Raw genomic sequence first — 288,358 nt, forward strand, 5'->3', positions numbered from 1 at the left:
TCTGGATCTGGGAAGGAGTTCATTCAGTAGCACATTAATTTGAAAAGCAAATTGAGGGAATGGCTGAACTCTGGATTTGGCTCCGTTTGCTGCAACCCATACGAGGCAAAGATGACATCCAAAAACCAATGTCAGGGAATTTTTTTTCCAGATTGCTCCTGTAGGCTGGAAGCAGCCAGAGTCAAATCCTCCTTTTAGGCTTCCTTCTTCTCTTAGTGCGTGCTACTGATGAGGATATGGAATACCAAGGAGGTTGTAGCTGTGTTTGGCAAGTCCAAGGTGAAATTGCAAGTGCTGAATTCTGCCGGGGGCAGGGTGTGCTACACCTGGGAAAGCAAAATCTGATCTTTACAGGGAGTTCAGATTTACCAAAACATTACTGAATGTTCTGGACCACTGAGAACTGGAAAAAAAGGAATGACCAGGGCACATGGAAAATCCTGCCAGGGACACTCTCTCTGTAGTGGTGACATCTGCTTGTGGATGTGACTGTTGACCTGTTCAGAATAAACTCAGTATTTCCACCAGACTGTTTGAAACACCTTCATCAGCCAGCACGGAGATGATGCCACCACAGCCACAATCACCTCTGGAAAACAGTTTTCCACTTTAGAGCAGCAGGATGGATAATTCTGTGGCTGCCAGTTTGATCCATGTACGACTGGAGTTTTAAATGAAGAGACAAATCATGTTCACTGAATTACCCACCACATCCTTCCACAAGGAAAAAAAAATCCCTCAGCCAAATAGGATACTGAGAGCAGTTCTGTAGATTAAAGATAAATTACTGTAAACTTTAAAAACAGAAGAAAAATGTGAGCCATGCATAGGAATTTATGAAAGCAGATAAATCCCAAGAAGCAGAAAATAATGAGTAATGCTTGGGCAGCAGTGGGAACAGTGCAGGGTCATGGTTGGAATACCAAGTAATGGGAATTATTAAACCAGATGTAAAGTGCACAAAGTCCCTCTGGGGAGCAGTGTGAGAGCTCCCCCAGCATCCATCAGCAAATGTCTCAGGAACATGAGCAGTGAAAGGTTGGCAGGTTTGTTGTACCATTCTATAAAGCAATCTGATGATGAAGTGTCACCTGATGCAGAAATCCAAAGAGAAACATCTTACACCTAATAAGGGTATTAAGGGAAAAAAAAAAATATAAGCAACCCTAAACTAGGATAACCATTTGCTTTTTTTAAGAGGAAAAAAATCCAAAACTGAAGCCCTGAAGCAGCTGAACTCAGAGTGAGGCAGCACAAGGAATAAAACAAAGGAAACAGTGAGGGGAGCAAGTTAGGAGGGACAGAACAAGAACATCAAGCTAGGAGGGAAATGTAGATGTGAATATTTGCCTAAGGTGTGCTGGCAGCAAAGAGAGTTTCCTGTTTGAAACATTTGATTGGCTTCCAGCTCCAGGAAAGCACTTGTGGTGTTTGGAGCTGTGTTATTTATTTCCAGAGCCCCTTTCATACTCACAGTGTTTGCCCTGAAATGTGGCCACACAAATAAGGAGGCCCTGCCTGCACTCTAAAACACAGGACAGAGTTCCAGTACAGACAAAATATCTTTGTGGTCTCAGAGAAATCCCTTCATTTGTGCCATTTTAAGGGGCATTTTGGGCATCCCATGGGTTGCAACGTCCCTGCTCTTCCCACAGGAACTTGAAAAGGGTTCAGGTCTCTTCTGTGCCTTGGCCCAGCCCAGCTGGTGTCCCCACCAAACCCTTCTCTTGCTCCCTGGAAGTCACCCTGTGTTTTTGTAGGGTTATTTCACAGAAGAGCTCAGTTCCACCATCTCTGGGTCTGCCTCTGCTTTGCCAGCACTCCAACCTCCTGGCAGAGTGGCACCAGATTTTAGGAGGTCTAAAAGGAAAACAGGAGTTTGCTGGGCACCCTGCCTTGCCCAGGGGCCGTGCCCATGACATGCCAGGGCAGCTAAACCAGGATCTGCTGCCAGTGTGAACCAAGAAATCCATTTCTTGCAGAGGAACCCTTCAGTGCAGCCTGGGAACTCCCAGCCACACGCCCAGCAGCCTGGTGGAGCCTTTTAAAATAGTCCTGTCTGAGAGCCCAGAGCCTTCCCCAGCTTCCCTGTGAAACCAGCAGTGAGCCAGAGCCCTGGAACACCCAGTCACAGAGGGCACATCCAGAGGAGAAAGCCACAGGATCCTCCCCCTCGGGCTGCAGCAGAGGCCACCAAGAAGTCTGAGCCTGCACAGATTGTCTGGGTGGTGGATTTGCCTCACTCCCATTCCTGAGGTTTCCTTTTCAGCATCAAACAGGGCAGCTGAGCACAGAGCCAGATGGAAGCTGAGCTCACTCACTGTCTCACTTACTGTCCCTCAGCCAAGGTCAGACTTTCCCCAGATTGCTAAAAAATCAGGAGACACAAAATCCTCCCCCATCCCCAGAGAAATACTGGTTAATCCATATAATTAGGAAGGAAAGCTGAACACTGTAGCCCTCAGTGGTTTTCACATCTTTTCAAACACTGTCTTAACTGCAGAGCTAAAAGAGGGATTTAAGAAAAAAATCAGTGAGAGAGGAGGAAAGCCAAAACTAGTCCCAAAGCACACGGAAGAACTTTGTTATAGTTAGTGATCCATGACAGCATTAATTTCTCTTTAGGAAGACTGAGTGTAGCAAAGCATTTTGAACTCAAGGAAAATGTGCTCATTAAACCAGCACAAAGAGCTAGTTCTGAAAAGCCCAGACCACATTCCAAACATTACCTGTTACATGGCCTGTGCTGAAATGTAAAGATCATTTCCTGGAACGGGGCCATTTGGATTTTAGAATGAATCACCAAATCATAAAAGCACAGAATGGTTTGGTTGGAAGAGATTTTGAAGATCATCTCATTCCACCCCCCTGCCATGGCAGGGACATCTTCCACTGTCCCAGTTTGCTTCAAGCCCTGTCCATCCTGGTCTTGGACACTGCCAGGAATCGGGCAGCACAAATATAGAGCATCCTCCACAATTATAGAACAGTAAGAAAGAGTAAAACTATTAGAGAGTAAAGTAAATTGTCTCTATTAATAAAACTAATAGAGACAATTATTAATATTTTTAGAACAGAATCTTTGAGTAGCCACTCTATGACTTTCAACTTGCAGTGATGAATTGCACTTAAAAATACAAATGGTTTTATATATTCTTGGTGTGTTTTCATACTTTTACACACATTACTCATGATTTTTTAAAATCATGCACACCCTTCTCCCATAAAGAATTCCATGTGAAAATATAGGAGTGGAAGGAACACCAACAAGAATGAGGCAAAAAGCTGATACCTAAGAGAGGTTTGAAACCCCACACAGTGGTGGCTTGGTGACCACCATGGAGGGTGGGTTTTTGGATGTCCTGCAGAATTATGGAATGATGGAATATCCTGAGTGGGAATAAACCCCCAGGGATCCCCCAGTGCCACCCCTGCCCTGCCCAGAGCCCACCAAGCCCAGCCTGGGCATCCCTGGCAGCGCTGGCCAAAGGCTCCTGGAGCTCTGGCAGCCTCGGGGCCGTGCCCATTGCCTGGGCAGCCTGGGCAGTGCCAGCACCTCTGGGGAAGAGCCTTGCCCTGAAATCCAACCTAAACCCCTCCTGGCCCAGCCCCAGCTGCTCCCTGGGTGCTGTCCCTGTCCCAGAGGAGAAATCAGAGCTGCAGACAGCTTTAAGTGTTCATTTTGTTGCCTTCTGAACACACAGGCACCTCATCCTAAAATGGAAGAGTTGACACTTCCAGAAAGACCTGTCAGTTTTGTACAAGCCTGATTTTCTTTGGGAGATAAACTGGAATTGAAGGAAAGTTTAAATATGTTGGGATGTGCAATGGGTAGGAGAGGAGGCAGCCCAGAGAGGTGGGCCATGTGCTCCAGACTGTGGGAGACCTCACTGAGTCTTCCAGTACCACGAGGAAATGGATGAAAATGAAGGAGAGGGACTTTTGATATGGGCAAAATTCACAGAATTCCCAGAATCCCAGAATCCCTGGATTGGAAGAGACCTGCAAGGCCATCGAGTCCAGCCCAGCCCCACCAGCTCAGCTGAGCCCTGGCCCCCAGTGCCACATCCAGGCTTTGTTAAACACACCCAGGGATGGGCACTCCACCACCTCCCCGGGCAGCCATTCCAGAACTTTCTCACCCTTGCTGGAAAACCTTTTCCCTGCTCTCCAGCCTGTATTTCCCTTGGTGCAGCTCAGGCTGTGTGCTCTGGTTGTGTCAGTGACAGAAAAAAGTGACAGGACGAGGGGAATGGTTTTAAAATGACAGAGGGCAAGTTTAGATTCCGTTTCTTAATTATATTTATACAAAGGAATTTCTGCCATTGCCCACTTTTATTGAACACAATTTGAGCAGCAAGCTCAGTTCGTGATTCCCTAATTTACAATAAATAACTGGAGAGGAGAATAAGAAGATGGAGTTTCCAGAGGAATGATCCAAGGCCACACAAGAGAAGAACCAGCTTCAAAGGCTGGGCATTATCTTCTAGTGAATCCTGAGATAAAGGCCTGGCACTGAACCAGACATATTTGTGGTTGGATTAAATATTTAGAGATGCTGCACGACTCCTGTTACAGCACAGCCTCCTGCCAAAATATCCTTGTTCACAGAGGATCCAGAATAGCTCAGGGAGGATTACATGCCTGGCGAATTTATCAGATATCTGATTCCCCTCTCTGTCCTTGTCTTTGTTTGGGTGCTTCACAATCAAAGAGTTTTTTAATTTTACCCTTTAAAATCAACCTTCATGATTACAGAGGAAAAAAACCACCACGGAATAAAATACAATGCAAAATACCTGATAATCTGTCAAGGTATGAGAGAAGTGCTTCCAAATAATCTGGGAAAAAATCTCAAAATCACAGAATCCTCAGGGTTAGAAGAGACCTTCAGGACCAAGCAGTCCTCACCCCAAACCCTGTCCCCAAGGGCCACATCCAGACTCTTCCTGAACGCTCCCAGAGACTCCAACACCAATCTGGGCAGCTCATCCCAGTGCCTGACCATTCTTCCATGGAAATTTTCTTTTCCAATCTCCAACCTGAACCTCCCCTGGTGCAATTTGAGACCATTTTCTCTCTTTCTTTCAGAAGAATTTTGTTCATTTCAAAATACTTTTGCTGCCTTGAACTTTTCTTTTGCAGTTAGAAATTTTAAAGCAGTGTTTGTGAAGAATGCCACCGTAGGTGACCCAGAGAAGGAAGACAAAACTTAGGACTCTTCAAATTTTATATAAATAATAATGTGATGTTATGAATCTATAGAAAAGGGCAGGATAGGTGATTTTGTAGGGGGTTATTTAAAGTTAATTGGGAGGAAGAGGAAGGAGGGTGTTAGAACATAGGTTGGATATAGGAAGAGGAAGGAGGGTGTAAGGGAATAGGTTGGACAAACTTAGGACTCTTCACATTTTATATAAATAATAACGTGGTGTTATGAATCTATAGAAAGGGGCAGGATAGGTAATTTTGTAGAGGGTTATTTAAAGTTAATTGGGGGGAAGAGGAAGGAGGGTGTTAGGACACAGGTTTCAGAAATCTGAAAGGTTTTTTCCAACATCATTTATTCTGTGATTCCCTGAGGGAGAAAATCACCTGCCTTGCAAATAAACCTCTCCAGGAAGCGGTCATAACTCCAAAAAACATTAATTTTAAAATATTTCCTTTTTCTTGTGTTCACAGTGCTGGTGAAAGGCCAAGTGACCACCAAGTACTACCGGCTGCTGTCCAAGCAGGGCGGCTGGGTGTGGGTGCAGAGCTACGCCACCATCGTGCACAACAGCCGTTCGTCACGGCCTCACTGCATAGTGAGTGTCAATTATGTCCTTACGTAAGTCCAAATACTTTGTACCATTACCTGTTCTCACTAATTGACTCATTAATGATGAAATCTGCCAGGGTTTCTTGGCTTGTGTCCTCTGGTCCTGTTCTGTGCTCGTGTGTTGCAGCTTTCTCTGTTTGTACGATCGCATCTCTTTAGCTGAGAGAAAACGTTGTTGTGTTAATTATTATCATTATTATCTAGATCTTCATCTTGGCCAAAAAAGGGCAGTGGAGATGGTGAAGGGGCTGGGAAGTGTCTCATGAAGGAGCTGGGAGGGCTCAGCCTGGAGAAAAGGGGGCTCAGGGGGGACCTCATTGCTCTGCACAACTCCCTGACAGGAGGGGCAGTGAGGGGAGGGTCGGGCTCTGCTGCTGTGTCCCAAGGGAAAGGAGGAGAGGAAATGGCCTTAATTTTGTCAGGACAGGTTCAGATTGGAGATTAGAAGGGTTTTTTCCTTTGAAAGAGTGGTCAGGCCTTGGGATTAGCTGCCCAGGGAGGTTTGGAGTCGCTCTCTCTGGAATTATTCAGAAGGAGTTTGGATGGGGCCCTTGGGGTGATGCTGGTGCTGCTGGGTGATGGTGGGATTGAATGAGCTTGAAGATCTCTTCCAAAGCTGAGTATTCTGTGATTTTTTGATCAAAACCAACCTTGCAGCTTGTGTGGTTTAGCTACAAGCACACACTGCTGACAGGGGAGGAATGTTGCTCCTTTTCCTATTCTCAGGGCTGATTGTGAGAAGCAGGGCAGAGACCAATTCCTGGCTGAGCAGGAGAGAGATTAATTGATCTCTGCCTTTCCATGATTCCAAACCACAGGGAGCCAGGGATGGCTGAGGGAAGATGACACAGCTCAGGCTCAGAGAGAGGGAACCCTTCATCCAAAGGTGTTAATGTGGCTCCCAGTGGAATTTTTTAATAGACTTGCATGGGAATGAGGGCACCCCATAAGATTCTCTGCCTCCTGACATCCCCAGACTCTGTGAAAATCTTGAAAGAGTGAAAATTCAAGCCTTGTGAATGCTAACATGTATTTTTACAGGAGTTAGTTCGGATTTTGCTGTGTTTTTAATTTACTGGGCTGTTCTTTTGCAGAGATATTGAGTACAAGGAACTTCAGTTGTCACTGGACCAGGTTACCATTTCCAAGTCACAGTTTTCATGCAGAAACTCAGTACCTACCTCGCAGGAAACAAGGAAAATAGTAAAACCCAAAAGTAATAAAATGAAGGCAAAACTCAGAACAACACCTTACCCACCACAGGTAAATTTTCCAGCAATATTTAATTACCAGTTGTTCTCACAGAGTGCTCGGGATAGTGTAGAGATAATCCAGGACTGAATTTACTATAAAAGAGACTATAGGATTGTCCACCCCAGGAAATTCCTCATAAAGCAGGATAAAATTAGATCCTTTTTCCTTGGGTTGGAAAGTACAGGTAGCACAAAGCAGCCCTGGCAAGTGATGTAAAATCTTTGGGATATGGAGTGTGTGAAGCACTTCAACCACAACGTCCTTTCTTGGCAAAAAGAAGAAAATCCTCTCTTAGAATTGTGCTGTGACAATCTGTGCTGGTGTAGAATCTGTCATTTACAGTTGGTATGTGGAGTTCTTGATGTCAGGAGGAATTTCCACATGGAAAGGGGGCTCAGGCCTTGGCAGGAGCTGCCCAGGGAGGTTTGGAGTTCCTAGGTATCCCTGCAGGTGTGCCCTGGAGGTGGCACTGAGTGCTCTGGGCTGGGGACAAGGTGGCCATGGGGCACAGCTGGCACTCCATGGGCTGGGAGGGCTTTTCCAACCTTAGTCCTGTGATTCTGGAAAACTGAACTGCCAAAATGATCAAATCAAAGGAGGCTTTTTGCTCCCATGTGAAGGTGAAGTCGCAAAGAGAGGAACTTCAAACGCACCCCTCAGTCCGTCCCTTGAGCCGGCGAGGCCCAGCTCTGGGTGCCAGTCTGACATGTCCTGTACATTCCTACAAAAGTTCCTCCTTTAACTCTCTTCCCCTGCTCTTTTCCCCCAGCAATACAGCTCGTTCCAAGCAGACAAACTGGAATGCAGCCAGGTGGGGAGCTGGCGCTCCAGCCCCGCCGCCAGCGCCGCCGCCCTCCAGGAACAGAACTTCCATTCAGAGAGCAGCGAACTCCTGTACGCCCCTCCCTACAGCCTGCCCTTCTCCTACCACTATGGACACTTCCCTGTGGATTCCCACGTCTTCAGTGGCAAGAAGCAAATGCTGCCTGCAAAATTCGGGCAGGCCCAAGGGGCGCCCTGCGAGGTGGCGCGGTTCTTCTTGGGCGCGCTGCAGACCAACGGCGAGTGCCAGTGGCACTACGCCAACTCCCTGGTTCCCAGCAGCCAGTCACCCTCCAAAAGCCTCCCTGAGCAGCCAGTGAACATCATCAGGCACAACCTTGCACAGAGTTATGAAGGTGGGTGTTGCTCTGAGCCAGGAGGAAAAGCTGGGCCACGAGGTGGACGGGGAGGATTTGTGTTCGCGGTTTGAAAAATGGTTTTGGTGCCTTGGATGCCTCCCTCGGTTTGGGAAGGACTTTGAGGTGTTTGGATGCATCCAGAGGAGGCTGGAGAGGGGCTGGGAACACAAACCCTGAGAGGAGCCCTGAGGGAGCTGGGGGTGCTCAGCCTGGAGAAAAGGAGACTCAGGGCTGCCCTCATGGCCCTGCACAGCTCCTGAAAGGTGCCTGTGCTCAGCTGGGCTGGGCTCTGTCTGCAGCAGCACTGACACAGCCAGAGCACACAGCCTGAGCTGCACCAAGGCAAATACAGGCTGCAGAGCAGGGAAAAGGTTTTGCAGCAAGGGTGAGAAAGTTCTGGAATGGCTGCCCGGGGAGGGGGTGGAGTGCCCATCCCTGGGTGTGTTTAACAAAGCCTGGATGTGGCACTGGGGGCCAGGGCTCAGCTGAGCTGCTGGGGCTGGGCTGGACTCGATGGCCTTGGAGGTCTCTTCCAACCCAGGGATTCTGAGAATTCTGGGATTCTCTGAGTGGCTCCCTAGCACAGAGGCTAGACAAGATTAAGAGAATAAGAGCAGGTATTTATTAAAGGCCTCCACAGATGCACCTTGGGCACTCAGAAGCCTCCCAGAGGCCTCAGCCAAGCTGGACAATGGTCACCAGTGTTGCACACAATTGTCACTTTGGTCATTCACAGATCAGGGGTTCATTCTCCACTTACAGCTTCAGGTAATGAAGTCATGAGCCCCAGTTTGCCCCCTCCCAGTTCACTTTTGTTTATATTTTCAGGGCCTGAGGCTGTAGGGTGTCCTTGGATCTCAGGCCCAGAGGGATTGTTTTGTCTGACCAAAATGTGGAGACAATAATTAAAACTTTATAAGGAATTTAGAGTTATGCACTAATGCAGTATAGGATTGGAAAAATAGGAAAGCTGAAATCTAAAGCATCAGTTTAGGAAACACAGAAAATCAGAGGCAGTGAAGTGTAACAATCATTTATGGTATTCCCATGTTCCTTCTCCCCATTTCCATCAGCACTGGATTTGGGAATATTATCAAAGTTTCAGCTGACAAAATGTCCTCACAAAAATCACTTTCAGAGCAGCACAGTGATACCTCCTCCTTCAGTACTGGCACAGTTTAATCTCATGTTTTGCACTCTCAGAGTTATTTAAGTGGAATTTCTCAGGTAAGTCATAGCTGAAGTCAGATTGAAACTTGACCTCCAAGTAATTTTGATCATTTTAACACAGAAATTAAAATAAACACCGTCTATTCCCATAGAAGTTGAAGCTTTTCCTTTCTCAGCACAAAGCCACTCTGAATGTCTTTACCTTACAGAGTGATAATAATTCTGAATTGGAAAATGTCTCCCATCACCTGCATCATTTCACTGTGCAGATGGTCAGGGATAGAAATTCTTTGAGGAAAGGCATTGACTTCTCTGTAAGAAATAACTGTAAGAAATAACTTTGTAAGACTTCTCTGTAAGAAATAACCTTGAAAAATTATAACACAACCAAATGTAAAGATGCTGAAAATGCCCTCTAATCACAGAATCAGAGAATAATTAGGGTTGGAAGGGACTTCTTGGCATCATCTTGTCCAGCTTGTTTATTTCCACTGTGTTCAACCAGAACAGGGTTTCTTGCAGTGGTTTTGGCAGAGATTTCTCTCTCATTTCAAACACTCCTGATATCACAGCTGCCCCAACTCCAAAATGAAACTGAATCCAGTTGTGACGGGCAAGGAACAATGTTAATCAGCTAAAGCAACAAAAATATTTGGACAAACCAGACTCTGGCAATTCAGGCTATTTTGGGATGGTGTCAAGTATCTTTAACTCAATTAATAGCATTAATTGCTCCCCTGACCCAGCTTCCCCTTCAAGCCAAAGATGACTCTGAATTTAACTGTTTTCATGAATGAGCCTTGGAAGTTCTGCTGAGATTTCAGGTTGCTGCTGATTTTAGCAAGAGCAGCCTCGGTTGCCCTGGATTTCCTCCCTGTTCCCTGCTTTACTTTCAGTAACTGTGAGAATTAGACAAAAAGCTGTCACAAAAATATTGACAAAAAAAAATAAAAACAAAACAAAACAAAACAAAACAAAAAAAAATCTACATCTGAGTTTATTCAGACTTAGTAAATACAGGAATTCTTTTAATTCTTTTGTGATTTAAGGTGCATCTGAAAGTGTCAGAGAACATCAACAAGTGCAGGATTCAGCTCAGCAGCTGCAGAACTCCCAGGAAATCCTTCATTAAACTCCTTTAAGCAGAATTCCACTTTATCACTTTTCAATCCAGAACCAATCCTTGGATCCCATCCACATCTCTTGGCATATTCATAATTTTCATTAATTAAAAATCACTGATGAGGACTGAGGTACTGCTGTGCAGTCAGATGGAAACCCTCCTTTCTTGGAATGGAGGAAGCAGTAGTGGAAATTTAAAATAAACAAATAAAAAAAATATTTTAAATAAATAAATAAATAATTAAATACATTTAAAATAAAAAAAAAATTAGGTAGTCTCCAGGGTACCATTTTAGGTAGGCTCTTGGGTACCAGAATCAAGAATTTATTCATTTATGGATGTAGATATCCAAGATCCAAAGGGAATATTAAAATATAAATATACTAAAATACAAAGATATTCAAAACTGAGCTTGCTGCATTAGACAGAAGATGGAATCAGACCTCAAATGTGCTTCCCACAGAAGAACAAATAATTTCTGCCTTCACAGGGTGGTTTGACCTCACCCATGATGGACCTCACCTCACTGCCAGCAGCATTTTATTTCACTTTTCTGTGGTTAGGCTGAAAATGAGCAAAAGGGAAGCTCTTCTCACAGCCTAGAGCAGGTTAAATCCTTTTCCTTAATTTGTGCTCCTCTAATTTGCTGCTTCCTTTGGTTGCTCCTGTGGACTGTGTGGGGAAAAGGAGGAGTTCTAGACCAAAAATAGGAAATGGTTTTGTCCTTTCTGAAGATGCTGTGGGGAAAAAAAGGAAAAAGAAAAAAATTAAAACCAAAATAAACACAAAAACCCCACCTCCAAAAAACCCCCCAAAAAACCCCCAAAAAACCCCCAAAAGGACAAAAAACTCCCAAACAAACAAACAAAAAAACCCCAAAACACCCCAGAAACACCCCCAAAAAACCTACATATTTTGAGGATAAGGATAAAGACTTAAGTAAATCCTGCCTATCCCCAGTAAATCTGCAGGAATATTATAAAAAATCCCAAATCCCAATAAAAAAGGGATTTTTTACTGCAAGGAACTGCTGCTGTTTTCCAGTCTCATCCCACATCACCATTTCCCCACCAGGAGGAAAATGGAGCTGCAATCCCAGCAGTTCTGATTTCTGGTCCTGCTTCCACTGAAGGTTTTGCTGCTGGAGTTGGGAGATTTGGGATCTTTTTTAGTTGGGAGATGTGGGTTCTTTTTTGAGCATTTTGATGCATTTTGATGGACATTTATTACGGATATTTATTGGGGATTGGATGAAAGTTGGCCTGCTACAATTAATTCTCTGCAAAAGCACTTTGAGTTGTATAAAAAATATACTTTTTTTTTTTGGAAAGGAAGTACATACATATTTCCTTTGTGCTGAGGAAAAAAATATGGTCAAACTCAGGGCAAAAGGGGAAAAGAAAACAGAGCTTCCCCTATAGACAGGATTTCCACCCAATTTTTCCGGCCTTGTTTCAAAGGCGCTGTTGCACTTTTGCTGAATTCTGAACCTTTGGAAGAAGCCACTTTTTTATTTTTGGGGTTTTTTTTTGCATCTGATCTCCCTTAGGTTGTCAAGTGCTGCTTTTTTCCAGTGGCTCACTGGAGAACTGACAGCCAGGGAGCTTCAAAGCAGGGAGGATCTGCTTAGCATCATCATCTTCGATCCAAAGGCAAGGCCAAATCTGACATCTGGCAGCCGGCTTGGATGCGAGGGCCATTCCACATCACATCCAGGGCAGCAGCTGCCAAAAACCCTGTGGGCCAAAGGCATTTTTCTCCATGGAAAATAGCTCCTTTTGGAGAGATCAGAGATTGGAGGATGATGGTGCCAAGCCATCAAAGCTCTGAAGAAGCACGTAGCAGATACGACTGCCTGCAAATCAGATGTTTCTGCTTCAGGATCTGGTTTTGAAGCTTCTTCCACTTTTTCCCAGCTGGCCCAGTCATCATGAAAAAATCATTTCAGTGAAGGCAACTGTGACTTTGGTCAGAAGTTTCCTTTTTCCCCTTGAAATGGTTGGTGTGGGCACCACAGGAGCTGCTGGTCACTCAGTGGTGCTGTTGGGCCTCCTGAGCCGCCTGTGTGAAGGCACCAGCCATGCCAAAACTCAGGAAAGGAGGGAAAAAAGACAGAAAATCTGTGACAAAACTCCCCAGGTTTAGCCAGTGCCTACTGGAAGGAAGAAATGACATTTTGCAAAGGGAATTCCTCGTGAGACAAAGAGACATTTCGTCTCACCTTTGTTTTTGGGGGGAGAATAATGGAGAACAATCAGTCCATGCCTTGGGTGATTTGAGATTAGGGTTCAGATCAGCACAAGCACAGACTGAGATAATCTAAAAAAATATCTTTTCATGGCCAAGGGTTGTATTAAGACCTTTTCTATCTCTGCCTTGTTTGATAAAAAGGAGGGAGAGGGACTTTTTATGGGAGCAGAAAGTGACAGGACAAGGGGAAATGGTTTTAAACTGCCCCAGGGCAGGGTCAGATAAGAGATTGGGAAATGTTTTGCTCAGAGGGTGGGGAGGCCCTGGCACAGGTGAAGCTGGGGCTGCCCCTGATCCCTGGCAGTGCCCAAGGCCAGGCTGGACACTGGGACAATTGGAGCTGTCCCTGCCATGGCACTGGGTGGGCTTTGAGGGCCTTCCCAAGCCAAACCATCCTGAGATTCTGGGATTTACAACCTGATGGTTCATCCTCAACCCAGCAGGACTGGAGGTTACAAAATTAAAGGTGACAAGGCAGAGGCCAGCTGGTGGCTGTGATGCCTCAGCTTCTTCCAAGTTTTCTTGGGCTCTAGAAATGGAGGAGGACAATATTTTGTTCAGAGATTAGAGAAGAGCCATAGAGTGAAAATATTCCAAACTGCTGGAGGATAAATCCATCCCTCTTGTGGACACCTTAAACCTAGAACACCTGATCATTAAACCATATTATTGACATGTCAGTAGCTCTCAGCATCTATATTTATTTCACAAGAAAACCACCAAATGTGGAGTTAAAATCAGAGCACTGCACGTGGCTGAGCCCTGGTTGGATTTGTGATCTGAAAGGGCCATTTTTCACCAGCTGGTGAGAACTCAGCTTCCTTCAGCTTCTCCCTCTTGTGACAAAATGTATACATAGAAAAGGGAAAGAAGAACTTGAAAGGTTATTGTTTCTAGGAGGGTGAAGAAGAAATTGGAACCAGATTCCTGTTTAAATTCTGGTGTTAATTACGTAGTGCAACTCCCTCTGAAATTAATGGAGCTCTGCATATTAAAAAAAAAAAAAAAAAAGGTACAATTGAGCTATTTCTGCTTCCTCTGTTATCCATGAAGGCTTTGCCAGTCTATTACAGCACAGGGAATATTTAATTATTAATGGGAAGGTTACATCAGCAACCAAGAGAGGGGAATTCCAAAAGTTTTAAGATGTTGAATAAAATTGTTAGCAAAACAGAAAATCCATTTTTAAAAAGGCACTTAAGTTTCCAGGGCTTCCAGTGAACCTCACACAAAACAAGAGTTTGGGTCTAACATGAGAAATTTGCTCAATGTGTCATTTTTCCTTTAACATAAAACTTTCAAATGTGCCTTGGAGGAGCTGTTTAACTCACAAACTGTTCATAGGAGAGTGCAAAAAATATTATTACTCATATGGTACAGGAGAAAACCAGGGGCCTTTTCTCTCACTGCTTGTAGATAAGGGTGGACAGAAAGGAAAAGCTTCATAAGGCAAGCAGAAAATGGTAAAAATAACTCAAATTGCTTCAAGAGTTCAGTTGCCATGCAGAAACTGAGGAGAAAAAAACCCTGCTCAATATATTTTAGAGGAAAAGCTGGAATAGACATCCTGGGCTCATACTGTTGAAAAATGAAGTATCTGGCTTCTAATTCTCTAAAAATACCCAATTTTTTCTCCCCCATTCAATGTTGCAACCTGCATTTTCATCATTCTCTACCTTTATTACATGGGAATATCTTAAAAGCAGAGATCCAGCATTGCTGAAGAGGTGTTGGTGTTGCTTTTCAAGAGATGTTTTTAATATCTGATGTCAGCTTTCCAGAGAGGAAAAGCAAAGCCTTTAACATGACCCACTCTGGGTATCACAAAGAGATTTTATTAATTAGATAATGACATGTCACCTTCTAATATCACCTATCTAATATCTTCTAATTCAAACTTTAAAATACTTTAGTTGTAACAAAATGCCAAAGCTATAGCACTGGAAAGGAGAACAATCCCTTCTTTGGTTTTTTTTTTAAAAATTCATTTTATTAATCAGAAACATTTTCAAACCATTTTAAAATAAAATTCTGCATTAAAAAAATAATCCTTGAACTTTGGTGCAGCACTCCAACTAAAGAACTTGGAGTCTTTGCCAACATTTATGAACTCAGGCTGGCAACCATTATGTGGAACATATAATTGCTCTCATTTATGAATGGATAAATTGAGTACACTCAAACTAACTTAGGTATTACAGTCCTTCTCCCTCCCTCAGCTTCCACTGTGCATTTAAAAAACTAATTATTCATTGTGCCAGAATTCGCATGAAAATTATTTATTTTCATATAAATTAATACCAAATTTTCATATAAATTAATACCATGAATTAATAGAATCAACCAGAATCAACAGAATAACCAGAATCAACAGAATTCTGCAGGATGAAAAGACCTTTGAGATCACTGAGCCCACCCTCTGAGCCGGATGTTCTCCTTGCAAGGACGAGCGTCCAACGCACTCCCACAACGACAGGAAGAATAAATTCAGTTTATTTCTGCTTATTATTCCATGTTTAAAACAATTCCACTGTTTTAATGATGGAATCATTGATAGGTACCAACATCATCCAGCTTTTGGATAAATCTCTGAGACGAGCTTTTTTGGTTTCAGGTTGTAGCTCCTAACATTTCTTTGGTTGAACTGAATTCAGATCTAACATTTCTTTGGTTGAACTGAATTCAGATCTAACATTTCTTTGGTTGAGCTGAATTCAGATAAGTTCACACCAGTGAGTTCTAATCACTGCAAAGGCTCGTTGTGGGTAATTAAGACGTTTTTCTTCCCCTGCCAGTGCCGCTGTCCAACAGGAGGTACAACCAGGACGCTCTGCCCGAGGCCTTCCCCAGCTGCACGGCGCCCGTGCCGGGCCGCTACAAGGAGGAGCTCTACGACTCTCCCCTGCTCAAACCCAACAAGGCAGAGCCCAGGATGCCGCCCCACGCCCACCTCATCAAAGAGGAGAGCAAGCTGGCTTTTACCAGAGACCTGCCGGAAAAAATGGCCATCACCGAGGGCTCCTTCCCCAACCCCCTGCTGCCCAAATCCGAGTGCTGCCAGGCCAAGGCCGTGGGACAGCTGAGCCACCTGCTGCCCGTGCCCTCGGTCTACGAGCAGAGCAGGAGGATTTGCGTCAAAGAGCCCAAATTCGGGCACGTCGGCCACCACCCGGGCGGCCCGGAGGAGCTGGACGAGAGGATGGGCGCCAAGCTGGAGCACGAGGCCGAGGGCGAGCGGCTGATGGAGGTGAGGCCCTCGGGCCAGGTGCCCTTCGTGCTCCTCAACTACCACCACGTGCTGGCCAAGCACGGAGCCTTCCAGACCTCCCCCTGCACGGCCACGGGACACGCGGGGGAAAATTATTCCTACAGCTCGGAGGAGGTCAACGCCTTTCTGTACAAAAACCAAAGCCCCTCCTCGGCCTCTTCTCCCGAGAGCCACAAGGAATCTGCACTACCCCACTACATTGGGACTTCTGTCATCATTGCCAACGGCAGGTGACGGCAGCGCGGCGGGTTCTGTGTCCGGTGAAGAAGCCAAACTGTAATGATTTGCTTACAGAAAAAAAGGAAAAGAAAAAAAAAAAGCATGAGGAAAGATGGTGACATTTACTGAGCAAAGCTGGAGGGCAGTGAGGGACACAGCGGGGAGTTCCAGGAGTGGCAGTGGCCGGGAAAATCCCCTCCATCCCCTGTCCCAGACACCGCTCTGGTGCCAGGGAGAAGCCAAGTTCCAGATCTTATTTTTGTTATTTTATAGTGTGCAGCGGAAGGAAATGAGAGGTGTTATATGCAGAGGTTTATATGAAGAACATTTTTTTTTTTTTCCTTGACCCCTCCTTAAAATAAACACAAGATTTTTTTTTTTTTAAATCATTATCATAAAATATGCATTCTAGTTTAGGGTTTTTTTGACAAATTGTGTGAAACCTCGCATCAACTCTCCACCCAACCCCCTGACACATGGACTTTGTTGAGAGAGTGGTGATTTTGAACAACCACAACACAGCTGTCCTACCCAAACAGGGAAAAAAAAGCTTATTTATTAATTACCAAAAAGTTTTAAAACTAAATAAATCAACCCTACATTTGATTTATTTAACACAGATTTCAGTGTTCTGAGATTGTTGCCACCACCATTTATCTTGACAAGGGACAATATGACAAATTAATAGGTACAAAGATAGGTATTACAGGGTTACAGGTCTTGTCATGGCAAATTGGGACAAATTATGGGGCAGGAACTAATTCCCCACAAATAAGAAAAGGAAACTCCTAAATCCTGTGTTTCCCTGAGTATTCTGGGGGAAGCCTGCGCAGATTTTCAACCCAGCCAGTCACAAATACATCTTAATAACAGCACCAGAAATGTTTTCTTTATAGTCAAGAGAATAATGAACATTTCTGCCTTATTTTGAACTTACCAGTAGAATTGTGAGCTTTGAAAATTCCAGCTCTTAACACGCTGAACTTCCTCCAGCATAAATCCTGTTGTCAGCACAAAGGTAGGGCTGGAATTCCCTGCTTGGAGCACTTCACAAATCCCCAGCAGCACATTTGAAACACTCACATTTGGCCCAGCCAGCCAGGAAGAGATTTTCACCCCTTTATTTTTAATTCTTTGCAGAGGATGGATCTGTGTGAATTTAACTGACAACAGTCAGGCCACGGTGGTTTTCAGCCGTTTCCCCAAACATTGGGAGTGGATAAAACATCAAAAGGCTCCCTAAACAATAAATGTGGCTCAAGATCTCACTCAGCTCCATTTCTTACCCCAATTCAAGCTTAATTCAGATTTCTTTCAAACTTTCTCTCATCAGACTCTAAAGAGAACTTCACTGAAAGACCTTGAGCACGCTGGGATGGTGGAAGGTTTCCTGGATGAGCTTTAAACTTCCTTCCAACCCAAACCATTCCATAATTCTTTGAAGAAAATTCTTCCCTGGTTTGTGTAATATGCAAAAAACACTTGCTCATGGATTGCACCTTGTCAGAAAAATCATAATGCAATACTCAGCCTAAAAATTCCAGTTCTCCATGTTTTCTGTGCAGCAATAATTCATCCCAGAATGGTCTGGGTTGGGAGGGACCTTAAAGCTCATCCAGCAGTTCCAAGCCCCTGAAATGGGTGTGGAATTTTCCATTAGAATACAGAAATAAAGTTATTTCCTTCTGTGTATGAATATTTATTGCTACGAGTACATAAAAATACTTTAAAAGCAAGGGCTTGACAACAATTTTCAGTATTAAAGGTTCACAGAGAAACCTTTATTATCAAATTAATATTCACTTGAAAATGAACTTGAACTGAACACTCTCAGTTGTTGTTTTCAATGACATGAAAAATACATTTTGAGCTAAACAGAACAAAAAAAGCCAAATCAGTGATTACAAAAAAAAACCCCAAACCAGAACCAAACCAGCACAACCACTCCCAGTGCAACCTCAGTTTGTTCAGTGCTGGAGAGGCTGGCAGGTCTCCAGAAAAGCTGTAAATGTGGATTGTGATCATGCTGACCCCGTAAATCCAAGGCAGGAGACACCAGTTGCTTTCCCAGTGGGTTCAGAGCCCTCCCAGCTCCCCACAAACGACCCCAACTCCTGAAAAGATAATTATGGCTTCATTTTGTTCAATTAAATTAAACCCACGCCCCACAGAGGAGCCCCTGGCACGGCTGGCATCATTAAAAAGAAACCTGATGCCCAACCTCTCCTGCTGCACTTTCTCCCTCATTAGTGGCACTGCTGAATTTGGGTGTTCCTGCAAGCCCTGCTCGCTATAAAAACACAAAAATTGGGCTTTTGCTTGAGAAAAAAACACCATTGATATTTCTCAGCTCGATATTTTTCCACCTTGTTATTCCCACTTCCAGGCTTTATTCCAGCAGCCTGAGCAGAGGAGGTGTTCCATCATCCTCCCCCAGGTGTTTTAGGGGAGGTGATGCCCAGGCACAGGAAATTTCCCTTTGAGGCAATAACGAACCAATTAAGAACTCACAGCTGATGATGCAGGGGAAGGTGCAGAAAAGATGGCAAAAGCAAATGTGGGAAGGATTTTTATTTATTTTTTTTTGTCTGCCACTCTCCAAGATTTAAACAGCAATTCCATGTTCCCATCTGGGAGTAAATTACATTGGGAGAAAAATGGGATTTTTTTGGTCAGTTAAATTACAGATGTTCTCAGCTAAATCACAGTGCAGAACGGGGCACTGCCATCCCAGTGGCAATGTTTGAATAATGAAAAGTGTTTTTAATAATGAAAAATGTTTTTAATAATGAAAAAAAATAATGATGGCACTGAAGGGAATGTGAATTTAAATTTGCTATGAAAAATAACCTCATTTCTCTGTAGTATTTGAGCCACACCTTTGTTGTGAGACTTCACAAGATTTTAACTCTTGGGAGAGTTCAGACCTGGCAAGAAAATCATGGAAAATGGGAGAAAGAGAGTGAAAGAGGGAATATTTTACCAAAATCATAGAAAATTTGAGTTGGGAGGGACTTTAAAGATCTCATTCCAGCCCCCTGCCAATCAGGGAATCTTCCCCCAGACCCAGGTAAAGCTGGAAAAGGGAATCCCACAGTGAGGTCTCCAAGTTTTGGAAGCAGTGCAATGGAAATAAAACAAGGGGATAAAGGCCCAGATCTGTCCCCAGCTCTCTGTGCCCCGGGATTTGAAAAAGGCAATTTAAGGAAATTCAGCACAAGAGGTGCAAAATTGGGGAATTCATCACTGAAAGTGCCTGAATGGGAAATCTGCCAGGATTTCTCCAGAAATCTCAAGACAGGACATAAATTCTTTTTTTTTTTTTTTTCCAGCATTTCAGTCACACTTCAAAAATGCCACAGAGGAAATGTTGTTATTCCAGTTCTTTCCTGAGGTTAGATTTTGCTTTTTTTTTTAAATATGATGCAGATAAAAGCTATTTGGCAAGTGTAGGTGAAGAAGCACGCAACCCAACCAACCTATTCAAGCTCAGAATTATATATGTATTCCCTAAAAATGTAAAGCATTTTTGCTTATTTATTATGTAAAACAAAACTGTTAAAATGTTAATAAAATCCTGTAGCCAAAGGAAAACTGAGTTGAATTTCTCTCTTTTTTTTGTTTTTTAAATACAAAACAAAGTATTTCACAAAGGACAACGGTGCATATTTGAAAATTTATTTCAACTGTGACACTTTCTATAATTGACAATTAATGTACTATAAAACACACAGAGAGGTTTTAAAATTTATTCTATTTTTGCCACGTTGCATTTTAAATGAAGACACTTGGAAAATGCAAATAACACAGAATCACTAATGAGAAACTCAACACTTGACAATTCTTCCCTGCAGTTCTTTTTTCTCCATCATTTTTTGACCTCTGCCCTTTGCTGGGCCCAGCTTTAATTTCTTTGGTGTCTGATCAAGGCAGTGCATCCCCACCACCACTTAGCCATGCAAATGTTTTTATCAAACCAGTTACCCCCAGGAACCAGCACAAATCTTTACAAATCTTTCCCATGACAGACATTTTGATTGTAGTTGCAAAAAGTAAATTTTTTTTTCAGGCTGCTGATGCAGCTGAATCAGAGAAAGCAAAGAAACGAATTTTTGCACGGTGAAGCAGCAGCATAAAGAATTAAATGCTTTAATATTATTTCCAGGTAATAGCCCTTGATTTGTTGGATATATTAAAATATAAAAAAAAAAAAAAAGCTCTGAAGTCTTATAAAAGCTTTACTAGAAGCAGGATGTGCTGCCTGGACTCTGAAATGTGAAGTACATTATTACTTTTTCAAACCTTTGGAAGCAGCTTTGTTGCTGACTGGGCACGACCAACCCTGGACTCACACACGTGCCAACACACCCAGAAGTTTTCCTATCAATAAACAACCCCCACAAATGTTTTCACCATGAGAAATGTTCTACCAGAGCCCAGCAGGAAAAAAAAAAAAAAATTAAAAAAAAAAATAGAAATAGGGACATGGTAATAAATGGATTTTTTGAAAGCACTTCATCAAGAAAATAGTTTAAGATATGACCTCAGCCTCACAATGGAAGAGGTGTTTTACTAATCCAGACAGCTGAATGAAAGGAAACATTTTCAGAGCATTATTCCTGGGCCTGGAGCTGGCTGGATCTCCCCAGCCCCACACCCAGGGACACCCCACACCACATTTGTCTGTCACACACAGAGAACAAGGAAAACAAAGGTTTTCCTGCAGAAATATTGTGGCTTTCTGGGCCTTGGGCAGAGGAAGAGTCAGACTCTACTTGACAGAGAGTCAGGGACTTCTCCAGGGACTCATCCACAAGGATTTCATCCAGCTGCTCTCTGCCCCGTGGGAATTGTCCTTGTCCTCGGTTGTTCCCAAGGGAAAGCAACAAATCCTTCCCCCAAATCCAGGAGACACCAGAAGAGGCCACTGAAAAGGCAAAGTGGTTCCCACAGCACCCCCTGTGCCCTGGCACATCCAGGGCTGGGCAGGGAAGTTCCACTCCAAGTTTCTTCCCAGTGCAAAAATTTTGGGAATAACCTGACAAGTCCCAGTGAGAGCAGAACCAGCTCACCACTAAAGCAGCTACAAAGGACCAACAGCAACCAGGAAATGTTGCAGCATTTAAAAAATGCTGGAAAATCCCTCTGCTGCTGCTCAGCCACTGAAACTTTACAAACTCATTCTGCCCTTCCAAAATTCCGTGTTTTATCCTTTTCCCCATCTTGTTTTGTCCCCGGTGAAGGGAGAAGGAAGTTTTTTAAGGAAGCCACTCAAGCTCCAGCCTGAGGCATGACCTGGTTGTTCAACCCCTCCAGGCACTTCCCAGTCGGTGTGGGACGTGCACAAAACCCGAAAGGCAAATCCTAAAGGCAATCCCTACAGGCAAATCCTAAAGCTGAGACAGTCTGAGCTACAAATTCTGGCTTAAGGTGAAGTTTTGTAAAACTCTGTGGCTTGAAAAGCAGCACCAGAGCTCTGCTTTGCTGCAGTTTGCTCGTGAAGGAGAAGGCAGAAAATAAATGAGGATGCAGCAGGAAGATGTGAGTGTGCGTGTGGACACCCATTTTTTATAATCTATATATAAATATATGGTTTCTTCTTTTTATTGAAGCTTTATGAAGCCAGACTTGAGTCTCAGGTGATTACAACATGCATCAATATTGAATTCTGATATCAAGAGCAGCTGCCAAACCTTCTCAGCCCAAAGCAGTTTTGAAAGCATCTGGTGGGGAAAAGCTGAACTTGGTGCATTATTTTAATGATGGCAATTAACAGCTGTGTGTGTGCAGTTCTAGGAGATGCTGGTGTGCAGCCTCATGGGATTTGGGGAAAAAAAAAAACAAAACCCAGCAGGGTTTGGACAATCAGGACAAATCTTCTGTGAGATGGAGCATAAAATCCTAAATTTAACAGGGACAATTTAATTTCTACTCTTGCTGCCAAACCACCTAAACCCTAATAAGTGAGGATTGGTCAAAATCACCATTAGAGACATCACCATTAGTTTCCTTCTTTTAAGACTTCTTGGCTTTGGAGCTGAAAGGCTCTGAAATGTTTGGATTGTTTAGGAGGTGAACTTGAACCTAAAAACCCCAGTTCTGGCTAGAAGACAGGAGTTTCCTTTCTGGAAACCAATCTGGCTGATCCACCATGAAAAAAAAAATAAAATTAAGGTGGCCACATCACCCCTGGGACAAGCTTGGCTGGCACAGAACTGGCTGGGGAGCTGTGGTGGCCAAGTCTCCTTGGGAGAAAACCCCACCAGGCTCCCACGTGGCTGCTCCAGGAGAATTCCCAGGCTGCTCCCCCCACCTGGAAATGTGCAGGCAGCCCCAAAAATGAGCTGCTTCCAGGGCAGCAGGTGCTAAAGCTCTTGGTTTCAGTGCTTAGCAGCAAAACCAGGCACTGGCTTGGGGAAAGGGGTGACCAAAGGGCTGTGGAAGAGAATTTGGGCATGGGGGAACGCTGTGATTTCTCCTTCTCACTGGAATAGTTGTTTGCAGCAGGGAATCTGGTTCATTCCCTTTATTTATTCACTTAACTTCATTGAGATAATGATATAATTACCATTAAATTCTAAATGAATTACAGGTTCCATCCCCTGAGATGGGATTCTACAAAAACCTGGGTGTGACGCTGCTCCAGTGGGTTTTCCTTCCCGAAACCCCTTGGAAAACCATGATTTAAAGCACAGGTGAGATGATTTACTCAGATCCAAGGGACTGAGGAGAGCAGAGTGCAAATCACTCAGATAACCAAGCCCAGCTCCTAAGTGCTGATGGATACTCTCCCAAAAACTCAAGGCAGCCATTAAGAGTTGCAGACCTGAGATCAAAGCACAGGTTGGTAAATTATTGTAAAGGTCTACACAGAGAAGAACCCAATCAGGATCTTCACTCAGACCTGGAATTAAGCACAGTGGTGATCCCAGCAATTCAGGAATATGGGATGTGTTCCAGCTGGTTTTGGTGCAGACAACATAGAAAAACAGAATTTAGTTAAAAAAAAAGAATGAAGTAAAAAAGTAAATATCGTTCTGCACTGTGCTAAATCACACAGAAACAATAAAAAAAAAGGAAATGTTGAGCACTTCAGTCTCTCCAGCACGGGGTGTAAATGAGGAGAAAGTTCTGCTCACCACAAACACTCCTTGCAAAGAACAGATCCTTACAAAGAACGCCGACAGAGGTGTGTTTAAAACTTAATGCAAAGAACAAAGGCCTTCAGCTGTGAGATCACCCCCTCCTTCCAGCTGCTGACGTTACCCACGGCAAACACAAAGCAGAAAACCAGAAGGAAAAATCAAACTTTCCGCCACCCTTGGCGGGCTGAGGCGACAGCGCCGGTCCCCGGAGCTCCGGTCAGTGCTTGGGCACGATGAGGTTGCGCAGCATGTCGAAGGAGTTGCCGTCAGGGTGCACAGACTCCACGCCCTGGCCCTCCTGGTGCACCTGCAGGTACCCATAGTCATCGATGCCAACGATCCAGGCCACGGGGCCCTCCTGGCTGCCGAGCCGCACCTGCTGCCCGCTGCAACACAGACTCGGTCAGCGCCTGGAACGGGGCTGGGAACGGGGCTGGGGGGCTCTGCTGGGGAATCTGGCACTGACACATCTTAGGGAAAATCCTTCCTTTAGGAGTTTATCTCCTGAGGAGCTGAGAGGCCTCAGAAATGAAATGTAAACAATGATTGTCTGCTGCTGCGGGATGCAACAGGTGGGTCTGGGATTGGTCTCATGTGGTTGTTTTTAATTAATGGCCAATCACAGCCCAGCTGTCTCAGACTCTGGTCAGTCACAATATTTTATTATCATTCCATTCTTTTCTATTCCTTTAAAGCCTTCTGATGAAATCTTGTCTTCAATTCTTTAAGTATATTTCTAGTATATGATTTTCTTTTAATATAACATATATCATGAAATAATAAATCAGCCTTCTGAAACACGGAGTCAAGGCTCTCATCTCTTCCCTCGTCCTGGGACTCCTGTGAACACCACCACAGGAATCCATAAAATCAGAGAGCTTTGGGAAAGCTGCAAAAGGCAGGCTCAGGGACAGCAGAACTGTGGTTAGAGCTTAAGATTTCAGCTTTTCTATTTTTCCCATCCTGTACTGCATTAGTGCATAACTCTAAACTCCTGATAAAGTGTTAATTACTGTCTTCACATTTTGTTCAGACAAAACAATCCCTCTGGGCCTGAGATCCAAGGACACCCTACAGCCTCAGGCCCTGAAAATATAAACAAAAGTGAACTGGGAGAGAGCAAACTGGGGCTCATGACTTCATTACCTGAAGCTGTAAGTGGAGAATGAACCCCTGATCTGTGAATGACCAAAGTGACAATTGTGTGCAACACTGGTGACCATTGTCCAGCTTGGCTGAGGCCTCTGGGAGGCTTCTGAGTGCCCAAGGTGCATCTGTGGAGGCCTTTAATAAATACCTGCTCTTATTCTCTTAATCTTGTCTAGCCTCTGTCCTAGGGAGACACTCCAAGGCATCAAAATCACCTCAGAGGACTCATCAGAATCATGAAAAGGTTCATGGAATGGGTTGGGTTGGAAAGGACTTTGAAGATCATCCCACCCCACCCCTGACACCTCCCCCTGCCCCAGGTGCTCCCAGCCCTGTCCAACCTTGGCATTCCAGGGATCCAGGGGCAGCCAGGGCTCCTCTGTGCCAGGGCTCCACCACCTTCACAGGAAAGGCTTCACCTTCTGACAGAATATTTCATTTCCCACCTCACTGGTGCTTTACACAGAATGACTTTCAGCAGCATTTTCTACCTGCTTTAATTTCCTTTTGTGGAGTGGACAGAGTTGGAGTTAATCCAAACAATCTGTTGGTCTTTTCCTCCTAAAAGTGCAGCAGCTTCATCCATCTCAAACCAAATCGCTCCAAATTGCCTTTGTTTGGAGATGATACATGAAAAATACCTGGAAGCATTCTCCAACTCAAGCTAGTCACTGATTTATGATGTGCAACTTTGATTCTCCCTTAAATATGTGCATCCTGCTTGGGAGTGTATTTTAAATTATCCACTCATACTGAAGGGGATTTTGTGTAAAAAGACAAAACACTCATGCTTTCTTCCACCAATTTTATGAGAAGAAACTTTGAGAACTCTTACCTGTGTACCCAATACTTGTAGTACTGGGGCAGAACTCCGTGGGGCCCCTTCTCCTGGAAGAGCTCGACGAGCCTCTCCAGCACGGTCACCGTCCTGGCGATGAGGCAGTCTGCGCTCAGAGGCTTCAGCTCCGTCCCCTCTTCCCTGTTAAACTTTGCAATGAGGTCATTGATGCAGATGGTGGGGTTGCTGTTATTCACATTAAACCCAAAGCCTGCAGAAGACAAAGAGGGGGATGCAGTCAAAGAGGCAAACTCTTTGTTAGCACCACAGCCACGTTTAATTCAGCTGCTCCCTGCAGTTGTCCCTCCCAGAGCTGGGTTCACTCAGCCTCTTACACCTTTGGATCTTCTTCCTCCTGAAATTACAATTCTCAGCTCAGATTTGGCTCCTGGCACCCAAAAATGCCTCCTCAGAGTTGGAGAGGCAAATCCAGCACAGCCTTTCAACTACACCCCATCCCACCAGTGAGGGCTGGGAGAGGATAAACTGCACCTTGGTTCCAAAACCATCCACGTGAGACATTCCTGTACTCCCTGGAAGGTGCTCAGCCCACTCAGAGAACAACTGATCCCAGCCTAAGATGGAGTTTTATCTAAAACTCAGCTCAGGGACCTTTCTGCTTCCTGCAGTGAGCTGAGTGCCCTTTCCAAAAACCCAGACTGTTCACTCAGCTGATAAGCCTCGTTTGGCTTGCTCAGGAAAGCCCAGAAGATTTGATTTTAACTTTGTAAGACTCCAGTTTGCCTAATCCATCTCACCACAGCATATCCTTTAGAAGCCTCAAGCCTCTCGCTGAGATTTCTCCAGCTGGAATTCCCAAATTCTGAGTTGGCAGAATGCCTCCCTTGTTTAAATATGGCTCTTGGGGCCTTTTCTGCAGCCTGCTGAAACAGGCTTCCAGGGATGTAAAGAACTATATTGAATTACCTGTTTATTTTTTTCTCCTAATAATTTGGGTTGTTTTGTTTTTTTTTTCTTTCCTCAGACATTTGGGATAAAACTCCCTGTCTGTCAATCAGGTTTGGGCCCGATGCAGCTCCATCTGCAAGGAGGTGCAGATGTCTTGATTTGTAAATTTGTTGTAAGTAATTCATCATTTGTGTTAACTTTGAGAAGGATCCCTCCAGTGAAAAGGAGTTTTTGATTTCTAACAAGTCAGGGAATGAACACAAACAGGGCACAGTGATCCCAACACACCAGTCCTGTGGAAACGAGCTGAAATGGGTTACTGGAAAGAGATAAAGGAAAATGAACTGGAAAATGTAATGAGCTGTGCCAGCAAATCCCAGCTCAGCCATCTGCACTGCAGTGTGAGGGAGCAGGGACACCCCTGAGGGGGTGACAGGCTTTGGGCTCCATCAGGATCACTGCTCAGAAATCCAAAGGTGGGACACAGCAGCCACCCTGGGACCAGGAGCTCAGCTGAAACCCCAGCACCCAGGAATGACCACGGCAAAGGGGAAACTGAGAAGCCACGAGGTGCTGGGGGCCCTGGGGGCACCTGTGCAGTGTCCAGGAGAGAAGGGAGCATGCAGCAGCGCCCCTGCAGCGCTGATGTGGCTGATGGATGTTCCAGTGGTGGATCCATGAGGAGCTGGACGTGCCTGAGCAGAGCAGAGGAGCGTTTGCTGGTCACGCTCGCTGGCTGCCCCCGGCATTCCACTGCAGCTTGGCTCCTCTGCCTGCTCCCAGTCTGGCCCTCACATTAATGGCCAGTATCCTTCTCAGAGCTCCTCCTCCAGAAGTCCCAGCACCGTTAGAGTTCTTCCATTTTAAATTTCAGATTGGAAAAATAAGGGGTTTTTTTTCCCCCCAAAAAAACTTTGTGTTTAAAAGTCTCAGCGTGAAGCGGTGGAAATGCAGATTTGTCTTTGGTCTCGTTCTCCTGAGCTCCTCCTCGGAGCAGTGAAGCCCCAGAGATGATCCCTGATGTCCATCATTGTCCTCATTAATGGGAGATTCTTAGGAATGCCATGGCCAGAGTGAGTTCAGTGCCTGGAGGTGGCACTGAGTGCTCTGGGCTGGGGACAAGGTGGGCACAGCTGGCACTCCACGGGCTGGGAGAGCTTTGCCAGCCTCAGGGATCCTGGGATTCTGTCTAGGAAAGGATCCTTTGGAAAGGGGGTGATGGATCTGGCACACCCTTCCTGCTGGGGCAGCTGAATCCCATCACTCCTACCAATCCAAAAGCTTCAATGCCACGAGGCCCCTCCCGTGAAACACAGCCTGGAATGATGGAAAAGATCCTTGGATTCATATCCAGCAAGGAAGTTTCAATTTGCAAAGCTCCCAGGTGAAAACAGACCAATGAAAATTGGCATTTATCTCTGCCTCAGACCTTCCAGATGGGTACCAGAGAGAATGGATACAGAAAGTCTACATTTGTTTTGGAATATTTTGATGTTTAGGGTAAGAATGGAAAGGTCCAAACCAAATATGTGAAAAGCTTAAGAGATACTTGATATAATGAACTATTTTTGGATGGATTCCTGCTTTCCTTGTGTAAACCAGGCTGTAGGAAAACATGGAAGTTGTAAATGGTTGATGGGGCACAGAGAGATTTCTTAAGTTCCTGTGCAATTTCCATCCTGTTCGAGTCGATTATTTACAAAATGAAGGTATAAAATCGAACAGAAAACGTCATGTCTGGGCATGTTTCACAGAAGGAGGTGACTTCTTCAACTCTTTTCTACCTTGCACCTCTAAAATCACAGAATTTTGACAGAAACAACACCATGACCACCCCACCTTTGCAGGATACTTTACTTGTGCTATATTCAAATAGCAAATATAATTTTTCCCCTTACCATTTTAGACTAGCTAAGGAACTTTCAGTTTCTTAGCCACAGCAGAGACAATTACTTTTGGAACCAGAATCTGGCAGGTTTCTGAGCAGATCTGGGATGCTTAGGGGAAAAACTTCCTTATCACAAAGCAGGATGATTATCAGACTAGAGATGATAAAAACATCTCAATAATAAAAAAAAGGAAAAAACATTACTTTGTGTATGTAGCTCTTCTTCAGATTTAAAAGGCACGTTCTTCATTTAACTATTTGTCATGTTCCAAAAAAATCCATAAATTGGGGAAAAAGGATGGAGTTTTCAGTGTATTCCACTGGTTTTACAATAAATCACAGAGGACAATTTCCCTCTCCCATGTAATGCTCTTCCTTTGAACTCTCCTACGCCAATCCAGATGCTTGCATTTCTGTTTTACTTGTCAAGCATATGGAATTATTAAGAGGAATGAAAACATTTACTTTTTGTGCTTCCTCTGGATTTAACGTTGTGCTTTGTTTTCCTTTTGCCTGCTGTCATGATTTGTTCTCGTCGTTGCCATTTTTACTGATACAGACACTGATAACAAAATCCCCCAGAAAAGAAAAAAAAACAGCAAGAAAAGCTTCAAAATAGACATTTACCAATGAGAATATGAAATGTTGTTTCAATGAGTGTTGAGTTTACCAGAACACCACCAATCTTCATCAGATCACTGTAGTAAATATCATTTGGCCACTTCACTCGCAGCTCGATGTCCTGAAGAAACAAAAGCAGACATTTAGAGACATTTATGGCTCACTCAGCACTCCACAGTCTGTGGAAAATCATGGAATGGTTTGGGTTGGAAGGGACCTCAAAGCCCATCCAGTGCCACCCCTGCCATGGCAGGGACACCTCCCACTGTGCCAGGCTGTCCAGGGCAGATCTGCTGAACCTGAGGGGACATCAGCCCTTGGCAGGGGGGCAAAACAGAGTTAAAGGTTTAGAATCAATTCTGACACAGCAAGAAAATTGTAAAAATGATCAAAAACTCAGTGCTTGAATTTCCCCTTTGGACTCAAGTGCTGCAAGGCTTTTCCATATGTCCATGTCACACCAACTGCAGCAGCCATGAACAATGGGATGATCCAGAGAGTGATGGAATCATGGAATGGGCTGGGTTGGAAGGGATCTGAAAGATCATCCCAGCCCTGCCATGGCAGGGACACCTCCCACTGTCCCAGGCTGCTCCAGCCCCAGTGTCCAACCTGGCCTTGGGCACTGCCAGGGATCCAGGGATGGAATTCCATCCCAGCCCTGCCCACCCTGCCAGGGAAGGATCTTTCCCCAACATCCCACCTAAACCTGTAATTTTTCAGTGTGAAGCCATTCCCTGTGTGCTGTCCCTGCATCCCCTGGAAATTGTCTCTCTCCAGGTTTCCTGGGGCTCCTGCAGGCCCTGCAAGGCCACCCTGAGCTCAGCCCAAAGCTTCTCCTGTGCAGGTGAGCAATGCCAGCTGTGCCAGCCTTTCCTGCCAGCAGAGCTGCTCCAGCCCTCTGCTCATCCTGGAGCCTCCTCTGGGCTCTGCAGCAGCTCCAGCTCCTCCAGGGCTGGGGCAGCTCTGCAGGTGGGCTCTCACCTGAGCAGGGCAGAGGAGGAGAATTTTCTCTGCCTCTCTGCCACACCCAAAGTGCTGCTGTCAACTGCTCCTCTTAATGAGAATCTACTGAAGGGCTGCACAAATGCTGCAGAAAATGGAACCCTGCCTGAGGAACCTTAGAGGAACTGATGCTTCAGGTTTGACCTTTTCTATTTTTCAGGTTCTGTGCTGCTTTAGTGAGTGGGTCTGGGTTCATATTATGGGATGGTGAGCTCTGTGCACAGAGCAGGGAGACAAAACAATTCCTGCTCCAGCTGGGCACCAAGGACAAATGAGCCAAATCTCAGGCCAGGAGCACAAACCCCGTGGGCTGGAGAGAGAAAAACAAGCAGGGTGGGACTGCAGGGGCTAAAGCTGGGATGGGACAATGAACTGCAAGGTGCAAATGGAGCAGAGCTGATCCCAGGGAGAGACCCCGTGCCCGGCCGGGCATTTTGGGGCCATTTTGGGTCATCTTGGGTGCAGCCCTGGCTGGGCTCTGGTGCTGCCCCAGGTGGGTCCATGCAGGAGATCCTTTGGATAAATCCCTGCTTTGTTCTTTAGCTCTGTCCAGCCTCTGATCCAGGGCAGCCTGCACAAGGCATCAGTAGCAGCCAAACAGACAGGGACATCCTGAATTTCGGAAAGGAAATTCAGCAGACAGGAGAAATCCCAGTTCCCAACCACATAAATGATTCAGAAATGTCCCAAAGCTGTCCCCACTGGAAACACAAACTGAGCTGTGACAACGCCCCAGCCCCACAGAACAGCTTTTGTTGAAACCACAGGGCTGAGCTGAACTCTGCACTGGCTACTTGAACACAAAAAAACCCCAAATGTGCTTCCTGCAGCTTGAAACACTGCCCATGGCTGCTGCATCCCCGGGGGCAAATTAGGGGAGGTGCTCCAGGCCTACAGGAGTCGCATTCCCTCCCATTGCAGGGGGTGAAATCCCTTTACAGGATGTGTGAAAGCTGCACCTGGGTCCGTGTCTACTTTCCTGACAGATTTAAAGGCCAGGGAGGAGACCAGGACACGTCCACTGACAGGAAACACTCCCTGATTTTGCTATCACAGCAATCTGAGGGAAACTATCACCAGCTCCTATTCGTTATGGAAAAGAACTCGGCTCCTCACACTGGGGGAAGGTTTTTGGGGGGCTCTGGAGACATGGGAGGTATGACACGTTGGAATGGTGCTCTCAGTGACTAAAGGGGGAGACACACACCTGTGAGACACCAGGCAGTAGCTCTGTGACTGAAGTGACAACAGCAGCAAGAACAACTGAGGCAGCTGGGGGTTCCCAGGACTGCTGTACTCGGGGGGTGCCCTGATGAAGGGAGGAATGATGGATCTGACTCCATGCTCTCAGAAGGATAATTTATTATTTTATGGCACTATATTATATTAAAGAATGCTACACTAAACTATACCAAAGAATACAGAAAGGACACTTACAGAAGGCTAAAAAGATAATAATGAAAACTCGTGACTCTCTCCAGAGCCCTGACACAGCTTGGCCCTGACTGGGCAAGGAGTGAAAACAACTCCCAGCAGAATGCAATGGAACAATCACCTGTGGGTGAACAATCTCCAAACACATTCCACATGAGCACAGCACAGGAGAAGCAAATCAGACAATTACTGTTTTCCTTTTCTTTGAGGCTTCTCAGCTTCCATAGAGAGAAATCCTGGGTGAAGGGATTGTTCAGAAAATGTGAATGCCACACATGACTTTGCCATGGAGTGAATTCACCAGGTGCCACAAAAAAATGTCACAACATATGCTGGAAATGGAGCAATTCTTGTCTTCCCACACTAGAGAGACACTCTGCTGCTCTCACAATGGAGAGCAAAGCATCCTCTTGATCCAAAGCCCGTTGGCATCCTTGGCATTAACCTCTGACAAGGGAACTTCCAACTGAGCCCTGAGATCTGCTCTGGGAGGACCAAAGGGCTGAGCTGCTGCTGGCTCAGCAGAGTCAGTAATTGTGGCCATCCTGAAAGCCATGAGGGCTGATAAACTGAGACATGGACATCTTGGAACCAGCTCCAGGATGGGCAGAGGGCTGGAGCAGCTCTGCTGGGAGGAAAGGCTGGCACAGCTGGCATTGCTCACCTGCACAGGAGAAGCTTTGGGGTGACCTTAGAGCCCTTTCCAGTGTTCAAAAGAGGTTTTAAAAAGGAGGAAGAGGCACTTTTTATATGGACAGAGAGTGACAGGACAAGGGGGAATGGTTTCAAACTGCCAGAGGGCAGGGCTGGGTGGGATCTTGGCAATGAGGAATTGTTCCCTGGCAGGGTGGGCAGGGCTGGGATGGAATTCCATCCCTGCATCCCTGGCAGTGCCCAAGGCCAGGTTGGACACTGGGGCTGGAGCAGCCTGGGGCAGTGGGAGGTGTCCCTGCCATGGCAGGGCTGGGATGATCTTTCAGATCCCTTCCTACCCAGCCCATTCCATGATTCCATCACTCTCTGGATCATCCCATTGTTCATGGCTGCTGCAGTTGGTGTGACATGGACATAAGGAAAAGCCTTGCAGGACTTGAGTCCAAAGGGGAAATTCAAGCACTGAGTTTTTGATCATTTTTACAATTTTCTTGCTGTACCAGAATTGATTCTAAACCTTTAACTCTGTTTTGCCCCCCTGCCAAGGGCTGATGTCCCCCCAGGTTCAGCAGATCTGCCCTGGGCACAGAGAGCTCTTTGCTGTCCAAATGCTCAGCAGAGCACACACATTATTGATCCACATTTTTTACATCAATATTTAGAACTTCAGTCACCTTTTTCCTCTTGAATGGAATCAAATTTAAAAAATGCCACAGTACATCAGGGCAGGCCCACAGGAGCAAAACCACCTCCATTCATAAACCAGCTCCTTCCCCAGTCATCCCCAGATTTTAAAAAACCAACTCTTGTCCCTTCGTTTTTAAGTGGTCAAATTATCCACTCCAGCCAAATATTTTATATTGCAAATTTTAGCCTGAAGCATTTTGTTTTTCCAGTCAGGTTATGAAGCACTGAATTTAGAAGGTTTTAATAGAAAGGCTGACAGACCCTAAACTCCAGCAAAGCTACTGGGTGCCACTATAATAAAGTTCATGTGTAAATGTGTATAAGTCATTGATTTTCTGTAATATAGGAAACATATGCTTTAGTTAACTACTTCTGTAAAATACCAAAGTTTTATAGTTAGCAAATATTAGGAAATGGTAACATTAAAAAGGAGATATATGAGGTGATAAAGAAGACTGGTTCTTCATTTTAATACTGATGACAGGACACTTGATTCCCTCTCGAGAGCAATTCTCCTCAGTTCTTGCTTTAGAAATCAGTTTTCAACCTTAAACAAGGGTTGGAAAAATCCTTTAAAAGGGATAAAGTGACCACTGAAACAGCACCAACAGAAAAGCAGAAAAGGATTTGTCAGTTTTATTCATTTTTCCCTCCTCCTTATTCTCCTTCAAAATCAAAACAAATCAGCTCCATTGTTGGGCAAACAAAATTGACTTTTTCTTTCCTGCTGAGGATTGAGGCTTCAGTTTCATAAGATTGAGAGTGAAATGAGTGCAGTGCACTTGATCAACTCTGTAAAAGAATATTCATCCTCTGGATATTGGATTTCTCCAAAAATATCAATAATCAAACGTTAGGAAGGTTAAGTTTAGATTCTTTTTAAGAACTGAATTATGCATTCAGCCATGACACACAGAAAAGACACAGCTAAAATCTGAATTTAATGGAACTGGAAGCAGGGATTTTGAGATGGGTTAGAAGGACATACCTCATATCCTGGGATGGATCTGACTGCCTCTACCACTGCCAGGGACACCAGGTGCTGGATAAAAGGAATTCTCTGGCCCAGGTTGGAGTGCAGAGGGATGGAGATGTGCAGAGTGGACAGGGCACAGCCCAAGGGACTGAGCCAAACGTTCCCACCACGCCCTGGGCAGGGAGAGGAGAAAGGGGAACTTAACTCAAGTGCAGAACATTTATGAAAAAGATCACTTTGTGAATGTAGGTAACAACTAAGGAGGAAGATTCAAAGCTATCCATCCAAGAATGTAGCAAAAGTTCCTTTAATGGAGTTTCCCAAACTAATTCTGAAAGAAAAAGGGTTAAAGTGCAAAGATTTTTTTTTTTTTCCAAAAAAAATTGGAATTTTTAAAATATTCTCATCTCTGTAAGTGTTCAAGGCCAGGTTGGATGGGGCTGTGAGAACCTGGTTTTGTGGAAGGTGTGGCAGGGGGTGGAACAAGATGATCTTTAAGGTCCCTTCCAACTCAGGCCATTCTATAATTCTGTCCTGAGGTTCTGAAGGACGACCTGCTGCTCAATTTCCCAAATAAATCCCCTCCTTCCAGGATTTTCCTGCTCTCTGCTGACAGGCCCATTTTAAAGATTTTGCTTTGTTCAGGTGGAGAAACATTTCTGAAAATGCTCTGTGTGCCCCCAAACCCTGAACCCCCCTGCACAGAAACCAGGGAATCATCTTTTCATGGGTTTGTGCTCAGAAAAAGCTTCTTGGGCCACACACTCTGCTCTTCCAGCAGGATAAATGTGGCTTTTAAAGAAGTGCCAGCATTTTTTCTGGGCAGGAAACACGACTTGCTTACACTGATCTGCTCAGGCAGGTCCTTCAGACTCAATCTCAGAGCAAGTCAAGCCCCAGCCCTGTTCCAGTTTACCCAGTTTCAGTTTCCATCTGGAGCTCTGACTTGTGTTACACTGAGTGCAGTGATGGCAGCTTTTGTGACTGGCAAAACTGTTTTGGCAGCAACCAGGAGACCATTAAATCATTTCTGCAAAAGCCACCAAACATCCTGAAAACGTTTACTTTGGTCTCTTATTAACTTTTGGCTTTTCAGTTTGAATCCACAGTTTGAGAGGGAGGAGAAGAGGACAGGCTTATTCTATGGATTGTATTATCCAAAATGCTCATAATGCAGCTTCAAATGTTCTATTTTGTGTGTTTCATGCACATTTATGAGTAAAATAAGGAGATTTACTCACCTTTCCCTTGTGTTTGTCGAACAGCCACTGCTATTAACCCCATCTCCTCAGGCAACTCCAACATTAACCTGCCAATTAGGGGAAAAACCAAAAACCCCACATGCTTATCAGCTGCAACACTAAGCTACATTCATGAAAATCAAGGCTTAAATATCAGGTAATATTTTATGTTAACGTTGCACCACCCTTTTTTTCAGTTCACATCGAGTCCCCATCCAAACCCATTAGAATATTAAAAAATGATTGGGCTGAAAAACGATAATGTAAAATATTATTTTATCTGTTAGGCTGAAATAAGTCAGAGCTATGGCTCATTGAAGTTCTGATAACCCAGGTTTTGTGTTTCTTCACTTCTTCCTCAAGTGCTCATTTTTTGGGTGTCCCTATCTTCAGCAAGTGACAACCAGCAATTCTAAACATTTGTTTCTACTTACAGCAAATTTTTGTTCATGCTACAAAATGTAAGAGCAGCAGTTTCTGATTATTTAGAAAACCAATATGGTGGCAATAAAGCAGTTTAAAAGATACACTATCCCCTGAGAACTAATTATGATTTAACTACAGTAAATAAATCTACACCTTCTGAGAGCTCTAGAGAACACTGGCTTATTTTAGGCTTGTGTTCTGCTTTTAAAATAGTTTCACTTAAAAGAATACTAACTTTCCTCTGGGGATAAGTAGAAAGTGCACTTTAACACCACCAAATGAGTCAATGCTGCACTTAAAATAAAAAAAAAGAAAGGAAAAAAAAAAGAAAAGAAAAGAAGAAAAAACCCTACTGTGAGAACTTTGTTCAAGCCACTTTTAAACAGATCTGAACTGGACCATGATCCTCCTCCATTTCACATTTTCAGGAAGATTTCAGAGATAAAACATATTCAAGATGTTGCCTGTGAGGTAAGCCCAAAAAGGGATGTCCAGCCCAGAAATTTGCTTCTCCCCCAGGCACAAACACCGTGTTGTTCATTCCTATAAAAGCAATCTTGTCTCAGAGGGAAGGGCAGCCCAAAGCAGAGCAAAAAGCACCATTCACAATGATTTCCTGTGAGAAATGGATTTGTAAAGAATTTCTACAATTTGACAGAAAGTTTAGGTAGTGCTGTATATTTGTATGTAAATACTGAGATAGGGTGTAAATCAGTTTTAAAATATGGTTTTGTAAAATGAGTAGGTATTTTAGGGAATTAGAACTGTGAAAGGTGTATTGTAGTAAGGCTATGTAATGAAAAATACAGGTAATTTGTGTTAGAAGTAATATGGCATTGTGTGGTAAAAGTTAATAAGTTTAAATACATAATAGTTGATAAGTTTAAATTAAAAAAATTAATTAAGTATTGTAATTAAGAATTAGACCTGTGACAGATGCATTGTAGTAAGGCTATGTAAGGAAAAATACAGGTAATTTGGGTTAGAAGTCATAGTGGCATTGTGTGGTAAAAGTTAATAAGTTTAAATACATAATAGTTCATAAGTTTAAATTAAAAACATTAATTAAGTATTGTAATTAAGAACTAGACCTGTGAAAAATGCATTGTAGCAAGGCTATGTAAGGAAAAATATAGGTAATTTGTGTTAGAAGTCATAGTGGTATTGTGTGGTAAAAGTTAATAAGTTTAAACACATAATAGTTCATAAGTTTAAATTTAAAAAATTAATTAAGTGTTGTAATTAAGAAACAGGTTGGCTTCTGATGGAACAGCATTGAGTGTTACATCTCTTGTATGTCACCGTTTGAGACTCATAATAAAATCTTTTCAAACACCTCTCAGTTGCCCCATCTTTGTAACAGCTGAGAAAACCAACAATTCCCCTGAATTCAGATGGGTTTGGGAGCTGTTCAACACCAGCAACTCCTGGGGCTGGGGCAGCACCAAAATGCAGGAAACCCAGAGATTTCAGAGCATCTTCCAAATTCCTGGCACAATTCAGGTTGGACAGCAGGGAAAAGGTTTTTTCCAGCAAGGGTGAGAAAGTTCTGGAATGGCTGCCCGGGGAGGTGGTGGAGTGCCCATCCCTGGGTGTGTTTAACAAAGCCTGGATGTGGCACTGGGGGCCAGGGCTCAGCTGAGCTGGTGGGGCTGGGCTGGACTCGATGGCCTTGAAGGTCTCTCCCAACCTGGTCATTCTGGGAATTCTGGAATTCTGGGAATTGCTCTGCACAGCTCCTGACAGGAGGGGCACTGAGGGGGGTTGGGCTCTGCTGCCCTGTCCCAAGGGAAAGGAGGAGAGGAAATGGCCTCAAATTTAGGAAGGACCTTGGGACACTGAGCACATCCAGAGGGGCTGGGAACACAAACCCTGAGAGGAGCCCTGAGGGAGCTGGGGGTGCTCAGCCTGGAGAAAAGGAGACTCAGGGCTGCCCTCATGGCCCTGCCCAGCTCCTGAAAGGTGCCTGTGCTCAGCTGGGCTGGGCTCTGTCTGCAGCAGCACTGACACAGCCAGAGCACACAGCCTGAGCTGCACCAAGGGAAATACAGGCTGGAGAGCAGGGAAAAGGTTTTGCAGCAAGGGTGAGAAAGTTCTGGAATGGCTGCCCGGGGAGGTGGTGGAGTGCCCATCCCTGGGTGTGTTTAACAAAGCCTGGATGTGGCACTGGGGGCCAGGGCTCAGCTGAGCTGGTGGGGCTGGGCTGGACTCGATGGCCTTGAAGGTCTCTCCCAACCCAGGGATTCTGGGATTCTACTTTGCCCAAGCAAAGTCTGGATCAAAAATGCCTTTGCTGATTACAAACCACAGAATCCTGGAATGGTTTGGCTTGGAAGGGACCTTAAAGATGATCCAGTTGCACCCCCTGCCCTGGGTAGGGTCACACAAACCAGCAGGAGCTGGTCCAGGCCCCAGGATGTTTCCCCACGTTATTCCTGAGTCATGGAGATGCCATCAAAGGCCAGAAAATCTCTTTGCCAGGCACCTGCCATGAAACACACCTTGGGAATTGTCTCCTCTGTGGATCACATGCTGACACCAGGCCCACCTATCCACCACCTTTAGCAGGAAATTTTACCTCCTGACACTAAGTCCCAGAATCTTCAAGGCTGGAAGAGCCCCCCAGGATCCCCCAGTGCCATCACCCCAAACCCTGTCCCTGTCCCCAAGGCCACATCCAGGCTGCTCTGGGACAATTCCAGGCACTCCAAACCTCCCTGGGCAGCTCCTGCCAAGGCCTGACCACTCTGCCAGGGACATTTTCTGTCCCAGTCTCCAACCTGAGCCTGCCCTGGTGCCATTTGAGGCCATTTCCTCTCCTCCTTTCCCTTTCACCAGCCCTCCCTCGCTGCCCCTCCTGCCCTGAGCTCCCCCTGATCCCCTTTTCTCCAGATCTCCCTTTCCCATCTCCCTCAGCTGCTCCTCCCAGGTTGTGTTTTCCAGATCCTTCTCTTCCCTGGACACACTCCAGCCCCTCAGAGGGAAAATCCCCCAAAGCTCAGGAGGTTCCATCCCTGTCTTCTGGGAGCAGCCTGATTACAACACCAAGTCCTTGCTTTTACGACATAAAAATCCAATTTAAACTTGGACCCACAGTTAGGAGGAAATTACAGGCTTTGTTGAAACACATGGATCTCTGCTGCTTCTCCATTCATGTATCTGTTTTTAAATAATGAAAAAAAAAATTTAAAAAATAAAAATCACGTGCTGCCACGAGGGGAGGAAAATAAACAGAGCAGGAAAAAAAGCTAATTAGGAATGCAAAACACAGGCTTCTGCACCAAAGAGATACAATTAGGAGAACAGATGATGCAGCCCTTGGAGACTTGGCAGCAGGTAACAACTGATTACATGGAGAGGCTGAGTGAGGCTGGACTTCCAAGGGCCACAAAGAAATTCCTTAAAGGACACAACGTGGGGAAGTTGTTAATTCCCAGACTGATACACCCAGATTGATTTTTTACTGCTTCCTGAGATTGTGCTGGAATTAACATGAAGCCAATGATAATAAAATTCTGCACACAGCCTCCTGCCTGCCTTCCACAGCCTCAGAGCTCAGAGCATGGGGTGTGCTTGTTGGTTTGGTGGGGTTTTTTTTTTTCTTCTCTGGGAGAAACAACTTGGATTTTCCTTACCAGAAAGATTAACTGTACGTGCACTTTTTTACATATTGACTTCCCTTCTTCTCTTTCAACTTAATCAGTTGCAGATTTAACAATTTCATTTCTCTGCAGAGTGCCTTAATCACAGTGCTCACCACATTTCCCCCCTCCCTGAAATCTTTTCCTTCAAGAAATGATCTTTTTTTTTTGTTGTTTTCTTTTTTTTCTCTTTAACCATCATGCTCTGGGTATTAATTCCAAAAAACCAAAATGAGATATAAGATTATGGCAACATGAAAATAAATTTACCCATCAGGAAGAATATCAGATGACATCTATATGATCATAGAAGATGATACTGGAATTTTATGTAAACTTTTCCTTCTTTTTTGAACATTTTTGTGGTACTTTCCAAAATGTGAGCAAGGCACTTTTGGCATTCAGCTGAAATAGTGAGAGGTTCTAGCACAGTTTTTTATACAAATACCCTCCTCCCCACCCTGTAGTGCATACTAAGAGTGCTGACAAGAGTAATAAACAATATTTAATTATTTTACAGAAATTAGGAGTGTAAGGAGGACTCTCCCGCCAACACAACGACTTTTCATCCTGCATGAACATAAAATGGGACCTGAAACCCCCAAAACCATGTTTGACTAATGTTAACAGCTATAAATTTCATTGATGTTGTGGGTTTAAGGTTGAAACTCCCATTAAAGCATCCTGCTGTGTTACAGTATTGCAGAGGCATTACCACAGCCAGCAGTGCATTCCAGATGTTCAAATACCTGGGCACAAGAGTTATGGGCAGATTTGCCCCTTCCCTTCAAGTTCCTTGCCTGAAAATCCCACTCTCAAAGAGTGGGATTTACAATACTCTTAGAGAGTATTGTAAAAGCAACCCCAAAAAAAACCCCAAACAAAAAAAACAAAAGCAAAAAACCCAAACCCTTTCAATTTTAGTCAAATCAACGAATTCCAGAATTATTTAGGTTGGTGGGCAACAGTTAGAGGAGAAGACACCATGAATGAGAGTAGGTTTGGATTAGAGATTGGGAAAAAATATTTCTCTAGGAAGGTGGGGAGGCCCTGAAAGAATTCCCAGAGCAGCTGTGGCTGCCCCTGGATCCCTGGCAGTGCCCAAGGCCAGGCTGGAGCAGCCTGGCACAGGGGAAGGTGTCCCTGCCCCATGCCATGGATGAAACTGGACAATCTTTGATGTCCCTTCCAACCCAAACCATTCTATGATTCTATCAAATACAAAATAAATGTTGTTATTGACCCCAGAAGAGCAGCTGCTGTGAGTGACACCACGCTGGGAATGACAGCATGCCTTCCAAATCAGGAAGTTTTGAGGATGAACAAAGCCTGGGCTCAGTTTATTTGGTAGATGGGATCTCATGGGTGACATCTCTGAGGGGCAAAGGAGCTCAGAAGATCTGATCTTTACTGATCTCCCTGCCCCCCAAAATAAGCCTGTCACAATGCTGAGGAAAATAAGGACGTGAGCAGAGGCTGCTTTGGCTAAAAAAGGGAATCCAAGAGGGTAAAAGGATGTCCAAAAAAAAGGTGGAAGCAAGGAGGAATGCTACAAAGGAGAAATGCAGAAATAGGGTCCAGAGAATGGAAAGCTCAATTGTATTAGAGACTGGGGAGAAAAAATGGCAACAAGAATTTCTACTGGAATGTGATTAAAAAAAAAGAGGAAAATGTGGGGTGTCAGCTGACTGAGGCTGAAACACCATGGATACACCTAAGGCTGAGCTACTCAAGGAATTCTTTGGCCAGGTCTTCACCCACAAAGTCTTCCAGGACTTCCCACAGGGCTGAGGGAGAAGAGGAAGCACCAGCAGTAGGAAAGAATTGATCTCATAAATCCCTTGGGAAATCAGTCAGGGTGGTGAGAGCAGAGGGGATGGATCTGAGAGTGCTGAGGGCACATCCAGCTCTCCCATCCTCACAGTCAGGGACATCAGGGTGCTGCCACACCGAGAGGGAAAACATCTCCAAGCTCTTGTTTCAAACATCCCTGTGTCCTTGAGCAGAAAGGGTCTGGATTCTGGGATTGAAAATCCTGCTTTGTACTCCAGCTGCGAGCTGGATACAAGTGCAGACCCTCAGGGGGTTCTCCAAGACTTGTCCTATTTAATGTCTTCATAAGTTTAATAAGAGGTGAAGGAAAGGAGGGAATTCAGGAGGAAATGGCACACACATCCAGCCAGCTTGTGAGTAACACCGAGCTGGGGGGATAACTAAACCCTGCAGGAGGATGTGGAGTTTTTCCAGACCTGACTGGAAAAAGCCTTTATCAAGCTGGTCAGGATTCATTGCTGACTCTGCTTAAAAGAAAGAGTTTGGACTAGAGACCTTCAGGGATTCTTGACTCCAAAAAATGCACAGGAACTGAGACCTTCAGGGATTCTTGACTCCAGAAAATGAACTTGGCACCTCTGGTGTTTCCAGCAGACATTCAGGTCTGGCTGGAATCAGAAATCAGCCATTGTGACTGTTAAATCAGTGATTCAGCCCCAGTGGTGGTCACTGGAAGCCCATCTCCCAGGCAGGATCCTAAAGCCATTTGCACACTCTCTTACAAGCCTAAATATTGACATTTCTCCATCCTCCACTCTCCATGAGGCATTTTGCACACAACCAGGTGCTCCCAGCAGATTGACTCCCCCAGCTGAGTCAAGAACACCTCAGCTGTTAATCCAACTCAGGCTGATTTAAATGACAGAAATCTCACTTAAAACTCTGCCTAAATCCAGCAAGAAAACACATTTACCAGAATGCCCCTTGAAATGAATGCACTCTTCTGTTCTAAAGCAAAAATTCATTGCTCCTTTCACTTTCTAGTGGGTTCCCCACAGCAGAGCCAGCACAGAAAGGGCCATTAATGTCAAATTCTCCTTGAACTCCTTGGATACACCAAAGTCCTGCAGCAGAGAGGAAAAGCATTAAAGGGATTACAATATCCCAGCCACGGGGAAAGCTGAAAAAGCACTGCAACCTTGCACAGCTGGTTCCTTGTTACCTCAAGAAATGCTACAAAAAGAAGATTGTCCTGAACTAGACAGGGCATTTCCAGCAAGGAATATTCTCCTGAATGGATGACGTGGGTGAGGAGCTCCCAGAGCCTTTGGCTGGCTGGGTAAATCCTCCAGCAGGGCAATAACAACAATCCAGCTCCAGGGAAAATGCAGGATGGAGGAGGGCTGGGAGCAGGGCAAAGCCACCTGAGATGTTCTGCAGCTCTCCAGGAATGAAAGCTGCTCTTGGCAAAGGGGAAGCAAGAGCAAAAGATGCCAGGGGAGAGAAGGGAAGACTAAATCACCTCTTTTTAACCACCCATGCTTGACTGAAATGATGGCATTATGAACTGGGAATGGTTCATGCTTTGCTGCTGGAATTGCTTGGAGAATCAGGGGCTGCTGCACAGAACTCTACCATGAAATCCTCTTTTTTTATTTTCCCCTCTGCTCACTGCATTTTTCATCTGGTAATTTTCTCGTCTATTTTTTTACCTGATATTTTATAATTAGTCCTTTGTCTATGTTCATTGGCTTTTCCTCTTGAAAAACAAAAAGAGAATTTGAACACAGCACCATACAGGCAGAGGTGTCAGGAAACATACCCAAATAAGAAAGGACTCCAAAAAATTAGTTTGCCAACAAAATGCCAGTAAAATTTGAAACCTGGGTTCAGACACACTGGTCATGTTCCAAAACTGCAAACTTAAACAACTTCTTTATTCAGTAAATCAGTTTCTCTGTGAATATCATCAAGACCACAAAGTTACAGTAAAGGAGGGCGTTTCCACGGGAGATGTGAGGAGAGTTTAGGAGTTTGTTTCAATTTTTAATTTGAAAAGCAAAAACTTGTTTTGAACAATTTATTTCATTTTTTTCCCCATCTAATAAGTAATCTTTTCAATTCATACCCTTACTGAAAAAGCTACCTGAAGCCAAGAGTGAACATGGGACAAAAGGGAACGAAACAGATTTTGTTAGGAAATAAAACTCCAGTGCCAAGATTTAAGAAACAGAAGATTTACCAGAATGCAGTGAAATTTATTTTGCATAACATGGTAAGAGCAGAATCATCAGGCTGAAATAAAATTTATAAACGCATTGATCAAAGCCAGATCCAGCCCTTCTTGTCTGAGGTCAAAACCATGCACAGAAGAGAACTGCCCTGTGGAAATCCAGGGCACCACAGGGAATATTTCTGTGTCTGCTCTGGGGTGCCCTGACCCCCAGGGCAGCACTGACTCTGACCCTCACTCATGGAGAAAGTTTCCTGGACTCCAGAATAGACTGGAATCCACAGAAGTGTGAAATAGATTATAGAGAGCAGTGCAGGTGTGTCACTGGGTGAGAAATTGAGGGTTTGGGGTTTTTAGTCTGTTGTGGATGGAAGCAAGATGGAGGGCACAGGGTGTGGTCCTGGGTTTCTTCTTCACCTTCTTCTTCCTCCTTCTCCATGGGTTTGGGTGGCATTTTGTAACTGGGCAGAAAAGTCCCCATTGCAGCTCTGTGGGATCAGTTATTGGGGTAAAAGGGAAAATAATCCAGGTGTCAGTTCTTCATTGGATAGTTCAGTCTTAAAAGTCCTTGGAACAAGAGATTGTTGGGCATTTTGTGCCTTCTAATGAAAAGCTGCAGAACTCACAGCAGTGAGACTGTTTCACTGATAAGAAATAATAAACACCTGAGTGTGAACATGAAACACCATCTCAAGTGCCTTCAATCCAGACCCAGAGAAACCCAGAGCTGAAATCCCCAGCTGGCAGTGGGACACAGCCCAGGCACAGCTGGCACTGCCAGCCCAGTGCAGGATGTGGGGATGGCACCTTCAGCAGGGATTCACCCCAGGTCAGTGGCACAGCCTCGGGACTGGGGCTGGGAACACCAAACGAATCAACAAAACCAGGTGTGAGGGCCTGACCCTGGGATGGGGCAACCCCTGGGATCCATCCAGGCTGGGATGAGCAGTTGGAGCAGCCCTGGGAGAAGGATTTGGGGGGGAGATCTGGACCTGCCCCAGCCCTGGAGGAGCTGGAGCTGCTGCAGAGCCCAGAGGAGGCTCCAGGATGAGCAGAGGGCTGGAGCAGCTCTGCTGGCAGGAAAGGCTGGCACAGCTGGCATTGCTCACCTGCACAGGAGAAGCTTTGGGCTGAGCTCAGGGTGGCCTTGCAGGGCCTGGAGGAGCCCCAGGAAACCTGGAGAGAGACAATTTCCAGGGGATGCAGGGACAGCACACAGGGAATGGCTTCACACTGAATAACTACAGGTTTAGATCAGATATTAGGAAAAGTTTCCTCCCTGAGAGGGTGGGGAGACCCTGGAATAGAATTCTCAGAGCAGCTGGGGCTGCCCCTGGATCCGTGGCAGTGCCCAAGGCCAGGCTGGACACTGGGACTGGAGCAGCCTGGGACAGTGGGAGGTGTCCCTGCCATGGTGAGGCAGAGAACAGAGGCTGGGCAGAGCTAAAGAACAAAGCAGGGATTTATCCAAAGGATCTCCTGCATGGACCCACCTGGGGCAGCACCAGAGCCCAGCCAGGGCTGCACCCAAGATGACCCAAAACGGCCCCAAAATGCCCGGCCGGGCACGGGGTCTCTCCCTGGGATCAGCTCTGCTCCATTTGCACCTTGCAGTTCATTGTCCCATCCCAGCTTCAGCCCCTGCAGTCCCACCCTGCTTGTTTTTCTCTCTCCAGCCCACGGGGTTTGTGCTCCTGGCTGAGATTTGGCTCATTTGTCCTTGGTGCCCTGTCACCATCACATTCCCTGAACAATCCCTTCACCCAGGATTTCTCTCCTGGGAAGCTGAGAAGCCTCAGAGAAAATGAAAACAATTCTTATCTCATTTGCTTCTGCTGTGTTTTGCTGCTTTGGAATGTGGTTGGAGATTGTTTATCCAACATGTGAGTTGTTTTCACTCTTTGGCCAGTCAGGGCCAAGCTGTGTCAGGGCTCTGGAGAGAGTCACAAGTTTTCATTATTATCTTTTAGCCTTCTTTCTGTATCCTTTCTGTGTTCTTTAGTATAGTTTAGTATAGCATTCTTTAATATGATATAGTGTCATAAAATAATAAATTGTCCTTCTGAGAATGTGGAGTCAGGTCCTTCATTCCTCCCAACGATGGGGGACCCAGAAAATACCACTGTCCCCAGCTGGAGCAGGAATTGTTTTGTCTCCCTGCTCTGTGCACAGAGCTCACCATCCCATAATATGAACCCAGACCCACACACTAGAGCAGCACAGAACCTGAAAAACAGAAAAGCTCAAACCTGAGGCATCAGTGGCAGGGGTGGCACTGGGTGACCTCCAAAGGTCCCTCCCAGCCCAGCCCATCCCATCATTCTGAGTCGCTTTAAGAACGCTCAGATTTGGGCACTTCCAGAGGAAAATCTCAACACCAGCCCAATGCAGCAGTGCCAGAAACACTTCAGGAAAACACCAAATCTCTTTTAAATCAGCACTGGCTCCACTAATTGTGAATATGTGACCCCTCACAGCGAGGCATCACAAACACGAGGATCTCAGGAGTAACCCGTGGGCAAGGTGCATTTATCCAATATTCCTCATTATTCCTCCTCCCTGAGGATAACAAAAAGCCAAGTGAGAACTTTCTGTACACACAGAGATTTTAATGTGATTTTCTGGCCGGTTTCTAGTCTGGGTGATTGCATTTCCTGATGAAAATCTCTGCAGTTTCTGAGGACATCACTTCATTTCCTGGCAGAAAACACAGAGGGTGGGAAGGAGCTGCTGTGCTGGAGCAGAGAGGGGCTGAAGTTATTCCCAAAGAGCCACCCCAGGATGTAAAACTGGACACACTGGAATTAGATGGGAATTAAAACCAGCACAAATAAGAATTGTGCAAGGTGCCCTCCCAGGATCCTTCCCAGAGCCTTGCAAAGTGGGAAAAATTCAAGTATTTCAACTACAAAAAAATTCTATTCCTTGTTAAGGAACTGTGAAAGACTTAAAAAATTAGTGACAATTATTTTACTCATTTAAATTAATTTTTTTCCTTTGTCTTATTAAAAGTTTCAATACTTAAAATCACAGAAGGAACTGTGAAAGACCTTAAAAATTAATAATATTTATTTTCCTTATTTTAATTAATATTTTTTCCTTTATCTTATTGTTTCATCAATACTTAAAATCACAGAAGTAACTGTGAGAGACCTTAAAAATTAGAAATATTTGTTTTCCTTATTTTAATTAATATTTTTTCCTTTATCTTATTAAGTTTCATCAATACTTAAAATCACAGAAGGAACTGTGAAAGACCTTAAAAATTAAAAATATTTATTTTCCTTATTTTAATTAATATTTTTTCCTTTATCTTATTAAGTTTCATCAATACTTAAAATCACAGAAGGAACTGTGAGAGACCTTAAAAATTAGAAATAATTATTTTCCTTTTTTAATTAATATTTTTTCCTTTATCTTATTAAGTTTCATCAATACTTAAAATCACAGAAGGAACTGTGAGAGACCTTAAAAATAAAAAATATTTATTTTCCTTATTTTAATTAATATTTTTTCCTTTATCTTATTAATATTAAAAGTTTCATCAATACTTAAAATCACACAAGGAACTGTGAAAGACCTTAAAAACTAGAAATAATTATTTTCCTTATTTTAATTAATATTTTTGCCTTTATCTTAATATTAAAAGTTTCATCAATACTTAAAATCACAGAAGGAATTGTGAAAGACCTAAAAATTACAAATTTTCACTTCTTTAAATGAATAGATTTTCCTTTATCTTGTTCTTATTAAAAATGTCATCAATACTGAAAATCACACAAGGAATTGTGAAAGATCTAAATAATTAGTAACAATTATTTTCCTCATTTAAATTAATTTTTTCTTAGATCTTGTTATTATTAAAGTTTCATCAATACTTGAAATCACAGAAGGAACTGTGAAAGACCTCAAAAATTAGTAGCAATAATTATTTTTCTTATTTAAATTAATTTTTTTATCTTTTTATTTCAAGTCAAGAAATAACTCCCTCATTTCACAAATTTTCCACTTCTTTAAATTATTCGTTTTCTCCTTTATCTTACTTGAAATTTCATCAATAATTAAAGTCACAGAAGGAACTGTGAAAGACCTAAAAATTAGTTTGTAACAATTATTTTCCTTATTTAAATTAATATTTTTCCCTTTATCTTATTATTATTATTAAAAGTTTCATCAATAGTTAAAGTCCCAGAAGGAACTGTGAAAGACCTAAATAATTATTAACAATTATTTTCCTCATTTAAATTAATTTTTTCCTTTATCTTGTTATTATTAAAGTTTCAGCAATACTTCAAATCCCAGAAGGAACTGTGAAAGACCTTAAAAATTAGTAAGAACAATTATTTTCCTTCATTAAAATTAATATTTTTTCCTTTATCTCATTCTCATGAAAAGTTTCATCAATACTTAAAATCACAGAAGGAACTGTGAAAGACCTTAAAAAATCAGTAATAAAAATTATTTTCCTCACTTAAATTAATTTTTTCCCTTTATATTATTAATATTAAAAGTTTCATCAATACTTAAAATCACAGAGGGAACTGTGGAAGACCTCAAAAATTAGTAATAACAATTACTCTCCTTATTTAAATTAATATTTTTCCTTTCTTCTTCTTATTATTATTATATTATATTACATTATATTATATTAATAATAATATATAATATATATTATATATTATATATTATATATTATTATATATTATTCTTATTATTATGAAAAGTTTCATCAATACCTAAAATCACAGAAGGAACTGTGAAAGACCTCAAAAATTATTAATAATAATTACTTTCCTTATTTAAATTAATATTTTTCCTTTCTTCATCTTCTTCTTATTATATATATTATATTATATAATATATAATTATTAATATAATAATATATTATATATATTATTATTATATATATTATATATTCTTCTTATTATTATTATTATTATGAAAAGTTTCATCAATACCTAAAATCACAGAAGTAATTTATTCTTAGGAGAACCCCAAATCCATGATTTGCTTTAATTTCTTTTCTTTTCTGCCTGCAACATCCATTGTGCTCAAAATTCCCAGCAAATTCCCATTTTCTTCATCCAGTGCTAACTGGAAAATAATTTGAATTATTCTCCTCTTTCTGAAGGCACACACGAGTTTTCCTACACTAAAACAAAAGGCAGCACCATTTCACCCTGCCATTTCTTGTGCTCCTGTCAATGAGTTCAATCCTCTTTCTGAAAAATCCTATTTCAAGACAATGAACTCAAATTTCAGACAAATTTCTCCATGACCTCAATTTTCCTTGGCCAAAAGCACGTGAGGCTCAATGTCCAAATTCTCATCTCTCACCGTTTAATTGAAAAATTTAATTGATTTCATGAAAAATTAATTAATTAATTGAAATTTTGAAAAATGCATTGAAAAATACACACAGAAGGTCTTAAAAGCTCTAAAAGCTGGTGGATATTCTGAATTTTGGGCCATGTATGGTACAAACATCATCCCTGAGGCGCTTATTGGACACATTACTTGGCCTGCAGTCAAATCTTCCTAAATTTTTCCCTATTGTGGCTTCATAAATTGGCAGCTAAAGCACAATTATTTCCCTTGCATGGCTTTTTTTCCATTAAGAATGGTGATGCATGAAATCTTTGGAAAAAAAAAAAGGATTAATAACATTTTGGCTGTGTAAAAGTAATCAAAACACCCCGTTCCTTCCGTGTCAATAAAGCCAGAATTTAATCAAAAAACTCCCACAGACAAAGTACCAGGTTTTTAATCCTTCTCTAATAAAAAATGGAGGTGGAACACTGAGAAATTTAATATATAAAATAATATAATTAACGTGATGTGATGTTATATAATATAATGTAATAGGTTTTATATATTATATTATATTATATTATATTATATTATATTATATTATATTATATTATATTATATTATATTATATTATATTATATTATATTATATTATATTATATTATATTATATTATATTATATCATAACATATCATATTGTATTATGTTATATTCTATTTATGGCAATATAATATAATATAATTATGAGACAAAAAAAGTACCTTTTTTCCCCCAAAGTTTGCATTAAACTTCTCCTTAATCTCTTACATTATAATTTATATTTACATTATTTATACATTATTTTTATTTATGTTGTTCTGTATTTATGTTTATTTAGGTTTATATTATTAACATATCATATTGTATTATGTTATATTCTATTTACTGCAATATAATATAATATAATATAATATAATATAATATAATATAATATAATATAATATAATATAATATAATATATAAACATAAATATAGAACCACATACATAAACATAATGTATAAATAATGTAAATATAAATTATATAAATTATAATGTAAGAGATTAAGGAGAAGTTTAATGCAAACTTTGGGGGAAAAAAGGTACTTTTTTTGTCTCAAAGTGTTTCAGTGAGAGCTGGTTTTAAAATGAAATTATTAGTTGAAGTTGAGCTCTAAAGCTGTAGCTAAAACCTCAAATTTTTTTTTTGCCAAGTAAAGTTTAGGATATTATTTTAAAGAATATTTTAATAAATAAATGTATTTAAATAAACAACAATTATAAAAATTGTTATAAAATATTATAAAAATATTATAAACTATTTTTATTTTTAATATTATTAGACCTGATGGGATGTTTACCATATTCATAATTTTTCAAAGGAAAGAGAGATCCAGAAAATCTGCTGTTCTCTGAGAGGAGGAATGAATTTCTCAAGGAGCAATTATTTTTACCAATGCCATTTTCCCTTTCAAACACACAAATGAACATTATCCCCAACATCCCTACACAGAATTTCCTTCTGAAAGAAGAACAGATTTTTTTTCCTGATTTCAAGTCACAGCTCATGCGAAGAGAGAACAATCCAGAAAAATCCACTGCTTTTCTCATGGTGCATTCAGGACAATAGCTGAGCTCAGCTGCCTCTGCAGCCACAGAAATGAGAATTAAAACACAAAAAAATCTCTCCTCAAGCAGCAGAGTTCCATCCCTGCCAGTGCCAAGAGCAACCACAAGATTTCTAAATTCAGAATTAAAGCCCAGAGCTCCTCTAACTCTCTGAAGCAGCTGAATCCAGGACAGCAGAGTTCTGTTTCCAAATCAGTTGTGAAATTTTCAAACCTCCTCCTTTTTGGGCTGAGGGAGTCCAGGGCAGACTCCCAATAATTCATTTCATGGCTGATTAAAAATGGATTTCAAAATAAGGAAGTTGCTTTCTGCTGGCCACAGCATCATCAACAGCCATCAGAATAATGTGGATTTTAACCACAGACTCACACCAAATAGAGCTGCTGCTCAAAGCCCCAAGAAAGGGATTTCTTTTGTCAAGGTGGGCAAAAAAACCCCAAAATCCCAAAAGTTGTTAATTCAAATTCTGCACATTGGAAAGCTGGAAGTTCCTACTTCTGAGAGGTGGAGAATAAAATATTGTACAAATAAAATAAGTACAAATGATTCTTATCCTGAGAGGTGGTGGGTGGGTCACCACAGAAGGTTTGGGTTGGAAAATAAATTTATCTTGAATTTTGGCATCTTGGCATCTGCAGGTAATAGAGGATGAAATCTGGATATCCCAAAGAGCAGAAAAGAAAAAAAAAATGTTGCTACTCAAAGCTCCAAAAAAGGGATTTCCCTTGTCAAGGTAAGCAAAAAATAAATCCCAAATGTCCTCAGGTAATGCTGGTAATACAGATTTTTCACATTGGAAAGCTGGAAGTTCTACTTCTGAGAGGTTAAAATATGCCCAGAAAGAATAAAATGTTGTACAAATAAAAGATGTAAAAATCCTCCTGAGAGGTGGTGGGTGGGTCACCACAGAATCACAGAAGATTTGGGTTGGAAAGTAAATTTATTTTGAATTTTGGCATCTTGGCATCTGCAGGTAATAGAGGATGAAATCTGGATATCCCAAAGAGCAGAAAAGAAAAAAAAAAATGTTGCTACTCAAAGCTCCAAAAAAGGGATTTCTTTTGTCAAGGTGGACAAAAAATAAATCCCAAATGTCCTCAGGTAATGTTGTTAATTCAAATTTTTCACATTGGAAAGCTGGAAGTTCTACTTCTGAGAGGTTAAAATATGCCCAGAAAGAATAAAATTTTGTACAAATCAAATATGTACAAATCCTCCTGAGAGGTGGTGGGTGGGTCACCACAGAATCACAGAAGATTTTGATTGGAAAGTAAATTTATTTTGAATTTTGGCATCTTGACATCTGCATGTCATAGAGGATGAAATCTGGATATCCCAAAGAGCAGAAAAGAAAAAAATACAGCTCCTACTCAAAACCCCAAAAAGGGATTTCTTTTGTCAAGGTGGGGAAAAAAAAAACCAAACCCAAAAGTCCCCAGGCAATGTTGTTAATTCAGATTTTTCAAATGCAAGAAAAGCTGGAAGTTCTACTTCTGAGAGGTTAAAATATGCTCAGAAAGAATAAAATTTTGTACAAATAAAAGATGTACAATTCTTCCTGAGAGGTGGTGGGTGGGTCAGCACAGAACGTTTGGGTTGGAAAGTAAATTTATTTTGAATTTTGGCATCTTGACATCTGTATCTAAGAGAGGATGAAACCTGGATATCCCAAAGAGCAGAAAAGAAAAAAATACAGCTGCCACTCAAAGCCCCAAAAAAGGGATTTATTTTGTCAAGGTGGGAAAAAAAAAAACCAAACCCAAAAGTCCTCAGGCAATGTTGGTAATTCAAATTTTTCACATTGGAAAGCTGGAAATTCCTACTTCTGAGAGGTTAAAATATGCCCAGAAAGGATAAAATGTTGTACAAATAAAAGATGTACAAATCCTCCTGAGAGGTGGTGGATGGGTCACCACAGAATCACAGAAGATTTGGGTTGGAAAGTAAATTTATTTTGAATTTTGGCATCTTGACACTCTGCAAGTTATAGAGGATGAAATCTGGATATCCCAAAGAGCAGAAAAGAAAAAATACAGCTGCCACTCAAAGCCCCAAAAAAAGGGATTTCTTTTGTCAAGGTGGGCACAAAATAAATCCCAAATGTCCCCAGGTAATGTTGTTAATTCAAATTTTTCACATTGGAAAGCTTAAAGTTCCTACTTCTGAGAGGTTAAAATATACTCAGAAAGAATAAAATGTTGTACAAATCAAATATGTACAAATCAATGGGTTGGAAAGTAAATTTATCTTGGATTTTTGGCATCCTGACATCTGCACGTGGCAGAGGATGAAATCTGGATATCCCAAAGAGCAAAAAAGAAAAAAATGTCTTTGATTCTTGCATTGCCTCACCAAACCCAGGAATTGCTTCAAGCCCTGACTAAAAGCAAATAAAACTCCAATTCTGGATCACTGTAAACCATTTTTAGGTTTAGGAAAGGTTGAAAAAATTGGGATTGTTCAGCCTGGAGAGGAGAAGCTTTGGGGTGAGCTCAGAGAGGCCCTGCAGGACCTGAAGGATCCAACAAGAATCAGGGAGACAATTCCAAGGGCTGGAGGGACAGGAAAAAGGGGAATCAATACTCATGGAGTAATAACTAAAATCAGAAATTAATTTCTGAACCACCTGGCAGATCTCTGGGTCCTCCTTCACCTATTTTTATTTTTTTTTGTGCATTACTCAGCTGTAAAGGAAAGAAACTTTCTCATTCAGCTTTGCCAACCCATTTCTAAAAAAACCAGGTGTTGGGAGGTGGTGTTTTATTTAAAATGAAAAAGTGAGGTTTGATCAGGGCATTATGTAGCAAGGAATTCCTTTGGCTGGAGAAGGAGAAAAATGAGGAGGAATGACTTAAATGGGAAGTTACAGACACAGATATGCAAAACTGCTGGGAAATAAATTAATAAAAGGAATAAATATGTGGAATAAAAGAAAAATCAGTAGTTGGTCACATTTGTGTCAAGTAAAAAAAAAAATCCATGGCAAAATGAGCCCCCAGCTGGAATTGCCACTCCAAAATCAAACTGGTTCTGACAGGGACAGCAGAAACCTGACCCAAATTCACAGCACAGCCTGAGTGTTGGAAGGATCCTCTGCCCTACTCATAAAATCTCACAAACAACAGCTCACTCAAGCAAAATTCCATTTTTTAGCAATTTTTAAAGGTAAAATTCCTGCATTGAGGCACCTGAGTGAAAGTTTCTTTGCACTGCTCTTGTGTTCTTTTGAGGAAAGAAAGACAATTCTTTGCAACTCACTCTCAGCCCTACTCACAAAATCTCACAACCATGGACAAACAGCTCACCTAGGCAAAATTCCTTTTAAAAGCAATTTTTAAAGGCAAAACTCCTCCAACTGCATTTCTGGGCTGAAATGTCCCATAGCCACTAAAAATTGGGAAATGCTCATTCATTTTCTTCCTGCACCAGGGACAAGAGTGAAAGTTTCTTTACACTGCTCTTGTGCTCCTTTGAGGAAGGAAACACAATTTTTTGGTCTCCCACTCTCAGTCCTACTCATGAAATCTCACAACCATGGACAAACAACAGCTCACTTAAGCAAAATTGATTTTTTTAGCAATTTTTAAAGACAAAATTCCTACATCTGTGTTTGAAATGTTGTCCCATACCTACTGAAAATGGGGAAATGCTCATTCATTTTCTTCCTGTACCAGGCACATGAGTTTAAGATTTTTTACACTGGTCTTGTGTTCCTCTGAGGAAACAAACACAATTCTTTGTTCTCCCACTTTCAGCCCTACTCACAAAATTCACACAACCATGGACAAACAACAGCTCACTTAGGCAAAATTACTTTTAAAAGCAATTTTTAATGGCAAAACTCCTCCAACTGCATTTTTGGGCTGAAATGTTGTCCCATAGCCACTAAAAATGGGGAAATGCTCATTCATTTTCTCCCTGTACCAGGGACAAGAGTGAAAGTTTCTTTGCACTGTTCTTGTGCTCCTTTTGAAGAAAGAAAGACAATTCTTTGCTATCCCACTCTCAGCCCTACTCACAAAATCTCACAACTCTGGAGAAACAACACCTAATTTAATCAAAATCCCCCTTTTTTAGCAATTTTTAACGGCAAAATTCTTGCATCTGTGTTTGAAATGTTGTCCCATACCCAATGAAAATGGGGAAATGCTCATTCATTTTCTCCCAGTACCAGGGACAAAAGTGAAAGTTTCTTTGCACTGCTCTTGTGCTCCTTTGAGGAAAGACAATTTTTGCTCTTCCACTTTCAGCCCTACTCACAAAATCTCACAACCATGGACAAACAACAGCTCACTTAGGCAAAATTCCTTTTTAGAGCAATTTTTAATGGCAAAACTCCTCCAACTGCATTTTTGGGCTGAAATGTTGTCCCATACCCACTAAAAATGGGGAAATGCTCATTCATTTTCTCCCAGTACCAGGGACAAGAGTGAAAGTTTCTTTGCACTGCTCTTGTGCTCCTTTTGAAGAAAGAAAGAGAATTCTTTGCTATCCCACTCTCAGCCCTACTCAAAAAATCTCACAACTCTGGAGAAACAACACCTAATTTAATCAAAATCCCCCTTTTTTAAGCAATTTTTAAAGGCAAAATTCTTGCATCTGCATTTAAAATGTTGTCCCCTACCCACTGAAAATGGGGAAATGCTCATTCATTTTCTTCCTGCAGCACACACCTCAGTGAAAGTTTCCTTGCACTGCTCTTGTGCTCCTTTGAGGAAGGAAACACAATTTTTTGGTCTCCCACTCTCAGTCCTACTCATGAAATCTCACAACCATGGACAAACAACAGCTCACTTAGGCAAAATTCATTTTTTAGCAATTTTTAAAGACAAAATTCCTACATCTGTGTTTGAAACGTTGTCCCATAGCCACTAAAAATGGGGAAATGCTCATTCATTTTCTTCCTGTACCAGGCACATGAGTTTAAGATTTTTTACACTGTTCTTGTGCTCCTCTGAGGAAAGAAACACAATTCTTTGTTCTCCCACTTTCAGCCCTACTCACAAAATTCTCACAACCATGGACAAACAACAGCTCACTTGGGCAAAATTCCTTTTTAGAGCAATTTTTAATGGCAAAACTCCTCCAACTGCATTTTTGGGCTCAAATGTTGTCCCATAGCCATAAAAATGTGGAAATGCTCATTCATTTTCTCCCTGTACCAGGGACAAGAGTGAAAGTTTCTTTGCACTGCTCTTGTGCTCCTTTTGAAGAAAAAAAGACAATTCTTTGCTATCCCACTCTCAGCCCTACTCAAAAAATCTCACAACTATGGAGAAACAGCACCTAATTTAATCAAAATCCCCCTTTTTTAGCAATTTTTAAAGGCAAAATTCCTGCATCTGCATTTGAAATGTCCCCTACCCACTGAAAATGGGGAAATGCTCATTCATTTTCTCCCTGTACCAGGGACAAGAGTGAAAGTTTCTTTGCACTGTTCTTGTGCTCCTTTGAGGAAAGACAATTTTTTGCTCTTCCTCTCTCAGCCCTACTCATAAAATCTCACAACCATGGACAAACAACAGCTCACTTAGGCAAAATTCATTTTTTCAGCAAATTTTAAAGGCAAAATTCCTACATCTGTGTTTGAAATGTTGTCCCATACCCACTGCAAATGGAGAAATGCTCATTCATTTTCTCCCTGTACCAGGGACAAGAGTGAAAGTTTCTTTGCACTGTTCTTGTGTTCCTTTGAGTAAAGACAATTCTTTGCTCTCCCACTCTCCCCACCTAAGGAATCATGTTTCCCACACCCTGAACAATTCCCTGGCCCTGCTCTGAACCGTGCCCAGCAAATCCACACCTTCTGAAGCCTCGTGCTGAAAACTGGGCCAATAACTCCAGTTAAACCCTTCCAGTGCTGAGTGGAACTGCAAGGATTACCCTGACATTTTTAGCACATTTCCAAGCACTTTTGCATGAATTTCAGTGCCAGCCCTCACCTCCTTTGTTACAACAGGAATTTATTTTTAACTCACATTGAATTGCTCACTCAGACTTAAGGAACCTCTCAGGGAAATTGATATTCAACCTCTCTCTCCATTTCATGATTTGCATCTGATTATTTGAGGCCACACTTGGATTTATCAAGCTTTGAGTTTTAAATTCACCTTTTTACAACCTTATGGATTCTCCCAGCCAAGAAGAGTTTTTGATAAGGAAACCTTCATTTCTGCCACCCAAATTGTTCATGGAAATGACTGAAGCTGTGGCAGATCTGAAGCCTCAGCAGTCTGGCCAAGCAAGAGATCTTGGATTTAAGGTTTTAGATTTAAAAATGGCATTTAAACCCTTCAGCTGTGACATGGAGGAGTTAAGCATCTAAAAGGGGAAAGATCAGTGGAGAAAAAAATGATCATCTTTCCTTTTCTCCACTAAGAGAATTTTAACAAGCAGCTCTTCACAGAATTAATAAAGTTGCAGTTGTAAATGTCAACTGTTTGCAGCTGTCTGTCTCCTCCACCTTGCACAATATATTTAACATTGAATATAACTGAGAAGGAAAAAGGGGAGGAAATACTTTTCCCTTCACATATTTTTTTTTAATGTCTTTTTCTACAAGTACTCCATAAATAATTTTGACTTTTCAACCAGGAACATCAGACTAAGCTAACAGAACACTGTACTCCTATTTATCCAGAACAAACCTGTAAAATCCATTTTCCTACCACCCTTGTTTTATGGGATAACCTCTCCACTGCAGCAGATCAAAACTCCTCGTGTTCCCTTTTTATCATCCAACCCCACACCCAGAGCCACCCTGCCCCTGGAGGTCTTGTCCTCATTCACAATTTGCAAACTCTGGCTCAGGGACCTTCATTCTGTGTCTGTGTCACTCCTGGTGGCATCACTGGGGGGGCTCAAATGATTCAACAAAAGGAATCCAAAGGCCAAGGAGAGGTGAAATCCAACAATCCCGCAGTGGATCCTTTCCTTCTGCAGTTCATCCTTTCCCTCTGCAGTCCATCCTTTATCTGTGCAGTCCATCCTTTTCCTCTCCAGTCCATCCTTTATCTATCTCTCCAGTCCATCCTTCACCTCTCCAGTCCATCCTTTCCCTCTGCAGTCCATCCTTTACCTGTGCAGTCCATCCTTTATCTGTGCAGTCCATCCTTTCCCTCTGCAGTCCATCCTTTATCTATCTCTCCAGTCCATCCTTTACCTCTGCACTCCATCCTTTACCCCTATAGTCCATCCTTTCCCTCTCCAGTCCATCCTTTCCCTCTGCAGTCCATCCTTTGCCTCTGCACTCCATCCTTTATCTCTCCAGTCCATCCTTTCCCTCTGCACTCCATCCTTTCCCTCTCCAGTCCATCCTTTATCTCTCCAGTCCATCCTTTCCCTCTCCAGTCCATCCTTTCCCTCTCCAGCCCATCCTTTCCCTCTGCACTCCATCCTTTCCCTCTCCAGTCCATCCTTTCCCTCTCCAGTCCATCCTTTCCCTCTCCAGTCCATCCTTTCCCTCTCCAGTCCATCCTTTCCCTCTCCAGTCCATCCTTTCCCTCTCCAGTCCATCCTTTATCTCTCCAGCCCATCCTTTATCTCTCCACTCCACCCATCAGGGGAAACTCTTCTCTCCTCACCCAAAATTCCCAGCAATGTGGGCAGAATCCCAGACTCATCAGGACTGGAAGAGCCCTCCAGGATCACCCAGTGCCATCACCCCAAACCCTGTCCCTGTCCCCAAGGCCACATCCAGGCTGCTCTGGGACAATTCCAGGCACTCCAAACCTCCCTGGGCAGCTCCTGCCAAGGCCTGACCACTCTGCCAGGGACATTTTCTGTCCCAGTCTCCAACCTGAGCCTGCCCTGGTGCCATTTGGGTGTCCCACAGCCCCACAAGGAGCCCCCACAGTGTCCCCTCTGGGGCTCTGCCATGGGCAGGTGACACCAGCTGGTGACAAAGCCCTGTGGTGTGGGCACAGGCTCCTCCTGCTCCTGCTCTGGGGTGGCCTCTGTGTCCCCAAAGCCTGGCCTCGCTGCCACAGGGGCTCACAGCCCCCTCTGCCACCCTGCCCTGCCTGGCTGCCATGTTGGCATCCATCTGTCCTGTCCCTGTGTCCCCTGCCACCACCTGTGGGGCTCTGTCCCCCTCCATGAGTCCCTAAGCTGCTCCTCCTCATGTGGGGGGACCATGTCCCCACCTGTGCACGTGTCCACGTGGGGACCTTGTCCGTGTGTCCCCAACCTCCTGTGTGCTCCTGTCCCCACCCTGTGTCTCCTCTGTCCCTGTTCCATGGCTGTCACTACAGGACATGAAATAACACAGGGTAAGAAAAGCACTTTTAATTCCTGACTAGGACATTTATAGACTTCCAAAAGTGACAGTGGATTGGAGGGTGACAGTGCCACCTCTCCAATGACACTGGACAAACCAACAGCCCATGAAATTTCTCCTCCTCCAGAAAAGAATGCAAAACAACAAGTTATTTACATCAAGTGTGTCAGAAAGTTCCTTACAAGAATGTAAACATCAGAAGGCTCAGAAAAACTTCAAAAATCAGGGTGACACCCTGGCAGCAGAGCCTGACCCACCCTGGCTGTCCCCTCCTGGCAGGGACTTGTGCAGAGCCACAAGGGCCCCCTGAGCCTCCTTTGCTCCAGGCTCAGCCCCTTCCCAGCTCCCTCAGGAATTCTCCAGCCCCTTCCCAGCTCCCTCAGGAATTCTCCAGCCCCTTCCCAGCTCCCTCAGCCCCTCCTGGGGCTCCAGCCCCTTCCCAGCTCCGTTCCCTTCTCTGCACCAAGAACTGACTTCAGACCAATAAATGAATTTACCACCACCCAGCCCATGGGTTCACATCAAGAACAAGTTCAGATCACCCAGGGGAGACACAATTCCCCCCTGATCCCCCTTTCCTCCAGGCTGAGCCCTGCCCAGCTCCCTCAGCTGCTCCTCCCAGGATTTATTTTCCAGCCCCTTCCCAGCTCCGTTCTTTTCTCTGCACCTGACTTTTCAGACCAATAAATGAATTTACCACCACCCAGCCCATGGGTTCATGTCAAGAACAAGGTCAGATCTCACAGGGCAGACACAACCCCGAGTCCTCCCCATGCCAGGCAGGAATTGGCACATCCAGCCCCAAACCAAACACAGCCAGGAGCAATCAGAGCCCTGCAATGTGGCAACCTTGCTCTCCAGGGCTGTGGAGACCCCAGCCAGAGATAAATTTTTCTCCTGGGAAGCTGAGAAGCCTCAGAGATAAATGAAAACAATTCTTATCTCATTTGCTTCTCCTGTGCTGTGCTCATGTGGAATGTGTTTGGAGATTGTTCACCCACAGGTGATTGTTCCATTGCATTCTGCTGGGAGTTGTTTTCACTCTTTGGCCAGTCAGGGCCAAGCTGTGTCAGGGCTCTGGAGAGAGTCAGGAGTTTTCATTATTATCTTTTTAGCCTTCTGTCTGTGTCCTTTCTGTGTTCTTTAGTGTAGTTTAGTATAGCATTCTTTAATATAATATAGTGCCATAAAATAATAAATTATCCTTCTGAGAACATGGAGTCAGATCCACCATTCCTTCCTTCCTTTGTCTGGGCAAACCCAAATACAGAACAGAGGCTTTTCCTCCTGCAGGTGCTGAAAGCTGAGACACCAAGTGGCACAAGCCAAGTGCAACAAAAGGAGTGGAACTCTCACCCTGGAAATCCACACATTTACAGGCTGCTCATGTAAATCCTACCTGGGGATCCTCAGTGCTTTAGCAACAGCAAAAGACAAAAAAATCTAATTTTTTTAATCAACCAAATTCAACTTTTTAATCTACCAAAATCTTCACAATTTTAAAATTTTTTTAATCAACCAAAACCTTCACATTTTTAAATGTTTTAATCAACCAAAACCTTCACATTTTAAATTTTTTTTTAATCAAGCAAAACCTTCACATTTAATGCAGCAATGGAATGGTTGGGTATTGTCAACTTACATTTGCTTACTGCCTTTTAGTGTATATCTATTTTTAAATAATTAATGTATTAGACTGTCCATTTTTAAAAGCTTCTACAGAATCTTTTTAGTAGTAAAAAATAAAAAAAATCTTCCCTCAAATTACATATTCCAAGGGGCAAAACTTATATATAAGTTGGAATATTACATTGGAATATAATGTTATTATTTCAATTTATTATTGTTCCAACCTGTACGTAATACTCCAATTTATGTTATTAGATTCCAGTATCACATAAGGCAAAGTGGCTTCCAAACTCATGAACTGCACTGTCAAGTTCTCCATTTCAAATGCTATTTTTAAACTCTACTGTCAAAAAAATTTCCTGGCAGTTACCATAAAATACATCTTGGATTATTTATCACATTCTATCTCTCCCTTGGACATGAACATTTATTTTTGTTATTGAAGAGTTCCTCTAATTGAATTTCCTTGTATTCATTAGCTTTTAGGATACTTCCAGAAAGAAAACATGACTGAATTTGAGAAATGAGATCATAAAATATAGGATGTGACAGCAGAAAAATGCTTTCTTTCCCTGCTCATTAAGCAAATATATTTTCTTTCCAGGTAGAACAGACACTGAGAAGAATATCCAAATCCAAGTGGTGCTAGTAATACTGAACACACAAAAATTAACTCGCTCTGGCCACAAATAAATACCTGCAAAATTAAAATTAGTCAAAACTAAGCCACTCCCACACCAATTTTCTGGTGAAAAAAAATTGATAATTCAGTTTATCACTGCAGGATTTGAGAGAAGTTACATTATTATAATATTTTAAAATAATAAAGTTCCTGCATGACTGACCAACATCCCTGGACTTTATTTGAATGATTTGGTGTCCTGCAGCCCAGTGAAAACATTCTCTGAAGGGCTCTTTGCCACGAGGCCTCATGGAATGCAGCTGTTCCAGGGCTGCCCCTTTCCCAGAAAAACTGGGATTAAGTTTCTGCTGCTGCACAAGTCCTGGCAGAGCATTCCTGAGCGCCAGGAATGGGGCTGGGGATGGGATCATCCCACCGGGAGGGCACGGGCGTGGCAGAGCTAGGCATCCCTTACAGAAGCAGAGAAAACAAGGAATAAATAAATAAATAAATAAATAAATAAATAAATAAATAAATAAATAAATAAATAAAAGATAAATAAATAGATAAATAAGATAAATAAATAGATAAATGAAGCTATCATTTATTGTTACTATAGATTGTTATTAATGTATCATATACAATTACTAATCTATGTCATATATAAGTATCATTACTATATATTGTTATTACTGTTTATTACTGTTATTACTATATATTGTTATTATTTATAATCGATATATTGTTATTTATATATATATATATATATATATATATATATATTTATTTATTTATTTATTCTTTTAATCACAGGGAAAAAAAACCCCAGGAAGCTGAATAGGAGATCAGTAGGAGTTTGCACTTGTTTAGAAAAATGTCACTCAAAGTAGAGGAGAATAAAATAAAGAATTGGGATCCCAGTCCCCCTTTTTTCATTGTTTTGATCTGCCCCTGGATCCCTGAAGTGCCCAAGGCCAGGCTGGACACTGGGGCTGGAGCAGCCTGGGGCAGTGGGAGGTGTCCCTGCCATGGCAGGGGTGGCTCTGGGTGGGATTTAAAGCCTTTTCCAACCCAAACCATTCTGGGATTCTGGGATTCCATGATTCAAGCCTGCATGCAAGGAATGGTTCGACCCCTGGTTTCAATCTGCTACTCTGAGATCAAAGTTGATTTGATTTAAAAAGTCACTTTTTGCTGTTGAGCCTTTGACTGAATGAGATCTTCCAATACACCATTTTTCTTGTGTGCCTTTGGAGGATCCAAAGCAAAAATCATCATTTTGGAGGTTTTCCTCACCCCTGTGAGTGTGAGGAAACTTTTCATTGCTATTTATCTACGGTGCTCCCAAGGGATCTTGGAAAGCTGAATGATAACTGTTGGCAAAGCACTCCAGAAACCACAGGGACAATGCCAAAAAAGCAGGAAAAATCAAAAATCATGGATTTATGGAATGCTTTGGGTTGGAAGGGACCCTAAAGATTCTCCAGTCCCACCCCTGCCATGGCAGGGACACCTCCCACTGTCCCAGGCTGCTCCAGCCCCAGTGTCCAACCTGGCCTTGGGCACTGCCAGGGATCCAGGGATGGAATTCCATCCCAGCCCTGCCCACCCTGCCAGGGAACAATTCCTCATTGCCAAGATCCCATCCAGCCCTGCCCTCCATCTGTTCAAAGCCATTCCCTGTGTCCTGTCACTCCACTCCTTTTAAATTGTCTCTCTCCAGCTGTCTTGGAGCCCCTTTAGGTCCTGGAATCATTATAATTATTATTGCTAATCCCACAAATGACACTGATTGATGCCTTGGGAAGGCTGAGCTGGATCAGAGGCTGGGCAGAGTCCCAGAACAAAGCAGGGATTTATTCAAAGGATCTCCTGCATGGACCCACCTGGGGCAGCACCAGAGCCCAGCCAGGGCTGCACCCAAGATGACCCAAAATGGCCCCAAAATGCCCGGCCGGGCACGGGGTCTCTCCCTGGGATCAGCTCTGCTCCATTTGCACCTTGCAGTTCATTGTCCCATCCCAGCTTTAGCCCCTGCAGTCCCACCCTGCTTGTTTTTCTCTCTCCAGCCCACGGGGTTTGTGCTCCTGGCTGAGATTTGGCTCATTTGTCCTTGGTGCCCAGCTGGAGCAGGAATTGTTTTGTCTCCCTGCTCTGTGCACAGAGCTCACCATCCCATAATATGAAACTCAGAAGTACAAACTAAAGCAGCACAGAGTCTGAAAAATAGAAAAGCTCAAACCTGAGGCATCAAGAACAGCAACAAATATTTTTAAAAACCAGGGAACACAGCAGGAGGATCTGAGGCTGAGTCGCCCCCACCACGCTCACCCCACCCAGGGCTGCCAGGGGAGCACAAGGAGCAGGGGATGTGCAAATAACTGCACAGTTAGTACAGGAAGGGGTTTTATGGCAAACCTCTCACTCTCCCACAACCACAGGCATCAAGTGCCCATCCACAAACTCATCTCCTGCTCCCCATGGGAATAAAATCAGAAATTACAATGCCTAATCCTCCATCACCCAGAATTTCATCCTTCACCCAAGGCCTTCTAATATTTCACTGCTCCTGCAGCACTGGCATAAAATGGCAGCATTTGTTCTCCCAAGATCCAAGGGAAGGGACACAGGAATTTTCTGAAGGATCTTGGTCTCCTGGAGGTGATGGCCACACAACATCCAGAGCTCAGATCCAAGACTGATTCCAGCAAAACAGCTTAATTTAAAATATACATTTAATGATATAGAGGCAAAAGACAAATGACTGGCTTTGTTGTGCCTTCCCACCCTTCAATGGGAGCTGGTAATTAAATACTGAAGAATTTTCAAGCTGCAAAACTCAAGCAGGGGAACTTCCAGGGCACTTCCTCCTTTTTAAAGAGCAACACCGATCAAATCAAGTTTCAAAGAATTATTTTGACTTTTTTCTGCTCGTGGTGACGCAAACGAGGCCGGGGCCATCTGCAGCCACCCAGGATATTTCAAGTGCATTCCAAGACACACAACCCAGCCCCAAAGTGCTGATGAAAAAAACATGTGCAGCCACTGAGAAAAAATGCTCAAATCTCCCTCCAGTCTGGGAAATTACAGCGAGAATTGAACAGAGAATTCACCTCTGTGCACAACTCTAAGATCCATTCAGGCCTTGAAGTTTTAATTATTTTTGACTCGTGGGCATGATCCAGTGCAAATATCCTTTGAGGGTTGGTGAGAGCATTGCAATACACAGATTATTCTATTTTTATGGGATGAAATAACTGGTGGCTGGTATTACAGGACAGTGGTGCCACGTTCCTGGCCGAGTGCCAACTGTGCAGCTCCTTTCTGCCTCTCTAAAATTGCATTTAGTGATGGCAACGGGCATGTTCCATCCTGAACTTTTGCCTGGATACACTTACTTTATTTAAATATTATTTAAGTATTTATTTTATTTATTATTATTATATTAATTATTTTATTTAAGTATTTATTTAAGTATTATTAAGTATTCATTTAAGTATTTCTTTATTTAAGTAAGTGTATCCAGGCAAATATTTATTTTGAATATTTAAGGAATATTCCCACTCATTTAAAAAATGTAGAATCTCACTTTGTTTCAGAGAATAAATCAAGAAATGTGCACCTGAATTCTTACAGGTTAATCCAACAAGGAGCAACTTTTTCTGAAAGACCTCAAAGACTTTCCCAGACCTTGATACCAAAAGTGGTCAAAACCTCAACACAGGTCCAGTCACCAAATATTACATGCAAATTGAATTTATTTTTCCTCTTATAAGAGGCACTTTATAGATGATTCTTTTCCTTCTCCTTCCCTTTTTTTTGATAGAAGTTGACCAATAAAACATTTACCATCTTCTTCCTGCCACCTCCAACTGAATTTAATTTCAGATTTTAGGCTTGGCATCTGAAATCCTGGAATTATTGTCCTGTTCTAATTGTCCCACATGTCCTGGCCCTACAGTGACAATTAGGAAAAGCAGTGAACAAAATGAACACATAGGGCTTAAATTTAAAGATTGACAAAGTGGGATTATTTATTTTCAGTTTCACCTACACCTCCCAATCCTTATCTTTCAGAATCTGAATTTATCAAGATGAATTATTAGTCAGGATGATAATTTTAAGGGCACAAGGATCTACAAATTTTGCTGAAGAAGAAATCCTTAATAATGTGTCTGCTTTAATTCCACTTATTCCCACAAATCATAAAAATTGGGAAGAGAAATCCTGTGATTTTCTTAAATCTTGTGATGAAATAAATAGAAAAATGCTGTAGATTCAATCCTACCTACAAAATTAAAAATCAAAAGTCACACTTTTTATGTTCAGATAATAATTTATTTATAGAACTCATTCTTATTTTTAGTGATTAATTAAAGGTCCTGTTTTAAACAGATAAAATTAGATATAAAAAACCAATAAAAATGGTGTATAAAAGAAACTCTTCTTCATCTACTCATCTCCAGGAGAAGAAATCCCTTTGGACCAGGTTTTTCCCACCAAGTAAAAGATCTTATAAAAGGGACTTGTGGCAATCAACTCTTTTCTTCCTACAACTCTTCTGTTCACATTTAAATTTCACTCCATTTTCACAGAACCCATTTCTAAAACAGTTATTTCAGACCCAGTGAAGATTTAGGTTGTGCATATGCAACTATCTGCACTGGAAATACATGAAAAATTAATTCTCTTAATTTAAAATAGTTGGATGGTCACTGCTTTAGACAGGTTTCCTAAACCCCCAAGGCTTTAAGATAAAAAAGAAAACAAAAACCTAAAAAACACCTCTACAGTAACCAGCAACCATTTATACCTTCAAACCAAAGAATCTTCTCAAAGAGACTTCCCAGAAAGACAAAAAAACAAACAAACCTTTCTTCCCATATTCATAATTCCCAATATATTTCAAATAAAAATGAAATTTTTAGATGGTAGAAATGAGATATAAAACTGGCACCTTAAGATGTGGCCTCAGCTTTTTTTTTTTTCCTTTTTTATTGGTAATGAGCACTCATTAATCACGTGCCTGTTTTCAGTTTTTAAAAAACACTAAGGGGGAAAATAAATGAATGAATAAAAAAAAATTAAAATGCCACCCCCGAATCCTTATAGAGGAAGGACCATCAACTGGAATAATCAATATAAATGTAAATATTGAACATCAAAAATTGGGAACGTTTGGGATTCGGCTCAGGCCTGACTTTGTTTGCTTGTTTCATTTATTCTTATTTCAACTCCTGATTGCCACTGAGAAGGGCAAATAAGCAATTTCACTGCATCAAATGGTCGATTTTGCTAGAAATTGCCATTTCTGATATTCTGGCATTTGCTGTCCCTTCTTTTCAAAACTTGGGCCTGTTTAATGGCCCTCTGAGAGCCGCCCATGCAGCGCTAAACTGTTTATTTTGGGGTTTTTGTGCACGTGCTGTTTGTCCTCAACCTGCAAAATACTCCTAGCATCTGCAATTACATACAGTAACTCATGTGTAATTTATGTACTGTATACAGTAATTCATGTGTTATTTATGTGTTGTATACAGTAATTTATATGTAATTTATGTGCTGTATACAGTAATTCATATGTAATTTATGTACTGTATAGAGTAATTCATATGTAATTTATATGTTGTATACAGTAATTAATATGTAATTTATGTGTTGTATACAGTAATTCATATGTAATTTATGTGTTGTGTACAGTAATTCGTATATAATTTATGTATTGTATACAGTAATTCATATGTAATTTATGTGTTGTATACAGTAATTAACATGTAATTTATGTGTTGTATAAATTAATTAATATGTAATTTATGTACTGTATACAGTAATTCATATGTAAATTATATGTTGTATACAGTAATTCATATGTAATTTGTGTTGTATACAGTAATTCATATGTAATTTATGTACTGTATGGAGTAATTAATATGTAATTTTTATGTTGTATACAGTAATTCAGATGTAATTTATGTGTTGTGTACAGTAATTCATATGTCATTTATGTATTGTATACAGTAATGCGTATGTAATTTATGTGTTGTATACAGTAATTAATGTGTAATTTATGTATTGCATACAGTAAATCATATGTCATTTATGTGTTGTATACAGTAATTAATGTGTAATATATATATTGTATACAGCTATTCATATGTCATTAATATGTTGTATACAGTAATTCATATGTAATTTGTGTTGTATACAGTAATTCATATGTCATTTATGTGTTGTATACGGTAATTAATATGTAGTTTATGTGTTGTGTACAGTAATTCATATGTAATTTATATGTTGTATACAGTAATTCATATGTAATTTATGTACTGTATACAGTAATGCATATGTAATTACTGTATTATACACAGTAATTAATATGTAATTGATGTGCTGTATACAGTAATTCATGTGTAATTTATGTATCCCAATTAGTAACTTTTGAAGGGATTTCTCAGCTTGCCCTTGACATCCTGAGCTCTGCGCTACAACTCGAGGCCTCCATGGCAGCTCCCAAAAAAGCCACTCTGAAGACCCAGAATTGTTCCTGGTACATCTCTAACACTGAACAACCAAGGAGAGCCAAGGAGAGCCTCTGCTTTTGCTTTTCTACCCAAAAAATTATCCTACAAAACAAAAGCACAGCCCTTCCCAGCCCATCCAAAGCTGACGGATTTCCATATTCAGTGCCGCCACCAGAAACACCTTCCCTTCCAAACCCACCCAGCACAAACCCCCACGTCCTCCCTAAAAATTCACATTTTCCCCTCGCTGCAGACAGCTCTCCAGCACAGCTCTCACCTTGCTGGAAAACCAAGGCTGTATTTAAAAAAAAAAAAAAAACCAAACAAAAACCCCAATATTTGGGCGGGGTGCCTCGGAAGGAACATGACCCGCTCGGCGCCGCGGCGCGTTAAGGAGCCTGATTGAACATCGCTGCTAATTAAGAGCTCTCGTTGTTTGGCAGGACCACCAGAGAACCTCCTGCACTTGTTCATGCCAGCAGCACCTCCTGCAGAAATTAACTCTTGATGAGAGCGGCCGGGGGGCCCAGCTGGGTCCCCCCAGTGCACAAATGAAGCGTAATGAGAGCGCTGGCGGCTAGCGAGGGGAGGGAGGGTATTCGTGACCTCTCCTTAAAAACCAGAGTATACTCTTACATTGACTTAATTTTCTGCACTGGGGGGAGATAACACAGCTGGGGACCGTGTGAGCAGAGCTGAGAATCGCGGGGGAGGACTGAGAATCAAAATTATTAGGGAGTAATTTGGTAAGAATTATCTTATTAGGCGGGCTGAAATATAATTCTGCTCTCGGGGCTTTCGAAAATCAATAAATATTATTCAGCTATCAGGCTCCTGGAAGAAAATTTCACAACAAAAGCTAGAGTTGGAGGAGGGTTTGTGATTAAAAAAAAAAAAAGAAAAAACAAAGCGGGTTATTAGAACTGATTTGATATTTTGTTTCTAAATCTTCGGGGATGTGATCAGCAGCGCAGCTTTGTAATAATCCAAAGGAACATTCCAGGTGTACCAACAGCATTGCTTACCCTATGAAACACAAATAAAATACAACCCACTCCCCCTCAGTGTCAGCACTGCAGTGTCCAGCACTGGTGACAGATTCCTGTCACCTCTGCTGCCACCCCTGCAGGTGACCACGACTGTCCAGCTGCAGAGGGGCTCCCCGAGGACCTGGCACTGGAACAGCGATGGCAGCACCTGCCTTAGCCTGGTGGTTAAGAGCTGAAGCACATGGAGATCACAAAACAATTCCTAATATTTTACCATATTCATCTCTGTGTTGGCTCTTATCCCAGGATCCGTGAGGTTGGAAAAGAGTTTCAAGACCAGGCAGTGCCAGCTGTGCCCAGTGCCCACCTTGTCCCCAGCCCAGAGCACTCAGTGCCACCTCCAGGGCACACCTGCAGGGATGGGCACTGCAGAGCTCCCTGGGCAGTTCCAAGGCCTGAGCCCCCTTTCCATGGGCAAATTCCTGCTGCTGTCCCAGCTGAGCCTGCCCTGGCCCAGCCTGAGGCCGTTCCCTCTGCTCCTGTCCCTGTTCCCTGGCAGCAGAGCCCGACCCCCCCGGCTGTCCCCTCCTGGCAGGGACTTGTGCAGAGCCAGAACTGATGCCTTGTGCAGGCTGAGCCAGAGCAGGGGCTGGGCAGAGTCCCAGAACAAAGCAGGGATTTATCCAAAGGATCTCCTGCATGGACCCACCTGGGGCAGCACCAGAGCCCAGCCAGGGCTGCACCCAAGATGACCCAAAACGGCCCCAAAATGCCCGGCCGGGCACGGGGTCTCTCCCTGGGATCAGCTCTGCTCCATTTGCACCTTGCAGTTCATTGTCCCATCCCAGCTTCAGCCCCTGCAGTCCCACCCTGCTTGTTTTTCTCTCTCCAGCCCACGGGGTTTGTGCTCCTGGCTGAGATTTGGCTCATTTGTCCTTGGTGCCCAGCTGGAGCAGGAATTGTTTTGTCTCCCTGCTCTGTGCACAGAGCTCACCATCCCATAATATGAACCCAGACCCACACACTGAAGCAGCACAGAACCTGAAAAACAGAAGAAACCTCATCATTTCCCCCTGAGGCATCACAAGTTCCCCCCTGAGCCTCCTTTGCTCCAGGCTCAGCCCCTGCCCAGCTCCCTCAGGAATTCTCCAGCCCCTTCCCAGCTCCGTTCCCTGCCCTGGACACGCTCCAGCCCCTCCAGGGCTCTCCTGCAGGAGCAGAACTGGACCCAGCACAGAGGGACCCCAGCACAGAGGGACAATCCCTGCCCTGCTCCTGATAATCACTTCCCTACCCCTCCATTTCTAATTAAGCAGCCAGCAGAAATAACCACATACAGAAATAATTACCTATGCAAAGTGCTCGAGTGCACCCTTCTGTTCTAGACACTATCAATCAGATATGACAAAAAAATGTGAAAAGGCTGTGATGAATGGAAACAATCATTTCCCTCCGTTGAAAAATGCATTTTTAAAACAATTCAGTCCTTGTATTTCTCCCCCCTCCCACCTTCTGCCTTTGGTTACATCTTGTGTGAAGCCTTGACTTCAAGGTAGCTCTGTTAGAAAAATCTGAGAGAGGGCAAAAGGTATTTGTTTGCTTTCAAAAGAAGTGAAAATCAGAACATAAAAGAAATTTTTCATCAAGTGCCCGAGGAAGGACATCTTTACACGTGTTCCACTACATGGTAAAAACCACCAGAAACAAATGCTTGGGCACATGGACAAGAAATGTACACTGCAGATGTTTTATGGGACTGAGAAGTCCATAACATGCATCCTAACTTCATTATTATTTAATTTTTTCATTCCAAGATGATTTTTACTTCAGGAAAGCGACCCAACATTCAACCAGAACTAAGATTGAGGATGCCTCCCTCAGGGGTCAACACTTTTAGAAAGTGCCCAAATTAATCACAATATTCACCTTTTATCACAAGGTTTTCCTCTGGATTAAGAAGCTGCTCTCTCTCCCATTCCCATCCCAAACAAAACTCCACAGCATGGAATATTTCCACCTTGGTTTATCCAGAAACCTTCTCAGCATATAGAATAAAGGAATTATACCTGAACCCTGAGTAACTGCACTTTAGGATTACACATAAATCACCTTTTAACAAGGAACTTCCATTCAAACCCTTTCCACTTCCCACCAGCTTTAGGAAATTGCATTTGTTATGACTCCTCCACCTTTTCTGGATGGGAGAAAAGAGGGAAGGAAAAGCTGCACCCTGCATCCCAACACTTCAGCTTGGAGCATAATTATGTGGCACAGTAGGCTTCAAATTTCCTCAAACACTCCCTTTTTTCCAAAATCACGAACTGCTGAGTGCTCACAGGCTCAGCTAAAGGTATCTTTAAGCCATCTGTTGGTTTTGGGAAGGAGGAGATTCCAGTCTCCCCACACAAGCAGTCATTCCCTCTCCGATGGGAAACAGCTGGGTCCCTGCTGAAAAGAAGGGATATTCCACAAGCTGGGAGTGTTAAAAGAAAGAACTGGCTTAAAACAAGATTTCTGCACAAACATAAGGGGCAGGGAGTTGGGAAAGGAAAAATTCAGACCCTGGCTAGAGTGGCAGAGATCAAAAATACAGCCCAGAGCTCACAGGGAGGATGGAAACGAGCTTTTTTTATCCCAAAAAAGGGCTCCAGGTGAAACTGGGGTGCTCCACACTATGGCCTGTGTTGCAGCATCCTCCTCCACTTGGCTTTCACAGTCAGAATGACATTTAAATAATAATTACAACCTCAGTCCATCAGTTAATTCCCACCAGAATGGATGGTGACAAAACCAACACAAAACCAGTGGCTCTTCACGGCCAGTGACCAAACTCAGGGTGGATCCCTGCGTGTCAAAATCCTCTCTCTGAAATTCAGGGAGATTTTTTTTCTTCAATAATCCATTGTGAAAAAAAACCAAAAAAACAAATAAAATAAAACTCTGAGGGAAAACCTCCCTACCAAACCTTGCTGCCCAGTGGCCATGGTGTGGTTAAAGGCTCAGCTTCTGCTCTGGCTGGTGAAAGGTTCATTTCTTCTGAAGGCAGAAATTTTAATTCCTCCCTACATCAAAGGCAGTGTCTTTCCATCTAACAACCCTCAATGGATTTCTTTCCCATGAACTCATCTGTGCTGTGATTTTATTGCATTGAAGGAGCAGCTTTTATGTCTTTATATACTCTGTCATCGGAAAAGGTGAACTTTATATGCACACAATGCTCATTAGAAATCCCTCATGCCTCCTCTGGAGCTGGCTCCTCTCACACTGACACTCCCAAAATCCCAAAATGGGCTGGGCTGGAAGGGACATTAAAGCTCATCCAGTTCCACATGCAGGGACACTTTCCACTATCCAAATAAAAACACTATTTCTGGTGGTAACTCACCATTATTATAAAAAGTATTATTTGTTTTACTATGTACAGACCTAAAATGACTTTAAGTTGCAAACCAAGAAGAGGTGAAGACAACCAATCAAGGGGTTGGTTTTTTCACCAAAATCCCAAAATGGATTGGTTTGGAAGAGATATTAAAGCTCATCCAGTTCCATGGGCAGGGACACTCTCCACTATCCAAATAAAAACACTTTTTCTGATGGTAACTCACCATTATGATAAAAAGTGTTATTGTTTTATTCAATTATGTACATAACTAAAGTGACTTTAACTTGTAAAACAAAAAGGGTGAAGACAACCAATCAAGGGGTTGGTTTTGCCACCAAAATCCCAAAATGGGCTGGGTTGGAAGGGACATTAAAGCTCATCCAGTTCCACAGGCAGGGACACTTTCCACTATCCAAATAAAAGCACTTTTTCTGATGGTATCTTGCCATTATTATAAAAAGTATTACTGTTTTATTATGTACAGACCTAAAATGACTTTAAGTTGCAAACCAAAAAGAGGTGAAGACAACCAATCAAGGGGTTGGTTTTGTCACCAAAATCCCAAAATGGGCTGGGTTGGAAGGGACATTAAAGCTCATCCAGTTCCACGGGCAGGGACACTTTCCACTATCCAAATAAAAGCACTTTTTCTGATGGTAACTCACCATTATTATAAAAAGTATTATTGCTTTATTATGTACACACCTAAAGAGACTAAGTTATAAAACAAAAAGGGTGAAGACAATGAATTGAAGGGTTGGTTTTGTCACCAACATCCCAAAATGGATTGGGTTGGATGGGACATAAAAGCTCATCCAGTTCCACATGCAGGGACACTTTCCACCATCCAAATTAAAGCACTTTTTCCAATTGTAACTTGCCATTTTCATAAAAAATATTATTGTTTTATTCAATTATGTACATACCTAAAGTGACTCTAAGTTACAAAACAAAAAGGAATGAAGACAACGAATCGAGGGGTTGGTTTTGTCACCAACATCCCAAAATGGGCTGGATTGGAAGGGACATTAAAGCTCATCCAGTTCCATGTGCAGGGACACTCTCCACTATCCAAATAAAAGCACTTTTTCTGATGCTAACTCACCATTATTATAAAAACTATTATTGTTTTATTATGTACACACCTAAAGAGACTTTAAGTTGTAAAACAAAAAAGGTGAAGAAAACCAATTGAGGGGTTGGTTTTGTCACCAACATCCCAAAATGGATTGGGTTGGAAGGGACATTAAAGCTCCTCAAGTTCCACATGCAGGGACACTCTCCACTATCCCAGGCTGCCTCAAATAAAAGCACTTCTTCTGATGGTAAATCACCATTATTATACAAAATACAATTGTTATATTCAATTATGTACACACCTAAAGAGACTTTCAGTTATAAAACAAAAAGGGTGAAGACAAGAAATTGAGGGGTTGGTTTTGTCACCAAAATCCCAAAATGGGCTGGGTTGGAAGGGACATTAAAGCTCATCCAGTTCCATGGGCAGGGACAATTTCCACCATCCAAATTAAAGCACTTTTTCCAATGGTATCTGGCCATTATTATAAAAAGTATTACTGTTTTATTATGTACAGACCTAAAATGACTTTAAGTTGCAAACCAAAAAGAGGTGAAGACAACCAATCAAGGGGTTGGTTTTGTCACCAACATCCCAAAATGGGCTGGGTTGGAAGGGACATTAAAGCTCATCCAGTTCCACGGGCAGGGACACTCTCCACTATCCAAATAAAAGCACTTTTTCTGATGGTAACTCACCATTATTATAAAAAATATAATTGTTTTATTCAATTATATACACACCTAAAGAGACTTCAACTTGTAAAACAAAAAGGGTGAAGACAACGAATCGAGGGGTTGGTTTTGTCACCAAAATCCCAAAATGGGCTGGGTTGGAAGAGATATTAAAGCTCATCCAGTTCCATGGGCAGGGACAATTTCCACCATCCAAATAAAAGCACTTTTTCTGATGCTAACTCACCATTATTATAAAAAGTGTTATTGTTTTATTCAATTATGTACATACCTAAAGAGACTTTAAGTTACAAAACAAAAAGGAATGAAGACAATGAATCAAGGGGTTGGTTTTGTCACCAACATCCCAAAATGGGCTGGGCTGGAAGGGACATTAAAGCTCATCCAGTTCCACAGGCAGGGACACTTTCCACTACCCCAGGCTGCCTCAAATAAAAGCACTTCTTCTTACGGTAAATCACCATTATTATAAAAAATATAATTGTTTTATTCAATTATGTACACATCTAATGAGACTTTAGGTTGTAAAACAAAAGGGTGAAGACAATGAATTGAGAGGTAAGAAAAAGCTGCTCAAGAGCCAGAACAAAAGAACATTTACAACCCTAAAATTGCAGAGGGCCAGGAGCCATGACCCAGAAACAGGAAGGGAAACAGGATCAAGAAGAAGTTCAGGGGGCTGAGAAGTTCAAGAATTGATGGTCTAACAGGAGATTGTGCCTTTTCTTGTCTGCTCTAACTGACCTAAACACACAGACCACGACAGCTCTGAACTGCCACAATACTGTAAATTACTTCTTAATTTCTCATCATGACATTTTGGTGTTCTTAAGGCTCAGTCACAAAACCATCAAGGTTGGCAAAGCCCTCCCAGCCCAGGCAGTGCCAGCTGTGCCCCACGGCCACCTTGTCCCCAGCCCAGAGCACTCAGTGCCACCTCCAGGGCACACCTGCAGGGATGGGCACTGCAGAGCTCCCTGGGCAGTTCCAAGGCCTGAGCCCCCTTTCCATGGGCAAATTCCTGCTGCTGTCCCAGCTGAGCCTGCCCTGGCCCAGCCTGAGGCCGTTCCCTCTGCTCCTGTCCCTGTTCCCTGGCAGCAGAGCCATGAAAGATCATGAACTGAATTCATTTTAAATGTGAATTTCTTTTTTTTCTCTTCATACAAAGCTATTACTAGATTCAGACTGAAAATCAGCAGGTGAATATGGACATTACATTAATTCCTGACAATTCCAACACCTACATTTAAATTTAATATTCAAATTATAGATACATACAGTGGGATTCATGAGGTTCTATCTACATAAGGCAAGCTTCCTGAAAGGAAAACCTCCAAAATTAGAGCACATCTGAACTCCATAAAAGATTTCTCTACTCTTTCAGGGAGCAGTGCAGTCAAATTTAGACATTTATAGGCTTTGGGGGACAAATTCTACCTGAAGGAGTTTGAACTCTTGCAATCCAAACATGAATCCAAATTTTTTATTGTTGTAAAGTCGTTATATGCATATTGTACTCATGAAAGTTAAAGTAGGAAAGGTGAATAGCTGTAAAATGTTTAATTTCCTGATATTTTTAATTGTGATGGTTTAATGAATCTACAAGTGAAAAGTGGATTATAATTAAAATTTCTTTTGCATTTTAATATAAAGCACACAGTATATACTTTAAGTTAATCCACACACTAAAAAAATTCCACTTTTGTGCTTGGCTTTTTGAAAGCCTACAAACACACCGTGCTGTTAAATACCAAAAGCTATTACCAAACCATCAGGGGTTTGTTTTCAAATTAAAAGAATCATTTCAGCAAGGTGCAGCTGCAACTCAGTGACACTTTCTCAATATCTGCAATACTTTTTTTTTATTAGATGTCCTTATCCCGCTCTCACTGTAACATTTCCCTGCTGAAGTCTCCTGCCCTTTTGTGCAGATCCAAATAAAACATATGATTTCTCCATAATGGTCCAACACCAGCACATCCCACGCTGGCAGGTTTTTTTTTTTTCCATGGGTATTTATTTTGTTTTAGCAACGCTGAAAACTCCACAAGTAAGAAAAGAAGAAAAAAACACAAATCAAATGAAGGATTTGGTGATCCTGACTGCTCTCGCTGCTCTGTCGGTGCTATAAAGAGAGCCAGAGTTTTGTTGGGTTTTATTTTTTTTGCCACCCTGCAGGTTCCCAAAGCAGAGCTGTGCCATTTGCAAGCTGCCATTGGTTAATGAAGGTAAATTTAATTAGCTGGACTTCCTTGCAGATCCCATCAAACGCCACATTTGATGGATTCTGCCGCAGCAGCGCGTCCCCTCCAGCTGGCCCAGCGCCACAAAGAAAAGGCAGCTCTGCCCACGGCTGGGAACCGAAATGAGCCGCTTGAAGTGGAGCTTTTCTCCCATTTTTCTGAGCCTGCACCGCTCTGACCTTCCCCAAATCAATCCTCTGAGGATTAACATGTAAAGCAGCGTCGAATTAATTTCAGAAAGCGAATATGAGATCAGCCCGGGGCTCCTACAAAACAGCGCCGGCTCCCGGACACGCCAAAGCCGCCGGGCGCTCAATGGGGAGCTGTCAATGCTTAGGGGGATTTGGAGCGTGGAGCAATCTATCAGGCTGGTTAGAGCTTTGCCCACTTCTGGGCCATGGCTAATGCATTCCTCTGGAAGTTAATCCCATTTCTAAAGGCCCTCCCGGGAGGGGCAGGGAGGCCGTGCCGAATGAGAACCCGGCTGCATTAAAATTCTCAGCCACGTCACCGAAAGGCGCGCGGGGAGATGCTGGGGGCTGACAATGAGATGGTTCATTAAAAGTGCAAGGGATGGTGCTCAGAGAGACCTTGCAGGTCTGTTTGGAGGCACCTGCAGGCGGCTTTGCCTCTTTCAAGCTCTTAAAAAAATCCCAAAAAGAACTGGAGAATGCAGGGAGGGCACTGGGATGTGCAGGTGCTGAGCAATAGGTGACGATGGCAGGGTCACACACGGGAGGTCTGCCTGGCATTGTCTAGGAAACAAACACATTTCACAGGAAACAGTGATTAAAACAAATTCAGCATTTGCAGTGGGAATTGTGGCAGGTTTGGTTGTGCCAGGATCTCAAAGGTGACATCAGCTCATCTTAAAAAATAAATTCCAAATGCACCACAAGAGGCACAGAAGTTGCTCTTTCCCAGTAAATTGGTAGTGATTAAGATGTCTCCATATTCTGTGTCAATAAACAGAAAGGACAGACCTAAAAATAAGTTAGGACAGATGTCAAATAATTCCTAAAATGGGGAATTATGCAGGAGAGCAGGAGTGGAACTTGCAGAAGCCCAGAAAAAGTGTAATAACAATCTCAAATATTAGACCAGAGCCTCCTTTCGGCAAATATTTACACACAAAACTTACTCAGGACCTGTTACAGCGATACAAAATTCAATTATGCTTGCTTGTACTCCCAAAAAATGATCAAGTTACCACCTGGGAATGTGGCACATGCTGAGTTTTACAAACTCCACTGACGTCAAACGCACGTTCAATCTCTGTGCCATCACCCAGACATTCCATTTGCACGATTTCTAATTGAATCTTTTCTATAAATCAGCCAAAATTAAGCAAAGAAACCTCTGAAGAGGCAAAAATATCATCTGGGTATCTTCTGTTCTGCAGGCAGCAACATCAAAAGTCTCAAAGGTCAAAAGCAGAGTCTTGACTCATCAGTAAAGACAGAGAATAAAAGAAAATGGGGACCAAGAGAAGACAGAAATTGTTCACTCCACACAAATTCTCCCAGTAATTATGAGAAGGCAGTGGCACCACAAGATCTGCAAATAGATGGTGTTAAGCTTTATGAAACAAAAGAATCCATTTCAAAATGAAAAGGACCCCAAAATAAAAGACAAACTTGTTTACTGCCATTGAAGTAGAAATTTGATTGGGAGAACCAAAGCAAACCCCTCTCCTTCCTTAGGCTGAGAATGTTTTTGCTGTTTTCAGGTTGTAAGATATGACACAAGCAGGTTAAGAGCTGTGCAGTTGAGAATTTTCTGTAGGTTGAGAATTTTTTGCTGTTTGCAGTTTGTAAAATGCAAGAGAAGCAGGTTAAAAAATGTGCAGTGGTGTCACCAAAACACGAGGATTCAGCAGAAATCGTGACAAAAAAGCACAAAACACTTCAGGGCCCTGTATTAAAAACTTATTTTCCATTATTTTTTCTACTCCTCAAAGTTTGGAAAATCAAATTCATGCCCCTCACTCCTCATTAAAGAATCCACATCACAAACTCATTGCTAAAAGCAGAATATTCCTGGATTGTCAGATCCTGGAGTGAATCTTAGGGATGAAAGGTCCCTGTTGCATTTCTACCCTGCCAAGATCTGGCAGGGGATAAACTGAGGAAAACCAGGTGAGCTGAGGGTTATATCAGGATCTGGCAGGGGATAAATTCAGGAAAACCAGGTGAGCTGAGGGTTATTGCAGGATCTGGCATGGGATGAATTCAGGAAAACCAGGTGAGCTGAGGGTCATTGCAGGATCTGGCAGGGGATAAATTCAGGAAAACCAGGTGAGCTGAGGGTCATTCCAGGATCTGGCAGGGGATGAATTCAGGAAAACCAGGTGAGCTGAGGGTCATTCCCACGAGCTCCTCACCGCCCGTGCCCGGTGCCTCACGCGCGGCGATTCCAACCCGTTGGGATTTCGCTGGAGCTCCACCACCCTAAACTCAGGAAGGGAACACAATTCACCTCCTTAGGCCAAAAAAGTCTAGCAAAACAGATTTTATGACTGAGATCCTCCCTGACCTCTCTGGTTTTTTGGAACGCTGCTCATTAAAATGCCTCCTGGCATCCCGAATTCCGGGAGCGATTCCGGGCGGAGGATCCCTCTGGAGGCAGGGAGGGATTTGTGGCACCACATTTTGCTGAGCCCTCACACATCTCACTCACACTCAGGTCTGCTTTTGTGATATAATCCTGCAATCAGCACACAAGCACCATCCTGGAGATACTTCAGGAGAAGGTGGAAAATCCCAGCTAATACTTTCCGCTATTTTCTACTTTCTGCCGCAAACTGACCTACTTAGAGATGAAAGGAATAAAAAGTGTTTTAATGCAGTTTTTTTCCCCCTTCAACAAAAGTGATGGCCATTTAGTCCTTTCAAAAAGGGAGCTGGAGGAAGATGGCAATGTTGACATTAAAATGTCTCCTGCTCTGAAATCCCAGGAAATGAACCAAGTGCAGTTTCTGGACTGGCCCAAGCTGGCCTGAGTTTAATGGGATAAAGTTTCTGCTCACTGAAACCACTGAATCAAGAGAAACACCTACCAAAAAAAAAACCCCTAACACATTAAGGAAAAACAACTAAATAAAAAGTGAAAATTAAAAAAAAAAGAGTTGATTTCGGATTCAGTGTTGTAATTAAAGACTAAGGATTGGCTTTCTGAAAATCCTACAGCAGAACAGCTCTGGACACTCCCTTCCACCCAGAAAACGAGGCAATGGCTTTCTCACATTATTCACATATTCATTGCTGATGTATTTTATAACTTTAGAAAGTTATAAAAGTAAAAATTCTGGTAGTTCTAAACTATTTTATTACAGAACCTTTAAGAATTCTCAGTGAAGGCAATAAAACAAAATCCTGTAGCTCCAACTCGTCACACCTTGTGCTGTAGGTGTTTGTGTGGCAGTTTTTATGCTCTTATAGATTTATTCATATTGATGCAAAAACTTGATGTCTCAGCCTTCCAGAATTTCCAGATCCTATCCCTAATATTTTGTCAGAAGAATTCTGAAAATATTTTATTGACCAAAAGTAGAGAAAAAAATAAATGCAATTTATTTGTGCACCAGCTTTCCTTAAAATACCCCTAAAAAAAAGGAAGTTGGTAAGAATTTGGCTCTTCAAAATCTTTGACATCAATTTTTTTTCCATAAAAGATACCGAGCTGGAAACTACAGCTTTTATGAGATCTGATTGGGAAAGAGCACAGTGAGAAAAAATCTGACAAAAGAAAATATGGAAAAGTTTTCTTCAGGCAGCGCTGAAGCTGCACAACAGAACTCCTAAAATGAAATAAAGATTAGGTGAGAAATAAGAACTGAAAATTAGGAGCCTTTCAGTCTAAAGTTTGAAGTAAAGAGAAGAAAAAGTAACAGAAATTATGTCTTGTAATGAAACACTGTTTATTCTGAACTTGATTTTTTTAAGGGAGAGGCAAAGAAGTAGAAAGAGGAACAGCATTTTGAATAATTTGTATTAATAAGATGGAAATGACATCGTGCACTAGAGATAAAAGGGAGCTCATGGAAAATGCCTTTTTCCCTCATAGCCCAAAAGCCACACAAAAAATGTGATTTTTTTTCCCTGGATTTATAGAATAAGGTTGTGCTGCAGAAAAATCGGTGATTTTGCCCAACTGGACTAAAAAATCAGATCTGGAAGGGAATTTTCCTACTGCAGGAACGTGGCAGTGCTAAACTGACAATGAATTTTTAAGTGCTAACTCCCAGGGCTGGATGGGATGAGGAATGAAAAGGTTGTGCTGCTACTGAGGAGGTAAAAACTACAATGACTGAGAAGATAAAGCAGGTCTAGGAGGTACTGCCCTCAATAACCCACCCTAGAAAAAGCACAGATTTACAGAAGCCTCTGATCTTTTATGGAGAAGGACTTTCAGGCAGGGTTATACACAAACAAACAAAATATATACACACATAGATATAGAAAGCCAACATCATTTCATTTTTTCACCCTTCTGCTGTTTCAGGGATATTCAAGTCTGTATTTTAAAAAATCTCTACATGATAATGGTCTCATAATTTTCAAGACTCATCTTTTGGCACTGCCTGTCATTTTGCACTTACTTCCCATCCTGGAATATCAATTATTATCAGGTTATGAAGATAAGCCACTTAGAGGAGATAAAGTGCCACTGTTACTGGGGAGGAGGGGTCAGCCCATGCCAGGGAGGGTGACTGAGCTGCATTTGGTCACAGCAAGGTCCCAATTGCAGCAGCTGTCACTTGGCTTCTGCCATGCCTGGCAAAAATATCCCTGATTTCACAGGATCCCAGAATGGCTTTGGCTGGAAAAGGCTTTAAAGCCCATCCAGTGCCACCCCTGCCATGGCAGGGACACCTCCCACTGCCCCAGGCTGCTCCAGCCCCAGTGTCCAGCCTGGCCTTGGGCACTGACAGGGATCCAGGGATGGAATTCCATCCCAGCCCTGCCCACCCTGCCAGGGAACAATTCCTCATTGCCAAGATCCCACCCAGCCCTGCCCTCTGGCAGTTTGAAACCATTCCCCCTTGTCCTGTCACTCTCTGTCCGTATAAAAAGTCCCTCTTCCTCCTTTTTAAAACCTCTTTTGAACACTGGAAAGGGCTCTAAGGTCACCCCAAAGCTTCTCCTGTGCAGGTGAGCAATGCCAGCTGTGCCAGCCTTTCCTGCCAGCAGAGCTGCTCCAGCCCTCTGCTCATCCTGGAGCCTCCTCTGGGCTCTGCAGCAGCTCCAGCTCCTCCAGGGCTGGGGCAGCTCTGCAGGTGGGCTCTCACCTGTGGGGCACAGGGACACAATCCCAGTCCCAACCCCAACCCCAATCCCAATCCCAATCCCAGTCCCAACCCCAACCCCAATCCCAGCCCCAATCCCAGCCCCAATCCCAACCCCAATCCCAGCCCCAATCCCAATCCCAATCCCAATCCCAACCCCAACCCCAATCCCAATCCCAGCCCCAATCCCAATCCCAGCCCCAATCCCAACCCCAACCCCAACCCCAGCCCCAATCCCAATCCCACTCCCAATCCCAACCCCAATCCCAATCCCAGTCCCTTTCCTTTCCTCCCTGGTTGCACCCCAGGATTTTGATGGATTTCAGGGCTCCCAGCACTCACTGGTTCCTGTCCAGCTTTTCACCCCCAAATACCCAAATCCTTCCCCTCATTTCTGCTCCCAGTGAATTCTCCCTCCTGGCTGGGATTGCCCTGAGCCAGGAGCAGCCCCTGGTGCTGGGAATTGTGGAACTCCACGAGGTTCTCCCGGGCCACTTCTCCAATCTCTGCTGCCTTTCCCAGCTGCACATGAGACCCATTTCCCACAGGAACCCAACCACTCTCCAAAGAGAAATAAAACCCATCCCTGCCAATGGAATGCACCTTCCCAAGGATCCCCACGTGGCTGTGGGGTTTTGATAATGAACAGAAACAGGGGATCTGTGCAGAACACCCCCCAACCCACAGCTGCCACCCAGAGGGATCATCTCCTCTCCTGTCCCAGACCTGCCCAGGCAATCCAACCCCCATCCCAGAAATTCCTTATCATCCCACTGTAGATGTTGCTCTTTTGGCTGCTGAACCAAAGAGGGTTTTGCTGTGCTGGAAGAGCTGGAGTTGCAGGATGGATTTAATTCAGGGAAGTGTCAGCCTCTTGATGAATTGGATAAATGTTACCAGATAAAGCTGCTTGTTTTATTTTTTGTTTTATTAAACAGCAACACGGCCCAGCAGTAAAAACCTGATACCATTTTGATATGGTTTCTGCTGCTGCATGGCAAAAAGCCTTTTATGAGTGTTGCTTAAAGCAGATAAGGAATTGAATGTGCTAAACACATGGGCAGAACAATCCCTCCAAACCAGCTTAACTGGGGTGATCAGGAGCAGATTCTCACTGGCGTCTGCTGGTTTTTAATGACATACTTGTCAACATGTAACCTTAGAATGCAGACACCATGGTAACAGTTTTAACACAGTCTCTTTAAAGAGAATAATTGTGTGAAGCACAAATAGAAACATCTTGACTCTTGTAGTCTTTTAATCCACTTAGAGAAATGCTTTTCAATCCATCAAGCAGCGTTTTCTGGATCTTGTTGAACATCTGTCCTGGAATTACTTGGAATAAAAGTCTAAGCAGGTCCACCCACGCTGTGTTTGCTGTGGCCCTTAAAAGGAGAATTCAGATGTAAAACTTTGATATTAGATTTGAGCTGAAGAACACCAGACAGGGAGAATGATGATATTCCCTTGGTTATATAATAATAAACCACGCTGGAGCTGTTCCTGTGCCCTGAGATGCCCAAGCATGAGCATTATTTTAGTTGTGAGTGGTTCCAGTGCTGGGGATCTTGTGAAATTCATACACTGAGGGGGCAGGGACAGATTCTGTGCATTCCAACACACCCACAGCTTGGTACACTGATGGAATCATGGAATGTTTGGGTTGGAAGGGAGATTAAAGATCACCCAGAGCCACCCCTGCCATGGCAGGGACACCTCCCACTGCCCCAGGCTGCTCCAGCCCCAGTGTCCAGCCTGGCCTTGGGCACTGCCAGGGATGCAGGGATGGAATTCCATCCCAGCCCTGCCCACCCTGCCAGGGAACAATTCCCAAGATCCCATCCCTGCCCTCCTTCCCCCTAAGGCCATTCCCCCTCAGCCTGCTGATGCCTTCAGTTTTAGCTTTTATGTTTTCCATATTCTGCACTGCACTAGTGTGTAACTCTGAATTTCATGTCAAGTGTGAGCAAGTTCTCCTCAGAGTTCAGTCACACCAAACAATCCTTTTCCAGGCCCAAAAAGTGCAAACAGCAGCGAACTGAGGAGAGCAATCTGGGAGGATGGGACTGCATAACCTGGAGCTGTAACTGGACAATTCGCCCCAATATGGAAATGGACTAAAACCTCTAAAAGTGTGAAAACTCATGACCCAGGGTCCATCTTGGGTGTAGCCCCAGCTGGGCCCTTGTGCTGCCCAAGGTGTGTCCTTTAGAGGGCTTTTTAATAAATCCCTGCTTTATTCCTTTAACTCTGCCTGGCCTCTGTCATGGACATATTTTTGGAACAATACTTTTATTAAGATTTTTCTCTTGAGAAACTGAAAAGTTTTAAAAATGAAATGTAAACAATAATTATCTGCTGCTGTGGAACACAAGGAGTGCATTTTTGATTAGTTTCATGTTGTTGTTTTAAATGAATAGTTAATTACAGCTTAACTGTTTTAAACTCTCTAGCTAGTTACAAGATTTTATTCTCATTCTTTTTAATTTTTTTAAGCTATCTGATGAAATCCTTTCTCCTTCTTTAGCGTAGTTTTAGTATATAATTTTCTTTTAATATAATAAATATCATAAAATACTAAATCAGCCTTCTGATACATGGAGTCAAGATTCTCCTCTCTTCCCTCACCCTAAACCCCCCCAAACCCCACCACAAGCCTCTGCTCCAGGTCCCCTCTCCAGGCATCCCTGTCCCTCCGTGCCCAGGGGAAGGAAATTCCCTCTCCATCTCTCCCTGGACCCCCAGCTCCACCCCATGAGATGCTGTTTGTCCCCCTGAGCCCACAGAAATTCCATTTCCATGCTGAAACCCTGTGCAAATGCAGCAGAAATTGCCTTCACCCTGCTGTTTGCTCTCTGCTGGTTAAATCATGGCTCAGCTTTTAGCACTAACAAAACCAATGGCGACGTTTGCTGCATCTTGAATGTTCATCTGCTCCTCAGATTTTCTGCTTAACACATTAAAAGTGGCTAAAGAAATAATTTATTTTATTTAATTCTAAAAAATCCTGTGTTTCACTTAAGGGAATTAGTGCCTTAAGCAATAAACACAACTATGCAATAAATGGCATATGTGGGATCTATTAACCCAAGTGCTTGACTCTGCCATCTGAATAATCCCCCTTTTAGGGTTTCAGTTTGAAAAGTTTGTATGTAAATGATTGCTCAGAGAGTTTATTTTAAAAAACAGAAATTAAAATAGATCTTACAGCACTGGGGCTTTGTGATGTTGAAGTTTTGATCCCCCCAAATTTTATTTTCCTATCCTCAGAAAAATTGTTGGGAGTGTGAGATTGTGTCTTGAATTGTCAGATGCTCAAAGCTCCTGCACCATCTATTTCTGTTTTGTATGGACAAAAGTGTTTCCAACTCACCCTTCCTGTGTCTCTGCCATTAGTTTTGCACAAATGATTCATTTTGTACATTTAATAAATCCAGAGACAGAGAAAAATTCCCATTCTAGAACTGCAGCAATGCTTGCAGTGCTCAGGACAAGATGATCTCCTTGATTAAAATAAGAATAAATTCAGCCCTAAATAGGAAATATTTTACTACTTTTCCCAGATCTTTTATATCTCTCTGTATAAAATGTAATACAAGACACCTCCACCTAAATTTAAGAACTGTGATGGCAAACATTCCTTAGCTAAGAGCATCCTCAGTTATACCCAGAAAATGAATTGTTTGGGTTTGTCCTTTTTCTTCCCTTAAATGCCTTAATGGATAAGAAAGTATTTTCCAGCACTCCACAAAAAAAAAAAAAAAAGAAAAAAATCAAATGAGCAGGGATTATAGCAGCAAGCATCAATGTTAATTCAGAAATGGATTAACAATTACAGATTTGAAGTCCATTAGCATTGATCCCCAGCACGAAATAGTTGTGATCAATAAGCTAATCTGTAAATTTGATTAATTGAGTTAATCCTGTTTACTAAAGTATTCCATCATCTACAAATAGAGGGAGGTGAAAATCCTGCTTTTAGCAAAAAACAAATTTCAGGGCTGTCACTTCAATGGAAAATTCTCTCATTCCCAAATTGTGCTGTCACAGGGAGAACAAAACTTCACAAGTTTCCCAATAAACATTTATTTTTAAATAAATAAAAATTCTCAACCTCCAAAAAAAAACCCCAAATAATTCTCTGGATGTCAGAGAAATGGGCTTGACACTGAGGGAAATAAAAAACACAGAATAAGGCAAGAACCTCTTCACATTTTGAATTTTGGGGTGTTTTTTTTTCCCCTGAGAGCTTTTCCATCCAAGCTGTACTGCTAGACAGGAAAGGGAAATAGGAAAAATTGCTGGAAATATATCCTCACACCTATTTAATTCTGTTTATTCTAGGAATTGTATCAAGGCAACTCCATTGGTTAAAAATAAATAAATCCTAGCCCTGACTGACAGCTTTAAATGGGGCAAAACTTCAGCTCAAACCTTGGTGCTGAAGGTGGGACCTGAAACTGTCAGTGAGTGCTGCTAATTAACAATAATTGGAGCATGGAAATAACAGGCAGTGAAATCTTGTATTTAATTGTTTTTTTAAAAAGGAGATTTAATAAAAAATAATTTAAATTTTTTTTTCTAGGTGTAGGTAACAAAATTGTGCTAAGCTAAAAGGATGCACATTTTCATTTTTACCTGCAATTTTAAGTTTTCTGATGAAGTTGATGTGGTTTCACTTCAGAAATAATTAAATTATGATCTAAATGAAGGCAGTTAAAAGAATGGCACTAATGTAAGGAAAATTAAAACATCTCAGTCCCTTCACACTGAAATGCAGAAATATTTAAATTCTTTTGTGTTGAGAGAAAATTTTGATTTTTCTATGCAATCATTTCTACAAACCCCCAAATAATGGAACTGACAGGCCTTGGAACACAACAGATCCCACACTCTGAAAACCCAGTTAAAAAAGCCCCTGTCATGACATTTGAGATCCTCAAAATCAGGAATAAATGGAAAAATGATCCTTTGTCATTCTTCTAATGAAAAGAAACCTGTTTGAACAGCAAAGCTTAATAGGAACTGACATAAATAAATACAATATTCAGCTCTAATTCCATTCACAGCTGAAGTTTTCCAAAATTTTGGGATATTCCAGCAGCCACCTGCACTCAGGGCAGCCACAGAGTCAAAGCCATCTGGTTTTAGAAGTGGATTATTCTTCCAAGCAACTTTTTAAATATTTAACCAATTTTTGGCTTTTAAAAAAAAATTAATTTTTGCCTTTAAAACAAAAAAAATAAAATTTAATTTTTAAAGACGTGCAGAAAATCTTTATGGCACCTCCAATTTTCAGTGCAATTCAAGGAGCTGCAAATTTCAAAACTCCCTCCAAGATTTCTGCTAAAAACTGGGATTGAATCTTTTACCTTGACTGTTGCTCTGCACCAAAACCTCCCCAAATAACAGAAAATATTTGGATGTGCCCCGTTTGCCCCAGCCCAGGCTGAGGGGATCAGCAGAGGTCAGAGCTGATGGGGATTCTTACACATGGCAGGAGCTGTTTTCTCACACAAGTGTAATTTTAGGGAAATTTGCAAGTCAGCTGCAATCAGGGGCATTTTGTCAAGGTATAGAATGAATGCTACTGTTTTCCATCCCTGAACCCATGAAATTCTAGACAGTCAGGGAGACTTTCTGCTCTCTACACTCAAAATTGCTGCTTAGTCCCTCCACAGCATTTTCTTTTTTTTTTTTTCCCTAAAAAAAGCAGCATATAAATGAAAAAAAAAAGTTAATTACCTCCTAAAAAAGCAAACCTGTCTGAAGCCATAATATAAATATATCTCTTTTTGATGTACTTCACCATCTCCCAGCATTTAAAAATAATATTTAAGCTCGTGGAGGAAAAGAAAGTTCATGTTATTAGCTGATGTCAGCTGCTGTGATGTATTTATAAATCCAGAAAGGCAACTTGGTTTCAATGGGAATTCAATAAATCAGTGTCATTATCAACAATTTTCACAATCAACTTTTTTTCATATCAGACAAATGAGAATAGGAAGAGCTTTAAATGTGGCCTAACCTTATTTGGCTGTTCCTTGTTGCCAAAATTCCCAGGTAAAAGTATTTTATGTGTAGAATTCAAGGGTTTTATGTGTATAATTCAAGATTTTTGTGTGTAAAATCCAAATTTTTGTGATTTTTTTTGTGCCACAGGGAGCTGAGCATTGCCCCTTGCTATTGGAAATATGATTTATAAATAAATTTCAATAAATTTCCTTTACTGTTACTGTCAAGGAAACCTGTAAACAATCTCATCTAAAACAAAAAAAATCTGTCCTTGTCACATCATTTCAAATTTAGCAGGTTCCAGTTTCGGGAATTTTTCTGGCAACAGCCTTATTTTTGAACATTAAAATTATTATTTTAATGTTCAAAATTTATTATTTTAATGTTATAATTATTATAATAATAATTATAATAATTAATTCTAATTGTTATAATTATATTATATAAATATAAATTATAAATTATAAATTATAAATTATAAATTATTATTATTATTATTATTATTATTATTATTATTATTATTATTATTATTATTATTATTATTATTATTATTATTATTATTATTATTATTTTATAATTTTAGAGCTCTCAAACCTGCATTCAATAATTTTTTTCCTTAAAGTATGAAACAGGGTAAATTCCTCTTCAGTGCTCAGATAAGCCAGAGGTGAATAAAAAAAAAAACATATTTAAATATGTACATTTAAATTATATATATAAATTAAAATATACAAATGTATTTTGTATAAAACAATATAAATAAATATATAAAATAATATTAAAATATAACATCTATAGTATATTATATAGTTTTAAAAATAAATATAGAAATAATACACAAATGTATATATAAATAATTTGCTATATTTATATATTTAACAACAAATAAAATATAAAAATATTGTATAGTTAAAAATATAGTTTACAAATATATATATATATATATATATATAAATATAAAATATGATGATCCTAGCAGGATTTTTAGTGACCTACATGATGCTCACAGTGATGTTCTCACTGTTTCTCATCTGTACAAAGAGGTGCCTGAGAGCATCAACAATTCTACATTATTAATGAGAAATCTAAAAAATTAAAGTTTAAATATAAAAAAAGTCTGATTCTCCTTCAGGATTAACAGAGGAGAAGGTGAATGGATGAATATTTGATCTAAAGGACAGTTATGGTGTTTTATATTTTAAAAAATGTGAAATTGTTGAATTAGAATTTGGCTCATCCTCAGAGTGTGATTATTTCTTGATGGTGTCCATCAAAGGAGTTCAATAATCAGAAATATATTCCTTTAAAAAGGAAAAAATAAAGAAAAACCTCAAAGAAAAGAGGAATTTACCCTGTGGATGTTTCCCTCTGGCATTAGCACAGCCCAAGTTTCCATTTCTCCATGGCTCTGTGCAAACCCAGCAAGGAAACACTGGAGAAATCTTTGTGGAATTCCAAAGGATTTTTCTGTGTGCTGTCCCCTGCTTTAAAACCTGATGATCTTCACAGAAAACTTGACATTTCAAAGGAATTTCATTATGAATTCACAGGTGTCAAATTCACTTAAATTCAAAATATCCACCCAATAATTCCTGGGAGTGAGTCTGAATTTCCTGAGGATTTCTCCCCCAGAAAAAGCTCCAACTAAAAGTGAAGCAGCACTTTGCAAAACCACACTGAACTCAGACTTTAAAAAAAAACAACTTTGGATTTTTCACAACAGAAATATTTCCAGTCTTATTTGAGGTATAAGCATGATTTACTTGACAATTTGAATTAAATTTAGATTTGCCCAGTGCAAACCAGAAGGCTGAAAAACCCCAGCAAGTAAAAAAATGTGGCTTTTTTCCACTGCAACAATGAAAAACAATTGGTTTAAAAGCTGAACTGCACATATTTTCCTAGAGAGTACTAACCTGTTTCCTCTGAAAAGATATTTTAATTAGGAAGGAGAGACACTGGAAATGACTTAAAGAAGTAAAAAATGAGCTTTTTTTTCTGTATCAGCTGCTTTCCAGAGTGATATTCTGTATTTTTACATTTGTCTATAGAAGTAATGAAAAAATGCCTCTCCTGCAATAAATCAATTTCTTTTTGGCATCTTTAGAGAAAACCTGTTTCATTTCTACCCACGTGATTTCAGGGGCACATAAAGAAGAGGAAATAAGCTGGTTTGTATTTTGGGCTTGGAAGGAAAAGGGGATTTGAGAGATTATTCAAGTTTTTTATAGAAGTAGTAGCTCATCTGCACAATCATTACAGCAACTGAACTTGGAAAAGGGTTTGTGTGAAAAATGAGATTCTGCAAGAAACAACACACAGCAGGACATTCTTGAGAATAAATAACAAATTCTTGAGAATAAACAACAAATTATTCAATTCTCACCCTGATTTACTACAAAGAGAAAGACTTCAGGGAAGGGAAGATGCAAAAAGTTCCTTTAATTCCCTTTTTACAACCCACAAACCCAAGTGGAAAGTGAAGGACTCTGAGAATTGGTGGCCCTGGGATGGAAAAGGCAATCCCAGAGTTTTCCAATCTGGTGGGAATTCCCAGAGCAGCTGGGGCTGGATGGAGCTGGAGCAGCCTGGGACAGTGGGAGGTGTCCCTGCCCTGGAAGGGGTGGGTGGGATCAGATGATTTTTAGGATCCCTCCCAACCCCAACCATTCCATGATTCCCTGAAAAGCGAGTCAGACTCGTGCTCTGCACAGTTTGATAACATCAATCCAAGCATTCATTGAACATCTCAGGTAGCAAATGTCTGAAAAACAGAGTTTCATCTCACAGCTCAGCTGCAGCACCAGCAGGACCCTTTCTCCCAAAATTCCTCCCTCTGGAAGCAATTCCTATGGCATTATCCAAAGGATGGAGCTAAAATCCATTGATTTACACAGTGCACAAGCAGGGATCACCTCCCAGTCTGAGAGGACACAGAGTGTGGAAAGCTCCTGGGCTCTGCAGAGGCTGCTCTGGGACGGGGCAGAACATTCCCAAGAGGATCCCTCCCTCTGGAAAAGGGGCTGCTCCTCTGTCACTCGCTCATCTCCGCAGAAATCCGCTTGGAAACTTCCCTGGAGGCTCTGCCCAAGCCTCCCTGCTCCAGTTGTACTTTCCAGACTCCCTTTTGGAAAGCAGGAGGCAGAGAGGAGCTCCCAAACTGCAGCTTGTTTCAAAGGAAAGGCTCTGGAGGCTGGCAGCCCTCCTGAGCCCTGTCAGAGCAATCCCTGCAAGCAGGGCTGTGTAAACTCAGCGAGCAGACAGGTTTTTGTGTTCCCAACAAATGGAAACTATGTCCTATAAAAGAACTTTAATGGGCAAATGACACTGGGTTTTCTCTTTTGTTTTTTTTTTTTTTTTCCTGCAGCAGCAGCAGGGTTTGAGATTTTTCCTCCTTTTTGCATTTTTTTCCACTCGGAACACACATTTTATCATGAACCTGAGCAGCACAAATGGACAAACCCCATCAAAAGCTTCAGCTGCACTCACTATTTCATATTATTTGGTGATGTATCAGTCCTGCAAAGCTGTTTTGGTTTTTTTTTTAAGACTTCACAGGGGAAAAAAAAAAAAAAAGAAAAACCCTCTTACCTCTGGTGGAAAAACTTTCCCCCTCACAAAAGAGATGTTGTAGAATTTATGAAAACAAAAGTGCCAATAAGATTTTGCTTTAATACCCCGGGGAGAAACACGATCATCTGCACCAGTAAGAAAAAAAAAGATGCCTGCACGAGGTGCTCCACTAATTACAGCTGCTTTGGTGGGCAATATCCCTGGTGAAACAGATGTTAGGGACCTATTAACAAAAGTTTTTCGAACATCTGCTTACAATTTGAAGGCAATTGTAAATACAGCACAGAAGGTCAATTGGGCTCATTAAGGTCTATGTGCAAATCTACTGCTGCAGGTTTCTTTTTAGCTAATACTGACTTTTTTTAACACAGGAAATAGAGTTTAATAGCAACTTGTGTCAATTTTGATTGTGATTTCATACAACAACAAACAACAATCGCATGCCTTGTGCTTCACCAAATAACCCATTTTCCTTCCTCTTTTTCCTCTCTACCTACAGCAGGCTGCCACGGTTCTGTGAGGTAAAGGAAGGGTTAGAAATTGGCCAATTACAGAGAAATGATTGATTTTACTTTTAAACACCAATTATGGATCTTGATAGGAAATCTTCAGTTGTTGAACCAAAGAAAAACGAGTTTTGATTACGACACACGGTTATGAGAGGAAAATTATTCTTTCAAGTGTCAGAACAAAACACAGATGTTCAGCAGGGCTGAAAGGCTGGAAATCATGGAATGGTTTGGGCTGGAAGGGACCTCAGAGCCCATCCAGTGCCATGGCAGGGACACCTCCCACTGTCCCTGGTGCTCCAGCCTGGCCTTGGGCACTGCCAGGGATGCAGGGATGGAATTCCATCCCAGCCCTGCCCACCCTGCCAGGGAGGAAATTGTTCCTAATATCTGATATAAACCCGTAATTTTTCAGTCTGAAGCCATTCCCTGTGTGCTGTCCCTGCATCCCCTGGAAATTGTCTCTCTCCAGCTTTCCTGGGGCTCCTCCAGGCCCTGCAAGGCCACCCTGAGTTCAGCCCAAAGCTTCTCCTGTGCAGGTGAGCAATGCCAGCTGTGCCAGCCTTTCCTGCCAGCAGAGGAATATCCTAAAACTCACCCTGGTGCCACCTCTGCCATGGCAGGGACACCTCCACTATTCCAGAGTGCTCCAGCCTGGCCTTGGGCACTGCCAGGGATCCAGGGATGGAATTCCATCCCAGCCCTGCCCACCCTGCCAGGGAACAATTCCTCATTGCCAAGATCCCACCCAGCCCTGCCCTCTGGCACTGGCAGCCATTCCCTGTGTGCTGTCCCTGCAAAAGGGAGAGGGACTGGGGCAAAATCCAGGTCTCCAAGGGATTTTTCCAAGTTCACAGTTCAATGCACCAGGCCATGAGTGGGATGTGCCAAAACCACCAGGCCATGGCACGAGGTTTGCCTGGTGTGAGGATTGGGCAAAGGATGAGAAAAGTGCTCAGAGGGGAGAAGAAATCACAGGTTCAAACAAAAGCAGCCAGAGAATCCCAGAAACCCAGAATGGTTTGGGTTGGAAGGGACTTTAAATCCCATCCAGTGCCACCCCTGCCATGGCAGGGACACCTCCCACTGCCCCAGGCTGCTCCAGCCCCAGTGTCCAGCCTGGCCTTGGGCACTGCCAGGGATCCAGGGATGGAATTCCATCCCAGCCCTGCCCACCCTGCCAGGGAACAATTCCAGCCCAAAATCCCATCCCACCCTGCCCTTTCTCAGTTTAAATCACTCTCCATCCTCCTTCCTCAAACTGCAACCATCCAGGAACAATTTTCTGATGAACTGCTCCAGGGAAAATCCCCTGATGCTGGACCCAGCAAGAGCACTCAGGACCTGCCAAGCTTCTGCTGCAGGCTTTAATGAGCATTCCAAAACTCAGGAATACCAACCTGAGCTGGAGTTTCAAGCACTGCTCCCCCTGGAAGTGATGCAGTGAGGTTGCTGTCCTGAGTCACAGCCTGAAGGAAGCAGGGTGGATTCTCCATCCCTCCAAGGCCAGGCTGGACAGGGCTTGGAGCAGCCTGGGAGGTGCTGGGGTTGGAATGGGATGATCCTGAAGTTCCTTCCAGCCCAAACCAGTCTGGGATTCATTTAATGATGCTGATGAGTCCTCTGAGGTCCCTTCCAGCCCAAAGCCTTCCCTGATTTTATGGCTCTGCATCAAACCAGATCTGACCCTCTGTGCAAGGACCCAGCCTGCAGCTCTGCAGATTCCTGAACCACACTCCCAAGAACCTGTGTCCCACCTGGAACTGCATCAGCTACACATGGAAAAAACTCTTTGCAACACAAGCCTGAGAGGTTTTCACATACAGAACCTATTTATGAAAAGCAGAAGGAAAAATGCTCTGATGTGGAGAAAATCTCAGGATTAACATCCCAGCCTTCATCTCTACAATAAAGTTCATAAACCTGATGGCAAATACTGATCTATCAAAAATCAAAATTAATGATCGTGGAAAAAAATATTTATGAGCAATTTAAGAATCACTAATTTATGAACCTGTCACTACTTGTTAGAATTCACTATAAGAAAATTAATGATTCTACAGCAATTAAAAGCTTCAGAATATTGTGGCTTGCACCAAATGTGGAAAAATTCTACTTTAAGCAATTTGTTACACATTTTAAAAAACACATCTTAGGAAACAAACACTGAACAGCACCTTCTATTATCAGCAGTAACTCCCCAGATGACATTATTAAAAATAAATCTGGTATAACAGAGAGGAAAGTGTAAAAGTTGTAAGACCTTGAAGCTGTGTTCACACAGATCTGAGTAGGAATATGAATCCTCCTTGGCCAAACAACAGCTGAATCTGAAAGCAAACACCAGAGCTTGCAGAAAACATCAACATCCCATCAATACAGACTTGTCCTTACCCAGCTTGGCCCAATATTGCCTGCTTTAAAAATTTATCACCCTCTCCATCTTCTCCCCCACTAAAAAGGAAATTTTCAATGTCTTTATGACATCTTTTCAAAGCCATTTCTCCTTCAGCCAGCAGCTGGAAGAGTCTGACTGGTCTGTGGATTTATTTATTTCTTGTCAAGGAAGTTGGTGGTTTCATTTTGTAGGGCTGAGAAGTCTGGAGATTATCATGGATAATCTGTAAATGAAAGCTCCTGATTTATTTGGGTTTTATCTTCAAGTTCAACTCAACTGAGCAGAATATCATTAAGTGAGATTGAACAGGTAGCAGAATTAACATTATTCTTTGTTTTTAAAAACCTACAGCTCCATTTTGGCAATTCCAGGGGTTCCAGGTCCATTCAGACCCAGGAAGAGAAAAGACTGGTGACATAAATTACCCCATCTCCAACCTTCCCCTCAGAATTCAGACCCTTTATGGCACAAAACTGATTTTACTGGTCAAACCTGCTTTTACTGCACTGATCTGGGTATTTTTCTTGCCTGAGGAAGTGAGAAGAGAGGGAAAGGAGTAATATTTCATCATGAAAACAGAACTAGGAGCACCTACACATAAGGACTTAGGAGAGAAGTAAAACTATCATTACCGCTTCCACCAGCTTTTAAAATTCCCCATTTAAATCCTGATTCCACTTCACTTAGGCAGCTTAAATCCCAATGCCAGAGGAGGAAAAGTCCTTACATTTTATTAGGAGTTAAAAGAAAAACGTGTCCCTTCCTTGCACCACTTATATTCCTTGGATATTAGTCAGTACCAGTTAATTAAATAAAAAAAAAAAATAAAAAAAAGAGCATTTACTTCCAAACCAAATCTCAGAAATCCCAGAGAAACTGGGAAATGCAAGGATCTCCCCAGGAAAAAAAAAAAAAACAAACCAAAAACCAGCACAAAGGTAATTCTGATGTTGAAAGGATTTGCTTCAACCTAGGAGGGCATAAAAGATGAAGTTCTACAAAGACCATTAAGCATTCACCAGCTCACTGCAAATTACACTAAGCACTTGGTGAAGAAATCCTTGGCAGATGTCAGCAGTAAGGAAGCCAAACATGTTCCTTGCACTGAAGGATAATGTAACTGCAGAGAGGGTTTGTTTTGGAACCACTTCCACAGCCCAAAAATCATCTGGCAAGGCTGGGTTTACCCAGGAAGAAACAAGAGAGAGCCATGACTACATATGTGACAAATCCACATTTCTGCCATTTCCATCCTCTGAGCCACTCCTGAAACAAGATATCACACACCAATCTGGATCATAAAACATTAAGTTCTAAGAGAAGCTGCAGCAGCTCTTTGAAAACTCAAATATTTGTGTAACCTCTTGTTTTCACAAGTGTTGTATAAACACCACTGAGGACACACCGCCACTCTGTACAGTTCAAACCTTCCATCCTTTGGACTCTGCTACTCCACTCTTATCTCCTGCAGTTTGGAACTGCATTCCTAAGTGGGATTTACAAAGTTAAAGCAGGACCTAACCCAGTGAAACTGAGGGATAATTTCCCCCTCTCCATCTGCACACACATTCACCCCTCAGTTATGAGGAAGGGTGATGTGCCATTTAATGTTATAATTAATGAACTGCTAGGTTCCACTGGAGGAAAACTATGCTTCAAGAGGAGACAGAAATCTATCCTTGGCATAACTGACCAGGCAGATAAAGTATTTCCTCATGTTGGCATTTTTGAGGAGGAATCTTTCTATTTGCTCTTTTCTTGCTGTTCTACACATGGATGTTTTGCCCCCCTTCTCTCCTCTCAGCAAGGCACCATTTGCATCAGCACACATCTAACAGGAACTAAATCAACAGATTTTAAATCAGAGGGTTCATCATAAAGCCATAACACAGATTTGCTCTGCTTCAAATTCTGGAAATAAATGCCTGAATTTTTAAATGAAGTTGTCCAGTGCTGTCACCCACACAGCCACCAGGTTTCATGCAGCTTACTGAAAATGCTGACTTTTATTATTGTTACCACTTGAAAACAGCATGGCTCCAATCCAAGTCAAAGAAATCATCTGGACAGCTCTGCTCCTCTGGTAATTACATGGTTGTAAGAGTGGCAGCTTCTGAATAAAACTTCACAACGAGGACTTATCTGGAACTAATGCAAGTAAGGCAAATTCCTACTGGGATTTAGAAGCACAGGATGGGTTGGGTTGGAAGGGAGATTAAAGATCATCCAGTGCCACCCCTGCCATGGCAGGGACACCTCCCACTGTCCCAAGCTGTCCAGCCTGGCCTTGGGCACTGCCAGGGATCCAGGGATGGAATTCCATCCCAGCCCTGCCCACCCTGCCAGGGAACAATTCCTCATTGCCAAGATCCCACCCAGCCCTGCCCTCTGGCACTGGCAGCCATTCCCCCTCATCCTGGCACTCCAGTTCCTCTCCAACTGCCCTGGAGCCCCTTCAGACCCTGGAAAGTTGCTCTGAGGTGTCCTCACCTCTTCCTCTCCAATATCACAGAATTCCCAAAATGACCAGGTTGGAAGAGACCTCCAAGGCCATCGAGTCCAGCCCAGCCCCAGCAGCTCAGCTGAGCCCTGGCCCCCAGTGCCACATCCAGGCTTTGTTAAACACACCCAGGGATGGGCACTCCACCACCTCCCCGGGCAGCCATTCCAGAACTTTCTCACCCTTGCTGGAAAACCTTTTCCCTGCTCTCCAGCCTGTATTTCCCTTGGTGAAGCTGCAGGCTGTGTGCTCTTGTCTTCAAACCTCTGCACCATCTCACAGACATGGGAGAGACACACAGCAGCTACAACTGTAGTGCCTGAAAAACCACAGACATTTGGGGATGACACAAGAAAAGGAAAAAAAAGATCAGGCTCCTTCCCCCTCATTCTCCTGTCCCTATAGGGCACAGAGTCCTCCACTCTCAGCTTAATTTGTGTTCCAATAAAGTTCAAATTTCCCTGGACAAACTCATGGGAGAACAAGAAAACTGAGCAGCTGAAAGTTCCACTCTTGCTGAGGCTGCCTAAAATGCAGCACTGAAATTCTCTGAACCATCAGGTGCCTCCCAGGCAGGCACCCAGACTCAGGAGCTCGTGCAAAGACAGAATCTCAGGGGCATTAGGGCTGGACAAACCTCTCCAGGGCCATCACATCCTACCTGTGACCACTCAAACAACTGAGCTGAAAATACAGCCCAGGAATCCCCAGTGGGGAAGAATCTGGAACATCTTTCAAACAGAAATCAGCTTTTCCTGAGCAATGCATTTCATTCAAGAGGATGAAAACAGTTTTAATTTGAAATGTCTGATCTTCTCCTGCAGCAGGGCAGCTGAAATTGTCAGAATTTGCTCAGACAGAACTCAGCACCGCCAGTTCTGTGTGTTCACCCACAAGAAGGCACACTGGCTGTACCTGACATTAAAAAGATTTTCTGGTCAGTTAACTGCTTTTCTCAGAGAATCACACTGGGGTTCCCTTGGAAATTTTTTTTACTGGGAAATGCTTCAAAATGGTGACCCTGACATGTGACATTGATTCCTAAAAAAGGACACTGTTCAAGTCATAGAAAATAAACAAGAGCTGTCACACATCAACCTTTAAATTGTCTGCCAGGAGCAGCAGAGCCTGGGAAGGAAATGTTGCATCTCCCTACTCTTATAAATGACTGAGTCATTGATTTGCTATTATAAATTAACTTTTACAAATTATTAATCACAATAATTTTGATACTGTCCAATTTGAAATCACTTTTAATAGCTTTTCATACAGCATAGCTTGTCCACTTTTGTGCTCTGGGCACTGTGTAACTTGTATTCTCAGGACATCGTTTCTAGATGATATTTTAGTTTGTAGACCATGTGATAAATCTATTAGAGCTTTGGCTAATATTGAAATATGTTTTGTACATTGAACTTTTGCACAAGTAGCTGCAACTGTCAAATAATAACTAATGCTTTTGGTTTTGTAGCTAACTGACAATAAAAACAACTGTAAGATATTTATAAAATAACTAGTGCAATCTGTATGATTAAAACAAAGATGTGATCAATAAATATCAACTCAGCACATCCCTCTGATGTCCAGAGCTACCCAGAGAACCCTTGGGGAGCTCAGAGGTCCTGGAATGTTGCCAAAAGCACTTGGTGACTTGACTTTGATCCCTCCAGGGATGTGCCACCTGTGTATGAGGGTATGAGAGTCACTGGGGTTTAAATGGTGTAGAAAGCAGAATAATTGCAAGGTGGAACACAGGTTTTAAGGTTTTGGTACAGGGGGGTTATAGAGACGAGATGGAGGAATTTAGGGCTACCTCGTGGTTCTTCTTCCTTCTTCTTGTCATCCATTTTCTGTGTGATGCAGGCACTTGTGGAAGGTGCACTTGCTAATAAGAATGACAAGTATTGGGGATAAAAGGTAAATATGATTTACGTAGTTTTTACTATAAAAAGCCACGACTGCCCCGTGGGCGGTCAGAGTGCCTTTGGCTGCCGTGCTGGTCAGATCCCAGCTGGGCAGAGAGAAGATCTTGTAGATAAGAAATAATAAACAACTTTGAAGACCTAAAATCAGAGAGTCCAGCCTCATCCTTTGAAGCCTGATCTCGAACAGAACCACCGTACGTGTGTCTGGGCAGAGACAGACAAACAGCCAGCCCGGACACACGGGAACACACAAAACTGCAAACACAGAAAAGGCAAAACCTTCAGCCTCACAGCACCTCCCCTGGGTGACCTTAATATCCCAAAATACCAGCAAAAAAATACCTTCAGAAAGACTGGAGCACAGGACAGATTGAAAACAAAGCAATTTGTCTGTGATTAAAAAAAAAAAAAGTATATTCCATAATACCCAAACTTAATGAAGCTTTTACAATAACTATGTGGTCATAGCTTGTACAGATAGCCAAAACTTGATTTTTTAAAACATTTGGTCTTGTTAAATAGAGGAAGAAAGCACCCTGGTTTGCTGCAGAGCAGCTCAGCTGTGTCCCCAGCCCTGCTGGAGGTGCCAGGCAGGCAGGATGGATGAGCATTCCCAGCAGCTGCTCCCCAAACCCGCCTGGCAGCTCCTCTGAGCAGCCCCCGCAGGGAGCCTGGAGCGCTGCGGGACACAGAAACTGCCCCACTTCATCTCCAACCCTGCCAGCACCCATCAGATAAACACAGGAATAAAAAACTCATCTGCATCAGCTCACAGCACAAGAAAAAGGCAAAAGGAGTTAGAGCACAGCTGGACTCTTGGTGTTATTTTTTTTATATATTTTACTCATCTCTGAGCTAATCCTTCGTAATCTAAATTTAGCTTAGGCTTTCCTTGTATAGTAACCATCACTGTAAAAAAAAAAAAATAAATCCCTATTTCCAAGAAGGTTTTGCTGGATATTAGATAAATGCAGATGCAGCCAAGTAATGAGGAGAACTTAGTTCTGGATCCAGTGAATGCAACCCCCACTTTCACATTTCTTTTTTTACCTCCATTTGCAGGTATTTTTGTCAAGAACTGGATGAAGTGTGTGCTTAAAACAGTGGAAGAATGATGGAAGAATGAGGATTTTAATTTTTAAAAAGCTATAAGCAGTCTCTGTTGAAATCCTTCCTGATGTGAGTTAGAGAACACATCAAGGAAATAAAATCGAAGAAATAAATAAAATAAATGGAAAATTTACATCAAAAATGAAGGGAAGGGAAGGGAAGGGAAGGGAAGGGAAGGGAAGGGAAGGGAAGGGAAGGGAAGGGAAGGGAAGGGAAGGGAAGGGAAGGGAAGGGAAGGGAAGGGAAGGGAAGGGAAGGGAAGGGAAGGGAAGGGAAGGGAAGGGAAGGGAAGGGAAGGGAAGGGAAGGGAAGGGAAGGGAAGGGAAGGGAAGGGAAGGGAAGGGAAGGGAAGGGAAGGGAAGGGAAGGGAAGGGAAGGGAAGGGAAGGGAAGGGAAGGGAAGGGAAGGGAAGGGAAGGGAAGGGAAGGGAAGGGAAGGGAAGGGAAGGGAAGGGAAGGGAAGGGAAGGGAAGGGAAGGGAAGGGAAGGGAAGGGAAGGGAAGGGAAGGGAAGGGAAGGGATCTACACTCCAGCCCTCAGGAATTGTCACTCACTCTCTGGGATTTTGGGTTCCAAATCCCACACATTCCATCTCACTTGGTTCATGCTCGCAGTGTTTCACTGCTTAGTTGGCAAAGCATCAAAACAGAACTTTTTCACCCCTCTTAACCTCTGCTCTTGGCACACACCAGTTTATTAAGCTCAGGACTCACAGTAAATCCCCATTTTCCCTCCAAACCAATAAAATTCTGTTGTCATCAACACCCCCTGCTACAGCCCCAGCCAACTGGAGAATATTCCCTTTTTCCTCCCAGGGAAAGGGCTCCAGTTTCTATCCAGTTATTCCCCATTTCCTAATGAAAGATAATTCATCAATGAATAATTTTATCTGCTCTGATGACCACTGAGTGCTGAACTCTCCAAACAGTGCATTAGACAAATAACAGGATATTTGGGAGGATCTCAATATTCCAATTATCTGCACTTCCAGACACTCCTAGTGAACATTCCCTGTCCATGCCATATTGGAATAAAAACCAGAGGAGTCTAAGGAAGAACCTGCAAATATCCTGAGTGGAACAGGATCTGCATACCGCGTGCTAATTCACTCGTGGGGAGTTTTGGATGGAATTGGAGATGGGATTTCTGATTTATTTTTGATTGTGGAGTTTTTTTTTTTCTTCTACACAGACAGCAAGGGTGAATTCAGCAATTCACATTGTTACAGCATGGCTCAGAAGGTCCCAAGACCCTCAGTTCCAAGAGCTTTTAGGGAGTTATTGACCAATAAAACACTGCCAACAAGGATATTTATGGTTTTGACCCAATCCTTAATTTCATCTTCTGGACCCATGTTCCAGTGTGAGCTTTCTCAGCCACTCATGTTCTGACACACAAACCCACAGTGCTGCATTCTGAACTCCTTGTTTACCTTGATGCCTCAGCTTTGAGCTTTTCTATTTTTCAGGTTCTGTGCTGCTTTAGTGTGTGGGTCTGGGTTCATATTATGGGATGGTGAGCTCTGTGCACAGAGCAGGGAGACAAAACAATTCCTGCTCCAGCTGGGCACCAAGGACAAATGAGCCAAATCTCAGCCAGGAGCACAAACCCCGTGGGCTGGAGAGAGAAAAACAAGCAGGGTGGGACTGCAGGGGCTGAAGCTGGGATGGGACAATGAACTGCAAGGTGCAAATGGAGCAGAGCTGATCCCAGGGAGAGACCCCGTGCCCGGCCGGGCATTTTGGGGCCATTTTGGGTCATCTTGGGTGCAGCCCTGGCTGGGCTCTGGTGCTGCCCCAGGTGGGTCCATGCAGGAGATCCTTTGGATAAATCCCTGCTTTGTTCTTTAGCTCTGTCCAACCTCTGCTCTGGGTCAGCCTGCACAAGGCATCAACCTCTGTAACTACTTTTATTTTTGCATCTTAAACTCCAAAACTTTAAACTTTCCTTTCCTTAGCTTAACGTGTCTCTGCTTTAAACCACAAATCCACATTCTCCCTTCCAGCCCCTCGGTTTGGGAGCCTTTCCCAAGGTCCCAGATCAAATCCTGGGTTTAATTCTAAGCTCTGGCTTCCAGGCCCAAAGTTCTGAGAGTTCCCTGCATTTTGGATTCCAACATTAGTGACTGACCTGGACTCTTTAAAATAAGAAAATGCCAATTTTTCTCCCATATTCTTCCCTTTTTCTTCCATCCTCCTCCCCAAAATTGGACTAAAACTCTTCAGAGTCAATGGCTTCTCTGTTCCTTTTACTCTCTGCTTTCTGGTGAGTCAATCAGCACTAAGTGTGCAATGTTTTACAGCTCTTCTTGCAGACACCCCAAAAAGGCATTTCTGTACCTCTTCTTGGCTACTCCTATCTCTGTATAAAACACAAGGGGAAAAAACCCCCATAAATGGCTATTTCTGCAACCCATAGCTAGAAAAAGGGTTTTTTCCTTAGTATAAAGAAAGCCAAGAATTGAATTTCTAATTGAAATAAAATTTAATTCTTCTAATTTATTGGTTTTTACCTATCAGGAAGCCACTATAAGGATTGTATCAACAAGAATTTTTTTCTTAATGGAAAAATTTTAATTCTGCAATTTCTAGTTTTAACAATTTGTACTAATTAAGTAAGCTGTAGCAACAACATGAAACCAAACAAATAAAAACCCCAAATAGCTAAAAACAACAAGAAAGGAAATTAAAAAATTACTGATAGCAGGAAAAATTGGAAATCTGTGAGGAAAATACTGGGAATAGAAACAAATATAATACAAACAAAAAGCTTCTTTTTTATTGTCCCCAAAAGGCTAATTTGCAAACTCCAATTTGCAAACTTTGTCTAGAATAGAAATTAAAAACCAAATTTGTCCCATCCCTGGGAGTGTTCAAGGCCAGGCTGGAGCAGCCTGGGACAGTGGAAGGTGTCCCTGACATGGGCAGGGGTAGCACTGGATGGTTTCTAACCCAAATCATTCTGTAATTTAATAATTCTGTAATTTAATTTAATAATTTTATGACTCTAAGTCTAAACTGAGTGGCAGCAGGATGCTGATACAAAGACAGAAGTATTAAGGCAAAAAGAAGCCAGGCAAACCAGCAGCAATCCCAGCCCTGAATTTCCAACACCTTCACCCTCAAAGCTCTCTGGTGCTTTCCTCCCGCAAGAAAAACCCAAATATCCACTCCCAGCTGCTCCTCAGAACCTTGGCAGGAGGTGGTGGCTCTGTTTTTCCAGCAGATGGACAGCCCAGCATTCCAGAAGCATCCCTCCTTGCTAGCCTGCCATGCTCTGCTGCCTCGGAACGCTCTGGATCCCGTGAACTCTTCGTGCCATCAACCACCAGGGCAGAGCTGAAATGTGCACTGGAGCAGGTGGCCACCAGCAATTCCTTTCATCTCCCACATCTGGCACCACTCTCCATACAGAGTTTATACATTATCTGTTGCTAATAAATCATAAAATCACAGAATCATGGGATGGTTTGGGTTGGAAGGGGCCTTCGAGATCATCTGAACTCTGAAGTTTTTCTATTGACACTTAACAGATGCAATCCAGTGAATATTTTTTATCCAAAAAAGTGCAAGGTAATGTGTTGTAAATTGCATTTTGAAAAGCAGGAGATAGAAGTAATCTTTGGGATTCAGATTAGGTATTTAAATAATGTAGGAAAGACTGAAAGGATGATTAAAAATAAACCAGCAGAGCAGGGCATCAGCATTTGCAGACTCAGTTACGACCACAAGCAAAACTATTATTTAGTGGCAACAAAATAAGGGGTGCTGCACTTCCCTCACACTCCCCAATTCCCAATTAAAAGAAACCAATTAGGACTGGGACCACCACGTGCTCAACTGGAATTCTTACCAGTCTTTAACTTCAGAAAAATCAGAAAAACCCAACCTCAACACTGAGCTAATTATATTTCAGTTGACAATCTGCCAATGGATGGGGGCAGTCTTGGGCTTGTGATCATTAATTGTTTGAGAAATGCTTTACAATGATTGTTCCTCAATGCTGCAATCTCCCTACATCCCATTTATTTTGCATTAAGCTTGGAGTATTTGCCTAAGAATAATCAATAAAAATTTGTTCCCCTTGAATTTTTATTTCCTTCTTCCTGTGTCTCAGTTCCATCTCCTTCCTTTTCTTCCTTATCCACTTTTCCCTCTTCATCTTCTTCACCCTGATGATCCATTTGAATAAAAATCCAATTTAAAATCTTCATGGGACACTTCATAGCTGCACATCCCACAACTCCTCATTGCAACGAGCCACAAGAGCTTCGTGCTTGCAAAAAATCCTGTAAAACACTTTGGGGTTTTCTCTTTTCTGATGTAAGATAGTATCATCAGTAAAAAAAAAAGTGTAAAAATAGTGTCAGTTCAAGTTTACAAAAAAACTCTGGGCGTTCATCTGCGTTTAGGAGTTCAGCAAAAAGAACAATGCCAGTAAATTTCTGGAGAGCAACATGAGGTCCAGGATTTTATAGCAATCCTGGGGATCACAAAGCTGCACTGGGGGAACCTCACTTTTTTTTACACAGCATTCTCCAGGCTGTGACATTTCAGGCTCCATGATATGAGGTGTGATAAATGCAAGACCTCGTTTGAATACAAACAGATTCTTAAAATATTTTAACTGGGACTATAAGTGAAAATAAATTAGGCCAGTGGGATTTAGGACAAGAATTCAGATTCTGTGGGATTTTCTGTGTTTACTGCTGAAGTTAGAAATTACACAAGCTTTCAAAGCTTTTGGCGCTGGAAAACAAGCACTTGAAATGAAATCTGAAATTAAACCACTCTCTTCTGACTTGCAGCATGAGAATAAACAAAAATCAGAGTATTTATTCTTAACCACACCAGAACAGGTGCTGTGTGAACCTCCTCAAGCAGCCATGCTTTGTTTCCCAGCTCCTACTTTGCTTCCATAGGCAATCCAACTTCTTTTTCTTCCTTTTTCTTTTCTTTCCTTACAAAAGGAAAGAGATGGAGATGTGCAAAATGGAAAACTGTGATCAAACTTTGAGTTTCTTACAAAATTACTCACGCTCTTTTCACTGAAATCTCCAGGGAATCCTTCTGACTTTGTGCAACTGCATTTGGTTGGAGTTGATTGACTCTTTGGGTCTTTCATAGAATCCCAGGATGGTTTGGGTGGGAAGGGACCTCAAATCCCACCCAGAGCCACCCCTGCCATGGCAGGGACACCTCCCACTGTCCCAGTGTCCAGCCTGGCCTTGGGCACTGCCAGGGATCCAGGGATGGAATTCCATCCCAGCCCTGCCCACCCTGCCAGGGAACAATTCCTCATTGCCAAGATCCCATCCAGCCCTGTCCTCCTTCCCCCTTGTCCTGGCACTCCATCCCTCCTGACAGGTCCCTGTCCACACTGTGGGCAGCAATCTGTAAATCAAACCCATTATCAAAGCACTTGGATGCCCAACTGTTATTCTGTTTTATCTGACTGCAACATTGGCAATACACTCCTTTATTAGTCTGATGATCAGAATTCTAATGAAGTTTGGGGGGAAAACGCAAATCCAGGATTTCTCCAAGGTTCAGGTTACTCCATGAGGTTAATTAGAGAGTGGGGAAGTTGATTCTTCTGATCCCATTATTAGTGGGCAGGGCTGGGATGGAATTCCATCCCTGCATCCCTGGCAGTGCCCAAGGCCAGGTTGGACACTGGGGCTGGAGCAGCCTGGGACAGTGGGAGGTGTCCCTGCCATGGCAGGGGTGGCACTGGGTGGGATTTGGGGTCCCTTTCCAACCCAAACCATTCCATGCTTCAGTGATTAATAACATCCCTAGTTTTTCTATGCCATACTCTCCCTTTTTTAAGTCCATACACACTGTCCTGGACTGATTTATGGCTGGGTGTGAGGTTTTAAAGTTATTTTTAGAAGCACATGGCTTTATTCAAGACTATATTCTGATCTGAGCTCATGTGAAAAGGCAAAGTTGGATATTTGGTGGACACAATGATATTTTTCTCAATGAAATACAAATATTAATCCCTGAGTACTTCTGGGCAGTTGAAGCTTAGGCAGCATTTCCTTTTCCAAAATAAAAGTTACAATTCAAGAGCAAAATTGACAGCCATGGAATTTGGAAACCAACAGCAACAACATACACATAATATGTTGGATTTAATATTACTTATAACAAGATATCACATGCATCATGGCCTGTTGTATTCTGACAAATGGATCATATGCTCCAAGCTAATCCCCCCCTTCAAAAAGCTGCAATGATTCGAAACTTCAGCATTCCATTTTTTCACTTTATTACCAAATTCCTGGTTTCAAATGCGGGCATGAAAACAGCACCGTGTAAAACAAACCAGCAAAATGTGACTGAAACCCTGCCACGACCATCCCTGCACTCCTGTTTTAACTCTGCAGCCTGCCAGGGTTTCCCTCAGATCTAAGGAACAATTCCCCTCAGATTTAAGGAATTATTCCTCTCAGATTTAATAAATGATTCCCCTCAGATTTAAAGAACAATTCCCCTCGGATTTAAGGAACAATTCTGCTCAGATTAAAGAAATTATTCCCCTCGAATTTAAGGAAAAATGCCTCTCAGATTTAGGAATGATCCCCCTTAAATTTAAGGAACAATTCCCTTCACAATTAAGGAATGATTCCACTCAAATTTAAGGAATGATTCTACTCAAATTTAAGGAATGATTCTACTCAGATTTAAGGAATGATTCCCTTTGGATTTAAAGAACAATTCCCTTCAGATTTAAAGAACGATTTCTCTCAGATTTAAAGAGCCATACCCCCAGATTTAAAGAGCAATTCCCCTCAGATTTAAAGAACATTTCCCCCAAAAAATGTAAAGAAAGATTCCCCTTAAATTTAAGGAACAATTCCCCTCAGATTTAAGGAATGATTCCCCTCAGATTTAAAGAGCAATTTCCCCCAGATATAAAGAACCATCCCCCCCAAACTTAAAGAACAATCCCCACTAATTTGAAGAACTATTTCCCCCCAGATTTAAAGAAAAATTTCCCTCAGATTTGAAGAACAATTCCCCCAGATTTAAGGAATGATTCCCCTCTGATTTAAAGAACAATCCCTTCAGATTTAAAGAACAATTCCTCTCAGATTTAAAGAATAATTCCCCTCAGACTTAAAGAGCAATTCCCCAGATTTAAAGAAAAATTCCCTCCAGATTTAAAGAATAATTTTCCTTAGATTTAAAGAACATTTCCCCTCAGATTTAAAGAACTATTCCCTCAGATTTGAAGAACCATTCCCCCCAGATTTAAAGAAAAATTTCCCTCAGATTTAAGGAATGATTCCCCTCAGATTTAAAGAATAATTCCCTGCAGATTTAAAGAACCATTTCCCCCAGATTTAAGGAATGATTCCCCTCATATTTAAGGAACAATTCCCCCAGATTTAAAGAACATGTCCCCTCAGATTTAAGGAACAATTCCCCCACATTTAAAGAACATTTCCCCTCTGATTTAAGGAACCATTTCCCCCAAATTTAAAGAACATCTTCCCTCATATTTAAGGAACATTTCCCCCAGACTTAAAGAAAATCTCCCCTCAGATTTAAGGAACAATTCCCGCCAGATTTAAAGAACATTTCCCCTCTGATTTAAGGAACAATTCCCGCCAGATTTAAAGAACATCTCCCCTCAGATTTAAGGAGCAATTCCCCCCAAATTTAAAGAACATCTTCCCTCATATTTAAGGAACATTTCCCCCAGATTTAAAGAACATTTCCCCTGAGATTTAAGGAACAATTCCCCCAGATTAAAAGAAAAATTTCCCTAAGATTTAAGGAAAAATTCCCCTCAGATTTAAGGAACATTTCCCCTCAGATATAAAGAACAATTCCCCCAGATTAAAAGAACATCTTCCCTCAGATTTAAGGAACATTTCCCCCAGATTTAAAGAACATTTCCCCTCTGATTTAAGGAACATTTCCCCCAGATTTAAAGAACATGTCCCCTCATATTAAAGAACAATTCCCCCAGGATTAAAGAACATTTCCCCTCAGATTTAAGGAGCAATTCCCCCCAAATTTAAAGAACATCTTCCCTCATATTTAAGGAACATTTCCCCCAGATTAAAAGAACATTTTCCCTCAGATATAAAGAACAATTCCCCCAGATTTAAAGAACATCTCCCCTCAGATTTAAGGAACAATTCCCCCAGATTTAAAGAACATTTCCCCTCTGATTTAGGAACAATTCCCCCAGATTTAAAGAACATTCTCCCTCATATTAAAGAACATTTCCCCCAGATTTAAAGAACATCTCCCCTCAGATTTAAGGAGCAATTCCCCCCAAATTTAAAGAACATCTTCCCTCATATTTAAGGAACATTTCCCCCAGATTTAAAGAACATGTCCCCTCAGATTTAAAGAACAATTCCCCCAGATTTAAAGAACATTTCCCCTCATATTTAAGGAACAATTCCCCCCAGATTTAAAGAACATTTCCCCTGAGATTTAAGGAACAATTCCCCCAGATTAAAAGAAAAATTTCCCTCAGATTTAAGGAATGATTCCCCTCAGATTTAAGGAACATTTCCCCTCAGATTTAGGAACAATTCCCCCAGATTTAAAGAACATTTCCCCTCAGATTTAGGAACAATTCCCCCAGATTTAAAGAACATTCCCCCTCATATTAAAGAACAATTCCCCCAGGATTAAAGAACATTTCCCCTCAGATTTAAGGAGCAATTCCCCCCAAATTTAAAGAACATCTTCCCTCATATTTAAGGAACATTTCCCCCAGATTAAAAGAACATTTTCCCTCAGATATAAAGAACAATTCCCCCAGATTTAAAGAACATTTCCCCTGAGATTTAAGGAACAATTCCCCCAGATTAAAAGAAAAATTTCCCTCAGATTTAAGGAATGATTCCCCTCAGATTTAAGGAACATTTCCCTTCAGATATAAAGAACAATTCCCCCAGATTTAAAGAACATTTCCCCTCAGATTTAAGGAACAATTCCCGCCAGATTTAAAGAACATTTCCCCTCTGATTTAGGGAACAATTCCCCCAGATTTAAGGAACATTTCCCCTCTGATTTAAGGAGCAATTCCCGCCAGATTTAAAGAACATCTCCCCTCAGATTTAAGGAGCAATTCCCCCCAAATTTAAAGAACATCTTCCCTCATATTTAAGGAACATTTCCCCCAGATTTAAGGAACATTTCCCCTCAGGTTTAGGAACAATTCCCCCAGATTTAAAGAACATTTCCCCTGAGATTTAAGGAACAATTCCCCCAGATTAAAAGAAAAATTTCCCTCAGATTTAAGGAATGATTCCCCTCAGATTTAAGGAACATTTCCCCTCAGATATAAAGAACAATTCCCCCAGATTTAAAGAACATGTCCCCTCATATTTAGGAACAATTCCCACAGATTTAAAGAACATTTCCCCTCTGATTTAGGAACAATTCCCCCAAATTTAAAGAACATTTCCCCTCAGATTTAGGGAACAATTCCCCCAGATTTAAAGAACATTCCCCCTCATATTAAAGAACAATTCCCCCAGATTTAAAGAGCATTTCCCCTCAGATTTAAGGAACATTTCCCCCAGATTTAAAGAACATGTCCCCTCATATTTAAGGAACAATTCCCCCAGATTTAAAGAACGTTTCCCCTCAGATTTAAGGAACAATTCACCCAGATTTAAAGAACATCTTCCCTCATATTTAAAGAACATTTCTGCTCTGATTTAAGGAACTTTTCCCCCCACATTTAAAGAACATCTCCCCTCATATTTAAGGAACAATTCCCCCAGATTTAAAGAACATTTCCCCTCAGATTTAAGGAACAATTCCCCCAGATTTAAAGAACATCTCCCCCCAGATTTAAAGAACATCTCCCCCAGATTTAAAGAACATCTCCCCCCAGATTTAAAGAGCATTCCCCCCAGACTGCAGGCTGTGTTGGTGTCCCTGTGATAATGGGCATTGTTCAGGAACTTCCAGCAGCAGGGAAACCCAATCTGCCATCGGGGTTCAGCACGGGTTAATTGCTCTGCCAAACGGGAATCTTTATTTTATGACTCAATTCCCGCCGGGAATGCCAAACCTCCCTCTGCCCTGCAAGCAGGGGGCCCTTCCTTCAACGGGAAGAAAATCCACTGATTTTACACAATAAAAAAATAAAAGAAGGGCAGGTTTTGCTTTTGGTCCCATGGAGAATCGGGCACACGAGGTGCGTGACAGGGAAATAGGGACCTGATTGTTCGGTGCCCTCGGGAATGGGGCTCAACAGGTGGGGAGAAAATCGGGAAAGAGACGCCAAATCCCGATGGAGAAATCCTTCAGCAAGAATGTCGTGGAAAATGGTACGGCAGGGAAGAGTCTGGGAATGGCACAGGATCAAATCAGCACCAAAAACTTCCCAGTTCTTCAAGGGGAGGGACAGACTCCTGGCTGTGCCACAAAAATTCCAAAATTCCTGCTGGCTGGTGCAAAGCGCTGCCCATAAATGAATGGTATGAAATATTAGACATTTAAAACTAAATTAGCAAAGAAACCCTACTGCTGGACTTAATTTGATTTGATTTAAGGGAAACAAACTTTACTCTGCTATTTGAGCTGGTCTCTAGCACCAAAGGAAGGCACAAAATACTGACTATAAAAAAACACCCTTAAGGAAGAGAAGCACAGCAGCAGCGATTTAATGCACCGACTTTTTTTGGATTGAGGATAAAAAAAATCCTTCAACCACGCAAATAAATTGAGAAATGGAAGCTTAAAAGTCAGCAATAAAAGTGATGCAAATAATGAAGCAATATGGTATTCATACATATATATGTATATATATATATATATACACTTCTATATCTAGGAATATAAAGAACAGGTCTATTGCTCTTAGTACCAAAATTTGGATTTTAAGTAAGACATTAATCAAGCAAAGCATTCCTATCCCAGCCTAATTTCACAAAATCAAGGGATCTGAGTTTTTAAAGGCAATATATGAACTATTGTGACCTCGATATCCAAACTGACAAAATATTTTTGGGCTATGTAGCTGCAGAAAAGATTGAGTATAGAAGATGTACAGTGTTAAAATGCATCTAACCTACTGAACAGCACATGGTTTTATAATTTCCTATTTAAATTTCCTATTTCCCAAGAGAAAGGCACCTTTCCTGCAAGGAAGAATCCTTCCTGCACACCATGGTATTCTCCAACTCCCCAGCCAAAATTCCTGAGGGATGAGGGTGGAGGGGGTTAATTTATACAAACTGTTAATGCTGGTGACAAAATACCCATTTTTAGCAGGGCAAAAATGTACTGGGAGAGTCTCACCATGCTAAAATATAAAGATTATCATGGAACCGTGGAATGGTTTGGGTGGGAAAGGGTCTTAAAGCTCATCTCAGTCACTCAGTTTTTTAAAAATACAGTTTCAGTGGAGAGTAAGGGGCATCACCAGAGTGCAAGGAATAACTAAACATCGAGTAAAACATCACAAGGACTTGAAAACCAAATTAAAAACCCCCCAGTCCCTAACAGAGTTTGTCAATCCCAGCTTGTTTGCCCCTGAAGTGCCATTCCCATCTCCTTCAATTACACACTGGCTTTCCTTAACTCAGACCTGCATCAGCATCATCCATGTTTCAATTCAACTCAACCAAGAGTTTTCAAATAAAATAAAATGAGGCTTCATGCCCACTTCCCAAAATTAGAGCTGCAGTTCAGCTTTTCAAAATTCAGCAGTATGAATCTAGAAAAGTAAAAGGACACCAATGGTAGAAAAGACTTTCTTCTGCAAAGCTTGTGGCTGTTTGGAAATTGTTTATTCTCAACTGACATTTTATTTAAATATCCTATTCAGCAGTTATGAAAGGAACCTCAGCCCACATTTCACTTCCACTAAAATTCACCACTTTTTTGTTAAACTTTCCCTAACAATGGCACTTTGTGCTTCTTAAATATTGGGGAAAAGGGATTCATGATGGCATTTTTTACACAATATATCCCATGCTGGCTTCATCATGTGTAAATCAAATTTTCTGCCAACTAAAACACTGAAACAGGATTTAAGATAAAGAACAAAACTGAAATTTCTATCTCGTGAATTTAATTTTAGTGAAACGCTCGTGAAACCATTCCAGCCAATTAGGGTGTGCAGGAAAATTAGAAATAAAAGTATTTCTTTGTTAATGCCAACCCTTATGAGTGCAGTAAGCGCATAATGTATATATACACTATATATATACACACTGTAAGTCTGTAATGTAACACTTGTATCACTACACCAGATGCAGCCTCAAAAACAATGGTTCCATTTTAAAACCTGCACTCCCAGGGATGCTCTGAGGAGCCACAGAAGGTGGAACTGTTTCTGGCAGGGTTAACCTGCTCAGGTGGCATTTGGGTAAACATCTGGGAAGAAAAGGTTCTGAAACTCACAGAAAGAATTTCCATCCACACAAAAAAACAATGCTTTAGGAGGATTGGAAATTTCAGTTTGAGACATAAAGGCTGCAGTGCTTTACAAAATAGCCTGAAAGGACTTGGAACATGAAATCACAGAATGAATATTGATCATTGAAACCAACACATGGCATTTTTACGAATTTTTATTTGACAACTAGGCCAATGCCATTAAATTTTGGGTGCCTACAGGTGAACTCCCACTTTGCTGTGACCTCAGGACACACAAATGCAGGCCAGGGACAGGTACAGTGAGCACCAAACTCCCCAGCCACCATCTGGAGAGCTAATGAACAATCAAGGGATCCCAAATTAAACAACACAACTTTCCCTTAGAATCTTTAGGACAACACTGTCAAGTCCAATCTATTCCCTCGGCCTCCAGAATCAATTTTTCAAACTTTATGACAGGTCTAATAGTTCCCACCTGTTCCTCCTGCCTGACTTTTGACTGGCACGTTCCCAGCCAGGGTGGAAATGCAGACAAAGGCCCCTATTAGGCTCCGGCTGTTTCTGCACTGTGAGGTTGCTCAGCCATTAAATTAATTCCAGCTCCCTTTTCCCCCTTCCATCTCTTCATTTTTTGGGGGGGTTATGGAAATTTGGGGAGGTGGAAAAGGGAGATGAAAGTCTGGCATCCAGTTGGTGGGAGAGGTGTGAGAAAAACCAAATCGACACAAGTTAAATGCTGAATATTTTGGATAATCTACTACAACAAATCCCATTAATTGAGTTCTTGAGGTGTCTGTATACTTTTAACCATCAAAACTTGGTAAAATTTGAGAGACCCTAATTTGGAAAGAAATAAAAGTTTGGCATCCAGTTGGTGGGAGAGGTGTGAGAAAATTTACTAATTAAATTCACTAATTAAACAATTTATAACAAATCCCATTCATTGAGTTCTTGAGCTGTCTGTATATTTTTAACCATCAAAACTTGGTAAAATTTGAGAGACCCTAATTTGGAAAAGGGAGATGAAAGTTTGGCATCCAGTTGGTGGGAGAGGTGTGAGAAAATCCGAAGTGCTAGAAGTTAAAGACTGAATATTTGGGATAATTTACTAATTAAACAATTTATAACAAATCCCATTCACTGAGTTCTTGAGCTGTCTGTATATTTTTAACCATCAAAACTTGGTAAAATTTGAGACAAATTTGGGAGACCCTAATTTGGAAAGAAATAAAAGTCTGGCATCCAGGTGGTGGGAGAGGTGTGAGAAAATCCAAATCGACACAAGTTAAATGCTGAATTTTCTGCATAATCTACAACAACAAATCCCACTCACTAAATATTTGAGGTGTCTGTACACTTTTAACCATCAAAACTTGGTAAAATTTGAGAGACTCTAATTTGGAAAAGGGAAATAAAAGTCTGGCATCCAGTTGGTGGGAGAGGTGTGAGAAAATGAGAAGTGCTAGAAGTTAAAAGATGAATATTTGGGATAATTTACTAATTAAACAATTTATAACAAATCCCATTCATTGAGTTCTTGAGCTGTCTGTATATTTTTAACCATCAAAACTTGGTAAAATTTGAAAGACCCTAATATGGAAAAGGGAGATGAAAGTTTGGCATCCAGTTGGTGGGAGAGGTGTGAGAACATTTACTAATTAAATTCACTAATTAAACAATTTATAACAAATCCCATTCATTGAGTTCTTGAGCTGTCTGTATATTTTTAACCATCAAAACCTGGTAAAATTTGAGACAAATTTGGGAGCCCCTAATTTGGAAAGAAATAAAAGTCTGGCATCCAGTTGGTGGGAGAGGTGTGAGAAAATCCAAAGTGGTAGAAGTTAAATGCTGAATATTTGGGATAATTTACTAATTAAACAATTTATCACAAATCCCATTCATTGAGTTCTTGAGGTGTTTTTAACCATCAAAACTTGGTAAAATTTGAGAGAGTCAGATTTGAGAGTAAAATTTGAGAGTCAAAACTTAAGAGAGTCCTTCATGCAATGCCTGATTACATAAAAAAGGGTTGCAATGTTTTTCTGGGAATCCTGAAGGATCAATAAGTAACTATTTTTTCTTCAAGCAAAGAGAATTATTTTCCCTGAAATGTATTTTTTTTTCATGCTGAACTGGCAATTAGACACAAGCACCCCACACTTATGCTAACAAATTCATATTGGTTCTTTTGGAAGCACCTTAAAAACCTGACAACTTTTTCCCTCAATAAAAATTACCTGATTTTTGCATCAATTTCTAGATGCAAAATTTGCATTAACTTCTAGATTATGAAATGTTATTGTTTAAATCTCAAGGTTCTTCACTGAACTGCAAATCACCAGGATTACATCATTCCAGTACTCGTGACAACAGAGTATTTACAGCATCAACCATAATACTTAATATAACTATTTTAACTTAATAGAAGTCTTTTTGTAAGAGAAATTTAAGATATATTTTTAATAAATTAATAATTCAAATTATGATCTGCCTAGGACCATCTTCCTAGTCAGGACTTGTAGTTTACAACTTACCTGAAAATTCACTATTTAAGCCTCAGATATGTAGTGTCAGGACTTGTAGTTGACAACTTACCTGAAAATTCAATATTTAAGCCTCATCATGATGAGGGAAATCTAGAAGCCCTATATCTCTGAGCACTTCATTGTATTTGGATTACTTAATATAAAAAAACAACCTTTAAACATACCTGAAAAATCAAGACCACTTCTCTTATCTCTCTTGCCTTAATAATTAATCATTCATAAATTGGTCAGATTTTATTTAGCTCAAACCAAATCAAATCCCAAAACTCTGAATTAAACACCTCATTTTACTGAGATGTTGGAACAAAGTTACTGAGAACCAAAACAAACTGAGGGAAGAAACCTCTTGATTTATTCAATTATCACCAATTCCTTCACAATCCTCCTTTCAACCCTGTGGGCTGAACATGCTACAAATAACTGTATTTCTATGAAATAACTCTCCATGGCCTCTTATCAAATTGCAAAGTCTCTATCTCTGCAAAAGCCACTGCCAAATCAGCTGCAGGATTAAATCTGGAGGAGAGGATTGGCAAAATCAGACAGCAGCTTTTTGTTTAATGTGTGGATGTTTGAACACACAGGGAATGGTTTGGAATTGAAATTTGTAATCTCTATAAATTGCAATTTAGGCTCTCAGGCTGAGGACTGAAGCCATTATTGTTGGTTAACTCACCAGTGACAACAACACTCATGACAATTTAATCTCAATTAAAGAAAAAAATGCCAAACAAAATTCCCGAGATCGTTCTTCACCTGTAAAATTCATCTGCAATTTCTGCAGATAGATTAACCCTGATACTCAAAATTAGCTGCCACAAGAACTCACAGCTGCAGACTTGGAGTTTCAGTCCTGAAGAGCAACAACTTCTCCAAGAGAGCTTTTTCCACCAAATTTCCACTAAACAAACACAACAGTGCAGCCTTTGTACACAGCCTGCAGGCTGAGATTTAGTAACTGTGATTTTCCTATCACTTAATCCCATCTAAACTCTAATGAAGAACCTTCTCTAAGGCATCCCACAGCTCATTCACAAGGGTCATCTGTGTGATGATGAAAGAACCCCTGGCAGAGCCCCAGTCCATGTTTAAAGAACACAAACCAAGCACTAAAGAGCATTTTAGGGAAATATTCAGCAAAAGAAATGAGAGGAAACAGAAAGTGTAAAATTAGGGGCACAACCTGCTTGGTACCAGTCCTCTCAAGTAAAAGGCTGGGATAATAATTTGCACTAGAGAATGTATTTAATCTCCTAAATATGAATATTTATTAAATAAAATTTTCTTAAGGTGATGTTCAGAGGAATAAATATTAAACTCCACTACAAAGCAGAAAGTTGTCCCACTCATCTTTTTCCACCCTTTATGGCTCAGTATTTTGTGTATTATCAATTAATATTCTGTGAACATAAAGTTATTTACTTCATGTTCAGTTCCCAGCTTTCCCCACCCATTATGGCTCAGTATTTTATATATTATCAAATAATATTCTGTGAACATAAAGTTCTCCACTTCATGTCCAGTTCCCAGCCTTCCCCACTGTTTATGGCTCAGTATTTTATATATTATCAAATAATATTCTGTGAACATAAAGTTCTTTACTTCCTGTCCAGTTCCCAACTTTCCCACTGTTTATGGCTCAGTATTTTATATATAAATTAATCCATTAATATTCTGTGAACAAATCCATTAATATTCTGTGAACATAAAGTTCTTTACTTCATGTCCAGTTCCCAGCTTTCCCCACCCTTTATGGCTCAGTAATTTATGTATTATCAATTAATATTCTGTGAACATAAAGTTCTCTACTTTGTGTCCAGTTCCCAGCTTTCCCCACCCTTTATGGCTCGGTATTTTATATATTATCAATTAATATTCTGTGAACATAAAGTTCTCCACTTCATGTCCAGTTCCCAGCTTTCCCCACTGTTTATGGCTCAGTATTTTATGTATTATCAATTAATATTCTGTGAACATAAAGTTCCCAGCCTTCCCAACCCTTTATGACTCAGTATTTTATGTATTATCAATTAATATTCTGTGAACATAAAAGTTCTTTACTTCATGTCCAGTTCCCAGCTTTCCCCACCCATTATGGCTCAGTATTTTATGTATTATCAATGAATATTCTGTGAACATAAAGTTCTTTACTTCCTGTCCAGTTCCCAACTTTCCCCACTGTTTATGGCTCAGTATTTTATATATTATCCATTAATATTCTGTGAACATAAAGTTCCCAGCCTTCCCAACCCTTTATGACTCAGTATTTTGTGTATTATCAATTAATATTCTGTGAACATAAAGCTCTCCACTTCATGTCCAGTTTCCAGCTTCCCCCACCCTTTATGGCTCAGTATTTTATATATTATCAATTAATATTCTGTGAACATAAAGTTCTTTACTTCATGCACACCTTCTCTCTGAGCACTGTGTGTTACCACCATTATGAATTCCCAAGTTCTCTACTTTGTGTCCAGGTTCTCTCTGAGCATTGTGTGTTACCACCATTATGAATTCCCAAGTTCTCTACTTTGTGTCCAGTTTCTCTCTGAGCACTGTGTGTTACCACCATTACAAATTCCCAAACACAAAGTGAATTCAGGATCCCCCTCTTACCCATCCAGAAGATTCATGGTGCTGGTGGTCACCTCAGTGAAGAGAAGGATCTTTCCCAGCTTCTTGGTGTGGAGATGCTGCTGATAGGTCTGGAGGCTGAAATGCTCAGAGGAGAAGCTCCCCATCTCCGTGATGACGGGCACCAGGGACGGAGTCACCTCCACCTGGGACTCCCAGGATGAAACAAACTTCAGGGACACCTTGCTGGACGGCCTCAGCCCCTCGGCATCCACGTTCCCCTCCAGCCATTTCAGGAAAGCAAGATGGATTTCCTGTGGGCAAGGGCAACAAGAAGAGAAAGGCTGATCACCCCAAGTGAGGACACACCAGCATTCTTCCCAAAACATTTCTATTCAAGCAATCTTCTACTTCAAAACAATTATTCCTCTTCAATTATTCCTCTTCAAAAACAAAGCTCTGTTGCCCGTACTTGACACTGTCCTAGAGTTGAGACCATGCTCCTTTGAAGATTAATTGAAATTAATTTGAAGTTAATTTTCCTCTGTAGCAGGGTTTGTAGTGCTCTTCCTACACCCTGGAGCATGGAGTGCACACATTCATCTGCACCTTGCAGGTTTCCTCTGCTGGAGGAAGCTCTTTAGTCCAGCACTAAGTGTTGGATTGAGCCTTTTTCTGACCCAGAGATGGGGCAGCTGAGAGGTGTTTTAAAAACTTTTATTCCATTTTCAGCCTCATGAGAAGGGTGAGACAATGCAGATGTTATAATTCACAATCAGAAGCTAATTATTTCCTAATCACAATGCACTGTAAGTGTTTCTTGGCCTATCAGCTTTACCACACCATGCTGTAAATGCCTTAAAGCCAATTATCTAAAATTGCCCCTCATGGGTCCCACTGCAATACATCTTTCACAGTTCTGTTCCTCCAAACTCTCCAGTCTGATTTGCAAGGCCATCCTTTGGAACTTGTTTCTAGCTCATCTCTCTCTCAGCAATGTCTGTCCTGTTCCAGGGCATTTCTAAGTCAGCATTTCTTGTCTCAAGGTTTGCACACAGGTGCACACTGGGTGAGCCTTCTGCCAGGCTTGGAGAATTCCCTGCAAATCCATTTCCCACAACCAAGACTCAGTTTGAAGGCTAAACCAGCAGTTTCAAAAACCATTTTCTGATTTCTCAGTGGAATATCTGCTAAAGCAGGTCCCACCTCCAGCTCAGGGATGATTTACCACTGCTGGCACCCCGGTGCTGACACCCTGCACCAACCACATTCACTCCTTCTGGAGGTAACAAATTCTGCTCTGAGAGGTTTGGTATGACATGTTTGCCACAACTTTAGGAACAGCCACAGACACAGATTCTGGGACTTTTTGCTCAGCTTAAATTTCAGACAGTTGAAGTTGTGTTTTATGTGATAAATGAAACCACAAAAAAACCTGTGGCTTCAATTTGACTGGAAATCAGGCACTGGTGATACTTGCCCTCAAATTCCCAAGAAGAAGAGCTCTGATTTTTCAACAAAAAGGTCCAAACCAAACCCACACCCCTCATTCCCACCACTGCTGTTATCTGGGAACTGGAATACATTTCCTGTGGGGGTGCTGAAGGCAGGACCAAGCTCTCCTGCCCTGGAACAAGATGTGTCTGAGCTCCAGCCCAACTCCTCCAAACCCACAAACCACAAACTGAGAGCAAGCTCCCCATGAGCACTTATCTGTCCAAGAATTACTTCTCCTTTCCACATCCCACTGTTCCACCTGGAGAAGGAAGAAGTGCTCCTGTTCCCAACACCTTCCTCTGGATTTCCACCCCCAGAAATGTCCTGTCCTCAAATTTCCCAGCCTGCAGCACCAGTGGCACAGCAGGACACAAAAAAAAAGAATAATTTTCCCCAAATTCTGCTTCCAAGCCCCTAAACTAAGAGAGGCTCAGCAGCTAAATTTTAGTTACAGAGAAATTACTCCTCATATCTTGCTTTCCTAAAGCTCCCTCTGAATATTTTCCATCTAAACTCTTGGATAAAATATCTTTGAATATTTCCTTCCCCCCACCCCTTTTTTTTTTGCTCTGCATCATAAATGATGATGTGATGCTGATTAAAGGTTTTGTGAGCATTTCTTTGACTTGCACCTTCACTCAGAGCTTTGACAGAATAAATAAATTCCTTGCACATTATCCTACTTGTTTTACATCCCCACAGTAACTGATTGGCTGTAACTGATATTTAGAAAAATTACAGCTTTCATTTCTGTCAGGGAGAACATGGAAAAACTCTGCTTAATCAGAGTGTTTTCCTATTGCTTTCCAAACACAGAAATTCACTCAGCAGCACTGGATGTGCAAGTCCTACACAGAGAAACAGAATTTTAACTCACCAAAAGTAAAAAATGGGTTTAACTCACCAAGAATTAACTCATCTAAGGCTGGATTTACAGTCTGACAGAAATTAAGTCATTTAACCTCCTAAAAATTAATTTAATCTCTCTATAAAAATTACAGAATTTTACAGAAACAGAATTTTAACTCACCCAAAGTTAAAACTGGGTTTAACTCACCAAGAATTAACTCACCTAAGGCTGGGTTTACAGTCTGACAGAAATTAAGTCATTTAATCTCATGAAAATTAATTTATTCTCTCTAAAAATTACAGAATTTTACAGAAACAGAATTTTAACTCACCCAAACTTAAAACTGGGTTTAACTCACCAAGAATAAACTCACCTAAGGTTGGATTTAAAGTCTGACAGAAATGAAGTCATTTAATCTCCTAAAAATTACAGAATTTTACAGAAACAGAATTTCACTTCACCCAAAGTAAAAACTGGGTTCAACTCACCAAGAATTAACTCACCTAAGGCTGGGTTTACAGTCTGACAGAAATTAAGTCATTTAATCTCCTAAAATTAATTTAATCTCTCTAAAAATTACAGAATTTTACAGAAACAGAATTTTAACTCACCCAAAGTTAAAACTGGGTTTAACTCACCAAGAATTAACTCACCTAAGGCTGGGTTTACAGTCTGACAGAAATTAAGTTACAAAATAAAGTTGATTAAAACAGTGATTTACAGTGATTTACAGTGGTGACACTGTAAATAAATAATGAATTTTCTTGAGGCTGTGTCAGAAATCATGATGTGGTTTTGCCACAGAATATTTCCTGGGAAAGAACAAAACAGCACCTATTTCTGTGTGCTGTTCCATTATTACAAATATGCCACAATTCCAACCATTTACTCTCCTGACTGTGCTATTTCAAGTGATTTTTCCCCATAGATTTTAGGCAGAATTCTTGTTTTCATTGCTTCTACCCCATCCTGAAGCATTTAAGAATTGTTATATGTGTATCATTCTCAAGCTAATTTCCCCCATAATGCCCATGTGTTTGCTGAGCTGATCAAAAATAGAAACACATAATCAAGGATGGGGATTTTTACAAATTCCTAAGAAAATTTGGAAACAAATTCTTAAGAAAATTCCTAAGAAAATTCCTAAGAAAATTCCCAAGAAAATATGGGTTTAGGTGTTTAACAAAGTTTCAAGTACTGGTCACAGTAGAAAAATTTATTTTTATTGTAAGAACTTCCTTCACACAATGTTCCAGGAACAGGGATGCTGAACATCCCACAACTATACAAAAAAAATGGAATTATTGTACAATGAAATGAACTGATATGCAAAGTCAGGGTTAATTTCTGCTCCAAGGGCACTGCTCAGGAACACAGCCCTGTCAGAAGTGTGGGATTCCAGCCCAGGATCCAGCTGGAATTCCCAGCCTCTCCTGTTCCAGCAGCATCTGCCGTTCTGCAGCAGCCTCTGGTGGCCACTGCCATGAGAGGGGCTGGTAAAAAATGTATTTTTGATGCATTCTAAAAGAAAAGTCACTGAAAGCAGAAAAGCTCTGCACCACCAGAAATAATCCAACACCTCTCATTAATGATTCTCCACACTCCAAAGCTCAGCTGAAATCTTTTAAAGAGAACCAAGGAGAGATTGGGAATTTTCAATTTCCCAGGCATCCAGCACAGGGCAGGGAAAAACACCCAAACTGCTTTCCTGGGAATCCTGGAAGATGCTGCTCCAAGATTTCAGGGATTCAGGAATGCCAGGAGCTGCAGCTGTTCTGTGTTCAGGCTCTGACAGGATCTGCAGGGACTCACACACAAAATCTGCATTTCACAACCCACCAGCGACGTGCTGGGTGCATTTAATGAAATTCTGGAACCGCTCTTCATCAGCTTTGGGCAGAACTGAAACCAAACTAAATTAAATTTTTCATGATGTATTGAGTCCCAGAAGGGTTTGGAAGGGATTTAAGGGTCACCCAGTGCCACCCCTGCCATGGCAGGGACACCTCCCACTGTCCCAGGGATCCAGGGAAGCTCCCTGGGCACCCTGTGCCAGGTCCCTCCCTCCCAGGGAACAATTTCACCCTAATATCTAATTTAATCCTATTCTCCTGCATCCTAAAGCCATTATTTCCTATAAACTGTGAGGTTTTTCTTCCAATCCCACTTTTCAAGTGTACATTCCCTAAGGCAAAGATATTCCCTTCTTTCTCAAAGTAAGAATTTAATTTCACACCCCAACCAAACAAGCTGGGTGACAAGAGAGCTACTCAGCTTTTCACAGTTAAAATATTCATCTACAAGTTTAGTATTTATAGGAAGAAAATGTTTCTAACTGTAATTTAAATGGCAAAAAAATGTAATTTCAATGCATTAGAAAAAGTCACCAAAAGCAGAAAAGCCACCAGAAACTACTCAACATCTCTCATTAATAAATTCTCCACACTCCAAAGCTCAGCTGAAATCTTTTAAAGACAACCAAGGAGAGATTGGGAACTTCCCAGGGCCACACAGGAGAATTCTGATTTGTCCCACTGAGAGTGGCACTGAATGAAGAGCTCTGAGCAGGAAGGGAGAGGCAGAGGGGAGGAATTCCCAAAATTCCCAGAAATACAAAGTTCAGCCAGTGCACACTCCAGACCCTCAGTCCCTGCACTCATCAGCACAAACTGTGCTAATTGTATTATTATGTGAATAATTATTCATTAACATGTATATGAAACTCATCTACAAATTTAACATTTATAGGAATAATATGTTTCTAACTGTATTTTAAATGGCAAAAAATGTAACTTCAATGCATTAGAAAAAGAAAAGTCACCAAAAGCAGAAAAGCTCTGCTCCACCAGAAACCATCCAACACCTCTCATTAATAAATTCTCCACACTCCAAAGCTCAGCTGAAATGTTTTAAACAGAACCAAGGAGAGATTGGGAACTTCCCAGGGCCACACCAGAATTCTGATTTGTCCCACTGAGAGTGGCACTGAATGAAGAGCTCTGAGCAGGAAGGGAGAGGCAGAGGGGAGGAATTCCCAAAATTCCCAGAAATACAAAGTTCAGCCACGGCACACTGCAGACCCTCAGCCCCTGCACTCATCAGCACAAACTGTGCTAATTGGAACATTATTAATGTTAATAATTATTTAATAATATAAACATGAAACTCATTTACAAATTTAATGTTTGTAGGAAGAGAATGTTTCTACCTGTATTTTAAATGGCAAAAAAATGTAATTTCAATGCAGTATAAAAAGAAAAGTCACCAAAAGCAGAAAAGCTCTGCTCCACCAGAAACCATCCAACATCTCTCATTAATAAATTCTCCACACTCCAAAGCTCAGCTGAAATCTTTTCAAGAGAACCAAGGAGAGATTGGGAACTTCCCAGGGACACACAGGAAAATTCTGATTTGTCCCACTGAGAGTGGCACTGAATGAAGAGCTCTGAGCAGGAAGGGAGAGGCAGAGGAATCCCCAAAATTCCCAGAAATACAAAGTTCAGCCCCTGCACACTGCAGACCCTCAGCCCCTGCACTCATCAGCACAAACTGTGCTAATTGGAACATTATTTATGTTAATAATTATTTATTAACATATATATGAAACTCACTACAAATTTAATATTTACAGGAATTAAATGTTTCTAACTGTATTTTAAATGGCAAAAAAATGTAATTTCAATGCAGTAGAAAAAGAAAAGTCACCAAAAGCAGAAAAGCTCTGCTCCACCAGAAACCATCCAACACCTCTCATTAATAAATTCTCCACACTCCAAAGCTCAGCTGAAATCTTTTAAAGAGAACCAAGGAGAGATTGGGAACTTCCCAGGGCCACACCAGAATTCTGATTTGTCCCACTGAGAGTGGCACTGAATGAAGAGCTCTGAGCAGGAAGGGAGAGGCAGAGGAATTCCCAAAATTCCCAGAAATACAAAGTTCAGCCCCTGCACTCATCAGCACAAACTGTGCTAACTGGAACACAAAGAAGGAAGAGCAAAGCTGGGTTTTATTTATTTTCACATCTGCTTTCTGTAAGTGTGAGAGTTTGGTCAGGTGTGTGCAGAAATGCTCCCTAACACAAGTTTGCTTTTGCTGTTTGAAATTCTTTTTAATTTCATAATCATTAAGTTTCACTTTTCCCCAGTGCTCACTTAGAGGTTGAGACTGAACAACAAGGAGGGAAGAGGGAGACAAAAACCAGCTGCATCTGGAGCCTTCTCTGCTGTAGGATAAAATAACACCAAATTACAGCTCCTGATGGAGAAGATTTTATTTGCACCTGGGCTCTGTCAAACAATGGGAGTTCTGCACTGAGCACACCCAGCTCTAATGGTTAAAAATAAACCCAAATCCAAGATTTTATTCTTACAATCTGTTTATGTAGATAGGATTTGGATGTGGATTTTTATTTTTATCTAGATAAATGCAATTTAACTGGGCAGGTTTGGGAGCTGCTCTTTCCTACCAAACTCCCCATCAATGGAATTCTTTGTTAGGCAAAATTCCCTCACAGCCTAAATTCATTTGGTTCCTATTAAATTCCATTTTAATTTGGTTCCTGTTATAAGCATGGAGGCAAAACCAAATGAAAGCTAAAAACACAATGCCATAAAAAAACCATTTTCCATCAGCTCCCTCCTCTCCTGTGAGGGAAAAGGAGAGGATTTGAACCATGATGCTCCACCTGAACACTCAGTATTGGAATTAAAATAGTGTAACTGAGCACTCAATACTGGGAATAAAATATTGTAACTGAGCACTCAATGTTGGGATTAAAATGCTGTAACTGAACTCAATATTGGGATTAAAATAGTGTAACTGAGCACTCAATATTGGGATTAAATATTGTACCTGAACACTCAATAGTGGAATAAAATATTGTAACTGAGCACTCAATATTGGGGTTAAAATATTGTAACTGAGCACTCAATACTGGGATTAAAATATTGTAATTGAGCACTCAATATTGGGATTAAAATATTGTAACTGAACATTCAATATTGGGATTAAAATATTGCACCTGTAAACTCAATATTGGGGTTAAAATACTGCACCTGTACACTCAATATTAGGGTTAAAATACTGCACCTGTACACTCAATATTGGGATTAAAATATTGTAACTGAACACTCAATATGGAGATTAAAATATTGCACCTGTACACTAAATATAGGGATTAAAATACTGTACCTGTACACCCAATATGGGGATTAAAATATTGTAACTGAACACTCAATACTGGGATTAAAATATTGTTAAAATATTGTAACTAAGCACTCAATATTGGGATCAAAATATTGTACCTGTACACTCAATATTGGGGTTAAAATATTGTACCTGTACACTAAATATAGGGATTAAAATACTGTACCTGTACATTCAATATTGGGATTAAAATACTGTACCTGTGCACTCAATATGGGGATTAAAATATTGTAACTGAACACTCAATATTGAGATTAAAATATTGTAGCTGTACACTCAATATTGAGATTAAAATATTGCACCTGTACACTCAATATTGGGTTTAAATATTGTACTTTAGCAGTGCTTCTGAAGCAAGGCCAAATATTCACTTTCTGGAGACACAGAACATGATCTAAAACCTTTTTTTTTCCCTTCCTTTGTATAAAATCCTATGATTTCCAATTAACAATCTTTATTTTTGAGAAATTTCCAGTTGATGCACTGATTCATGGTTTATCAGCTGATGGAGTGATTAAATATCTTTTAAAAAAATATATATGTATGTATGTGTATATATACACACAGACACAAACCCACACATATATATATTTTAATATTTCTATTTTTATGCTTATTTTTTTTGAACTGCAAGCAAGGTGAGGATTACCCAGGCACAAAGCACCCAATTTTCAGAGGAGCCTGTCTGAAGCAAAACCAGACATCACACCTCCAACAGGACTAAAATCTGCTTTTTTTTCCCCAGTACTGCCTGCTCCCAAAGGAGCATTATACAATTCAAATAGGATCTCAAATGTATATATATATATATATATTTCATCCCTATGGATTCTCTGCAGGCACTGATAGGAAAGGAAATATTTTAATGAAGGGTTGTCCTTTGAGTTCAACTTGAAATATAAAAATTCACACACACATACAGACAAAAAACATCTCCACGTGCTCCTTGTCTTACACAGCTCTGCTCAACAGCCTGGAAGGTGTTAAATTTAAATTAATCACTGGAGAGCTCCCACAGCATCTCTTGAATTCCAAAAGAAACTGTATTTAACATGACCAAAAATATATCTATATATATATATATATAGATATATATCTCAACATATTTATATATAAATGTATATGTATATTTATCTATATTAGATATGTGTATATATGTATATATTTGATATATTTATATATATCTGAATATATAAATATATTTACTCACTGTAAATACACATAATGGGCAGGAAAAATGATGTTATTTACTGTCCTTACTCTTTTCAAACCCCACCTTTTAATGAGGTTTACTAAAATGCTGTATATTAAGTTTACTACCTCACTCTTTCATTAAAATGCATTGTTTTCTCTTAAAAGCAAAGCACAATGACTTTTCCTGTTGGAAAAGTTTGAAGAAATGAGAGGGAAAAAAAAAAACCAGATGTAAAAATCTGATCTAGAGAAAAGAGGAAAGATTCTCTCTTGGAGATCACAGAGAAAGTGGAGAGGATGAAGAATGGGTATTGGGTATCATTAGAGAATAATAATAAAAATAATGAAAATAAAATAAAAAATAAATGAAAATAAAAATACTTTCAATGCTGATGTCATTAATACTTAATAACATTCCCAAACTGCACATTCACACCCAGACTTAAGGAAGTGCCAGCTTGGAGATGGATTTTCTAACAACTGGAACAGAGGGAACAAACAGAACTTTTAAACACAAAAACCTCTTTTACAACACATCCAGAATGTGGAAATACACGAAATACTCAAATTAATCCACTTTTTAGGAGGTTTTTAGAGAACCCCTTCAATATTAACTGTTTACAATTAATTTCAGCCCATTATTTCCACCAGTGGTGTTTTTGTTCAGTGGGTAAAAAACCTTTTAAATCCCCATTTCTGCACTCCCTCCTTTCCCCACGGCCTGAAGAACTTCATAAAGATTTTATTGTCCTACAACTGAGGCACATTTTCATTTCATGTTCTCGTGAACTGCAGCTCCTTGGCTGGTCCTGGCTGTGCATTCCCAGCATTCTGCACAGCCTGGAAATCTGTTTCAGCTCCTTAATAATATTTTTATATTTCCCAAACTGAGCCACAAAGGTGCAAAGCAGGAGATTTGGACTGCACAAAGCACAGAGGAACATTCAGAGAGATGGCAGGCTGGGTCACTTTTGGAATTCCCAACCAACCTGATTTTTGGGAGTCTCCAAGGTTATTTTGGGTTTGGGGGGATGTTTAGCTGAAGAGAGGCAGAAAAAGCTCATCATTTCTGAAAGATCATTCCAGACACTCAGTCAAGTGCCTTATTTTTGTCTCCACTCTTCAGAGTGTTTTTAAAAACAAGTATTGCATTACATAAACACAGTGGATCCATTTTCCCAACTGATGTGTGGAATGCTTCATCCAAAAAAGGGAAAGATTTTTAACAAAGTGCTGCAAGGTATCCTTGTCCTCTTTATTGCAACCCCATCCCTTTGAACACGAAGCATCTTAGATTTCAACCCATTCCTGGACTGCACATCCAGCAACTGCTCATAAATCCCTGCCTAAATCTCAATCCAAAATTAAATTTAGCTTTAAAAAGCACTGTGTGTAGGCAGAAAATTCATTTATCCAACGGGCAGCAGGGCAGGATTCACTGACTGGTGAAAAATAGGTCAGGATGTTGCTTTTTGGAGAGAAAAAGAATGAAAAATGAGAGTAAAAATAATAAGGAAATTAATTATGGTCTTCACAGCAAGTTTGTTTTGTCTGCCTCTCTCCTGGATTCAGCAGAGTGCTCCACTTGGGAATTGCTGTGCCAGGAGAAGGATGGGAATGGGTAAATAGGTTAAAAAAAATACATAAAGAAATTAATTATGGTCTTCACACTGAGTTTGTTTTAACTGCATCTGCCCTGGCTTTAGGAGAGAGTTCCACTTGGGAATTGGGGTGCCAGGAGGATAGGAAGAGGTAAAGAGGTTAAAAATAACAAATAATACATAAAAATAATACATTAAAAAATGCATAAGGAAATAATACATAAGGTAAAAAATAATCCATAAGGAAGGATGGGAATAGATAAACAGGTTAAAAATAATACATAAAGAAATTATTTATGGTCTTTATAGAGAGTTTAATTTATCTGCATCTCCTCTGGCTTCAGCAGAGTGCTCCACTTGGGAACTGCAGTGCCAGGAGAAGGATGGAAATGGGTAAAGAGGTTAAAAATAATACATAAAGAAATTAATTATGGTCTTCACACTGAGTTTGTTTTATCTGCATCTGCCCTGGCTTTAGGAGAGAGTTCCACTTGGGAACTGGGGTGCCAGGAGGATAGGAAGGGGTAAATAGGTTAAAAATAACACATAAATAAGACATAAAAATAATACATTAAAAAAATGCATAAGGAAATAATACATAAGGTTAAAAATAATACAGACACTAGGTTAAAAATAATCCATAAGAAAGGATGGGAATAGATAAACAGGTTAAAAATAATACATAAAGAAATTATTTATGGTCTTTACAGAGAGTTTAATTTATCTGCATCTCCTCTGGCTTCAGCAGAGTGCTCCACTTGGGAACTGCAGTGCCAGGAGAAGGATGGAAATGGGTAAAGAGGTTAAAAATAATACATAAAGAAATTAATTATGGTCTTCACAGCGAGTTTGTTTTAACTGCATCTCTCCTGGCTTTGGGAGAGAGTTCCACTTGGGAACTGGGGTGTCAGGGAAAGGATAGGAATAGGTAAAGAGGTTAAAAATAATACATAAAGAAATTAATTATGGTCTTCACAGCGAGTTTGTTTTATCTGCATCTGCCCTGGCTTTAGGAAGAGTTCCACCTGGGAATTGGGATGCCAGAAGAAGGATGGGAAGAGCTAAAAGGGTTAAAAATAATAAATAAGGAAATTAATTATGGTCTTCACAGCAAATTTGTTTTAAGTGGACCTTCCCTGGCTTCAGCAGAGTTCTACCTGGGAACTGGGGTGCCAAAAGTAGGATGGGAATAGGTAAAGAGGTTAAAAATAATACATAAATAAATTAATTATGGTCTTCACAGCGAGTTTGTTTTATCTGCATCTGCCCTGGCTTCAGCAGAGAGTTCCACTTGGGAACTGGGATGCCAGGAGAAGGATGGGATGAGGTAAAGAGGTTAAAAATAATACATAAATAAATTAATTATGGTCTTCACAGCGAGTTTGTTTTAAGTACATCTCTCCTGGTTTTAGGAGAGAGTTCCACTTGGGAACTGGGATGTCAGGGAAAGGATAGGAATAGGTAAATGGGTTAAAAATTATACATAAGAAAATTAATTATGGTCCTCATAGCAAGTTTGTTTTATCTGCATCTGCCCTGGCTTCAGCAGAGAGTTCCACCTGGGAATTGGGATGCCAGAAGAAGGATGGGAAGAGCTAAAAGGGTTAAAAATAATAAATAAGGAAATTAATTATGGTCCTCACAGAGGGTTTAAGTGCATCTCCCCTGGCTTCAGCAGAGTTCCACCTGGGAACTGGGGTGCCAAAAGTAGGATGGGAATAGGTAAAGAGGTTTAAAATAATACATAAAGAAATTATTTATGGTCTTTATAGTGAGTTTGATTTATCTGCATCTCTCCTGGCTTTAGGAGAGTGCTCCAATTGGGAACTGGGATGCCAGGAGAAGGATGGGATGAGGTAAATAGGTTAAAAATAATACATAAATAAATTAATTATGGTCTTCACAGCGAGTTTGTTTTATCTGCACCTCCCCTGGCCTCAGCAGAGTTCCACCTGGGAATTGGGATGCCAGGAGAAGGATGGGAGAGGAGCTGGAGGTTTGCTCAGCACAAAGCAGCTCTGAGGAGAGGAACAAGGAGGAGGCTGTAAGGTGCATCCCAGATTTTGCTTCCTCTCCTTCCTCAGCTGCAGCAGAACAGTCTGGAAACAATCTTCCCAGCAGCTGCTCTCATCAACAAACTGTTTATTGTAAGAAAGTGCCTGGGTCAAAGGCTAAACGTCATCCAGAACTGAAAGCATAGCTGTAAAAAAAAACCAAAAAAAAACCTAAAAAAATCCTGGGGCTGTCCATGCATGTGGAAAAAAAAAGCCCATGACATTGGGAAGGGAACCATATTCCATCTGAAAGGCCAAGAGTCCACTGAAACTAAAATTCCTTAATTTGGGGGAGCTGGGTTTAGGGCACTGAGCTTGTTTGTCGTGGCTGATTTTAAGTCCTGCTCGAGGTTTCTGCTAAAAGCAGAATTTACAGCTCAGGCTGTGTCTCCTCATGGTGCAAAAAAAGAGCAAAAGGGAGTTGTGTTAAAATATTCTAAAATGTTTTATTAATGCTAAGTCAGCTCCACATGCACATACAACAATAAAAGAAGGGCTTCTCTAATTTATCAAATTTATCACAAATGCGCCGTCGGCGCGTGACACAAAAATCCAAGCTCGGGCTCAGCACCAGTGAATGATCACATCTTATTTTAAAGCACAGGATCCTAAAAATCACAGGGCAAAATCTCATTTACCAGCAGCTTTGAATCTGAGAAATTAAAGAGTGCACGAGCAGCTCTGAGAGGGGAACTGCTCCCACTCCAGTAATTGGGAAACGTTTGCTGCCCCAGCCCATAAATTTGCTTTGGAGGGGAAAGGACCCGGAGGAACAAGGTCCACCTTTGACACAACATCACCACCAAACACTTCACCAAAAGGCTGATAAATCACATTTCTGCCAGGTGATGATTTATCCTACCAGAAAAAAGGTGTGAGAAATTACGGGTCGGGCGTTTAATTCTTCGTGACACCTACTTTGTAATAAAATTGTTATTTTTCTGAAGGAAAAGTCGACAGTAAATTAAACCTATGTGAAACTGGGCTAAAAATAAGCCTAGGCAGAAAGGAAAAGACATTCCACTTCTGCAGAAAAATCTGAGCATGATGCATATTAAAGTGGCTTGATTTTTCTTTTTTAAATGATATAATCCAAGTCATGTTTGGAAGCATAAATTAAGATATAAATCTAACCCCAAATGCTGTACACATATATATTAAATTACCCTCAAAAGTATTCTGTATGGACTAAGGGAAAAAAAATACAGAAGAATTTTGTTCTCAGCTAATAGGGCAATAAATTAGATGCAATATATTCAGCAGCTAAAACTGGCTCTCCTCAACAGCTATCACATAATACTATTTTTATTTGGTACCAAACCTTTTTTCTTTTTTTTTTTTTTTTTTTAAACAAACAACAAAATTGTTTGTTGAAAATCTTGGAATTAGCAGTAGAATGATTAAAGTATATAAAACCTAAGCAAATATTTTTTCTTCTCCCTGATAATACCCAATTCTTAGCTGAGGGTTTTCCAGCAGGTTTATTTTGCCTTTCAGCAGGGTTACACACATCAAATGTGAATGAATTTAGTGTTCATGAATATGAAATAGCAGCACAGGAGCCAAAGATTCTCCTCTTAGCACTGTAAACACGCTTGAAACTCCCACAAGCTTTCAGCTGGACCTCATTTCTGCCTTTTTTGAGGGGAAAAAAACCTCCCCACTGCACCACACGGGAGGGGTGTGGGAGCTGGAGAAATGTCTGGGAAATGTTAAGGTGAAACCACAACGTTTCCACATGGACCACGGCTCAGGGATTCCAGCACTGCCCCAAAACTGCAGGGCTGATGTTCAGCATGGATTTTGGATTTTATATTTTCTCCTAAAACACAGTCAGGCTGGCAGAGTGGTCTCCAAATTCCAAAAGGAATTCTTGGAAAGGAAGAAATTCTTGGGAATGTTACGCTATAGCGGCAAGGATACGCTTGGTCTGTGGTCCTGCTCCAAACACAAAACCCAGTATTAAGCTACCACTAATTGTCATTTAAAATCTCTTTGCTAATAAAAGATATTTGGGATTGTTTTGTTTTTAAAGTACAAAAAATAAAAAAGTAAAAAAAAAAAATTTTTCAAGTACCAAAACTCAGGGATTCCAGCACGGCCCCAAAACTGCACGGGAAATGATTTCAGACCCAGCAATCTGCGACCCCACTTCAAAAAGACTTCAGCTTACAAATGATCTAAACTCCAAATTTACGTTCTCACCACGTGCAAAATGGACCATGGATTTTATATTCCCTCCTAAAACACAGACAGGCTGGCAGAGTGGTCTCCAAATTCCAAAAGGAATTCTTGGAAAGGAAGAATTTCTTGGGAATGATACGCTATAGCGGCAAGAATACGCTTGGTCTGTGGTCCTGCTCCAAAGACAAAACCCAGTATTAAGCTACCATTACCTAGTTTGCATTTAAAATCTCTTTGCTAATCAAATATATTGTAAAAAAAATGAACATGACAACATGGCATTATTTTTTTAAAGTAAAAGAAAAGAAAGAAAAAAAAAAAACATTAATAAAAGTGCCACGGCTCAGGGATTCCATCACAGCCCCAAAACTGCAGGGCTGATGTTCAGCAAGGACTGTGGATTTTATATTCCCTCCTAAAACACAGTCAGGCTGGCAGAGTGGTCTCCAAATTCCAAAAGGAATTCTTGGAAAGGAAGAAATTCTTGGGAATGTTACGCTATAGCAGCAAGGATACGCTTGGTCTGTGGTCCTGCTCCAAACACAAAACCCAGTATTAAGCTACCACTAATTGTCATTTAAAATCTCTTTGCTAATAAAAGATATTTGGGATTGTTTTGTTTTTAAAGTACAAAAAATAAAAAAGTAAAAAAAAAAAATTTTTCAAGTACCAAAACTCAGGGATTCCAGCACGGCCCCAAAACTGCACGGGAAATGATTTCAGACCCAGCAATCTGCGACCCCACTTCAAAAAGACTTCAGCTTACAAATGATCTAAACTCCAAATTTACGTTCTCACCACGTGCAAAATGGACCATGGATTTTATATTCCCTCCTAAAACACAGACAGGCTGGCAGAGTGGTCTCCAAATTCCAAAAGGAATTCTTGGAAAGGAAGAATTTCTTGGGAATGATACGCTATAGCGGCAAGAATACGCTTGGTCTGTGGTCCTGCTCCAAAGACAAAACCCAGTATTAAGCTACCATTACCTAGTTTGCATTTAAAATCTCTTTGCTAATCAAATATATTGTAAAAAAAATGAACATGACAACATGGCATTATTTTTTTAAAGTAAAAGAAAAGAAAGAAAAAAAAAAAACATTAATAAAAGTGCCACGGCTCAGGGATTCCAGCACTGCCCCAAAACTGCAGGGCTGATGTTCAGCATGGACTGTGGATTTTATATTCCCTCCTAAAACACAGTCAGGCTGGCAGAGTGGTCTCCAAATTCCAAAAGGAATTCTTGGAAAGGAAGAATTTCTTGGGAATGTTATACTAAAGTGGCAAGAATAGGCTTGGTCTGCTGTCCTGCTCCAAAGACAAAACCCAGTATTAAGCTACCATTACCTAGTTTGCATTTAAAATCTCTTTGCTAATCAAATATATTGTAAAAAAAATGAACATGACAACATGGCATTATTTTTTTAAAGTAAAAGAAAAGAAAGAAAAAAAAAAAACATTAATAAAAGTGCCACGGCTCAGGGATTCCATCACAGCCCCAAAACTGCAGGGCTGATGTTCAGCAAGGACTGTGGATTTTATATTCCCTCCTAAAACACAGTCAGGCTGGCAGAGTGGTCTCCAAATTCCAAAAGGAATTCTTGGAAAGGAAGAAATTCTTGGGAATGTTACGCTATAGCAGCAAGGATACGCTTGGTCTGTGGTCCTGCTCCAAACACAAAACCCAGTATTAAGCTACCACTAATTGTCATTTAAAATCTCTTTGCTAATAAAAGATATTTGGGATTGTTTTGTTTTTAAAGTACAAAAAATAAAAAAGTAAAAAAAAAAAATTTTTCAAGTACCAAAACTCAGGGATTCCAGCACGGCCCCAAAACTGCACGGGAAATGATTTCAGACCCAGCAATCTGCGACCCCACTTCAAAAAGACTTCAGCTTACAAATGATCTAAACTCCAAATTTACGTTCTCACCACGTGCAAAATGGACCATGGATTTTATATTCCCTCCTAAAACACAGACAGGCTGGCAGAGTGGTCTCCAAATTCCAAAAGGAATTCTTGGAAAGGAAGAATTTCTTGGGAATGATACGCTATAGCGGCAAGAATACGCTTGGTCTGTGGTCCTGCTCCAAAGACAAAACCCAGTATTAAGCTACCATTACCTAGTTTGCATTTAAAATCTCTTTGCTAATCAAATATATTGTAAAAAAAATGAACATGACAACATGGCATTATTTTTTTAAAGTAAAAGAAAAGAAAGAAAAAAAAAAAACATTAATAAAAGTGCCACGGCTCAGGGATTCCAGCACTGCCCCAAAACTGCAGGGCTGATGTTCAGCATGGACTGTGGATTTTATATTCCCTCCTAAAACACAGTCAGGCTGGCAGAGTGGTCTCCAAATTCCAAAAGGAATTCTTGGAAAGGAAGAATTTCTTGGGAATGTTATACTAAAGTGGCAAGAATAGGCTTGGTCTGCTGTCCTGCTCCAAAGACAAAACCCAGTATTAAGCTACCATTAACTAATTTTCATTTAAGATCTCTTTGCAATCAAAGATATTGTACAAAAATCAACATGACAGCATGGGATTCTTTTTTTAAAGCAGAAAATAAAGAAAGTAAAAAAAAAAATTAATAAAAGTGCCACAGCTCAGGGATTCCAGCACTGCCCCAAAACTGCAGGGCTGATGTTCAGCACAGACCATGGGTTTTATATTCCTTTCTAAAACACAGTCAGGCTGGCAGAGTGGTCTCCAAATTCCAAAAGGAACTTCTTGGAAAGGAAGAATTTCTTGGGAATTAAACACTACAATGGCAAGAATATGTTTGGTTTGTTTTCAAGCTCCGAAGATAAAACCCAGTATTACGCTACCACTAATTGTCATTTAAGATCTCTTTGCTAATCAAAGATAAATTTAAAAAATTAACATGACAGCATGAGTTTTGTTTTTGGTTTTTTTTTTTTTTTTTTTTTTTTTTTTTTGTGGAAGAAAGTAAAAAAAAATTTTAGAAGTATCAAAACTCAGGGATTCCAGCACGGCCCCAAAACTGCACGGGAAATGTTTTCAGACCCAGCAATCTGCGACCCCACTTCAAAACACTTCAGCTTACAAATGATCTAAACTCCAAATTTAGGTTCTCACCACGTGCAAAAATGGACTGTGGATTTTATATTCCCTCCTAAAACACAGTCAGGCTGGCAGAGTGGTCTCCAAATTCCAAAAGGAATTCTTGGAAAGGAAGAATTTCTTCAGAATTTTAAGTGGCAAGAACACGTTTGGTCTGTTGTCCTGCTCCAAAGACAAAACCCAGTATTAAGCTACCATTAACTAATTTTCATTTAAGATCTCTTTGCAATCAAAGATATTGTTAAAAAATCAACATGACAGCATGGGATTATTTTTTTAAAGCAGAAAATAAAGAAAGTAAAAAAAAAAACCATTAATAAAAGTGCCACGGCTCAGGGATTCCAGCACAGCTCCAAAACTGCAGGGCTGATGTTCAGCATGGATTTTGGATTTTATATTCCTTTCTAAAACACTCAGGTTGGCAGAGTGGTTGCCCAAAAACATCTTGGAAGGGAAGAATTTCTTGGGAATTTTGAACTAAAATGGCAAGAATACGCTTGGTGTGTTTTCCTGCTCCAAAGACAAAACCTAGCAATAATCTACCACTAATTTATTTTCATTTAAGATCTCTTTGTAATGAAATATATTTTTAAAGAATGGACATGACAGCATGGGATTATTTTTTTAAAGCAGAAAATAAAGAAAGTAAAAAAAAAAACATTAATAAAAGTACCACGGCTCAGGGATTCCAGCACAGCCCCAAAACTGCAGGGCTGATGTTCAGCACGGACTGTGGATTTTATATTTCCTCCTAAAACACAGTCAGGCTGGCAGAGTGGTCTCCAAATTCCAAAAGGAACTTCTTGGAAAGGAAGAAATTCTTGGGAATTTTGCACTAAAATGGCAAGAATATGCTTGTCCTGTTCCAAAACCCAGTATTAAGCTCCCACTAATTCATTCTCATTTAAGATCTCTTCTCTAATCAAAGATATTTTTCAAAAATTACCATGACAGCATGGGGGTATTTTCTTTAAAGTAAAGAAAAATGAAAGCAAAAAAAAAAAAATTAGAAAACAAATCTGTTTGTCATTTAGCAGAGTGTCATTGAATCTTTACCCTTCAAAAATACACTGTACACACACAGAGCAATGGAAAGCTTGGACAGCAAATACTGAACTCTGAAAGAAGCCTCACCAATGCCCAGATTATCACAAATTCATATTTTTTTCTTAAAAAACACGGTTGAAAATACAATATTTTAACACAGTATTCACACAATGCTCAGTTGTGAGAATGGGTGATACAAATTCCATGTACAGCTCTCCCAGCCACGGGGTTTTTAATTATTTTCTCCTTTTTCAGATGTAACACTTTCTCCTGCTTGGATTGAACCTTGTTCAGAGCAAAAGGAGTAAAATTTTTTGCCCCAGAGGAAACTTAGGAAGATGGAGATCCAATCCTGGGCTGCACCTTGGATTTGAGGATCCAAGAATGAGCTCCAGAGCCTCTGACAGCATTTCAGGGAGAATGGGGAAATAAACGCCTCAAATTTAATTTCTCCTATAAAGCTGGACATAAACCTCATTTAAATCTTACAAAATAAAGTCCAATTTTATGGAACAAACCCAAGGTTTGCCTCAAGTCCAGCACACCACGAGCTCCTACTCCACACTTGGATCTGCAGGTGCCAAGTAAGCACTGAAATTCAGGATTTTGGGGAAATTCACTCCAAGAATGAGACAAAGACAGACCTGAGCTGGGGCAGGGCAGGAAAACTGTGCTGCAGACCCAAAGAGGGGCAGGGAGGAGCATCCCTGAGCGTGGCACATTCTTTATTCTGCAAGATTTTGGATTCTCCTGGGTTTTTTTTCCGAGCACAACCACCTGTGCCTGTCCCTGCAGAGACTGCGAGCAGGAGTTAACCCAAAGAGCCACCCAGCCCACAGGGAACTCAAAAATTACTAAACCAAACCACAGAGCCTGCAAACATCTCCCACTTCTGTTTTTAAAGACTCATCTGACTTGAAAAAATGATTTTTCACCCCAAAGTTTTGGATTAATCCAGGCAAGGATTTGCTTCACTTCGTTCCGTCCGGGTTCTCCACTTCAGCAGGGTTTTTGTTTCAGTCCTTGCTTTTCTAGGACTGTCCTGACCTTGGCTGTTTTTTCTTTTTAGTGTCACAAAAGGATCCAGAATTTTTAATTCTACCACAAATCCACTCCAAAAATAAACTTTTAACCAATTAAATACAACTTTGTAGGAAATTATAATAAATAGTCCCAAACTGAAGGGGAAACTTCTAAAAATAAATTGTCCTACAGGAAAAAGTTTCAGGGATTACTTAAATCAGTACTAAAATGCAAAAAAAAAGGAGTTTAAAATGCACTTCCAGCATAGTTGCACACAAACTAATGCACTCAAACCAGACTAGATCTATATCAATACGTGATATTTAGTGATTAATTAATTTATCCTTGGTTAAATAAGGACAGGATTTTGGGTTTTGAACCTAATTGCTGGGGAAACAGGAGACTGTGAGCAAAACAATGATTATTTAATTTTGAGTTTAAAGTTTGATATGTGCTTTCAGTTTGCCAAACCAGTGAAAAAAGAAAAAAATGAGGATTGTTAAATTCTACCAGCAAAATGATCAAATCCCAGCAAATCATCAAATGCTTCTAAGAGGAAAAAATGTCCTTGAACAGATGGAGAATTTTTTATCTATGGAGCAATAAGGGCAGCAAGAATTGTAATAAAGTTAAATGCAGTTCAAAAATGTCCAGTCTGCTTATTCTGGGCTGCTAATTAAACAGAGAGGATTTTGTAGGATAGAAAAAAGCTTGGAAATATTTGGAGAAAAGTCCACTGCCACCTCCAAAAGTGCTGCAGAGACAGCAAAAGCAAACCCTTCTCTCTTCTGGATATTCAGAAATACCACTGGACTGAAACACCAAATCCAACACTTACCCTCTGACTTCTGTTTTAATATCAAAATGTGTTATTATCAATATGTGGTATTAATAGCAATATGGCTAAAACAGGAAGGAAAAGGAAAAGATGCTAAAACAGGAAGAAAAAAGATGCTAAAACAGGAAAAATAAAGGAAAATAAGGAAAAACCTCCCATAATTGCAAAAAGCTCCCAAGTACATTCATTTAAAATAATGACAGAAATATTCTAAAAGCAGAAGGACAGTTAAAAATGTTTCCTGGTATTTTTAACAAAAACCTTGGAAATTCAAATATTTATTTTAATTTGCAGCTTATACTGCTCATGGTAACTTTGGTAAAGTGCCTCTCTCTCCAAGGAAGCAAAAAAAAATAAGAATTACCATTTGTTTTCAGCTATTGTATTTTATTTTCCATCAGCAAATAATTGAAATGAGATCCCAACACCTAAAACAGTTTAAAAATGGAAAATAACTGAGATCCCAACACCTAAAACACAGTTTAAAAATGGAAAATAACTGAGGTCCCAAAACCTAAAACACAGTTTAAAAATGGAAAATAAGCAGATAAAAGCTCCTGACAGGGAGCTGTGGTACACTCACTAGTCCTAAACCCAACAATTCCATCTTGGAAAGAAGAAATGTCTTCCAGACCAGAAAAATGCAGGGGTAATTGCTCACTTCATGTAATAAGTTCTAAAGTCAAAACATGCCAGATGTAATTTTTTATTTAGATCTTGACAATTGTGCATCAAAACACGAATTATTGTTCCTTATCTTGCAGAAGAGTTTCAGAAATACCTCCTGGAATTGATTTGCATCTGTTCTGACTCCATGGAAATGCTGAGACATGCTCCCACAAAATAAGTTTTTAAAACTCCTGAGGATCTTAAGATGTTTATTAATTCCTAAAACTTGACTTTATTCCACAAGCAGGGAACATCCAGGCACAGCTCTCAACATGAGACACTTTCTCCAGCTGAATGCTGCTCTTCCTTGAAATCATTTTAATAATGAGACCCATGAAACTCTTTGTACTTCTATTATGACCCGTTCATCAGTTGAATGGTAAATCACAAAAGAAATTGTGATTAATTTCTTTGTTCCCAGTGTAATATCAAAAAACAATCACTAAAAAAAGAGCCATAAGTGAATGGTTCAATAATCCAAATGAATACCCATATATATCCACAATCTCTCTTTCTTTCTCTCAGCAATGAAAACAGGTTTGGGTTTATTTTGTTTCTCTGTCTGAAGTTGTTGAGGCATTGAGTTCTGTAAATAAATCTATATTCAAAGGAAAAAAAAGCTGACTAAAAATTTACATGTGGGTTGTTTGCCCAGCAAACGTTCTGAGACTCAGCAATCTGTGACCCCACTTCAAAAGACTTCAGCTTCTAAATGATCTAAATTCCAAATTTTAGTTCTCATCACGTGCAAAAATCATAAATTTATTACAATTAATACTCCCCAGCTGAAGAAAATATTCCTTTCCATGTTAAAATCTCCTCGATGCTGATCCTGCTACTGCCTGCCTTTTACTGTTATTTTAATTCTACATTTAGTGGTTTCTTTTACAAATTAAGAAGTATATTTTGAAATGTTTTCTGAAGCAGTTCTTAAAGCATTTCTTAGCTAAATTCAGCAGTACAACTTAGTACAGGCTTGAGAAAGGACCCACACTAGAGCAGGAAAGCGATTCCAATAAAACAAGCTGTAAAAATCCAACCTTGTCCCACATTTTAGTGAAACCATCAGTCCAAAGCAGCCCCATTTTTACAGCTAAAATGATGAGAGATGTACATAACAACCAGCAGCTGTAGGGAATGCTAGAAAATGCAGCAATCAAGTTATTTTCTCCATGTTCAAGCCTCACTCCTTACCTCTGCTCTTCAGCTGTTGCCCCATTCCCCTCTCTCCTCCTCCCACACAGCCTCTGCTTTTTCATCTGCTATCAAACCAGATCCACCAGCTCTTCCTCCTGCATTTTTTCTCTCTCAAAAAAAAAAAAAGAAGTTCTTATCCTCATCAGTCAAGGAGCATGCTCTGATTTACACACTCCATGGAGAACTCTGATCCCAACTTTTCTCAGGGCTGGAGCTCTCAGGTCTCCTCTGGGCCTCTTGCTCCTCACTCACTTTTATTATTTTGTGTGTTTAATAAGAAATGGGTAAAGGAAGGAGATAATTTCTGAAACTTGAGGTGGCCAGTGTGACTAATACAATAAAATCTTACACAGATTAAAATAATTTCATAATTTTAAACATATTAGCACACACATGTACAAAACTGTATAAAGAATTATGGAATTCTACAGGTGCAGGACCAAACTTCATCCCTGCTGTGGATCCTCTAGGAAATGCTGGCAGAGATAAAACTGTGACCAGCTGAAATGCCTGTAATTAAAACACCTCATCCTGTGAAGAACAGCTCTGCCTGACCTAACTGTAAAACACAGGTTGGATCTTTACACAGGAAACTTTTCCTGGGAGGAGAAAAATACAAGTACCACGAGAACAGCCAGCACGAGATGTATTCTGATTTCTTTTTCCTTCTGAGAAAGCCTTGCCTCGATTTTCCTGTAAATCCTTTGTCATCCATGTCACCAGCCCAAGTGAGCACAGTGGTTCATTAAAGTGAAACATGTTCTCTGGTTGGGAACACCCACTGCAACCCCAAAAAAAAAATAGGAGGAACTACAGCAAACTTTCTGATTTCGGCCAACAGCTGCTCTTTAATCAGCTTTTCACTGCAGGAACTGCATCGTGTCAGGCACACAGGCACATGGCAAATTCCACTGGCCCTGCACCTGGAATTCCCAGATTCCCTCAACATGTCAGAAATCCTGGCTGGAGAGGAACTGGCAGAGGATGAACACAGCAATCTCTGAGGCAGCCCCTTCCCCACCAACTGCTGGCAATGGATTTTTTGGGGTCTTTGCCCAGTGACAAACTCTGAGAACACCACGGTGTCTTCTAAATCAAAAACTCCAACTAAACTCCCACCTTAATTCTCTAGAATAAACCCAGCTGGATAAACTCCAATAATAAACTCTGTGTCCCACCTTAATTCTCTAGAATAAAGTCCCACCTTAATTCTCTAGAATAAACCCAGCTGGATAAACTCCAATAATAAACTCTGTGTTGTAGAACAAGGTTTTTTTCCTGCACGCTACTGGACAACTGGACTGTCAAAGGAATCAAATACAAATTTAGAAAACCTGAATGCTGCCAATGCAGTGTTTCAAAGGAATCAAATACAAATTCAGAAAATCTGAATATTGCAGGTTTTGATTCAAAGGAATCAAATACAAATTCAGAAAACCTGAATATTGAAGGTTTTGATTCAAAGGAATCAAATACAAATTCAGAAAACCTGAATATTGCAAGTGCAGCATTTCAAAAGAATAAAATGCAAATTCAGAAGACCTGAGTGTAGCAAATGCAGTGTTTCAAAGGAATAAAATGCAAATTCAGAAGACCTGAATGCTGCCAATGCAGTGTTTCAAAGGAATCAAATACAAATTCAGAAAACCTGAATATTGCAAGTGCAGCATTTCAGAGGAATAAAATGCAAATTCAGAAGACCTGAGTGTAGCAAATGCAGTGTTTAAAAGGAATAAAATACAAATTCAGAAGTTGCCAATGCAGAGTTTTAAATGGATAAAATACATATGCAGAAGACCTGAATGCTGCCAATGCAATGTTTCAAAGGAATCAAATAGAAATGCAGAAAACCTGAATATTGCAGGTTTTTATTCAAAGGAATCAAATACAAACTCAGAAAACCTGAATATTGCAAGTGCAGTGTTTCAAAAGAATAAAATGAAAATTCAGAAGACCTGAATGCTGCCAATGCAGTGTTCGAAAGGAATAAAATACAAATTTGGAAAATCTGAATATTGCAGGATTTTATTCAAAGGAGTAAAATACAAACTCAGAAAACCTGAATATTGCAAGTGCAGTGTTTCAAAGGAATAAAATGCAAATTCAGAAGACCTGAATGCTGCCAATGCAGTGTTCGAAAGGAATAAAATACAAATTTGGAAAATCTGAATATTGCAGGTTTTATTCAAAGGAGTAAAATACAAATTCAGAAGACCTGAATGTTGCAAATGCAGTGTTTCAAAGGAATCAAATACAAATTCAGAAAACCTGAATATTGCAAGTGCAGCATTTCAGAGGAATAAAATGCAAATTCAGAAGACCCGAGTGCAGCAATGCAGTGTTTCAAAGGAATAAAATACAAATTCAGAAGTTGCCAATGCAGAGTTTTAAATGGATAAAATACACATGCAGAAGACCTGAATGTTGCCAATGCAGTGTTTGAAAGGAATAAAATACAAATTCAGAAAATCTGAATATTGCAGGATTATATTCAAAGGAATCAAATACAAACTCAGAAAACCTGAATATTGCAAGTGCAGTGTTTCAAAAGAATAAAATACAAATTCAGAAAACCTGAATATTGCAGGTTTTTATTCAAAGGAATCAAATACAAACTCAGAAAACCTGAATATTGCAAGTGCAGCATTTCAGAGGAATAAAATGCAAATTCAGAAGACCTGAATGTTGCCAATGCAGTGTTTGAAAGGAATAAAATACAAATTCGGAAAATCCGAATATTACAGGATTTTATTCAAAGGAGTAAAATACAAATTCAGAAAATCTGAATATTGCAGGTTTTGATTCAAAGGAATCAAATACAAATTCAGAAAACCTGAATATTGCAAGTGCATTTCAGAGGAATAAAATGCAAATTCAGAAGACCTGAGTGTAGCAAATGCAGTGTTTCAAAGAAATAAAATACAAATTCAGAAGTTGCCAATGCAGAGTTTTAAATGGATAAAATACATATGCAGAAGACCTGAAACTTGCCAATGCAGTGTTTGAAAGGAATCAAATACAAATTCAGAAAACCTGAATATTGCAGGGTTTTATTCAAAGGAATCAAATACAAACTCAGAAAACCTGAATATTGCAAGTGCAGTGTTTCAAAGGAATAAAATGAAAATTCAGAAGACCTGAATGCTGCCAATGCAGTGTTCGAAAGGAATAAAACACAAATTTGGAAAATCTGAATATTGCAGGATTATATTCAAAGGAATCAAATACAAACTCAGAAAACCTGAATATTGCAAGTGCAGTGTTTCAAAGGAATAAAATGCAAATTCAGAAGACCTGAATGCTGCCAATGCAGTGTTTGAAAGGAATAAAATACAAGTTTGGAAAATCTGAATATTGCAGGATTTTATTCAAAGGAGTAAAATACAAATTCAGAAGACCTGAATATTGCAAATGCAATGTTTCAAAGGAGTAAAATACAAATTCAGAAGACCTGAATGTTGCCAATGCAGCTGAAGTTTGCATTTTTTTCTGTTTTGAACAACGATTTAACAGGACGCTTCTATTTCCTCTTGGTTCTATAAATTTATTTATCCCTATATCTATCCACCTTGCCACTTTAATTAAATTACATGTTAATTAAACATACATTCTGGCCATAATCTGCTCAGAAGTGAAGCCACAAAAGGAGCCCTAATGGAGCTGTCAGACAAGCCCTACAACAATTTCCCATTGTGGGAAGGAGGCGTCATTTCTGAGCAATGGTAACTCGAGAGGATCTCGCCGGGCTCCAGCTGATGCCAAGCCTGCTCTCATTTTCCCAGTCTCACTTCCATAAATTAGCTGCAGGCCCCATGGACATCAGGGGATCTTGAGGGTGGTTTTTTGGGTTTTTTTTTAATGTTTGGAAATCCTCCACTTTTGTCAGATCCTCAGCAGTGAGGTCAGAGCGGTGCCAAATGCGGGGTGTTTGTCACAGGGCAGGGATTCCTGCTCTCCAAAATCCCCCATCTGCTCCAGGGCAGCCCTGACTCCCAAGGCTTTCTCAGGAGTGCTGAAACAAAATCCACACCCAGCCACTGGAACTGCAGCCCTCCCAGCAAGGCAGAAGGGGACACCCACCTGAATTTGGGTCAATCTGCCACCCAAGGTTTGGCTTTTTAAATTTTGATCCCTGTCCCAAACTCTGAGATAAAACTGAAACTAAGAAAAGTCAGCCTCAGCACTCTGCTGAGTAACCTGTACTCAAGAAATGCCCAGGCCTGCTGCTGCTCTCTGCCATCTCCAGAGTGAGAAATCAGCAGCAGACTGAGATCACAAATGTTTCAAATATATATTACATAAGCCATTCTGGGGGGATAATGAAATTTTCCATTCTCTCCAGTACAGAAGGAACACGCCTGCTGAAGAAAGTGGTTGTGAAGTATCATGCACACTGACTCCAAGCCAGCCTTGAAACATGAGAGAATCCAATTCCATGAGTGGCACTTTGGTCAGATGCCAGCACATCATAATTTCACATCAGAGTTAGCTGCACAGAAAGATGAAATGCTACTCGGTACAAAAGGCATTAACTTTTAGTTCTCACAGCAGCCTAAAGCCCCTTTTTATGGAGATTGCTATAAACAGCAGACTTGCTTTCACTCCTCAAAGCTTCCTGCATTTTCCAAATGATCCTCAAAAACATTTATGGAATCAATACACAGCCCAAAAGTTGTTTACAAACCAGAATGCAAAGGAAGAATGCTGCTCATTATTATGTGCCTACAAATGTGCTTCATGCTTGTTTAACAGGAACAGCATGTTTGCTGCCATCCTGCAAGAAGGAGAACAGAATTTGAAGTAGACAAGTGTAAAACAAAGGCAATGTTTGCCAGATTTCCCTTTCCCTCTCCCCTAAATACATGGGAAATATTCCCTGAAGATAAACAGCAGAAAAGGAAAAGGTATCTTAAAGCACCACCTGGAATTACTTGGCTCCACATTTGGAATTCCCTTCACCTCCCATCAAGATTTCTTAATTGGAAATGTTTTACTGTATCCTGACACTACATGCCAGCGATTCCTGTGCAATTTCAAAGGCTGCTTTCAAACTGAGGAAATACTATACAGGGCAGTTGCTGCAAACATGCAAAGATATTTTCATGTAAATCTATCTACAACACACAGTGCATAAAATGTTTTCCATCCCTTCCCTGGTTTTCCCCTTGAAACCCAGCTCAGAAGTGTCCCCTGCTGGCAAACACCTTCCCCTGACTGCAGGAGATGGAGGGAAAGGCTCTGGGAGCAGCAGAAATCCCTGTCCTGTCCTTTGGACAGAATGACAACCCCGATGTGGCTCAGCTGGGCAGGGACACTGGGCAGGGCTGGTGAGGGCACTGGGAACACCTGCAGCACCCCAGGGCTCCCTTGAAAAAACTCCAGGAAAAAGGCTGAAGGAAGTTCAGAGAGTCAACAAATGAGGAGGTAATGCAGCCTTCTAATAATTAGAGAATTCCAGAATGGTTTGGGTTGGGAGGGACCTCAAAGCCCACCCAGAGCCACCCCTGCCATGGCAGGGACACCTCCCACTGCCCCAGGCTGCTCCAGCCCCAGTGTCCAGCCTGGCCTTGGGCACTGCCAGGGATGCAGGGATGGAATTCCATCCCAGCCCTGCCCACCCTGCCAGGGAACAATTCCTCATTGCCAATATCTGACCTGCCCTCCTTCACAGCCAGATTTACAGGAGGCAGCCCAAACAAAGCTCAGTTGTCACTCAAATCCTCTTCCTCACCAGGATAAACAATCTCTCAATTGACCAGTTGAATTTCTGTCTCACAAATCAGTAAAAAGGTTTTACAGTTTCACAGCCTTGTTGCACTATAGGACTGCTTGAAAAAGTTGCCTCTGAACAAAGAGCCAAGAAAGTTTTCTTGAAAAATTTTCCTGTGACTGTGTCATTAGTCCTCATCATCTTCTTCTCCATGCCTTCCACCTGCAGTCACTGTCAGCATTCCTGAAAGGGATACTAACAATGGGAAGAGAAATTCAGGTTTACCCAGTGCCACCCCAGCCCCACCAGCATCACCCCAAACCCTGTCCCCAAGGCCACATCCAGACTGCTCTGGGACAATTCCAATGATTCCAAACCTCCCTGGGCAGCTCAGCTGTCCCTGGAATTGTCCCAGAGCAGCCTGGATGTGGCCTTGGGGACAGGGACAGGGTTTGGGATGATGCTGGTGGGGTTGGGTGGCACTGGGGGATCCTGGAGGGTTTTCCCAGCCTTAATTCTGGGATTCTGAGAAGATCCAACCTTCAGGGCAGGTTGGATCAGTCAAAGCTCTCTGATGCTCAGCCTGGAGCAAAGGAGGCTCAGGCGGGACCTCACTGCTCTGCACAGCTCCTGACAGGAGGGGCAGGGAAAGGAGGAGAGGAAATGGCCCCAAATGGCACCAGGGCAGGCTCAGGTTGGAGACTGGGACAGAAAATGTCCCTGGCAGAGTGGTCAGGCCTTGGGCTGAGCTGCCCAGGGAGGTTTGGAGTCCCTGGAATTGTCCCAGAGCAGCCTGGATGTGGCCTTGGGGACAGGGACAGGGTTTGGGGTGATGCTGGTGGGGCTGGGTGGCACTGGATGATCCTGGGGGGCTCTTCCCACCCTGGGGATTCTGAGACTCTCATTCTTTGCTGTCAGGGCTGCCTTGGCACAGAAGTACCTGTGAAAAGCATCCTGCCCTGATGCCTTGTGCAGGCTGCCCTGGATCAGAGGCTGGGCAGAGCTAAAGAACAAAGCAGGGATTTATCCAAAGGATCTCCTGCATGGACCCACCTGGGGCAGCACCAGAGCCCAGCCAGGGCTGCACCCAAGATGACCCAAAACGGCCCCAAAATGCCCGGCCGGGCACGGGGTCTCTCCCTGGGATCAGCTCTGCTCCATTTGCACCTTGCAGTTCATTGTCCCATCCCAGCTTTAGCCCCTGCAGTCCCACCCTGCTTGTTTTTCTCTCTCCAGCCCACGGGGTTTGTGCTCCTGGCTGAGATTTGGCTCATTTGTCCTTGGTGCCCAGCTGGAGCAGGAATTGTTTTGTCTCCCTGCTCTGTGCACAGAGCTCACCATCCCATAATATGAACCCAGACCCACACACTAAAGCAGCACAGAACCTGAAAAACAGAAAAGCTCAAACCTGAGGCATCAGGACTGCTGCAAAATCTACTCCACAAACTCAGCTTAATTTAAGGTTTTATCTCTACCAAGTAACTGGAACCCAGAAGTTTACAAATTCCACCCAAGAACAGCAGTTCTGTGAGGAAACCACATGAATTAAAGGGTACAGAGTAATAAAAGACTGGGGAGAAAGAATTAAAAGATGCTCAAATACACAGAATTTATTCCACCACGGGACTGTGTGACAAATGTTACAAATGTTCACTTGGGTACAAGAGGAGATATCCCTGAGATACAAAAAGCAGAGCAGAGCAGCTCTGAACTGCTGAATTTGGACACAATCCCTGCATCATTTCATCATTCTGAGTGCTAATGAAGCAAAAAGAGGAAAACAGTGAGGCACAGACTGTCAAAACCCTGGAGAACAATTCCCTTCAGAACCACGCTCCCACCCCAGCAAAGAGCAGGAATTAGGATTAGAATCCAGACATTGACACTTCCCCTGAATGCCAACACTGAAAAAAGCTTGCTTTATGATTTGTGTGGCCCTTCTGGGTTTGCAGGTTTTTGTTGTAAAGGAACAAAAGTGAATTTGAGGAGGGGAGAGGGAAGAACACAAAACCAGCGAATGCAAACCCAAACCCACCCTCCCTGCACACTCAAAGCCTTGCAGCCCAACAAATTCCTTTGCATTTAATATGGACAAAAAGCCCTAAACCCACGGAGTGAAATTCCAAATATTTTTAACTCATAGCACAGCTATCAGTCCTTAGGTGAAGTTTCACAGACACATTAAAATCCATTCCCCAAAACCAGTGAGGTGCTTCAGCAAATACCCATTTTTATTGGTACAGATGCATTTACTTTGCTTCATCCAATTTTTTTTTTGCTACTTTGCCTTGAAAGATATTTTCATTTCTAGCCAAGACTTAAACTGGGAAAAGCCTTCAAGTACAAAGGTTTTTGCTCTTTTCAAATAATACACATAATACATGAAAAAAAGTAAAAAATGTTGGACACAAATGATTTATCAGTGATTTATTCACGTCTCTCACTGTCTGTTGGTCATTTAATATTTTTCTCAGCTCTTGTTTTACTTCTGAGACAGAGAAAAGAGCAAATTTCCTTTCTGGAATAAATCATCCCAAAGAGATCTTGTTTTTTGTTCTACTGTCTGCAAGGCAGGGATGATGCTCACACTCTGAGGAGAAGAGAAAACAAGCAAATCTCCCATTTTGTAGATTACACATTCTTAGTTCACTTCTAAACCAAAAACCTGGGCAGTAATAAAAACTCTGGACTTTCAGTGCAACTACCCCTGATTTTAGCACTGGAAATTTAAAAAAAAAAACAACCCTGAAGTTGAATCTCAACTCCTACAACACCCATGAATATGCATGGAAATATTTCAGAAACAATTGTCTCCAAATGTACCCTGAAATCAGGGTTCATTATAGTGTTAGCTGAGAGTTCAAATTCCCCATCCTCAAAGGAAGATTTATTCAGGATAAAGTAACTCCACATTTTCTTGGCTGACATAATGGACCTGGAATTTCAAAGCAGGCAATGCCACCCCAGAACCAAAATGTGGAAATCTGCTCTGAGCTGACTCTGTCCCAGCTACTGAATTACTCAAATACACAAAAAAAAAAAAAAAATTTCAGCCTGAGGGGTTTTTACTCAAGTTTTAAGATGAGCAAATGTGTGGGTGAAACAATTCCTAATGGGAATAATCACCACTGGGACAAATCTCATTCTTCAAGGAGTAAATCCTTGGTTTGAAACCTGCTCTGAAACTCCCTGCAATAAAACACAATCCTGGCCATTTATGTCTGAAAAATTATCCTTGGAGATGGCTGAAAGAGCAAATATTTGAGAGTTTAAGGGCAAAGCTGCAGAAAAAATCAGATCTCTATGCTTGGAGCTGCCACTGAACATGTGGGTGCCAGACACTGAGTCCCCCTCCCCACAGGACACCGAATTTCCCTCTCCATTTGCTCTGCAGCCCAGCAAGAAATGCAGAAAAAACAAAGATGTTGGGTTTTCCTATCAATACTGGCCTCTAAAATGACATTCAGCATCAATTTGTGTCGATTTAATTAAGGTTTAACCAGCATTTTAATTGTTCTTCATTTAATTGTTCTTCAATTGTTGTTGTTGTAGCAGAATCCTCCCTGCTAAGATCTAAAATCCTTAATGATGGATCTGACCATCCATTATTCAGACAGCAGAGCTTTCAGCTGAATTTAAAATATAATAATTCCAGTTCTGCTCATGTTTTGTTGGCTTTTTTTAATCCATGCAGCAAGACTGTGGTTTTAATGTCTGTGAATTGGAAATTAAAACTTCAAAATGTGAATTCTGAGGAGGAAAAGTAAAAAAAATTCCAACCCACCCCTCAGGAACAGCTTCAAATTCCACTGCAAAAGGCACAAAGACCCACAGAGGGGAGAGGAACATCTTAAATTCTTAATAATCCCATTTATATCAATCAGCAGCATGGGTTTGATGGGATTATTAACAGCATCTCAACTATGATGAAGAAAAACACAGATTGTGCAGGAATTTTCAGCAAAGGCAAAGTCAGGAGAAGCTATTTGTTCACAGAATAAAGTTTAGAATTTTATTTGATGCCCAAAAGGTGGCAGGAAACAGGTGTGGTGAGAGTTCTGATAAAAGGTGGAAGAGGCACCAAGGGAATCCCACAGAATTCACAGCTCTGATGTAAACTGAAGAATTCCCCAAACCAGCACTTAAAGCTGAAAGAATTTTAAAATTACCCAAAAAAACCCCTCAGCCTCATTTTTTCTTAATGGAGTAAAAGATGCAGAGCAAATCCAATTATTTTTTTTTTCCTCATAAGCAAAAGGAGCTTGGGGTTCCCAAAATTAATTAGAAAATCTGAGCAGGTGAGGGGAACCAGAAGATTTTAAACACAACAGAAACTCCAGTTTGGGGATGAGGAATCATTCCTGAGCTGCCAAATCTCAGGAATATAAAATTATTTCTCATTATTTTTGGATCTGTTAACAAGACCTTGAGCTTGCTTGATCATTAATTGACTCACTGTGGTATTTTTATTACAGGGAAGTCTAAGAAATCATCCCAAAATCACTTGCTGGCAATACAAATAAGGATTTCCTCCAATAATTCACATTTTTGGTATCTCCTGGCTCTCTGGAAAAGCAAGGAGGCCTATGGAGAACAGGATGGATGGGGAAAAGAAATAATTTGTGAGAAAGCTGCACTCTAACACATTCATTATTTATTTCAATGTGCTCTTTCTTCTTTAGGAACTGCTTTTGTTACAAGTTGCAATTTCCTTTTACACAAGATTCTGGAATTATATCAAGGCTGAAGGGAAAGACATTAAAACAATGACTACACACAGCAAAGCTAGCATTAAATATGTGAATAAAACAATTAAAATCACAGGAAAACACATAAAAATTAATAAAGTTTAGGAATGGAATCATTTATTAATGGAATTTACTATTTAAATTTTAAAAACTTATTGTGGTATAAACTTTAAAGAATATACAGTTAAAATATCTTTAATTGATGGTCTGCAACCCTGGAATGTGCCACTAGATGGCAAGTTTGGATAGAAATTAGCTGAATTTTAATTTATGACATGTTTGAGAAGTCCAAAGGCATTGGATAGAAATAATCATGAAAAAAAAATAGAGAAGGAAGACAACAAAATTAAGAAGATTCAATAAACAATTCTTGTGTCTGGAGCACATTAAATACAAGCCAAAAAGGTGAGATGGGTTTTAGTTTTGTTTCCACATTGCCACACAAATGGAGAATCAATCCACACAGGATTCTGAAGTTATATTTTAAAGAAAAAACAAGTGAAAATCCCTTTTATACATTCCTCACAATTGTTCAGAGCAGGGTCTCACACAGAGGAGAGCAGCACTGAGAGCTGACATCTGAATGACAAATATTCCCAGGAAATATCCCAACATCCTCAGGAATCAGGGATTGATTTCCTGGGCCATCAGCCCCTTCCCATTCACTCACTCTGCTCTTCACCATCTCCTCTTTTGTTACCAGCCTGTGCAGAATTTTTTATCTTGATTTAATATCAAGAGATTTTTTTATCTTGATTTTATATTTTTTTTTAAAAATCCTCTCTTTTAAAGCAGCTCTTTCTGTAGCTCACTACAGCCTTCCAAAGGGACAGCACTAAAAAGTTCTTAACAGAAATACAGAAATAAAATAAAATGAACCCTGCACAATTCCCCTGTGCTGAAATTCAGAACTCCTTCTAGCAGGAAACAAAACACTGATGGATTCAAAATGAAACTTTTTACTTACCTGAAATATCTGTTGAAAACTCTCCAAACAAAACCACCAGGCTTTAGGAGAACACTGAATTTCCCTGGCAGGGTAAATCCCAGCTTACCTCATCTGGAGAGAGCAGATAAATGGGTGTCAGCTCAGGAGCCTCACTGTGTTCACAGCTCAGCCCAAGGCAGGTCAGGATCTCCCTGAGAACTTCATATCTCTTGGAATTGCTCATTTTGAGCAAATTAAAATCCTCTTCAGTCTGCACATCCATGGAATTGCTGTCCAGCTCCAAATGGGCCTGGCAGGATGTATAAAAAAAATAAAATCAGTTTCCAATTCAGGGATCTCACAACCATCAACTCATCACAATTTCCTCTCAAACCTACCTAAAATTTCCCTTCTTCAAAAACTTTTTCTGGAGGGGTTGATAAATTAGTATTTACCAACTTTAAATTTAATTTTCTGCTTTTCAGGTCTGCCAGAATCAACAGCAAGGTTGGTCATTTTCTGGCTTGTACATGAGTGGAAGTCCATTACTATTAGAATGGCATTGAAACTGAAATTCCATTATAACTGAAGTTCCATTACAATTGAAATTCCATCAAAAGTGAAATTCCATTAAAAGTGAAATGCCATTACAACTGAAATTCCATTAAAATTATATTAAAATTCAAAGAGCTTTTCAGAAGTTGTACAAGGTGTGGAGAACTCAAGCAAGTCACATGAATTTAGTGGAAATAAAAAAACCCTTCTGTCTAAAAAAGTTACTTTTTCACATATTAGAAAATAACTCCTCGTGGTTGGAGCAGATGCTGAGAAGTTGAAATTAAATGCAAGAGGGGAAAAAATCCTTCCTAGACCTCCTTTACTCCTTTTTGGCTCGTTTTTTTTGCTTTTCCAAGATATTTCAAAGCCCTTGTATGTTGGAGCCCTGGCTGCTGAGAATTCCAGCCTGTCTGTGCTGCCAGGCACTGACCCCCAGAGAACACTGCAGTGACCTGAGGGCCTGGAGAAGCTTCCAGAATGGAATGACAGAACTGGGATTGTGGGGGTGCAGTTTGGATAGAAGTGTGTGATACCACAGGGTGGGAAACTCAGAGTTGGAGGGTTTAGAATGCAGGAATAGACAGAAAGCAAGGTGGAGGCTTTAGGGTGGAGGCTGCTCCTTCTTCTTCACCTTCTTCTTCTTCTTCTTCACCTTCTTCTTCTTCTTCACCTTCTTCTTCTTCTTCACCTTCTTCTTCTTCTTCTTCACCTGCTTCTTCTTCTTCACCTTCTTCTTCTTCTTCTTCACCTGCTTCTTCTTCTTCACCTTCTTCTTCTTCACCTTCTTCTTCTTCACCTTCTTCTTCACCTTCTTCTTCTTCACCTTCTTCTTCACCTTCTTCTTCTTCTTCACCTTCTTCTTCTTCTTCACCTTCTTCTTCTTCTTCACCTTCTTCTTCTCGTCCTCCTCCTCCATGGGTTTTTGGGTGGTTTTGTGTTATTGGAAAAAAAATCCACATTACAGCCCACAAATAGTTAGCCATTAGGTTAAAAGTGAAAATAATGGAGGTGTCATTTCTTAATTGGACAGTTTATCCTTCAAAGGCCTTGGAGAGAGAGGCAGGGCTCCATTTTTAGTTTGTGGCAGTGAAGTGCTGCAGAGCTCAGGGTTTGTGAGACTGTGACAGAGATCAGAACTGATGAACACCTGAGTCCAACAAGAAATATCCTCTCACACATTTAATCCTGACCTTGGCAAAAAAAAAACCAAAAATCCACACTTGTACTCTCTGCAGATTAATTTATCGCTATTAAATAAAGCCTTTATTTTTGTTCATTTCTTCCATTTTGCAGAATTTAATGATATTCTTTGTGTTTTACATATTTTCAGTGAAATTCAGGGAAATGAATGAGTGTGGCTGCCCCTGGATCCCTGGCAGTGCCCAAGGCCAGGTTGGACTTGAGGCTGGGAGCAGCCTGGGACAGTGGGAGGTGTCCCTGCCATGCCAGGAGTGGGATGAGAGAATTTTAAGATCCTTTCCAACCCAAACCATTCCATGATTGCAAAAAAAAAAAAACAGTAAAAAGGAGGCAGGACACACCCACCCACCAGAGGAGTCCAGAAAAAAGGGAAACAAATCTGCCAGAATATTTCCTGGCTGATGTCACTGCCTGGAAACAATAAAGGCTTTTCAAATCCAGACTGGAAGTCATTTAGAATTATAAAATGTCACACTAATCCTTTTAATCTGATTTTTGAAGCTGTGCTCTGATGCCCTTCTCTTATTCCTGGGGAAAACCTCAGGAGTATAAAGTTTTACTGCAGCAGGAGGATCAATTCAAAGGGTGCAGCAAAGCAGAACTTGCAGGGACACAATCAAATCCATTTTCTGGGTGGCAGAGCTGCCTACAAAAAAAGGCAATAAATATCCTCCAATGTCTAACAGAGTTCCCAAAAATCCAGCAGATTCAAGCTGATAAAAGACAAAATCACTTCTAAGAACCCCCTGAATATTTCTGAGCTCTGTAACTGCTACAAGAGTCTGGACACCTGATCCCTGAGCAGCTCAATTTCAGTGCTCTGGGCTCCTGAGAAAGCTCCCTACCTAAAATATTGATAAAAAAAGAGAACCTTTCATGAAGTTGGTTCATTTTTATATTCCTTAATTTAATCTTGGAAAACAAATCTTGCTCTGCTTTTCTCAATGATTTCTTCTCTAAACTTCATAGTCCCTCTTAGCAGCCTTTCCATCACTCAAAACTTTAGCTGGGAATATTTCAATCATTTCAATCATCAGTGACCAACATTTACCTTCCCATGGAAGATTCCTCACTCGTTATCCAGAAGGTACAATTAAGAAAAAAATACTGTGAACACTTAAACTCATCTGTTTAATTTTTTTTTTTGGGTGGTTTTTGGGGTTTTTTTGCTGGTTTGTTTGGTTTTTTTGAGGGTTTTCTCTGTTTTGGTGTTTTATTTAACCAGAGATGACAATACCATGATACTGGAGAGGCACCTACTTCCTGGGATATTATTTTAAGTGGAATTAATGATTTTGGCTCATGCCAGACTACCCCAATTCCACCCCCTAGATTTTCTGAGCTATTTGATAGGTGCAGAATATGAAACATTTAAACCTTTAAAGCCTGAATAATGACTCAGGAAACAAAGAAGTTTCCAGCAAGGTTTATTCTGCACTTCTTGCTTTGCCACAATTCCTATTTTTGTAAGGATTCTGTGGGAATTATTTCCTACCTCCCAAAATCTGCTCAAGCTGTATTCCAGCAGGCAGAAAGGGAAAGCTCTGCTCTGGAACCTGACAAAATCCCAGAATAATTGGGGTTGGAAGGGACCTCTGGAGGTGACCCAGTCCAACCCCCTGCCAAGGCAGGCTCACCTGGAGCAGGTGACACAGGGAGGTGTCCAGGTGGCTTTGGAATGTCCCCAGAAAGGGAGACTCCCTGTTCCTCCTGGGTTCCAGCTGTTCCAGGGCTGGGAAAGGAAAATTTCTGGGGTTTGGTTTGTGGCCACTGCTCCCTGTGCTGTCACTGGGAGGTCTGGCACCATCCTCTGGCACCCCTTGGAGACATCCCCATGGATTATGGGTGAAATTCCTGCTTCCTGCACAGAACTGCTCTCTGATTTACCCTGCCTGATCCACACTCCTGGCTGGCTCCATGGTGAAAATAAAAGAAGTGTTTTCCCAGCAGTGACATTCCCCTTCCTGAACACCAAGTGAAACCCACCCTGCACTTGGATCCCTGCACATCCAGGACATCCATTTACACCTGGGAATGGCTCCCACTGGGCAAGGGGAGATTTGGGGGGATATGGGGAAGGAATTCCTGGCTGGCAGGGTGGGCAGGGCTGGGATGGAATTCCCAGAGCAGCTGTGGAGCCCCTGGATCCCTGGCAGTGCCCAAGGCCAGGCTGGACACTGGGGCTTGAGTCAGTAATATGTTTTATGAAAAATCCTTTCCTTAGGATTTTTCCTCCTGAGAAGCTGAGAGGCCTCAGGAACAAAATGCAAACAATGATTGTTTGCTGCTGTGGGATGCAGCAGGTGGGTCTGGGATTGGTCTCATGTGGTTGTTTCTAATTAATGGCCAATCCCAGCCCAGCTGTCTCAGAATGTTTTGGTCAGGCTGAACCTTTGTTATTTATTCCTTTTCTATTCTTAGCCAGGCTTCTGATTAAATCCTTCCTTCTATTCTTTTAGTATAGTTTTAATATAATAAATATCATAAAATAATACATCAGCCTTCTGAACATGGAGTCAACTTTCTCATCTCCTCCCTCATCCTGAGACCCCTGTGATCACCATCACAGGACTTGGAGCAGCCTGGGACAGTGGGAGGTGTCCCTGCCATGGCAGGGGTGGCACTGGGTGAGTTTTAGGATATTCCTCTGCTGGCAGGAAAGGCTGGCACAGCTGGCATTGCTCACCTGCACAGGAGAAGCTTTGGGCTGAGCTCAGGGTGGCCTTGCAGGGCCTGCAGGAGCCCCAGGAAAGCTGGAGAGAGACAATTTCCAGGGGATGCAGGGACAGCACACAGGAATGGCTGCCAGTGCCAGAGGGCAGGGCTGGGTGGGATCCTGGCAATGAGGAATTGTTCCCTGGCAGGGTGGGCAGGGCTGGGATGGAATTCCATCCCTGGATCCCTGGCAGTGCCCAAGGCCAGGTTGGACACTGGGGCTGGAGCAGCCTGGGGCAGTGGGAGGTGTCCCTGCCATGGCAGGGGGGGGACAAAATGATCTTTCAGTTCCCTCCCAACCCAAACTATTCCATGTTTGCACACCTGCCCTTGACATGAACCCCCAAGAACACACAATGGGAACAATTTTTTAGGATTATACACCAAGCAGCCATGAGGCAATGAATCCCCCTGCTGACAGTACCTGGGCAAGGATGGCTTCTCCTCCACTGCTGCCGTGAGTCAGGTGCACGATCACCGTGTCCTTGGCAGCATTGCTCAGTCGACTCAGCACCTTCACTCTGCTGCCATCTCCCTTCTTCCCTTCCTCAAAAACACAGCCACTGACCAGCAGGTTCAGCTTCACCTCAGTGCTGTCCTTTTTACACACCACCAGCTCGTGCACCACCCTCCTCAGTTTGTTTTTGTGCTTTATCTGCACGCCCCCAAAGGTGAAGGACGAAGAAAGGCCAAGAATCTTCCCCCCTTTGGAGAGGAATTTCATGAATTGCCTGTGGATGCCCTCGGGGATGGGCTCCTCGGTGGCAATGAGCAGCAGCAGGGAGTTTTCAATCCAGGGGTCTCTGAGCACCTGCTCCTGGTGCAGCTGGTACAAGGTGTAGCTCTCAGCATCGATGCACTCCCTGAGCACTGACCTCACCTGCTCAAACCTCCCTTTGGCAGCCTCAGAGCCCAGGTAAATCAAAATATTCGGGGGTTTCCCAGCCAGGTTTATTCTTTTGGTTCCTTTTTGCAGACATTGCTGCTCCTTCTCCTCCCTGCTGCTGCTGCAGTCCTCGGGCAGCTCCGGGATGTTTTCGGCCGAGGCGAATTTCACCGACTCGATGGTGCTGTTCTCCAGCTGCAGGCACTCGTGGCAGCTGGAAAGGTGCAAGTGGTGGTGCTCCCCACCTCCTGTTTCCTCATGCTCCCTTTCCTCTTCCAGCTTGGATTTGTCCTCCTCAGCTCGCTCTAATCCTGATTTCCCAGCGGGAGTTACTGCGTCCATGTCTGCGCTTTTCTCTTCCACCGCCGACGGTGCCTCCTTTGCCAACTCCTTCAGAGCAGATTCCTCTAAATGGACAGCTGCAAAAGGTAAAGAGACCAAAAAAGGGTTAAAGTAATGAGGCTAAAAGGGTTGGGATAAATATCATTAACAGCAGAATTCAATTTCAGTACAAATGCCCTGCAACAGCAAGAATTTCACTTATTTGACACAACAAATCCTATTTCCCACCAGGACAACAGAGATTTGCACTCATACCATAAATCTAAAGATAAAAAGAAGAAAAGAAAATACCTCTGGAAAAATACTGCTCTTCTAAGGAGGGCAGGGTTTAAAACTGCTGCTGTTTTGAAATAAACTGTTTTGAAATAAGCTAATAAAGCGATGGTATTGGGTAAGAGATATTGAACCACGTCCCTTGCACTGCTGAAGGCTGCAGATAAAGGTTTGGCATGAGAAAAGGGAGTAAAAAGACATTTGAACAGATTTCAGTCTGCAGAAGGGCAGAGAGACACAGCCACAGCAAGACCTGGGAGCTAAGAATCCAAGGGAAAACAAGAAAAGAAGAAGAACTGTTAAAAATTCCCCTTTTCCCCTGAAAATGACAGAAATGTGAAGATAATTCAGAGCAAATACAAGTGAGAAGAGAAGAGCAAAGATGATTATTGCCAGCCAGAAATGTGCAGAGCAAAGAGGAGAGAAAAAATACTCCTCACAAGGGAGGGTTTCAAGGCAAAATCCGAAACATTTTACTGAATCCTTCCCCACTCACACACAACCAAATCAATTTATTATGCTTTTAATCCAGGGAGAAACCCGATTAACAAAATTTTGTTGCTCCAGCTTCAATCCCTTCCCTTATTATGAAACTACATCCCCTTTGGAGCTGAAACATGAAGCAAGATTTCTTCTTTTTTTGATATCCCAAGGGAATTTCACAGCTTCCAACCTCTGTTATTCCACCCAGAGCATCCCCCAGCCTGTTCTGGAGCAGCTTCCACAGAGCACTGGAAGCAAAAGGAGGCAGGAAACATTTTAAAAAGGGACTGACTGGGACACTGTCAGCTTCCATCCTTCCTTGGGGGAATATTTATGCAGAACAGCACCAAGAGAGACAGAATTTCCCATCAGATTCTTCTGGGAAAATATTCCTGTCCTCTTGCACTTCAGCTAAATGCTGTTGATTTTGTCATTCCTTCATTTCTGCCTGTGCACTGTGAGCTACATTAAAAAAACAGCAAAGCAAATACAAACCCCTTTATAAAAAAAAAAAAAAAAAGCCAAAAAAATCCCAGCCCAAATTATTCTCAATCCATGTTCAGCTTTGAATACACTTTAATTTCAAATATGGGAAAAAAAAAAAGAGAGCATTTGCCTAAAAACTTCCAGTTTTGGATTTTTAAAAATAGATTTGTTAATCTAACAGACATGATTTAAAGAAAGTATTTTCTAACTTCTGGTTTGGAGCACCCTGGGATAGTGGAAGGGTCCCAGCCCACAGCAGGGGCTGGGAATGGATGATTTTTAAGGTTCCTTCCAACCCAAACCATTCCAAATCCTCCAAAATTAAAGCAGAGCTACAGAAGGATCAGCCTGGAATCCCAACAGGAAGAAAACACTGCCAAAAAAAAAGGCAAAATTTTCAGGTAGGTATAAAAAACTATGCACAAAGTCCTAAAAAAGGCATAAATCAAGAATGTTGTGGTATGAAAAATGATCAGGAGGGTACTTACAAACAATCCTGTGTGGCACCATCCCGTTCTCCATCTGCAGCCTGTCTTCCAGGAAGGCTATTCCAAGGCTACTGAAATTATCTACACTGGCTTCAGCAATTAACTTAAAAGGTTCACCAGGTTTATAGGCCAAGGGTGAACAAAAGTCTGACCACTTGACAATCTAGAACAGAGCATATGGATGGCTTTCAGTTGGGAAAATGGTGGGAAAAAATCCTCAGGTAGCAACAATTTGCAAGAGGAACTGCAGGAAATTGAAGAATTTAATGAGGGGGGGTTGATTTAGGCAGCAAAGATTGAGGAAGAGAAAAATATCCACACCAGGTGTTGGGAGGAAATTGGGAGTGGAGAGGAATCATTCCCAAAGATCAAGGCTCTAAAAGTTCCAAGCAACAAAATGGCAGCAGAGCTGTAAGGAAAATTCTGCTTGGATTTGTTTCCTTCAGCAGAAACTCCAAGCAAGAATGCTGAGAAAAAGAACAAAATTAAACAACAAGGGTTTAACCACAAGGGTTTAACTACAAGGTGCATCCACAGGCTCGTGCAGGCAGGTGAAATGAAATTCTTCCTTTGCCATTCCCAAGGAATTCTTCATCCCCCAAGTCAATTCTGAGTGCATTTGGAATCAAGGCTGCAGGTAGATTGGGTAAAAAATTCAAAGTTAAGCTCTGCAGAAGGGATATTTACATGCAGAAGTGGTAAAAGTGGGCAGATATATTTTAAAAATTGATTGTATCATAAATTAATAAGTGAATTAATGACCACACTTAGCATTCTGCTTGCAACACGTGTGATGTTGGTGCATTTTTTATGAGAAACTCAAAAACTCCTCAGCCATTTGAGAGGCTGTGGTGAGGGACAAAGAGTTCAGGGTGAGGAACCAAATGTGGGGAAATCTCACAGACTGCAAATCTTAAACTCCTCAAATCTTAAACTCCTCATTTTAATTAAAATTACCAGGAGCATTAACTAAACCCCAGGGTTCAAGATGTTTATCTACATCCAAAATTCCTCTTTCCAGGAAAGAAAATTGCACAAGTAGGAGACACAACTGCATACACAAACCACTTGTCCTCCCATGAAAGAATTTTTAGAAACCTGCCTTCATGACCTAAAAAAACCCCAAAAAATCAGCCTTTGCCATGTTCCAAACCACGGGGAGACGAAGTGCAACTCCCTCAGAGCAGCTGCAGCCCTTGGACACCTCTGCCACGAGGTTCAGCTTTTCACCCCCACACACCAGAGTCAAAACTGACTGAAGAAAGGAAAAACTTCTTTTGGATGCACAAACTGAGGGTGAGCTGTCAGTTATCCCACTTGTTCATAATCAGACCATCAGCTAAATTTACCTTTTTATTTACTGAAATTGAATGGTTTACACACCACCCAAGAGAATCCAGCTGCAGCTTTTGATGTCCTGGTGTTCCCCAAGGGAACAAAAGAACAGAACAAACAACCCCAGTGCTTCTGTCTCCTGAATTTCTGGTTAGAAATCAGCAAACCCAAACGAGAACATCCAGTCTCAGAGTGCTGTGGGTTGGAGGAACATTAAAAATTATCCCATTCCCAAACTCTGCCATGGCAGGGACACCTCCAGCCTGGCCTTGGGCACTGCCAGGGATGCAGGGATGGAATTCCATCCCAGCCCTGCCCACCCTCCCAGGGAAGGATTTTTTCCCACCATCCCACCTAAACCTGTAATTTTTCAGTTGGAAGCCATTCCCTGTGTGCTGTCCCTGCATCCCCTGGAAATTGTCTCTCTCCAGCTTTCCTGGGGCTCCTGCAGGCCCTGCAAGGCCACCCTGAGCTCAGCCCAAAGCTTCTCCTGTGCAGGTGAGCAATGCCAGCTGTGCCAGCCTTTCCTGCCAGCAGAGCTGCTCCAGCCCTGGGATCATCCTGGAGCCTCCTCTGGGCTCTGCAGCAGCTCCAGCTCCTCCAGGGCTGGGGCAGCTCTGCAGGGCTCTCAATCCATATTTGTATTTCTGGCATTTGGATATCTAACAAGAAGCCTGGCTGGGTATCTCCTGATCCATGATTTCTGCTAATCCTGAGTGATAAAAAAATCCCTTTCCAAGAGGAAAAGGGGAGCAGAGTGTGGGGTTTTATCACCTTGAATTTGGGGGTGAAACCCCAGCTCTGTGACACCAGAGGTGTCCCAGCTCCAATGGGACTGCCCATGGTGGAGGGTGAGGGATTTACAGAGTATTTAAATATCCACAGAGTATTTAAATATCCTTTCTCACCCAAAGAACAGGCACAAGTAACACCCACACCTGGAGGCTGTCAGGAAGATCTGTTCGTGCTCTTGATCTTCTGTGGCACCAAGGGAAATCTCAGATGTAAAATGGAATTATTGCTGCACAGTGCAAATAAAGTGAACCCAAAGAAGCAGCTCAGAAAGCAAAGCTCTTGCCAAAACCTCTGACCCTGAAATCAGGCAACAATCCATTGGCTCAGAGCAGAGCAAAAACCAGCAGGGAATATTTTCCAGCTTTCCTGCTATCCAAATCCAAATCTGGATGGCAATTCCAAATCAAAACTCTGTCAGAATAAAGGATGAAAGGGCAGCTCTTAGCAAGAGATGAGACATTCATTATTCACACTCCTCTTTTCTGAGTCCCCCTCATTCTCACCAGCCACAGATCACTGATACTCCTACAAAAAAAAAAAAGGCTTTTTTGGCCAGAAATTGCCCCAAGAGCAATGTGTTCCCACAGCCCCTGGCTATGCTGACAGCCAGAGGTACCAAAATGAAGAGAACTTTATTGTGTTCACACAAAAGAGCAATAAACAAAATAAACCAGCAGTCCTTCTCCTCTTTAGTTTTCATTTCTTTGCATGGACTATCACTTTTGAGCTTTCTAAATCAAATTTATGTCCACATAAGAATGCAAAATTTTCCAACCTAAGGAAAACGAAACCAAACCCAAGAATATTTAAAAAAAAAAAAAAACCAGTAAACCCTAAAAGAATAGATAATTAGAGGTTCAATGCAGGTGTTTTTGTGGATCTTTCTACTACAAAAATTAAAAGAAAATTAAAATCATCCACCTGAGCTGGCCCAGGTGTACAAGAGGGAGGGCACAGGTCATTTATCTCCTGAAGCAGAGCCCACCTGGATGGATTCCACCTGCCCAAGGCAATAAAAGCATTTCCAAAGCAGCTGAAGCAGCTTTTCCCCAAGGAAACCTGTGCCCAGTGCAATGAGAAGCAGAAGATTTGAGCAGAGAAGGTCCCACCAAGCTTGATGGAGCTCCTTGAAGCTCCCCCTGAGGCAGCACTTCTGGACATCCCTCCTGACCCCAGGCTCCAAATCCAGGCTCTGCTCTAGAACTGGCAGGGGGTGAAGGCTCCCAAATTCTGATGGCAGCCCCAAAGCTGGAGCTGAGCCCATTCCCAGATAATTCCATTTATCCCCTGCTCCCCATGATCCCTCCTGCAGGATCAGCTCCTGGAAAAGGTGACCTGGAGGACACTGGATCCCTGCTGGAATTGAGGGAATATTTCTTTGTTTGTTTTAACAACTCTTGATTCTTAGGAGAAGACTGGATTTGGCTTTTGTTTATGGAGAGGGGTTTGAAGACTTTGGAATTAACTAGAATTTATGAAATAGACAGTTGTATAGTTTATCACAGGGTGAAAAATTTAGAGTTTTGGGGGTTTAGTATGGAGGTAGATAGAAGACAAAATAGAGGATTTTGGGTGTTGTTTAATCTTTTTCTTCTTTATCTGCTCTATTTTCTATTGTGTTGGTGGTATAGAGTGATTAGTTAGGCAGAGTTGTAACACAGATGTGTGGCAGACAAATAATTAGGTATTGGTAGAAATATAGAAATAAAGTGCATTTTAAGAGTTAATTAGATAAAATAGCTTTAAGAGTTAATTAAAGAGCTTTAAAAGACCTTGAAACTGCACATTTTGTGACTTTTTTTGCTGCCTTCTCTTTGTGTGCTAAGTCTAGTGCAGACAGAGCGGAGAACTTCTGATAAGATAAAAAATAAACAACTTGAAGATTAAAATATTCTTTTACACAGATTCTCACACAGGGAAGCAGCCAGGCCATGAGCACCTGTGGATGTGAACCCCAAGGAGGAGCCTGAAATGTCCTGATTCCAGGAAATAAGGGTGACAGGTGGCCCTTTGGGGACACCCAGGGCAAGTGGATTTGGATTTGTGGGAAGTGGATTTGGAGAGAATTCTTGAAGTTGGACAGAAGGTTCACACAGTACACAGCTGGATGTCAGCTTTGGGAGAAGAATTGTTGATTTTAGGGTTTAAATTAAGGTTTCAAATGAAATCAAGCCCTTTTAATGCTGCTTTAAAAATTCTCTCCAAATCCATTTCTCACAGTTATGCCTGGCCCCAGGGGTGATCCCAGCCTGGGACCATGGAGAGCTCTGGGATTCCAGACACATCCTGACATGGACATTTTCTGTTTCTTCCCCTTCCCTGGAGGCACTGAGATCAATCCCTCCTCTCCCACAGCTTTCCAGGGCCTAAAGGGAGCTCAACAAAAGCAGGAGAAGGATTTTCCACTGCCCCAGGCTGCTCCAGCCCCAGTGTCCAACCTGGCCTTGGGCACTGCCAGGGATCCAGGGATGGAATTCCATCCCAGCCCTGCCCACCCTGCCAGCCAGGAATTCCTTCCCAATATCCCACCCAAATCTCCCCTTGCCCAGTGGGAGCCATTTCCTGTCACATTCACATTTTCTGAACAATCCCTTCACCCAGAATTTTCCTCCTGGGAAGCTGAGAAGTCTCAGAGAAAAGGAAAACAGTAATTGTCTGATTTGCTTCTCCTGTGCTGTGCTCATGTGGAATGTGTTTGGGGATTGTTCACCCACAGGTGATTGTTCCATTGCATTCTGCTGGGAGTTGTTTTCACTCTTTGCCCAGTCAGGGCCAAGCTGTGTCAGGGCTCTGGAGAGAGTCAGGAGTTTTCATTATTATCTTTTTAGCCTTCTCTAAGTGTCCTTTCTGTATTCTTGAATATAATATAGTATCATAAAATAATAAATCAGCCTTCTGAGAACATGGAGTCACATTCATCCTTCCTCCCTGCCACAGGGCACCCCACAAATACAATAATTCCCTGTATCCTGTCACTCCATTCCTGGTGCAGAGCTGCTCTCCTGGAGCCCCTTTAGGCTCTGAGCTCTCCCTGGAGCCTTTTCTTCTCCAGGCTCAACAATCCCAACTTCTCCCAGCCTGCCTCCAGAGCAGGGGGGAATTCTCACCCACAGCCAGAGAAATATGCCACTGAAAATCTCAACAAAATGTCTCTGGGTCTGTTTGAAACACAAAATTCTTCACACTGATCTGAATGAAGCAATTCCCTTTTAATTCCCCATAACATCACCACCCATCTCTACCTCCTTTCTGTGCAAGAATATTGAATATCTGTACCTCTTTCTGTGCAAGAATATTGAATATCTGTACCTCTTTCTGTGCAAGAATATTGAATATCTGTACCTCTTTCTATGCAAGAATATTGAATATCTGCACCCCTTTCTGCGCAAGAATATTGAATTTCTGTACCTCATTTCTGTGTAAGAATATTGAATATCTGCACCCCTTTCTGTGCAAGAATATTAAATATCTGTACCTCATTTCTGTGCAAGAATATTGAATATCTGTACCCCTTTCTGTGCAAGAATATTGAATATCTGTACCCCTTTCTGTGCAAGAATATTGAATATCTGTACCCCTTTCTGTGTAAGAACATTGAATATCTGTACCTCATTTCTGTGCAAGAATATTGAATATCTGTACCTCTTTTCTGTGCAAGAATATTGAATATCTGTACCTCTTTCTGTGCAAGAATATTGAATATCTGTACCCCTTTCTATGAAAGAATATTGAATATCTGTACCCCTTTCTGTGCAAGAATATTGAATATCTGTACTCCTTTCTGTGCAAGAATATTGAATATCTGTACCTCATTTCTGTGCAAGAATATTGAATATCTGTACCCCTTTCTGTGCAAGAATACTGAATATCTGTACTCATTTCTGTGCAAGAATATTGAATATCTGTGCCCTTTTCTGTGCAAGAATATTGAATATCTGTACCTCATTTCTATGCAAGAATATTGAATATCTGTACCTCATTTCTATGCAAGAATACTGAATATCTGTACCCTTCTGTGCAAGAATATTGAATATCTGTACCCCTTTCTGTGCAAGAATATTGAATATCTGTACCTCATTTCTATGCAAGAATATTGAATATCTGTACCTCTTTCTATGCAAGAATATTGAATATCTGTACCCCTTTCTATGCAAGAATACTGAATATATGTACCCCTTTCTGTGCAAGAATATTGAATATCTGTACCTCATTTCTGTGCAAGAATATTGAATATCTGTACCTCTTTCTATGCAAGAATATTGAATATCTGCACCCCTTTCTGTGCAAGAATGTTGAATATCTGTACCTCTTTCTGTGTAAGAACATTGAATATCTGTACCTCATTTCTGTGCAAGAATATTGAATATCTGTACCTCATTTCTAAGCAAGAATATTGAATATCTGTACCTCTTTCTATGCAAGAATATTGAATATCTGTACCCCTTTCTATGCAATATTGAATATCTGTACCTCCTTTCTGTGCAAGAATACTGAATATCTGTACCCCTTTCTATGCAAGAATATTGAATATCTGTACTCATTTCTGTGCAAGAATATTGAATATCTGTATCCCTTTCTGTGCAAGAATATTGAATATCTGTACCTCATTTCTATGCAAGAATATTGAATATCTGTACCTAATTTCTGTGCAAGAATATTGAATATCTGTATCCTTTTCTGTGCAAGAATATTGAATATCTGTACCCCTTTCTGTGCAAGAATATTGAATATCTGTACCCCTTTCTGTGCAAGAATATTGAATTTCTGTACCTCATTTCTGTGCAAGAATATTGAATTTCTGTACCTCATTTCTGTTCAAGAATATTGAATATCTGTACCTCATTTCTGTGCAAGAATATTGAATATCTGTACTCCTTTCTGTGCAAGAATATTGAATATCTGTACCTCATTTCTGTGTAAGAATATTGAATATCTGCACCCCTTTCTGTGCAAGAATATTAAATATCTGTACCTCATTTCTGTGCAAGAATACTGAATATCTGTACCCCTTTCTGTGCAAGAATATTGAATATATGTACCCCTTTCTATGCAAGAATATTGAATATCTGCACCCCTTTCTGTGCAAGAATATTGAATATCTGTACTCCTTTCTGTGCAAGAATATTGAATATCTGTACCTCATTTCTATGCAAGAATAGTGAATATCTGTACCTCATTTCTGTGTAAGAATATTGAATATCTGTACCTCATTTCTATGCAAGAATATTGAATATCTGTACCTCATTTCTGTACAAGAATATTGAATAACTGTACCCCTTTCTGTGCAAGAATATTGAACATCTGTACCCCTTTCTGTGCAAGAATACTGAATATATGTATCCCTTTCTGTGCAAGAATGTTGAATATCTGTACCTCCTTTCTGTGCAAGAATATTGAATATCTGTACCTCTTTCTATGCAAGAATATTGAATATCTGTACCCCTTTCTGTGCAAGAATATTGAATATCTGTACCCCTTTCTATGCAAGAATATTGAATATCTGCACCACTTTCTATGCAAGAATATTAAATATCTGTACCTCTTTTCTATGCAAGAATATTGAATTTCTGTACCTCATTTCTGTGCAAGAAACAAAGAGATTTCCTCACCTCCTTGGAAGAGTCAGGTCCTTTCTGCAAGTCCTCAGTGTGAGCAGAAATGCTTTCTGTCACAAAAGCAATGTGCTCTGCTGGCAGCAGCTCCTCAGGGGGAGGAAAGGGAGACACCAGAAGCCCACTCCACCTGTTTAAATCATCAAGGAACTGAAAGAAACAGGAAAGGAGAATAAGTCTGTGCAGGAAGAAGCTGATGTAAGAATTCCTTTTTAAAGTATGCCCAGCTTGAATTCAAATCTGACCCTGCAGCCTTACAGGAAGGGTGATGATTATTTCACTTTCCCCAGGAGACAAAGGAAGGGATAATGTTCTGAACCCTTACAAAGGAGCACTAAAAGTAAAACTGAAAGTGAAGCCACGTTTTTGAGCCAACCCAAACTCCAGCTTTCAGTTTTACAGGAGGAGAGGGTGGAACACAAAACCCTTGAGCCCCTGGCACTGTGACCCTTGTGGGACATTTGCCACTGGCAGCATCCCTCATGCACCTGATCCTCCTCTCCCATCCACACTGAACTTTGACGCCTCATGCCTCTGCATCAAAATTCCTCATTCACTATGAAACTCATAAAATATAAAGATATAATTCATTCAGAATCAATTTTTCCATCAGTTGTTCTATCCACCACTCAGCAGATCATTGCACAAAAAGTTTTCTTCATTCAATTACGAAAGATTCCCTCTCTTGCCCTCAGCAAGGATCAAATAAAGCTCAAAACCTGGACTCAGCAGATCAGAAAACACATTTGAGACAGCTCACAGCTTCTCAGAAAAATCTTACACCAATTTTTAATTTTTACATCGATTTTGCATTGAACTTCATTTGTCTGATATATTTTTAAAAAGGCAAACATTAGAAACAACTGTTTTGCTGTGGGAAATAGTAAAGGCAAGAAGATTTTTAGAAAGTTGTGAAAGGAGGCTTTAGAAACAGAAAGAGTGGAGAACTTAGTTGTTGTGAAGTCTGAAAGTAGAAAGCAAGGACATGAAACAATGAGAGGACTCAAAACATGAAACAATTGAGACAACTCAACTCTGTTTTAGGTTTGGTTAAGATAGATTTTAAGACTGTAAAAAAATATGTTTTGTAAGATAGAAGGTTTAAAGTTTAATAATTGTGTATTGTTAATAGGAAGGATATAAGTATTGTTTGAAGTAGGTGTGGTTTTAGTGATTAGCTAGAATAATTATCTGTAAGTTTTAGTGATATGTTACTGGTTAAAACGTTTTTTAAATGCTCTATAACAAAGACATTTTTTGGCTGTTGTTAGTAAGAAGTGAGTTGTTGTTATCTTTTAATTGTCTTAATTATGTAATAAAGCTCAAAGAACATATCTTGGTTTGTCAACTTCCTAAAAAATCCTCTTACCTTCACTACTTCCCACATTTCCCTCCTGCCACAGCAGGAGCACACACCCACAGCAATTCCATGGGGAAAGCCTTCCCCTGTGGCACTGAATTCATCCCTGCACACCCCAAATGAAAGCACAGAATGCTGGGGGGCAGCTCACTGACCCAGCCACCCTGCTGAGCACAGAAGCTGCACAAACAAACGCTGATTTCTCCCACAGGAAAGTGAACTGAGCTCAGGAAGCTTTAAAGCACCTCAAACATCCCACTTGGCTAAAGATCAAACCAAAAAAAATCCCTTTACAGGTAATAATTTATGACTTGTAGTGTCTTAAGCAAGCTACTGATCACAGTCCAAGCTACTGAGAGAGCAGAGGAGCTTTGCTGGCTGCCCAGAAGCCAAAAAAAATCTGAATTAACCTTTTATCTCTTCAGAGATGATGTAAAGAGCTCCCCAGTGATGCAGAGCCAGAGCTCTCACACTGAAGTGCAGCACAACAGGACCTGCCCCAGGGATTCTCAGAGGCAAACGCTGTCACCACATATTTTAAAGAGACAAAAATATATTGAATAACAGCCCTGAGTCCATGCCAAACTTCATGCCAAGCTGCAATTCCCCAGAGGGCTTCCCAGCTCCCAATAAACACCAATAAACCGAGCAGATTATAAAATCAGTCTGCATGAACAGCGCTGCAGACCGAAAAAAATGTGCTGGCTGTGCAAGGACTGAGGAGAAGCTGTTCCAGAAATGAGCAGGAGTGGAGCAAAGAGCAGAAATCAGCTGAAATCCTCTTCACAGAACAATAATCCAGGGCAAGTGAGGCAGAACTCCTCTAAACACAGCTTTGTTTTGTTTTTGAGGGCTTTATTGGAATGTGAATTAGGTATTTCACTTGGTTGTCAAAGATTCTGAGACTGCCACCATCGCTCTTGAGTGTGAAATAATCTGTTCATTAAATAGCAAAAAAAACCCCTAGTTTTAAATAGAACCAACTCCATCAGCATTTCTAATCTTGTTTTCCCTCACTGCAAATGTTCTTTTTACCCAGTGAACTTACAAAAAGCTTCCCTGCTTCCTGAAGAGCACTTAGGCGCTGACACGCTCCATAAATCCCTTCCCAGCAGTGCCTGCAACAACTGAAATAATCCCCAACCTCTCACACATCAACAGCAGCAAAAAGCACACATCAAGAAGAGCCTCACCCAGACCAATCCTGGCATTTAGTGCCAAATTCAGAGAAATCCACCATTCATTTAAATAATTCAGACTAGCTGGGGGCAGTGCCAGCTCCACCTCTAATGCTGAGAGTCAAGCAAGCTCGCTTTCAGTTTTGCTCCCAGCAGTGCCAAGTGGAGCTGGTTCAGGCACAGGGTTTTTCCACTCTCATGGGCTGCCACAGCCTCCCCCAGCCCTGCTCATTTGTGATTTGCATTTTTCACCTCATTTTCCTCACTAAGAACAACATTTTGTACGGAGAGAAGCAGCCAGCTCTCTCTACAGTTCACATTCCAGATCCAGCCACGTTTTAAAGCCCTGACACCAATCCTGAAGGCACAACCACAGCACATATTTTTAGACTAAAGCCTTATGTGTTCTCCAAGTATGCTGCTAAAATGGAAAGAGGCTTTTCCCAGGGACAGGATGAGGGGGAATGTCCTTAAACTGAAAGTCAGCAGGTTTGGATGGGATATTAGGAGGGAAATCTCCCCTGGGAGGGAGGGAGGGGAGGCCCTGGCACAGGGTGCCCAGACAAACTGTGGCTGCTGAAGTGCCCAAGGTCAGCTTGGACGGGGCATGGAGCCCATGGCAGGGCTTGGAACACGATGGTCTTTAAGGTCCCTTCCAACCCAAACCATTCTGTGACTTGATGAAATTCTTTCAAGCTTTCCCAGCCAAGCTTTCCTAGAACCACTGCTGCCCTTGCAAAGCTGCTCTTAATACACATACATACGTATATATATAGAGAGAAAAAGATACAAATATACATTTGTAGCATCCCTCAGCCCATTTCCTCTCTCTATATATATATTCCTATACATATTTTCCCTATTTCCTATATATAATATACATTCCTCTCTCTATATTTCCTATTTCCTATATATACATATATATAGACATACAAATACACATTGGTAGCACACAGAGCATCCCTCAGCCCATTTCCTATTCCTATATATATATACACATTTCCTATATATATATATATATATATGCATGCACACACACACACACACACACACACACACACTCTCTCCTATATTTATATTTCCTATTTATATTTCCTATTTCCGATATATATAAAAGATATATATATATATACACAGATAGAAATACACATGTGTGGCACACAGAGCATCTCTCAGCCCGTTTCCTGCTCCAACAAGCTCCGGCAAGCAGCGAGGAGAGGAAAGCGCACCTGAACTAACATTTCCCACCAAAGCGACCACCTGGCTGTCCCCTCCTCGTTCCACCGGCTCTGACACCACGCGGGAATTCCCTCCGCGCGTTATTTTTCCCAATCCCCAGAACCAAACCACAGCCGCATCCCCGTGGCTCCGCGGGGCCGGGATGCTCATCCCCGTTACCGCGGCAACCGCGCCCCCCGCCGCATCCCCGTTACCGCGGCAACCGCCGCGCCTCCCCGCGCAGCCCCGCGGCTCTACCTGCGCCTCGCCGGTGCAGAACACCTTCCCGCCGATGCGGAGGCAGACGCGCTCCTCGGGCTGCGGCTGGCGGGCGCAGAAGGTGAAGGAGCAGCGGGAGCGGTGCAGCCTCCGCACGGTGCTGCGGACGAGCGCGGCCGAGCGCGGCCCCCAGCGCGCCCACAGGTACAGGTAGCACAGCGTGATCAGCATGGCGGGCGCGCGGCCACGCCCCCCGCCGCCCGCCCCGGCCAATGGCAGCGCCGTGCGTCAGGGAGGGCGGGTGGCGCTCCCAGCGCTGATTGGCTGGCGGCGGCTAGCGCGCGCGGAGCCCCGCCCCTTTGGCAGCGCGGCGTCTCTCCCCTCCTCCTCCCCTCAGCGCTCGGCCGTGAGGGCGCCTGGGGCTCACGCTGAGGGGAACGCGCAGTTCTGCGGTGGAAGGAGGTGTGAAAAGGAATAAAGAGCGCTCCGAATTGTTCTGAGCGGTTCGGGGCGTGGGTTAGTTGTAGGCGTGCTCTGGGGGAGGAAGAGGAGGAGGAGGAGGAGCAGGCGAGGTCTTCTCGTCGCCAGCGCCACGACTCGGCTTCTGTGGGAATGGCAGAATGGTGAAAAGGGACTTAAAGCTCATCCAGCTCCACCCCCTGCCATGGCAGGGACACCTCCCACTGCCCCAGGCTGCTCCAAGCCCCAGTGTCCAACCTGGCCTTGGGCACTGCCAGGGATCCAGGGGCAGCCACAGCTTCACCTGTGCCGCGGCCTGCCCACCCTGCCAGGGAAAGATTTTTTCCCACCATTCCACCTAAACTTGAAAATTTTCAGTTGGAAGCCATTCCCTGTGTGCTGTCCCTGCATCCCCTGGAAATTGTCTCTCTCCAGCTTTCCTGGGGCTCCTGCAGGCCCTGCAAGGCCACCCTGAGCTCAGCCCAAAGCTTCTCCTGTGCAGGTGAGCAATGCCAGCTGTGCCAGCCTTTCCTGCCAGCAGAGCTGCTCCAGCCCTCTGCTCATCCTGGAGCCTCCTCTGGGCTCTGCAGCAGCTCCAGCTCCTCCCTGGGCTGGGGCAGCTCTCAGGTGGGCTCTCACCTGAGTGGGACAGAGGGACAGAATTCCCCCCCTCACCTGCTGCTCCCACCAGTTGTGATAAATCTGCTTCTCCAAAGCTCAAACTATCCTGATGGACAACAGGAAAGTGTGAAAAATGCCAATCAATTGTTTTTTATAAATTTTAAAAGTTTAACAGTAATAAAATGGTTATGAAAATAGTAATATAAAGAGAGTAATAATAATTTGAACAATTTCGATGAGGACAATATGAGACAATAAAAGCAAAAGGTTGTGGACAGTCTGGGTACCTTTTCTGGGCAAAATAAGCCCAAAAAAGCCCCACGTTATCAGAGGATTAACCCTTAAAACACCAGCCTGTTGCATATTCACACACCTCATCCATGGTGCATCAATTCCATTCACACACAGGATTCTGGCTGGGCAGGGTCAGCTTCTTCCTCTGAATCCTGATGGCATCTTCAGGGCTGAGTGAGGCAGGAAGAAGTTCATTTCTTCTGATGATGGAGCAATAAATTCTCTTTCTCTGAGAGATTCAGGTGTCCTGGGGCTGCTATCTGGTGTGAGTCCTTTCTTTAGAAAAAGTATCCCACACGGCATAGTCTCCCCTCCAACCTTATGTTATAACCTAAAACTATATTTAACACACTACTCAAGAAAACCAATACAGCATCACTTTCTAACACAACACATAGAATATTCATTTGAATATTTGCCAAAAACCAATCATAAAATGCCCATTTTTCACAAAAGGATCTCATCTTCCTCAGAAATGACATGACACTTCTACCTGACCTTATTCCCAGGTTGATGGTACCCTAAAGGCACAGTGCTCCCTTTTGTGTCCCACACAGAACCAAGAGAAGACACCTGTCTCCTGTTCCCATTCCAAATGGATGCATTTCATTCCAGCCAGGAGTGCATCTAAATCCAATTCATTTGATTCACCAAATGACATCAGAGTGAGGAACAGCCTGGCAGGGAATCAAACTGCACGATTTGCACCTGCCCTGTGTGCTGCAGACACAAATTGCTCCTCCAGAATACACAACAAACAGCAAGTTATCCTGAACTCCTCCAATATATCTAAGCATTAAGTTATCTAATATTTTCTGTATTTTCTAGGGAAAGGAAGGTGTGGTTCAGTCTGATCCTAGCAGATCCTTGGTGTGTGAGGGAAAAGAGAAGATTTAAAAAAGATGCAAAATGCAAGGCTACAAGAAAGAAGCCAACACCTACATTAACAGATTTGTGACACTTGTTTCCTGAACAGTTGGGCAGGAAGCCACAACTTTTTTTTTTTATTATTCTGAACTCAAGGTCTTGTCAGGCACTTGGAAATTCAGTGCAATGGGTATTTTAAAATAACAATTTTTTTCCCTAAGTGTATCTCTAGCAGTAGCATGCTGGCTCTGTAGATAAACAAGGAACAAATTGGCTCTGCTCTCACATTTCAAGTGAAAGGAGGAAGGAAATGGTTTTAGGTTGTGCCAGGGGGTGTTCAGTGTGAAAAATGCATATTTTATGATTGATTGGCTTTTGGCAAATATTCAAATGAATATTCTATGTGTTGTGTTAGAAAGTGATGCTGTATTGCTTTTCTTGAGTAGTGTGTTAAACACAGTTTTAGGTTATAACACAAGGTTGGAGTGGAGACTATGCCATGTGGGATACTTTTTCTTTAGAAAGGACTCACACCAGATAGCAGCCCCAGGACACCTGAATCTTTCAGAGAAAAAGAATTTATTGCTCCTTAATCAGAAGAAATGAACTTCTTCCTGCCTTGCTCAGCCCTGCAGATGCCATCAGGACTCAGAGGAAGAAGTTGACCCTGCCCAGACAGAATCCTGTGTTTGAGTGGAATTGATGCACCATGGATGAGGTGTGTGAATATGCAACAGGCTGTTGCTTTTAAGGGTTAATCCTCTGTTAATGTGGGTCCTTTTTTGGGCTTATTTTGCCTGGAAAAGGTACCCAGACTGTCCATAACTTTTTGCTTTTATTGTCTCATGTTGTCCTAATCCAAATTTTCCAAATTATTATTACTCTTATTATATTACTATTTTTATAACCATTTTATTACTATTAAACTTTTAAAATTTATAAAAAACAAGTGATTGGCATTTTTCACATTCAGGAAATGCTTTTCCCTGGCAGAGTGGTCAGGCCTTGGGCTGAGCTGCCCAGGGAGGTTTGGAGTCACTGGAATTGTCCCAGAGGATGTGGCCCTTGGGGACAGGGTTTGGAGTGATGCTGGTGGAGCTGGATGATCCTGGAGGGCTCTTCCATCCCTGAGGATTCTGTGATTCTGGCCTTGAGCTCCTCCAGGGATGGGACATAATATTTCCACAACTCATGGCACAAACAGATTACAGTTTCAGTTGCGAGGCCAAATATTTTAAACAATTCTTCATCTCGAGCCTCAGAAACACCGACCTCGTCCTGCTGCCGTATCCTGCCCTGCAGAGAGAGAAAGAAATCTCCAGTGCTCTCACCTGACCCCTCACACTGCTCCTTTGGGGGACTTCTTCTTGTGCAGGAAGTCCCAATACTTGCCTGGGCACATCAAAAGAGAGAAATCAATCCCCAAACCGAGCTCTCAGCTCTGGAATTCACTTTCCTGGGTTAGCTCAGGTGCACTGCTGAGCCCCCAGGCTGCTCAGAGCTTTGTGAAACCTTTGCACAGGCAGGAAGGGGCTGTGCCTCAAATCCTGCTCTGCCTTGAGTGCACTCAGCTCCACAACGAGCATTTCTTCATTTCTGTGAAAAACGCCCATCACTTGTTTTTAGAATTTTAAAAGTTTAATTGAAACAAATTGGTTATAAAAATAGTAATATAATTGTGAAATACAAAGCTGTGTTTCGTGTCTGGCACAGAAAGGAAATGTGTGTATTTGTGATTGTGATATGTGGGGACACCAACCATGGGACGGCTGCAAATTCTAATAATAACTGAGGAAAGTAAAGCATGGAAGAAGGCCTCTGAACCTAGCCTGTGTTTGCAATTAACCTGGATTGATTTAGGAGCATTTGAATTACAGCATTCAGAATGTTGCTCTTTGCTTGTAGTCAGGCCTTAAAGAGTGCTGCAATAATAACATTTTAAGTATAATTTTAAAATATTGCTTGTATCCTTGAAACTATAGCTTTGGAATATATAGAAAGGAAATGTGCTTATCTCACTCCTTAACAAAACTGAGAAAAACAGCTTGAGAAAGGAAGATGGACATCATCTCAAGGATTTACAACTTCACCAAGGGGAGCTGGACATCACTGTTGTGAGATTTATAGTCCTTGTAATAACAAGGGGGACCCACATCTGGGGACCTGGACTTCACCAGAGGGGATTTGTCATTGTCCTTGTGGAAACTGGACCAACGTCTTGGAGGCTGCCACCACCATCTGGGGATCTGCTTTTTTGGGAGCATCCTGAGAAAAACCAAATCACAACAGTGTATAGAATTGTGGTGTAAACAAGTAGAAATAGAAACTGCTGAGAGAGCTTCTGAATACCCCTATAAATACCTGTAAGCCCAAATATCGGTGTGCGGTCGGAGGGAAAACTGCCTCCACTGTACCCAGCGCTGTGTTGGTCATATTTACCATAATTAATTAATAAATTGATTGTTGCTTGAATATTGGCCTAGTCAAGCTTCTTATTTACAACATAATGAGAGTGATAATAATTTGGACAATTGGGATTAGGAGAATATGAGACAATAAAAATAAAGAGCTATGGACAGTCCGGGTATCTTTTCTGGGCAAAATAAGCCCAAAAAAGCCCCACATTAACAGAGGATTAACCCTTAAAAGCAACAGCCTGTTGCATATTCACACACCTCATCCATGGTGCATCAATTCCATTCACACACAGGATTCTGGCTGGGCAGGGTCAGCTTCTTCCTGAGTCCTGACGGCTGAGCAAGGCAGGAAGAATTTCATTTCTTCTGATTAGGGAGCAATAAATTCTTTTTCTCTGAAAGATTCAGGTGTCTTGTGGCTGCTATCTTGGTGGAATAACTCATTCCTCTCTTTTAAAAAAAGTACCTTCCATAGCATAGTTTCTATTTTAACCTTATGTTATAACCTAAAACCATATTTAACACACTACTCAAGAAAAGCAATACAGCATCACTTTCTAACATAACACATAGAATATTCATTTGAATATTTGCGAAAAGCCCATCCTAAAACACACATTTTTCACAATTTCTGAGGTTCCCCTCCCCTGGAAAAGTTCATGAGGAAATGAGAAAACTGAATCAAAGCCTCACCATGCAAGGGATTCTAAAGCAGAACAGGCAAAACCAGTCCCTGATTCAAGACAGGCTCCTGCCCATGTCGGCACAGAATTAATGTAGAGCTGTGAAGCTGCTGGAGGTTTTCTAGTTTCTGTAATATTGTAACTTGGCCTTAATCATGACAAGCTTTGACCAAAAAAGTTCAGAATTCTACCACAAGCTTTGACTAAAAAGTTCAAAATTTTATTACAAGCTTCAACTAAAAGGTTAAGAATTTTAGACAAGCTTTGACCAAAAAGTTCAGAATTTTATGATATAATTTTACTAAAAAGTTCATAATTTATGACAAGCTTTGAATAAAAAGTTCAGAATTTTATGACAATCTTTGACCAAAAAGTTCAGAATTTAATCACAAGCTTTGACCAAAAACTTCAGAATTTTATTACAGGCTTTGTCTAAACAGCTCAGAATTTTAGACAAGCTTTGACCAAAAAGTTCAGAATTCTATCACAAGTTTTGACTAAAAAGTTCAATATTTTACCGCAAGCTTTGACCAAAAAGTTCAGACTTTTAGACAAGCTTTAACTAAAAAGTTCAGAATTTTATGACAAGCTTTAACTAAAAATTTCAGAATTTTAGACAAGATTTAATTAAAAAGTTCTGAATTTTAGACAAGCTTTGATCAAAATATTCAGAATTTTATGACAAGCTTTGACCAAAATGTTCAGAATTTTATGACAAGCTTTGACTAAAAAGTTCAGAATTTTATGACAAGCTTTAACCAAAAAGTTTAGAATTTTAGACAAGCATTGACTAAAAAAGTTCAGAACTTTAGACTGGGAAAACATTCTGTTGTTTTTAATTTTATTATTAAACCAAGGCCTTGCATGCACCAGGGAATTTACTGAAATAGGTTTTGTAAACAAAAATAAAGTAACCATGTCAGTCAGCTCCTCTTTCAGAGGGTGGAAGGAAACCTTGGAAAAAACAGGGAGTAATAACAATCCTCAAAGCTCCCAGCTCCACTGTGTAACCTTGGAGTAGCTGAGCTCCTCTTTCTGATTTTACAGGAATATTTTGAGGCTTTGCTGAGCTTTGTGAGCAGCTGCTTCCTTCTCCTTAAAAGCTTTTCCAGGGATTTCTCTGCAAGAAGCTTTGCCTCCTATCACTGTCTGTTTTTTTTTTTTGTTTAATATCAGATATTATTCAGAACTATAAATGCTTTAGTGGTGTCCAGGTTCCCCAAATATACCAATTTATTTTGGTAATAATTTATTAATTGTCCTGTATTCTTGCAAATGCATAATTGCCTTCATGAGAAAACTGCATCAAACCCATTTCTCACAAAGATCCAACCCTCTTTTAATTAACACAAAATGATTAGCAGAGGACACACCTTTCTGTAGAAGTTCAATCTGTCAAAGTTATTCCCAGGTAATGTCAGAGATCTGAATAATTTCCCTGACTTCTTGGAAAACTTTTCTGATTCTGTGTTCTTCACCAAATATCAAAATTAAGCACCTTACATTAAAATTACTGCAAAAAGGAACCTGACTTCAGTTAATGATTTCCACAAAAATGCCAATTAAAGTTGTGTGGTTTGCTTGATTAGTACTATAATGTAATATTCACATTTTTTCCTACAAATAATTATATTTGATCACGTGGCAGCTTCATCACCAAAGTTGTATTTTCAATAATTTTCTAATAAATTTGGTCTTGCAGGGCTTTACCAAGAGATTTAATTGAGAATAACTTTGCCCCTTCTGGGGTGTTACATTCCAGCAGTTCAGGAATATAACACCCAGTCTTGCACTAATATCCATGCTGGCAGAGGAATAAATCAATTTTCCTCACATCCAGATCTGATTGCAAGATCACAGATATCAACTCTCCTATACAAACTTCCCTTTCAACTCTCAAGTTAAATCAGGACTAAACAAAATTGAGCTGCTGAAATTAAATATGTGGAGATCAGCCTGTAATTTAGCAAGATATTTAATTACACTGCAGGTCACTTAAGAAGATTGCCATTTTTCCTCAGGACCTGTGCTGTTATTTAACAAATATTTTGAATTTTTAATATTGTTCACTATGTTCTTTGTTCTATTAATTATACTGATTTTGGTACAGAAATGTTCAAAGGGATATGGTTCAAATGTTCACAGTTCAGGTGACTGTGCCCATATTTTTTATTTGTAACAGGGCACTACTGATTTCTTTACAACTTCACAGATATCACAAGGCATTTAAACATGGCAGAGAGTAGATTTTGACTGAAGGTGCCCTATTCACACTAAATAATCTGTGGTCAATAAATAAAATTATTTTTCCTTCTCTGGGAAGAAAGTTTAATGTGAACTTAAACTATTTTTTTACGACAGGATATGGATGAATTCTCCCAGGACATGCAAAAAGTGTATTTACAGAGTGTATTTAATAAAGAGCAAATTCTGATTCTGCAATAATCCTGAGATTTCTGCAAATTCACATGCAGCAAAACAGCACCAGGAAGATAAATTGGATAAATATGTTCTATCCCATGGGATTTACTAAAAACAAAAACCCCATTTCCCTGGGATTGCTGTCCCTGGAACAGCCTCCAAGGTGTGAGCCTGTCCTACCTTTGAACTTGTCTTGCTTTGGGAAGCCAGGTGGCTGCTAAGGAAGGCAGGAGCCTCCCCTGAAATGGAAAAGCAAACCCCCTCCCTCCCAATTGCTATGAATTTTAAATTAAGGGGCTCTCAGGAAAAGATTTGGGAGCAGGAATAACAGTTCTGTATAAGGGAAGTGTCACTGTCACATTCTCTAAAAAATCCCTTCACCAGGATTTCCTCTCCTGGGAAGCTGAGAAGCCTCAGAAAAAAATGAAAACAATAATTACCTGATTGCTTCTCCTGCATTTTGCTGCTTTGGAATGTGATTTGGACATTGTTGACCAACAGGTCAGTGTTTGATTGGTTTCACGTGAATTGTTTTAACTAAATGACCAATCACAGTCAGCTGTGTCAGGGCTCTGGACAGAGTCACGAGTTTTCATTATTATCTTTTAGCCTTCTGCCTGTATCCTTTCTGTGTTCTTTAGTATAGTTTAGTATAGCATTCCATCATATCATATCATATCATATCATATCATATCATATCATATCATATCATATCATATCAATCAGCCTTCTAAGAACATGGAGCCAGATTCAGCATTTCCTCCTCCGATGGGGAACCCAGAAAATACCACAAGGAAGAAAATAAAAAGCTAAATTAAACAATGCAGTAAACCACAGCACTGCCAGAGTCAGAGCACACCCTGACACCCTGTCACCCTGTGGGTCAGGGTGCTGGCAGCAGGGCCATTGGAATTGTGGCTCAGCCCTCCTGCAGTGCCAGGGGTGGTTCTGCTGGAGCAGGGATCCTGGAGAAAGGTGCAGTCTTATGTAGGAATGTGTTCCTGGCTGAGGGAGTGACAAAACTATCTTTTGTTTCTTTAAAAAGGTAAGAAGCTCAGAAGTTTCTCTTTTTGATTAGGTGAAAAAGGCATCTTAAAGGCTTGGGGGACTGCGCGTCAAACTTAAGGATGGCCAATTGGACAGGAGCCAGAAAGTTCCACCTGAGCAATTTCCTAGAAAAGGAAGAGAACAAAGACACCAGTGGCTTTGGTGAGGTGTTTTACCAGGGGCAGGAGGGCCTCTTGCACCTGGATGGGATTTTCTCTGTAAAGAGTTTTGTTATTTTGTCTTTTATTAAACCTTTCCTGTTTCCAACACTGCATCAGAAGCCATCCTGCTGATTTTATGCCTCCAAAGGTAGCTGAGCTATCTTGGGTGTGAAATAGACCTCCCAGAGCTTGTGAGACCCGGCTCAAAGAGGCAACTATTTCAGTCTTCCTCTGAAGATCCAGTGAAGAGGCGCCTGCTGCTCCTCTGGGAATCCAGTGGAGAAGCTGTGCTGGTGTTCCAGAATCTCCAGATTCTATCCAGGTAGGAATGCTTGGCTCCTCCTTCTGGGCTCCCATCTCCCAATGGTTCTTATCAGTAGTTCTTATCAGCCATGCAGGGACATTCAACAGCCTGTTATCAGCAGATGTCTCCTGCTGAGACATCTGCTGGGAGGAGTGGGTGTGGAAGAGATAAGGAAAACTGCCCACTGAACAGAAGACAACTGCCACACAGATGATGTGGAAACCCAGAGCACCAGGAATATTTCTGTGTCTGCTCTGGGGTGCCCTGACCCCCAGGGCAGCACTGACTGTGACCCTCATCCATGGAGAAAGCTTCCCAGATTTCAAGATAGACTGGAATGCACAAAAGTGTGAAGTGGATTATAGAGAGCAGTGCAGGTGTGTCACTGGGTGAGAAATTGAGGTTTTGGGGTTTTTAGTCTGTTGTGGATGGAAGCAAGATGGAGGGCACAGGGTGTGGTCCTGGGTTTCTTCTTCACCTTCTTCTTCCTCCTTCTCCATGGGTTTGGGTGGCATTTTGTAATTGGGCAGAAAAGTCCCCATTGCAGCTCTGTGGGATCAGTTATTGGGGTAAAAGGGAAAATAATTCAGGTGTCAGTTCTTCATTGGATAGTTCAGTCTTAAAAGTCCTTGGAACAAAAGATTGTTGGCCTTTTTGTGCCTTCTAATGAAAAGCTGCAGAACTCACAGCAGTGAGACTGTTTCACTGATAAGAAATAATAAACACCTGAGTGTGAACATGAAACACCATCTGGAGTGCCTTCAATGCAGACCCAGAGAAACCCAGAGCTGGTACCCCCACAAGCCAGCAAACAGAATGCAATGTGCTTGGCAATCCAGCACAGGGCTCCTTGGAAATCCTCTCCTGTAGGCATTCCCCTGCTCCCACCGTGTTTGTTTAGGTGAGTTCTTGGGCAGGTCACACACGGGAGGGGCTCAGAGCCTCTCCCAGCTCTTGGAGCATCCAGAGCCGCTCCCGGCATTCCCGGGATTCCTGCAGCTCCCGCCCGGCCGGGGCAGCCCCTGGGCAGGTAAGGCAGGACCGGGGAGGCTTTTCCTGCTGGGAAATCTCCAACTGGAAAATGTGAGTATGGAATTATTCCATTTTCCAGAAACCCAAAAGCAGCTGTCAACTTCAGGAGCAAAGGGCAAAATATATTCCTGAAAGTGTTCCTCGTTATTTGTTTGGTTTTTTTATTTTATTTATATTTATATTTTATTTATATTTTGTTTTATTTCTATTTTATTTATATTTTATTTTATTTATATTTTATTTATATTTTATTTTATTGTTATTTTATTTGTTTTGCTGAGACTTCCTCCTTTTAAGCCAGTATTTCAGAACTAAAATGAAGAAGTAAAATAATATAATGATATAATAATTATTATAATTATTATAATACTGATTATATATAATTTGATAATAAAATTATATTATATTATATTAATATATCATTATAATATTATAATATATAATATTATAAGAATACATTATAATACTATAATAGATAATAATATAGTAATGAAATATAGTAATATATACTATACTATTATATTTTATTATAATATATTAATAGGTAAAATGATGATATAATTATATATAATATTATATGTTATATAATAATATAATAGCATATAGTATAGAATTATATTATTAGTAGTATTTATTTATTTATTTATTTATTTATTTATTTACTTATTTATTTATTTACTTAAAAGCACTTTTCCATTTCTCCAGCTGGATCTGTTGCACAGGACCAGAGATGGGAAAAAATCAGAAAATCTTGGTGGAAAGAGCATCCAGAATTGTGGTGACCCCACCAAAAGAAGGCAGGCACAGCACCCAGCTCTCCCTCTGAGCTAATGGGATCAGATTGTCCTCTTTGGGTTAATGCTGGAGCTGCTGCCTCAAAAAATAACCAAGCACTCAGTGAATGTGTCAGAGAGGCAGGGAGAGGTAATTTGGGGGTTTTGTGCATAAATAAAAAGATTTCAGTGTTATTTAAACCATCTCGAGTTCACTTGGAGCTGGGAGATCCGAAAGGGAAAGGAGCCCTTGGTGAAAAATGGGCCAGGGAGAGGCTGGGTGTGGGGAAAAGCCAAATATTGCCATAAAAATCAGATTTACTCTGTGAAAATGCTCCCAGGGATGCCCAGGGTGGGGTTTTGGGGGGTCTGGGCAGAGCCAGAGTTGGATTCCATGGTCCTGGTGGTCCCTCCCCACTCAGGACATTCCATGATTCCACTGGATCCTGATTTTCCAGCAGCTCTGCTCTGTGGAGGCCCTGGCTGCTCCCAGCAAGGGATGGGGAGAACCAACAAATGGTGAGAGCAAATCCTGGGGAAAAGAATCCTTGGGGAAAAGCAGGAATTGAACCTGGGAGGCCAGGCTTGGGCAGTTCCTCATTTGTTCTTTCAAGCATTTCTTTAGTGCTGGAAAACGTGGCTTAAATTTGTGTTCTTTGCATGGTGATGGGTGAGAGTGTCTCTCATTCTGTGTTAGATACAGAATTTTTATAGAATCTTTAATTTTGTGTTAGATATTAGAATTAGTATCAATTCTTCTTAATATATTTATCTTCTTAGTATATTTGTCTTCTTAGTATATTTAATTTAGTAATAAAAATTGATATTACTATTATAGCATCAAGAGCTGCAAAAACAACTGCTTACTCCACACAACCCTCATTTTAACTGCACTTTATATTTGCTGAATTATATATATATATATTAAAAAAAGAGAAAAACCTCAGTTTGAAATCTCAAAGCATAATCTGGATGTGATGTTTTGTCTATAGGGGGAGTTGAAGTGAAAATTACTTTTAAAAACATGTCTTCATGTGCATAATTTTTTTTTTTTTTTGGAGGGATGTTGCTATCAGTAAACCACTGAGGAAAACAGAAAACTGAATTTTAAAGTAACTCAGACTGGCTTTGACTTGCACAGCAATTTTTAGTTTTATTTGCTTGGGTGGGAAGGCTGAAGGAACAAAAACAGAGATTGAGGCACAACCAACAAAGGCCCTGAGGTTTTATTTTTATGAGAACAGACCCACAGCAATGATGTCAAGAATTCCATTTAGAGGAGAAAGCAAACAAAGCAACATTGCTGTGGAATTCTCCAGTTACCTGAAGAAAATAGATGAAATCTTCATTTTGAGTCCATTCTAATTAATAAATGTGTCTTTTTCCAGCCAGAAATGGATGGCCAAGGGATAAATTTGAGATCAAAAGGAGCCCTGGACTTCCAGCATCCAGTGAGGTGAGTTCAATCCTGTCACCTGAGAAAGGAAAAGTAACAAAAAAAATTCTAAAATAAAATTAAAAAACAATTAAACTCCTTCCTTCTCAGGAGAAGGATCAGTTCATCCCTGGAAAATCTCATTTTAGTAACAATTTAATTACTCACCAAACTGCACAGATTTTTATCCCTCAGCAAAGATGCCCAGGCTGAACAGAGCCTGAAAAAGATGAAAATAAGGAAAAAGTAACTTTAAATCCTCCATTTTTTGCCTCACCCAATTTATATTTACATTTATTGCTCACTAAGGCCAAATAATAAATGGGAGGAGCTGCTGATGGAGTGGGATTGGTGCAGATTTGAGGTTGCTTTAATTTGCTCTTGATTTAAAGTTAAACTCCAGGTGAAGCTTTTTAAGGTCAGAGGACTGCTAAGGGTTTTCATCAATATTTGCATTCTTTCATTAGGGAAACTCCTAATTGGGATTTTCCTTTAGAGAAGGAAAATTAATGAATTTCCCTTTTCTTTACAAGCCTTTGTTCTAAAAGCTGAAATTCTGTGGGACCTTAATTCCCGTCAGATTTCACTGGGAATTGGCCTGAGTGAAAACAAGAGGGGCCATTCATGATTTTAATACAAAACAATGTGGATTTTGAAATAAATAAATCAGTCTACACCTCCTCCTCCACCTGGAGACACAAAATCCACTAAAATCAACCTCAGGCCACCAACCCAAATCTAACCTGATATCCTAATCCTGATTCTAGAGGTAATTAATTGTTGAGAGTTTTTTGCAGGACAGTGGGCATATACAGCAGATGCACAATCCAGCCTTCAGAGAGACTGAGCAAGGTCACCCTGCCCTTGAAGGGCTCGAAAGGAGAAGAACACGCTCACAAGCACACAGCTCAGGATGCACAGGCAGACAAGGAAACCGCAGCGAGACACATGAAGAAGTGTCTTGGTTTGGAAAGACAGGTGCCTGCTAAAGGAGACAGGAGCCTCCCCTGAGATGGAGAATGCAAACCCTCCCCACCCCTCCGAATTGCTATGAATTTTAAATTAAGGGGCTCTCAAGCAAAAAATGTGGGAGCAGGAAATAACAGTTCTTTAATAGGTAAGGAAAAAAATAAAATTATAAAATACAACAATGCGATACACTAGAACAACACTGTCACAGTCAGAACACAACCTGACACCCTGTGGGTCAGTGTGTTGGTGGCAGTCCAGTTGGAAAAGGGGCTGCAGTCCTCCTGGAGTGTCAGGCGTGGTTCTGTTGGAGCAGGGGGTCCTGTAGGAAAGGGGTGAATTTTTCCTCTGCAGATCTGTGGAAGCAGAAGCAGCTGCTGTTCCTCTGGGGAATCCAGTGGAGAAGAGCTGTGTGGTGTGTCAGAATCTCCAGATTATATCTGGGTAGGAATGCTTGGCTCCTCCCTCTGGGCGGAGCATCTCACAATGGGATGTTATAGTTCTTATCAGTCATGTGGTGACATTCCATAGCCCCTTATCAGCAGATGTCCCCTGCTGAGGGACCCTGATTATGATCACTCAGGAAGAGAGATAAGGAGCATTCCCCACTTGACACCAGACAACTGCCATACAGAGGGCAATAGAATACATCTTGCCTTGCTATCTGGAACAAGAAGGAAGACTGACTAAAATGAACTAAAATATTAAAAAGGATTTAACCAATCATGGATTAGCTTGAGGCATGAACAATAAAGAACAGTATAAAAATGGCTTAATTTTTGTAATAAATTGGCTGCACTCGGTCAGATTGATCATGGCGTGATGTGCCGTTGCTGTTCCTCCACAATTCATTAAAAAAATAAGTTTGAATGTTCAAGGACAAGAGATGTACTGTTTAACTTTTTCTCCTAAAATGTGTTTTCTTCTTCTCAGGCTTCATTTGCCCAAATCCAAATCCCAGAAGTTTCTTGCTAACATTGGAGAGAAGGTCCCGGCCAGTTTTCCTGTACAAGCCACAATTCACTTCTACAATGATGATGCTCTGAGGAAGAGCCCTGAAAGACCCAGAATTCACATTAAAAAATGAAGAATTTCAAAAAGAACTGTCAGGAATGGATGGACAAACATCTGACCAGACAGAGAAATACAGCAGAGCTCAGAAAGAAATTATTTATAATTCTCTCTCCAAGGAAAATGAGTCAAAGCACTGGAAAATGGCAGGAAATCCTTTTGTGTTTTTAGAGACTTTCACAGAAGATTTAAATCAGGTTGGTTTCAGTGATACAGAAAATTGGGAGCATTGTACTGAGATTTTATTTTAAACACTGCAGTCCTGAGAAAGTGAAAATTGCATTGATTATGAGGCTGAATAATGCAATGTACAGCCCCAAAATAACCCAAAGGCTTTGAAACACCCTGAAATTAGGTAAGGAATTATTTCCAGTGTTGCTTCTTGGCTCCCTGGGATATATTTATTCTGCTGGGAATGCTGAATGCCCAGCTGGCCTCACCCATTTCCAGTACAAGCCACAGGTTCTGCCCAACATTTGTGATATTTTCTGGGCTTCTGCCAATCTCTTCTTATCAGATTTTCACCCCTTGTCATCTTTTGTCAGCCAGCAAAAAGTCAGCCTTGATTAAAGCCCACAATTTAATTTAATACCACATTAAAACTTGCATTATGTGGCACAAATTCCCCACAATGTTTTCCATGCTCAGAGTTTCTCAGCACTTGCCCTGCTACCAGCACCTTTAAATACCTCAAGGATTAAATATTTGTCCTCACTATGCTTAAAAGTTTTTATTTAAATCTTCCTTAACTCCAACCAAAACTGCCATGAGACAAAGCAAATGCAGAATTTCAGATTTTGGACTTTTCCTGCACCTCTGGTGGTTGTGAGATGAGGTCAGAGAGTTTTCAGAAGTCCCTGGAAGTTTGTGCCAGCTCCTCCCTCAGTCAGGTACTGGCAAACAAAGGAGAAGAATTAAAAAAGAAAAAGAATTAAAGAAAAAAAAAGAAGAATTAAGAATTAAAGAAAGAATTAAAGAAAAAGAAGAATTTAAAAAAAAAGAATAAAAAAAAATGAATAAACCAATTAGAATGAAGGGTTTTTTGGAAGATCTTCACTTGCAAACTGAAAAGAGGATCATTAATTAAATTTACACCATCCAGGAGACAACATCCTGCCATATAGAGAATGACAAGAATGAGTTGAAATTGAAATCTCAAAGTGACAAAGGAAAATTCAGCTTTTAGATACATTTCCAAACACATGGCACTAAAACACAGATAATTTAAGGTATTTCACAAGATAGCCTAAAATAATTTTATTTATTTAAAATTGTATTTAATTATTTTATTTTATTTTTAAAAAATCGATTTATTTTATTTACTAATGCTCCAGTTTCCTCATTACTTAATCTGCAGCAAAAGCAAACAGAAGAGCACCCAGGATGATTTCACTGCTCTGTGATGCCCCCAAATTGCACTGAGGTCCCTTCCCAGCTTGTTAATAATTAAGAGAAGCCCCAAAGTGAACTGGTCAGCACCTCTGGCATTCAGCTGCAGGGAACTTTCAGTTTCCACTTCTGATTTTTTACTTCAGTTCCCACTTCTGGTTTTTTACCTCATCTGCAGCCCCAGGGTGACCTCAGCACCATCCATCATTTACAGGACAAGGTGACAAAGCCTCCCCAGAAGGAGTTTGGGGGAGTTCAGCCCTGCAGAGGCAGGGCTGGCAGCAGATGGAATTCTTGGCTCAGCTCTCTGTGCCAAAAATCTTTCCCTGGGGAATTCAACGGCTGCAGCATTTCCAGTCAGTGCTGCTTTCAGTTTCCATTCCCTAAAATGATGGCAGCAAAAAGCAGGTTTGTATTCCCTGCTCCAGGTGTGCCTCCAGAAAACTCCTACAATTTCAGATTCCTCTTGTATGAAAAATCCTAAAAATGATGGCAGCAAAAAGCAACTTTTTATTCCCTGGTACAAGGATGTCTGCACAAAATCTCTACAAATTCAGATGCCTCTTAGATGAAGAATCCTAAAAATAATTGGCAGCAAAAAGCAATTTTTTGTTCCCTGCTACAGGGGTGCCTCCAGAAAACCTCTGCAATTTCAGATTGCTCTTGTATGAAAAATGATAATTAAAATTGATTTTAATGCAGTAGCCTTGAATTCTTCTTCCAGGAGCTTTTGAGACAAGCTCTGAAGGATACAAACATCCAAGGGAAGCATATCCTTGCATGCCACAGAAATGTGTTTTTTTCTAAATATGATGGATATTATAAACCAAGGATTAATTTGGATTAAGAGAAAAAAAGAACCACCAGAGCATTTTTCCCCCCGCTAAATTGCATTTGTGCAAGGGGAATGACAACAGAGCAGAACTGAGCAAAGGAATATTCCCAAGAGCAGCTCTCTGAGCTGCAGAGACAAAATCCAGCCAATTCACTGCAACATTTCCTATTTATTGTTATTTATTCCTATTTATTCCTTTTTAATGTTATTTATTCTGCACTGGCTTCACCTCTCAGCTGCTTTTCATCCATAGCACAGCATCCCAACAAAACTGACTTTGGCAACCCCTCTGGAAGGGAACTGGCAGAACAAAACTGAATCCTTCCCAAACTTTCTCCTCAGAAAAGGAGGAAGTTGCTGAATGGAGAGATACAAAACCCCCCATTCATCCCAGCTGGGTGAAAGCTGACTGGAAATTCAACAGGACTCAGCAAGCAGGACTATTAAAATGAAACGTTTCACCAACTCAGGCCCACAAGAAAGGTGAACAAAATATATCTACACAAGATCAGGCAAATATTTTGTTTATAAGGCAGAAATATTTTATGATTTCCACCCACAAACGAAATTGAAGTTCAGAGAAACTTGTTGCATTTTTAATGTTAATAGACCCCTAGCAGAGATGTGTCCCAGGATGAACATTTAATATTAATATTAGAGCTTTTGATTTTATATCAGGGGGTCTTGGGTTGTCCTTGCTCCTGTTCTCCCCCTGCCCAGCCACAGGGGGTGCTTGAGATGATCCAGTGGAGCTGACAGAATTCCTTATGGAATTTGGAATTGTAAAATAATTTTGGGATGGACTGGACAATGCTTTAGGGAACAGCAAAAGCTTATCTGCTTAATTCAAAAGAAATCATGGATTGGTTTGGGGCTGGGAGGGACCTTAAAGCTCATCCATGGCAGGGACACCTCCCACTGTGCCAGGCTGCTCCAGCCCCAGTGTCCAACCTGGCCTTGGGCACTGCCTGGTGTAATAAATGGGCAGGAGACCGTTCTCCTTTTGATGCTTTTATTAAAAGTGATCAGCTCAGGATGGGGGCACCGGGCTCCACCGTTGCAGTTCCCAGGGTGATTCAGAGGAGGAGGAAAGTGCAGCAGCTTTGTACCCTAAGGAGCAGAGCTGGGGGTCCCATCCTCACGAGAGTGCTGGGGTGTACCCGTGTCTTTCTGCCGGCCAGTCCCGGGGTCCTCACTCGCGCTGTGGTCCTTCTGCAGCTCGGGTGAGGGGCGACCGAGGCTTCCAGCATCCCTGCAGGCTCGGAACTCTGTCCTTGACATCTAGACCCGGCTCTAATCTCCTAATTTTGAGTTGGCTCGTTGCTTTTGGGGGTTTATTAGACGAGTTTGGGGGTTTTCACCCCGTTGCACTTTGGGTCTGGGATTCATTTACATGTCTCTTGATATTGCCCTCCCATCCCACCGAGAAACAGTCTTTTACCTGTCCCAGGCAAGGTGATCCTGGTACAATACAGCGTTAATGACTGTATATCAGCATATCAATCTGTCGGGGTGCCAGCGCTCGGGAGACAGCGGGTTATGCCCCGCACCTGTCCCGGCAGGAAAGGGACTCGGGGCTGGTCCCTGTCCCCGTGCTACCCCCGGAGTGCCCCCTCCCCGTTGGTACCCGTGCCCCATGGCGGGGCAGCCCGCCGCTCCCGGGACGCTCCCGGGACGGGCCGGTCCCCACTGACATCACCCGCGGGGACTTCCCCGGCTCCACCGGGACCCTCGCTGGGGAGGGGCCGCTCCTACATCGTCTTCAGCCCCGGCGGGACCGCGCCGAAGGTGGGGGTCGGGCCCCACCGCTCCCGAGCAGCTACCGAGAACCGGTAATTAAAAGTACACTGTTAACAGAACATTACAACATGAAATTATAAACTATAAATAGTTAGGACTCCCACTTGGCAGTTCTGGGTGTTTCAGTTGTAAACTTTGCAATCTAAAAAAATGGTTAACTTTTTTTTTTTTTTTTTTTTTTTTTTTGTTCATAACACCAGGGATCCAGGGATCAAATTCCATCCCAGCCCTGCCCACCCTGCCAGGGAACAATTCCTCATTGCCAAGATCCCACCCAGCCCTGCCCTCTGGCACTGGCAGCCATTCCCTGTGTGCTGTGCCTGCATCCCCTGGAAATTGTCTCTCTCCAGGTTTCCTGGGGCTCCTCCAGGCCCTGCAAGGCCACCCTGAGCTCAGCCCAAAGCTTCTCCTGTGCAGGTGAGCAATGCCAGCTGTGCCAGCCTTTCCTGCCAGCAGAGCTGCTCCAGCCCTTGGAGCATCCTCACAGTCCCTGTTTTTATCATCCTTCCCTGTCCTGCCAAGATGGAAAGAAGAGAGAGACACACATTTGGCAGCCCCAGTTCCACTCTCCCCTTTGGCACAGCCCCATTCCATGGGAACCCAGGCACCTCCATTATTTCATGGGAACCCCTTCCCTTCCCTTCCCTTCCCTTCCCTTCCCTTCCCTTCCCTTCCCTTCCCTTCCCTTCCCTTCCCTTCCCTTCCCTTCCCTTCCCTTCCCTTCCCTTCCCTTCCCTTCCCTTCCCTTCCCTTCCCTTCCCTTCCCTTCCCTTCCCTTCCCTTCCCTTCCCTTCCCTTCCCTTCCCTTCCCTTCCCTTCCCTTCCCTTCCCTTCCCTTCCCTTCCCTTCCCTTCCCTTCCCTTCCCTTCCCTTCCCTTCCCTTCCTTTTTAGCCATGGTTCATAAACTGTGCTAACCCAAGATTTTCCAACATTTTTGATGTAAATTTTCCATTTATTTTATTTATTTCTTCTATTTTATTCCCTTGATGTGTTCTCTAACTCACATCAGGAAGGATTTCTACAGAGAGTGCTTATAGCTTTTTAAAAATTAAAATCCTCATCCAAACTGAATTTCCATCCCTGCCTTTATTCCAGTGCAGTGGATTGAACTCCACACCAGTTGTGCCACCAGTAAGGCAGAAAGGTGAAAATGAGGGCAAATTTTGGGTTTTTTTGTCTTTTATTTACTTAGCTTCCCCTCATTCTCTGAGAAGAGTGGACACCTGATATCCAGGGATGTTTTGTAAAGAAAAGCTCCACTGTTCAATCATGTGGGGGATTTTTTTTTCCTCAACACCTGAAGCAAATTTTAAATAAATCTACATTAAAAACCTCCTCTCCTCTTTGCAGAGCTGTGTAGCTTCTTAATCAGGGACAGGCAAGACCTGTGGATCCCCAACTCCCCAAAATCCACATTTTAGCCCCAAAACCCCACTATTGCCTGGTTTGATTTTGCTCCCAAGTTGAAGGAAAGGTCCCCAAGGTGTCCCTGAAGCAGCAGAGACAGAAAAGATTGAGTTTCACCCTGCAAGTTTGCCTGGAACAAACAATTCAGATTCCTCTTGTAGGAAAAATGATAATTAAAGTTGATTTTCATACAGCCCCCCTCGGCCTCCCCATAACTGTGGGGTCTGCAGAGAAATGAAATTCATCCAACCTTTGCCCAAGGTTTACATCCTTTAATTTGTGTTTTCTCAGGGCATTTTCCAGGAGCTTTCCTTGATCCTGAAGGGATTTGGGCACCCTTGACAAGGCTCTGAATTAATCCATGATCCCAAAGGTGGCCTTGGCTCGGTGTCAGGGGGATCCCAGATGAAATTGCTCTCTCAGGAAGCAAAAAGGGTGGAAAATACACGGGGAAAAAAAAAAGATTGCAGTCAATACTTCAATGTCTGGAATGGGATTAGAGGAGTGACAAAGGGGTAAACACATCTTTGTGGCTGCTGGTCAACAGATCATGATTTAATGGAAATTAAATCATTAATTGAAATTAATAAAAGGACAGGATTGTGGCAGGGTTGGGAAACAACAAACAAAACCCCAAAACTTCATAAATAACTTAAAACTGGTTATCAAATCATGATTTAATGGAAATTAAATCATTAATTGAAATTAATTAAAGGACAGGATTGTGGCAGGGTTGGGAAGCAAAAAACAAAACCCCAAAACTTCATAAATAACTTAAAACTGGTTATCAGATCATGATTTAATGGAAATTAAATCATTAATTGAAATTAATTAAAGGACAGGATTGTGGCAGGGTTGGGAAGCAAAAAACAAAACCCCAAAACTTCATAAATAACTTAAAATTTGTTATCAAATCATGATTTAATGGAAATTAAATCATTAATGAAAATGAATAAAAGGACAGGGTCATGGCAGGGTTGAGAAACAACAGCAAATCAAACCCCAAAACTTCATAAATAACTTAAAATTATCACACAAATCAATGCTGTTCTAATTTAGACACAAATTCATTTTTATACAGAGCCAATACAGCTGAAATTCAGTGTTTCAAAGTGAAATGTTGAAAAGTTTTTTTTTTCCCTCAATAAGGAGGAGTTTTAATCCTACCTGGAATAATGGAAAAGGAGATTTTTTTCCTCCAAATTCAGGCAGAAAACCCAACCAACTACAGATTTATATTTACACCAAAGTGATTTTTACCAAGTCTTAAAACATTCCAGAGCAGCTGATGAGCATTTTGACAGATTTCTAAAGAATTGGCAGAAGATTTTCCAGGCAAATTCTCAGAAATTTATTATCTTTTAATGAAATAATAACATTTTAAACTCAATTCTCTGCTGAAGTTGGTTACAGGCTTAATAAATAATGAGGTTTTATGGACTGGGTTTTAGAATAGACCTAAATAACTTTGAGTCCTGGAGATAACTGAATTTGTGACACCTGGGAAAAGGAAAATAAACAAAAAGAAATTAAAATTCACTGTTTATAAAACATCTGAACCACTTAACCTTGGGTTTTAACAGCATGGGCCTGTCAGTTCCTCTATTCCAGCTATTCCCTTGAACTTTGTGTCAGTGTTTTCTTAAAAATAAATTTTAAAAAGTAATTTCAAGACTTGTTTCAGCAAATCTTCTCAAGCCACCTTTATTATTTTTGGTAACTCAGTAAATTTTGGGGGGTGGAGGATCAACAGATGTGGCTGAATAAAGAATTGTGTGAAGGGAAATGGAGCATTTATCACCTCAGCCCAGGAGAAACCTCCCAGAACCACAGGAAAACGGTGAAGCTGGAAAAATCAGCCCCATTTTATTCATATTTACAAAGGCAAATGATATTTTTACAATGCAAACACTTCTAGTTAATAATTAAAAAAGATCCTCAAGCGTTTAACTGGCAAAACACATTTTCTCTCCCTGAATTCAAAGAGAAACAGAATTAAACTCTGCCTAAAAACTGCTCTATTTTTTTTCCCTCTCAGAGGGGAATTCCAAGCAGAAAGCTGCAAATACCAGAACACTTTTCAACCCACTGCTTTAATTTTTAAAGAATAACCAGAGAAATTATTGGGGTATAATTCTCAGAGCAATGCAGGTTATTAAGGTGCATAATAATAATAATAACAAAAAAAATTAATAATAACAAATTTAATTAGAAATTCAAGGGGAAAAAAGCTGAAGGAGTTTTTACTTTTAGCTTGAGGAGGTTTTAATTCATAAAACTGTGTAAGTTTTATTAATCCTTTGTCCAGACAGAATTTAATAACAACTATCTGCTGTTGCAGATGCCTTTTTCAGGGAGGAAGAACATCCTGTTGACTTCACTGATGGGAATATCTCTCAGGGCTGGAATTGCCTCCTCTTGGAATTTCTTCTGCTGCTGCTTTTTTGCAAAGTTATCTACAAAAGATAAGGAGAACATTTCATGGCTTCCAGGTCCTTTTCTTCCCAGAATATGATGTAATTTTATCATGCAACACTACAAATTTAGCTACTTTAAAGGATGAAAACCCCACCAGGACTTCCAAGAACTCAAATATTTGATTAAAAAAAAAGGCTTAAAATTTAGGTTTTATTTAAAGGTTTGAAATTTGAATTTTATTCTCTACAGATTTCCAGAATTCTCAGTGAAGGATCAAACTTTTCAAAAAGCAATAAAATTACCTGTGATGGTGTGAGTGGAGTTGAGTGGAGCTGTGCTCATCATGTTAATCCCAAAAAGCAAAATGTAACCAATTCCCACAGCCACCAGGAGATAAACTGGCAGAGCAACTGCCCAGTACCTGAGAAAAAGGATTTGAAATTTTTCATTTAGTACCAAATGCTTCATAATAAATCAGTTTTAATGTTGGTGTTGTATCTGTGATGGATTTCTCCAAGAGGAAAAGAAACAACACCTCTGATTATGGATCCTGACTCCTCTGGAGCTACTGACAAACCATCAGATAAATTCCTTTAAAAAGGTGTTTATTTTTTAATTATGGCCTAAAGTTTACTGCATTTCCACCAGGAAACTTCCTAAAAGCAAAATGTTACATTTATCCTAAAAACATCCCAATATTATTTATTTCATGGCACAATGAAAGATTTTCACTATAGTTACATTAAAAAATGCTTCAAAAACATGACAGCCCTTTATCAGCAGGGAAAAATGGATTTCATGCAAGGCCAGGCCATTATTTAAAAATAAAGGGTTTTTTTTTTATTTGAAAATAATTAAGATTAAGGAGTTTAATTGGCTGAACTTACTTTTGAGGCCAGTATGTCAGTCCCAGGGAGAAGAGCCAAGTCTCAGGAATATAAGCCCAGATAAGGTACAAAACTGCACAACAAAATTAAAAAGTCACAATAAGACTGATGGTGTCTTAGACTTCCTAAACTTTGCTTTTATTTAAACCACAATATTTCTCCCAAAAGATTGCAGAATTTGCCTCTCAGACACAAACCCTGCCCAGTCCCTGGGATCAGTTTTATATTTGCTTTTACATTTAATTTCTGATTTCCTCTGAAGGCAGACAAGAATTTATTCCAATTTAAACAGCAGAGCAATAAAGAAAAAAACCCAACAAAACCACCCCCAAACACCTCAGTAAAAAGAAGCCAAAGGAATCTGAACAGAAATAACATTAAAGCAGAAAATGATCTCACAGAGGACATTTAATGGGAAGAAAAAACTGGATGGAATTGCAGCGTTTGGATGGAACTGGAATGAAAAATCACTGAAAAATCCTTCCTGAATCTTCCTGGGAGAGGAGCTGAGCCCAGATCCCCTCATTTCTCAAAGACCCCCAGCAGGATCCTGCACTGAAGGATATTTGCAGCACCTTGTCTCGGGTTGGAAAAGTGTTTTGTACCCTCCCAAGCCCTGGATCCCCAGTGAAATGAGGAACCCAGCACAGAAAAGCTGATGGAGGCCAAAATATTTCCCACTGCTCTTGGCCAGACTGACTTAATGTGAAAAATGGGCATTTTAGGATTGGCTTTTGGCAAATATTCAAATGAATATTCTATGTGTTGTGTTAGAAAGTGATGCTGTGTTAATTCTCTTAAGGAGTGTGTTAAATATAATTTTAGGTTATAACAGAATGTTAAAATAGAAACTCTGCTATGTAGGATACTTGTTTTAAAGAAAGGACTTGCAGTGAGACAGCAGCCACAGGACACCTGAATCTTTCAGAGAAAGAGAATTTATTGCCCTATTATCAGTAAAAATGAACTTCTTCCCACCTCAAAGGCGCCGTCAGGACTCAGAGGAAGGAGCTGACCCTGCCCAGCCAGAATCCTGGGTGTGAATGGAGTTGATGCACCATGGATGAGGTGTGTGAATATGCAACAGGCTGTTGTTTTAAGGGTTAATTCTCTGTTCACGTGGGGACTTTTTCGGGCTTATTTTGCCCGGAAAAGGTATCCGGACTGTCCAGAACTCTTTTGTTTTTATTGTCTCATATTGTCCTAATCCAAATTATCTAAATTATTATTACTCTAATTGTATTGCTATTTTTATAACTTTTTTATTACTATTGAACCTTTAAAATTTTAAAAACAAGCGACTGGCGTTTTTCACGGTTAATTTTTATTTTTTTCAGTATTTTGGTGGGGAAGGTAACGCCACAACTACCCGCAGTGCTTGGTGAATGTGAAAATGCGCGTGAGTAAAAAACGGATTAACACGGGGTGACGGATCCGGCTGTGGGATACTCACTGAAGCCAAACCACGAGCCCAAAAAAAGCGCAAATCCGTAAATTGCCCTTTCTGGCAGCGGGGCCGGAGAGTTCTCAACCATGCCGGGCTCTTCCCTTTAACTTCGCGGGGAGGGCAGAGATTTCCTGGGGAGCTCCTTGGGGGCACCCGCGGCTGCGGGGGCCGCACCCCTCCCTGGGACAGTAGCAGCAGGAGGAGGAGGAGGAGGAGGAAGAAGAGAAGGAAGGAGGGGAGGAAGGCGCTCCCCACCCCCGCTCCCGCATCCGCCTCCGCGCCGCCCGCATCCGGCCACGCGCGCAGGCGCACGGCCCGCGGATTGGCCGCGGACCGTGACGTCAGAGGGCGGCCGGCCAATGGGCGGTGCGTCCGGCGGGCGGGGCGCCCTGGGGCGGCGGGAGCGGCGGCGGCGGCGCAGCAGCGGATCGGGATCGGAGTCGGGATCGGAGCGGAGCGGTGCGTGCGCGATGCGGGATGGGTACAGGGATGGAGGGAGGGAGCGAGCGAGAGAGAGGTGGCTGCTCGGCCGCTTCCCCGCCCCTCGCCCAGCCCGGAACCGCCGCTCGCTGCCGGGTTTGTGCCCGGCACCGTGACGGGCTCTCCCGGCCCTCCCGAGGCGGAGCGCCGTGCCGTGAGCCTCTCCGGGCTCTGGGAGTCCGTGCCGGCGGCATGAGACACGTGAGCGGCCGGCCCGGCGCTTTCCGGGATCGGATGGCGGCGGAGGGGGGAGCCCGGGAGCTGCCGGGACGGGGAGGGGTGTTCGGCATCCCGGGATGGAGCCGCGATTCCCGGGGTGCAGCCGCGATTCCCGGGGTGCAGCCGCGATTCCCGGGGGGTGCAGCCGCGATTCCTCGGGGGTTCAGCCGCGATTCTTGGGGGTGCAGCCGCGATTCCCGGGATGGAGCCGCGATTCCCGGGATGGAGCCGCGATTCCCCGGGGGTTCAGCCGCGATTCCCCGGGGCTTCAGCCGCGATTCCCCGGGGATGCAGCCGCGATTCCTCGGGGTCTCAGCCGCGATTCCCCGGGGGTTCAGCCGCGATTCCCCGGGGGTTCAGCCGCGATTCCCGGCGGGTTCAGCCGCGATTCCCGGGGGCTCAGCCGCGATTCCCGGCGGGTTCAGCCGCGATTCCCGGCGGGTTCAGCCGCGATTCCCGGCGGGTTCAGCCGCGATTCCCGGCGGGTTCAGCCGCGATTCCCGGGGGTGCAGCCGCGATCCCCGGGCTGCTGCTCCTGGCCCCGGCAGGGATAACGTGCCCCGGTTCCTGTCGCGGTGTAGATCAGAGTTAGTCGCTGTCCCAAGCTTCGAGCCAGGCTTAGGATGGCTGTGCTCAGCTTTAACCGCCGCAGGGTTTTCCCAAGACCCAGCCAAGTGAGGGTGAGCGCTGAGATGGTGGGAAGTGTTGACAGCTCCGGGTGTTTGTGGTTCTCACCCTCCCTTTCTCTCAGGGTGATGTGCCATGGCCGATCCTCTCTCCAAATCCGACCTTGTTGCAGCCTTGGCTCTCTTTGCTGGTGATCCAACCTACTTTCAGCTGGTAAGTGGGGTTGGAGCTCGATGGGGAAGTGTCACCCTGATTTTTGAAGTTTTTCTAAGCCTTCTGATGTTTACATTCTTGCAAGGAACTTTCTCACACGCTTTATGTAAATAACTTATTGTTTTGCAGTCTTTTCTGGAGGAGGAGGAATTTCATGGGCTGTTGGTTTGTGCAGTGTCATTGGAGAGGTGGCACTGTCACCCTCCAATCCCCTGTCACTTTTGGAAATCTGTAAATGTTGGAGGCAGAAATGAAAAATTCCTTTTTTACCTTGAAAAGAGCAGCGTGTTATTTCGTGTCCTATAGTGACAGGAAACTTGCAGGATGTCCCAGGGGATTTTTTTACCCAAATCTGGCCCTGGCACAGGGTGCCCAGAGCAGCTGGGGCTGCCCCTGCATCCCTGGCAGTGCCCAAGGCCAGGTTGGACACTGGGGTGGGAGCAGCCTGGGACAGTGGAAGGTGTCCCTGCCATGGCAGGGGGAAAATGGGATATTTAAATTCCCTTCCAACCAAAATCATTCTGGGACTCTCTGCTCAGATCTCCAGTGCTGATGAACTCAAGCTGCTGTTCAGGTCCCTCCCACTGGCCACGATTCCCATACAAGAACCCCAAAACTGGGGCAGAGCCCGAGCTGTGTCCCCTGTGAGGAGCAGGGGGACGCTGCTGGGTGCAGCTCCTGTCACCCAACCTGCCCAACCTGTTCCTGCTGTGGCCATTCCGGGGCTGCTGCAGCTCAGCAGGACACATCTGGACACATCTGTCACTGTCCCTGCAGGGCACACAGCCCCGGGCCCCTGGGATTTGAGTTTGGTGTTCCTGTGGGAGTTCAGCTCTGGGTTCCTGGGATTTCAGCTCTGGATCCCTGGGATTTCATCTTTGTGTTCCTGGGATTTCACCTCTTGGTTCCTGGGATTTCAGCTCTGGGTTCCCATGGGATTTCAGCTCTGGGTTCCTGTGGGATTTCACCTCTTGGTTCCTGTGGGATTTCACCTCTTGGTTCCTGTGGGATTTCACCTCTTGGTTCCTGTGGGATTTCACCTCTTGGTTCCTGTGGGATTTCACCTCTTGGTTCCTGTGGGATTTCACCTCTTGGTTCCTGTGGGATTTCACCTCTTGGTTCCTGTGGGATTTCACCTCTTGGTTCCTGTGGGATTTTAGCTCTGGGTTCCTGGGTTTTCAGCTTTTGCTTCCTGGGATTTCAGCTCTGGGTTCCTGTGGGATTTCAGCTCTGGGTTCCTGTGGGATTTCAGCTCTGGACCCCTGGGATTTGATCTTTGTGTTCCTGGGATTTCAGCTCTGGGTCCCTGGAATTTCAGCTCTTGGTGCCTGTGGGATTTCAGCTCTTGCTTCATGGGATTTCACCTCTTGCTTCCTGGGGTTTCAGCTCTCACTTCCTGGGATTTCACCTCTTGCTTCCTGGGATTTCAGCTCTGGGTTCCTGTGGGTTTTCAGCTCTTGGTTCCTATGGGATTTCAGCTCTGGGTTCCTGGGATTTCAACTATGGGCCCCTGGGTTTCAGCTCTTGGTTGCTGTGGGATTATCACCTCTTGCTTCCTGGGATTTCTCCTCTTGGCCCCTGGGATTTCAGCTGTTGCTTCCTGGGATTTCAGCTCTTTTAATCATTATTATTTTTCTCCTTCCTCCTCAGAAGGGTTTGATGTGAATTTTTAATGCCTGTGGTTTCATTCAGAATTTATTTCCACCAGTGAAGAACTTTTTGGGTGTTTGCTGCAGCCAAAACAAAGCTCTCCAAGAGCTGTCAGTTGTCTTTTAAAATGAGCTGATTTTCAAATCACAGTTGATTTTTTTTTCTCCTCTTTGTTATTGTGTGTCCTGGCCTATTAAATCCATGAATTTTATAATTTCTGCATTTCTGTGAAATGATAATGCAGCATTTACTGTGATACGGAGTGTTCATTAAATCACTCATTTATGATGTTAGCTAAAATAACAGATTTTGTAGGGATCTATGAATTAAAATAAATAATTTCTTCTTCAGCTTGAGGTGCTCAGATGGGGTTTAAACCCCTTAAAAATAACATGAAATACTAAATTAGCTCCCTTTATTTTGCTGTAGATGGTTTTATTTAAATACACATTCACTGTCAAAATGTAATTATTATTTTTGATTTTTTTTTTAAAAACCTTTGTCACCTTCTTAAACCTTTGAGTTTAGTCAGGTTCGCTTGAACATGATTTTGCTGCCTGATTTTTTGAATTATTAATTCCTAAAATCCTCTTCTAGTGTGATTGAAAATATTGTTTAAATGAGTAAAGCTTTTCCTGTCCATTCATTAACCTATGGCCATTTTTTTAATGGGGATGCAGATAAATATTCTTTTTTTTTCCTCCAAACAAAGTGATTTTTTTGTTCCTGGCTTGGCTTTCTTTGTTTGCTCTTGGCTGTGCAATGCAATAAATGGTAAATATGTATATATGTTACATATAAATATGTAAATAATGTGTTTATCTTTAGGGTCATGGAACCTTTGGACAGACAGTGCAACCTAATCCTAAAAAAGGTATGGAAATTAAACCAATCTTCTTCCATTTCTTGGATCTTTGGATTGCTATTTAATTTTATTTTTCCTTTTTATGCCTGAAAATTGATTCATTATTATTTTTTTAGCAGAAGCATTGTTATATTCTGTTACCCTGGAATAATTCTCACCTGTTTCTCCTAATATAACTTCAATATTCAGGAATATTTACAGAAATGCAGGCAGTGAGTGCTGTGAGGATGGAGATTCAAGGCTGGTGGTTTCAGCTGTGTAGGTCTAAAAACAATTTCCATTTCTTTGAGGGTTTTCTTTGCAGGGAAGGTTTTACAGTAATCATTAACCAAAAATTCCCAGTTGCAGAAAAACAGATGGCTCAATTCCAAAATTATATTTTCTGCACCACCCCCTAATTTGTGGGAAGAAGCAGATAAACAGCTGTGGGAAGGGAAGTTGTTTTGTGTGGTTTTTTGCGTAAATTTTTTTGCATAATTGTTTCTGCGTAAATTTTTTGCGTAATTTTTTTTGTGTAAATTTTTTTGCATTATTTTTCCTGTCTTGTCTTCCCCCTGTCTTTCCTTTTCCCCCTGTCTTTCCTTTTCCCCCTGTCTTTCCTTTTCCCCCATCTTTCTATTTTCCCCCTCTCTTTCTATTTTCCCCCTCTCTTTCCTTTTTTTTCCCCCCTCTTTCCTTTTTTTCCCCCTCTCTTTCCTTTTTTCCCCCCCTCTTTCCTTTTCCCCCCCTCTTTCCTTTTCCCCCCCTCTTTCCTTTTCCCCCCCTCTTTCCTTTTCCCCCCCTCTTTCCTTTTCCCCTCTCCTTCCTTTTCCCCTCTCCTTCCTTTTCCCCTCTCCTTTTTTTTCCCCTCTCCTTTTTTTTTCCCTCTCCTTTTTTTCCCCCTCTCCTTTTTTTCCCCCTCTCCTTTTTTTCCCCCTCTCCTTTTTTCCCCCTCTCCTTTTTTCCCCCTCTCCTTTTTTCCCCCTCTCCTTTTTTCCCTCTCTCCTTTTCCCCCCTCTCCTTTTCCCCCCTCTCCTTTTCCCCCCTCTCCTTTTCCCCCCTCTCCTTTTCCCCCTCTCCTTTTCCCCCTCTCCTTTTCCCCCTCTCCTTTTTCCCCCTCTCCTTTTTCCCCCTCTCCTTTTTCCCCCTCTCCTTTTTCCCCCTCTCCTTTTTCCCCTCTCCTTTTTCCTGTTCTGTCTTTTCCCTGCCCTTTCCCAACTCTCAGGTGAGGCTGCTCTGCTCTGAGAGTACCTGAAGCCACCCCAATAAACTTTTAATTTCCTCCAGAAGCCGCCTCAATGCCCCCATTTAATTTTATATTTTTAATTTGAATGTCATTTTACCATCCCTCCCTCTTCCATCCACATTCTGGGAATTGCAGGATGCTTTTGAGGACAAACCCTGCTGGTTTTGTGTCCTCTTACCCTGGTTGATTCAATTATTCTTGTCCAGAATAATTCATGGATACAGGTGGAAGAGGCTGATGTTTTCCTGGAAAAGGACATTCCCTTCCAACCCAGCAAGGAGAGGCTGCATTTATCCATTTTCATTTTTCCATTTTCATCTTCATTTGTCCATTTTCATCTTCATTTGTCCATTTTCATCTTCATTTTTCCATTTTCATCTTCATTTTTCCATTTTCATCTTCATTTATCCATTTTCATCTTCATTTATCCATCTAGAACATAGGGCTGCAAAACCTTCCAGCAGCTCCCTGTCCATAATTCCATAAAATTCCCCTCTCAAAACCTCCCTCAGTTACCAGGTGAGTTCAGAGTGCTCAGGTTCCCTTGCTTTGGTTTGGCAGGAAATCATGGAAATCACCCTGGATTTTAATTATTGGCACTCTGGAATGCCTGAATTTATCCTTTATTTTAATATTTATTGGTATTTATATCACCATTGTATTGTATTATATTATATTATATTATATTATATTATATTATATTATATTATATTATATTATATTGTATTGTATTGTATTGTATTGTATTGTATTGTATTGTATTGTATTGTATTGTATTGTATTGTATTGTATTGTATTGTATTGTATTGTATTATATTATATTATTTATTTTTAATATTTATTTTAATAGTTATTGGTATTAATTTGGTACTTATAATCCCTGAAATAATGATTGATTTTACTATTTTTTGGCACTTTGGAATGCCTGAATTCATCCTTTATTTTAATATTTATTGGCACTTTGGAATGCATCAAATAATGATTTATTTTAATATTTATTGGCACTTTGGAATGCATCAAATAATGATTTATTTTAATATTTACTGGCACTTTGGAATGCATCAAATAATGATTTATTGTAATATTTATTGGCACTTTGGAATACCCGAATTCATCCTTTATTTTAATATTTATTAGTCCTTTATAATGCCTAAAATAGTGATTGATTTCAATATTTATTGGCACTTTGGAATGCCTGAAATAATTTTTTTTTTTTTAATATTTATTGGCACATTGGAATGCCCAAATTCATCCTTTATTTTAATATTTATTGGCACTTTGGGATGCCTGAATTAATCTTTTATTCTAATATTTACTGATACTTTGGAATGCCTGAAATAAGGATTTATTTTACTATTTATTGGCACTTTGGAATGCCCAAATTCATCCTTTATTTTAATATTTATTGGTACTTTGGAATGCCTGAAATCATGATTGATTTCAATACTTATTGGCACTTTGGAATGCCTGAAATAATTATTTATTTCAATATTTATTGGCGCTTTGGAATTCCCGAATTCACCCTTCATTTTAATATTTATTAGTCCTTTATAATGCCTAAAATAGTGATTGATTTCAATACTTACTGGCACTTTGGAATGCGTGAAATAATGATTTATTTTAATATTTATTGGCACTTTGGAATGCCCGAATTCATCCTTTATTTTAATATTTCTTGGCACTTTGGGATGCCTGAACTGTGCCCTGGAATCCCCATTTTTTTGCCCTTGCAGGAGTTGATCCCTGTGAGGTGTGGTGCAGCCAGCCCGTGGAAAAATTGCGGGAAATTTGCAACGTGATCAAAATCAGGATTTTTTGGTGTGCTCTCTTCACCAGGGAAAGCACAACCTTTGTGGATACTTTTTGGTGAGTCTCCACATTTGCCAAGGGTGTTTCCCTCCAAATTTTCCCACTTTTCCTTGTTCCTCTGGAAATTCCTTGGGTGCTTCCAGTAAGGCTCCAACTGGTGCAGAAATGTTGGACTTGGTTGAGGTCAGAAGTTCTTGAATCCACTGGGAAAAAATTTAAAAGTTAAGATTGATTTTCTGGAGTTTGGGGATTTTTGGGATTCTGGAGTTTGGAATTTTTGGGGATTCTGGAGTTTGGGGATTTTTGGGGATTCTGGAGTTTGGAACCTTTTGGGGATTCTGGAGTTTGGGGTTCTTTGGGGATTCTGGAGTTTGGGGTTCTGGAGTTTGGAACCTTTGGGGATTCTGGAGTTTGGGGATCTTTGGGAATCTGGAGTTTGGGGTTCTTTGGGAAGTGGATTTTGGGAATCTTTGGGGATCTGGAGTTTGGGGATCTGGAGTTTGGAATCTCTGGGGATTCTGGAGTTTGGAATCTCTGGGGATTCTGGAGTTTGGAATCTTTGGGGATTCTGGAGTTTGGAATCTGGGGATTCTGGAGTTTGGAATTTTTGGGATTCTGGAGTTTGGGGATGTTTGGGGATTCTGGAGTTTGGGGATCTTTGGGGATTCTGGAGTTTGGGGATCTTTGGGATTCTGGAGTTTGGGGATCTTTGGGGATTCTGGAGTTTGGGAACCTTTGGGGATTCTGGAGTTTGGGAACCTTCGGGGATTCTGGAGTTTGGAATCCCTGGGGATTCTGGAGTTTGGGAATCTTTGGGGATTCTGGAGTTTGGGAATCTTTGGGGATTCTGGATTTTAGGGATCTTTGGGATTCTGGATTTTGGGGATTCTGGATTTTGGGGATCTTTGGGGATTCTGGAGTTTGGAATCTTTGGGAATCTGGAGTTTGGAATCTTTGGGATTCTGGAGTTTGGGGATTCTGGAGTTTGGGAACCTTTGGGGTTCTGGAGTTTGGAATCTTTGGGGATTCTGGAGTTTGGAACTTTTGGGGATTGTGGAGTTTGGGGATCTTTGGGGATTCTGGAGTTTGGGGATCTTTGGGGATTCTGGAGTTTGGGGATCTTTGGGGATTCTGGAGTTTGGGATCTTTGGGGATTCTGGAGTTTGGAATCTTTGGGGATTCTGGAGTTTGGAATCTTTGGGGATTCTGGAGTTTGGAATCTTTGGGGATTCTGGAGTTTGGAATCTTTGGGGATTCTGGAGTTTGGAACTTTTGGGGATTCTGGAGTTTGGAACTTTTGGGGATTTTGGAGTTTGGAACCTTTTGGGATTCTGGAGTTTGGAACCTTTTGGGGATTCTGGAGTTTGGGAATCTTTGGGGATTCTGGATTTTAGGGATCTTTGGGATTCTGGAGTTTGGGGATTCTGGAGTTTGGGGATCTTTGGGGATTCTGGAGTTTGGAATCTTTGGGGATTCTGAAGTTTGGGGATCTTTGGGATTCTGGAGTTTGGGGTTCTGGAGTTTGGAACCTTTTGGGGATTCTGGAGTTTGGGGATCTTTGGGATTCTGGAGTTTGGAATTTTTGGGATTCTGGAGTTTGGGAATCCCTGGGGATTCTGGAGTTTGGGATTCTGGAGTTTGGGAATCCCCGGGGATTCTGGAGTTTGGAACCTTTTGGGGTTCTGGAGTCTGGAACCTTTTGGTTTTGGGGATCTTTGGGGATTCTGGAGTTTGGGAATTTTTGGGGATTCTGGAGTTTGGGAATTTTTGGGATTCTGGAGTTTGGGGATCTTTGGGAATCTGGATTTTGGGGATCTTTGGGATTCTGGAGTTTGGGAATTTTTGGGAATCTGGAGTTTGGAACATTTTGGGGTTCTGGAGTTTGGAATTTTTGGGATTTTGGAGTTTGGGAATCTTTAGGGAATCTGAAGTTTGGAACCTTTGGGGAGTTTGGAACTTTTGGGGATTCTGGAGTTTGGAACTTTTGGGGATTTTGGAGTTTGGAATCTTGGGAGTCCGGGAATCTGAAATTTGGGGGATGTTTCAGTATTTTTGTAGATGCTGACATTTCAAAAGCAGCAAAACCTTTCCAGCTCTTCTCCTTTTAATTATTATTATTTTTCTTCCTCCTCCTCTGAAGGGCTGGACGTGAATTCTTGAACATTCTCCCATCAAATCCCTCTAAATATTCATTTTTCAGACCCTGTGAGAGCTTGGTGTTTGTCTAAAGAATAATTCCTTCTAGGAAATAATAATTCCTTCTGTTTTCCAACAGCTTGATGTTTATGGACTGGGACATGAAGAAAGTCCATGAGTTCAATGTTATGGAAGACCTTGCTGATTTACTTAAAAAAGTTGTTGTAAGTCCTGGTTTTTAAATTTCAAATGTCTAGGTTTTCAAATATATGTTAATTCAATCTGTCCCTGAAGCATCTCAGGGTTTTATCCTGAATTAGACATTTTATTTAGCTGAAGTGAAGACATAATTATCAATTATTTGATAATTAAGAAATTGTGGCCTAGGCTTTATTCCAGGTGGGATAATTCAGGAAATATTTGCAGTCAGAAATTAAGTTGGTGGATGAATAATTTAAATAATTTTTCTCCCCTCATTCAGCAAATGATATTTTAAATTTGCTTTTGCTGACTTGGAATAGTGGAGAGGAGGATGTGAGGAATTTGTTCTATTTGTGGTGGGTTTTATTTTAAATTTAGGTAATAAAACATTCCTCAGTTCATTTCTTGAAATTGTGTGTCCAACCCCAAGCTACATATTTTACTTTCTAAATTTAGGTATATTTTGTTTTATCAACATAGGTATAAAATATTTCTTCTTTAATTTCTCTTCATTTTCTGGGTTTTATGTCCAGGAGTGAAGTGGATTTGGAGGGGCAGATTTTGGGATGTCTCAGCTTGGGGGTTCTGTGGGATTTACAGAAGGGCTCAGAGGGCACAGTTTCCTCAGCAGATCTCACAGGAATTCTCTCTTCCCGTTCATTTTTCAACAAAAATCTGGAATGCAGCTGCCCCAGGGATGGTGGATTCCAGCAGAACAGGAAATGTCGCTGAGCTGCACCTGAGCAGGCAGAAATTCCAATTATCTCCTCTCCAGAACTGATTTTTTCATCTGTTTTTTTTCTGTCCTTGTTCCAGAACATTCCACAGTTCATCAGTGGCATCCTGAGGATCGGCAGTGGGATAGAAAATGTGAGTTTCTGGAATGGTTGGGGAGATTCCCTGGAACTCCTCAGCCTCAGGGGCCTGGCACAGGCAGAGCTGGCAAATCTCCTGATCCATCTTTTGATTCACAAAATTCACTTGCTGCTAGAACTGAACTCCTTAATTATTTTTTTTAATAATTTCAGTCATCACAAGGAAGTTTCTAAATCAAAGTGGGAGGGTTATATAATTTTTTTTTATAATTTCAGTCATTACGAAAAAGTTTCTAAATCAAATTTGGGGAGTTTATATTATTTTTTAATTAATTTCAATAATCAAAACAAAGTTTCTGAATCAAATTTGTGTTTGTTTTTTTTTAAAATAATTTCAGCAATCACAAGGAAGTTTCTAAATCAATTTGGGGGGGTTATATTTTTTTTAATGATTTCAGTCATTACAAGGAAGTTTCTAAAATTGGGGGGGTTATATTATTTTTTTAATATTTCAGTCATTACAAGGAAGTTTCTAAATCAAAATTTTGGGAGTTTATTTATTTTTTTAATAATTTCAGCAATCACAAGGAAGTTTCTAAATCAAATTTTGGGGGTTTATATTTTTTTTTTTAATAATTTCAGTCATCACAAGGAGGTTTCTAAATCAAATTTTTTGGCGGGGTTTATATTATATTTAAATTAATTTCAATAATCAAAGCAAAGTTTCTAAATCAAATTTTTGGGGGTTTATTTATTTATTTTTAAAATAATTTCAGCAATCACAAGGAAGTTTCTAAATCAATTTGGGGGGGTTATATTTTTTTTAAATATTTCAGTCATTACAAGGAAGTTTCTCAATCAATTTTTGGGGGGTTTATATTGTTTTTTAGTCATGTCAGAAGCTTCTAAATGAAATTCCACCATCTGAATTTGCAAGTCTGCTTTGATTTTTTTGGCTTTGCCGTGCTGTTGATCCCAGAATAATTCCAATATTTGTATTTATTTGCAGAAGGAGAGCAGAGAGAAGCGCTGCAGGGCTTTGCTGGGTGAATTCCTGACTTTATCTTGATTTTCTCTGGTTTTTCCCAATTGCCACAGGGGCTGTTCCAGCTTGGAGAGGCCCTGGACTGGGTCAGGTGTGTGGGGGATCCCAAAATGCTGCAGGACCTGGAGCAGATGGACGACTTTGGCAGGGTCATCCTGGCCATGTTTTTTTCTGAGTGTGAGTGTGGATCCTCCAGAAGGGCCAGAAGTGAGGGGGAAAAAATAAATCAATTTTCTCTTAGAAATCATGAAATAATTCCTGATCTTGTTTCCAATCTGGGCTTCTCCACTAGTAAATTATTATTGTTATTATCATCATCGTTATTATAATTATTAATCTATAATATATAGTATTTATATATTATATTATGTTATGTTATGTTATGTTATGTTATGTTATGTTATGTTATGTTATGTTATATTATGTTATATTATATTATGTTATATTATATTATGTTATATTATATTATGTTATATTATATTATGTTATATTATATTCATTATTTATTATTATATATATTCTAAATTTTTATATAACATATATAATTCATATATGTTATATATATTATATATAATTCATATATTATATATAATATATATAATATATATAATATATATATATAATATTATATATAATATATAAAAATATATTTAATTACATTATTATCTATGATTATAATATTATTATAATTCATTATTATTGTAATCATCATTACTTTATGATAAATTATTTATATCTCTTATAATAGATTATTTATTATATATTTAATTACAGTAATAAATCTATAGTTTATATTACTTATGTATCTATAATATATATTATTTATAATATCTTAATAATAGTATTGTATATCATAATATTATAATTTAGTAATATAATATAATATAATATAATATAATATAATATAATATAATATAATATAATATAATATAATATAATATAATATAATATAATATAATATAATATAATATAATATAATATAATATAATATAATATAATATAATATGTATCAATATATTTTATAATATATTAGCAATATATATTATGTTATGTTATGTTATGTTATATTATGTTATATTATGTTATATTATATTGTATTATGTTATATTATATTATGTTATATTAATATATATATTATATTAATCATATCATATCATATCATGAATAATATAATTATCAACATTTAAAATAATATTTATACATATTTATAATGTTATTTATAATATATTTGATAATAATAATTAGTTGATAGTATTTATTATTAATATATTTATAATTTCCCTAATATATTTAATTATTATATATAATTAAATATATTAATATTTAATATATTAATTCTATAAATGTTATAGAATGACATTTATAATTTCTTATTATCATAATTATTTAATAATGTAGATTATTCCTATATATTTATAATATTATAATAATAATAGTAATAGTGATGTTGATGATGTTGATGATGTTGATGATGTTGATGATGTTGATGATGTTGATGATGATGTTGATGATGATGTTGATGATGATGTTGATGATGATGATGATGATGATGATGGTGATGATAATGATGATGTTGATGATGATGATGTTGATGATGATGATGATGATGTTGATGATGATGATGATGTTGATGATGATGATGTTGATGATGATGATGATGATGATCGTGATGATGATGATGATGATGATGATCGTGATGATGATGTTGATGATGATGATGATGGTGATGATGATGATAATGGTGATGGTGATGATGGTGATGATGATGGTGATGGTGATGATGATGATGATGGTGATGATGTGATGATAATGATAATGGTGATGATGTTAATGATTATGTTGCTGATGATGATGTTGATGATGATGATGATGTTGCTGATGATGATGATGATGATGATGATGATGATGATGTTGATGATGATGATGTTGGTGATGATGATGATGTTGATGATGATGATGTTGATGATGATGATGTTGATGATGATGATGATCGTGATGATGATGATGATGATGATGATGATCGTGATGATGATGTTGATGATGATGATGATGGTGATGATGATGATAATGGTGATGGTGATGATGGTGATGATGATGGTGATGGTGATGATGATGATGATGGTGATGATGTGATGATAATGATAATGGTGATGATGTTAATGATTATGTTGCTGATGATGATGATGTTGATGATGATGATGATGTTGCTGATGATGATGATGTTGATGATGATGATGATGATGTTGATGATGATGATGTTGGTGATGATGATGATGGTGGTGATGGTGATGGTGATGGTGATGATGATGATGATGATGATAATAATAATATTAATTTGGGCTGCTCTTGTTGCTGAATTTGTTGCAGGTTTTGGGGGCAGGCAGGAGCAGAGCAGGACTTTGAGTGGGCGTTTTTTAAGTGGGATTTTTTTAAATGGGAATTTTTTTAGTGGGAATTCCTTCACCCTGTGTGTCCTCCTGGCTTTCCTCTCCAGGGAATCGCTACATCACCAAGATGACGCTGGAGGGTGTTGATATCGTGGCAGAACTCAAAGCTATGACCAGTGAGAGCTCCAGGAAGGTGAGAGCAGCTTCCAGGATGCGTTTGGGGCATTTTTGGGGGGGAATCTGATTGTGAAAAAAACCAAATTATTAAAGAGAAATATTTCAAAAGCTCATGTGTTTCATCCTGGCATTAAAAATTCCCTTTACTACACAAAATAATGACTTTTACACTGCTGAATTTAATGAGTTTATCCACTGAACTCCTTAAATTCAGCAGTGCAGGGGTCATTATTTCATTCATCCACTAAATTTTCTGCTCCCTGTCCCACTTAGATGAAATAATGACCTTTACACTGCTGAATTTAGTGAGTTCAGTGGATAAATCTTCTGTCCTGGTCCCACTTAGATGAAATAAAGATCTTTGCACTGCTGGATTTAATGAGTTTGGTGCACAAATTGTTTTTTCCTGGTGCCACAGAAGAGTGAAGCCATGAAGCAGAGAGGAAATGCTGAATTTTCCAAGGGAGCCCTGGTCTCTGCCATCATGTCCTACACCAAAGCCATCGAGTTTTGGTAAGAACTCAGCTCAACTTCTTCGCTTTTCTCCTCATTTTCTGCAGTTTTGCATCAGCCACTTCAATCAGAGGCCAAATGTTACCTCATTTTTAAAAAAAACCCCCATTTTTATTCTGTTTTTTTGCTGGTTTTTTTTCTGCTCCAAAAGTCCTGTTAGGGCTTCAGATGACAGAGGAGCAAGCCTGCAAGAAAAATGAATTATTTTCATATGGATAATTTTCATTTTAATCATTCTGATTTTAAATGAATTCTTTGAATAATTTAAAAATTATTTTGATTATTTAGTGTGGACAACCAAGAACAGCCACATGGGGTGCTGGCCCTGGAAATGCTCCTGCAAATGTTGCCAATATTTGTCATTATTTATCTTTATTCCCATGATGCAGAAGGAATAAAGAACAATTATTTCACTGCCTGCTCTTGGCAGCTCTCAGCCTTTGTTTCCTTTGGAAATCTTTGTTCAGTTTTTTTTCCTGAAAGGCTCTGGGGACTTTCCTGGGCAAATTTGGTGAAAATTCCATTTTTTTCCTTCTCATTAAGGTTTTCAATAGGAATAAACATGATTAACTCTGAGCTGGCTGAGAATAATTTGAATTAATTGGAAGTTGCATTAATGGCCCCAAAACATACAAATGATCCCACAATTCTAATGAACATACAAACCCACAGGGTTTTCTGTGTGCAGTTTTTGCACGCAAATATCCTGAAAATTCAATGTTCTCTTCTCCTTTGCAGGAAAATCTGGTGAAAATTCCATTTTTTTCCTTCTCATTAAGGTTTTCAATAGGAATAACCATGATTAACTCTGAGCTGGCTGAGAATAATTTGAATTAATTGGAAGTTGCATTAATGGCCCCAAAACTTACAAATGATCCCACAATTATAACTCCCATATAAATCCATGGGGTTTTTGGTTTTTTTTTTGTGTGCAGTTTTTGCAGGCAAATGTGGTGAAAATCCCTTTTTATTTTTTACTTCTTAGGGTTTTCAGTAGAAATAGTCACTGTTAACTAATTGGAAGTTGCATTAATGGCCCCAAAACTTAAAAATGATCCCATAATTACAATGAACATTTCCATGAAAACCTACAGGGTTTTTTGTGTGGAGTTTTTGCAGGCAAATTTGGTGAAAATTCAATTTTTTTTCCTTCTCTTTAGGGTTTTCAGTAGGAATAACCGTGATTAACTCTGAGCAGGCTGAGAATAATTTGAATTAATTGGAAACTGCATTAATGGCCCCAAAACTTAGAAATTATTCCACAATTACAATGAACATTCCCATATAAACCCACGGGGGTTTTCTGTGTGCAGTTTTTGCAGGCAAATCTGGTGAAAATACAATTTTTTTTCTTTCTCCTTACAGTTTTCAGTAGGAATAACCATGATTAACTCTGAGCTGGCTGAGAATAATTTGAATTAATTGGAAATTGCATTAATGGCCCCAAAACTTGCAAGTGATCCCACAATTATAATGAACATATAAAGCCATGGGGGTTTTCTGTGTGCAGTTTTTGCAGGCAAATTTTGGTGAAAATCCCTTTTTTTTTCCTTAGGGTTTTCAATAGGAATAGCCATGATTAACTAATTAGAAGTTTCATTAATGGCCCCTGAACTTACAAATGACCCCACAATTATAATTCCCATATACACCCACGGGGGTTTTCTGTGTGCAGTTTTTGCAGGCGGTTCTGCTGTAAATTCAATATTCTCTCCTCCTTTTCAGGCAGATCTGGTGAAAACCCCATTTTCCCCTCCCCTTGGTGTTCTCAGAGGAAATGCCCATGTTTAACCCTCCCCAATGTAATTTTTTCCAGCCCCACCAACCACCTGCTGTACGGGAACCGGGCTCTGTGCTTCATCCTCACCAGGCAGCTGGGGTGAGTGCCCCGCTCTCCTGGCACACCATCTGCAATAAATCACATTTTCCAAAGCCCAGCCCTTGTTTCTGGGGTTGTGGATCCCTGGAAGTGCCTGTGGAAGGGCTGGGATTGTTCTTGGGGTGGTGGGAGGTGGCCCTGCTCATTTTGGGGTGGAACTGGGGGGGATTTCAGCTCCTCTCCCACCCAAATAATTTCCATCGTTTGGAAAAATAAACAAACCAAACCATTCCATGGCTTCCACATCAGCTGCTGTTTTATTCCATATGAAATTTTTATATTCTCGTTTATTAGCTTTGTATTTATGTATTTTTTTGTGTATTTTTATTATTTTGTGTGGGGTTTTTTGTTTGTTTGGTTGGTTGGTTTTGTGTAATTTTTGTATTTATTTTATTTATTTTTATACCAGCCTGGAGGTATTTTTTAAGAAATTAATATATATATAAATAATATATTAATACTATATATAATATAATATATACAATATATTTTAATATAGAATGTATATTACATATACTTTATATATAATATAGTTGCCTATACTTTATATAATATATAGTATATATAATTATACATATTAAAAATAATATATATAATATGCTATACTATAATATGCTATACTATAATACTATAATATGCTATACTATAATATGCTATAATATAATATAATGTAATGTAATATATATTATATTATATTATATTATATTATATTATATTATATTATATTATATTATATTATATTATATTATATTATATTATATTATATTATATTATATTATATTATATTATATTATATTATATTATATTATATCATAGCATAGCATAGCATAGCATAGCATATTATAGCATATTATATAATGTAATATAATATACTATTATATAATATATATAATATAATGTAATGTAATATATATAATATAATGTAATGTAATATATATAATATAATGTAATGTAATGTAATATGATGTTATATAATATAATATGATGTCATATAATATAATATATATGTTATAATATAATATATCTAATATTTAATCATATGCTGTATGTAAATATTATAATTATATACTATGTATACTTATATATAATAATAGATATTTTAATATATATAGATATACTATATACACTAATATAGAGTATATGTAATATAATTACATGCACTTTATATAATATATAATATATATATTTATGTAATATACATTATACATATATAATAAAATAAATAAATAAAATGTATAAAGCTATAAATAAATTCCTCTTCTTTCCCCTCCCTTCTCTCAGGAAAGCTGTACTTGATGGAAAAAGAGCCATAGTTCTCAAGCCTGACTGGCCAAAGGTTGGTTTCTTGCACATTCCAAATCATATTTTTCTTTTTTTTTTCTTTTTTTTTTTGCATTTTAGAGCAAGATGAGAACCCAGAGCTGATTTTTAAAGAATGGACACAGAGGTGTGTGGGCTGAGGATTCTGCCAAGTGCATTTTGCTTGGGTTTTTATATTCAAAATGTTATTTTGAGGGGCCTGGCAGTGCTGGTACGAGGTGCTTGGCAGGGGTAAAGACAGAAGAAAGAGTTTATTATGCTGTGAGTTATCAGAATAGTTTAAAAAATACATTTAGATATATGGAAAAATCCTGGTTAATGGCCAACAGGTATTTCCCAATATTCCTGGCCTGAAGGAGAGTAAATAGGAGACATTTACAACATTGCAAAGTAGCTGAGATTAGAGAAGAAAAAGCAAATTTGCTCTTTTCCAAAACGGAGAAAGCAAAACAAAAAGTAAAAAAAAAAAAAACCAAAAAAACCCTCAAATTTCCTTTTTTCCCCTTGACCTATCCCTGTCCCAGTTAAAATCTGATTTTCCAGATTTTAGGGCTGAGCAGCTCCCTTCATTATTTTAGAGATGAGCAGATTTAGGAGAGCGCCGCTCCCTTCATTATACAAAATTTCCCTTTTTGCTGCTGCTGCGGCAGCTCTGCCTATTAAACCCTCCTCTCCTTGGCGTGGCCAAAACCTTGAAAATCCTGATTCGTTATTTAAATTCTGATTTTCCTCCCAGGGTCACTACCACTACTGCAAAGCCCTGGCCCTGCTGGGCAAGACCGAGCTGGCGCTGGCGGCCAACGCGCGAGCCCAGGAGCTGTGCAGGGGCTGCCCCGAGGGGATCCGGGAGCTGCTGCAGCAGAAGGAGAAACTCAGGAAACCCTTCCAGGACAGCCAGGGTAATCCCTGCTGCCCCCAGGGCTTGGGCACAGCCAGCTGGGGGTGGATTTTTAATTCTTGCTTTTTTATGGTTTTTTGGGGTTTTTTTTTTTGTAGGTGCCGAACGTAAAGAGAAGGCGAGGAAGACTGTGCTGGAGAAGAAGTAAGGGGTTGGGTTTGAATGGATTTCAGTGGGGTTTGGTGGCTTTTGATGGCTTTTTAGTGGTATTTTAGTGGAATTTTAGTGGAATTTTAGTGGAATTTTAAATTGATTTTTTGGTGGCTTTTTCGTGGCGTTTTCGTGGCTTTTTCGAGGGATTTTGGTGGGATTTTGGTGGGATTTTAGTGGAATTGCAGTGGATTTTTAGTGGAATTTTTTATTGATTTTTTGTGGCTTTTTCGAGGGATTTCAGTGGGATTTCAGTGGATTTTCAGTGGATTTTCAGTGGATTTTTTTATTGAATTTTTGTGGCTTTTTCGAGGAATTTTAGTGGGATTTTAGTGGGATTTCAGTGGATTTTTTTATTGATTTTTTGTGGCTTTTTCGAGGAATTTTAGTGGGATTTTAGTGGAATTTCAGTGGATTTTCAGTGGATTTTTTAATTGATTTTTTGTGGCTCTTTCGAGGGATTTTAGTGGATTTTCAGTGGATTTTTTTATTGATTTTTTTTGTGGCATTTTCGAGGAATTTTAGTGGGATTTTAGTAGGATTTAGTGGGATTTCAGTGGATTTTCAGTGGATTTTTTAATTGATTTTTTGTGGCTTTTTAGTGGGATTTTCAGTGGGATTTCAGTGGAATTTCAATGGAATTTCAGTGGATTTTGCGTGAATTTTTTAGTAGATTTTCCGTGGATTTTTTTGTGGATCTTTCATGGATTTTTCATGGAAATTTTTGTGGATTTGTGTGGATTTTTTCATTGATTTTTCGTGGATTTTTTCATTGATTTTTCCTGGCTTTTCCGAGGATTTTGCATGGATTTTTTAAATTGATTTTTCGCGGCTTTTTCGAGGATTTTTCGAGGAATTTTCATGGATTTTTTAATGGATTTTTTTGGTGGGTCTTCCATGGATTTTTTGTGGAATTTTTCATTGATTTTTCGTGGCTTTTTTCATGGCGTTTTTAGTGGAGTTTTTGTGGATTTTATGAGAATTTTTTCATTGATTTATCAAGGATTTTTTTTTTGTGGATTTTTTCATTGATTTTTCGTGGCTTTTTCATGGCTTTTTCGAGGATTTGTAGATTTTTCATGGAATTTTCATGGTTTTTGCATGGAATTTTCATGTTTTTTTCATGGAATTTTCATGGTTTTTTTCGTGGATTTTTTTTTTGTGGATTTTTCATTGTTTTTTTTGTTTTTTCTGGATTTTTCGTGGCTTTTAATTATTTTTTAATTGATTTTTTAAAAATTTCGAAATGTTTTTCAGTTCGTTTTAAATTGATTTTCCACTGATTTTCCATTGTATTCCATTGATTTTTTAAAAAGTTAGCAATGTTTTTTTGGTTTGTTTTTAATTGATTTTTCATGGATTTTTTCATGGATTTTGAAGTTGATTCTGAAGTTGATTTTGAAGTTGATTTTTTAATTTAAAAAAACTTAGCAATGTTTTCCATTCGTTTTAAATTGATTCTTAATTGATTTTTTCATTGATTTTGAGTTGATTTTTTTGTTGATTTCTTGTTGGTTTTTCATTGATTTTTTTTTCATTTATTTTTCATTGATTTAATTCACTGATTTTTAATTGATTTTTTAAAAAAAAATAGCGATGTTTTTTATTTGCTTTAAATTCATTTTTCATTGATTTTTTTTGTTGATCTTTTGGTTGATTTTTCGTTGTTTTTTTTTTTAAATTAGCAGTGTTGTATCTTTGCACAAGTTTGAAGCTGTAAAAACAGCTTATAAAATCTAAATATATATGAAACTGCTAAATATATAAATTTAGTCATTCAGTTCCAATTTTTGTAGAAAATTGAGGTTTCTTTTTAAATTATTTTATTTTTTTTATTTGTGTTTTTTTTTGCTGTTGCTGTATCTTTGCACAAGTTTGAAGCTGTAAAAAAAGCCTGATAAAATATAAATATATATGAAACTTCTAAGTATATAAATTTAGTCATTCAGTTCCAATTTTTGTAGAAAATTGAGGTTTCTTTTTAAATTATTTTTTTTTGTTTTTTTTTGCTATTGCTGTGTCTTTGCACAAGTTTGAAGCTGTAAAAAAAGCCTGATAAAATCTAAATATATATGAAACTTCTAAGTATATAAATTTAGTCATTCAGTTCCAATTTTTGTAGAAAATTGAGGTGTCTTTTAAAATTATTTTATTGTGGGTTTTTTTGCTGTTGCTGTATCTTTGCACAAGTTTGAAGCTGTAGAAAAAGCCTGATTAGATACTTTCCATTTTTATATTCATATTATTATTTATATTCATTATTCATATTATTATATTATTATATTATATAATATTATTATATTGATATTCCAATTATTATTCTATATTACAAATAATTTAATATATATTATATATTTATGGGATCCCTCCCCTCTAAGAGGGGTGAGATGAATTTTTATTAATCTCTATTTTCCAGTTCTATTTGTGTAAAACATGGAGAAACCCCAGGAATTCTCTGTTTCCCTCCAGGGACTGCAGCTCCTCCAGATCCCCCCCGAGAGCTCCCCGGGAGCAGGAGAGGAACGGGAGCCGGGCTGAGCCCAGACAGCCCCCGGGGGCTGAGAACCGGGAGAGAGCCCAGGTACGGCTGGAACCTTCTAGAACTCCGCCTGGAAATGCAGGGATTCCAGCTGGAACTGCAGGAATTCCAATTGCAGGAATTCCAGCTGGAACTGCAGGGATTCCATCTGGAAATTCAGGAATTCCACTTGGAACTGCAGGAATTCCACCTGGAAATTCAGGAATTCCATCTGGAAATTCAGGAATTCCACTTGGAACTGCAGGAATTCCACCTGGAACTGCAGGAATTCCAGCTGGAACTGCAGGAATTCCAGCTGGAACTGCAGGGATTCCATCTGGAAATTCAGGAATTCCACTTGGAACTGCAGGAATTCCAATTTCAGGAATTCCACCTGGAAATTCAGGAATTCCACCTGGAATTTCAGGAATTCCCCCTGGAACTGCAGGAACTCCACCTGGAACTGCAGGAATTCCAATTGCAGGAATTCCACTTGGAACTGCAGGACCTGGAATTGCAGGAATTCCAGGTGGAACTGCAGGAATTACACCTGGAATTTCAGGAATTCCATCCAGGATTTCAGGAATTCCAATTGCAGGAATTCCACCTGGAATTACAGGAATTCCAGCTGGAAATGCAGCAATTCCAGCTGGAAATTCTGGAATTCCACCTGGAGCTGCAGGACCTGAAATTGCAGGAATTCCATCTGGAATTACAGGAACTCCATCAGGAACTGCAGGAATTCCAGCTGGAACTGCAGGAATTCTGTTTGGAATATCAGGAATTCCAGCTGGAACTGCAGGGATTACACCTGGAATTTCAAGAATTCCACCTGGAACTGCAGGAATTCCGTCCAGGATTTCAGGAATTCCAGTTGCAGGAATTCCATCTGGAATTTTAAGAATTCCACCTGTAACTGCAGGACCTGGGACTGCAGGAGTTCCAGCTGGGAATTGCAGGAATTCCAGCTGGAACTGCAGTAATTCCAGCTGCAAATTCTGGAATTCCACCTGGAATTGAAGGAATTCTGCCTGGAAGTGCAGGAATTCCAACTGCAGGGATTCCAGCTGGAGCTGCAGGAATTCCAGCTGGAACTGCAGGAATTCCACCTGGAACCGCAGGAATTCCATCTGGAACTGCAGGAATTCCAGCTGTAAATGAAGAAATTCCATCTGGAATTTCAGGAATTCCAGCTGGAATTCTGCTGTGCCTGCAGCTCTGCAATTGTTTCAGCAATTGTGCATTTTCCTGGGATATTTCCTTCCGAAGCCACCCCAGAAATTGGGATTTTCAGGTGGTTGGAGGAGGAGGAGATGGCCACTCTCATGGTTTTACTTTCAATTTTTGAGATTTTATTTTTAAGTTTTTCAATTTAAAATTGGTAATTAGTCATTATTAATTTAAAGAGACACTTGTGACTTTTTTGTTGTCTTTGCTGCTGTAATTGTAAGATAGTTATCATTTATATGTTATATATTTATATTATATAATATTAAATATAATATAAAATGATATTATATGATACATTATATGATATATACAATATTTTATATGATATGATATTACATTATATTACATTATATGATATTACATTATATATTATTACATTATATATTATTATATATTATTACATTATAGTGATATATGATATGTTTATATTATATATTTATAATATATGTTATAAATATTAATATAAATCTAGTATATTTATATTTATAAATATATTACATTCTAAATATATAAATTTATTTTATTTTCTACATTATATATTATACTCGATTATATTTATTATAATATAATATTCTTATAAATACATATTATTATATTATATTGATATATAATGTGTTTACATTATATATTCATAATATATGTTATAGTATAAATATGTATATATTATAAATTTAGTATATTTATATTTATAGATATATTACATTATAAATGTATAAATATATTTTATTTTCTACATTATATATTATACTAGATTATATTTATTATAATATATTATTATTATTATAAATATATTATATTATATTATATTATATTATATTATATTATATTATATTATATTATAAATATATTATATTATATTATATTATATTATATTATATTATATTATATTATATTATATTATGAATATAGTAATATATAGTATAGATATCTATTATAGATATTATATTATACCATATTAATATATATTATATATTATAGATTTGAATATATTAATTATATATTATAGATGTATATTATTTTAAAATTTCTTACTTATTAAATATAAATATATTATATATAATATTATATATATTTATATATATATAATATACCTATTTTAATATATTAAGATATATTTTATATCATGATGTATAATATAAATATATGATATATTATGAATGTATGATGCTATATATTTATATGTTATAATATATATTTATATATTTTATAATTTAGCCCATGAATTTCACTACACAAAAGCTGCAGCATGCAGGAAATGCTGGTGAATAATTGGAATTTGCAGGCAGAGCAGGGCAGCCGAGCGGAGCCGTCTGTCTGTCCGTCTGTCTGTCCAGGCAGGGGGAGGGCCCTGGGCAGTGACGTTGGCCCCGGGAAGCGAAAGCAGAGCAGGAGGGCAGGAAATGGAAATGTTGGAGTTTGCTGGCAGGGAGGAGCGGGCTGGGGACAGCCCCAGGAGGGCTCAGGGATTTTCTCCTCTCCTGGAAACCTCCCTGGGTCTGGCTGCCCTCGGGGGAACATTCCTGGTCAGGGGGTGGGGAAGGGAAACTGAGGCAAATTGAGGGCAGGGAAATGGTTGTAAAAGCACTTTGATAAATGGAATTACTCCTCTTTGCCTCTTGATGAGGAACACAGTGCAGCACACGTTCATTTCCTCACTTGCTGAGGGGTCTGGGGGTTTTGGCTTTGTTTAAATCCTGCCAGGGAGGTGGATTTGGGATCTGTAATCTGATATTTCTGCCATCAGGTGCCTGAGCCCCAGAGAGCAGAAGGCAAAGGTCCCACGCTGGAGCAGCCTCCAAGTGAGTTTATTTCGCTTTTTATCAAATCTGAGCCACTTCTTCCTCTGCTGCTGCCCTAATTAATGAGCAGAAGTTAATTTCCTGTCATTTCCACAACAATGAGCAATCAGCTTTTGCTTCTTCCTCAGCCACTTCTCCATTTCTGTCTGAATTCCTCGATGTTTCTGCAGTTTGGATCTCCCTGACTGAATTCAGAACTGAAACTGGAATTAAGGAGTAAAATCTGAGCCACGGGCTGGAAATGCTTTCCCTCCTCCTGAGCCAGGGTCTAAATTAAACAGGAATTCTGCATTTCAATATTGACAATTAATTTGTGGTTAATAAATAAAGGCTCCATCAGAAAAGAATTCTGCAGGTAAAGAGGGAAGAGGCCACAAAATATTTGGCAGAGTGGATTTTTAGCTGCAGACTGGCAGAGTTCTGTGGTTTCTTCCTCATGTTTGGGGTGTTTTTCTAAATTAATAAATCATTTTATAGAGAGAACTCCCAGCCCCCAGAGCTCCCCCAGTGCCAGAGTTCCTTCTCTGCCCTGAAAGTGAACTCCAGGCACTTCTGAGCTTCAGAGGGAAATGCAAACAATGATTTTTGCTGCTGTGGGATGCAACAGGTGGGTCTGGGATTGGTCTCATGTGGTTGTTTCTAATTAATGGCCAATCACAGCCCAGCTGTCCTGGACTGTTTCAGTTTGAACCTTTGTTATTCATTCCTTTTCTATTCTTAGCCAGCCTTCTGATGAAATCCTTCCTTCTATTCTTTAGGTACAGTTTTTAATATATATCATAAAATTATAAATCAGCCTTCTGAACATAGAGCCAACTTTCTCATCTCCTCCCTCATCCTGGTACCCCTGTGAACACCATCACAGAGCTCCTTTCCTGGCCCTGGAGAATCATTTGAGGGTTTTTTGGGGCTCTGTTCCCTGAGAGCCCCCAAAGTTTGGGGTTCCCTTTCCTTGAGCTCCTCCCTGGGCGTGTGCTGGTGCTTCTGGCTGGGTGATTTTGCCCCAGCCCCTCTGTATTCCTCATTATCTGCCCCCCACCCCGTTCCCAGCTGTGCTCAGCATCCTCTGTGCCTCTCTGACATTCTTTTATCTCCTTGGCAAGTCGGGCTCTGAGCTCTTATCACCCAACTTCAGGGGCACCGAGAGTTTCCCTTCTCCCTGGCGCGTGTCGGAGCGCAGGGGCACAGAGGGTGAAATTGGGCATTAAATCAGGAATTCCTCCCTGGCAGGGTGGGGAGGCACAGAGGGGCTGGAGGGAGGGCAGGGAGGCTGAATTTTGGCAGAGTTGAGGCAGGAAGAGGGGTAATGCCAGGAGAGACCTGGCAGCTCCTGGCTGTAATTTCACCGGCCTCGTGCTCATCCCAAGTTTCTGCTTTATTTGCTCCGCTTCATTTTCACTTTCTGTTCTCCCTTCCTCCTCCCCCTGGTTTTGTAGAGCAAAATATTTGATTTGAAGGGAGGAGGAGGCTCCCAGTGACTGGCTGGCCCCAGTTTGCTGTGGGTGGGGGAGGAAGAGCCTTTTTTTTTGTTTCTTTTCCCTTTGCCTTTGTTCACTGAACTTGCAGGAGTTTTAATGGAAAAGAACTTAATGCCACATTATATTATTGTAAAGCTGCTGGCCTTTTTGATTTATTTTTCTTGCTACTTCCTATTTTTGGTCTTCATGTACTGTTTCTTTGAGCTCGTGTATATTTTTATTAAATATCTTTGGTCGCTCCTAATGGAAGGTGCTAAGAAAAGTAATGCTGCTTCTAATATTTTTAAGTGTTTGTGGGGTAAGTAAATGATGTTTTCTGTGGAATTAATGCATTCACTTCAGTGTTTTAATTAAATCAGTCAAGTAAATCAGCTGGTTTTGCTTGTTACCTTGTTTTAGAAGCTTTTTTATTTCAGCTGAAAGCAGAATTTGAAGTTGGGTGTTGTAGGGGAGGAGTTGTTTCTATGGGAATTGTTGCTGCAGTAGTTTGTGTTGAATGGCTTTTGAAATTGGAGGAACATTATGCTGATTGATTTCTTCCTTCCCTGCTGAGGTGGTTTCTCTTCTCCTCACTGAGATTTTGCTGTGAATTAGATTGGCTCCTTTAGGGAAAGCATAAAATGAAGGAAAAGTGAAACATCTCAGTCTTTGAGTGGTTACAGGGTGCTGTGCTGGAGGATTCTGATTTTCCATCGTTCCAATGTCTCTGTTTAGAGGAATTTGTGGGGATTTTTGGTGTTCCCATGAGTTCCAGCAGCCATCCACTCAAGGAGTGGTCCATGAAATAATTCTGGGCATGTTCAGTCCCGGTGCCTCCTGTGCTGACTCATTTAGGTGCCAGCTCATGAAGCAGCAGCTCTCAGTGAGGAATTGCTCCTGGCACAGGCTCTGGGTGCCCCTGGGCAGGATTTGAGCAGAGGAATCTTCTGGGCCACCTCCCCTGCCTGCAGGGACAGGCTCTGGGCTGCACCTGGGTTTTTCCACAGAAAAAATCCAGAAATTTGGCTCTCAGAATTTTCTCTTTCAAACACTCTGGGTGTCATTTTTAAGCACAGGTGGCTGCTAAAACCTCACCTGTGGCATGAATAACTCCTCCTCCTCCTCTTAAATGTGATTTTCTGGTGGCCCAGGGTTTCAGTCCAGGTGCTGCATTGTTTCCCTGTGGGTGTGTCCAGCTCACAAAGATGATTTTGCAGTTGGGTTGGTGGCAGGAATTCCTGGGTTTGTCATCACAACAAAGAATTCAGGCACTTTTGCTCCTTCCTCCTTGCTCAGGAGTTGTTTCCCAGTCACTGTTCCACAGCAGGGTCGGAGCTCTGGAGGTTTGGGGTGCTCCAGTGAATTCTGTGAAATTTGAGAGTTAAATGTGAATTGGCCTCACCTGATAAATCCTCCCTTGCTTTTGGCATCCAGTATTTCCACTCTGAGTTATTTGTCTGTTTATTTCCATTGGGGACTGACAGGGCTTGAGCTTCGCTTCACCTCGGGGCTTTTGAAGCAAAAAATTCATCCTCATGATTTTTTCCAGAGAAACTTGGGCTTCCACAGGGATCTGTTACTCCCTTTGAAAATTCTGATTGGCCACTTTTTGTATAAGAAAAAAAACCCCACCAATTTTACTATAAAATATTGCATAATATTATTTTGTAATGCATTACGTACCATACAATATATGCATTCCAATATACAATACATAATTATATAAGAATTCGAAATATATCTATTTTATATATTAAAAATATATATAATACAGAAATATAAACTGGTTTATATATTTTATATATATATAAAATATATGCTACATATAATATAGAAACTTTGTGTCTATATTATATATTTTATATATATAAATTATTCTTTTATAGGACAGACTGATTTCTTTAATAATCTTAATAATCTTTAATACTCTTTAATAATCTTTCATACTCTTTAATACTCTTTAATGATCTTAATAATAATTCTTAATAATCACAATTTTCTAATGATTTAATCACAATTTTGGGATTAAAATCCTACAATCCTGCAGGATTTTAGGATTCTTCTATTTGTTTAAAATGTTTTCCCTTCAGGATTTTTTCATCCTATCCACCGTTGAGCAAAACTAAATTCAATGTCACTTTTTGGTCGTTTTGACCCTGTCAGTTTTTAAGACCTGCAGTTTACAGAGCCCAGTGTGAGCCCCAAGTGCATTTGTTTGTTTGCTTCTTTCAGATAATGATCATTTTGTTTCAAATCCTTTTCCTCTTTCCAGACCAAAGTCAGCAAAACAAACGAAAGCCAAAAACCAAAACTTGTGACTATGAAAAAATGAGGTAAGAAATTCTATTTATTTAAAAATTGATTCTCATTTTGAGCTATTTTGTGTGAAATTAATGCAACTTGGCTTTGCTGCTTGCTCCTTGCTGATGGCTTTGTGTAATTTTTTACAGCCTGATAAAGTCCCCAAAATTCCATTTTTTTCACAGTTTTTACTTGAAAACTGAAAAATCTTCCATGCCCAGCTGAATTTTAGTAAATGAAAGCATAATTTGAATATTTGCTGTAGGAGCAGGGAGGGCTGGCAGGAGTTTAGTTTCAGTTGTTACATCCAAAGTCACAGCAATAATTGTAACTCTTCCCCCACTGCCAAGGCCTCCTTGCACCAAACAATTGTTCAGACTCCTCTGGCACTCCCTGAGCTCAGGAAAAAGATCAAATCTGCCTTTAGGATTTTTATTTTATGAAAGAACTTTGCTTGGAGTCCTTCAGTTGTTTGTTGGCTCCAATTTCCAGTCAAAAGTCTGATTTTAAGGCCAGGGATGCTCCTGTGGAGCATGTGGAATGTGAAGGGTTGTGCTTGGGGCTAGAATTCAGTTAATTCAGGTAAAACTATAGATTTTTATAGTATTAAATATTTCTGTTTTAAATATTTATTAATATACAATTCTATATTAAATATTATATTTATAGAATATTTCTGCTTCCACTTAAACCAGAATTTATCAGAGGAAATCATGGAATATTTCAGAGCTGGGGCCACCATGCTCTGGGGATTTTTGTTGTGTTTAGAATGGCTCAAAACATGGGAAAAAATCCAGCAAAACAGGATTTTTATTTGCTGGAAACAGAGAAGTTTCCATTCAAGAGAGTTTTTCCAAGGCAGATTTCAGGTTTCTTTAGGAAACATGATAATTCCTAATCCTAATCCGACCACAACCCCAAATTCCTTTCAATCCATATTTATTTCAGTACAATCCTGTTGTTTTCCCATAAATTTTTTGAGTACCAGTGCAGGTGGAAAAATGGAAATGTAGCCACAGGAGAGGTCATTAAACTGAATTATCAGTGGCTTCCTTTTCCTTTCACTTCAAGGAGGGGGGAATATTTTCATTTATTGTGGAACAAGTCCTCTTTAAAGCAGCTGAAGCAGCTCCAAAATTGCTTCCCTGCTGGGGGGAGAAGATCAGACCTAAGAAAACCAAATTTTATTGACAAGAAATGGAGATTTAAGGCACATTTACAACCCCTTGGTGCCCCTGTGCTGTTTTTTGTAGGGATCATGTGGATTTGAAGAAGGAGTCCAAAGCCATGGAGGATAAAGGTTTATGTCCTGGGCCACAGGTAATGGGAATCCAGCCTTAAGTTGGGAATTATTTCTCATTTTTTAGGAATATTGCACAAAATCCTGGTTAATTCCAAATTTTTAACACTCTGTGCTCTGCGTGGCTTTGAGCAGAGGCAGGAGTTCTGTGATTTATTCTGATTTATTCTGATTTATTCTGATTTTCTTCTGGTTTCTCTTTCTTCTCCTGCTGTAAAACTTGGCTGGGATAATTTTTAATTGAACTTTTAAATTAAATTTTTAATCAAAAATGAAAACCTGCCTGGGATCATTTAGGAATTTCAAAAGCCCTTCCCAAATTTCTGCCTAAATGTTTTTTTTTTCCCATTTGCATACATTTGGAAATATCCAATTTTGTGGAATGGCTGTTGGAAATGCTGTAAAATTCATACAGAATTCATAAAATTCATTCATTGGGGGAAAACTCTCCTTCTCTGGCCTTAGCACCAATAAATTCCTGAAGGAAATAGTGGCAATGCTGAACTAATTAATTAAATTATTTAATTACTTAATTAAATAATTAATTCTTTCATGCCTGTTAATTGGGGGATGTAGATACCAAAAATCTTTATTTTGGTGAAATACCCCCCAGGACAAAACTGGATTTAGGAGGAAGTGCAGGTTCCAGCCCTTATTTCCTATCAAATTCTTCTTTTTGTTTTGCTGATTGATTGTTGGTGTTGAAAGGAACATTTCCATTCATTTCTTCTGCTTTGTATGTCCTGCAATTTAGCATTAAAATAATCTCATTTATTCTGCTCTGGAACTGCATGGGACAGCATCCACCTAGGAGTTGTAGGAAATGAAAATAAATCTTCATTATTTGCAGTCTCCCTGCTGGAAATTCCTGCAGATTTCAGGAAGCATCAAGAGTGAAAACAAAATATAATTTTAGCATAACATAATAACAAATAACAGAATAAAATAATGGGCTGTGAAAAGCTTCCAGCATGAGCTGAGCTGGACACAAAGTGCTGCAGAATTAAATAATTCTCAGCTTTCCAAAACCATTTGGATGTAAAAAGTGAGGAAAAGCAGAAGTCTTTGGGTTTTTTCTATGTGAGAAGAATTAAAATGGTGCTTGAACTAAAGTTGCAGCTTTCTGGAGAGAAATTTAGGATAAAAATGAGGTTTTGAAGAGATTAACAGCTCCATGAAAATCTAATGCAAGAGTTTTATAAAGATGCACCTGGTTTGCTGCTTGAAAAGTGAAATTGTAGTGAAACAATTCAGGAGGCTGCAGAATTTCCACTTGGCTGTCTCAGAAGTATTTTAGCAAACATTTCTTTTCTGAATTAAATCTTTTGCTTGCTTTTGAAAGCAAAAAATTTAAAAAAATTTCTTTTCCTCTGAACTTACTGTCTGTTAAACATTCCAGGTGGATTTCAATCCAGATGGAAAATCCCTTGGGCTGGAGGGTGATGGAGCCTTGCTGGACCGGGATAAACCCATTTTATTACCCCTGCTGAGAGCCCTGAATGCTCCAGAATTCCCGGTAAGCTCTCAGAAATAACCTGGTTTTTATCCCAGAAATTCAAATTTATGCATTCAGCACCTTCCTTCCCTCAAACCAATCCTGATTATTGTGTGGGAAAGCAGCAGCACAGGATGTGTAAAAAAAATGAGAAGGTACAGCGTAAGAAAGAAAATAAAAATTGCCGAAATATTCTTATTTATTAAAAAATAATAATAATTAAAAAAAAAAAAAAGGGAGGAGGACAATGGAGTTTTGTTTTGGATTGACTGGCTGTGATGCCCATTCCAGGTGGAATTCCACTGCCTGCCCGAGGAGCTGCAGTGCCTGGCCCGGGATGGCTGCAGGGCGCTGCAGGAGCAGCAGTTCCAGGGCGCTGAGCGAGCCTTCTCCGCGCTCCTCACCGTCTTCTACAACTGCAGATTTCCGGTAAAAGGAGCAAAATCCCCTCCCTGGGGCAGGCCTGGAGGCTCCTGCCTCCCCAACCCCTCCCTCCCCCCAAAATCATCGGTGTTGTGGTGAATTGGGGGCTGACAAGGGAGAGGTTTTGGAGAGTTACACACACACAAACACACAAACACACACCCCATTTCCAAAATGTTCCATTTCCATTCTATTTATTTCCATTTCCATTTCCATTCTCTTTCCTTTTCCATTCTATTTCCATTTTCCATTCTATTTCCATTTTCCATTCTATTTCCATTTTCCATTTCCATTTTCCATTTCCATTTTCCATTTCCATTTTCCATTTCCATTTTCCATTTCCATTTTCCATTTCCATTTTCCATTTCCATTTTCCATTTCCATTTTCCATTTCCATTTTCCATTTCCATTTTCCATTTCCATTTTCCATTTCCATTTTCCATTTCCATTTTCCATTTCCATTTTCCATTTCCATTTTCCATTTCCATTGCCCTTTTCCATTTTCCCTTTTCCATTTTCCCTTTTCCATTTTCCCTTTTCCATTTTCCCTTTTCCATTTTCCCTTTTCCATTTTCCCCTTTCCATTTTCCCCTTTCCATTTTCCCCTTTCCATTTTCCCCTTTCCATTTTCCCCTTTCCATTTTCCCCTTTCCATTTTCCCCTTTCCTTTTTCCCCTTTCCTTTTTCCCCTTTCCTTTTTCCCCTTTCCTTTTTCCCCTTTCCTTTTTCCCCTTTCCTTTTTCCCTGAAATTTCCTTTTTCCCTGAAATTTCCTTTTTCCCTGAAATTTCCTTTTTCCCTGAAATTTCCTTTTTCCCTGAAATTTCCTTTTTCCCTGAAATTTCCTTTTCCCTGAAATTTCCTTGAAATTTCCCTGAAATTTCCCTTTCCTTCCCTTCCCTTTCCCTTTCCCCAGTATTTGGATCAAATATTGTGCTTTTTAAAATAAAAACACCATTGTTGGTTGGACTTGATTATCCTAGAGATCTCTTCTGGGATTGTCAACTGAACTTTGATTTATAAGAACAAAGGGTAAAAAGGATTTTGATGGCAAATTCTGTGAAATTTGGTGTCTGTGTAGCCTTACCCAATCAGCCACTGACCCAAAAACCATCCTGGATTTCTCTTAATTAATTTACAGTATTATTACCATGTCTTTGTTGTGCTGTGACTATAATTTTTCTTTTTCTTCTTTTTTTTTTTTTTTTTTTTTTTTTAGTATATGAATAAAGTGAATATTCCTTATATTAATTATGTTATATTCTTCTATGGACATGCCACTGCCCTCCTGGGAATGGGACATCCTGAGGTAGGACATAATTTATTTGTGTGGTTGTTTCTTTTGATATTTATTTATATATTTTTTAAAATGTAATTTATTTTGTACTTAAATTCTGCCTTAATTCCAATTTATTTATATTTAATTTATATATTTCCATTTATTTCTTTTTATTTATTTTATATATAAATACTCCCTTAATTCCAATTTCTAGATCAGTTTCCCATCCATTTTTTTTTAATCTTCCTAACTGGGAATGTGTGAGGGGAAGGAAACCTCTGGAATTGTCCAAATTGAATATTTGGGACTAAATCCTCGATGGTTTTGGATGAATCAGGCTATCCAGTAAATTTTCTTTGGAAGCCTTAAATGAGGATCAAGCAATGACAATCAATAATTTTGATTTCTGCTCTGCACTGGTGCTTTGGACAGAAATATTCTGCTCCTAAAACAAGAGCCAGGAATTCCTTTGGCTTCTGGAAAATGCCAAACCAGAAGTGGGGGTTGGGTTTTTTTTGGGGGGGGGAATTTTGGGGAATTTCTTCCTGCAGTGTTTGGTAATATTCAGTGTCTTAAAATTAATTTAAAAATAGCTGAGCTGAGGAATTTCATTCCTTTGGGCTGCAGCAGCTCCATGTTTACAGAATAAATTGGTTTTTTTTAAAGAGAGGGAAGTTCTGCCTGTGATCACAAGGGTGTGTAATTCCATTTACTGTTCCCAAGACTGATGGAGGAATGGGGCACACTGACCCTGCCTAAAGAGGGAAAAAACCAGGAAAAGTGGAAACATTCTGGCAAAACTCCCTGTGTTTGTGTCTCACGTTTCTTTTGAAGGCATTGGCAGAGGCTGAATATCAATTTAAGAGAATAATTGAGGAATATCCAGAAGAAAGTTGTTTTTGTTTGGCACACTATGGAATTGGAAGGGTTTACCTCAGGCAAAACAGGTTGGTCTGATGGAAAATTTCAGGGTTTGTGGGGAAAAAGATTTTTCTTTTTTTATTTGAGGAACTGTGCGTGGTGGGGCTTTAATTTTGCTGTGTTAATCATTAAATTCATCTGGCAGGTGGGTTTAATCCAGTGGGTTTAATAAAATGGGTTTAATCCAGTGGATTTAATCAAATGGGTTTGATACAATGGATTTAATAAAGTGGGTTTAATCAAATGGATTTAATCCAGTGGATTTAATCAAATGGGCTTGATACAATGGATTTAATCCAGTGGGTTTAATCAAATGGGTTTGATACAATGGATTTAATAAAATGGGTTTAATCCAATGGATTTAATACAGTACATTTAATCCAGTGGATTTAATAAAATGGATTTAATCCAATGGGTTTAATAAAATTAGTTTAATCCAGTGGATTTAGTCCCATGGATTTAATCCAATGGGTTTAATACAATAAATTAAATCAAATTAGTTTAATCCAAGTGGGTGTAATCCAATGGATTTAATAAAATGGGTTTAATCCAATGGGTTTATTCCAATGGATTTAATCCAATGGGTTTAATACAATCCAGTGGATTTAATCCAATGGATTCAGGACAGTGGGTTTAATACAATAAATTTAATCCAGTGAGTTTAATACAAGAGATTTAATCCAGTGGGTTTAATACAATAAATTTAATGCAGTGGGTTTAATCCAAGAGATTTAATACAGTGGATTTAATCCAATTTATTTAATAAAATTGGTTTAATCCAGTGGGTTTAACACAATAAATTTAATGCAGCGGGTTTAATCCAAGAGATTTAATCCAGTGGGTTTAATCCAATGGATTTAATCCAGTGGGTTTAACACAATAAATTTAATGCAGTGGATTTAATCCAAGTGGAATTTTGTTGCTGCTGAGGAGCTGATGGGAGCTGCTGTGCAGAGCAGATTTGAGGGAATATTTGGGATTCAGGGATCACAGCCCTGCAGTGGGGGAGAGCTCAGAGGAAAAGAACAAACCCTCTTTGTTCTGAGGGGAAGATGCATCCTAGAGAAATCTGGCTTTATCTCATCCCTGGGGAGCTGGGGGGTGACCTTGGGCTGAGATAAGGCTGCAGTGAGTCCCAAATTCCCTGGAGCTGATAAGCAGGGATGTGTTCCTGAGCTGGCACATCCCAGAGGGACAGGGAGAGCCTGGAGTGCAGCACAGGAACAAAGTGGGAGCAGAAAGCTGGAGCTGCTCCCACCCAGCCAGGGTTCCTGCTGCAGTTTGTCCCTCCTGCAGTCCTGGCTGTGGGAAGCTGCTGGGGGGGTTTGGGATATCCCTGGTGCTCTGTGGGATCCAAATCCCCCCTAAAGGCTGGTGGGGGGAGCTCCTTCTCCAGCTGTGATCCTGCTCCTCTCTCTCATGGGGAGAAATTCCATGGAAAAGCTCCAGGGTGGAGGTAAGGACAGGGAGACCATTTCCTAATGACTCACAGGAAGCACTCCATGGCAGGAAAAACAGTTTATTGTGCATTAAAGCAGGATGGGAGAGTGGGAAACAACTGAAATCACCTTTCTCCTCCCCTCCTTCATCCCAGGCTGGAATTCACTCCCTCATTCCTGACTCTTCTCCCCCTGAGCTGCCCACAGGGATGGGGAAGGGGGGGAGTTTTTTTCCCTTGCTCCTCAGTGCCCCCATGAAAATAAATAAATATATTCTCCCTGGTGTCTGCCCAGAGATAGAGCAAAGCAGGCTCCAGTTTAGGAATAAAGAAAAAAACTTTTATTAACTTGCAATCTATAAAAGAAACACACAAAACCCAGAATGAAACCCTTCCAAAAACACAACAGGAGCTTTTCTGCAGGGTGTTTTTCCCTTTATCCTTGGGGAAAGCACAGCTGGGCCTGGCTGTGTTGGCTCCAGCTGGAACTGGGGCTCTGCCAGCCTCCCCCATCTCCCTGACCCCCTTGCCATGCCAAAATAATGGCAAAATAATGCCAAAATAATGGCAAATGGAGGAGTTTGGGTGCTGAACCTCCCTGCCCCCCTTGCCATACCAAAATAATGGCAAAATAATGCCAAATAATGCCAAATTAAGGAGTTTGGGTGCTCCTGCCCCCCTTGCCATGCCAAAATAATTCCAAAATAATTCCAAAATAATTCCAAAATAATTCCAAAATAATGGCAAATGGAGGAGTTTTGGTACTGAACCCCCCTGCCCCCCTTGCCATGCCAAAATAATGCCAAAACAATGCCAAAATAATTCCAGAATAATTCCAAAACAATGCCAAAACAATGCCATAATAAAGGCACATGGAGGAGTTTTGGTGCTGAACCTCCCTGCCCCCCTTGCCATGCCAAAATAATGACAAAATAATGGCAAAATAATACCAAATTAAGGAGTTTGGGTGCTCCTGCCCCCCTTGCCATGCCAAAATAATGCCTAAATAATGCCAAAATAATGGCAAATGGAGGAGTTTTGGTACTGAACCCCCCTGCCCCCCTTGCCATGCCAAAATAATGCCAAAACAATGCCAAAATAATTCCAGAATAATTCCAAAACAATGCCAAAATAATGCCAAAATAAAGGCAAATGGAGGAGTTTGGGTGCTGAACCTCCCTGCCCCCCTTGCCATGCCAAAATAATGACAAAATAATGGCAAAATAATACCAAATTAAGGAGTTTGGGTGCTCCTGCCCCCCTTGCCATGCCAAAATAATTCCAAAATAATGGCAAATGGAGGAGTTTTGGTACTGAACCCCCCTGCCCCCCTTGCCATGCCAAAATAATGGCAAAATAATGGCAAAATAATGCGAAAACAATGCCAAAATAATGGCAAATGGAGGAGTTTGGGTGCTGAGCCTCCCTGCCCCCTCTTGCCATGCCAAAATAATGCCAAAACAATGCCAAAGTAATTCCAGAATAATTCCAAAACAATGCGAAAATAAATCCAAAATAAAGGCAAATGGAGGAGTTTGGGTGCTGAGCCTCCCTGCCCCCCTTGCCATGCCAAAATAATGACAAAATAATGGCAAAATAATACCAAATTAAGGAGTTTGGGTGCTCCTGCCCCTCTTGCCATGCCAAAATAATGCCAAAATAATGCCAAAGTAATGCCAAAATAATTCCAAAATAAAGGCACATGGAGGAGTTTGGGTGCTCCTGCCCCCCTTGCCATGCCAAAATAATGCCTAAATAATGCCAAAATAATGCCAAATGAAGGAGTTTTGCTGCTGAACCCCCCTGCCCCCCTTGCCATGCCAAAATAATGCCAAAACAATGCCAAAATAATTCCAGAATAATTCCAAAATAATGCCAAAATAAAGGCAAATGGAGGAGTTTTGGTGCTGAGCCTCCCTGCCCCCCTTGCCATGCCAAAATAATGCCAAAATAATTCCAAAATAATGGCACATGGAGGAGTTTTGGTGCTGAACCTCCTCCCCTCCTGCTGGGCTGGCTCAGAGCCCCTGCTCAGGGCTGCTGGGTGCTCACAGGGAATTCCTCCTTCCTGGGAGCTGCATCCCCCTCCCGTGCTTGTGCCTCATTTCCCTGGCAGTGTTGACCCCCAGAAAAGTCCCTGCACAGTGACAGCACCTCTGGCTGTGGGATTCAGCCTTTTCTGAGCCAGAGATGGGGCAGCTGGGAGGTGTTTTAGGAACTTTCATTCCATTTCAGGCTCATGAGAAGGCTGAGGCAACAGAGATGTTATAATTCACTCCATCACAATCAGAAGCCAACTGAAACCCAACCATCTGAAATTACCCCTCAGAAATCTTACTCCAATGCATTTTTCATCGTTCTGTTTCTCCAAAATATCTGGTCTTGTTTACAGAACCACCTTTAAGGAAATCACATCTATTCCATTTCTCTCTCAGCACTATCTATCCTGTTCCATAGCATTTCTAAGCCAGCATTTCTTATCTCAAACTTGACACACAAATCCATTCTATATAAACCTTCTAGCAAGTTATAAACATTTTCTACAAATCCATTTCCCACTCTCTGAGCTCAGGGAAAGCCAGAGCAGAGTGCTGTGTCCCCTCCCTGCTCAGGGAATCCCCCTGGATCCCCACATCCATGGATCCCACAGGCTCATCCCTGCCTGCCTCACCTGGGGGTTTTACCTCAGAGATAACCAGAAAATTGAAATGTTGGAGCCCTGGATGCTGAGAATTGGAAACTTCCTGTGCTGAAAGACACAGAGCCTCAAGAGAACACTGCATTTAACCTAAAGCCATAGAGAAGACTTCCAAAATTAATTAACAATGCTAAAATTATGAGTATGGAGCTTAATTACAAGTGTGCAATGCCACAAGGTAGAAAACCTAGAATTTAAAGTTTTAGAATATAGTAATATGTATAGAACAAGATAAAAGTTTGGAAGCAGAAGCTGGTCCTCCTTTTTCCCCTCCTTTTTCCCCTCCTTTTTCCCCCTCCTTTTTTCCCCCTCCTTTTTTCCCCCTCCTTTTTCCCCTCCTTTTTCCCCCTCCTTTTTTCCCCCTCCTTTTTTCCCCCTCCTTTTCTCCCCCTCCTTTTCTCCCCCTCCTTTTCTCCCCCTCCTTTTCTCCCCCTCCTTTTTTCCCCCTCCTTTTTTCCCCCTCCTTTTTTCCCCCTCCTTTTTTCCCCCTCCTTTTTTCCCCCTCCTTTTTTCCTCTCCTTTTCTCCCCCTCCTTTTCTCCCCCTCCTTTTCTCCCCCTCCTTTTTTCCCCCTCCTTTTTTCCCCCTCCTTTTTTCCCCCTCCTTTTTTCCCCCTCCTTTTTTCCCCCTCCTTTTTTCCCCCTCCTTTTTCCCCCTCCTTTTTCCTCCTCCTTCACAAGTTTAAGTAGTGTTTTGTACTTAGACAAAAAAGTCCACATTACAAGACAGGAATAATTAGTTATTAAGTTAAAAGTAAGAATACTTTAACTGTCATTTCTTAATTAGATAATTTAACCTTAAGAGACCTTATAGAAAAAAGTTAACGTTTTTGTTAATTATTAATGAAATACTATAGAACTCTCAGCTTATAAAAGTATAAATAAAAAATAATAAGCATCTAAATCCTAACATAAAATACCATCTCATACACTTCTGTCCCACCCTTAACAAAACTTTTAAAGCCCCAAAACCCAGCATTTAATGAGCCAGCTTATGTCTCATCCCCCATCCTCTCAGTCACCACTGTTTGCTCCTGGCAGGATAAAATTATTGGTGGAAATTTTAGGAATTGCTCCCAGGGGATCTGAGTGTGTTTGACCTGTTCCAAACTCCAGGTTTGCTCATGCCCTCGACCAATTCCTGAGGTCAAAGCTGATGATTGATTTCAAGATTGTCCCTGGAGTTTTAACCTGGCCAGGAACAACTCAGGTCATCGAGGAGTCACGAGTAGAGAATTTACAGGTATGTTTAAAAAAACCCCAAAAAACCAGAAAATTGTCCTGCTCCTCCCTGCCAGGGTCCAGGGAGATGTGGGGTTCAGGAAGGATGGGGAGCAGCAGGGCAGGACTTGTGGCAGGCTCTGAGACCTCAGGGTGAGCTGGCAGGACACTGAGGCTGAAATTCCTGCTGGGTAAATTCCAGTTCTCCTTTTTCTGCAATGGGAGTTGTGCAGTTTCCACAGGCCAGTGGGTTTGGAGAGCAAGCTTTGTTTGAGCTCACAAGGTGTAGCCATTTTCCATTCATCATTTTCTATTTATCATTTTCCATCATTTTTTCTTTATCTTTTTTTTTTTGTTTGTTTATTATTTTTTATCACTTTTCCATTTATAATTTTTTTCCATTTATCATTTTTTCATTTCTCATTTTTTATTTATCATTTATCAGAATTGGCCAGGCAGGGCCTGGGTGTGGCACTCAGTGACAAGGTGGGGATGTGTCCCAGCTTGGATTTTGGAGCTCTTTTCCAGTCCCAATGATTTTGAGATAATGTTGGATTCTCTTCCTTGCACGCTCCCAAACTTTCAGGTGTGAGCACACAACAGAACCAGTTCAAAATCTGAGCTGCCAAAACCAGGAAATTTATAATTTAAAACCAAACCAGGAGAATTTGACCACAAAGTTCCTGGATAAAATATGGGGATTTATGTGGTAGAATTCCCTGTTTGACTGGGAAAGTCTGGCACCAGGAGCTGCTCTGCACAGAGGCATTTTAGACACAGCTGAACTGGGGAGGTTTTTCACTTGGCCAGACTCCCCAGACCTGCAGAGTTTGTGGTAGAAACAGCATTTCTGGGCTTTTTGCTATCAAAAAACAACCTCAGGATTTCTGAGAGACAATCTGGGTGCATCCATCCATGCTCAGGGATCTCTGGATAATGCAGATACTGCCAGGCTCTGTCAGGGCTCTGTTCTTGGGGGTGTTTGTTTGATCTGGGCTCACTTCTGATGCCTTGTGCAGGCTGAGCTGGATCAGAGGCTGGGCAGAGCTAAAGAACAAAGCAGGGATTTATCCAAAGGATCTCCTGCATGGACCCACCTGGGGCAGCACCAGAGCCCAGCCAGGGCTGCACCCAAGATGACCCAAAACGGCCCCAAAATGCCCGGCCGGGCACGGGGTCTCTCCCTGGGATCAGCTCTGCTCCATTTGCACCTTGCAGTTCATTGTCCCATCCCAGCTTTAGCCCCTGCAGTCCCACCCTGCTTGTTTTTCTCTCTCCAGCCCACGGGGTTTGTGCTCCTGGCTGAGATTTGGCTCATTTGTCCTTGGTCCCCTGTCACCATCACATTTTCTGAACAATCTCTTTGCCCAGGATTTCTCTCCTGGGAAGCTGAGAAGCCTCAGAAAAAAATGAAAACAATTCTTATCTCATTTGCTTCTCCTGTGTTTTGCTGCTTTGGAATGTGGTTGGAGATTGTTTATCCAACATGTGAGTTGTTTTCACTCATTGCCCAGTCAGGGCCAAGCTGTGTCAGGACTCTGGAGAGAGTCACGAGTTTTCATTATTATCTTTTTAGCCTTCTGTCTGTATCCTTTCTGTGTTCTTTAGTATAGTTTAGTATAGCATTCTTTAATATAATATAGTGTCATAAAATAATAAATTATCCTTCTGAGAGCATGGAGTCAGATCCATCATTCCTCCCAACAATGGGGACCCAGAAAATACCACTGTCCCCAGCTGGAGCAGGAATTGTTTTGTCTCCCTGCTCTGTGCACAGAGCTCACCATCCCATAATATGAACCCAGACCCACACACTAAAGCAGCACAGAATGTGAAAAACAGAAAAGCTCAAAGCTGAGGCATCAGTTCCAGCCCTGAGGTCACTCTGGTGTCTTTCCCTCAGGAATTACCCTGGAACACCTCCCTGCTTCCCCAGGGCCAGCTCTGAGCTTGCTCCTTAACCCAGCTGCCAGGTGGGAATCTTCAGAAATGACCCAAAAACCCCAATTTCTGCCCCATAATCTGTTTCATCATCTGGGCAATGATAGAACCCTTTGGAATGGGGCAGGATGTGGGACAAACCTGCATTTTCCTGGTGTTTGAGGCTGTGAGCACTCAGCTGCCAGCACTTCAACCCCTGGAATATTTTGGCCATAAAAGGCCAATCTTGCCTGGCTTTCAGTAGAAAAGAGTTTATTTTTTGGGATTAGTCACTGCTCTGCTTGAGGGATGGGTTTCACTGCAGTCCCCAGGAGTTTGTGAGTAGAAGTTGAATCTTTTCTTGGTTCTGTACACTTTAACTCTGATCATTCTGTGTTTTCCAGATGGCTTTAAAGAATTATATTGAGGAATGTAAATTCCCTCCAGAGCCAGATGCTGTCTGTCGATATCAGCAGTGCCATGGCTACTCCAAAATCCAAATATATTTTACAGACCCTGACTTTAAGGTAAATTTTCAGTTGAGAAAGGTTTGAAAAGTTAAACTTGGTGTATTTTCTGCCCCTTTTTATATGATCTGGGAAGCTGAGCACTGCTTTTGGTTGTGGTTTTATTTTAAAATGTTCCATTTTTGCCATTTTTAGGGTTTTATACGTGTTATTTGCTGTCAGCAGTGCAGAGTGGAATTCCACATAAGCTGCTGGAAAAAGCTGAAAACAACAAGCTACAGTGATAAAAATGATAAGGTGAGGCCTCTGCCAGACTGGAATTTTTAATTATTTAAGATCATAGCGTTGAGATGCATCAAGGAATTCCACAAAATTCAGCAGCCTGGATAAAATGAAGGGAAATCCTGAACTCCTAAAATTATTCTGGAAGTTGACTCTTGGGTGTGAAGTTGGAGGGGGGAGTAAAAGATGCCAGAGATTTTCCATGATTTTGGATTTTCAGCCCATCCCAGGAAGAGTTTGGGATTGTGTTTCCTTTGGTTGCTTTGGTCACCTCAAATTGAGGAATTAATTTGTGCAGGGGTGTAAATGGCGTGGGGATTTAAATGCCTTTGTTGTCTGTGTCCTTCTCTCCTGCAGGATTTCCTTAAGGAAATGTGTTTTACTCCTGATTGTAAAGGCCTTATTTCAAAAATAGTTATTTTCAGTTCTTCTGGGCTGGTAAAATGTGAAGTAAGTATGGTCATATGAAATTAAATATGGTTTCATAGGAAATTAATTAGAATATTAAGGGGGATAAAGTGAAAATGAGAATATAACTGCAAAAAAAAAAAATGGTGCTGCCTTAAGAGAATGTGAGGATTATTTAGGAATATGAATTTCTGTTCTAGTGGAGCAGGAACTGCCTTGTGCTGTTGGTCAGATTGTCATGGATGGGAATGGAATTCAGGGAATTCAATAATCCCTCAGGAATAACTCCCCAGAGGCACAGAAAAATGGAGAATTCTCCCCAGATTAGGAATTCTCCTCAGGGCAATACTGACCTGAGAGAAGCAGAAATGATTGTGGGGTTTGTGGTGTCATAACCCAAATTTAATTCCTGTCCTATCCCTTGTTTTGATAGTTTGAACAAAAAATCCCAAAGCTGAAGGAACCACCAAGGGCCTGTATAAAACAGAAATGTTCAAGGTAAGATTTGTCCTCTCTGAATCGATTTGAGAGCAAAGCAGGAGGGATTTTCATGCCTTTTTACAAATATTTTGGAAAATTATCCTTGCCCTTTGCCTGATAAACCAAAAAAATCTGGTAAAATCCGTCATAATCCAATGGTAAAAGCATTTAAGTTGTTCCACAGAATTTGTTTTGTGTGAATGTTTAGAAAGTGTAAATAAAAATGTATTTTATGCTGCTGCTGTCCTTGTTGATACCCAGACATTTCACATAACTGAGTTGGCAATTTTTTGGTCAAGTGACCTTTGAATAATGAGGAATTAAGCTCAGAGGACATACAAAACAAAATTTTAAAAAGGAAAGGAATAAAATGCTAACATTTGGTTGCAAATGCTGAGTGATAAATTAAGAGTATTGCAGCCCATCCTCATTTAGACATCTTTAATGGGAGTAAAAGTTGTTGCATCTTGAGGGCATCGATATTTTTATGAAGTTTTGTGGTCTCTGCTTCTACATGAAGACCACTTCTATTCCATTTGTACTTTCCAGTGTGATATTTGCACCTCAATTAACGTTTGGCTGGCTGCTGCATTGCTTTTTGCAGTCTTAGGAAGATAAAAATGAAGGAAGAAAGGAAACAGCGGCGAAAACGAGCGCGAGAGGAGGCCAGGAACCGTGCCAGGAAAAAAGCTGAGGAAGAGCAGGAGGGCAGTGAGCAGTGCCAGTTCAGCCAGCACAGGGGTGGGTGCAGGGGGATTGGGGCTGGTTCCTCCATGGGAAGGTTGGTGGGAGGTTTGGGGTCCCCATCCGGGGGTGTCTGAGGATGGAGGGGGCGCTGGGAGCTCTGGGCTGGGCCCAGGTGGGGGTCAGGGTTGGGTTGGGTTGGGTTGGGTTGAGTTGGGTTGGGTTGGGTTGGGTTGGGTTGGGTGGTCCTGCAGGGCTCTTCCAGCCTCCTTGGCCCTGGATCCTGGGATGGGTCAGCACCCAGCAGTGCAGTCAGCACTGGGAGTGTCCCAGCCCAGTCACAGCAGAATCCTAATGCTGAGCATCACCCCCTGGGAAAAACTGGCATTTTTACTCCAGACAGATTTTATTCCCTTCTGTTTTTATTGCTGGGGGATGTTACTGTGTGTGGATATGAATTGTTGGGGGGTTGTGGGTCCCAGGATCAGGTAGGAGATGAGAATCTGACTCCAAGTTCTCAGAAGGCTAATAGAATAGAATTATAATAATATGATGTAATATAATTATAATATAATTATAATATAATTATATAATTAATATATATTATATATTATACTATAGCATATTATATGATAATATTATTGTTTTATATTACTATATTATAGTATTGTATTACATTATGTTATAGTATAGTATATGATAATATTATATTATATTATATTATATTATATTATATTATATTATATTATATTATATTATATTATATTATATTATATTATATTATATTATATTATATTATATTATATTATATTATAGTATATTATAGTATATTATAGTATATTATAGTATATTATAGTATAGTATATGATAATATTATTGTTTTATATTACTATATTATAGTATTGTATTATATTATGTTATAGTATAGTATATGATAATATTATATTATATTATGTTATAGAATAATACATAATATAACAATATTTAGTACTATATAATATTATATAATATATATTATTTTATATAATTATATAGTATATATCATATCACATAACATATATCATCATATATCTCATATCATATATGATATGATATATGATATATGATATATGATATGATATTCTAGTATATTCTAGTATAGCATATTTTTTATAGTATATTAAAAGAAAATTATATACTAAAACTATACTAAAGAAAGAGAAAGGAGACATCAGAAGGTTTAACAAGAATGATAATAAAAACCCTGACTGACCAGAGAGTTTGACACAGCTGGGCTGGGATTGGTCATTAATTAAAAACAATTCACCTGGAACCAATCAAAGATGCACCTGTTGGTGAGCAACCTCCAGACCCCATCCCAAGCCATCAGATAATTCTTGTTTACAGTTCTTTTCTGAGGCTTCTCAGATCCTCAGGTAAAAAATCCTGGCCAAGGATTTTTCAGAAAATACCACGGTGACAGCTGTGTGGTTTCATTGCTGTGGTTGAATTCCTTGTAGAAAACCTGGATTTTTCCTTGGCTGGTTCCTGCAGAATCAGCCTGGAGAGGGGAAAGGCTCCAATTCTGAGTGAACCCCTTGGAAAGGGATGAACCCATTGAAAAAGCACCTGGGGACCCTGTTAGAGAAAAAAATACCTCAAATAAAGACAGAGTGAGGTCCTGCCTGCAGTGACTTGAAAAGCACATTCCAGATGATTGGGGAAAACAAAAATATTTCAGTCTATGGCTCTGTGGGCATTTAAAGCTTCAGCTTTTCCTTGGTGGATGTTGGCTGCTCCACATTGCAGAGCTGGCAACTTCCCCTGCAGCTTCTCAGGGCACAGAAAAAGGGGGGATGTTGGAATTTATTTTTTTTTTTTAATCTGTATTATCAACTTGGGATATAATTAATTTATAATTTCCTAGGATTCCCTGTTAAATACTCTGGGTGTATTTTTTTCCATCCCATGCTTGGTGTTCTCTGGGTGCCTGTTCCCTGTTCAGTGGCACATCCTGAAAATTTGGGAGATTTTGGCTTCCCTGTGGATTTGTAAAATCATTTATTATTGTTATTATGACTTCATTTATTTCCTGTTTGTTTTGTTTTAAGTCTTTGCTCTCTCCTTTTCCCTGGCTCATCTTTAATTGTGATTCTTGGAGCCCCTGCAGGTCACTGTGACCTCATCCTTAAATCTGGGCAAGGTCTTTGTTTCTTTAAACAAAAATTGAAATCAGTGTTGGATCAAATCCCTAATGCTCAGCATGTATGGAAGAAAATAATTCTTTAAATCCTGTAATTTTCAGCATAAAACAAACAATTAGGAACACCACTTAACCCAAACAATCTGTGCTTTTAAAGTTGCTTTAAGTTTTTGAACTTTTTAAAGTTTTTTGAGCTTTTTAATGGTTTTGGAGCTCTTTATAAGTTTTTTAAGCTTTATAAAGTTGCTTTTTAAGTTGGAATTGTGGTAAGGACATGAAATCTTGCTGGTTTTGTGCTTTTTTTGAATTGGAATATTTTGACTTTTCCAGGTTCTGGCCAGGATTTATACACTGGGGACCAAATCCTGCAGCACATCTGGCGCAATTCCGAGCAGATCAAAGCTGCTGTCCCTGACACTGCCAAATTATTAAAGGAGTTACTGGCCTGGGGAGTGATCAGAGAGGAGGATTTCATCTCCCATTCCCAAGTTAGCAGCAGTCCCCAGGAGGTGCTGGAGCAGCTCCTGAGCTCCCTGGTCCGGGGGCAGGGGCGGGTGCAGAGCAGGGGCTTCCTGCACGTGCTGAGCCGGCTCGGAGAGGTGGATCCCAAAGTGCACAAGTGGCTGCAGCACCTCGATCACCTGGGTGGGTCCTGAGCAGCACAGAAACTTCTCTCTTTTCCTTCTTTGAAACAACAAAGTTAAACTTCTCTCTGTCCTTTCCCTGATTTCCAGAGGGGAACACAACCTGGGTGGCTCAGGGGCTCGGCAGGGATTTGGCGGAGGGAGTTCAACAATTTTTAAATGATCTTAAAATTCCAGAATGGGCTTAACTGCTATTTGTAGCAATAATCTGGTTTTGGAGAGTAAATAACAGTGGGGTTCTGCCATTAAACTTGGAGCAATTTTGTGTTGGTGCTCTGCAGTTTGCTGTTGGGTTTATAACTCTCCGGCTCGGAGAGGTGGATCCCAAAGTGCACAAGTGGCTGCAGCACCTCGATCACCTGGGTGGGTCCTCAGCAGCACAAAAAATCCTCTCTTTTCCTCACTTGAAACAGCAAAGTAAAACTTCTCCTCTCTGTCCTTTCCCTCATCTCCAGAGGGGAACACAAACTGGGTGGCTCAGGGGCTTGGCAGGGATTTGGCAGAGGGAGTTCAACAATTTTTAAATGGTCTTAAAATTCCAGAATGGGCTTAACTGCTGATATTTGTGGCAATGATCTGGTTTTGGAGAGTAAATAATGGTGGGGCTCTGCCATTCAACTTGGAAAGAATTTCGTGTTGGTGCTCTGCAGTTTGCTGTTGGCTTTATAATGGAAAAAAAAAGTGGGGGTTTGGGGTTCTTAATTTTGATTTGTTACATCCATATCCTTGGAAAAATTCCTAGAATTCTTAGAATCTTTTCCTTTTCCTTTTCTTCCCTTGAAATTTCCTTCCCTTGAAATTTCCTTCCCTTGAAATTTCCTTCCCTTGAAATTTCCTTTCCTTTCCTTTCCTTTCCTTTCCTTTCCTTTCCTTTCCTTTCCTTTCCTTTCCTTTCCTTTCCTTTCCTTTCCTTTCCTTTCCTTTCCTTTCCTTTCCTTTCCTTTCCTTTCCTTTCCTTTCCTTTCCTTTCCTTTCCTTTTTCCTTTTTCCTTTTTCCTTTTTCCTTTTTCCTTTTTCCTTTTTCCTTTTTCCTTTTTCCTTTTTCCTTTTTCCTTTCCTTGAAATTTCCTTTCCTTGAAATTTCCTTGAAATTTCCTTTCCTTGAAATTTCCTTTCCTTTCCTTGAAATTTCCTTTCCTTTCCTTGAAATTTCCTTTCCTTGAAATTTCCTTTCCTTTCCTTGAAATTTCCTTTCCTTTCCTTGAAATTTCCTTTCCTTGGAATTTCCTTTCCTTGAAATTTCCTTTCCTTGAAATTTCCTTTCCTTGGAATTTCCTTTCCTTGAAATTTCCTTGAAAGTTCCTTTCCTTGAAAGTTCCTTTCCTTTCCTTGAAATTTCCTTTCCTTGAAATTTCCTTTCCTTGAAATTTCCTTGAAATTTCCTTGAAATTTCATTTCCTTGAAATTTCCTTTCTTTCCCCTTCCCTTTCCCCTTCCCTTTCCCTTCAAATCTCATTTTTATTATTATCCCAATAATAACTGGTGAGAGTAGAATTTATATCAACCCCATTCCTCATTTTTTGTTTGCATTTTCAAGACACAAAGGCTCACACACCATCTGTACACTGAATTTCTAGACCGAACTCTTGCCCTTTGAAGAGGAAATATCACATTTTGAGCATTCAAAATTTAATATTGGGATTTTTTTTCCATCTTTTCCAGGTCTGACAGCTACAAAAAACTTTCTCCTTCAATATGGCCAAGTTCTGCAAGAGCTGGACCTTTCTATTTTAATCCCAGTGTGGAACCAGAAATATGGCAGTAAATTTGGTTATGTGGCAGCTGATGGTGAAAAGCAAGAAATTAGTGATTATTTCCTCACCCCTCCCCTAGAGAAATCCCGTTGTTTTTTATGGCTTTTGGAAGAAAACAGACAACATTTTCCAGAGCTCCATCAAGCTTTAGATGAATTCTTTGATAAAATGGGTGAGTAGGCAAAGGGATCAAATATTTACAGTAAAAATTCGTTTTTATTGTGCATTTTTAGCATTAAAGTTCTGCAGCTGCAGTTTTGGATTTGCTTTTGGTGGTGTTGGATAAAGGATTTGAGCAATAATTGCTGTCACTTCACAGTTAAATTGTGAATTAATTAAAATATTGTTATTTCCATCAATCACCATGACTTTTTTCCTTTCCACAGATGATCCAACCATTATATTAAAGAAGCAGGGAAATGAGAATTTATCAGTAAGTGAATTTCATTTCTCTTTGGCCTCAGCTCAAAAAGAACTTTTTTCTATTTTAGAAAAGGAATTATTTTGAAGCCTGGTCCTTCAGACTTACTGGAGTTCAAATGTCTTGTTTTAGCTCCCTTTTCTTAAATTTTTTGATATTTGAATTATTTAATAATAATTTTCCAAGTGTGCTTCATTCTGAATCACTTTTTGATTGGTGTCATCATTAAAATCCATCCTAACAATCAAAAATAGAGTTTGGATTTCAGTTAATTTTGTGTTTTGAGGCACCCTCATTTGAAGTTCTTGTCTGCAGTTAAATTTCCCTTGACAAATCCAAAATTTATTTTTGTTTCAGAATAAAGCTTTAGAGTTAAGTAATGTACGTATTAAGAAAATGCAGAATTTTTTTTTTGCAAATTAATAAAATGCAGAATTTTAAATGCACATATTAATAGAACACAGTTTTTAATGCACACATTAATAGGAATCAGAATTTTTAATGTGCACAATGATTAAATGCAGGCTTTTTAATGTACATAATAACAAAATGCAGAATTTTAAAGTGTACTCTAATAAAATGGTGAATTTTAAATGTATATGTCAGTGAAATGCAGAATTTTTAATGTACATCTTAATGAATTGCAGATTTTTTTAACATCTACACATTAATTACATGCAGAACTTTTAATGTGCACATTAATAAAATGCAGACTTTTTAATGCACATGTTAATGAAATGCAGATTTTTTTAAAAGTCTCCACATTAATGAAATGCAGAATTTTCAAGGTTAATACATTAATAAAATTCAGATTTTTAAATGTGCACATGAATAAAATGCAGATTTTTTTTTTTTCTTTTTCATTTGATGAATTGGGAAAATCCAAGAGTGAAATAAAAACCAGCACAAGGAAACTGCTTTGATTTCAGTGTTAAAATAACCTGGAATTATTCTGTTCTTCTGTAATCCCAATCCTGTTCAAGAATAATTCAAATTTCAGTCCCTTCATCTTTGTCTTTCTTGGAAAACTGAAGCAACATTTGCCAATCCTGTGCCTTCATTTTATTTTCTGTTTCAGAATAATGAAATCAAAGTTAAAAACAAAAACAGGAAGAAGAATTTGAAAGATTCAAAGGTCAGTAACTTTGGGAGCTGCTCAAGCAGCTTTTACCAAGCAGGTACCATTTATTCACTACTGAAAACCCACCTCAAAATTGGGATTTTTGTAGAATTTCTGGCATTCAGGTGGATGGGAGCTGTTTTTGTAAACACCCTGAGGAGGCTCAGTGGTGAAATGGCTTTTCCTGAAGGAAAATTAAGTTGTTAAGATTGAAATGATACCATTTTGTTAAAATTTATCAGTATAACAGCTATTTTTACATTTATTTATGGCTAACTTTGGCTCTGACTGGAGGCACCTTCCACTGGCTTAATTCTGAATTATTGTTGAGATTTTAATTTTTCATGTGGGAAAATAAGAATTTGGTTCAAAAATTCCATTTGATGCTCAGGAATGTTATTAATTATTCGTTATTTTATAGATTTTATTGGAATATTATTCTGCCTGAAATTTCTGCTGCCTTTTGGAGGATTTTGCTATATTGAAAACCTCATGCTCTCACCTCTTTATCATTTTTCTGGAATTTCAAGAGTAAACTTCACATTTTTTCCTCAGGATTTATTTTTCTGACTTGGGTGCATTTATTTGTGTATTTCTGAATTATTAGGTCATAAAAATAAAGACAACTAAAATGTCTATAATGGTACAGTATAATAACAACCAGAGTCACATGTGGAATTAGGGATAACTCCAGCTTGGGATAAATTTGTTACAGCCTCAAATTTTAAGGAAAGTTTAATTAAATTTTGATGAAACTCTTAAAAAAAGAGGGATTTGGAGTTGAATATATCTTTTTTTTTTTCCCAGATAAGGTCAAAAGAAGGAATTAATAACATTAAATTAAGAATTTTCTTGCTGTGGCTTAGCATTGATAATTTTACCTGATAATTTTACCTGAAAACTTGTTTACATTGAATTTTGTTATTTAAATCATCGTGTTCATTATGAACACGATGATTTAAATAACAAAATTCAATGTAAATAAGTTACTCCTGGTCTTTGCAGTGGATTATGTTACATGAGTTTTTGTGAGGTAAAAACTCAAAGAAATCTCTTTTTAATTAGTCTATTTTAGTATTATCCAGTGGAGTTAGTACAGCACCACGAGAAGAAGAGAAGATATTTATAGAAGAAAATAATTTGTGAGTATTTGATTCTGCTTTCATTGCCCAAACTCTAAACTGTGGGAGAAGAATCCCTTAAAAACACCAAGGCTGGCTTAACTTGATTTTTTTTTTTTCCTGATTTTTAAGGTACAGAGATTTTCCAAATGAAAATCCCTTTGTAATCCCAGAATATCTCCAGGAGCAACTGGAGGAATTCGAAGCTCGCTATAATATTTCAAATAGTAACAATTATCACATGAATAATAATAATAATCCAGATCCAATCTCTGAGAATTTATATGAGTGAGTATAAATTTCTGTGTTTAGGAGCTTCAGGGGGTGGGATTTTAATAATTCAGGGGGTTGATAATTTTAATAATTTTTTGGATTAATCGGAATCCTGGTGGGTGTAGCGTGTCCGTGAAAGAACGGATGGAAGGAATGGATTAAAAACTGGAATTAATTATAGCAATTCAGCAATTCTTTTTTTTTTTTTTTTTTAAAGTTATTTCTCTCAAATCTTGGAAGAACATGGTCCTCTGGAAATTAATAATAAATTACTGGTTGGGGAATACGAGAATTTCCCTGAGGAGACTCGGAAGGTGGTGGAAGGAATGGATTAAAAACTGGAATTAATTATAGCAATTCATCAATTCTTTTTTTTTTTTTTTTAAAGTTATTTCTCTCAAATCTTGGAAGAACATGGTCCTCTGGAAATTAATAATAAATTACTGGTTGGGGAATACGAGAATTTCCCTGAGGAGACTCGGAAGGTGGTGGAGGACGCCGGCGGCCTGGAGCCCTTCCTGCTGAAATCGCCTCGTTTCATCGTGCGGGACAACCTGATCGGCCTCAGGAAGCACTCGGCCCTTTTTGAGGGAAATCCAAGCAGAAATGGGGATAAAAAGGAAAATCCAGCTGGGGAATTCCAGGAGAATTCTTCCCACAGCAAGCTGCCCTTGAATCCCTACGCCCAGGAGTTCAAGCCCCTCTCGTACCCTCAGGATTCCCCTTTGGCAGCAGCTCCTGATTTACCCGATTATCCCAGCCAGCAATATTTTCCCTGCTCCTTCCCTGCTCCCTGTGCTCCTGGCAGTCCTCTGGGCAGTGGAAATGTTGATTCCATGAAGAGCCAGGCTCCATTTTCGGGTGTTTTAGTGAATGGCTTCCAGGCCGCAGGCCCGGCCGTGTTTGTGCCTCAGTGCTCCTGGGGGTGTCCGTATGGAATATTGCCCCTGGCCCAGGCTGGGTTTATTTATGCTGATCCTGCAGCTCCTCAGGGAAACCTGCAAATTCCAGCTGGGAAATACAGCCCTGGGGGGTTTGTGCCAGCCGGGATCCAGGAGCACAGAGGGCCCTGGGAGGACTCGGATAAAAAGGATTCTGCTTCTCCAAACGGCTCCGGTGAAGCTGAGGGTGGTAAATGTGTTAAAAATGAAAAAGGAAGAAAAAATAATGCTGGGATGAAGAGCAGCCCTCACACCAGGATGGTGGCTGTTCAGGTAAGGAGGGGAACGATGCTGGAGAGATTTTATGGCCACCAGGATGAGTTTTAGGATATTCCTCTGCTGGGAGGAAAGGCTGGCACAGCTGGCATTGCTCACCTGCACAGGAGAAGCTTTGGGGTGACCTTAGAGCCTGTTCCAGTGTTCAAAAGAGGTTTTAAAAAGGAGGAAGAGGCACTTTTATATGGACAGAGAGTGACAGGACAAGGGGGAATGGTTTCAAACTGCCAGAGGGCAGGGCTGGGTGGGATCCTGGGAATGAGGAATTGTTCCCTGGCAGGGTGGGCAGGGCTGGGATGGAATTCCATCCCTGCATCCCTGGCAGTGCCCAAGGCCAGGCTGGACACTGGGCTTGGCACAGTGGGAGGTGTCCCTGCCATGGAAGATTTTAAGATCCCTTCCATGCCTAATTAAGGTTTGCATCTCCTTCCTCTCCCTACAAGATTCCTGCTAAAAATCCATGTTGCATCTCTGGTGTAGAGCTCTCCCATCCTTGTTTTCATCCCAGATTCCAGGCCCAGTTAATGAACTAAAATTAAACCTTTCCACGTGGCAGGGGTGGCACTGGATGAGTTTTAAGGTCCCTTCCAACCCAAACCATTCCAGGATTCCTGAGAACTTTCTGTGATTCCTCATTTCTCATTTGCAATTCTTGAAGTTTTTGCTGCTCTTTTTTCCCTGGCTGTCTCACAGGAACTGCTGCACCAAAGTTTCAGCTTCACTTTAGAGATGAAGCAAAGTCATTCTGTGTTGTTATTTTTTTTTTTTCCTTTTGTGATGAGTTCAGGGATTTATTTTCACTTCCACAACATTTGAGGATTTGGATTTGTGGAGGAGGCTCAGGGGGGACCCTCTCACTCTCTAGGAGGGTGAGACACTTCCTCAAATTCATTTTTCATTTTTCAGACATTTAGAGCATGGCTTTGTTTAAAGACCCACAGAACTCCCTCGAATCGCTTGTGGTCAATGAAATCAGGGAAAGAAAAAATAAATCCCTTTCAGAAACACCTCCACAATGTTTTCCTAAAACATTTATAGGCCTGGATTAGAGTTGGGTTTATAAATCCCTCAGTGAGGTATAAAAGCTCCAAACCAGAGCAGCTCATCCAGGAACTGAGAAGATTTTAAATTAAATTCGATTTTTTTTTTTTTTTGTGTTCTAGGTAAATCAGGAAGTTGCTGATAGGGAAACCAATACTTTGCCTTTCCATCCATTTGAAAATCAACAGGTAAGTTCCTGCATCCTGGTTGACATTTCTCATGAGGGAGGTTAAAGGAATGCCCAAAAACTGAACAGTGAAGTAATGAAAGTTCTGTAAAAATGGCAGGTTTTTACAGAGATTTTGTATTTTGGGTTCTTTGGATGTGTCTGTGTTCTGTGGTGTTCTGGAAACATCACCCAGCCTCACAAGGAACTGATTTTTGAGCTTTGCTGTGATATTTGATATTTGTTCTGATTGTTTTATATCGAGTTTGTGACATCCCCAGGACCAAGGAGGAATTGAGAATCTGACTCCATGTTCTCAGAAGGCTGATTAATATAATATAATATAATATAATATAATATAATATAATATAATATAATATAATAGGTATATTATTATATTATATGTATAATATAATATATGTAATATATGTAATATAATATGATGTAATATGACATGACATGATATGATATAGTATTATATTATATTATATTATATTATATTATATTATATTATATTATATTATATTATATTATATTATATTATATTATATTATATTATATTATATTATATTATATTATATTATATTATATTATATTATATTATATTATATTATATTATATGAAAGGATACAGACAGAAGGCTAAACAAGAATGAGAATGGAAAACTCATGACTGACTCCTCAGAGTCTCACACAGCTGGCTGTGATTGGTCATTAATTAAAAACAATTCACATCAAACCAATCAAACATGACCAGTTGGTAAACAATGTCCAAATCACATTCCAAAGCAGCAAACACAGGAGAAGCAAGCAGATAATTATTGTTTTCATTTTTCTCTGAGGCTTCTCAGCTTCCCAGGAGAAGAAATCCTGGCAAAAGGATTTTTCCAGAAAATGTGTCAGTGACATTTTTATTCTAAGCTATTCAGATGTTGAATGTTTGAGGTGTTTCCTCTCTCAAAACCTGCATTTAAATATTCCATTTGGGCATGGAGACAGTTCAGAGTGGTGTTAATGGCAGGTTTATGTCTGCAGCAGGAGATAAAAGTGAGAAAATGTGACCTTTGAACTGGGAGCAGGCATCATCAGGCTGGTTTCTGTAACTGATTAATTTCCAGGGAGATATTCTCCGTGTGGAAAAGGAGCACCAGGTCCTGCAAGAACAACTCAGAGAAGCAGAGGAGAAATTTGAGCAGTCCCAGAGCAGGAGCCTGGAGGAAATTGCTGCTTTGGAAGAGCTGCTGAAAAAAAGTATTGAAGAGACTGAGGTAAAGCTTTTCCCCATGGAGCAGAGGCTGGGGAATCCCTGGAGTGTCCGAGGGGCTTGGATGGTGGGAGGTGTCCTCCCCACCCAGCCTTTCCAGCATTCCCTGACTGAGCCCTGATTTGGGATTTTGAACAGTGATTAGGAATTTGTTTTGTAGATATAAAGTAGTTCTTCTCATTCAGGGCAGAGTGCTTGTGGCTGTTAGTAAATGTGAGTTGTTTGGTTAAAGGGTGTGAGAAGTCAGAGTGATGTTTGGTTTGTGTTTTGTAGAACTGTAACATGAACTGGTTTACTGAGGTGTGTTAGATTGTTTATTGTTGATATGTTTATATATATAATATTTTATATATATATGGTTGATAAGTTTTTATCCTCCCCACCCCAGCCTTTCCAGCATTCCCTGACTGATCCCTGCTTTGGGATTTTGAACAGTAATTAGGAATTTATTTTGTAGATATAAAGTAGTTCTTCTCATTCAGGGCAGAGTGCTTGTGGCTGTTAGTAAATTTGAATTGTTTGGTTAAAGTGTGTGAGAAATCACAGTGGTGTTTGGTTTTGTGTTTTTTATAGGTGTAATATGAACTGTTTTACTGAGCTGTGTTAGATTGTTTATTGTTCATATGTCTATATATATATCTATAATATTTTATATATATATATTGTTGATACATTTTTGTCCACCCCAGCCTTTCCAGCATTCCCTGACTGATCCCTGCTTTGGGATTTTGAACAGTAATTAGGAATTTATTTTGTAGATACAAAGTACTTCTTCTAATTCAGGGCAGAGTGCTTGTGGCTGTTAGTAAATTTGAATTGTTTGGTTAAAGGGTGTGAGAAATCACAGTGGTGTTTGGTTTGTGTTTTGAATAGTTGTAACATGAACTGGTTTACTGAGCTGTGTTAGATTGTTTATTGTTGATTTGTTTCATCTAAAGGATATTAGGTACTGACTCAAAACCCTGAAAAGTTTGGGGTTTTTTTATCTTGTTTATTTATGGTTATTGCTAATGTGATAGTTCTTGTTGGTTTTGGTTGAGTCACTGTTGGAGTATTGTAAGTAAGAGTCAGAGATCCTCAGTCTGCTCCAGCTTTTACCTGAATAAACCACAGTTTTCAGAAATGAAGTTTTCTTTTCTGCCCCCAGGTGTCCCAGAATGAGCTGGATTGGTTCCACCAAGACTCAGAAGCACAAATGAAGAAATGGCAGCAGGAGAAGAAAGAAAATCGAGAGAATTTAAAAGCCCTGAGGGGCACAGCTAAAAAACACTCAGACACCAATGAGAGGTACAGCTGGAAATAGATTTACATCCCCTCATTCTGACAGTCTGAAAAATTCAGATTAAGGAAATTGAATCCATGGCTGTGAAACCAGCCAGACATTTTCTCCCAATATTAGGCTGGAATATGGACATGGCCACTTTCTTATTTTGAATTTTTTGGCAAATTACAGGCAAACATCTAAAATAGCTTTTAGATAACTGAAGAAACTGATTTAGCAATAATTCTCCTAATCAGATTTGACAATTCCTTCTGTATTTTAATGTTCTCTCAGTCTAGAGAGCACAGACTTTGGTCCTTGAATGCCTTTGTTTTATCTTTAATAGTTTTATCTTGCTTTCATATTTTATCTTTGTTTTTTCTGAAATAGTTTGGGCCAAATCTTTCCTGAAAAATCATCAGCCTGGTTTTATCTTAATCACTGAACTTTATTAGCAATAAATTTCAATGTATTTAGAATAGAATCCATTTAAATGGATTTAGAATAGAATTTAGAATAGTTTGGGTTGGGAGAGACCTTAAAGATCATTTATTTCCACTCCTCAGGGAGTGGAATTCCATCATTCCTCAGGGATTAAAGAGGATCTAAACCCCACAGATTGTCCTGGTGCTTCTACAGGAACAGTTCCCAGTTTTGCCAATAAACCTTCTCCACAACAAGCTCAATTAATGTTTCATTCCATTCCTGTAGGTATTTGAAGACCATTGATGAGAAGGAAAAGCAATATAATGCAAGTTTAAATAAATTTCTGGATACCAGGTAAAACTGCTGTCCCTTCCAGCAATATTTATATTTTTCTGCCTCAGTCTGGGTGAAGGCTTAGGGGAAAATCAGGACTTTAACCCAAATTTCTTACTCTTAGTTTGCTTTTACTTGCCATGAATAAATATTCATATTTAGAATAAATAAAATCATCCTTTCATACATTTCCCTTGATTACCTAACACTGAGGAGCTGTAAAAAAACCCTAAAATGGCATCAATTTTAAATACTGCTCTGCTCTGAATGTTACTCAAATATTTCATTTTTTTTTCTTTCACAGTAATAAATTTGCTAATGAGAAAAGCAAATTGGAAGAGCTGATAAAAAAGAGTCAGGATGACAGCCAGGAGTGTGAGAAAAGAGCTGTTTTAGCAGAGGTACAAAAAAACCCAAAAATATCCTTAAAAACCTTTTGTTGCAGCTGGGGTTGTGCTGGTTGGAGGTGGGGAAATGATATCAAAAATGTTGATTAAATATTGGAAAAGCCAAGGAGGGAAACTCCACTTGAAAATTCCTCACTGCTGCAGCAGTGTGTGCACTTTGCATCCTCAAACTCTTGTTAAATCTGAAATTCTCGCTCAATTTTAATTCTTCAATTAAATTCTTCAATTAAATTCTTCAATTAAATTCTTATTAAAACACAGTTTAAGGTTTTACCCCTTTTTTCCTTGGTTTTTTTAACTTAGTCTTGGTGGTTGTTTTGGTGGTTTTTTGGGGGGATTTTTTTTCTGTCCTTTTTTGGGGGATTTTTTTTGTGTCCTTTTTTTGGGAGGTTTGTGTTATTTGGGGTTTTTTTTGTGGTGGGTTTTTTTTAAAATTTGTTTTGTTGGTTGTTTTGGGGTTTTTTTCTGTTTTGTTTTTTTGTGTGTTTTTTTGTTTTTGTTTTGTTTTGTTTTGTTTTGCCTGCTTGTTTGTTTTGTTTTGTTTAATTTTGTTCTTTTTTTTTGTCCCAGGTCTCAGTGCTCCAGACCTGGAAGGAAACTGAAGCCTGGAAGCTCAGCTGCACCATTGCCAAGGCAGAAGGAAATCTGAGGATGCTGAAGGCACTGAGCAGGTACTGGCAGTTCCCAGCAGGAATCCCACTGCTCCTGCTTATTATTTACTACATCATATTTCTTTAATATTCTATATTTATATCAACTGTAGCTTTTATTTTCTGTAGTTAGAGTGAATATATAATATTTATATTAAATATAATAACAGTAGTAGTAGTAGTATAAAAGTGCACAGAGTTGGGGGTAAATAATATTGCCCCAAACAAAATTCAGCTGAAAATTGAATTTCATCCTTATCCTTGTGTCTTTCTGAGCTGGGAAAATCAGATTATCTGGGTACTAGTGCTAGTAGTAATAATAATAATAGTAGTAGTAGCAATAATAATAATAGTAGTAATAATAATAATAATATGTAATTCCATCATTATTAATTATATAATTTCTTCTTTTTCTTCTTATTTTTGTTCTTCTCTTTTTCTTCTTCTCTTTTTCTCCTTCTTCTTTTTCTCCTTCTTCTTTTTCTCCTTCTCCTTCTCCTTCCTCTCCTTCTCCTTCTTCTTCTCCTCTTCCTCATCCTCATTATTATTATTACTACAATTATTCCTGTCCAGTATCCCTGGAAAATGGCTGATTTTAACCTGAAATCCCTTCAAAACTTTTAACTGGGATTAATTGTTAATTATTTACTTTATATATTTATATATTTTTACTATATATTTATATATTTAATATTTACTATATAGTATTTACTATACTTGAGAACTTTAACTGGGATTAATTGCTAATTATTTACTATATTATATTTATTTTATATTCTATAATTATATCAACTATAATTTTTATTTTATGTGGTTATATTGAATATATAGTATTTATATAAAATATAACAATAATAATAGTAGTAGTAGTATAAAAGTGCACTGAGTTGGGGGTAAATAATATCACCCCAAACAAAATTTAGCTGAAAATTGAGTCTCATCCTTATCTGGGTGGATAATAACAATAATAATAATAATTGTAATTGTAATTGTTATTCCTGCCCAGTATCCCTGGAAAAGGGCAGTGTAACTGATTTTAACCTGAAATCTCTTGAAAACTTGAAGTGGGATTAATTTTTGAGGCAGGAACTGGTCTTTAAAATGATGGGAATGTTGGAATTTTAACTGTGAATCCTCAATATTCCAGCAGCTCACTGTCAGCAGCTCCTGTGTCGAAGTCCCAGATTGATTCCTGGGAAATATTTATTTCAGATGTTAAGAAACAACTGGAAAAAGTCGAGGTAAAACTTCATTTCTCTCCACCACCTTCTCAATTGAATTTTGGAAATGAAAGCATTAAATAACTTTGTTTTTTAAAACACCAGCAGCTTCTCCTCCAGATGCTGAGGGGAATTTTTTGAATTACAAAAGAAAGAGGCAGTTTGGAATCCAGGCTGGTAATTTCTAGTGGATATATTAATTTTTTTAAAGGCAAAAATCTGCTCTTTATGCACTTGCTTCAAAATTGTGTCCCAGCCAGTAATGGTTTTGGTTCTTTAATTTGAATTTTATGAATTTTAATATTTAATTTTAATTTAGTTTTGAGATTTTTGCATCACTTCCCTAGATTTGCTCCCATTCCAAACCACTCCACCACATTCCCAAGTCTGTTATTTTTGTTGGTGACCTTTCAAAATCCATGGAACTTCTTTAAAAAACCCCAGAAACGCAGGGAACCCTGTGAGAAGCTGACTGTAAAATGTGATTTTTGATGAGGAGGGAGCTCACTCAGGGTGATGTGCTGTGGAGGTGCTGATGGTTGCTTTTCCTTCTGCAGGCTGAGTATGAAGAGAAGATTGAGCTGGTGAAGAAGGGGGCCCGGAACTGCCTCAGCAAAGTGGAAATTGTGGATTTTCCTTGGCCCCAGGGGTTTGTTGTGAGTGTCCCACCCTCCAGAGCAGCTGCAGCCCCTGGCACTGCCCTTGGCCTGGCTGGGAGGTGTCCAGGGGAGCTGGAATTGGCCACACTGAGCTCTGAGCTCTCCCTGCAGCCAGGGGATGGAGCTGGGGAGGGTCAGGGAGCAGCACATTCCCAGCTCCTGGAGATGCTCAAGCTGTTCAAGCTTGGAAATGACTCACTGATGGTTTTGTCCATTGGAGGCTTCCTGTAGCACCAAAATCCTGGAATTCCAGGATGGTTTGGGTTGGAAGGGACATTAAAATCATCCAGTTCCAACCCTGACACCTCCCACTGTCCCAGGCTGCTCCAGCCCCAGTGTCCAGCCTGGCCTTGGGCACTGCCAGGGATGCAGGGATGGAATTCCATCCCAGCCCTGCCCACCCTGCCAGGGAACAATTCCTCATCCCCAGTTTCCCACCCAGCCCTGCCCTCCTCCAGCTCGAGGCCATTCCCTGTGTCCTGTCCCTCCATCCCTTGTCCCCAGTCTGTCTCCAGCTCTCTGGAGCCTTCTCCAGGTTGAACAGCCCCAAAATCCTTGGGATGAGCCCCATTATGCAGAACCCCAGGATCCCCGGGGCTGGCAAAGCCCTCCCAGCGCAGGCAGTGCCAGCTGTGCCCAGTGCCCACCCTGTCCCCAGCCCAGAGCACTCAGTGCCACCTCCAGGGCACACCTGCAGGGATGGGCACTGCAGAGCTCCCTGGGCAGTTCCAAGGCCTGAGCCCCCTTTCCATGGGGAAGCTTTCCCAAAGGAATTCCTGCAGCTCTGTGAGCCACTGATTGCAAACACCGAGCTCAGCTCCCAGCCAGGTGAATGAGAACAGCCCCAGAAATTCTGCTCACAGATATTTCCTCATGGCCCAACAGCTCCACCAATGCTTTCTTCAAACCAAAGCAGTTTCTTCTGACTTCTGACCCCTCTAATTGGTCCTTTCTAAGTTTTTTTTTTTGTGTGTGTTTTTTTTTTTTCTCTGTGGAAAATCTTAGTTTATGATATTTATCTTTTTTTGTCTGGGTGTAATTTAGATTCAGGGCTCTGGTCTAATATTTGAGATTGTTATTACACTTTTTCTGGGCTTCTGCAAGTTCCACTCCTGCTCTCCTGCATAATTCCCCATTTTAGGAATTATTTTACATCTGTCCTAACTTATTTTTAGGTCTGTCCTTTCTATTTATTGACACAGAATATGGAGACATCTTAATCACCACCAATTTACTGGGAAAGAGCAACTTCTGTGCCTCTTGTTGTGCATTTGGAATTTATTTTTTCTGCAGTAACACCAGAGTGACCTTTTAGAAGAGAAATAACCATGAGGTCAAACAACTGCCCTGATGTCAGGGAGTTTTTAAGATGAGCTGATGTCACCTTTGAGATCCTGGCACAGCCAAACCTGCCACAGTTCCCACTGCAAATGCTGAATTTGTTTTAATCACTGTTTCCTGTGAAATGTGTTTGTTTCCTAGACAATGCCAGGCAGACCTCCCGTGTGTGACCCTGCCATTGTCACCTATTGCTCAGCACCTGCACATCCCAGTGCCCTCCCTGCATTCTCCAGTTCTGATGGAAAAGCTCCAGCCCAGCCTCCACTGCAAGCACAGATGGGAGCTAAGGCAGCACCTGCCACCTCTGAGGCTTCTTCTGCAGCTGGGAAAGGACATGCCAAAGCTCCAGAGGGATCACATTCCACTAAAATCTCACCATCCTGCCCATCAGGCACTTCTGGAAGTAACTCCCAGCATGTCCAGCCCAACCAGACCCACCAAGATCCCTCAGCTCTGCAGCCGAGGCCTTCTGGAATTCCAAACAACAAAAAGCTTCCAAAAAGAATTGAAAATATTTTAGCCCAGCTCCAGAGTATATTCCCAAACTGCAGCAGGTACTGGATGGAAGGAGTGCTGTGAAACAAGGGCTGGACAGCCAGGGATGAAGGGCAGGAAGGATTGATTTTGTTCTGCTGACAAGGGAGGAGGGACAGCACACAGGGAATGGCTGCCAGTGCCAGAGGGCAGGGCTGGGTGGGATCCTGGCAATGAGGAATTGTTCCCTGGCAGGGTGGGCAGGGCTGGGATGGAATTCCATCCCTGGATCCCTGGCAGTGCCCAAGGCCAGGTTGGACATTGGGGCAGTGGGAGGTGTCCCTGCCATGGCAGGGGTGGGATGGGATGAGCTTCCAGGTCTTTCCCAACCCAACCCATTCCATAATTCTGGGGATTGTTCAGGGGTTTCATCCTGGATACTGAGAGTCACTGGGAGCAGGCTCCAGTTCCTGGGGAAGCTGATCTCTTTGATCCTGCTGGGATCAAACAGGGAGCCTGCAGTGCCCTCCAGGGCCACCCCTGACCCTGCCCCTCCTGTCCCTGCAGCTCAGAGCTCCTTGCCTCCATCAGGGAGGTGCAGAGTAGAAATGGGACCAGCCTGAGCCCTGATGAGCTCCTCAGCCGGGCCACGGATCTCATCCTGAACCAGCAGCAGAAGGTACTGGGGCTGCAGCTGCTCCTCTCCCTGCCGTGGGAAATGGAGCAGCACAGCCCCAAGAACACAGTTCCTTTCTGATCCTGTGCAGGCAGCACCTCCAGCAGGCAGAGCCCTGCATTCCGCAGGCTCTGCTCCCCCAGCACGGGGCAGGGGAGTGCCCATGGAAGGAAGCGGCCCCGGCTCCCCCCGGGCAGCACCCGCCCCTAAAACCTCCTCGAGTAAAAACCCCACAAACCTGCAGCCCTGGGGCAATGCTGGAGCTAAACCTAAAGCCAAATGGAGGAAGCAGGACAGTGCTGTAAGTTTGCTGTTTCAGTGGAGTTGTTGCCATGTGCTTTGTACCAGACATGAAATAATCCTGGGGGAAAAAAAAATAATTGTCTTGTTTATTTTGTGTACAAAAGCTTCACAAGACTTGGTTAAAGTTAGTGACCTCGTTAATGGAGTAGAATGTGCTGGTTAATTGCTGCTTTTTAAATATCTGAGTGTTCCTCTCCTGGCCAGGCCTGCAGTGAGGATCCCTGCACCATCTGTCATGATGAGCTGAGCAGAGACTGCTGTGAGCTCGAGTGTGGCCATCACTTCCACAGAGAGGTGAGTTCTGCTCCTGTTCCTCCTCTCCACCTCCTCAAAACAACCCCTTTCCTCCCTTACCCTTCAGTGCTTGAACAACAGGGGCACAATTCCCTTTTCAAGCCTTTGCCCCTCAAACTTGACCCCCAGGCAGCTTGTCAGAAAGCTTTAGGTATTACCAAAGTGAAATGATTCATCAGAGGGGTTTCTGATGATGCTTCAGAGAATGAATTTGGTTGGGATTGCTGGCAGCACACTCAGGGAACGGGTTATCCCTGAAAACTGTATTTGCCTCCTGCTAGTGGAAATTCATGAAGTAAAAAAGGCAGGATTGTCTTGGAATAACTCCACGTTTCCCCCTTTACCTTTTTGTTTCAATGCCCATTTGTTCTCGCAGAACAAATCTGCTCAGAGCAGAACAGTTCCACAGCACTGACATTTGGGGGTGTAGAACTTGTTGAAGAGCTTCCCCATTAGTGCCAGTCATTTCCAGCTGCACTCCTCTTGCCCCATTTTGCCTGTGACCTGTCCCTGTCCCCACAGTGCATCCAGAGGTGGCTGAAGCAGCATTCCAGCACCTGCCCCATCTGCCGCATCCACGCTCTGCTGCCCGAGGACTTCCCTGAGCTGCCTGCCTGGAACAAGCCCAGCTGAGCCTGCCTTCCTGCTGCTCTCACTCCCTCACTGCAGAATTCAGCATGGAAAGGGGCTGCAGCACGAGCTGGGGGACAGGACAGAGCCCTGGCTTCATTGGCCATGGGAACAGCTTTGGGATTTCTCCTGCTTCCTGCCTGAAGCTCTGCAGTTCAGGGCTGGCAGCACACAAAGCTGCTGGATTTTTGGCTAAGGGACACTGAAAGTACCAAATTCTTTTACTAGTCCATAATTCCTGTGAAGAGGGGGCTTTTCCCTCAGATTTATTCCAGTATCAAACCCAAAGGATGGACCAACAGAATTGGAAATCAAAACATTCCCTGCTCTGGCATAGACACTCCAGGATTCAAGCCTGCTGTGGTCTTTGCAGCTCCTCTCTGCATAAATCCACAACTGAGAATTCAAGTTGTTTCAATAATGACTTTTAGTCACATTTTGAAGCAAGAATTTTAAATTATTCATTTGGATCAATTTTTAAATCTCAAAATAAAACTGAAATTTGAATTTCCCCCCTCGTTGAAGAGCTGGTCTGTTTAAATGGGAAGGATTTTTTTAAAGGATTTTTAAAAAGGATTTTTAAGTGACACTTCCTCTGTATTTTGTGCAGGAATGGTCACCAGTAGCAGGAAGGACAGAATTCAAATAGCTCAGGGAATTTTATCCCACTTTTTTTCTGAGTCTGAAGTGGCCAGAGCACCTTCAACATTTGTCCCAAACAGCCAAAAGGTGAGGACCAGAGCCTGAGAATCTCAAAGTGAAACTCAAATATTCTGTTGTCTGAATCCAGGGAGCATCACATGGATTAGGAGCCCTTGGCTAATTCCAGGGATCACTTGTTCCCCACACTGCTACACCTCCTCCAGCTGAAGTTCTTAACTCCTCTCTCATTACTCAGTGTATTAATTACCATTTAAATAAAAAATAAAGTTACTGCTGCAGCCAAACACGTTGGTTTTGTGTAGTACTTCTGCTCACTCTGAGTTAGGGGTGAGTAACTATTCTATGCTGTAGAATTAAGGCCTAAAAATTCCAGCACTGGAATCCTTTTCAGCTTCCTGTATTTTTGGGGGGCTGCAGCTCTTCCCCAAATCCCCCTGGTCTCAGGGAAAAGTGCTAAGTTTCAGTAAATGCCATTTTCAGTAAATACCATTTTCCTCCCCCTTCCCAGACATTGAAATGAAAATTTCAGCTTTTTCTTCCTGAAACACCAGGGCCCAAACTGGAATTCCATTCTCCTCTGGGAAAAACCAAAGGAAATAATTTCTCTTAGTTTTCTTAATTCTGCCTTTTTAGGTGCTCGTCTTTACACTTCTAATTTCCATAAAATAGACTGAGCCTGCCTCTGTCCCACATGGAAAATTAATGGAAAATCCACAAGTTGTGGCTGTTTCATGAAAACATCAAAATCCACAACTTGTTTGTGTTGGGAAGGTTGTTTCTTACTGAGTTACTTTTCCTTTAAGCTGTACAGTCACAAACACATTAATTCATTTATTCCTCCAACATGAACTCCTGTTCCCAATTTGACCAAAATTTCCTCAGTGTGATTTGAATCACACTCATTTCCCATCCACCTTGGGACAGGTCCACAGCACCACCTTCCAGAGTTCTAGCACCATTTTTTAGACCTTCAAAGACCTTACTTCCCATTCTGTCACAATTCCCATACCCTCCCAGTAGGGCTGTAATGGGATTTATGAGTTTTAAGGGGTCTTCAAAGGACTTTGGAACAAGTATTACAAAATTAAATCAAGAGAGGAACTTGCTGCATACTTCTACAAGCTGTAGAAAATTACAGAATGATTCCTTCAGGATTTGCCTGAGAAAAATTGGGAAAAACATGGTTGTTGAAGGCAGGAGGATTGGGAAATGCAGAGAGGCAAAGTCTTGGCCAGGTTAACAGGGAAGTGGAAGCACAAGAAGTGCCCACAGGAAGAAGGAAGTGAGGTGGCTCCAGCTGAAGTCAGGCATGGATAAAGTTCCACTTTCCCTCTGAGGAATTCCCAGAAAATCCTTCCCTGCTTCTCCTGGGGATGTTCACATCCTGCAGAGCTTCAGGGGGAAGTTCTCTGTGATGAGATGGTCGTCGTGCAGGAGGACCACGATGTTCACTTCAAACTCTGGCAGAGGGGAAGAGAGAATTCATAAAAAACTGAATCCTAGCAGCAATCCTGCTTCAGTTCCACAGGAAAGCTGAATCCTAGCAGCAATCCTGCTTCAGTTCCACAGGAAACTGAATCTGAGCAGCAATCCTGCTTCAACTCCACAGGAAACTGAATCTGAGCAGCAATCCTGCTTCAATTCCACAGGAAAGTGAATCCTAGCAGCAATCCTGCTCAGCTCCACAGGAAAGTGAATGCTAGCAGCAATCCTGCTTCAGTTCCACAACAAAGCTGAATCCCAGCAGCAATCCTGCTTCAATTCCACAGGAAAGTGAATCTGAGCAGCAATCCTGCTTCAGTTCCACAGGAAAGTGAATCCTAGCAGCAATCCTGCTCAACTCCACAGGAAAGTGAATGCTAGCTGCAATCCTGCTTCAGTTCCACAACAAAGCTGAATCCTAGCAGCAATCCTATTTGAATTCCACAGGAAAGCTGAATCCTAGCAGCAATCTTGCTTCAGTTCCACAGGAAAGCTGAATCCCAGCAGCAATCCTGCTTCAATTCCACAGGAAAGTGAATCCTAGCAGCAATCCTGCTTCAATTCCACAACAAAGCTGAATCCCAGCAGTAATCCTGCTCAACTCCACAGGAAAGCTGAATCCCAGCAGCAATCCTGCTTCAATTCCACAGGAAACTGAATCTGAGCAGCAATCCTGCTTCAATTCCACAGGAAAGCTGAATCCTAACAGCAATCCTGCTTCAACTCCACAGGAAAGTGAATCTGAGCAGCAATCCTGCTTCAGTTCCACAGGAAAGTGAATCCTAGCAGCAGTCCTGCTTCAGTTCCACAGGAAAGTGAATCCTAGCAGCAATCCTGCTTCAATTCCACAGGAAAGTGAATGCTAGCAGCAATCCTGCTCAACTCCACAGGAAACTGAATCTGAGCAGCAATCCTGCTTCAATTCCACAGGAAACTGAATCCTAGACCAATCCTGCTTCAATTCCACAGGAAAGCTGAATGCTAGGAGCAATCCTGCTTCAGTTCCACAGGAAACTGAATCTGAGCAGCAATCCTGCTTCAATTCCCCAGGAAAGCTGAATCCTAGCAGCAATCCTGCTTCAGTTCCACAGGAAAGTGAATGCTAGCAGCAATCCTGCTCAACTCCACAGGAAAGTGAATCTGAGCAGCAATCCTGCTTCAATTCCACAGGAAACTGAATCCTAGACCAATCCTGCTTCAGTTCCACAGGAAAGCTGAATCCCAGCAGCAATCCTGCTTCAGTTCCACAGGAAACTGAATCCTAGACCAATCCTGCTTCAACTCCACAGGAAAGTGAATCCTAGCAGCAATCCTGCTCAACTCCACAACAAAGCTGAACCCTAGACCAATCCTGCTTCAATTCCATGGGCAAGCTGAATCCTAGCAGCAGGATGAGGCAGCAGCTCCTGACACATTCCATCAGAAGCTCACCCAGGCATCCCGGCCCTTGGACCATTCCTAGAAAATCCTGCTTTGTTGTAATCTTATGGGATTCCTCTGGATTGTTTTATCACTGATAAATTATGGTAAACAGTCCTCTGGAAAAGAGGATTCAGATATCAAAGAACAAAATGTTTTGGGGAAGACACCTCCACCAAGATGGTGTTTAAAGCATGGAATGGGAGAATTCCAGGACAGACCCATTGCCTGATTCCAGCATGTAACAGCTTTGGGAAATGAAATACTGGAATACAACAGGCCTGCAAACTGGGGAGCAAAAATTCCAGAAAAAAATCTGCTCTTAGATACTACACTGTCTCCTTGAAGGCCAAAAATCAGTATCAGATCAAAAATCAATCCTAAATAGAGACAGAACAAAAAGCCAGGCAGAGTAAATAAATGAAAGGAAGCAGAATTCAAAATAAATTCAAATTCTCATTATAAATTGCTAGTGAAGAGCTTAAAATGGGAAAAAAAAATTATTATTTTGGGGAAAACCACTGCACACAGATCTGTGCCAACAGATTCCAGCATGATGGAGGGAAGAAATACAAACCAGCCAAGTGGATTCTTGCAGTACTTATTTGAACAAGTGAGGAAAACCCTGATTTTGTTAATAAAAATACTGGATTTTGACAACAATCAGCAGGGAAGAACATGTGGTGTAGGTAAGAGAATCACACCCAGACCAACCTTGCTGCTTGCAGGGCTTTCAGCAGGAGAGTGGGGAAAAAAAAGGAAAAGAAATTGAAAGGGGGTTCTCACTGGTGAGGAAAAGAGGGAATTTAATTCTTGGACCACTCCTCAAGTGTTTAATCAGGTGAGCTGTATTCCACTGCTCCTCCTGTCCCTCATCATGGAATTTTGTTAGGAGTGGCTGCACAGCAGTTTGTGTGGGAGTGTTTGGGCTGAGTTTTCTCAGTCTGAAATGCAGCAGGACTGGGGCTCAGGGAAGCACAGGGATGTCCTGGGCTCCTCCTGCAGCCCTGCTGGATTTATCCCCTCACCTGCCCATGGAAAGGGAATGAATGTGGCCACTCCTCTCCCAGGAACATGCCTCCCCACTCACCCACTTTGAAGTTGGTTGTTTCCAGGGTGGGGCAGGTGAAGAGCCTGGGGAACACCATGTGGATGGGGATGGGGAGGCCCCTGCAGACGTCGCCGTCGGCGATCTGGATGTTCTGGATCTCTGTGGCATCCCTGGCATAGCCCTCAGCACACCCTGAAGGACAGAAAGGGAAAGATGAGAGAAAGCAGCAGCCAAAATTCACAGTAGAGAGATGTTGGAGCCCTGGCTGCTGAGAATTCCAGACTGTGCTGCAGGCACTGACCCCCAGAGAACACTGCAGTGACCTGAGGGCCTGGAGAAGCTTCCAAAATTCAGCAATAAAACTGAGATTTTAGGTGTGGAGTTTGAATAGAAGTGTGTGATATCACAGGGTGGGAAACTCAGAGTTTGAGGGTTTAGAATACAGTAATAGATATAAGCAAGATGGAGGTTTTAGGGAAGAGGCTGCTCCTTCTTCTTCACGGGTTTGGATGGTTTTGTGTAATTGGACAGAAAAGTCCCCACTGCAGACTCCAAGCGATTAGTTACTGGGTTAAAAGTAAAAATAATTTAAGTGTCATTTCTAAATTGGACAGTTTAGCCCAAGAAGGCCTTGTAGAAAAAGACAGTTAGCCATTTTGTACCATGTTAGTGAAATACTGCAGAACTCAGGGCTTTTAAGTCTGTGATATAATAAGAAATAATAAACACCTGAGTCTGAACACGAAACATTGTCTGGAGAGCTTCAATCCTGACCTTGACAGAGGCAGAAAAAAGAAGCCAAGAAGCAGCAGAGTTCCACCAGGATTAGGGGGGAAAACACCCTGCAAGTTTTCACAGAGTCAAGGATCACGGAGATAATTTAAACGAAATTGGGGCTGTTCCTCCAAAGTGCAAACCCTGCAAGGCCTCAGAGCTCTGGCCTTTCCTTCATGCTGGTCCCTGCTTCCCTGGGAAGGTGTCCCAGACTGCAAGGCAAGATGTGTTCTATCTCCATCTGTCAGAGCTAAGGCAGTTCTCTGCTGCTCACTGGGCAGTTTTTCCTTTCTCTCTCCCACAGCCCATCCTCCCTGCAGGAGATCTCTGCTGTCCATGGCCAGTGAGTGTCCCTGCAGGGCTGATCAAATTCCATCATCCCATGGGGAGATGCTGCGCCCAGGGCAGGAGCCAAGCATTCCTACCTGGATACAATCTGAGGTGCTGGGACAGCAAGAACAGCCTTTCCACGGCACTCCCAGAGGAACAGCAGCTGCCTCTCCCACTGGGCCTTCAAAGGCAGACTGCACCTTTCTCCAGGATCCCTGCTCCAGCAGAACCACCCCTGGCACTGCAGGAGGGCTGCAGCCACAATTCCAATGGCGCTGCTGCCAGCACCCTGACCCACAGGGTGTCAGGGTGTGCTCTGACTCTGGCAGTGTTGTGGTTTACTGCTTGTTTATTTTATGTCACTGTCATATTTTCTGAAAAATCCTCTTCACCAGGACTTCTTCTCCCAGGAAGGTGAGAAGCCTCAGAGAAAAATGTAAATAAGAATTATCCGATTAGCTTCTCCTGTGCTTGGCTGCTTTGGAATGTGGCTGCTTTGGAATGTGGCTGGAGATTGCTTACCAACTGGTCATTTTGGTTGGTTTCATGTGAATTGTTTTTACTCAATCACCAATCACCATCAGCTGTGTCAGACTCTGAGGAGTCAGTCACAGTTTTTTATTATTCATTCTTGTTGAGCCTTCTGTCTGTATCCTACCTGTAGTATAGTTTTAGTATAGTATTCTTTTAATATAATGTAAGAAAATAATAAATCAGCCTTCTGAGAACATGGAGTCATATTCTCATCTCTTCCCTTGTCCTGGGGACCCTCACAAATACCACAATTTTATTTTAATTTTCTTCCCTAATACAGAACTGTCATTCCTGCTCCCCTATCTTTGCCTGAGAGCCCCTTAATTTAAAATTTACAACAATTCGGAGGGAGGGGGTTTGCATTCTCCATTTCAGGGCAGGCTCCTGCCTTCCTCAGCAGCCACCTGGCTTCCCAAAGCAAGACAGAAGGGATGGAGGGAACTCCTGCAGGCTGGTTCCTGCCCAGGGGACTCACCACAGGTCTCCACACGCACGAGCTGCAGCTCGATGCTCTTGACGGCCGCCTCGGCGCTCTCCACCACCAGCTCCCCCGTCAGCGGCTGCGTGATCACACAGTTGGTGGAGTTCAGGTGCCCTCTGATCAGGAATTTGGGGAGGGAGGCTCTCTGAAAAGGTTGGAAGGAGGAGAAAAAGATGGCACTGTGAAGAGCAGACTAAAGGAAAAAAAATCTTAAGTTCCAAACCTGCGAACTCAAGAGTTCAGAAATTCCTCATGGAGCTTAAATTTATTTCTGGCACACTGTAGCAGGATTTCTCCTACAATATTCTCTCTTGACATGTGACTTTCCTGCTCCTCCACCTACCCATGGATGGGCATTTCCTGGGAAGAACTGACAGAACTTGGCTGTTAGAGCTCATCCAGGAGCTGGAGCCACGTGGTGAAGGAGGTGGGGACACCTCCCACCTCCGAGCCCCAGTGTCCAACCTTGGGATCCAGGGGCAGCCACAGCTGCTCTGGGAATTCCATCCCTGCCAGGGAACAATTCCTAATTTCCAATATCCCATCTAAGCCTGCCCTCCTTGAGGCTTCCCAAAGTCACAGAGGGCTGTAAAAAAAGGCACAAACAAGGCTCAAAATACACATTTTTAAAGGTTCCTGGCTGTCTGTGTATAGAATGGTTTCCCTTGCTTCACTGCCATTTTTCACTTAGGAAAGGAATAAAAATATTTAACCACTCCTGAGCAAAATTCCACCTTCAATTGGTCACCACAGTGCAAGAGATGAGGCAGAATCACTTATTGCTTATAGAAGTGAAAAAGAAAATGGAAAAACAAAACAAGACAACCTGCCTGATATTCTCTAAGGCAGAATTTAATCACTTCTCTGGTCTCACTCAGAAACACACAAACTTTACATTTCAAATAAAATAAGAATAAACTCCTTTTACCTCTTTAACATTTTGCAGAGTTTCAGGAGTAATGGTGAAGTCCACAGGGCTTGGCAGCAGTTTCCCTTTCTGTGACTGCAGGGAATGCAAGAGTTAAACTGAAATCTGATCCCCAAAACAGGGAGAGAATATTAAAAACCACAACAGCTGGCTGCCCTAAACCACCTGGAAAAGCAGGAATACCCTCCCCATCTGAAGCAGAGAGGAAAAAAAGCTCCATTTCCCATTTCTGTATGTACAAATAAATTCATTGTACATGTCCCTTGGAAGGTTTCCTTTCATTATTAAATTTGGGGAGGGGAGATTCTAAATGAACTTGTGTCCATTGCTTCAAATCTGCTTTATAAATTCTTGTTCTCCACCAGCAAGGGGCTGATCTGGAACTCTGAGTGAGGATCTGCCCTCACTGCTCAAGAATTCAAAATAGCTGCTGCTGCCCAGCTGCAAGATGGAAGAGATTAGCAAAAGATTGGCTGCATTTTCCCAAAATGACAAATTCTGGCACAGAATAGGCTGAAGGGAAATGGTACATTGAGCACTGACAGTGAGAATTATATGTTCAGTAAAACCTCATTAATTCACCCTGACTGAGAGATTCATGATTTACTGACTGGTGAGCTCAGAAGTGCTGTAGTGGGAACAAGAAATAAACCCAGGAAAACTGCAGGAGATGTGATTTGTCACTCCTCTGACAAGTGAGGCTCACTCATAAATGTAATAATGGACCAATAAAATGTAGCATCAGATATTGCAGAAAATATTGAAATCTTACCAACAGGAAACTTGTTTGTAACACCAAACTACATCTTTTAAAAAGTGACTTTAGAACTAAAACAACATTTCCACCACAAGTCCTGAGTAACACAAAGGATTTTGATATTTACTGTCCTGTTAGAGTTCAAAGGAATGATAGAAGCAGGGTGTTCCAGCAAGTTATAGATGGGAAAAGGGACATTTCATCAGCACTGGCCTGTGCTCAGCTGCTCTGGACAGCACAGCTCAATTTAACCAACCCCAAATCCAACACAGGAACTTCTGCAAGAACCAGCAAAGCATTTTCTGAGAGTCCAACCTCCTGCCAGGAGGATTAGGATTAGAAACAAGAATTAGAAATTCTAGATTAGAAATCAGGACCAAATTTTCCCTTGTTTCCCTGGCAGGGGTGTCAGGCATTGGAATGAGCTGCTCAGGGAGGTGCTGGAGTCTCTGGGAGAGTTCAGGAGCCTGGATGTGGGACATGGTTTGGGGTGAGGATGGGACTGGGTCATCCTGAAGATCTCTCCCACCATCTTTCCATGATTTCCACCTGGATGCAGACCCAGCTGTGATAATCTGGAGTGAGGGCTCTGAATGAGAACTCCTGAAGAACAGAAATCAGGGATTTTCACCACCCAACTCCCATTTCCAGGACTGGGGGAGCCTGGAAGCTTTGGCTGAGAACTGCTGGGCTAATTCAAACCAGTGACTGGAAAAATGACATCGTATTTATGTGACCACCCCATTGTCTCAGAACTGCAAGGATGAACAAGAGAATAAACTCAGGGAACTCTAAAAACATCTGAAAATCCAACTGCTCTTTGTTCTTTGAGAAAGGGATGGGTTTTTCTAATCAGAAGCAACAGCTCTTTGGGGTGGTTTTGTTTTGGGGCAGATTTCCTTTGCTCCTGCATTTTGGACAAAGGTCTCAGGCACAGGGTGGGATTTTGGAGTGTCCTGTTCAGGGCCAGGAGTTGGGTTTGATGATTTTTGGGGTCTCTTCCAACTCAGGATATTCTGAATCTACACTTCTGTAATCACTTGTGTCACTATCACAGTTTCCATGGGTTTATTTGTTTGGGATTTTTTTTTCCCTTAAAGTGAAGTGAGGAGAAAAAAAAAATTAAAAAAAATTAATTAATCACAAAATGAACAGAAAGCACACTCACCAGGGAGTGGACAATGAACTCACAGGTCTTGGTCAGGTCCTTTGCCAGCAGAGAACGCCTCATGTCACAGCGCAGGGTGTACTGGGGGAAGGGGATGAAAAAAGGCAAAAAAGGGGAAAAAAGAAAAGCTTTAATTCAGATTTCCTCCCTCCTTCCCAACTTTTCACCTCCCTTCTGCATCTGTGCAGAGTGTTGTTGCTGTTATATCCAGACAAGGGTGATTTTTCACCCTGTTTTGGTTAAGGGATTATCAGGGTGATGTATTTTTGTATTTTGCATTTTTCTCTTCAGCCCCTCTAATTTTGGTTTTATTGTGGGATTGAACTCACAGTTGTTGGGATATTTCATGAGGAACTTCAGCCACACAGCTGAGCTCAAAGCAGCACTAAAATCAGGCAAGGAAGTGAATTTGCTTCCAATTTGCTCCCTTAAAATAGGAGCCATACACCAGCAGGTGAAAAACAGTAAGAATTTGCTTATCCCAGAAATCCTACACTTCATCTCCAACAAAGCCTCTCAGTGTCCTAACAGGACAGGGAACTTGTTGGGTTTTTTTGTTTTGTTTGATTTTTAATTTTTTAATTCCTCCCTCAGACCAGGGATTTGGGTTCCTCACTTCTGGTTCATGGCCACAACCACCCAGCAGCGTCTGATTAAAGGTTTCTGCATCACAACAGAGATTTGAACCTACAATTAATCCCTAAATCAAGAAAGAGAGGCTCAATCAAACTGCCCAGAGGTTTAGGAAGTGTCTCTTAACCAGCCCTTCAGTGTTACAAATCCCTCCTCAGGAGAGCAGGACTTTCAAAGTTTGGCTGAAATTTAAATTATTACATTTTAATGGTATTTTACTCAAGAAAAGCTCCACAGAGGAGAGAAGGAATGACAACATAAAACAAATATTCCTCATTAAGGTGCTGCTCAATCTGATTGATTGATCACAGCAAGTTATTTGGGATATGGGAAGGAAATGGGAAGCAACTCTACCAATGCTGCACCATTTTTGACATCCCTACCACAAATAACAGCTGTTGCATGAGGGAAGAAGCCAAAACTGAGCAAATAAATGGAAAGGATTTAAAAAACATCCAAACACAGACAAAAACCAAGGGATTTTCTTTCTTCTAATCACTTCTGATAGGCTGCTGGGGGTGATTTGGTTTATTAGGTTGGTTTTTTTTTCATTCCAGTGACATCAAACTTCATTGTCTGACACAGAATTTACCTTCAAGAGATGGCAGAACAAAGACTTTCCCCCTAAAAAAACACCAAAAACTGCCCAAACAACCCAACCCACCTATGATAAGGCAAGTTTTAACCAAAAAAGATGAAATTTCAGAATTGTATTTCCACAAGACTGTCCAAGCAGGTATTCCATACAGATCTGGGCAGGGAATGTTACTCCTCCTCACCCCAGCAAAGCAAACAATTCCTGATTTGTGTTGCTCTCAACACCACTTGAAATTACACATTTATTTGGAATACAACCAAACTGTGGTGCTGTTTTTGGTTTTTTTTTCAGGAAGGGAATGGAAACAGTTTCCTACAACATCAGGATGGATCAGATTTAGGTTACAGAGGTTCTGCTGAGGTGTTTCAGGTAAAACATCTTGTTTGTGCCAGCATTCCTTCAAGATTTACTGCATAAAGGGTGGAAGGTTCAGTCAGAGTGAAAAGAAAACACCACCAAACTTAAACCCTCAATTTCTATGGATTAAGAGCTGCTTTAGAAAACATTGTGCAGATGAAATTTCCTATTTTCTCTCCAGACAGGACCTCCTCACCTGGATATTGACAAAGACTCCGTGGTATGTCTCATACAGAACCTTGTTGCCCTTCATTTGCAGTGGGAATTCAAAGGGAATTTCTGTCTTGCCACTGGGGAGCTTCCCTGGTTTCACCATCTCAATGGTGCTGCTGATAATCTGAATAGGCTGCAAGGATAAATATTAAAGAGGTTGAGGTTGAGATAGAGAACCAACAACATCTAAACTCCACCAGAATTCCTGGATTTCCAGAATCCCAGGGACCTCTTTACAAAGTGCTGGGATATTTTTTTACAATGGATAGAAACATGACTGTTTTGCTTAAGAAAACAATTTCTATTTTAAGGGTGCATCACATTAATGATCAGAGATATTCAGGGAGCTCACCAGGAGCAGCTCCAGCTTTGGGCAGTGGAGCTTCATTTCCTAAATGATGACCCTGAACAGCAGCAGGAATGACCAAGGCCACTGAGCATCCCCCCTGACCTCTGAAGTTTATTCTTATTTAGGGGAGGTCTCTCACCACAAGGAGGGTTAGCTGTGCTGTGACTGGGCAGGTGGCTTGGACATGACATTTCTTTTCTCTCTGCAGTTTTGCCATTCTTGTCCCCAGCTCTTGGGCTTCCAATGCAAGAAAGAAGTGGAGATGTTAGGTGAGTCCAGAGGAGGCCACTAAACTGATCCCAGGGCTGGAGCCAGGGTGGCAGAGCTGGGGGTGCTCACCTGGAGAAGGGAAAACTCCAGGGAGAGCTCAGAGCCCTGCCAGGGCCTGAAGGGGCTCCAGGAGAGCTGCAGAGGGACTGGGGACAAGGATGGAGGGACAGGACACAGGGAATGGCTGCCAGTGCCAGAGGGCAGGGCTGGGTGGGGGATTGGGAATGAGGAATTGTTCCCTGGCAGGGTGGGCAGGGGCTGGGATGGCATTCCCAGAGCAGCTGGGGCTGCCCCTGGATCCCTGGCAGTGCCCAAGGCCAGGCTGGACACTGGGGCTGGAGCAGCCTGGGGCAGTGGCAGATGTCCCTGCCATGGCAGGGGTGGCACTGGGTGGGCTTTAAGGTCCCTTCCACCTGGAACTTTCTGTGATTCCCAGATTCAAGGCCATCCTCACTTAACCAAACCCTTTCAAATGGAGCTGCCTCGAGGCAGAGCCAGCCCTGTCCCTGGGGAGCAGCACAGAGCCCTTCCAGGAGCTCCACAGGTCCCATTCTCTCCAGAGCAATCTTGTCTCATGCCCAGGAACCCCTCCATGGTCTCCACAGACAGTGACTGATCTGGCACAAAAGTCCAGTTAAACCCAGTCACTTCAACAAAAATAAAATAACATCACACAAGAATTATTTTTCTTTAAATCACAGATTCAGTGCATCATCCAGTAACCCTTTCTAACTAAGGCAGTGCATTTCGGCCTGAAAGAAAATTCTCCCATCAGTGCAAGTTACTTCCCTAAAATGTCCTCATATATCCCTCCCTGGGGATATTCCAGAGTGTTCTGGACACAGCCCTGAGCCCTCTGCCCTGGGATGGCCCTGCTGGAGCAGGGAGGTGGCACCAGAGACCCTCTGTAGTCCCCTCCAGCCTGACCCATCCTGGGATTCTGTGATCTCCAGATAAAGCTCAGCATTTCCCTGCTTCCCATCACGAGCAGTTCTGACCACCTGAGAGCCTTGAAGGAAAGGTTTCATTTGAGAAAAGTGAATTTTCTGTGCTAAAACATTCACCTGGGCAGGCCTTACCTTGGCAGTGTTGCAGAAGGCCTCAAACACACCCACATTTTTGGCACTGAGCTGCAGATTCACTGAGCCCTCCATGGTTAAGGAGATCCCCTGGTGCTGCACTGTGTCCTTACTGGTTATGACCACCACTCCAGAAAGAATTTCCTAAGAGGAAAAAGGAAAACATCTGTTTAAATCCATTTTTTCATACCTGTTACCTAAACAGCCTGGAACTGATCTCCAAACTCAAAACAAATCCTGTTCCCAAAGAATGGTGTAACCTTGTCAGGATAGACAAACAAAAAGAATTTCTTCCTTCCTGATGAAGGAATTTAGAATGAGACAGAGAAACAACAGCATCTCAACTCTACCAGAATTCCTGGATTTCCAGGATCCCAGGGCTCAGGATCAAAATCCCAAGCTCAGGATGAGGGCTCTGCACTTTTGGTTTTTCCTTAAAAATACCATCCTCCTCTTGGCTGATGTATTAACCTGAGCTTCAACTTCTTCCCACAATTTCAAGATTTTTCTGTTCAGGAAGATGAAAAACCTTTCTTTTGGGTCAGCTGGAACAGCCAAGTTCTCTTTGTGTTGGAATAAACTGCCAGGAGGAATTGCTGTATGAAAATTGGGATGGTCAGCCACAGGAGAGGGAGGAAAAGGCACAATTGGACAAGGGATGGTCAAGCTGAAGGTGAGATTCACCTCTAGAGTGGAACAGAAGAGATTTAAAATACAAAAAATGAACGCAAAGAAACAGTTTTGAAGCGAATCTGAATGAAAGGCAGGAGCTGTGTGACTCCAGGGATGTTGTCACTCATCCCATGAGGGATGTGCTGTCCACAAAATATCCTTTGCACAAATATGCTTCATCCTCAAAGTGTCAGCTTAGACTGGAACACTGAAAACCTGGTGAACTGCAGGAGAGCAGCACACAATTCCCTCTACACACTCCATGGTTTATCCTCCCCTTCTCCCACCCTGCACAATCTCCTTCCATCCTGAAATATTCCCAGCTGGAAAGGGCAGCAGGTGACTGAGACCTGGAGAGCTCCCTGAGCTCCTCTCCTGCTCCTTCCCCAGGCAAACAGCCCCAGGGTCTCTCCAGCCATGGGACAATCCCAGCTGCTCACTCTGCACCCGACTTCTTCAAACCAGGATCTCTTCAGCAGAATGGGAATTTTGGCAGATTTTTGTCTTTCCTGGAGGTACAAGATGGCAAAAATGGGTCAGGGGAGCTGAGGTAGCAGGAAAACACCCACATCCAAGCAAGGGTGACATCCTGAGAGCCTGGGAAGAGGAAGTGCAGCAAGTGGGAAATGCCGGAACAGGAGCACAAAGGGACAGCGAAGAAAAGCTGACCTAAATTCTGCACTGCTCTGCTAAGGGCCTTAATTAGCACAAGCAATTAGGTTATTGCTTTAAAAAATAAGTCCAGCTCAACTCTGAGAAGCAAGGACAACCCTGAAGATATGAAGTGCTTTAACAAAGGAGATGTTTCCTGTCACACAGCAACAACCCCTTCGAGGGCTGCTGCCTGCACACGGGAAGGGGGCAGGAATGGGAAGGATGACTGGAAGTTAAATATCAAATTTGCTTTCAATATTTCTTCAGAAGTGCAAAAAAACCCTCAAAATTCTACCCCTGTGCTCAGGTGAGAGCCCACCTGCAGAGCTGCCCCAGCCCTGGAGGAGCTGGAGCTGCTGCAGAGAGCCCAGAGGAGGCTCCAGGATGAGCAGAGGGCTGGAGCAGCTCTGCTGGCAGGAAAGGCTGGCACAGCTGGCATTGCTCACCTGCACAGGAGAAGCTTTGGGCTGAGCTCAGGGTGGCCTTGCAGGGCCTGCAGGAGCCCCAGGAAACCTGGAGAGAGACAATTTCCAGGGGCTGCAGGGACAGCACACAGGGAATGGCTGCCAGTGCCAGAGGGCAGGGCTGGGTGGGATCTTGGCAATGAGGAATTGTTCCCTGGCAGGGTGGGCAGGGCTGGGATGGAATTCCATCCCTGCATCCCTGGCAGTGCCCAAGGCCAGGCTGGACACTGGGGCTGGAGCAGCCTGGGGCAGTGGGAGGTGTCCCTGCACTGGATGATTTTAAGATCCCTTCCACGCCTAATTAAGGTCTGCATCTCCTTTCTCTCCCTACAAGATTCCTACTAAAAATTCATGTTGCATCTCTGGTGTAGAGGTCTCCCATTGTTGTGTTTTCATCCCAGACTTAGAGATTCCAGGCCCAGTTAATGAATTAAAATTAAACCTTTCCATATGGAGTTAAAGTGGAAGGTAAAAACAAAACTGACAGATTAACTGACCAGAAATATCCTAATTTCAGCTTAAAACAGAGGGAATATTCCTTTCCATACCAAAAAAAAAATCAACTTAAAAGAGATATAAAGCAAGCCAAGTTCAACCAAATTGAAAATGGACACAGCACTGAGAAACTGAAATAGATAAATAAACAAAATCCTAATAAGCAAGACACAGACAGTATTTACCCCTCTGGAGCAATTCCTAAAGGGAATAATTCAGCTCTGCCAAAGCCATTTTCTAGATAATCTGACAATTGTAGGACAGATGCTGCACACCCTTCCTTTCAAATCCAGTTTTCCAGGATTAAAATCATTCAATAAATGGAATTCCAGTGGATGGAAAGGATTTTTATGATATAAGTGCAAGAAAAAACAGAGACCTGAACATTGCTGTGAAGCAATTTCTAGGTAAAAAATGATAAAGATTAAAACTATTCCTTCTCTTCCAAGCCACATCAGCCTCTGCAGAGCTGGGTCAGGGTCCTCCTGCGGTACCCAGGAAATGGGGAAGGACGAAAAGCACCGCTCCATCCCAAAGGAAATGCCCAAAATCCCGGAGCTGAGCACCGGGAAACCGTCCGGGATCGGAACAGCTCCGGACAGGGACGGGGGAAGAGCTGGGAGCAGGGGAAAAGTTCCAGGGAAGGGCAGCGGGAAAGGGACACACGGACAGGGACACGGGGAAAGGAAGCTCCGGGATACACACGGGGAAGGCTCCGGGACAAGGGCAGGGACACCGGGAAAGCTCCGGGACAAGAGCAGGGACACCGGGAAAGCTCCGGGACAAGAGCAGGGACACCGGGAAAGTTACGGGACACGCACAACGGGAAAGCTCCGGGATACAGGGAAAGCTCCGGGACACACGGGCAGGGACACGGGGAAAGCTCCGGGACACACGGGCAGGGACACACGGACGGGCAAAGCTTCGGGATACACGGGCAGGGACACACGGACGGGCAAAGCTCCGGGACACACGGACAGGGACACGGGGAAAGCTCCGGGACACACGGACAGGGACACACGGGCAGGGACACACGGACGGGCAAAGCTCCGGGACACACGGACAGGGAAAGCTCTGGGACACGCACATCGGGAAAGCTCCGGGACACACGGACAGGGACACACGGACGGGCAAAGCTCCGGGATACATGGACAGGGAAAGCTCTGGGACACGCACATCGGGAAGGCTCCGGGACACACGGACAGGGACACACGGACGGGGAAAGCTCCGGGACACGCATATCGGGAAAGCTCCGGGACAGACGGACAGGGACACACGGACAGAGAAAGCTCCGGGACACACGGGCAGGGACACACGGACAGGGAAAGCTCCGGGATACACGGGCAGGGACACACGGACGGGGAAAGCTCCGGGATGCACGGGCAGGGACACACGGACGGGGAAAGCTCCGGGACACACGGGCAGGACACACGGACAGACGCCGACACTGCAGCAGCACCGACAGGAGAGGGCGATCGACTCCGCCTGCCGAGGAGTCCCCGCTGCCAAGGCCGGTCCCGGGCCGCTCCCAGCGGGAAGCCCGGGCCGGGACACGGCCCCGGAGCCCAGCGGGGACCCCGAAGTGTCCCCGACAGACCCCGGGTAACCCCGACAGGCTCAGGGAATCCCAGAATAGCCGGGCTTGGAAGGGACTGCTGGAGATGTTCTGGGAGCTCTCCAAGGCAGGGTCACCTGGAGCAGGTGACAGGAAGGCATCCAGGAGAACTCGGAATGTCTCCGGTGAGGAGACCCCATCACCTCCCTGGGCAGCTGTTCCAGGGCTCTGCCTCCTTCTCCCCATGGAGAGACGTAAGTTGTGCCTCCTGTGCAGGGGAATTGCTGGGCTCAGCCCCTGCCCGTGGCTCTGGGGCCATGGCTGGGCCTGGAGCAGGGACAGACCCAGGGACAGCCCCAGGGACAGACCCAGGGACAGCCCCAGGCCAGGCAGGGCTGAGGCCCCTCTCTCTCCCGGGCTCCTCTCCAGGCTGAGCAGCCCCAGCTCCCTCAGCCTTTCCTGGGCACGGAGCTGCTCCAGGCCCTTGCTCAGCTCCAGCAGCTCCTGGCCCTGCTGTGCTGAGGAGCCAGAGCTGGGCACAGCAGCCAGAGGAGCCCCCAGGGCTGGCACAGGGGCAGGATCACCCCTGACCCGCTGGCACTGCCCATCCCAGTGCACCCCAGGACAGCCCTGGCCGCTGGCCCCGCGCGGTGCCCGCTGTTCCGCGGGCTCTGTCGCGACAGACGCACCCCATCGCGATAGACCTTCCCGGCGCGCTTCACCCTCACGTCCAGCGTCGTCCCCATCGCTCCGTCACGTGACCGGCGCCTCACGTGACCCGGGGCGGGGTGCGCAGGAACCCCGCCCCCTTCGACATCCGGGTCCTCGCCGCCATCACTTCCCAGCCACTGACGCCGCTTCCCGCGCGGCCCCGCCCACTGCCCCCGGTTGCCATAGCAACGCGCGGGCGGGGTGAGTGACGCAACGCCGTCGTCCCCGGGGAACTACGGATCCCGGCGTTCTCTGCGCGCCGGCAGCGCCCGCTGCGGGCGGGGGCGCCGCGTGGGCTGATGGGAATTGTAGGCGCGGCCGCCGCCGCCTCACGCGGCCCGCCAATGTCGCCAGTCGCGACTGTGGGGCGGTAACAATGGGAGCCCGGGAAAGGCCTCGCTGTCCTGAACTGTATCTCTCTGAGTGCATTGCACGGCCGCAAGCACCGATATAAACGAGGAGCTAACTCCGTTCTAATTCCACCGGGATTCATCGCTCTGAGTTCCCGAACCCGGCCCGGCCGCGGTCGCCAGAGCTGCCCGCAGCCTGTCCGAGAAATTCAGGAAGGCAAAGCCTTGCAAAGTAGGCAGCGAGGGACTTCTCCTTGGAAACCTGGAGCACGGAAATGCTCGGTGTGGGAATGCCCCAGGGCTGAGGGAAATGCTGCCTTCTCCTGCCGGGGTGGCCTGCGACGGAATTCCCGTGATTTCAGCAGGACCGGGACTCCTCCATCGGGGGAACTGCAAGTCCTGAAGGAAATCTCCAAAGCAGCAGCAGAGTTCTGAATGTTCTTGCTTTCCTAAGGCATTATTTTCACACATTATTCACTAAAATTAGATTTTATTCAGATTTACATCGTTAAAATAAACATCACCTTGTCAGTGGTGGGAGTTCCTGGGGGATGGTTGTGTCCTCTTCCTCCTCAGCCCTCAGTACCCAAACCCATCCATGTCCCTTCCCTGCTGTGCTTGTGGAAAACTTGGCAAAACCGCTGCATGCTCCTGGTTTGGGAAAAAAACGGAGATATCAAATTGTCCCACATTTCAGGGAAGAGAGGGAAGGTGGTAGTTGTAAAAAGAAAGGAGCATTTGACTGTTATCACTGAATATTACTGGTAGGACACAGGTAGCTAATCACTGTCATTAATTAGTGTAGGGCAGATAACGAGGAATTTTTTTGTTTTACTTTTTACCCCATACAAGGAGAGCTCAAAAGAAGAAAATAAAAGCCTGGACAGCGCAGCTGCTTCTGAGTGTGAAGATTTGTTTTGCCATCACTTTCACAATCAGCTGTTTTTCTTGGGAAACTTTTTCCAAGGTACTTGAGTTACTCATTTCTAGGAACTGGAGCCTCGTGTCCAGGAAAAGCTCCTGTTGGAGCAGGCAGGAGCTGCCCCTGTGCCTGGCAACACAGATCCCACAAACAAACCAGGGAGCACACAAGGAACCTGTGTCCCAACCCAGGGACACAGAGAGCTCCCAGGGTGCCTCTTCTGCAGAAAGAATCCCAGAATGGTTTGGTTGGAAGGGAATTAAAGATCATCTCATCCCACCCCTGCCATGGCAGGGACACCTCCCACTGCCCCAGGCTGCTCCAGCCCCAGTGTCCAACCTGGCCTTGGGCACTGCCAGGGATCCAGGGATGGAATTCCATCCCAGCCCTGCCCACCCTGCCAGGGAACAATTCCTCATTGCCAGGATCCCACCCAGCCCTGCCCTCTGGCACTGGCAGCCATTCCCTGTGTGCTGTCCCTGCATCCCCTGGAAATTGTCTCTCTCCAGGTTTCCTGGGGCTCCTGCAGGCCCTGCAAGGCCACCCTGAGCTCAGCCCAAAGCTTCTCCTGTGCAGGTGAGCAATGCCAGCTGTGCCAGCCTTTCCTGCCAGCAGAGCTGCTCCAGCCCTCTGCTCATCCTGGAGCCTCCTCTGGGCTCTGCAGCAGCTCCAGCTCCTCCAGGGCTGGGGCAGGGCTGGGGCAGCTCTGCTGGTGCAGGAAATAAAATTATTTTTAAAAAACCCCAAAAATAAAAAGCACACCAAAGAAACCCCACCAAAAAAAAAAAAAAATCCCAACCACCACCACCACCAAAAAACCAACCAAAACCCAAATATGCAAAACAACAAAAAAAAAACCAAAACCCAAACAAACAAACAAAAAGCAAAGCCACAAACAAAAAATCCAAACCAAAATAAAAGCCCCCAACCCACACAAAAAAACCCCTCTAAACCCAGAAAGCAGGAGGAATAAAACAACTCCTTCAAGGAGAGAAGTATCCCCGTGTGGGACGGGTCATCACTGTCAGCCCAGATGCAGTTGCAGGTGAATTCCCTTCCCACCTCCAGGCTGGGGGCACCAATATTCCCCTGAGAAGCCCCTTTCCCCTTTAGTTTTGATTTTCTGAAGGAGTTCCCATTCCCAAATGAAGCTAAAATTATCAGTCTCAAATTGCCCAAATTTGGGGTGGATTTTTTAAGTGGACAAATGCAGCAGGCTCCTGACAATGAGAGGGCTCGGTGCCAAACATTCCAGCTTTTGCTCTGATGCTCAAACTCTTTCACTGATTTTACTGAGATCTTCCAAAATAATTCAGTGGGAGGTGGATACCCTGCAAATTTATAATTTGGATCAACCAAAAGAAATCCTGTTACTGGGCAGGACATTTTTGTAAGGCCACAGGGAATGGTTTTAAATTGCCAGAGGGCAGGGCTGGATGGGATCTTGGCAATGAGGAATTGTTCCCTGGCAGGGTGGGCAGGGCTGGGATGGAATTCCATCCCTGGATCCCTGGCAGTGCCCAAGGCCAGGCTGGACACTGGGGCTGGAGCAGCCTGGGGCAGTGGGAGGTGTCCCTGGGGGACTGGATGGGCTTTAAGGTCCCTTCCAACCCAAACCACTCTGGGATTCTGTGATGAGGAGCTCTGAATTAATGTAGAAATGGTTTGTAGCTCTTAATCACATAATTTCTGTAATTGTGACTGCTGTTGGTTCATGCATTGCTCTGTTCAGCTGCAAGAACAGGATTAAATAAATATATTCTGGTTATTCCTGAGTTTATCACAAAGAACTAACCAGGAGGGTACAGATTTTGTTCAAATCCATTTTGGATGTAACTCCACTTGTGGAGTCAACCAGATTCGAACTTGATTTGGATTTTCATTTGTTGTTTTCAAGTTTTGCTGAGCCAGAACTGAACAGAGGAACTCCAGCAAGAAATGAACCTGAAGTGAAAGCCAAGGGAAAATCTGTATGAACTTAGAATGATCCATACATTTGGTTTTGTTCCTGGTTATCAGAGAGTCCTCATGGAATGGTTTGGGTTGGAAGGGACTTTAAAGATCATCCAGTTCCAAACCCCTTCCATTCTTCTACCTGGTTATTTCTGGGGCATCATCATTTAACAAATAGATTTAAATTGTTTAGAATAATTTCATTTCTGTATTTGCCTCGACCCAGAGCTGAAATGTGTGGATTAATTGATTTGCAATGACAGCATTCCTCATTTGGGATAACCTAGGGAAGCTGGGGTTACCCAAACTTTTTTTGGGTACCCAGAACCTGCTTTTCTGGGGTTTTGGGTTTTTTATTAGTTTTGAAATGTTTGCTCAGAGGACAGTGGTGTAGAATCACAGAATGGTTTGAATTGGAAGGGATTAAACTCCAGGAATTCAATGGGAGAAGTTCTACAGTTTATATAAAGTCATGACAAAAACTACACTTTTAAGGATCTCAGAGATGCTTAAATCTAATAAAAAAAGTAATTTCTAATCTTCTTGATGTGTTGGACAATTTTGAGATCATTCCCTTGTTTCTGGAAGCACATTTGACATTTTTTTTTTAGAGCACCTGGGTGGAAAAGCTGCTCTTTAACACCAAGGAGGGGGGAGAAGAAAAGTGATGCCCTGAAGAACAGGAAGTGAACTGAAATCCATTTTTTTTTGATGGAGAAATCAGCAAATCCCAGCTCTGCACACACAAGTGGTGGTGTTCCTGAAAGAAGGTAATAAGAGAAGAAATTAAAATCTCTTCACCACACAAAGGGACTGTACACATATTAAATCTCACCAATATTTTCTAAACTGTTTACCCACTGCACAGAAATTTCCTTTTCTTTAAAAATGATGTTTTAAAGTATATCAGACTTCAAAGAACTAGTAAGAAAATACTGAAGAAGGCAGCAAAATAAACTTAATTATTCACATTGCAAAGTGAGAAAAGCTGATTGAGATGAAACAAAGCTGGGGGAACATCCAGGAAAAAAGTGTAAAGAAAGTGTTTAAATTGAGAGAGGTACAATAAAAGGAAAAAAAACCCATAAATTATAGTAATATTGGTGAAGGATTTTTAAAGGTATTTAAGAATGAACTAATTTTCCAGCCAAAACACAGAGTTTTGAAGGGAATTCCCTTAGAGGAACTGTCATTAGATACTGTAAAAAAGGCTTGGACTGACTGAAAATTGCACTGAGCTTCATTTGCCACTCAAGAGAATTAGCAAATAAGGAAAATAATGTTATAAAATCTGCAGGGGTGACAAAAGCAGTGGATGAAACAAAACAAGTGGTTTAGACATTAAAAAAATACATATTTGGCAGGGAAAGAAAATAATGGCTGAATATCCTGAATAAAAAGTACTTAGGAATCAGAAAAAAAATATTAAAGAATGAAATAATTAGGTATTAATTAGGTAATTTTTCCCAGTAAAAGGTTGTTACTGGATGCTGTGAGATTCTGAATGATGATGAGCAAGCTGATATCTTAAAAATTTTGTGGAAGAAGAAACTCTTTACAAAATAGTGAATTCTGCAGGCTTGTGCGTGAGAACGGATGGATAGAGAGGAATTGTTCAGAAACTTATATTTCTTTTTTATATTTTATTTATATAATTATATTTAGTTTTATAATTTATATATATATGTAATTTTTATTTATTTATATTTTTTAAAAATAACCTATGGGAGGATACAGGTATGGAGAATAAAACCACAAATAAATACAAAAGAAATGCACTTTCCAACTAAAACTTGTATATTCTTCCAGCAGCAATGAATTATAGTATTAAGTGTTAAAAAAAGGTGCTTGTGTTTTCAAATAATATTCAAATAATAATGAAAAGTTAAAATTGACTGACTCTTTGGGTGCTGATAGCCCTTGAAAAAGAATCTGGGATTTATGCAGATATTGAGTGTGTTAAACAAAAATTGTGGTGCCCAACATTTATGTGGAAACAATGTTTTGTAGTGACCTCAAAGGGGACTGGAATGGAAAAAGAACTTTTTAAATTTATTTTTTTTAATATTGATTTGGGTCCAGGGGAAAAAAATTGTCCCAATGAGTGACCTGCACACCCGCAGCTGTTTACATTTTCCTGTGACATAAATAGCTTTTGAAACTCCAAGTGTAAGATTACAATTCATGGCTCCGTGTTTTCTCCTGGTTGTAAGCAGTGTGTAACTGGCTGTGCTAATGGCAGGATATTTCCATCCTGACTGCTCAGGTGGTTGGAGCTTCCTGAGGCACTGAACACTGATTTTTTAGGTTTTTTTCTTGTCAAATAGGAGGAAAACTGTAACTCAGCCCCTTAAATAGATTTTTCCATTATAGATAGGAGACACCAACCAAAACTGTTGATTTAATGTTTTTAATGACATATTTTCAGTATTTTAGACCAGAGTAAGGGACAGTATGGAAATTATTTTTAACTTTCATAGAAAGCTGAATGGGGCTGGGAGCAGCCTGGGACAGTGGGAGGTGTCCCTGCCATGGCACAGGGGGCACTGGATGGGCTTTAAGGTCCTTTCCAACCCAAACCATTCCATGGCTCTGAGCTGAGCTTGAGGAATAACTCCCAAAGCCAAATCCTTTCTCTCAGGATCAGGAGCAGAGGGGGCAGGGCCCAGAGAGCATCAGGATGTTAAAGGAACACACAGAGAAACCAAAATCACAGAGAAAACAACATTCCTGTTCTTGTGAGTTCCTGTTCTCTGAGTTCACAATGCAACAGTTCCACAGAATCCCAGGATCCCCGGGGCTGGCACAGCCCTGCCAGCCCAGGCAGTGCCAGCTGTGCCCAGTGCCCACCCTGTCCCCAGCCCAGAGCACTCAGTGCCACCTCCAGGGTACACCTGCAGGGATGGGCACTGCAGAGCTCCCTGGGCAGTTCCAAGGCCTGAGCCCCCTTTCCATGGGCAAATTCCTGCTGCTGTCCCAGCTGAGCCTGCCCTGGCCCAGCCTGAGGCCGTTCCCTCTGCTCCTGTCCCTGTGCCCTGGGAGCAGAGCCCGACCCCCCCGGCTGTCCCCTCCTGGCAGGGACTTGTGCAGAGCCACAAGGGCCCCCTGAGCCTCCTTTGCTCCATGCTCAGCCCCTGCCCAGCTCCCTCAGGAATTCTCCAGCCCCTTCCCAGCTCCCTCAGGAATTCTCCAGCCCCTTCCCAGCTCCGTTCCCTGCCCTGGACACGCTCCAGCCCCTCCAGGGCTCTCCTGCAGGAGCAGAACTGGACCCAGCCCTCCATGTGAAATCCATGTTGTTCCAAATCCATGCTGTCCCAAATCCATGCTGTCCCAAATCCATGTTGTTCCAAATCCCTGTTGTCCAAGAGCTGAAGAACTGTCTCCAGTGTGTTCCCCACCAAGCAGGTGGGGAAGGCAAATATGAAGATCCATGGTTAAGCGCTCCCAGGATTTCCTGGGACAATGAGCTTTCCAGAGAAAGCACCACATGAAAAATAATAATAATAAAAAAGCCTTTATGCAAAAGAAGCAAGAGAAGAATGGATCAAAAACTGGTAGGATGAGAGGAAAGAAATAAAACAGCCCTAAAAGGTCAGTTCTCAGAGAAGGGGAGGTCACAGGAGGAGTCTGCAGGGAGCTGTGCTGTGCCTGCTGCTGCTTCCTGCATTCCTCAATGATCTGGAGAGAGGGAGTGAGCTGGGACACACCACAGCCTGCTGAAGGTACTGAGGTGTTCAGGTAAAGGAGAGGCAGAGGACAAAGTGAGGTGCAGCTAAAGGGGCTGGTTGGAGAACTGAATAAGGACCTTGAAAGACTGAGGGACTGGCTAATAAAATGGCAGGGAAAATCTGATGTAGTAAAGTAGTGCACACTACTGAGGGGGGAAATTCTGTGTACATCAGGGTGGGCTCTTAGTTGGTTTTCTACTCACAGTTGAGATCTTTGGGTTCTAATTAATATTGCCATGAAAATATTGGCACAATGTTCCCTTTTACTGAGAGGAACAAATCAAATATTTGGAATTATTAAGAGCACAAAATAAAGAACAAACCAGAGAACACTGTAGCACACCTGCCCTGGTATAAATCCATAGTTCTCTGTGCATGGAGCAGTGTGTGCAGTTCTTTCCCAGACATCTTAAAAAGGCTTCCAGGACCTGAAGGAGCTGACAAAAAAGATGGAGAGAGACAATTTCCAGGGGATGCAGGGACAGCACACAGGGAATGGCTGCCAGTGCCAGAGGGCAGGGCTGGGTGGGAAACTGGCAATGAGGAATTGTTCCCTGGCAGGGTGGGCAGGGCTGGGATGGAATTCCATCCCTGCATCCCTGGCAGTGCCCAAGGCCAGGCTGGACACTGGGGCTGGAGCAGCCTGGGACAGTGGGAGGTGTCCCTGCCATGGCAGGGGTGGCTCTGGGTGGGCTTTAAAGTCCCTTTCCAACCCAAACCATTCTGGGATTTCTGTGTTTCTGTAATTCTGGGATCTCAACATGCCAACTCTGAAAAACAGAATTTTGGGGCAAACTCCTCATCCCAGCATTGCCTCCCAGCCTTAGCCATGGCCTTCAAGGAGAGCTGAAGCTGCTGCAGAGCCCTGGGTTTGGGGTTTAGGACACTTGGGAAAAGGAACAGCAAATGCTTGGAAAAGTTTCCCCCTTTAGAAGTAACTTTTAAGGAATTTTTTCCCCCTAGAACAGATCCATGTTGCCTGTAAAAACCTTGTGTTGTTGTCCCTTTGGCTAAGAAGGTGATGCTCAGAATATGGAATTTGGGTAAAAATGAATCCCACAGACTTGGCATACTTACTATAATTTATTACATATCAATTTTGCTGCCTTGAAAAGGAACATAAAAAAGACAACAAAAAGTTCTTTCTTGTGACAATTTAAGCGAGAAATATTTTTTAGCTGCTGTTTTCAGCCTTTGAAACTTGAAGTTGCTTATAAATTTCCCTGACCAAAATATTACCCTTCCAAAAAAACCCCAAATTCTCCTTGTTCCTTCCACTTAAAACAGAAGGGAAAAAAAAGCTAGGGGAGGTTTAAAGAATAAAAAATCAGCCTGAAGCAACACCCAGGACAGGAAACTTCTTCCAAGCAGTTAAAGCTTGGCAAACCTGCAAACAATGGAAAACAAACAAAGATCAGCTGAATGTTTGTCTCAGCCTGAATGTTCTGGACACACATGAAACCCTCCAAACTATCCTCAAATCCCCAGAATAAGGTCAGGAAGTATTTTCTCCCTGATGTTTCATGTTGGAAAATCCTCTGTGTGCTCTGTCCAAAGTTGCTGTGTAAATTTGAGCATTAGTTTTTATCCATATAAATGGCATTAATTAGTATTTAATGAATAGAATTCTTCAAAAATGTATTAATTTAGACTTTTGTGTGTCAAAGATGAGATTTACATTACTCATACACCTAGAATGAACTGGAGTTTGTTCTAACAGAATAAATAAAATAAATATCCAGAGTAAGTTCTCTTACACTGATTAAAAAATATTTATACTACTACAGGTGCATTTGGCTACTTGGAATTTTTTCAATGCTTTTCATTTAGCTTGATTTTAATTTTTAACTGGAAATCTTTATGTTCTGCCTGGAATTTGTGTTCAGCAGTTCAGTTTCACCTCTTTGAGGTAATCCCTTTCAAAAACTGCTCTGTCAATATATCAAAATTCAGTTGAGGTTTATTGTGAAAAGATTTGCTGTTACACATAGGTTGGAAGAGGAAAATACAATGGGATTGAGGTGATTTTTAAAGCTTTTGGTTTTTGTTATTTGGTTTTATAAACCAAGAGAGAAACTTTCTGTGCTGGGAGCATGAGTGTTGTGTGTCCTGTGGATGTGAGCACTCAGGAGAGGATATTTTAGTGGAAAGAGATCCAAACCCATCATCTAATTCAATTTATTCATCAACCTGATGGGCCCTGCATGCAAAAATGTCAAATACCTGGAGTTATGGTAATTTTACTCTCCAGAAAGGAAAGAACTGATGAGCAGTGCACAGAGCAGAGCAGTGGTTTGGTGCAACCCCTGCCTCAAAGAGTTTCCTGTGCCGTGGCTGCTCAGTGAAATCTCTTCCAGCTCCACAGATTTGCCAACTTTACAGAGGCCACTGGACAATTTCAAACCTGACAGATTTCTTGGGAAACAAATGAATGTTTATGAAATATCACATAAACAAGCAACACACCTCATCTTCCATTGTGCTACCAGTGCCTGCCAATTGTCCCCAGTTTAAACCCATTTTTGAATATTCCTTGTATCAGGGAATCACAGATCCCAGAATGGTTTGGGTTGGGATGTTAAAGCCCATCCAGTGCCACCCCTGCCATGGCAGGGACACCTCCCACTGTCCCAGGCTGCTCCAGCCCCAATGTCCAACCTGGCCTGGGGCACTGCCAGGGATCCAGGGGCAGCCCCAGCTGCTCTGGGAATTCTATTCCAGAGCCTCCCCACCCTCAGGAATTGTCCCTGATATCCCATCTAATCCCACCTTCTGTCAGTTTGAAACCATTCCCCCTTGTGCTGTCACTCCTTTATGGTCCCTTCCAACCCAAAGCAGACTCTGTGATTCCACCCCAGATTTGGTTTTGGGTGCTGGATCCTTTGCAAAGTTTCCTGATGTCCTGAGACCTGACAGCCAGGACTCCTCCATGGCTGTTTTTGAGCTCTCCCTGGCAGTTCTGCAGCTGGGGGTCCCTGACAGAGACAGTGGGAATAGGGAGCCCTGAAGCTTCTTTAAAAGGATGGGGATGGAGAACTGTAAGGTGTTCTGGACTCCTGCACCCCTTTACAGCTCAGAGAGAACTGGGGCCTGATTTACCCATGGCTGCAGCCCCAGGTGGTTTGTGTGCCATTGTCCCTCCCACAGCAGTTTCAGATTGGTGCCCAGTGCTTCCCCCTCAGGTGCCCATGGTGTTGTGCCCTCTCCAGAGTTTCACCAGCCTGGGGGTGCTGCCCTGGGAGTGCTCCAGGGATCTCCCTGCCCTGGGAGCACAGCCCTGCCCAGCAGTTATTTTGGGAGCTCCATCCTGGCAGGACTGGGCCCTGCAGGCCTGGCTGGTCCCTCTGGAATTCCAGCAGGGATCTCAGCAGAAGGTCAGCACTGACCTTGCCTTGCAGCTCCCTGGAATAGCTCACAGAGGGGAAATGCAGGCCCCAAAAACGGTGCCCTACAAAAGAGGAGTGCTGGCCCCCAGAGCAATTAGCCTACATTAGTGATGCCACCGAGCAGCTCCAGGGCCGGGCAGTGGGGACACCCAGGAACTGAAATGCACCTCCCAGGGAGGGGAGGTACACACAGCTCCTCTGCAGAAAATACAAACTCTTTGTTCTGGTTCATAATTCTGAGTGGATCAGCCCTTGATTAGATCCTCAGCTCTTGCAATGGTTTTTCATTCCTCGCAGTGCTCAACCACCTCTGACAGAGCCACCTTGGGCAGAGGTGGTGAATAAAGAGATTCAGAGAAGTTCTGGGAGCTGGTGGCTGGGTGAAGGATTGATCCTGGCTAATCCCAAAACCATCTCTCACTCTGGGAAAAGCTGAACTGCTATGGAAGTTTCACCTGACCATCAGGAAGAACTTTCCTGCACAGTGACTGAGCACTGGACTTCTCTGGGCCCCCTGTGCCAGGGCCTCACCACCCTCATAGCAAATAATTTTGTTGCAATCTCTAATTTAAATTAACTTTTTCAGATTAGGGCCATTCCTCCTTGTCCCAACACTCCATGCTCTTGTAAAAAGTCTCTCTCCATCCTTCTTTGAACTGGGATGGGATAGAGGATCTTGGAGGGAAAAAGGAACAGACAACAAAGCATTCCTGCTTCTACTGCTGCTTCTACTGAAGAATGACTTCTTAGTCTAATGAAGCTCCCTAAGTGACAATTTTAGAAAAATTTATTTAAAATTCGTCACAATTTCTTCTTCTTTGCTAGCAGGAGGTTGATCAAGTGGACACCAAGCAGAACATACTTCTAAGAACTTTCTTGAATGCATTTGTGTCAGGATACCACAAATATCATGGTGTGGAATTTCAAGAACAAAATCCCTGTGGAAGCTGCACAAGGAGTTTTCTCCTGACAGCAAGAAGCAAGTTTCCATTTTGGCCAGCAAAGACACCAATCCTGCTGCACAAGAGAGCAGGGAATTGGTATGGAAAAGGGAAGGGGCCAATGAAAGAGGAATGGAATTTTAATGGAATTGAGGACAGTTTTTGACTCTTCCAGGAATTCTGACAGAGAAGCAAAAGCTGGAAATTGAACAGGTGTAGATCCAATGATGTTACAGTCAGCAGAACCAAAGATTTTTAAAGAGCCATGGATTGTACTGGTCCTTTTGGATGTGAGGGGAACTTTTTGATTAAATTAACTTTTTTCTTTGTTTGTTTTCCATGTTTTCTAATGCAGAGAAACCAGATTCCTCAAAAAGTTGGAAATTGAGGGTATAGAGAAGTTCCCAGATGGGAAATTCTTGACATTATAGCACCTGATTTACAAAAGTTTTAAAGAATCACAATTTTTCAGAATGTCTGATTTCAACAGGAACTGTTTTGCACTCCCACAAATGTATTTATCATGGAAAGTGGTCTTAGGAGGACTTCTGGGACACAACTTCCAAATATGCACTTTCCCTAGGATAACTAACCCAGCCTTTTTCCAGGAGACTTCTTCCCCAGAAACTCCTTGGTTTTGGGGAAGGATTTTCAGAGAGGTTGGAAAAGATCTCCAAGATCATCAGGTCCCAGCTGTGCCCCATGGCCACCTTGTCCCCAGCCCAGAGCACTGAGTGCCACCTCCAGGTGTTCCTTGGACCCCTCCAGGGATGGGCACTCCAAACCTGCCTTGGCAGCCTCTTCCCACACTTAACAACCATTTCCATGAAAAAACCCTTTCCTCCTGATGTCCAGAAATTCCTGCCTCGTGTTTTAAACCAGAAGAGAAACTTTTCATGCTCAGGAGCGTGATCTTCACCGTGAGTGTGAACTCCAAGGAACACAGTTCCCGGGAGTAGCAGGGAGAAGTCAGGGAGATGCACTTTTTTTTGGGAACAAGGCTCATCCAGCAGCAATTCCAGGACCTTCTGGTCCAGAGGCGTGCCAGCCTACACAATGTGCAGCTCTGGCTGTCAATCCCAAGCTGGTACTATCGAAGCCGGCTCTGATGATGACTCAAAAGCTGATCTATCTCCATCCCAACGGGTTACCATGGCAACCCCTCTGGCCTAAAAAGAGCTGGACCACATTAGTTCCTTAGCAGCACCTTTTTGACAGGCGAAACACAAGCTGCTCCCTCCAGATGATGGCTTCATGTGGAACTGAGGCTGCCTGGGAGCTGCCGCGGTGCTCTGGGAAGTGTTGATGATGTAACCCATGGAGGAGAACTTCTGCTGGGACTCCACTCGGGGTTGGGCCCAAGAACAGTCGCCCTGCTCTTCTAAGTTCTTCTAACCCTTCTGATGTTTACATTCTTGTAAGAAACTTTCTCACACAGTTTTATGTAAATAATTATTGTTTTACATTCTTTTCTGGAGCAGGAGAAATTTGACGGACTGTTGGTTTGTCCAGTGTCATTGGAGAGGTGGCACTGTCATCCTCCAATCCACCGTCACTTTTGAAAGTCTATAAATGTTCTAGTCAGAAATTAAGCTTCTTTTTACCTCAGAAGTTGCAGTATTTGCGTAGTTTTATTTCATGTCCTATAGCGACAGGGGTGTCACAGACATATTTTATGAAAAATCCTTTTGCTAAGATTTTTCTCCTGAGAAGCTGAGAGGCCTCAGAAATGAAATGTAAACAATGATTATCTGCTGCTGTGGAATGGAACAGGTGCATCTTTGATTGGTCTCATGTGGTTGTTTTTAATTAATGGCCAATCACACTCCAGCTGTCTCAGACTCTCTGGTCACTCACAAGATTTTATCATCATTCCTTTCCTTTCAAGCCTTCTGATGAAATCCTTTCTTCTATTCTTTAAGTATACTTCTAGTATATAATTTTCTTTTAATATAACATATATCATAAAACAATAAATCAGCCTTCTGAAACATGGAGTCAAGGCTCTCATCTCTTCCCTCGTCCTGGGACCCCTGCAAACACCACCACACAGGGCCCAGCACCAAAGGAACTGAGATGTGTGGTGGCTTTGGTGGAGAAACAACAGCAGAATATTTCTTTCTGTATTTTGATGGAACTCTTCCTGAAGATCTTCCAGCTTGGGTGTGGTGACCTAAGAAGGTCCCTCTTGCAGCAGGATACAGAGGATTATTGGAATTGCTGCTGGTCCAACACAACACCCGCATCAAAGCCAGTAGCCAAGGTACAAGTGTTGAGCCTTGGAAAAGTCAGGGTGCCCATGGCTGCTGTGAAGGAAGCCTGGAGTTCAGGCAGAGATGGAAACGCTCCAGAAGGAAAACTGCAGGGCTACAAGGGCAGGTGGATCAGGGAGTGAAGCCTTGCAGAGCACACAGTGAGAGGAAAATGGGCCTCTCTACTCCATGCAGGAAGGCTGGAAAGGGAAAAAATGGGATGTATTACCCATAATCACACTCCACTGCCATAGAATCATAGTTTGGGTCAGATGGGACATTAAAAACCATCCAGGGCCACCCCTGCCATGGCAGGGACACCTCCCACTGTCCCAGGCTGCTCCAGCCCCAGTGTCCAGCCTGGCCTTGGGCACTGCCAGGGATCCAGGGACAGCCCCAGCTGCTCTGGGCACCCTGTGCCAGGGCCTGCCCGCCCTCCCACAGAACAACTTCTCCATATCCCTAACCTAAAATTCCCCTCTTTCAGTTGGAAGTCACTGCTCCTTGTCCTGTAAATTGTCCTTCTCCAACTTCCCTGTAGCCCCTTCAGACACTGA

The 288,358-nt window shown here is 41.5% G+C and overlaps 6 protein-coding genes across 6 annotated transcripts in view; 3 read left to right on the forward strand and 3 right to left on the reverse strand.

The window, feature by feature from the left end:
- Positions 1–16,301, forward strand: part of SIM2 (SIM bHLH transcription factor 2) — a gene marked incomplete at both ends in the record, with an annotated part of 54,037 nt that extends 37,736 nt beyond the window's left edge. Inside the window, 4 exons of the mRNA XM_084226491.1 lie at positions 5,683–5,830; positions 6,916–7,084; positions 7,845–8,253; positions 15,595–16,301. Coding sequence (XP_084082617.1) covers positions 5,683–5,830; positions 6,916–7,084; positions 7,845–8,253; positions 15,595–16,301 — 1,433 coding nt within the window. The remainder of the gene's footprint in view (positions 1–5,682; positions 5,831–6,915; positions 7,085–7,844; positions 8,254–15,594) is intronic.
- Positions 16,302–23,071: 6,770 nt separating this feature from the next.
- HLCS (holocarboxylase synthetase) lies at positions 23,072–169,322 on the reverse strand (the record flags this gene model as incomplete). The annotated part of the gene is made up of 11 exons (XM_084226267.1): positions 23,072–23,817; positions 25,416–25,629; positions 28,843–28,957; positions 33,605–33,765; positions 34,834–34,901; positions 116,153–116,424; positions 150,071–150,253; positions 154,841–155,721; positions 157,375–157,537; positions 165,114–165,266; positions 169,131–169,322. 11 exons carry the CDS (start codon positions 169,320–169,322, stop codon positions 23,649–23,651), a joined length of 2,571 nt encoding a protein of 856 aa, XP_084082393.1. The 3' UTR covers positions 23,072–23,648.
- Positions 169,323–169,703: 381 nt separating this feature from the next.
- Positions 169,704–183,661, forward strand: RIPPLY3 (ripply transcriptional repressor 3; the record flags this gene model as incomplete). Its single annotated transcript, XM_084226335.1, has 4 exons — positions 169,704–169,714; positions 180,629–180,689; positions 181,559–181,626; positions 183,508–183,661. 4 exons carry the CDS (start codon positions 169,704–169,706, stop codon positions 183,659–183,661), a joined length of 294 nt encoding a protein of 97 aa, XP_084082461.1.
- A 7,605-nt stretch (positions 183,662–191,266) lies between these two features.
- On the reverse strand, positions 191,267–194,108 carry PIGP (phosphatidylinositol glycan anchor biosynthesis class P). Its single transcript, XM_084226715.1, has 4 exons — positions 193,836–194,108; positions 192,383–192,455; positions 191,798–191,916; positions 191,267–191,533 (listed from the first exon to the last, which is right to left on the reverse strand). Exons 1-4 carry the CDS (start codon positions 193,915–193,917, stop codon positions 191,403–191,405), a joined length of 405 nt encoding a protein of 134 aa, XP_084082841.1. The 5' UTR covers positions 193,918–194,108; the 3' UTR covers positions 191,267–191,402.
- Positions 194,109–194,192: 84 nt separating this feature from the next.
- TTC3 (tetratricopeptide repeat domain 3) lies at positions 194,193–256,643 on the forward strand. The gene is made up of 47 exons (XM_084226024.1): positions 194,193–194,288; positions 195,280–195,368; positions 197,847–197,892; positions 200,842–200,974; positions 203,193–203,277; positions 204,071–204,124; positions 205,168–205,291; positions 207,609–207,694; positions 208,097–208,191; positions 210,008–210,070; positions 211,352–211,406; positions 212,127–212,289; positions 212,387–212,432; positions 214,908–215,019; positions 217,931–217,985; positions 221,715–221,775; positions 222,997–223,063; positions 224,443–224,559; positions 224,830–224,967; positions 226,180–226,269; positions 227,074–227,186; positions 232,411–232,537; positions 234,840–234,962; positions 235,098–235,199; positions 235,542–235,634; positions 236,026–236,090; positions 236,677–236,813; positions 239,269–239,583; positions 241,245–241,508; positions 241,723–241,769; positions 242,836–242,892; positions 243,943–244,019; positions 244,137–244,286; positions 244,660–245,485; positions 246,652–246,717; positions 247,813–247,962; positions 249,106–249,245; positions 249,931–249,999; positions 250,283–250,379; positions 250,956–251,056; positions 252,183–252,276; positions 252,813–252,911; positions 254,397–254,809; positions 255,297–255,408; positions 255,497–255,706; positions 255,913–256,002; positions 256,525–256,643. The coding sequence occupies exons 2-47, from the start codon at positions 195,291–195,293 to the stop codon at positions 256,633–256,635; spliced, it is 5,916 nt and encodes a 1,971-aa protein (XP_084082150.1). The 5' UTR covers positions 194,193–194,288; positions 195,280–195,290; the 3' UTR covers positions 256,636–256,643.
- VPS26C (VPS26 endosomal protein sorting factor C) lies at positions 256,176–274,332 on the reverse strand. Its single transcript, XM_084226023.1, has 8 exons — positions 274,248–274,332; positions 269,719–269,862; positions 268,004–268,153; positions 266,220–266,300; positions 264,295–264,369; positions 263,361–263,511; positions 261,287–261,439; positions 256,176–258,755 (listed from the first exon to the last, which is right to left on the reverse strand). The coding sequence occupies exons 1-8, from the start codon at positions 274,302–274,304 to the stop codon at positions 258,673–258,675; spliced, it is 894 nt and encodes a 297-aa protein (XP_084082149.1). The 5' UTR covers positions 274,305–274,332; the 3' UTR covers positions 256,176–258,672.
- Positions 274,333–288,358: the final 14,026 nt, after the last annotated feature.

Source organism: Fringilla coelebs (assembly GCF_963513975.1).
Source record: "Fringilla coelebs genome assembly, chromosome: 2".
NCBI lineage: Eukaryota > Metazoa > Chordata > Aves > Passeriformes > Fringillidae > Fringilla > Fringilla coelebs.

Coding starts and splice junctions, on each gene's coding strand:
- PIGP (XM_084226715.1), bottom strand. CDS start 193,917: ATGGTTGAGAACTCTCCGGCCCCGCTGCCAGAAAGGGCAATTTACGGA. Junction 191,917..192,382: donor CTGACATACTGGCCTCAAAA/GTAAGTTCAGCC, acceptor CCTTTTTCTCAG/GTACTGGGCAGTTGCTCTGC. Junction 191,534..191,797: donor CTCCACTCACACCATCACAG/GTAATTTTATTG, acceptor TATCTTTTGTAG/ATAACTTTGCAAAAAAGCAG.
- VPS26C (XM_084226023.1), bottom strand. CDS start 274,304: ATGGGGACGACGCTGGACGTGAGGGTGAAGCGCGCCGGGAAGGTCTAT. Junction 269,863..274,247: donor GGAAGGTCTATCGCGATGGG/GTGCGTCTGTCG, acceptor TTTTCCTCTTAG/GAAATTCTTTCTGGAGTGGT. Junction 263,512..264,294: donor CTCTGCAAAATGTTAAAGAG/GTAAAAGGAGTT, acceptor CAACCTTTTCAG/AGAGCCTCCCTCCCCAAATT.
- TTC3 (XM_084226024.1), top strand. CDS start 195,291: ATGGCCGATCCTCTCTCCAAATCCGACCTTGTTGCAGCCTTGGCTCTC. Junction 232,538..234,839: donor CACGAGTAGAGAATTTACAG/GTATGTTTAAAA, acceptor TGTGTTTTCCAG/ATGGCTTTAAAGAATTATAT. Junction 252,277..252,812: donor AACAACTGGAAAAAGTCGAG/GTAAAACTTCAT, acceptor TTCCTTCTGCAG/GCTGAGTATGAAGAGAAGAT.